At 40.2% G+C, this 288,358-nt stretch overlaps 13 protein-coding genes across 13 annotated transcripts; 5 read left to right on the top strand and 8 right to left on the bottom strand.

Moving 5' to 3' along the window:
* Nucleotides 1–7,682: 7,682 nt before the first annotated feature.
* Nucleotides 7,683–26,536, bottom strand: LOC107188915 (mucin-5AC-like). The gene is made up of 2 exons (XM_015577312.1): nucleotides 24,602–26,536; nucleotides 7,683–7,811 (listed from the first exon to the last, which is right to left on the bottom strand). Exons 1-2 carry the CDS (start codon nucleotides 26,534–26,536, stop codon nucleotides 7,683–7,685), a joined length of 2,064 nt encoding a protein of 687 aa, XP_015432798.1.
* Nucleotides 26,537–68,422: 41,886 nt separating this feature from the next.
* On the bottom strand, nucleotides 68,423–232,549 carry LOC107188916 (dystrophin-like). Its single transcript, XM_015577313.1, has 37 exons — nucleotides 232,511–232,549; nucleotides 232,216–232,311; nucleotides 232,050–232,142; nucleotides 231,846–231,935; nucleotides 231,542–231,740; nucleotides 231,191–231,339; nucleotides 230,715–231,110; nucleotides 229,933–230,574; nucleotides 229,232–229,843; nucleotides 228,985–229,142; nucleotides 228,538–228,913; nucleotides 228,124–228,468; nucleotides 227,616–228,050; nucleotides 227,393–227,545; nucleotides 226,727–226,888; nucleotides 226,134–226,436; nucleotides 225,916–226,059; nucleotides 225,668–225,838; nucleotides 225,371–225,553; nucleotides 225,192–225,308; nucleotides 224,982–225,101; nucleotides 222,823–224,247; nucleotides 222,414–222,638; nucleotides 221,816–222,331; nucleotides 221,107–221,744; nucleotides 220,622–220,769; nucleotides 220,094–220,207; nucleotides 219,815–219,991; nucleotides 219,303–219,414; nucleotides 156,351–156,562; nucleotides 146,179–146,277; nucleotides 122,450–122,555; nucleotides 74,141–74,352; nucleotides 70,394–70,548; nucleotides 69,682–69,871; nucleotides 68,981–69,159; nucleotides 68,423–68,474 (listed from the first exon to the last, which is right to left on the bottom strand). Exons 1-37 carry the CDS (start codon nucleotides 232,547–232,549, stop codon nucleotides 68,423–68,425), a joined length of 9,543 nt encoding a protein of 3,180 aa, XP_015432799.1.
* A 16,082-nt stretch (nucleotides 232,550–248,631) lies between these two features.
* Nucleotides 248,632–249,211, top strand: LOC107188988 (H/ACA ribonucleoprotein complex subunit 3). Its single transcript, XM_015577403.1, has 3 exons — nucleotides 248,632–248,785; nucleotides 248,985–249,027; nucleotides 249,090–249,211. The coding sequence occupies exons 1-3, from the start codon at nucleotides 248,732–248,734 to the stop codon at nucleotides 249,185–249,187; spliced, it is 195 nt and encodes a 64-aa protein (XP_015432889.1). The 5' UTR covers nucleotides 248,632–248,731; the 3' UTR covers nucleotides 249,188–249,211.
* A 1,990-nt stretch (nucleotides 249,212–251,201) lies between these two features.
* On the bottom strand, nucleotides 251,202–256,392 carry LOC107188986 (trafficking protein particle complex subunit 10). Its single transcript, XM_015577401.1, has 12 exons — nucleotides 256,246–256,392; nucleotides 255,442–255,659; nucleotides 255,177–255,370; nucleotides 254,893–255,088; nucleotides 254,707–254,818; nucleotides 254,442–254,629; nucleotides 254,124–254,342; nucleotides 253,283–254,046; nucleotides 252,512–253,178; nucleotides 251,994–252,440; nucleotides 251,476–251,800; nucleotides 251,202–251,326 (listed from the first exon to the last, which is right to left on the bottom strand). Exons 1-12 carry the CDS (start codon nucleotides 256,322–256,324, stop codon nucleotides 251,202–251,204), a joined length of 3,534 nt encoding a protein of 1,177 aa, XP_015432887.1. The 5' UTR covers nucleotides 256,325–256,392.
* A 429-nt stretch (nucleotides 256,393–256,821) lies between these two features.
* On the top strand, nucleotides 256,822–258,270 carry LOC107188987 (DNA-directed RNA polymerase II subunit GRINL1A). Its single transcript, XM_015577402.1, is given in 5 exon segments — nucleotides 256,822–256,903; nucleotides 257,076–257,286; nucleotides 257,362–257,610; nucleotides 257,612–257,966; nucleotides 258,038–258,270. Coding segments are annotated over 4 exon segments (975 nt in total). The 5' UTR covers nucleotides 256,822–256,903; nucleotides 257,076–257,137; the 3' UTR covers nucleotides 258,260–258,270.
* Nucleotides 258,271–258,530: 260 nt separating this feature from the next.
* LOC107189008 (60S ribosomal protein L13a) lies at nucleotides 258,531–260,316 on the bottom strand. Its single transcript, XM_015577437.1, has 6 exons — nucleotides 260,237–260,316; nucleotides 259,627–259,757; nucleotides 259,382–259,491; nucleotides 259,056–259,201; nucleotides 258,719–258,841; nucleotides 258,531–258,648 (listed from the first exon to the last, which is right to left on the bottom strand). Exons 1-6 carry the CDS (start codon nucleotides 260,255–260,257, stop codon nucleotides 258,565–258,567), a joined length of 615 nt encoding a protein of 204 aa, XP_015432923.1. The 5' UTR covers nucleotides 260,258–260,316; the 3' UTR covers nucleotides 258,531–258,564.
* Nucleotides 260,317–262,815: 2,499 nt separating this feature from the next.
* On the bottom strand, nucleotides 262,816–270,974 carry LOC107188984 (PH-interacting protein). Its single transcript, XM_015577397.1, has 22 exons — nucleotides 270,876–270,974; nucleotides 270,730–270,788; nucleotides 270,630–270,659; nucleotides 270,359–270,418; nucleotides 269,446–269,596; nucleotides 269,277–269,375; nucleotides 268,849–269,186; nucleotides 268,610–268,764; nucleotides 268,207–268,482; nucleotides 267,701–268,118; nucleotides 267,398–267,623; nucleotides 266,987–267,311; nucleotides 266,686–266,881; nucleotides 266,361–266,609; nucleotides 266,065–266,286; nucleotides 265,584–265,962; nucleotides 265,069–265,468; nucleotides 264,717–264,947; nucleotides 264,439–264,619; nucleotides 264,187–264,352; nucleotides 263,962–264,093; nucleotides 262,816–263,893 (listed from the first exon to the last, which is right to left on the bottom strand). Exons 1-22 carry the CDS (start codon nucleotides 270,916–270,918, stop codon nucleotides 262,947–262,949), a joined length of 5,283 nt encoding a protein of 1,760 aa, XP_015432883.1. The 5' UTR covers nucleotides 270,919–270,974; the 3' UTR covers nucleotides 262,816–262,946.
* A 1,483-nt stretch (nucleotides 270,975–272,457) lies between these two features.
* On the top strand, nucleotides 272,458–273,686 carry LOC107189080 (dehydrodolichyl diphosphate syntase complex subunit DHDDS). The gene is made up of 5 exons (XM_015577513.1): nucleotides 272,458–272,643; nucleotides 272,744–272,905; nucleotides 272,982–273,130; nucleotides 273,212–273,396; nucleotides 273,456–273,686. The coding sequence occupies exons 1-5, from the start codon at nucleotides 272,483–272,485 to the stop codon at nucleotides 273,684–273,686; spliced, it is 888 nt and encodes a 295-aa protein (XP_015432999.1). The 5' UTR covers nucleotides 272,458–272,482.
* Nucleotides 273,687–274,535: 849 nt separating this feature from the next.
* On the bottom strand, nucleotides 274,536–276,760 carry LOC107189070 (protein Hook homolog). Its single transcript, XM_015577504.1, has one exon. The coding sequence runs from the start codon at nucleotides 276,758–276,760 to the stop codon at nucleotides 274,655–274,657; it is 2,106 nt and encodes a 701-aa protein (XP_015432990.1). The 3' UTR covers nucleotides 274,536–274,654.
* A 743-nt stretch (nucleotides 276,761–277,503) lies between these two features.
* Nucleotides 277,504–278,918, top strand: LOC107188917 (snurportin-1). The gene is made up of 5 exons (XM_015577314.1): nucleotides 277,504–277,676; nucleotides 277,740–277,995; nucleotides 278,079–278,267; nucleotides 278,351–278,722; nucleotides 278,796–278,918. The coding sequence occupies exons 1-5, from the start codon at nucleotides 277,504–277,506 to the stop codon at nucleotides 278,820–278,822; spliced, it is 1,017 nt and encodes a 338-aa protein (XP_015432800.1). The 3' UTR covers nucleotides 278,823–278,918.
* Nucleotides 278,919–279,403: 485 nt separating this feature from the next.
* On the bottom strand, nucleotides 279,404–281,282 carry LOC107188918. Its single transcript, XM_015577315.1, has 5 exons — nucleotides 281,132–281,282; nucleotides 280,792–281,000; nucleotides 280,283–280,674; nucleotides 279,583–279,757; nucleotides 279,404–279,499 (listed from the first exon to the last, which is right to left on the bottom strand). The coding sequence occupies exons 1-5, from the start codon at nucleotides 281,280–281,282 to the stop codon at nucleotides 279,404–279,406; spliced, it is 1,023 nt and encodes a 340-aa protein (XP_015432801.1).
* A 195-nt stretch (nucleotides 281,283–281,477) lies between these two features.
* LOC107189036 (RNA polymerase II subunit A C-terminal domain phosphatase) lies at nucleotides 281,478–285,246 on the top strand. The gene is made up of 7 exons (XM_015577469.1): nucleotides 281,478–281,866; nucleotides 282,734–283,037; nucleotides 283,105–283,349; nucleotides 283,422–284,277; nucleotides 284,351–284,518; nucleotides 284,620–284,896; nucleotides 284,969–285,246. The coding sequence occupies exons 1-7, from the start codon at nucleotides 281,640–281,642 to the stop codon at nucleotides 285,244–285,246; spliced, it is 2,355 nt and encodes a 784-aa protein (XP_015432955.1). The 5' UTR covers nucleotides 281,478–281,639.
* Nucleotides 285,247–285,796: 550 nt separating this feature from the next.
* Nucleotides 285,797–286,579, bottom strand: LOC107189088 (28S ribosomal protein S17, mitochondrial). Its single transcript, XM_015577522.1, has 4 exons — nucleotides 286,434–286,579; nucleotides 286,248–286,364; nucleotides 286,070–286,146; nucleotides 285,797–285,974 (listed from the first exon to the last, which is right to left on the bottom strand). Exons 1-4 carry the CDS (start codon nucleotides 286,557–286,559, stop codon nucleotides 285,797–285,799), a joined length of 498 nt encoding a protein of 165 aa, XP_015433008.1. The 5' UTR covers nucleotides 286,560–286,579.
* Between the last annotated feature and the right edge of the window lie 1,779 nt (nucleotides 286,580–288,358).

The following is a 288,358-nucleotide window of genomic DNA, read 5'->3' on the forward strand; positions in this document are numbered from 1 at the left end:
AAAACCTGTTTAGAGAAGTCTGAAGTTAATATACAGTAGAAGTTGGATTATTCTCCGAAGATGAGGAGAATCAACGCTGAAGGTAGAAAAGGACAGCAAGCAAAAAAGAAAAGAAGGTCGAGCCTCACGGTACGTCAAGGAGAATCTTATGCTGTAGATCATTTCGAGCACTAATCGAACTTTTACTGTACTAATTCGTGTAATAAAAAAAGTCGAAATCTCCATAACAGTAAATTTCCCAATTTCTCATTAACGTTTAGAACTAGCACACAAGTTAATGGACGAACAATTTTTAAAGTCGAAACACTAGTGGTTTCTACGGTTTGCCGCAGAATATTATTAGATATCCGTCACGCCAGGAACACATCCACCGACGAATCGTTCGAGGAAGGGAAGTCGGGGTCGACAATACATTTCCAGCAAGGATCGTAATTAGAGAGAAACTTGACGATTTAGTGGCCGTTCGCGGCCCGGTTCGTTGGCTAACCGGTAACTGCGAAAGACACTTTAAGGACCCTCTTAATGCACCTGACTACACACCGAATCCTCTCGATTCTCTCTGTCTCTCTCACCGCCATTACGCAACCGTGTCAGAGCGAAGGTCCTGAGGATGAGCGTGAGGATGATTATCGTCTGGCTGGTTGAGGAGCCGCTGAACGACGGCGGCGGTGGGAAACCACCGAGTACCGTTCACAGGGAATTCTATACGAGGTGTTGGTGAATACTCGATGAAAAATTAATGAAACTGTCGTTGTGAAGCGATCCTTTACCCGTTTCCTTCCACTTTCAATCCGGGAGACGGATGAAAACTATTTCTGCTCGAACCGATGCTATGTCACGGAAGAACATTTTCTTTTTATCAAAATAACTGTGTCGTGGATGAAGTTATATTTTCAGATCCGAAGACCATTAACTTCTTATTGACTCTTCGTTGCACAGAACCCACCAGCGTATGTATACTGCATGATATCGATTTTTAAGAATATTAAATTACAATATTTATTCGAATCGAAACTTGAATTCTTTTAGATGGAACCATTATGTTACCAAGTTTACCCTCGTTGAACGATACATGGGTCCGCTCGGACCCACCGAATTAAATTTAGATCAATTAAATCAGAGAAATTCCATTAGACCCTTGTAGACATAGTTCTCTATGTAGATTTGGAAGACCACCACCCCCCCCCCCCTTGATTTATTCCTATATTTAAAGATCAAGTTTAACGGCATTTCCAAGAGGAGAACCTATATGTTGAGAATTATTCCACCAACAGAATTACCCTCAGATGGAAGAAAAAAAAATAGGGATAATTACTCGCCTTCGAGACAGAAATTCAATTTGTAATTTTCATACAAATGATACGGACCAGAGAAGACCCAGCGATTCGACTGTCAGAACCATCGGTATTACGGAAGATAAATTACATAACGGATATTGCAATTGTAAACACAGCTATTTGTAAGTGAATACTGTGCATCGTTTCGCACATAGCAGAGCCCGAGGGCATAAAGATAGAGAGAGGATCTGTGTTTCAGTAGACGCATCCGGGTAATACGCGCACACTTAGGGGGCATTCTTTATTCAAGGAAAAGCTGCCGGGCCAATATTCATTCTTGTCTACGTTGTTCTGGCAGGCATCCAGTCGCTGGGAGCAAGGTTACTCACGAAAGTCGCTCGAGATTTATGCAGCCTATTACTTCCACCGAAATGCGCCCGGCTCTCTCTCTCTTTCTCTCTCTCTCTCTCTTCCTACCCCCTCGAAACATGAACACACTTCATAACCATCCGTTTCGACTCGCTCTCCCTATCTTCGTCGACTTCATAATGCGCTATTAACGCGACATCGAGCAACGGGAAAATATGAACAGCAAACGACGAGCATTTAGGGAGAAACTGATTTTTATCGAAGGGGGAAAAAGCGAAGACTCCGTCGATTAAAAAGTCGTTGGCGATATCAGACCGTAACTTTACACGGACAACTAATGGTGAGTTCTGTGTAACTCTGCAGACACCATGTCCATTAGCATATTTCAAAGATGAAGGGTGTAATATGGACTAATGACATAGTCCTGGCAATTGGAATTTGTAGTTGCCAACGAATCGAAATTGGATCAATTAAATTCGAAAAATTCAATTAGACCCCCTTTGGGCTTAGTCCTCTATGTAAATTTGGAAGATGATGGTTCGTTAATTTGCTGATCACACCATCATCCTCCACTTTGGATTACTCCCATATTTAAAGGTTAAGTTCAACCACATTTCCAAGAAGAAAAAGAGGAAATGGAACTGAAGTTGGTTATCGCTTAAAATCCAGGGAACAAGTCGAGTCATTTAACAAACTTAATTAAATCTGCTTCCACGGGAAGATGTTGGACTCTCCAAGAAGCCTCGAGGAAGAAAAATCAACGGTTTCTGTACTGCGCGTAAAGAAACTTCGAGCGAACGCGATGCATCCGTTTCGAGGAGAGGACTTGTGACTGCTTCATTGGAACGCATTAAACTGATATAGAAAAAATTTTACTGGGACGAGCACGAGCGAACGACGGTAAAATAGAGGACGAAAGGGAAAAGAAAAGGAGAAAGGGAAAAGTCAATTGGCGGAACGCGGAAAAACGAAGGATTCGACCGAGCACGGACGAATTAATTCACGGAACTCTCGCCAGAGACACTCGACCGCGTTTTAGTACAGTTCCTAAGCCCTTCTCCCCCCTCCAAACGAACGCTCGAACGTTTCGAAAACTACGAAGTTCGACGTTGCGTCGTCGACGCGGTTCGGAAGTTCGAGCCCTTTTGGGAATTTCAAACGAATCCCGCGAAGGGAACGAAGGAAAGGGGGATGGAATGCTCGTTAAGTAGCGGCAATACTTGTAACACTCTCGCGAAAGATTTACCGTGAAACGATGCACCTGTAACCGATCCAGCCTCCGCCACCACCTCGCGTCTTTCGCGGTGACTGAGCTTTAATCTATGGAAATGGGGGTTCGAAGTTGCGCCACGTTCATTGATCGATTGCGATTAAACGGCCTGGCTGAGTTTACGGAGCTGCGTTTCAGTCCGGAAGCTTCTAATACTCGTGGGCCAGCTTTATTATTGGATATGCTAACGAGAAATCCAGTATTTTGTTCATAAAGAGGTATAGCTTAAATTCGGTGGATCTCTTCGTCATTCGACTTGATGAATATGGAGCACTGTGTTGGAAAATAATGAGAGGTGTTGGAGAAGATAGTTTACTTGTAAAATATGCATGCTATTGAGTGATTGAAGCAGACATTGTTAAACAGTAAATTTCCCGTGAAACAACGTCCCAATTAAAAATAAAAACAAGCACCTCCAAAAGTACTCTCAATTACAACCATCTGTCTACATAAATCTTCAGCCGATCTCGCCAGAAAGGCCAAGAAACCAGCGTCCAACACGACCACCATTACAAACCTCTAAATCAAAGTGCCCTTAAACATCAACGATATTCCGATGATTGCACCATCGTTCCAAGATATGGAAACGATCCGGCAGCATTCGTATCGTAAACTCGCTCCCCAATTCCCAAGCGATGTCCGAGAAATTCCGTGGGGGTCCGGTTTCGCTCGGTTATCATAAGATCGGTGTACGTGGCTGGGGGACGGATTCGCCCTTCAATTACACCTGTCCCCGTGCACGAGGCGACTGCCGTCGTAACGTCGGTGCCCCTTGCCTCCACCCTCCGTCGCCAAGTTAATTCCCGGTCATAGCCCAATCAAGCCCTCGATAGGAGGGAGATAAAGGACGGAGTCGGGGGAGTTAACCAGAGTGGAACCGCTGCCAGTTACGGACGACGAGCCACGGAGCAAGAGAGTGGCAATGCCGAACTCTAAGTACTTCTGATAGGATTTACCTCTCTCGGAGCCCGTTCCTGGCATCTGCGCCTTTGCCCCCCACCCTGCGCTGCTCCAAGGGTTGCGCTGCTGCCTTCTCGGAGGCAAGGGATCGGTTCTTCTCTCTCTGAGAGCTGAGGAGGGAGAGACCTCGTAAATCAGTAATCAGAATTCCCGTGGGATCGTGAGCCGCGACCGCCACCACAGATCCTGCGCGCTTCCGAACACGAGGCTAGGGAGGGATCGTGTCGCGCCGGAACTTGAAATACGTCGAACCCTTCAAGACCCGATTCCACCGAACCTGCACGGGATTTGTCCTTCTGGTCTTGTATGTTCGGTGGGAACAGGAAAGGGTCTTTGGAGAAAGATTTTTGGATCTTTAACGGGGTGGGGGAACGAGGAGAGAGAAGGATCTGGGAATTATGTGGTTGTAAATATTGTAACCTTTAACCCTTGGAGGTCTGATTTATGTTACAGTTATGTTTCTACCGCATTTTTTATTCCAGATAGGGTGAACGTACGAATGAATGAACAATGAGATTTTGTAACTGTTAAAGTCGAACTTTAAATGGTGATAATATTAATAACTATCGGGCTTATGAAAATTCATTTCTTTAATGTCTGTAAGTTTTAATAACGTATTGATTTCAATGTAGAAAATTCAAGAAAATGTAATTGATTAAATTAAAAAGAACGAAACACAGATTTCACCAGCGAATGAACGATATTAAATGAAAGAACATTTTTGAACATTTTTCAAAAAGTGTTTGAAGGATTTACGAGGGTCAGGGCACAAAGGGTTAAATGCTATCGACTGGTAGTCGATGAATTTGTTAAGTAGGATATTTTGATGGCTTCATTGAAGCTCGTTGAATCGACATGAAAACGTGGTTAGAACGGCTTCAGTACTAATTACGAGCTACAGTGTGGGGCGGTGAACGTATCAATCTACTTAAATTTCGAAGTCATAACCCAGTAACCACTTCTATTGTTCGACTTGAAATGTACACTTTAAGACACTTTGTTTGAACCAAATATTGTACCAAGAAATAAATTCTGGTTGAACTTGAACAATGAGTACATAAAACGAGGAATACCGTGGGTGCCTGTTCTCAACTTCGGCCAAGTTTACCGACGCAAACTATTTTATTCGAATCGTAACTACAAACAATTCAGTCGAAAGCAGGAATCTCCTAAATTTCATTATTTTCTTCCCTGGAAAACAAACGTTGCCCCTGGAACGTTGCCATACTCGGACTATCGAGAAAAGTAATACACGTTCCAGGGACGAATCTAAATACACGATTAATAATTTAACTGACGGAGATTAGCGACGAAGATAATAATCGAAGAGATATGGAAACCATTTGTTCCGCCCGATATTTTGTCAAATATAAACCGACTGCGTTCCGTTTTGCACAGAGGTTTGTGTACACCGCATCTCGTTCGACACACACGCTTTATTATGCATACCCAATTAGCAATAATACTGTTTCATCGAGTGCGATATTCAAAACGTTGCCGTTGGTTGGACGCAGATTTGCGTTCGTATTGGAACAGTAAAGCGTAACGATTGATGCTACCCAAGTATAGTCCTCGGTAAAACTTCGCCCGCCTGTCATTTGAAAGTTGGTCATCGTTTCTGAAGGTTTCCAGCGTTTTGGGAGGGAGGGTAATTCTTGTTGGGAACTTGAAGCCCTTCGCTTTTAGTATTTCGGGTTTACTACCGACACCGTGGTCCTCCCTGTAGAATTTCATTCGTCTTGTTTTCTTTAAACAATTGTATCACTTGCGTTCGGGCGAATACAGAAAGTGCTATCCTACTTTCAGAGTTAACGAAGGAATAAGTTCTACCCTGAGAAACACAGAACTTGGAAATATTAATAGATATCTCAATTTTACATTGAAGAAAGCTTTGTACCCTACAATTAAAAATTGTAATCATTTATTTAAAATGAAGTCGGATGGATAGGATAAGTACAATATGTTTGAAGAATAGAAGGACGAGTGAGAGCAATGTAAAAGAAATTGTAAACCAAATCCATTCCTTGGCCTTCAGGCTGGAATTATTAATAAATATATAAATATTTAAAAGAAAATCGTCAACATAATAAATCTCACAAAATATTAACACGACCTATTTACCATTCCAACCCGCCAAAATGTAGACAAAAGAGTATACCCCGAATTCTCTAAGTAACAGAATCACTACACCCTTTCACATTCACGGTTCTCGTTTTAAAGCAACAGGGGAGCTTAATTTATTCGCGTAATACCCACTATCTTCATTGCCGGTACTTTTTACTACTCTAGTTGCGGTTAAGAGCGAACGAGGTCGCGAAAAAAAAAGCAGGTGAGAGAGAGAGAGTGAAACGAAAAAGAAGATAGAACGAGTCCTTTTATCCTCGCGGTAACAGAAAATGTTAAAGAAGCGTGTGTTCATTATTCCCACTGGGAGCTGCGGGGAGGTAAAAGGGTGGGGGAAAGGGGGTAAAACGAAAACGCAGCCATGGTCTCCGGTGACCATCTTATGGCCCCGGCGTGAATGGTCCGACTCGGAGGCGTGTGTACGTGTGTATGTGTGCGCGGACAGACCGAGAGAACGCGAGTGGAAAGAGAGAATAAGGGAGGGCATCGGCCCATGTCGGGAACAGAGTAAATGGTGCATCGTGTTACTTAGCTTTTAACGGGAATTAATACGAGTTACGACTGCCGACGGTAACGGCCGATGCCCGGGAATTTCCCAGGACCATGAAACCTTCCGCGGATTACTATCCAAGATTAAAAAGAATTTGTTGCTGCCCTCAGGACAGCTGACCGGTCGTAATAATACGAAACAAGACGAAATTCATAACACGATATAATTACAGTAAGAACTGACAAGCGTACCCAGAATTTAAATTAAATTTCTCCAACCTCCAGATCATCTCTAAAACATTCCCAGACCTCGTCGATTCAACTGAATGGAATACAAAATCGTATTAAGACATCGTACAAAGAAGAAAACTTTCGTTCTCCCCGTTAACAGCGCAACGTAACGGCCAAGGAAGTTCGGTTATTACGGTGTAAACGCTGAAAGTTTCGCGATGAACCATGGAAAAGCCCTTTCGCGACGTCCTGTAACCGCGTGCAGGTCCACTGTACAACGCTATTTGCAACGAAACGAGCAAACAATATCATCCAGAGCAAAAACAAAAAAAAAACGTTCGCCCAGACCAGTTTGTTGCGTCTCGGCCCAGCGACTGTCGGTGGATGCGCGTGAAATATCGAGAACTCGTGCAAATAGGAAAGGAAACGTAACGGGGGATTCGCGCCGCTCTTCGTTCCAGTTGGTCGTGACACGCGGAAGGAGCAACATTTTCGCGTACGTGTCAGCCAGGAGACGTCTCCGCGATATATGCGTCCCTCGGATACATCGACGTTGACGTGTACCTATAACGTCCGGTGTTATGCGTTCGCATTAAAAGTGACGTTCGGGGGCAAAAACGGAGATCGAATACATTGATCGGTTTTATGCAGTATGAACTTCGAAACGAAAAGATGAAGAATTGCTTGATTATTGTAAAATCGAAATTTAATAGCGGCTGTATTGTAGAGTTAATTTTCTTATTGTCGGTTATATCTTATATTTATACTTAGGGTTGGGTTCTGATAATGGAGGACTCGTATTAACCTTACCCTTCATATTATTTCATGATGTGACTGCGGAATTTTTTTTTATTCTGTACTTGTAGTTTTCTACCATGATGGTTACCACAGTTTTACTGTAATAAAGCGTATTACTATGGTTATTATTATTGTCCTTGGACTTTACTTTTGTTTCTATTTCTTTATACCAGAACATGTGACTGCAACAAAGATGTATCATTATCCTTAAGGGTCTGTGCAGCACAGTTCTTGATCTTGATAGTCTCACATGTTTTTTTAATGGACGGTACCTGCGTCTCTTCTACAGTCACCTGAATAAAAGCCACAGAACATCGTCCCCCCTGTCGTAAACTTGGAGTCTGCTCCAACAAGTCTTAATAAAATACCAATAAAAAAAAGCAATTATGATTCTGATGATCGAACTTCTATAAAAATCAGTCCCAGACCGAAAAAGGATTATTAGCTTGCACCATATTTCCTCAGCAACTACATACACGTGGAAGACACCGCGAAACAGTTACGCTGGGAAATCGTGATTCCAGTCGGAAGCGTTTAAGGTCTCGGCAGACCGGTCCCCGATGCATATAAGTGAAAAAAAGGGGTGGTGGGAGGGTGGGCAGACTCGAGCGTATTTGTCAACGCGTTTAAAACACGCGCAGTCTCGGTAGTGCAATTTCCCGTAATTTCCCGAGGGTGTCGTTCGTCAGCTGATTTCGCAGTCGCGTCCTAAACTCCGAATTACTTCCGAAAGAGACGTATAATTTACGTCTTAATCGATGACCGTCCCACCAGCGCGGGATCGTTTAATTAAATCGGTCGCCGCGGCACACCCCCTTCGAGACAGGAACGGCTAATATTTTCGCGGGATTTCAATTCAGAGAGTTTCGCGGATTTCGCGACACGGCGGAGGGACCTCGGAGGAACCATGAATTTTTGATGGAGAGGAAACGCGCGAGAGATCGAATCGGGCCGCGTATAATATTGGATATCGAATTTGAGAAATGTCTTCTATTCTTCCAGGGATTTGCTGAATGAATTGAACGTGTACTGAGCGGTGTGGAATTTTTTTTCTCACGGATTCGGAAAGAAGTAGCGATGTTCTGTTCCAGAAGTCTTGGGAAAATTTACGGGGTGGCAGGTGTTTGACGCATGAGGATTGAATTTTAAGAAAGATCGGGCCACTGGGGTCGGATCAGGGTATCGTTGGCTGACGATTGTTTTAACTTTGGATTTATGTATGATCTCGACGAGATGGGTTTGGATATTTTGAAATGGGAGGTAGAGACGAGATATTTGTAGTTAATGTATACGAACGTTCGAAAGTTTGGATGCAGATGGTGAGTCGGGTTAGACGTGTTTCATTTTATCGAATTAATGCTCCAATTTCTCTTGACATATATATCTCTGGAAGTTAAGGCGATATCAGATCTCTATCCACTTTACATTTCCAATTATAGTGATTCTCAAACATTCAGTTTTATAGATTAACTTCCGATATCAAACCTACATCGTACATAATTCTCTATGTAAACAATATGTTCGTATATTGCAAGCTGGAAGTTCAAAAAGTATTTTATAATATTGATTTTTCCTTTATTTTTATTTTATGGAATTGAACTTACAAGCTCGTGTATGAACATGATTAATATTATAAAGAGCATTTTGCAGTTTGTACGTGAATGTAGAATACAAATGTGACTATTATACTCAAACTTCTATAGAGTGGATGTGCACAAATAAACTTCGCAACATACGAGAAATTAGGAAATTATTTTGTTCTAGTTGTTCTCAATTACCAATTACATATGGTATGAAAAAGATCTAAAACATAGTGTTAAATCAATCTGTTAAATATCACTTGGTAGCCAATAATGTTCAACATTCAATGGAAAATAAGAAAATAAGACGAGAGACCAATTTCCAGCACCGAGCCGAGAATCGAGAAAAGCGAACGTCACACGCCGTGGATTCTTTTGTCGTCCGCGGAAACGAAATTCCAGCGAATGGCCGATTAATTCAACAGCCAGGAATGCGACGGTGGTTACGTGTGCTCGTTGCCAGCGAATATTTGTGGCGGCGATCCGGAAGACTCCGGCGTGGCCCGAATAAATGCGGTCGGCCAATTAGTACGTTATTTTCAGTGGTATTATCTCGAACCGATATATTATAATTATCTCTTCATTTAACGAGCCATATCTTTCATACGCACTGAAACGTAGTCCAACTGGAACGGGATGAATAACTACAAGGAAAAGTTACTTATTCGCGGTAGTTTCTGGTACAGGAAGTTTTAATCTAAACAATAAACAACTCTAAAATTTATTATGCCTTTGAAGAGATTAGATGTGTTCTTTTGTCCACAGAAATTTATAAACCCTTGGAATATAAATAAAAAAAAAAACATTCAAAGTAAACATTCGAAGCAGTGAGTACAATTCTTCCACCACAGAAAGGCAGTAAATAAAAACAAGATTGTGCTGTCATTCGCACATTTCACCCACCACTGACATATGCCCGCATGCTGCACGTTGTTGACCGTTAGTGAGTTTGGCGGGCGCTGAGTTGCCCATCACAGGTCCAAGAAAACGAAAACTCCATTGGCAGTAGATACGCGTTTGTTTAATCCGCGACACGTGTCACGGCAAACTCTGGGAACGAAACGCCAAAACAGATAATGCATTTTCATTAGTTCCACTCTAATAATCCCCGTCCATCGATGTAAAACATTGAAAGTCGTATTTCGTTACGCCTTTTCGCTGGTGCCAGCCCAGTAGGAGTCAGCTGGCACGCGCGCGCACATTTCAATTGATTTTTATTACAAACTTCTTCTTCCGTTATATACAAAAGCGGCGGCTCTGCCTGGGCCGAGCCAGCCCTCTTAAATAACGGTTATCAGTGGCGTTAATGGCGCGGTGCTATCGTTTTTCCGGTGGCCCGATAATAGGAGGAAAGCTCGGGCTCGCCGCGCCGCTCGAGACCGCAGCACTGGCGTACCGAAATTATCGATACATCGAGTCCGTCGATATAGTCCGAAACTTATGAGTTACGGGGATAAAACACCCCTGGTGCAGCGTCGAGCTTCACCGGGAAGGAATCCTGGAATGCGACGTTGCTTGACACGGAAGAATTCGATAATTCCAATTTTCGATCGTATCATGTGGCGTGAGCCATCAATGGGTCATACTTTTCAGTCCTATATTGGGCCTGTGTGTCTTTCTGTTGGTTGATTGGTGTGTCGGAGAGGTGGATATGTGATGTATGATTGTTCTTGGATGTACGTGTGGGTGTGGAAAACTTGTTGGTAATTGTGGAAAGGATATACTGAAATTCCCCTTTCTGGTGTACTGTAAATTCTCGATGAGTGTTCGAAAGGTCCTCGGCACTGACAAGAAGAGATCCCCAGGTGTAACGCTGACTTTTTAATCAGGCTTAGCACAGTGATAGAGCTTGGAATTCTGAAGTCAATGATATTTTTTTCAGTCGCATATAGCTATTATTTTATGAAATATTTAATGTTGTTATTACAAGACACTCTGTTCGGATAACAGAGCGTTTGAACAATACAAATAGAATGTTCGGATATTAGGGTATTCGAATAATGAATAATTAGATCCGTGAGGCAGTACTGTCTTTCCCTCATAAGTTTCACAAAGTATTAAATCGTACCTAAGTCGTACAAACTTTCACCTAGGTCTTCCTAGATCCATCAAGCGAAAGGCCATTCGCTTTCCCGTCGGATCGTACCCGCAACAACGGCGGTGAACGTCAAAGTGTCGGGTCACGAGGGAAGGGAAACGAGTGGAAAATTTACTCGAAAACTTGTAATGGCCGGGCCGTTTCACCGTCCCACCGGGCCGATTCGTGGCTCGAGCTATCAGCCATCGATTAATTACGGGACATTAACTATGAAACACGCGCGATGCCTTCGGCCGCGACAACAAGCTTGCGACATTGTTCCAGCCGACACGGACACTCCGGGACGCGTGACGTCGAGGCACACCTCGTGTTAGGAACACGCCGACGGGGACGTTTCGGCGCGCACGTCGTTACGCCTGAGGCAAAGGGCCCCGTTTAATATGAATTGCGTATTAATAGCGAACTAACTAGGCGCGTGAACGCCGCCCACTTATTATTATTTATCAGGGTGATTAATTCAAGCCGTTGTTGCGGCGCACCGCACCTGCGCCGTTCCTGTACGCCGCTGCAACACTGGGAAAATTGATTCGGTCGCTTTCGAGTGCGTTCTGGACTGGAATGTCGATGGAACCCTCGTGAACCGGAGCAGATGCTCTTGGGACATTTGTTTTTATTGTCTTTTGCATTGGAGTATTGGTGGTAGAATTAGAATTGTTAGATTGCTGACCGAATAATATTGAATTGTCTTTTGTTGCTTAGACTAGGTAGAAAAGTGATGCACTTAAAAACGTTATTCCCAATCCTAAAACAAATCAAGGATAACTCTTTATGTCCTGACGGTACTTCGTAGTACCACTTATACTACAATCAAATGTATCTGGAATAAAAATTGCCACAAAAATAATGGTAATATAATCAATGCCTTAAAGGGTTCAGCTGGACTTCCTAGACAGGAGGCCTAACTCAAACTTTCAGTATCCACACGCGGCTCCAAACGACGACACTCCTTCCACGACGAAATCATTTCACATATACCAGTTTCATCACGCTCAACGAACGTCTCGCAAATCCCAACGATCGACACCATCAACGATCGATCCTTTCCGCCATCCCCGAGAACATCTGTCCCGTAAGCGGATCCCACCTCGTTCCTCAGAATTTGCAGCCGATACCAAGGTACTCGTTTCTCCTCAACGAGCCCGTTCAATTGCCGGATATCGGCCAATCAAGACCGATCGCTCTAAATAAACCGTACTGACGTAAACCGATCGGTAACGTCGAGACGCCCATTTAAGAAAACGAAACGGTTACAACGTCGTCGCGCGTACCATCTCGCCCAGCGGAAAACGCGTCGTACGACGTCCCGCTACGTGGGAGGCTTACGGGCCCCCTGATGACTGTGGCGTGTATCGATTTCAAGATTAACGGTGCCGCCTTGCCGCGGGAAACTGCGTTTTCAACCCGAAACAACGTATACAGCAAGGACACGTAACGCAAGCGGGGAAAGGGGAAGAGGGAAGAAAGCGACTGACGAACAAACAATGGGTCGGAATCAACGTTCAAACAATTACTATCCGGCAACATCGTCGCCGGTGTTGATAATAATTCCACGCGCGGCGAGACAATGGCGGGGGAGGCTCAGAGCGTTGGGTGCGCCTCGGCGTCGTCGTAGCCGCGAGGGGAAACGAAGGACCGAGCGCGAGATAAGCTTTTAATTTTCCCGGGGACACCCCCGACAATGCCTCCAAATTAAAGCACCCTTCCTGGCGAACGTGCACGCGACGACATCCGCGCTTTTGCATAATCATTTTACGAACCGACGAAATCCACGGCGAATGACGGCTGATTTTTCCATCCCCCCTCAATCACCATGCCAACTTGGAACAGACAAGAACGGGCTTGGAATATACGACCACCGTACCTAGGCTGAGAATCCGGCCGATTTGCTCGATTTCATGCTCGATATGCTTGATTCGCCGCCGATAAATTCGCCCCCCTGCCCCCTTTTATAGAGTCCCATGATTTACGAATCGCGAGTTTCCCCGGTCGATGTACGGGGATAAAGGGAATTTTAAGGTGAATTTAGGAGCTGTTTTTTGGTGTCGCGAGAGTTTGGGGTTTTCGGTTTCGGAGAATTAGCTACTGCCGAGGCAATCACATTTCAACAATTCCCATTCGTGATGTTTATTCAATTTCTATCATTTCCATTCAAACTATTTTTCTAATTCTACCAATTTACTTCACGTTGTGCCAGTTACTATTCCACCATTATCCTAGAAATGTTAACTTTCACTTCGACAAAACTGTACCTAAACTGTTAAACGGTAAATTACGTTCCCGTTGGTTCCTGTCACCCAGTCAAACCGTCCAAAGAAATGAAAAATCGTCGTATTTCGCGTTCCAACACTGCGCGTCGGGGTTTCTGAAACGTGTACATATAACGCGAGAGAGTACCGACACCGGAGTGGCCCGGTCCGGCCGCGAGGAAGGACAGAGAACGAAACGTAACGAGTTAACAAAGATAAAAGGCAGCGAACAGGAAAGCTTCTATTTTTTACTCGGACTCAGGACGACAATGGACTGGAATTAAAGCGGGGAGGCACCCACCGGGCTTGCGTAATTGTTTTACGAGCGGATAAAATTCATGAACGTTCACGTTAATACGGCCGGGGATATTTTCTTTCGAGCCCGGTTTGCGCGAAACTTCGTGTCGCTTTCCCGTGAAAGATTTCCCAAGGACTGTCGATGAATGCTACCCCTTCCCCTCGTCTTCCGTTCCCGAAGCGTATACATTTTTAAAGTCGTAATTAAACCGAAAAAATAATTCCGCGATGTTTCCTCGAATTTGAAACGGCTCCGTCGTGGATCGAGATTTACGACGGTTCCCATACGGTGGTTCCGTTCGATTTTCGTTACTTTGTTAATTGGTTTTCCATTCAACGGGCAGCAGGTTTCCTGTCTTCGACCAGGGGGAACACAAAATATCACCACCACCACCACCCCCCTCGATATTCCAATATTCAGCTTAAGCAATCCACTCCGCTCTTAATACTCGAAATTTCATTTATTACGTTGATTAAAGCCACCCCCTTGTGTCTACTTTCACAAATTTCCTCGGGAAGACGCCGCACCGCGTGTCTGCCTGTAACACGGTGCCCAACATTGCGGTCGCGTTGCTTCTGGAACGACTCGCGAAACCGAAAACCAGAGGTCCCCCGCGAGAGAACTGCTTCCTCGGCCGTGAGCTACCTACCCTTCTGTTAATTTCATCCCGGGACGATCAATTTTAACCGGACAATAATAAGATCTATTAGGATAGATCGGTTTGTTGTATGGAAAATTATACTATTGCGAGCCATTGGGATAGTTGATATATCACTTCTGTGACTCTAATTCGTTTTCTGGAACGGAGGAAATATTCACCGTAGGGATAATAGCTTGATAAAATGGGTCAATTTCATGTCTTCTTGTCGGAAGTAGAAATATATGTATGTAATAACGTAAATTACCTTGATTCCAATGGTATTTGTGAAAGTGTGGGTGTTAGTTGATATATTATATGATATACAGATATATGCGAAGTATCAATATTTGTTTTCCTGGTTTCTGTTAACCATTTGCGATCTGAACTACTTCCTTCAAAAAAATATTGCTTGTAAAAATAGTTATTTTTTGTATGTCAGAAAAACAAGGAAGTTACAAAAAATAAACCTAAACTGGTATTCAGTAAACAATTCCTAAATATTATTTTTGAGAGTGCATCCATTTAGCGGCAAAAAACAAAACTATACGACGCGATGTCATATTGAATGTTCAGGCTCATAGTATGAGTTATGACAGCTAAATAAATTAATGATTCTGAATAAAATCCTATGATCGGAAAGAGTTAAATTTAAGGTAACAGTATGATACATATGACGAGAAGTATGTGAGAGACATGGATCGTCTATTGTAACACGGACCAATCAGAGATCTCGTCGAATTCGAATAAAGCATTGTTTACAGACCACGGAGAACACATTCAGACTCCAAGTGGACAGACCAACAAACTTAGTATATCTTGGAAAGTCAACGGAGGAAAGTTTGCAGTGTAAATACCTGAACTCCGGCTGCTCTGCTACAGGATTTTATCCTCACGTTTCACGTTGCAATCTTATTACGGCATATTATATTGCCATTAACGTGTTCTAAGTTGATACCTGATGGCTGTGATGCTAATTAAGATTAAACAATGAATTCATCGAGGAAGACAAGAACCCTAGGGCGTTTCGTGACAGCTTTCGCCGAGAATATGCGCCGGGAACAATATGAATTACCAAAAGCCACTGAACAAAATAATGAATACCTAAAAAATTGTTGATTATTACATCTACAATATACATTGGACCTCCAAAGTTTGAAATACCTTTCAATTTTCTAGCCGAATAAATGTTTCTGGATACACGCATTGATTATATTAAAAGTATTCAACATCAGGAAATACAGGAACTTAGGAAAACGAAGGATTTCATCATCTCACCCCTCGCGATGTTTTCTTTATTCTCACGTATACGTGTCGTTATTTTCTAAACCTTTAACTCGGTCAGTACTTATAAGCACCTACTCTCACCCCCTTTTTCGATCACCCTGTACATAGAAGCATATCTCTCCTTTCAAGTTCCATCACTCGGTCGCACTTCCGCCCGAAACATCCCCCCAACCCTGTCACGGGGAATCCTATCAGCAACTGCCAACCCGTTCGCCGTTCAGCGGCTGGAATGCATTCGTCGACGAAGAAAAACGCAGGTCAGTTTCAAAATCGAAATTCGATGGACACTGGTTGTCATCGCGATTTATGAGGCAAGGGAAGAGCAGTAGGTGCCGCCGCGTGTCATTTCGGTCCAGATCTCCCCTGTCCCCGTCGGGCGTAACATCGTAATGATATAGTGTCCCGACGGTGAAGTTCGCGTTAATAGGTACGGCAGAGCCCAGAGTAAAATGTGTCCGAAGTTTGGACACGTCACCGGGCGGTGCGGCGCGGCTTTAAGAAGTTGCCTTCGCGGCCGACGCTCCGCCCAGGATAGCATCCCATTGTGCGCGAGGGTAGCTGGGTCCGTCGTCGGGATGAACGCTGCTGGCGGATGTCTCGGGTGGGCGAATGGGTTGGATGGCGCGAGGCTATAGGCTTCTGCCGGTGGAAGTTCCTTCCGGACGAACTTGCCAGAGTATATTGGCTTAGTTTCGAGTGACGTGCTTGGATACACGGGTTAAATATATTCGCGGGCATCTTCGTACCCGGAGAACAACAGCCCCTACAGCTGTGTTCCTCGCGCGGCCACGAGAAGCTTGGAACAGTTTGGGTCGGTTCGAACAGGCCTTATTTCGATTCCAGAGAGAGATTCTAGAGTTCATAGGGATATACTAATGGTTGTGGAACAAGAAAGTGTCGAGTTCGGTCAGGGAATTCTTCGAATGCTGAATTGCCAAGAGGGAACTGTAGGTTGGGTATCACGAAGTTAATGGGGAATGAAGTTTAGTGTGCAGCTTTAGTTTGTACATGGCCCTTGATTGGTAATGATCATTGTAACAGTTTTTATGGGTTTGAAAACAGTTGGAATGAGTTCACTGAAAAAATTTGTACGTGGGGAACATTGTCCTGTGGTATTATCCTTTGTGTTCGTGTAGGTAGGAATTCAACGATAACCGTCAGAGCACCTTTTCTGAAAATATACTACATAGAACGATCACATGAAGCTTGTAATGTTATAGCTCGATTGGGTAGTAGTGTACTGACGATATCGAGGAAGTTAAACAATCGACGAACGATAAACAGTAGAGTTTACGAACCAAACAGGAAAGCTACGCAGAGAACCCCGAGTTCGTCGAGGGGGATGAGTTTCGTAATATGAGGAAGGACGCGGACGCTAAAAATGCCACCCCCTGCATTTTCCATGCGCAAGGTTTCACGCTATTCCTGGAGGAGACGTGCATCAGCTGTTCGCGACTGCTAATTTCCTTCCTGTCCGACTGCCTGGCAGACGTGCACTTATTGATTTCAATAGAATTACCTCGGAAAAACCACCCCCTACCTCTGCTAGGTCACATTCGGCGACGCTCATCTTACTGCCAGAAGTTCAACGCGACGTCTACTTTTCACGTGAATCGTGGATTGGTTCTACAATGATCTCGATACATCGAGTATCTAATCCTTGGATGTTCTTGTAAGACACGAAATTAAGTGTTATTGTTGTAAAATCTCTACTGCAATCGTAAAGGAATTTAAAACCGTCTTAGAAGTAGAATGGAAATAAATTAGTTACGAATCAGCCTTAATAACAACGTAAAATAAACGAAGAATGTATTTAAACAACCGGATTTAAAATGTGCACTCCATAAGTGTCAATATACGTTTTGAATATGAATTAAACTAAACAAAAAAATCGTAATGAAAGCAAAATTTTTTTTCTACTATAAGGCCCAGTGTTTACATAATGATCCTTCAAGTATCTCGTGGTTCAAATATTTTCTTTGCTACCTATTAGTCACTGTAAATATGCCTTCAATTTTCAAAGAGCAATCAGACTTGCGTACTCTTTTAAAAGCATTATCTACTAACAGTATATGTCGGATGCATTAGCCACCTACAGTCGACTGTTCCAAGCATCTCCTCCAGATACTCCGAATATATTAGATCTCATCTAACAAAGATGAAGTTAAATAGACAGACTTTAAGGCCCAGTAACTCTCGACATTTTCACCTGCCGTCACTTCCGCTCGCGAAACAAACGGGGAGATCAACGACGAATTATCATCGGAGGGCTGACGGTAGCAGAGCAGTTCGCCGGAAGTCGAACGAAGAACAAAGATGAAAATATTCCAGGGAACACGGGAGGATAGCTACGAAGTATCACCGAAGAAGTGGCGAACCTGGGGGTGTATCGTTAACGCGGAAGTACAGTCCTACGAAAGTTACTTGGAGCAGGGAGGGGGACCCCAGACGTTGTTTGTAAACTTTTAACGCTACACTGCCAACCCATGCACTCCAGTTATAACCCCTTTAATCCGGCCACGACTGAGATGCATCGGGGGTGAGGGACGCTGGGAAACGTAGCTGGGTTATACATATTTAATAACGGAAATGCATAACAATGAGCACACTTCTAGACAGTGCTTCTTCAGTGTTACGCCCAGCTTGCCTTTCCGCGTCTTAATCCCGTTCACGTAAATTACTTCGCTCCGTCGCCCCAGTCTTTGAACTATCTCTCCGCGTTTTCATGTTCTCCACATATTATTAACTACCGAAACGTTATAGGCATTCCGAATATGTTTAGAATTCAAATGCTGATCAATAATATATCACAAACAAAAAACAAACGATTATTGACACATAAAAGGCGTTCGCGTAAGTGACTAACTCCACTTTTTCTATTTTTTCAAATATCAGTGCCAAAACACTTGATTGGTGCTGAACTTTTTATATTTTTATATGTTCCTGGAGTTAATCACTTTGGCAAGTAGCTAATAAAACCCCCGGTCCAAATAATCCGCAATCAACCGAAGACGCACACACAGAATCGAAAAACGATACCGTAACAAACATCCAGAACGATATTAAGGCTGCTATTAAATCGAAAAGAAGCTCGGAACGGCTTCATCGCGTTGGTGTTCGAACGTTTTGAACCGCCTTTAACGATCTCGCCCCGATAGAAATTTGCGAGGAATTTCCATTACCGGGTGGGGAGTGGACCTGATTCCGTGCACGGCATAACATTCCCCGGCGTGGGCGCATTGTTTCGTGTTAACTCGCCACTATAGGCGGAAAACTTTCCGCCGGCCAATAATGGGAAATAGAATCCGAAAGTACGCGGGCCAAACGAACCGGAAGAGTTCCGCTCGGACCGTTCGTCCTGCTGTGTGTTCCGTTAAAATAACGAAGCGATTTATTTTACCGTGCTGCTCGCAGAATGGGGATCGACGCAGTCGATCCACGATTCCTTTCGATCCTGGACGATTCCGCGACTGTTTTCTCCATTACGGAACTCGAGATTTTCCCGGAGCATTTTCCATGGCTGCCTCGACGTCGTCCCATTTGCTGTCGCCTTTGCTGACGGGACGACAACGCAACGACTGTTCTTTTTCTAAAACGCGTCGTGTGACGCGCTGCGTCGTGCTTTCGATACGTTTATACAGACTGGAGGAACGATTCGATGTAAATGGGGGAGCTTGTTTCGAGATCGAACATGGAAATTCTCGGGCTCGTTAGTGCAAGAATACAACAGATCGTGTCTCGATGCGGTTGTTAGTGGAAACTCACTCTATATAGAATTTCAAGACTTTCGTTGGACTTCAGAAAATAGTGTGTTAAACAAAAGCTGAACTATATTTAAGTGTGTATAAGTTCAGAAAATCAGAGTTCCTTTATCTGCATTTTTTTCAGAGAAATGAACGTTAAATTTTGTCTTTTAAGGTTAATCGTATTAAATCTAACGAATGTAAACATGTAATAAAAAAGATATACAAATGACGTAAAAAAGGTCAACAGAAGTTGTATAACGACCTGGTATATCAAAGGGTTCGTTTCAGAAACAATCGAACGCTCAAAGGTACACATACACCGCTGCGTTGCATAATTTCTATTAACCTTTTATACATCATTTGTGTCTTTTTTCTCATATATTTATTTCTACTAATAAAAAATATTTAAAAAATACTATAATTTCATATAAAAAACAAAAGATAAAAATGCAGATAAACAAACTCTGATTTATTACACAATACAAAGACAACGTGAAAACTGCGAAACAGACTTTCCCGTCTAGCGGTTTTTGCCCCGTCTTCCAGACCACTATGTCTTGGTTAATTCAGTGGAGGAGGTGTCAGACCACCAGCCCCGGCCAAAAACCTAATCGAGCTGCTGCTCGAGCTAAAATCTCGTTTACATTTATCGTGGCCAGCCAGGAGGATCGCACGCAGGATTCAGGTTTCTTGTTCCCTAAATCCCCTCCCCTAGACAGTACCTACCACTATACGTCCAAGGAGACGCAAGATTAAGGCTTCAATTAAACACAACCGCGTCGACTTGGAAACTAATAATGCCATTCGGCAACTCCAGGAAGGATTCAAAGAGCCCTGAGATAGAGATACAGATAGATAAGAAGAGGATGTTCTCGCACGATCAACAAGATGCCTCATCGGATCCTCACGCAAAAGGAGAGGATGGTTTGTCCGCGGGGCTTCGGGGAACGACACGCGGTCCTTTGAAACTGTGCGACTCGCAAACATCACCAACGGCTGCACAGGAGAAGAATTCCGTGGGAATACCTGGGTATACACGGTTCTAATCCGTGCTCCGGCGATTTTCGCGGGATTAAATCCCCCCAGGGGCCAGAGTGAACCCAACGAATCCTGTGCCCCGGGCGAAATAAAAGAAGGGAAAGGGGTGGAAACGTTGGACAGTTGCAAGTCGAAAATTCCATCGGGACTCCGAGGAATCTGCCGGCTGTCTTCTCCTTTACTTCGTTGCGACTTATTGTCTGCTCGCTGTCTCGAGCGAGTGGAGGGAAGAGCGAATATCTCGATATTACTCGGCGTCTTTCTGGCTGGGTGGTATCCCAGCGTCGTTTCGGGAACCGCGATTCGGACGATAAAGATCGTCCTGCTGCGGCGGGCGTAATTTTATCAGAGTAATATGTAGGAGAGATGAAATCGTGAATGTCGCGAGTGGAATCAGAATCTGAGTGCGTGTGGTCAACATTCGTTTCGTGTAGTTTGCATAGGTATAATGAAACATGGAAGTTTATTTTATCTATTAACAGTTTAAGTACTGTGTGTACCAAAATGGCTACGCAACTGAACTTTGTAGGGGAACTGTGTGTCCATGTGGATACGATTACGGAGAAGCACTCCATGATACGAGTTGTGCAGAATAAACTGACGCAACTACCGTTAATTCGTATAATGGGATCTGTGAGATTGGTTTGTGTAAATTCTGATGCGACAGTTCAATATTTGTACAGCAATATTTTATCAAATAGTTAACCAGTAGTTGAAGTATTAAAGAGTTCGTTGAGCTCAAATAATATATTGGAACAAAAAGTCGTGCGGTTCGCGGCGACAGTTATCTTCAGGTGCACTGATATGCTAATTAACTTTAACTCAAATCTTGAAAACATACGGTTTTCTTATAATTAACATTTAACTGTACATTTTATCAAAAAAGATGGAAGATATTTTTTAACATGAAGATCGAAAAGATGCATTTTCGGCATGAATTTTGCTCTGACTACGTTCAACGACTTAAACAGCGCACGAACTTTTTTACCAAACCAGTATTAGTTTACATTTTTATTCTTAGTTCATTTTTATTATATTTCCTTACTGGTTTCGTCTTAGCGTTTAAACGGTTGTTTAGATACTCGTATAAAAATAAATATCGCATTGTCTTTAAATTTTGTGACTCCTACGTATATTTAATGAGAAAAGAGCGAGTGGTCTCTTATCTTTTTAATTTTAGTTGGATCTCTTTATGTGGATAATGAATTTGCCTATCTCCGCAGTTTTCTCGAGAATCTGAGAACGCTGATGGTCTATTCAGCGGTAAGGGTTTTCGTGGTAATATTTAGAAGAATTCTCTTCGGTGGGAAATTGTTGAGGAATATCCGTCGACCGGATAGAGCTTTATACGGGCCACAAAATCTCATTATAACCGTTTCGACGTCGAGCTGGCGAGAAAAGGGGGAAACAACCGGTAACAGGGGAGGGAGAGCACACTGATTTCCTTAAACAATCGTTCCCGCAAGACACCCTTTTAAGAGCATTAAGACGGACAAAAGGTACGTATGGAACGGGTATCATTTATTTTTTTGCTCTGCGAGACCAGTGATAGCGATTCGTTTAATATATTACATTCCTGCAGTCGCGAAACGACGGAACAATTGAAATGAGAATCGCGAGAACGATGAAGTTTTAATGATACCCCCGATCTTCGAAACGGTTGCTTTCGATGGAAACGTGGATATTACCAGGGAACGTCTGACAAAACTTTTTTTTAGAAAATCTTATAATAAAAGAGAGTCCCGTGGATTACACAACCGATAATCAATGCCAGGAGTTGGAAATGAAGAACGATTAGTATCTACGGAGTGACGGTATAGATGATAGTTTGTACAGAACCATTTAACAAGAAGTAAACACTTTGAACACTGAATTGTTCAGTATCTAAGAAATCAAACTAACTTCTTATGGTATGACAATTATGTACCCTTATAGAAATTTCGATTTTCATAGATAGTTTTATACAAATAAGAAACAAACATAAATTCACTTTTTTTTTTTCTCAGGAAAATCTACACTCAGACACGGTTTCCGATCATGGATAAAATCAGATAGTGAATGCACATTGCAAGGTTTCTCAAATGTCCATTCAGAGTTATCATAAACGTCCACAAGAGTGTCACTTCAAAAACCAACCAGTAAGAAAAATCGTCGCAAATTTGTTCCGATCCATCAACGAGACCCGTAGACCAATCGATAGAATCGTGCACGTCGCCCGACCGACCGATCGAATCGTTTCATTTTTCAGGACCGATCGACCCGCCTTGGCCAGAAATGGACTTTCCACGTGTTAACGTCGCAATTTCCTGGTGCATTATGCAGAACGCAGATGCGCGTGCACTCCGTTCGCGGACGGAAGCGAGGGTGGATGGTAAATCGGATCCCGAAACTCGCGATACATTGCCATTTTCCCCGCCCGTTACCCCCTCGCGCCCTTGAAGCTTTTGCATATAAATAATGTCGCAAGATGGCGGCGCGAAATCATAAAGTTACCCGACTGGAACGAGAAGTCGCTGCCTTTCCCTCTCTCTTCGTCTCCCATCTGTTTCCTCTTTTCCCTCGGTCTACGTTTCACCTGACTTCGTTTCGATCGATCGATAGGCACACCGTCGCCCCGAAACGCGGCTGGTGGGGGGATGCATTTATTTTTCAAGGGCGAAATTTATGTATGACTCGAGCGCGACGGATGCCACGAGAAGAGATGGGGATACCCCGCTCATCGCCGACCAGGAACATTATCGATTTAGAGGGAAAACTGACGCAACCGGCGTCGGAATCGTTACTAAATTTAAGGAAACAACGACGTGGAACGACAGGTTCACGATCGAACCACCTGACCTTACGGAGAAGGGAATAACCGAGCAGAGAGAATCCTATTGGGAATGGGCGTATTAGATGCGACCGAAGAAAATTCTCCGTTATGGACCGAGCATGTAGTGGTATTGAGTGTAATCGAGACCGGGGAGTAATATTTGACGAGTAAAGAAGATTCAAAGGGATGTTGTCCGAGAGACAATAATATTGGAGGATTTTTAACATCGGTTGCAGAAGGTTAGTACATGTGTTCGAGTTTGAGAAGAGGAGAACCCTCCTTGATGGTACAAGTACTGCAAGTAACAATAAGAATTTTCTTACGATACCGTTACGGACCCATTATTGTACGTATAAGTAGAAAAATTAACCAAACCTAAAAGAATTTTTGTTATGAGAGTAAATCTATGTTTTATAATAATAACGAAATTATAGATTTACTGCCAAAGTAAGAAATGCGAAGGGAGCAACTTCTGATTATCTAAATCATGTATCTATATCTTACTCTGAACTATCAGATATGATGTATAAATGTCAAAATAGTTAATAATTATTTAGTAATATTGTGGGAAGAAAACTTTTATCATAATAAACTTATTATATGGTATATATACACTGTAAACTAATCAGGAATTTCGACCGTAACGATACCTGAGTTTCTCGTTGACAGTGTAATACGTTTTTAAAAATAATAATTCCAGTTATTCCATATAAACAGTAGATTCAGTATCTATCGTGCTGTGATTTTGCCATTGAACAGTCTTTACAAGGACGATACTTTCAGTAAACCGCGTATCTACTCAAGAAACTACCTGTTACCCTAACCACCTGCATGATACAGTATATCAAATCCCATCCAGAAAATCCCATCCAGAATCTACATATTTTTCCCAACATCCTCTAAATTCTCTTACCGACAGTTCTCCATTTAAAACCGACACTGCTCCCTCAATATACATTCACGATTATCACCAATCGAAACTTAACATCCCACTACGCAATTTCCAAACACTTCCCCCATAATCTCAACTCCCAACAGATCCCCCCCGATTCGTCCCTAATCCGTTCACGAGAAGAACCCAGCCTATTCGCGGAACCATATCTGAATGACCCATTTCACGACTATAGCAGTCAGACCGACCAGCGTGTAATCTCAGTCCCTGGATTCATCCCGCGGTTAAAAATAAATCATCAACGAGCCCTGTATCTTAATTGAAACCATGCTTGAAGAAGATCTCCGCGCGAGGGGGGGGGGGCACATCCACGAATCGATCTAAATATATATACATATGTAACCCGGAGTGCATGCGAGAGAACGGTTCGGGCGGCGTAGGGGACTGACCTTGGCGAACCTCTCCTGTGTGTCGAGGATTTCAATGAAGAGCGAGACCTTATCGTCGACTATCTTGAAGCCGTTACGCGGCTGTGCGAGCAGCTGTTGTATCGCCTGCGATGTGGTGAGCGGTGTCGCAGGGCTGGTAGCCGGCGTGGATGTTCTGGTTCCGGTACTGCCGGTGCCTGGGCTGCCTGTTGTGTGCAGATGAGTGCATCCCAAAAAGATTGGGTTCCCGTTCGGCGAGACGCCGCAGCTAAATGGTCGGAACGGTAGACCGTGAAACGTCGGGCTGGGTCTGGGCGCGGTAACGCGAAGAAGAGTCTGAGCAGATGGCAGAGATAGTCGGCGCACAGCGCTCTGATGATTCTGTTGTTGTTGGTGCTGTTGTTGCGTCTGCTGTTGAGATCTCGACGGTGACTTGAGAATCTGGTAATCGCTGGCGGCAGATGGTAAGGATCGATAACCGGAATCCGACGGCGAGGCGGGCGGCATCGGAGCGGTTTGAGGGGTGGTAGCAATACTGTGAGGCCTGGGTCGTAGAGCCGCGCCGGGTGTCCACGTGTTCGAGTTGCCTGGATTCGTCAGAATGCTCAGAGCGGGCCCTTGTGACGTGGGCGTAGGTGGCTGGGGATGTGGCAGGGTCGAAGCGTACGCCCTGCGAGGTATGGGTTGGTGCAACACCATTCCAGAGGAACCCCATTGTATAGGCTCGACTGTTGTACGAGCGGACGATGGTAGGCAGCCGCCGCCACCGCCGCCGCTGGCTGGTGTTGCTGGAGCTGTTGCAGGCATGCTTGTTGTAGTTGTAACGGGTGTCGAGGCGATGCTGTGAGGCCGCCTAGGTACGGGTTGTTGAAGCTGCCCGTTCCATAGAGACTGGGGTGGTATAACGCTGCGAGTCGTGGGTCCCATTGCACCGTTGACGGATGCACCGTTGCTGCCGCCGCCCCGTGGCTCCTGTTGACCGTTGACACCATTGATGCCGCCATTGTTGAGACCGCCGCCGGTTGGTAGAGATACTGGAGTGCTGGCGACCGAATGGGCGCGCCGTTGTACCATCCCTGGTACACAGGATGTAGTTGTGCTTGGTGGGCCAACGGTGCTCCACGATGACGGTGATGCTGTTGATCCTGGTGCGATGGTTGATGATGGTGTTGCTGCTGCGCCATTTGGTGATGATGATGTTGCTGCTGCTGATGATGATAGTGATGACGTTGCGTTTGCTCGGCCAGCGAGCTGACCAAGGGAGTGGTGGATACTTGCGACATGGTGGTATGGTGGAGCGGCAATACTATGAGGACGTCTCGGTGCTGTTGGTTGGGGTAGACCATTGGGAGTAGAGCGAATTTTATTTGCGCCGGATGCTGGTATCGGGGCTGGTGGGGTGTACAATGGGAATCCGTGACCATTGTGACTCGGGCTACGGGTGGGCAACTGGTTGATCGGGGACGACTGTACGTTGTTACGTTGTTGTTGTTGCTGGTGCTGGTGCTGTTGCTGTTGCTGCTGTTGGTGTTGCTGATGGTCGTTGACGGAGTTTGCTCGAGGCGTGGTCGCGGGATGTGTAGGGGCCGGTGGGGGCGGGGGTTCCAACAAATTTTCAAGTTCTGCAGACAACGACCACGCTGAAGATAATGCTGATAATGGTGGTACTGTTGGTAGAGCTGGTAACTGGACGGCGGTGATTGTTGTATTGCCACCGGACTCGGTACTGTTGACTGCTGTGGCAGGGCTTGGTGAGGCGGACTTGTTGTTGACGCGTGTGGCGCCGCGTTCACCGCCGACGACAGCGGTGACGTGCTGTAGATGACGATCATTCAGGCTCGCACGTCCGTTGACATTGCGATAGAAACCGGGACCCGGTGCTAGGTTCAGACTGGTCGGCTTCTGTTTCACGCCGCCGTTTGGCTGCGGAGACGAGGCGGGTTTCGGTTCGCCCATTTGGTTTTTCCTAGCGTCTGGACACGACCGACTAGGTGTCCGGCTGCACGATCATGGTCGTGTGCTCGTCACAGGAGTATCGTATTATTACCTTCTAAACAACTAGCGGTCCTCTTCAGTGTATTTTATTGTCCGTGGATTCAAACGCATGATACACCTCCGAGTCAATGTTCAACGAACGATAATCCAACTATTCTTTACGATACTTTATTCGAATGATCCGACGTAGGAAAGTTTCATTCCCCAACGTCTTTATCGTTGCACCGAGTTTAAGTTGTACGCGGAACAGCTCGGGCACATTTCGCGCGCGACATGTCGCCCCGCGTGCAAGTAAGTCGATAATCTCCGCGCTTCGTCGTTTGGCAGTTCAAGCATTCGTTCCTTCGTCGACTACGTCGAGTCGGCCGATCTCCATTTTTATCGACGGTAGCCTCCCGCGACAGTGTATCACGAGCTATATGGAAGTTTTTCTTGTTCTCCACACGCGAACGATAACACGGAATTTAGGCTCTATTTGTTCATTCGTTGCATCAGTCGATAGGCCGGGGTCAAGCTTTGTCTCCCGCACCCGGAGATCGTATAATATTCCGAAATAACATTTGATTAATTGTACGCCCCGCAAGCGTTAATTCAACGGCCGGAATTCTAGCGTGAATCGATCGTTATTAATTACTTGTCGATTGTTACTCGGACTAAAGTGCGAACTCATGACCGTTATTATGTTCAGAGTACTGGCTTGTTATGTCGGACAATGTACCGACTGCAATCCAATTCTTCCGAGCCGGACATATTATATTATTTCCTCTTCTTTCCTATTAATAAATCTCTCTCAACTGGTATCGCATTGGCTTGCGAACAACCGGTATAAATCTCTCAAATATATATATATATATATATACATATATCTATATATATTACATAAGATCTTCGATTAATAAATCTCCGCTATAACGACAACGATCGCTAAATCCTCTAATAATGTACTTTAATAGAACTTCGATCTACGAATGATTGCTCGAGGTGAGAATTCCTCTGTTTCAACAACTTTCTTATTTACGCGTCTCGCGTCTATGTTTCCCCTCTGTACCAAGTCGAACAACCAAGACCACCGGTACGTATTTACCACGTGGTCGATCGTGAGTGCCGCACCGTTGACTTCGATCGACAAACAGATCGCGATACGCCCGGCGCGGAACGACACCAGACAAAACCTTCCACAAGCTCGCTATCCTTCACTAGAATTTAACGTCGGATACGTCACACGCTGCCCCGTGGCTCGTTGAATCCTCGCGACTGACCGTTAACGCGCGCACTCGAAACACCAGCCACCACCCGGACACGCAGAGACGAATCAGCACAGGTCGGGTCCGAAAAAAACGCGAAACAATTTCTCTGATACGACGTGAAACACTTCTCCCTCCTCATCCGTTCTGGGGTCTCGAGAGCTCACAATGCCGCCCGTTGACGAATCGGGAACAAGACAGTATCATCCGTCTTCCGATATCTCAGGCATTCTTCGATCTTCTCGGCAGCCGTTTCCATGTCGACACAACCTCGTCTCGTCACCGGGACCACTCAGACCGAACGATCCGTCATCCACCTCGTGCAACCGATCGCGCGACGACGATGATCCTCCGTCATCCCGAGACTCCCGATGATATCACCGGGCTGAACGGGAGCCTGGCTGGCCAGCATGATTCACAGCGAGGAAGAGAACGACGACGACGACGCGAGACTTCCGGGTCCACAGGGATGAACCGAAAAGGAGACGACCGAGTGATCCTCGCCGGTTAGGGGCAGCCGCGTGAGTTCAATGTGCGCGGGTCAGGAATCGAAAAGAGGGAAGAGTTAGGGACAGGAGGTCAGTCGGGTGAGACTGACGCGTGGCTGCCGTGCCGGGGGCGGAGTGGCGTGTTCCTCTTTGGAATACGGCGGGATTCGAGCCGCGAGCAGCCGCACGCCTGCGCCTCGCGGCCAACTACTGCTCTCTCTTCAGCCTCTCCTACCACCTCTTCTAGCTGTCTCGCTCACTCTCTTCCAATCTCTCTCTCTCGCTCTAGCTTTCTCTTCCTCTTCCTCCTTTCCATCCTCCCACTTGTCGTCTCTCTTTGCTGTTCCTGTGGGAACATTGGTACGGCCTTGCTACACCCTCCCCCACATCCCTCTCCCGGTTGGTCCAGCAGCAGAGTTCTCCGAGGCTGTGTTGCCGTCAACGTCGCTGTCGACGACGACGACCATGCCGATCCTCGCGCCTGTTTCCTCTCACCGCTAAGCCGCGGTGCTAGGGTTTCGTGGTCCAGCAAAGGGTGAGAAGGGAGGGAGAAAGAGAGAAAGAAGGACAAAAACAAAGGACGCAAAAACAAGTGGAGGAAGAACCGAGACTCGGTTTGTCTCTTTGAGGACAGACAGAGGGGACACCACCTCCAACGTTACCTGGTCCACCGGACGCCCTATCGTCTCTTTGCTTCTCCTTTGATTCTATTGTCTTTGGCATCCACCCTTTTTCGCGGCCACACGCCTGTAACCGGTCGACCATTAATTTCGTCTCATTGATTCCCGGTTGAATTCTCCATGGCCCCGGACCAGCTAGGTGAACGGCGACGGCTTTCTGTCTATGTGATTTTACAGAGACACCCACGGGTACATAATTATTCGGTGAGATAAAGGAAAAGATATGTACACGTACCTAGCCGAAAGCGAAATAACGAGCGGTGAAAGAGGGTCTCACGCGTGCGGGTTGTACGCCCTGCTGGTCCACAAGCCGTTGACAACCGTTTTCGACGGGAAGACGGGGGTATAAAGGGGGAGAGAAATAGACGAAAAAAAAAAAAATGGGAACGAGAGTACTATCTCCCGGCGATGGAGGCCGTACGCAGGGCACATTGCCCTCCTGCCATCTATTCGTCGCTCATCTCCCCCCACCCTGATTCCGCTACTCTCAACCCCCTACCTCTCCCTTCCGTGGTTTCTCGTCATCTCTCTCTATATCTCTCTCCCTCTGTTTATCTATCCACCCCTTCCGACGTGGTCTCGCTGTAATACGAGCAGCATGCGTCGACCGTCAACCCCCTTTTCGTGATCTGGGTATGTGGGGCTCTGGTCATGCCGCCTGAAGATGCTTGTGGATCAATGATAACGGCTATGACCACGATAACAGTAGGGTTATTGCCGATATCGTGAACGGTCTGAGGCGAGACAGGGTGAAAGTGCATATTGTACAGCTGGAAGATGATTGAGGTTTCGTCTTGTCGGGGACTATCTGGGGCAGCGGATGATTTGAAGATGAGATTTCGGAATGCTAGGACCCCTTAGGGAACACTTTCTAGATAATTTCCTATTTAATGTGCGATGATACTTCGTTTTATATTTAGGTGATCTTCGAGAGTTTTCTTTCTGAACCCGTATGGGCAAATTAACTATCCAGTTACGGATTATTATTTTTTATTCTTCTGTTACGACGGATGACATTAAGATGGATGAAAGACGATAATAAAGTTACTCGCCAGAAATTGACGGAACTACAGAAACACGATTCCATGTTGGTTGTGGCTAGGGGTATAAAGATGGATAAATATACATTGACACACTAAAATGAGACCTCCAGTCGTTAAGGGAAGATTCCTCTTCCGCAAATCCCAGATCTTCTTGTCTCAGCTCTAGAGTCAGTTTTTAGGTACTTCGAAATAGGATCGTGAGTGACAAAGGCAAAGCAAGGTTTAGGAAAATGTCATCCCCGAATGACGTAGGGTTTAGACCCGAACCTGTTTTGATGAAGAACATTCAACCGGATGGACGAGATTAGTGCATTCGGGTGGCAGAATTATTTGCAAACCTGCGCTGAGTCGTTTTAGCGTTAACAGAAATTCAGCGAGTAGTTTGCACATTCCCAAAATGGATGCAACACGAGTTCGAGCAGATTAAGAGACATTTGCAGCGAATGGAGGTCATAAATCGACGGTAGGACGTAAACACCGGAGACACTGGAATTACGTAATTTTTTCCCCGACGAATGTATTCAATTCTACCGAGAAATCCTCTAGAATAGTCGCTGAACTGCTCGTCGAATCTTGAATCCGGTTTTCAGAGACGAAAAGCGACCACTTTACTCGACTGGTATTATAAAAAAAGGTTGCCGCGAAAAATAAATTAGACCTTAAAAAGAAGGAAGCCTTTTTTGAAAATTTTCTACCTCGGTGAATTCACTAACTCCGCTTTAAACAAAGCAACACGATGTTTCTATCACATTCGTTACACTTTAAAAATACTAGAATAAATACAGAATGTGCAAAAATAATAGAGAAGTTCGACTAATTTTATATTAATATTTCATTCAAGTATAAGATGACACATCCCCTCTTTTTATGGAAGCATTAACGAAAATATTTTTATGTTTAACCTATGAATAATTTTCATTACAGATTATTTATTCTGTCCTGTAAAATACTTTTCGCCAGAGATATAATAAATGCATAATATCCAAAGTCTAGTAATTATCCAGTCGTATTCGATAAGAATGAAATGAGGTTATCGCGATTTCCACGATGCAATGGCTCGTACGAAACGGATCACGGCGCCCAGTTGGAACTCTAGATTATTCCACGACTTCTGTTACATTTTCCGTTTTCAATATAACCGCATCCACGTGTTCGACTTCTGTCACGACCACTGTGTAACGTATCTCGCGAGCAGCGAATGCATATCCCACAGACCAGCGATATCCAGAAAAAGTTCCGGTCCAGACCCGCGGACCCGCCGTCGAAACTTTTCACATAAAGGCATCGCCGACACGAGGACGTCTCGACTTCATCGTGAACACAGAACGCGTGTAAGAGAAAAATACAGATCCGCCGATTCGTTTTAATCAAATTCCCCTTGTAATATCAAATTTCCTTTTCAGAAAACTCGATCTGTAAATCCGATGATGCATTTGACTTTGTTGATTAATTACCGTCTATTTCTACTTGGCAAGGTGTTCAGAAACATTCTGAATATTGGTTTTGTATCATAAAATAATTATGTATGAAATGATAGTTATAAGTACACTCCGGATATTTATGCAAATATAGAGTTTTATGGATTCATTTACAGAAACTACAATCGAACAGAACTATCTTTTCTCTATTAAGGATTCGTTGAGGCTTCAAAGAAACTCAAAATCTCATTAAATTGTATTAATCTTTTGCTATGCCGAATTGTAGACACCTGATTGTGCTAGAAATGCATAAAATTCGCAGTCTACACGAAGGTGGGGTGCATGAAACGCAGAGGATACTGTGTTCTCGATAGGGGGGCTTCTAAGTAGAAAGTGTTAGCAATAGTCAGACGCGCCAGGGACACGTGAATTCGACGAACTATTGAAACGTGCGATTTCTTTCGTTCCACATTTTAAAGTTACATTCACTGTGTCTGGAGATTTGGACGAGCAACTATAAAACCATATATTTCTTATCACAAGTGAAAATATATTCATAATTAATGGGGGCATTGTGTCAGAATATTTTATCAGTTCTACGATAGACCTACAATCAATTCGTCTTCCCTGGTTAACAGTTCCAGAATTCTACCAAGTTTAAGAATACTTAAGTTAAGAACACAATAAAAACTTAACTGAACTTTACGAAAAATAATACACACAGTCACTCCTGCGAGGTGCATAATTCGATTTTTTTTTTTGTAAAATATTCCCACGGACTAATACATTCTGTTACAAAATACTTAATATCACCTCATGTGTTAAAAATATGTAAAAAAAAAAATTCAGTAAAAAAAATTCCATTTTTTATGAGTGACTGTAGCTTCAGACAATCTTACGTGCCATAAATGCACAGAATTCACAATCTAAAGAATAAATATTACAGAGTGATCCAGTTTCCTGATTAACGGATCAAATCCAGCCGGTCCCAATTTTCTGAAACAACCTGTACACAGAACGCGTGCGTCGAGGTTACTTTAACGCCAGTCGAGCATCGTCAAACCGCCAAACGAGTTTTCGGATCGCTCGGGACGTGGAGGGTGGTTTGGTCGCGCGCCAAAATCTATTACAGCCCCGGAAAATTATGCCACAAGACGGCACGTACGCGCGCACGCCTGCATTATCCACGGGTTTGTAGCGTCGTTCGAGACGTTGGACGGGAGGAACGGATACAAATGGAATCGGCGCGGGTTTCCCCCCGAAAACTTATTCGATCCGGCAGCCAGCGTCGAACGGAATTACCCGGCGGTTCCGATGAGACAGCGACGCGCGGTTGTCGCCGGCAGATAAATCATTTAGCTATAACGCGGCGCACAATGCCCGCGCAATAAATGCATGTCGCCCGGGTGAATCGGCCCGGCGACAAAAGTAAGGAAGGAAGGAAGGAAGGAAAGACGGCCGGCCGAGTTTCGTAGCCGGCTGGGTGGCGCAAAGAAAACTCGGTGCACGGTCGACAGGGGGAACGTAGCTGGTAATAAGGGCTGGAGTGATTTTAGGAGCGGAGAATTTCACCTGGGACCTTCGAACGATGTAATATTGTCTTGTATCACTGTGATTAAACAGTCCCACGAAAGTCCTCCACGCTGATCGATATGTAATATTACTAGACTGCGGATTTTTATGCAAAATGAAATTTTATAAAGTAATTTACAAAGACACGAGCAAGTGTAGGAATTTCTTTCTTCTTTTAAGTATTTCGTTTGCTGAAGAATAAAATAGAAAAATCGTTTTTTATTGTATTTTAGAGAGCCCTATAGGCTGTAAATGCATAAAATCCGCAGTCTAATTATTACTAGACTGCGGATGTTAGGTATTTATAGTTTGTAGGGTTCAGAGAAATATAATAAAAGACAAAATTTTCAGCAGATATAACGAGTATTCTGTGTTTTCTAGTATACCTAAAGTAGTACCTAACGAATTCTGTCGACCGAGGAAACTAGGTTTGGGAAATTCCATTTAAAATTACCACAGGTACAATTTACGGAACTGGCCCCGCGCGAAATATAATTCTACGCGATAATTTGGTTTCTAATAATTCTTATGCACTGGCGACACGGGAGACGGTCGTGTCACAGAGTCGCCCCGTAACGAAACCGTTCTACCTACGCTACCATCGGATTTCGAACGCACCAGAGACCCCCGGCTGCTGATTCTGCACCGTAATAAAGTGGGGTGGTACATCATATTAGTCGACTACGGTCCCCACGTTCTCCTAACCGCAAACCGCGCGCAGCCGGAGGACTTTGCTGGTACTTCGGATTGTCTCAATGCATCGCGCCATTACCGTAACTTGCGCCGTAGATTCTGTTCACCCCGGAGATTCCGCGTTGTTTCCTTTCCTCTTTATTTGCAGACGCAGCCCGCCGTTAACCACGCAATCGCTCCTTCCGCCGAGACTTGTTCCCACATCCCCTCCCGCCCCGCCAACCCCTGGGGGGGAAAAGTTCGTGACGAGTTCTAACGTTTAATTGAATAATTGAGGTGCCTCTGGCGTGGGTGAAAAATTCATTTCGACTCGGTGAACTTCCCTATATATATCAGGTCCGTGTGCATGAAGACTTGTTTCACCGTAATTTGCATTCTATCCGACAGGTTACGTGAATTAAACTGTATTCCATCGTCTACTTCATTCCATGAAACGAAAAAAAAAAGAGAACTTATAGCAAGGGACAAGAGAATTTACAGGGATTGTAAATTGGATGCTTATTGGGATGAATTAAAGATATCGACTAATTTCTGGGAAATGTTGATACACCGAAACCACGGGTTTTAACCCCTTAACGAGCAGCCTCGAATTAACTCGACCAAGCAGCACTACGTTGCAAAAAAACCGTGCGTTAAGGGTTTAAGCATCTCACGTAGGTACAGTAAATTATCGATAAGTATTCGAAGGCTCCTCGGCACTGAGTGTTCAGACGCCATCCCCATCACGGGATGCTTGACTGGTTCCACGGGGGACCCTCCAGTAGTGAGGATAGCGTCTGAACACTCAGTGCAGAGGAACCTTCGAACACTCATCGAAGATTTACTGTATATCTCTCTCTTTCAAATAAACAGTTAAAAATAGATCATTTCCAAATGTAATATCGAGAAATTTGAACCTAACAGAGTCAAACTATAATTTAGGGTCATCAGTCACAGGAAATCAAAACCTAAATTGAACAAGACCAAAAGAACAGAGAACAAAATACCAATTTTCATCACTGACTAGCATGTCTAATACCTAACAATTTAAATCCACGTTAGTTCCTGGTAGCAAAATGTTTGTGGTGCGCGGAGGGGATGGAAACGCGGACGACAAGAGGGACAAATTGACGGGCTCCCGAGACCAGGGCGCGTTCACAGCTCCGAAGACAGAACGCACTTCGAAATTTTGCATAGCCTGGACCATTGTGCGCGACCGGAGTATTAAAGCTGCAAGTAACACGCGGGGATTAGTCGAGCAAACGTTGGCCGCGAGTTGCCACAATGGGTTCGTTAGCGAGTAGTGACGGGAACGACGAGGATGGCGGACAGGAAACGGCAAATGAGGAGAACGAAACAACAAGCAGCCATCGAAGCCCCTTATTCGCTCGATCCGCGGCTCGTTTTGCTACCTTCAATAGCACCGCCTCCCCCACCTATTCGACGACGACTCGCTCGCTCCTTTGCCAGCGACTTCTCCGGATTACGACCGCGGGTTCTGGATCCGGTAAATTCGCTTCGTTTGCAAGCAAGTGGCGGAGGACGGCACGCGAGCACCCGTGTCGAATTCGCGGGTCCCTTCCTTTATCAATATTCGCCCGGTGGTTTCGCTATCGCGGCCGACGCAGCGCAACCACTCTCTCAATTACGTCTAATTACGACCATCTACTAGTACTCCTATCCGTCGCCGAGAAACTTGGGAAACGGTTCGCAAATACACGTGGTGGATCGAAGATTTGTGTATGTGTGCATGTGGGCCGACAGCCCGCGAAATGGAACGAGAATTGGTTGTATCTTGTCTCGGGGTGTTACTATTGGGAGCGCATTTCATTAGCCGATGACCTGATTGCGAAGGAAGAGGGATATGCCAGGTCGTGATTCTGTGCTGATGGAACAATACGTTGATGTTGAAGAGGTTTTTGAGGAATGGGGATTGTTTCTGGTCTGATATGTAGAATAGGATCATTATGTGGTTATATTGGTGAAGGAGAGTCGGTCTGTAGTTAGATAAATACAACATTCGTGGTACTAATGGAATTTAGAATCTATCGTTGAGTAAGTGAAGGGACTGCCTTGATTGTTTACTAATAATATGAAGCACGCTCTGTTGAGATTCTAGGTGTGCGGTCTATCACAATCCTCTTATCAGAAGGCACCTTTGTCTTCCCCATTCCGTGGCCAGATCTTCTAGGAACAATGTCCTTATTACTAAAGACGAATTTGTACTCTCACATTTTCGATTTGCATCGCGGATGATTCATCCGCAATTCATTCAATTCATCGAAAGTAGAAATTGGGTCTACTTTGTTCACTGGTCACTTTGGATGTTCACTTTGGATTTAATACAAATGAAACAGCAAGTATTTTGAAATGATAGGAAAACCAGAAATTACCAATGTGTGGGCCGTAAATCGAAAAAGTGCCATAATTAAAAAAGGCCGTTATAGCGAAATGCCGTAGAAAAAGCGGCCGTATATCGAGGTATAGGTGTATTCTTTATCTTGTTATTTACTCCACAATCCCTTACCCAAACGAATTTCACAAACCCCATCCCTACAATTAAATAACATTAAATTTCATATTGCAAACTCTACGCAGCCTATTGCCTCGTACCTAACTCATTAAAATGTAGACCCAGCAAGTTCCCTCAGAAATACACCATCCGTCAAACCATTCATCCCACTATCTGCCGATCCATTGAACAATTCTCTATTCTATCGGGCCACGAGGACATCATCCCCCAGCGGCTCCCCTGCCGGAGCATCATCATATTCGTAGAAAACGTTTCCATCGGAACACCCTCGAGCAACGACGGTTCATCCATCTCTCTCACCACTGGCACTCGAGTGTAGTTCGACTCAGGGATAGAAAAGGGCTGCGAAGGCTTTCAGGATTGGTATCGAATTGACACCCGCCTCCTCCGCGTGACACTTTATCGGGCGGGGTCTCGAGCCACGGGAAGAAAGAGACGAAGGAAAAGAAGTAGGCGCGCTCGCGCTCGCGCGGATAGAAGGAGGATCCGGCCTGAAATTTAATTGAGGGGGATTTCGCGAAAGAAGCAGGCTCCGGATGTATCATTAAAGCTGGCGTCCGCGACCCTACACCCCCTCTTCGTTGCCCCTCGCCCTTAACTCGGTAACCCATATTTCACGGGAGCACTTACTCCGGCCATTCTTCCCTCACAAAGCCACTCGTTCCGCGCAAAAATACTCGGCCGAGGTCGACCTCCCACCCCGCTGAGGAGTCCAGGGTACTTCTAACCTCGCGAAGAATCGCGGCGGCGTAACCTCGTAGGTACCTAGACCAGCACCCCTCTCTCCTTTGGCTACACGGTCTGCCAGAGATACCCGTTAAATATACAGGGTGATACCAAAAAAAGGGTACTTAACTTCTGGGGTAGATAGTACTCTACAATGATGAAAGAAAGTCTTAATAAACATAAGTCGAGAAATTAATATTTTCGGAGTTATGAACAATTTTTTGTGTTCGTTTAAGCAAGTGATTTACTCGCTTAGGGAGCTATCGTACTGTATAGGAAAACAGAAGGAATAATGGGAATTTTGGAAAACCTTCTACAACCCGGAAAATAATAAATGGTAAGGTAATTCTTTGTTTCTATACAGTACGATAGCTCCTGAAGCGAATAAGTCAGTCGCTTTAACCGAAATAACTTTGAAAATATTTATTTTTCGACCAAAGTTTGTTAGAACTTTTTTTCGTCATTTGGCGAGTACTATCTACCCTGGGAGGTATGAGCCATTTTTTTTGTATCACCTTGTATATGCGTGTACACGTACACTCTGACGCGAACACCTTGGAACTTTTTACCTCTTGGACTGGGGAGTAAAGAAGGTAGAAGGGAATGGCGAAGACGGTCAGATCCCTGGAAGAAGTCAATGGTTTCTGGGATATATGGCACACCTCTGCTCGCTGCCTCGTTCTGCGGGCCAAGTTTTCGGGTAAATTGGTAATTGGATGGAGGTACTGGATTTTCATGTAGCTGGATTAACGAACGGGGGAACAAATCTTGAACGCTTGTGGTGAATTTTCTTCACCTGTGTCGCGTTGGGGAGCATATGCCGTAGTAATGGTTACTTAACACGTTCACCACGGAGACTAACTTTACGTTCAAGTTGACAGTATTATGTTACAATTGAATTCATATTGTATGTCGGTCACCGGTGACCGACACGATGGTAAATGTTCTTAACTCGTAACTGGTGTGGTGAAATGTGTGGAACCCTAATAAATACTTCTAGAATATTTAATTTCTATTCAATAGTTACTTAGAATAAAATAACAGATGTTTGCTTACTTTAATTGTTTTCTTTTGTGAAAATGCGAAACAACTGGTTGGGTAATACGTAAGAAGATTAGTCTGTAGTACGATTTTTATAATAAATACGATTTGTCTGCAGTACGAATTGTGTAATACAATGTAAGAAGATTTGTCCGTAATACGATTTGTGTAATAGGTAGTAAGATTTGCACCTCACCAGTTAAGAGTTAATCATTAGTGGATAATGAACCGTAAGACGATGTAAAAACAATGTAGAATGGGTCTTGTTTTTATCCGACTGGTAGATTACGAATGAGCGATGAAGTAGATTAGGAGAATCCTTGGACAGACAGGCTGTGCACGTAGCGGTCTGGGTAAAGCAAGTGGAATGAGGAACGTAGTTACTCAGACGTGAGGATTCGGATTGCGCCAAAATGTTTTCTTGTCTTGTTAGACAAGTTGACTGGTGCTGTACTTTTTGCAAACGAAATGAGGATTGTCCCTGGTTAGACAGTTACAATGATGCTCTTTTCTTGCCAGACTAGTCCAACAAGAACCGTATTAGAATAGGTATAGTTCCGGGTCAGGCAAAGTGGATAAAGGTGGTTCTTAGACAGACAAGCAGAATTTGTGTAGTCCGTAACCAAACAATTACAATATGTCAATAGAATTTCTCACAAGTCAGGAATATGAAATAGCAATCAGCAGCTGAAGAATGATCTTTAATTAAAACAAAACTCGTTACCAATTAATTAAATCGACTGAGAGTAACCAGAGTTAGTTAAATAGTATACGGCTCGTGTCTTCTCAGACAAATATACAGGCTGTCACTCGTACGTGTCTCCGCGAAGTTTCAGAAACTTCCTTGAACCTTACAAAACTACTTACAGGTTGAAATATATTTAAGTTTGCACAACATTTGTAAATCAGAGTCTGGTTGTCTGCATTTTTTTCGGGAATATTCTTTATGACTACATTTCGTAAGAAATCCAAGGACTACAAATATGTTACAAAAAAAAAACACACAAAAAAGACATTGAATTTGTCACAATTCACGTTAATGAAAAAGTTTAAAAATCGCCATAGTTAAATTTGAAAAAGAAAAGGTAACATCCATTTCGTCGAAGAAAATGCAGATAAAGGAACTGTGATTTACAAAAATTATGCACACTTACATATAGTTCAACATTTGTTTAAAACAATTTTTCGTGAAGTTGAAAGAGAGTCTTAAAATTCCACGTCGACTCTTAAATGAGTCACCCTGTATAGAACAGTCACTGTTATTCGTTAAACATGCGAAATTCTTTCAAATCTATCAACTTATAAATCTGTAGATTCTTTGATCCTAAATGGCCTAGTAGAATCACAGCCCCTTATAGATCGTTACGCAGCACTAATTTTAAAATACTGATACAAATTCGGTTTTCGAACTCGGTAACAGTACTTAACTGTCGCATCAAACGAGCGAATGGTTAATTTCACTCGTCGGTGGAGAGATTTCAGAAATGACCATTTTGTCGGGGGTTCGAGACAAGAGAAAGCTTTGATACGGGCAGCTGAAAAAAAAAAGTACTAGCGACGGTAGAGAGATGCGTTTGAAAGGGAATTTTTTGAAAAGGGTTGGAACGACATGCCGGCCGGTTTGCCCGATTCGAGTGATTTGTATGGCAGTGATAGGGCGTTTCCACTTTAATCCAACGGAAATCTCATATCGTCCATTAACGCCTAATTGAAATTCTCTTTCGGACGGATGGATACGGACCCACTTCCGCAATCAAATACGCGCGTTTCAGGCGTGGGAGACCCTCGCGTGGCGATCATAATTTAGACGAGTTTGGTCCCCGTCGCCCTTCAATTACCGATAAAACCAATTAAAATTCATGGCTATCTCGTAAAAGTTAACGATTCCCCCCTGGCCAGATACGACGACTTAGCCCGCCCGGATTAAATCGCGTCCCTCGAGTCAAGGATCGAAGTGTCGTCTTGGTTTTAGTGGTGCCATTTCGGTTCCCCTTGATCCACAAAAAAGACCGTATATACGCCCCTGTTCGACGTTTTTCGCGGAGGAACGACCACGAAAAGTAACTTCGCGACCAGGTTCATCCGACAAAAGCGACGCTCGCTTTGAATTGAATTAACGCCCCGATCGTTCGTCGGATTACCCTCCTTCTGCAAAGTGCATTTGAAATCAACCGAATATTAATCCGATTACTGTGCGAATGTGAAGTAAAATACCGAATAAATGAATTCACCTGTAGACTTTTTTTTCCGTTCGTTGTCAATGGTGATGTTACAAAAGTTCTATCCTGCGGAGTGTATGATCCAATTCGAATATTACAGCAAAAAGTGTTTGCCAGAAAACATTTGTCCGATATTGTATACGACTTACCGATTCCCAAATTCGATTCCCCTTCGGAGAACGTGTGTGACCAAAATTCTCTCTTACCTGAAACAGAAAGGACGAAGGTATTATTAATAACGGGAAAGAAATTGTCAACGATAGAATGTTTAACAGAGTCTTATACTGTTCTTCGCGTTTCAGGTTGGCAGATTTGCGCACGGAATTAAACGTTGGAGGGTTCACTATGGAATTACAATTCCTTTGGGGCGTCGGGAGAGGGGAAATCTTATATCGGGAGTTTATGTCGGATACGGGATGACATCTTTGTGTGAAACCGATCGCCATCGAGGAAATGAAAAATTCCAAACGAGATTTGTGCCACGGCCGGACGGCGGCCCTCTTTATCCGCCGCGTATCTGCGCCACTGGAATTTATGCGAAACCCGAATGTACCCGGGAGCTGGCTGGCAGAAAAATTCAGTTACCGCGGCCAAACCCGATGTTCCCCTACCCAACCGTATAGACACTCTTTCTCTGCGGATACTAGCTCATCCTCGACTTGATTTGCACCTGCACGCTGCCCTTAAACATCTGTATTCGCGTTTACATGGAATACTTTCCGTTGATAATACGCGGGACCCTGTTTCGAGTCTATTTTCGATAATATTTCAAATATTCCTAATGGAAACATCCAGTCGTGGACTTATAAATTTGAAATCCTTAGTACTTACATACAGGCTCAACCACGAATCGAGATCAGTAGAGATTACTCTGTTATTAGCAATCCGATCGAAAATATTTTTATAGCATGGTTTCAAGAGAGCTTTAACGTGATTATAGCAAATTTTTTGACAACTCTTTTTTTTTCATGATTTTTCAAAGTCAATTTTTTGCAAATACTATGATAAATGATAGGGGGGTCAATCCTGTATTACAAGTAACTTCTGGCTCAGATCACATAATGTTATTATTTATATTCCCAGATTTATAAGACAATAATAAGTAATAAAAGTCATGATAATTTTTTAATTTACTAGAAACCATGAATGTCTTTAGATGAACGTTGATTGTAGCATAACTCAGATCGGAATAGATGTAAAAATTGCTTGGTATTTATTAATATTTCCTGCTGTTTGCTTCATCCAAGATTATCCACTTACTTGTTCGTTGTACAATTGGATTAATGTTTCAGCGTACAACATTAATAATCCTAATCGAAACAGTTTATTTCACGCAAGAAAACCAGCGCACCTTCGAAAGTGCTACAATTTTTCCCCGTAATTCTCCAGTCTTGCACCTAACCCCCTCTCTTTTTACCCTACAATTCCTTGCGTTCGCACATCCAACTCCAGAACCAGGTTTCAAGGGTTCGCTCGGTAAAGGGACGGTTGATGAGCGATGGAAAAACTTTACGCAGCCCACGAAGTAGTTTCCAATCGGAGGGCTGGAGGGTGAAGGGGGACGGTTTTTGCTATCGTTAAAACTCTTCGTCCTCGAACTTCCGAAGACGCCAAGCTTCGACCGACGTTTTCTTTCGTCTAGCACAATGCCACGGTCGAAGTAAATGATTCTCGCGGAGCGGGATATTCTTATTTCCCCTCTCTTTCTGACCACTATTCCTCCAGAACATCGAGCGCGCTACTTCGAACACGATCGATCATTCGAAATAATTGTTAACATCTACGCCACGTGTTTCGCACAGAAACGTGCAGACTGCATCATTTATATTAAACAGACTAATTAATAATTTCATTAGTATTTATTTCAAAATATAATTACAAATATCGAAAGCTTGTGCAAATAATATGTTCAAGGATCCGTTTATTCAGTCCTATTGTATATTACCCTACTTTTAACCCTCGAATGGTATAGTGGGTTTTAAGGTCGTACTTAGTAAGACAGACTTTGATCCGAATTCTTTTTTACTACTTTGAGAACCTGTATTTTTGTTTATTTATATTGTAAGGAATAGTAATTGAGTTATAAAAGTTAATAAAAATAATAATAAAAAACACATACAACCCGGACGTTACCATTAGAGGATTAATATTCGAGCGTCAGTCTGACTGACATAGGTAAATGAAAGTGCAATTTCGATTAGGGTAAAGGAAAAAGGGGAACAGTGTTACATTAAACCGGACGATGGAATAACTGAGATCGAAACAGGTGGTAAAATATTGCGATGACAGAGTTTACATTGAATACTCAGAACTTTTTCACTCCTTCAGAACATAGTTGACCGTGCGACGTTAACCGTGGAGTAATTGGCTTCAAGGAATTCGCCGAGTTTTCAGGGGAGCGTGTCCATTCGACGGTCATTGTGCTCGGGTTTGAGTGGCAGTTTCATTACGGGGGACATTTCGTGCCAAAAAATGCGTTAATCGTCCCGACGAAACGGGGTCCGCGCTGAAAGCGGCGCGAACGCCCGGACTATTTCGCTTTGAATTTCTTTCGACCCGCGGCGACCATTGTCACTGGCTATGAACTTCGAATTTTACGCGTTTCCACGTCCTTTGAGAAGAAAAAATTCAGCAGAGCGATTATTTTTTTTTTTTCGTTATTTTTTTTTTCTAAGGCAAAACATTCTGCTGTTGAATAACGGTTTCATCAGAGACATTATTAGATTATTACGCCGCCAGGAGGCATTTCAGCCCCTGGTTAATCCTGGTACGTGTGACGTGTATTACTACGAGCATCGACGATAACACCGATATTACACTGTTATTTGCATAACATCGCGAATAGATTCCCGACACGTTGCTTTCAATAGCTCGTGGATAGCAGATGGTTGTTTGTTGCCCGATAGCCGCGTCAAAATAGACAATCCGACAGCACTTTATGCTCTACGTTCCTTAATTATAAACCTAAAAGTTTACAAATGTTCAACTGATATAACAAACACTAAATATGAGATTATTCTGTTTATAATAATTTATACACACTCCTGAAGTTTATTCTTTTTATGCTTCAGAAAGAGACATTACATTCTTAATAGAAGCGACGAACTATACAGGGTGAATCGCTCGCTGTTAGAGGGGAATGGGCCGACTTTTATCAGACAAAGACAATACGGACAGAATTGTACCAGTAGTAAAATGTCGACAGACTTCGATTTCGGAAGCACGGTAAGTATCATTCCAGTACCAAAGGTTCATGAATTGAAGCTCTAATATTTCTATAAGAACCCGCAAGTTATTGACCCTTAAACGACATTATCCTCGATCGAAACCGTTACAAACCAAACGAAAAATCTCTCCAATCTACAACAAAATTAAAAGGCCAGAGACCAAATTAAAAATCCCCGGATTTCCACGCGAACGAGTCACACACCCCGTAAACCAGCCGTGCACGAATCGAACAGAAGAGACGCCGCTAAAAAGGAACGTCGCGTTATCCCCGTGCAAGTACAAAGGGTTCTACCTTTCATCGATATTCGCGCGATTGTTCCGCTCCCGGCTGGCAGTTTCGCCGGGACGCTGATTTGACAGCTGATCTGACCTCTTGATTCGTTGTCCCGATTCCTTTTTTCCCACCGCGCGCAACAACCTTTGTCACCGTTCGCCATCCATCGTTCTCTATTGTGTTCCGCAACTACGCCGCTGTTATCATCGAGCTAGCCAACGTTTCTAGCCGGAACGAAGCGCAGTCCGGTACACATTTTATTTGCGCACAGATCTACGCGATCGATGGGATCCGTTGATCGAGATCATTCGATACTTCCCGTCGATAAAGAACAGGAAGAAGTTTCCTTTTTCTCCTGCAATTGAGAACTTCTGAAGGTTTTGGCAGATTCCTCTTAAACGACCCTTATTTTTCAAAGTTTAACAAGAAAAAAATGTAAATATACATACATGTACATGTTACTCTCGCAATATCCGGTAGATTTGACTTTATCTATTGTTTCTGAGAGAAATTCAATTTGGTTATTAAATTTGTTGGCTATATTTCATATTCTGGTTATTGAATCTGCGTGGTTGTACATGGATGTGTAGGAAGTAGGGTAGAATAGATTGGAATGTCTGACTGCACGAGGGGGTACGTGAAAATTTTTCACGGAAGAACGTCGAAACAGGTTGCGGACGACACATTTCGGGCAGTGGGTTCACTTCGAAAGTTTCCACCGTGTTATAAACGTGGTCTCGTCACGTGCACATCATTACAACGATACGTGCTGAATAGGCGGTGTTCGGTCCGCCTAGCCACGTATTTACGGACAACCGCGCCAGATGAATTTCAAAAGATGAGAGCCAAGTATTTTCTTTAATGCGTAATATTATTGAATGTCTGAATCTTAGAAATAACGGGGAAGAAAATCAAGGAAAGACACGATCTTAGCAAACAGATACAGGAGAACCTGCGGCTAAAGATACCTGAATCTATATCCCGTTCGAGCTAAATATTGAAACAGTGCAGTGGTTCATAAATTTTGTAGGAGAGGTGTTTTTTATAGAAACTAGTTAAGATTCTGGATAGCTAAGGTTACATATGGAAATAGCAACTAAATCTCTGGAATATATACCGATACTTTCGTTCGTACTTTGTATCATTGATTGTTCCAAAATCGAGATCGACGACAAGTACTGAGACACGACACGTTTCTGTGACACAGTGAGGGCAAATGAAACACAGGAAAGTTTAATAAAACTTTCTTATTCTGCTGTGACTTGCATAACACATAGGTTACAACTACAGGAAAATCTGCGGTGTACTTGTAATAAATACGAATATACACTACCGATCATAAGTATTAAGACACCTGGTCTATATGAAGACGATGTGACGTTTTGTAAAAATATATTTTAGGCCACTTTTAGTAGTAGTATAAGCGTTATCCGTCGAGCTTCAATATCCCCCAAACGATATTTATTTGAGACTTTCTGAAATCTCGTAATGCCTTGCTACATTTACTAGACATTCCATAAGTGTCCTAATATTTATGACCAGGAGTGTACATCACTGAAATATGTTATTTTGGAAATTTACAGGCAGAATTATTACAAACTACCGACGGACCGTGATACACGATAATTTTATGTCACGATCAAAATCGAGCGCCCTTCACCGTTCGTTGAAAGTTTCCCTGTGTACTTCGTGGCTCGACGGGATGGACGTTCGAAAACTGGATTACCAAAACGGATTCCCCGGGATATCCAGCGAGCAAAGAGAAGATGACGCGACAACTCGGCCGAAGTGGATCGCATATTTTTCCCCTCGATAAATTAAAAATGCATGGGAAAAAAGCATGAAATATCTTCGGCATTTCGGTCCGTGGTACCAACGATGAAACTGTCGATAGTTCGAAAATTAAAACGTAACCTGCATTCCGCTGCCGACAAACAATAGAGAGAGAGAGAGAAAGGGGAGGGGAAAGAGGGGTAATCAATTCTGGAACAGTATATAGAATTCGTGGCGCGTTTCCGAACGGCTACGAATCACGGGAATGGCATTTCTGAATTTTAATGAAGTCGTCGCTACCGGCCAATTAAATCGAGGGTCGACCTGGTTCCGTGAGAATGAAATCTGACGTCACGTCTGTGGACGCGTTTCCGCTACGTTTCCGCCAAATTGCGTGAAAGCGTACACGGTTTTATCTGAGACAGAACGAAGCATCGCGAAAATTTCTCAAATATGTTTCTTTATGTATCGCGTGAGGTGCAAGGAATCTTCGTTAGACTAGTTCTATGCGATGCACAGATTTGTGTCGATGCTACTATTCACAGAAAGTGGATTAGAGAAAAATTTAGTTACTCCACCGAGGGTTTTATCCAGTTCTGAATCGAGTTAAAAGACCCTTGAATTTTACTAATTTTCCACTATGTTAAGGTTAACGTGATTTTACATAAAACCCAAAGTCTACTTGTCGCAGACAGTTTTGATGTTCAATAGTCGGAACGTATTATGAGCAACTAAGAGAACGATGATTGCATAAGTAGAGCTTTGTATTCTAGGTGGGAAGGTATTCAGTTATTAACCCTTTCGTTCCCAACGCCACGGTTGCCATATGACTACGTATTCGAAATTACGGAATAAAATATTACTATCATGTACTTTTTCATATCTGTGACTATATAATAATTTCTTTTACATTTGAATGTGCATTTAAAAGCTTATCGGTAAAATAAGCATTATTGGTAGGTACTTCGTCTCTAATTTCTTTCAAGTATTTCGAGAGGGTTCATTGATCAAGGGCAAGAAAAATGGGATTTTGACAGGGATAAATGTAAAAATATTGTAAAATGGCAACGAATGAAAAATAGCATTAGACGGTTTCAAAATGTTAAAATGTTCTTGTGAATCATGTATGTATCCTGTAATATACAAAATAATTATTTGGTAGCTTTTAATTAATTTGGGAATGAAACAGTGAAGACACTTTGTACTTTTATAAAGTCTAACGAAATCATCTCGCGCTACAGAGAGGAGCTAAATGAGACTAATCATCAAGGGAATTGATTAAATATAGACTTCCCTGACTCAAAGGATGAAATAGTTACCTAATAGGAAGACACGGTAAATTACGTAGTTCCTAGCTACAAAACACCGATCAGAATACCAACATACTATGAAAAGTCGATTCATCAACGTTGACTGGACAGAACATGGTTCTTGCCCAAGTTTCAGAAAACAAGCTCAGCCTACTACCACCCGAGCGCCATTAAGAATTTCGTTACAAAGAAAGAGAAGGAAGCGCATCCTGGCGCTACAGACCGAGAAGAATAAACTCAATTATTTCGACATCAAAGCTACCCATTTCTGGGCGAGTCGTCGCTGAACCATGTCCTCCGCCGGTATACTTCTCTATGTCTTCCATCTTCCTTTCCCCTTCCGTCCTACCCCTTTGCACGGCGACTTCGGCCTCTTCGGACCGTTCTCTCGCCCCTTACCATCGCCCATCCCTCCGCCAGTCCAGTCTCGTTTCCTTCCTCGTTCCTGACGTAAAACGAACGGACTCGCCCGATATCGACAATCGTCTACGATACGAAACTAATGGCACCCAGAGATTCGTTATTCGTCTCGCTGGTTCCGCGTCTTTGGAGCTTTTCTAACGGGGAGACCGGAGTCGATATTTTCTTTGAGAGGGCCCTGACACCCGTTTTTTCTTTCTCCCTTCGCCTCTGTTTAACGCGAACAGACGGAGACCTTGTACTTCTCACGATCTCGAATTTGTCCTTCGAACCCTGCAAACGACTCGCCGCCTCGATTTTAGGGGACAGGTGGTTCTCTTTAGGTCTTACTTATTCCTGTGTGGCAGCACCTCCTGTACTCACCACTAAAGAGCTTCGAAGTTAATATCATATTCCCCACAATTACTCAAATCTATCATTGGTTTCTACTGAATATACTGCCATGGTATATGTCAATTTCTAAATTTTCAAAAGTTTTCCACGTTTATCCAGCGATCGTAGCAGATATGCATTTATCGTCGGTAGTTCTAGTGTTTAAAGCCTCCATACGTAGTGGAAGATTGTCGAATTTGTACCATCGCCTAGGTTGGACTAAAACTTGTGGTCCAACCTGGGCGATGGTCCAAATTCAACAACCTTTTCTTTTAATGAAAATTGAAATTAGTTGTAGTTCGTTGACCTAATGAAAACCGAATCAAGAAAAGTTTATCATGCCTCTCAAAATGCATATTCGTTTTTTCGAAATGTTCTCCACTCGGAGAGGTAAACGATCAGTGGTAGACCGACAGTCTCGATTCGCGGGCAGGAGTTCCCCCATCCGCAATTCCTGCCAGGCGTGCTGCTTCTAAAAACCGGGGGCCACATGCCGGACAGACTAATTTATCTCTCGTGCGAGGTTTAAAGCCTTTCCGTCGTTTATCTTGCCGCCGACTACCAGAGGATCCACCGCTCGCTTTTTCTCTCGTTTACCCCAATACCTTTCTCCTTCTGCGTACCTCCTACTCCCATCTTGCTCTCTCTCTCTCTCCCTCTTTCGTTTTCCCGCCCCCATCGTTTTTCGTCTTGTTCCGTTCCGTCGAGCTTTAAATTGAAAAACACTTCCTCTCCGCGGGATTCTTTCCGCGCGTCCCGAAGAAATGTCGCTGCACGGCCCTTGATGAAATACGTTCATCTTTCGACTATCCTCTGTTTCGCAGATCCTCCAAGACCTTGATACCAGAGACTTTGGATCGAATCGTGGATTCCTTATCCTAGAAATGTTTCGACGTGATAAAGGGACACGGATTCTTGGGAATAAAACGAAACCTTATTGGGACGTAGCTGTTTCGGTAAGTTTCGATCATAGAACGTAGTTTTTACTCTGTATTAGGAACATACTCCAGACATTTTTAGACGTACTTATTATTACCACGGCCGTGTATGCTTCAAATTTAACCCTCTGCTGCACAAATTAATTTTTAACGATCACAAACCGTTCTATCTGCATATATTGTTCGCTACGGACTACTTGAATACATGGAACTTAAATTTTCGATTCTGAAGGTTCTAGTTTTTTTCCGATATAGGGTTGTGACTTTTAGGTTACACTAAGAAGTAGGTCATTTGCAAATTCCATAAACTTTCCATTCAACTTACACCGACAGATGGAAGAAAGCATTGTTATTTGCTCAATAATGGTAAAACTAATATGTGAGTTTCAAGTTACATTAAGCAGTAGAGGATTAACGTATATCTCTATTCAATTATCCTATGCAAGTTTATCATAAACTGTCCTTTTTTGAAATACATTCCAAGTAAAATCGCTAAACGAACGCCCTTCCGACAAGTCTCATTCGATCAACTACCTGTCTGCAATACATCAACAGTGCTGAAAAATTGATCAACAATTAAGAACTTCGATCAAACTATCAATCAGTTCCCGAATTCCAAAAACATAACCTCCAAGTCGATCGAACCGATTTCCGTCCAATTTCTCTCCACCATATACCCAACAAAATCTAAATAATCGAACACAGTTACAAACACTCTAATAACACCGGTTCACAGGTGAAACTTTCCAAGTGACTCCTTGACATTTCGCGTCAGGAAATACACGAAGCATAAAGTTGCACCGAGAGGTCGATCACCGGAGAGAGACGAGAGGTAACGCGTTTCGTGGACCGTCGACGTTGGATTTCGTAAGACGATAACCGTACGCCCCTCCGAAACGGATATTAAAAACAGTAGACGGCAGACATTCGCAGGTGGAGACGCGATCGGCTGCAGGACGGGTCCTTAAGGCGCCTCCACAATGTCGTCGCCGTGATGGATGGCGAAGAGATTGCCGGATCGAGGCGCGTAAGGACGGCCCCCAACCCCCCGGAAATTGAAACGCTTCCCGTCGACCGGTTCTGATTCGTCTCGTTTAAGAACTACGCTCTGGAACTTCGTCCGCGAATATATGGACGGTACGTGGTCCCCGCGATCTTGTCGACAGTAACTGCACCACGAACTCTCGGTTCTCTGGATTTTGTGATCGCGACGACCACTATTTCCGGTACCATGACCCGCCCGAGGCAAATTGTAATTTCTCGTGTCTCGTCGGTTTCGTTGCCCGGGCGAGCGGAGGAACTTCTCGAGGGTCAGAAGGGGATGATGGAATACATTGGGGTGGTTGAAAGGGACCATGCCGTGAAATGTGTAAGGAACGTGGCGTGGCGCGTTTGTAACCAGGGCGAATTGAAATATTGAACTGTGCCCCGCGAAAATAGTATTACGTGTTACGGGACTGTGCTGGGGGAATTCATTGATGCTGGCTAAGATGGAATGAATGGGGCGGTGCGAAGCCATTCAAGGATCATTTTTCGTGTAAATAGATCTCTGATCCTTTGTGTTCGGTTGTGAATACGAGGATGCTCTCGGAAGATGGAATATTTTATGTTTGGTACCAGTGCGATGCGATATGTTTTGTTCTCTATCAATTTTGAAATCTGATTGTTTTTTATGTTGCCGGGGAAGGAAATGATGAAAGTTATATATACTAGTGGGCAAAAGTATGGATCCATTTTGTGTATATATCTATAGGCGAATCAGAGTTAGAGCATGTAATCGAGGTATATGGAATTAATCGTGTCTTTTTGAAAGGAATATTCTTTAGGGATTGATGGTTTTAGATCTATCCATAGAACTGAAAAGTATTCCAGTTGGTTTACTATTGCAATACCTTTGTGCAATTTCAATTAGAATTGATCAGAAAACTGGAATAAGCCGCAGGAATAAGGAACTGCAATATCTTAAGACAGATACAATAACTGGAATACCTGTGTAATTTCTTCCTTGCACAAAGCATCGTAACACTCGCCTGCAGCGAACCTCGATAGAATTCAAGCACTAATAATACCGTACAATAAAGTTCTACCAGGCGAAATTCAACCGATATTAAGTCATGAATGAAACATGAAATATTTCATTTCGACTCGAACTTCGGTCGCAAGTTTCCATGAACATCAATTATACTTTATATCTCGACTGACATATTCATAAACGAGAAACCCCGGCGTATCGATCCATTGTGTCGGTAAAAATCGCTGTTGCTGGCAGCGGAAACGGCGTTCCGTTTCGCAGCGTGGAAAAAGTTTCGCCAAAGCAGTCTTCTCGCCGGGCTTTCTGGCCACGAACGAAATAAGAACAAGGCGGGTCGAACGTTGTCCCGCAAGAGAAACTGTCCCGAACACGTCCGTCCCATATTACTGTATTACCACCGACCTTCTTTCTTTACAGAGACAATAATTTACGTCGCTCGATTCTGCGCGCAACTGAAAAATAGTTCCGTGCAGAAATTCCTGGAAAAACAATTTCCCAATTTTGAATACCTCGTTTCCCTGTACTGGCCTGATAAAAATTAACCGGGTATCTTGTCGTTAACGGCCTTTGAATATTTATTGAGTTACATGGGCTGAACCTTTGAAACTCAAGAGAGTTACGAAGTTTCTTAAAGGAATAAAGTCTGTTTACGAAGTGCACTTCTGCGCATGAAAATTGCGACCCAAGAAAGATCAAACTTAAACGAATAACTTTTTCTTCTTCGTGTATGTTATTAGATGGAAAATTATGACATTGGTTGGTTACATGTTGGATTAACTTATAACCGGTTCTTTAATAAATATTTATGGTCCAGTGTGCTATCCTACGATCAAATATAACTACTCGTCAATTTTTATGCACAACAAACACATACATATTCTATCGCCTTCTTCTTTATATACAAGAAAATCAAGTATAGGATCTAAACGAACCAGTTCACGCAAACACAAGTCATATAGTTGCTATTCGGAATAAGAAGTTTGGCGTCTAATTGACATTCGTCATAAATAACAATATTTATTGCGTAGAAAGGAGAGGACAATAAGTTAATGACGAAATAGTAACGCTTTCAACCTTGGACTGCGGATTGTGGGTCCACTTTGACCCAGTATCGAAAAAACTTCACTCACAATTTCAGCTTACAGAAACTAAGTGAATTGTTCATATTGGCATTTTATAGGAAAACCTGCATAGAAGACATGCATTTCAAAAGACATTTAAAGATAGATGAGCAGCGAATTATCTGGATCCACGTTCTGCTACCTATTCGATCAAGAAAAACGTCCGCCTTCCAACGGTTAATCTGGTCTTCAAGAAACAGATGATGAATGGATCAAGATTAATAAAGAATTTCTGCACAGTTCGCAGAAATTCATTCCAAAAGACATCTAAAGATCGATGAGTGGAGTGCTATCTAAACTCAAATACCACAGTCTATTTAATCATCAAAAACGTCCGCCTTTCTGAAACGACCCACGAGCCCCATTCTACGAATTATTGAAAAATTACCAAAGAAATATTCTGTTGTATGTTTCTGCATGTTACATAACATACGAATGATTCGCAAGAACATTTCAACATTTTTGAACCGTCTAATACTACGTTTTATTCGTTGCCTTTTGAGAACTTTTTTACTTTTATCACAGTTATATATAATAATTCCAACTATAATAGAATCCAATTTTTCTTACATTCGATCAGTGAAACCCTCTTGAAATATTTGAAAAAAATTCGAATTTTCTAAGCTTTCATTGTATCTATAACAATGCTGAATACTAAGCCTTTAAACAGACACAGAAATTTGTGCCACGCCATCTATACCAAAAAATCCATGCCTACATACTAATATTTCATTTCACAATTCAAAATACATAGTCATATGACAACAATCGGAATGAAAGGGTTAAAGAATTCAAACGCACCTCGCCTTATTTCCCCGTGATGTAACATGAATTCATGCATGCACCTCCCCCGTCCTCTTTCTTTACATACAAAAAGTACATCTCGAACGTGCGCGATGCAATCAATGGAAAATCACCGATAACGCGAAGCACAAGCGTAATTCAGTTCCGTGTGTGTCTGTGTCTGTGTGTGCCTGTGTGAGGGGAGCTTTCAACGAGGGGTGGTGGAACTTACGAGCGCACTCACCGGGAAACTGGTGCATGGTAATACGCGTGGAACGCGGCGGCGTTTCCTCTTAACCGTGCGACGACGCTTCCTTATTTCGGTGAACCGCTCGAAGGGACTGGCCGTCGTTGCGCCGAGAGTTTTTACCCGTCGGCACAACCATCCCCCTAACGCTCTTATACGACCAGCACACACGAAGTATTTCGGCCAGGAATTTAAATAAACCGACGAGTTTTCGGCTGAACGCTTGCGGCGCTACACCAAGCAATCCTCGAGCAGATAGATTGGCGTCGATCCCCTATCTGGCCGCGTTGCATCAGATCTGGTGTTTCATAGAGGTGGATAAGATACAGAGAACTCGTAAAACCTTTTCTGAATGACCACCAGAAGGCCATTTTCACACACCGAACAACCGAACCTCTGGTCAGAGATTTCAGACAAGAATCTAGGGTAGGACTTCGGAGGCTGTTCATGGACCTTAGATAACGTTTTCAGATAACTTGTAGTCCTTGATAGTCTCGTTGAGAAATATACAGAGTGTTGCCGAAAAGAGGGTACAAGCAGGAAGGATATGATTGCGTGTACAATAATACAGGGTGGGCCACGAAACGTGATCGATTTAGATTATTCTATTGCTATAGAAAGAAATGTTTACAAACAGTAATGTGGACGATCGGATCAATAAGATCAAAAGTGACAAAAACAGTAATTTTGTCATTTTATTAGAATTTATTTCAATTTTACAGCAAATGCAGTTACTCTGATTTTATCGACTTCACTCGGCATAGCTTAAAAATAATTAATCACTCAATTTCACCTTTTCCAAATGAAATAAAATACTTAAAAGGTTAAGTCTCACCTCGTGAAACCTGTCGCTTCTAAGCCGGCTAATTTTAGGCCGAGTTCTCTATATTATTGTCCACCGACTGTACGAAGAGTGAACAGGGTATATAGATCTCGTAAAATTGTTTTCGGTGATCATAAGTGTCGATCCAAACGCCTGCTTCGTTTTATCTGTCCCTATCCTCGAGCGGCTAGATCGGTTGTGTATTTCGATAGATATTCCTCCCTATCTTCACTCGTTTCATCCGATTCTGCGTCTCGAAACTGCCAACCCCACGGTAGTCGTTCTGAACCATAAACCGGAAGTACCGGCCGTATACAGGGTGAGTTACGAGAAACGGAACGCTTGCGTCGCGGCCCAACGTAACCAGGCAAGGGGCCACTAAGATCTTCTTATTACTTTAAAACATCGTAAACTGGGATTTTCGGGGTGGAATATACCAAATGTACAGTATCAATATCATCGTTGCTTCTCTGTAGTCGTGATGGTGCGCAAAGTACAATGAAATGGAAACTTTAGCGCAGTTTACAATAATTTTGTATTTCACTTGCTATCTAGAGAAAGCATTAACCTAAACAGTTTACCCCAAGTGAGACTCTGGCGAGGCGCACTTATCATATACGACGTAATTATTAAAAAGATACGTGTAAGACATGTTTTTTTTTTACATTTTTTATCATGGATGAAAGAACTTTAGTTTTGTCACAAGTCGTAATTTTATTCGATTGTTAATGGGTCAATGAAGGAAGTAATGTTAATCACGACCTACCATTTCAATCACGTATCTCAATTCTACGATCACGCTTTCACCACCAACAAAATACGAAGCAACAAAAGACATGATAAATTCGTAGCTCATTTTCCTCAAAACTGCATTACATAACGTATTTTCTAGAGATCATAATAAACATACTTTTACCAGCAATTGCTGTATTTCTTAATTTTTAACCATTTTCCTATCAATATAATTAGTCGATGTTACAACATCGTGTTTCTTCGTGGTCGACATCAGAGACTCCAGGTCCTTATCAAACATCGCTCAAATCCACGTTGCCCCACCGACGAAAATTAAATGTACACAGACCGACCCAGGACACCGTAACCCCGAACCAAATGGAAGCTTAATAATTTCGAAGTAATAAAGCGGGCCGTGATTTAATGACGACTGTGAGCGATAACACGTCGCCAGGTGGTCCTCGTAAATCGTAAGAGTTTCGAAAGTGCGTCACGAAGTTCAGCCATTCTCAGGTAATTCCGCTAGCCCCGAGCCAAGCCTCAGTTACGCTAATACCTTCTGTCGTATAAACTGTGCCCACTGTAACGTTTTTCGCATTGAATAACGAATGAGAATAAAGAATACGACGGGCACGAAATACATAATGTAAGACTGTAAGTCCACGAAGTAATATCTAGGATTCGTTGACATTGGACTCAAATCTAGGTTATTTCAAAACAAGTTTTGAAGTTTTTCGATTCGAAAAAACATCTCAAGATTAATAAAATTAAACAAAGATTAACCCTTTGCACTCCAAGCACTTTTATTATGCCATCGACCAGCAATCTACTATAGTGAAGCTTTCATGGACAAAAAGTTTCGTTTCGAAAGAAGAAAATTACAAGTAAAACTTGAATCTTACATATTGAAATTCTTCATGGTATGGTACCACTGAAGCCAAACTCCTATGTGCATTCTTGGTTCATTTGGGCAAATCGCGGTAATACTTCGTTTGACGTTTCCTATCCCTTGTTACTGTGTCTTAGAACATACAACGCGATCCGTCTTTTCAGATTTTCTCATTACACTAATTATAAGCTTTCCATATAAACCTGGTTTCAAAGTTGAAAATGGAAGCCCTTGTCCCTTTCGCGAAGAAAATATTCTACGTCGACTAACAGTTTTACACATTTCAAACGTGTCAGTGGAGTCTTGTGTTTTTGTTATATTTTACAGATTTATAAAAATGTATGAATTGATAGCACACAACTTCCATTACCCAAAACAACAATTTCTGATACCATTTATTTTTTTAAAAAGCAATACCTGAACGCATACTTGACCCTCTAGCAGAGCCAACGGAGGACAAAGGTTTAATATCAGAATGCGTTCGCCTCGTGTCACCGCACCTTCACGTCGTCGTCCACGGAAATCAACGTCGGTTGAATCTATACTCGGTCGAGAGGGACCCGTAAAAAGAGTGGAAAAACCAAGTTTTCTGGTCGCGGAAATAACGCGGCCGCGATGGACCCTCGGGACACGTCGACGTCCATATTCAGAGGAACCCGGCGATTTTTCCAGAATTCCTTATCTTCTGGGCCCCTAGCCGCGAGGTGAGGGGACGGGAGGTGTCGCCTGGGGAGCAGAAAATGTCGACGTTTCAAAGAACGCAACTGACCTGTTTCCCGCGTTAGGGGACCGTCACACCCGGGCGCCCCTGTCGCGATCCGCACACGTCGGTCCCTTCCCTTTGTGGTCCAATTTCATCGCCCGGTCTCGCGCCAGGCTAGGCCGAACCTGAACCGTGAGAGCAAAAAAAAAAATACACGTGCTCTTTGCCGCGAATTCGTTGATGCTTTTATTGCTGCCGGTTTTTTGGAATGCCACCAAGAATTCTGAGTCGTGGAAGATTAAGTCCCGGGGGCGAGAACGGTGTCTCTTTTTTTTTATTTGACGAACGGTGCACATGGAACCCCGTGTATTTGTTCTGGGTGTAGCAGCACGGAATTCTCTATTTTCTGGGCAATTTAACGTTTATTTCCGTGGAAAATGGAAAAACCTTATGATATGTTAATAATGTTCGACTTTTGGGTTTATTGTGAGTTTTTTTAATGGAAATTATAGTGCGGAAATGAAATGGTATAGAATGGGATAGAAGATGGAGAATAACAAACTGGTAAGGGAATAAAAGTAATACACCTCGTGTCATAACTACAAAATCATGTTAAAATTTTCAATTCCTATGTATTGTGGTTAAGATAAAAACGAACCAAGTGTGCAATGTCTGAAATCATGGTGAGTAGCAATGTATCTTCAGAAGAGGATATATTATATTCCCTAGAAAAATGTGGTTCGTTTTTATTCTAACCATAATACTTTATGGATTCAACATTTTTTGGTAGTTTTATAGTTATGCCATGCAGTATATACAAACGAGTGAATTCTGTTTAGTTTACGATTGCAGCGAGGGTCTGGGAAAATTTGTTAAATTATAAATGGAAGCTTTTTATCTAACAGGTTTAATATGAATCTCTTTTCTTTGCGATAATTATATTTTATTTTTTCTCGTGATTCCAACTGTTATATGTATTATCCGGCGGTTCAGTCAGACTGCTTTGTCTCCGTTTTGGAACGATTCTACAAAGACCGCCTGCGACGGACATACGGGCTGATATCATCCGGAATGCACCGAAAGCATTGTTCCGTGCTGCACAGAAATGTACAGGGCGAGTCGCTCAAGAATACCAAAATATTTCGAACCCTTTGACTTGTTAATAGAACTCGAACTTTCCCAACCGACGGATGCATAATAATACGCGGGACAATAGGATCGTTATTTCACAGAATAGAATGGAAATACTGCGCTCTGTTCAACGATCAAACCACAGGAATGAAAATGCATCGAAATGCTCAATTGTTTTTTAATCGCACCAACGGATCAAAAATATTCTTTGAATTATTCTGAAATACGCACAAATACTCTGAAACTCCAAGGAATTAAGATAATACTGTGTAGAAAAACAGAAACACAGTATTGAACGGTCAATTCAATATGAAATGAAGATACAAACAATACCTACTGGACTAGATTTATAGATATTATCAATTCTATTTGGATCAGATTTAATAACAATTCTTACTTTAACACACAGTGAACTTTCCGTTCACATTTTGAACACTTTTTCCTTACATAATTATAATCATACATACATCTTCATAATTTTCATGTGTTGTAATAAATTCGTATTATTATTATTAGTATTCTCACTAAATGGCGAATTTCAAAATATCGTCACGAATATTTGATAATACAGCACCGTGTATGCCTTCTATTAATGAATAGAATAAAAACAAATAGTATAGGAAAATAAAACACGGTACAGAACAAACGTGAATTACTTTTCCCTTGCTGCATTTGTTTTTTTTTTTTTTTTTAATCAATCTCCGTTTCTGAACCCGCAATTTACCCCAACAACCATTGCGAGAAAAATGTGAAAATAAAAGGGGCAACAGTTTCAGCGACAGATACAAAAGACAATCCTGTGTACGTGTACTCCTGTACGTACATACTATCGCCACGGTCGCCAGAACTGGAAAGCGGCGACATCTGCTCGCAACGTTATCTGAGATATCCACCCCTGTTTTCCTTCAACCCCATCCCCATCGTGAACCAGCCGGGGAACTGCGAACTATTGGATTTGTTAAGTCACCGACAGGTCGAAAAGAGAAACAGGAACTCGGCGACTGTGTAAATTACAGCGATTGTTTGGTGGATTCTACACAATACCCCGCCAAATCACCGGATCAAGCGCGATTTTTCGTGAAAGGGTATTCCTATTGGGACACTAAAGAAACTACTGAAAGGAAAATCTGGAATGTTTGTGTTTCGAATTTGAATGCGAAGGTGGAAATGAAACACTTCTAGCCGAACTTTATCATAGACGATAAAATAATCGTTTTGAATTAATTCGAGTGGTGTATATTGGTAATTCGTCTTCTATACTACACTGCGTGGCATAACTATAAAATCACCGTAAAATTTTCAATTATTATGCATTGTGGTTAAAATAAAAATGAACCTAGTATATGTCTGAAATCGTCTTGACAAATAATGTTTCTCCATAAAAGGATAGATTATATTCTCTAGAAAAAAGTGGTTCGTTTTTATTTTAACCACAATACATAAAGATTTTAAATTTTAGGGTAGTTTTATTGTTGTACTAGGCAGTGTATTAACAATGTATCCTTATGGTATTGTTATTAAACTGGAGTGCTTAGTGAAACTTATCAATATATTCATTGCATACAATAGTGTAGAAAATACAGCATAATGAAAAATACGAACGATTGAAAATAAGGTATGGTCATAAACTGTAAAATTGTCTGATTATCTAATTCTCGGTGTGAATTATGATAATTTTCGTCGAAAGTTTCATCGGCTGATAAAAAGGGAATCCGACAAGAAGCTTCAAAATCAACAACAGCGAAGTTTTTCAAAGGATTCTCCTATTGCCGGCGTAATTCACCGCGACGGAAAAGTATTCTGATTAAAAGCACTCCCTCCGCGAATTAATTACACAAGTAATTAGAGAAAATAAACGTTACCTTTAGAAACCACGACCGCTTACTTAGCAGATTAAACAAAACTAATTTTCCGGCTGTAATTTCGGCGGCCACATGTAAGCACCGTAGACGAATTCATTCGCGCGGAAACGTTCAAACATAATCGCATTATTTTGATTACGCATTTAATACTCAGAATTGAAAAGGAACCTTTTTAGAAAAAATTACTGGTCTATTAATTCACGACAATACTTTACTACTCGCATTAATCTACCTCCGTTCCTCTGCTTAATCGCTTTCCAAGTTCCAACGGAATGAATTAAAGCTACATTACTTCTGTGACGACGTTGGAATTAATTTTTTCAACAGAACTGAAGAACTTATTGAATTATTGTAGAAAAAGCGTATCGGAAAAATTGATATTGTTCTCGAAGGAATTTTTTAATAGGTAAAGAAAATGGGAAAATTGTATTTAATATAAATTCTGCGTAAAAGTGTATATGTGGTTATAAATTAGGAATGAAAAATTAATTCTGTACGCAGTTTTTAAAGTACCAGGTTTGACTGTCCCTCGTTAAATAACAGATAGAGACAGTAAAGATGGAAATAATAGAAATGTCCGATGCAGTAAATTTCATACACGTTTGCGATAAGTTTAATCTTCTTCTTTAATCAAATTGAGCAATAAACCATAATTTATGCTGACATCAATAGCCAGGATGGAAAAGCTGTTCACCCAATTTAGGATTTATCGTTGATAACGGATGCTGTCGCGGCACCCGAATTCCGGTATTACTACTAGATTGGTTTTTTCGAAACAATGAAGATGATACAGTGCGGCCAGCGCGACAATATCGAGACCGTCTGCAGAATCGATACAATCGCGAATATCCATAAATCCTAGATCCCTTGTGGAGTATGCAATGAACGATCGAAGAACAAAAATTTAATATTGCATACAACATTACTATGCACTAACAATTGCACAAAAAATTAAATTACTTTCAAGAGAAAATTAATCAACGAAATTATGATTATGACGGAATAATGTTCGTGCAATGTCCTATTTTCATAGACCATTTCACAAGAATCTGCACACAGAGAAATTTTAGCACGTTTGCATATTCCATAAATGCATAATGAATCGGGGAACACAACGCAAGTCCATACTAGAAATTAAAGAGCAGCTGGAGGTAGTAGTTTTCCTAATTACAAAATCGAAATGAAAACTATTCTTCTAAAAATGCACAGTATGGTATGCAATAAATTACAGTTCAAATGTTTCTTTCGATCATCCGATTACTGTATCTTGTTCCTCGTTCAAAAATAAAATTCTACGAATTACAGTTCACTGCGTTTCCAGCGTTCAATTCCACCAATACAAATTTCTCTACTGTATCGACCATTTTAACTTAAATTAGAAATAAAATAATCGCTTACCGTTGAACGATTGGAATGTCCGTGAGAATGTTGGCAAAAGGTAAGTCGCTAACTGCGAAGGTAACAGGCAACAACTGCAGCGCACTTTTCCCGAAAATTCAAGATATCGTATACTAATTCCGAGCTTTTCGTCACTTCCGGTACCAACAGTGGTTAAAACATGCTGCAGAGGTAACACAGTCGATGATAACACAGGTAGATGGTACACGAGGAACCGTTCTGCATCGACGAACCGACGCGGATAACGTTTCAAAGTCCACTGCCGATAAGGGAGAGAACGCGAGTTTCGGTGAACTACCCTTCCACGAGGAAAGTCATCCCTTCTATGTTACCGACCGCCCGAATCGAAGGACACTGGGACCTGCTGCCCTCTGAGGAAGCCGAGAGCGCATGCGCGTACCATTTCGATCGCGAACAATCCCCTCCTCGACCGAGCACACGTACAATGTGAATTTCAGAGGGTGGGGGAAACCACCGTGGGGATAGGGTGGCACGAGACCCAGGTGAAACCATTTTTTTGCGAAAAGAAACCGTAGGGTAAATATGCACCACAATTCAATAGCTGTAATGTAAATTACAATATTCATTGTTCGTTTTTACGACTGCGAAAAAAAAAGTTTTTGTAAGTGAATCAGAAATGAGTACGAAATTTGTCTAGTTTCAAATTTAAATATCAAATACATTCGATACTGAAACGAGTACGCTCCGATTTCACTACTACTACTACTACTACTGCTACTACTACTACTACTACTACTACTACTACTACTACTACTACTACTACTACTACTAGATTGGAGAGTTTGCAGCTTGTAATCGGAATAAAGTAAGGACTTTATGTCTCTACAACTTATACGAGTGTACAGAGAATTACCCGTGCCAGTTCTCAGACAGCGGACGAAACCCTCCCAAAACAATACTGAAAATTTTCAGTCAATAATTAATTGTGGGATACACGAATTAATTTGTACACCCATCAGCATTTCACTTCCATTCAAAGCAACCAGATAACATTCCTCTTCACTAAATCCACTTTAAAAACATATTTCACTTCGACTCAAAGAAAATGGAAAGCAACCCTATTTACTAAATCCATTTTAAAATCGCCACGAATCTGAAATCGACGTTACAATGGTAAGGGATTAAAAAACCATCGAAACAGATGAAAAAGTAACAGCAAGAAGGGTCTCGCATCAATACAGAGCCATCGATTCTTCCTGTACACCATAATCCGCCTCGGTCCGCGCGTGGAGTGGAAGATGCGACCGTTGTCGAACGCGAACACACCGCCTCTCGAATTTTACCCTTAATGGAGAAACTCGCCGGGAGCCAATCCCCCACCCCCCCTCCTCTACAGCCCGTTCTTTTATATCCCCTTTTTACGAGATTCCTTCTCGACCCCACCCCCCACTCGGATAACGTTTACGACTTCCGCGTTTATTTTCGACCGTCGACTTCGTTACCAAGCGCTGTAACGAAGAACGATTCGATGTCGGCTGTTATGCAAAAAAAAGTCTAGTGGAGAACGGCGTCAGTCAGGATATCCACCGCGGGTGAAACCCCGCGTGGATGAGCTACTCTGCTTAACGCAGTCGGCCGTGAAAACAGGGGCGAGCGGTGAAAAAAAAAATGGAAAGACAGCGGCGGTGGACAGGGCCGGTGAACAAGCCCCCCTCTAAGCGGTCATTATCCGTTCACCGATTACACACAGTGAACATGGAACGATCAAACGGTGGATTCGAAACATTAATTCACTGCAGCGATCCGTGAACCAGGCTCCGACGACGAACAAACGCGCTGAAAACGCTTCTCTGCTTGGAGCGTCGTATGAGAATTAGGTGAAGGGTGATTCTGAGAATCGTGGCGAACTATCGAATAATTAGTGACGGGTGGTTTTTAATTTGAAGGTATTTTCTGGGTGGATTTAATTGAAATTGATGGTTGGGGGGATTGTCAGTTTTGGGATATCTTCGGTTGGATTGTGTGTCTGACCATTAGAGTATTCAAATGTTTGCGAAGCAGAACGGTGTAGAAAGTGTCTTCAAATTATAAATCGGATCCATCTACACTATTAATCCCGCTATTTATCAGACATACTATGCAGATCTAACCCATCGAGAAAACTTTCCGCCCCGTTCTGCAAATTTGCAAAAAAAAATTAAGTAGATACAGCCTCTAATGATCAGACACATAATCCCAGCAAAGATGTACCCTAACGAATGTTCAAATCCAACCCCCAAAAATAAATTCCATACAGATATATTTCATTACAACTCTCGATTGACATACACAAATAAAACTACCCCATTACTCTCTCAAACCACCCATAATTCCACGTTTCTTCCACAAAGAACGTCTGATTCCAGGTTGTCGGATCAGAATACCAAGTCCAAATGAGCCGGTATAATTAGTGACTCAGTACCCGTGAAGGAATTTTCATTGGAAAGCAGCTCGAGGAAATTTACAAAATGAATGGGACCAGGGTAAGAGGTCGTAAAGAAGACGACCCGCGGGGGGTGGCGAGAGTGGAACGATTATGGAAAATAAAAGGGAAGAAAGAAAGCTTCTCTTTTTCGCAAGAGTTCGCAAGCTTTTGGGTATAATTCCTGGTGCAGCAGGAGTAAACGGGAGGGGATGTGTGCGCGCCAACCGAGCAGAGCCCCGATAAATTTCTGTTATGCGATGTCTTTTTAGCTGCGGAATTCAACGAGTATACATGGAATAGAGAGAGTCAACCCTCTGCCAGGGCCACGAAAAGTACCCCCTTTCGCCAGTAATGGAATAACCGCTATTACGCCTGGAATATTATCGTCGTACGCGCTCGACCGCTCGCCGACGCGAAGGCGTTCTATCGATCGTCCGGCCGGCGTGCTCAGCAGCCTGGCCAGCGCGAGAAAGGGAAAGTGGCTAACTCGGTTCGCCGATTCTTTTCGATGTTTCTCCGTGACCTTCCAGACCCTCCGAACAAAAAAGTTAACTCGCATCTCCGCTTCCATTTCCATGGTTTTCTGAACCGAATCGAGCTTTATACCCGGAGAAATGCATAGGAGTCGATTATGACGCGATACTTTGGCATTTAAAGGTGACAGACTTCGAGGGGATCGGAGGAGCTCGTGGTAGGTTGCTTCTAAAAATATGCAGGATTGCTGAAAGGTAATGGGGTGGAATTGATATTCGGTAATTGTTGAAGGCAGATATTTGTAAGGAGCGTGGAATTTAAACGTTTTAATGGGTGATAATATCCATTTTTATATGAAGTATATGGTAATTAGAATCGACGATTGGCATCTCTATTGAGGACAAAGTTAAAGTAGAAAAGAGTATGTAAGAAACTACGGTACCATCTACCGAATTACGAACTATCATTCGCATTTATAAATTGAGAATACAAACCACCAATACAGAGAATACGAAACTGTTACATTATAACCAACAGTAGTCCCACCAAAAGGAATCAATGATATTCTTTCTGCGAAGCCTGAACTACCGAATTTTGATAACCCTCGGGTCCCTAGAAATTCTTATGCCAGCTGATCGAAACGTAGACAACTGGGTCACGAATTTTCGAGAGGAACACATCATTTTAGGCTTCCCATCGCTTTGCGTTGGTACCCGTACTCTGATATGTCTTCGCGAGCCGTTTACCACGGAAAGTAGAGTTCATCGATCGGCAAAGCCAAGGGAGTCTCGCTTACGTGACCTGAACTTTCGTTTCGACGCGAGTCGAACGGAGGGAGGCCTCTCTGGCCCTTTCCCATATTCATGGTAAACACACCGCGGCTCCGGTCGCTTCGTTAAATCAAACCTACCGTGGCTAATCCGCCCTAACGCAATTTCACTGGGTTCATTTTTTTTTTTCTTCTTTTTTTACATTCACAGCGAAACCACACGTCGCCAAGCCGTACAGAACAAAACGTGGTCTTCAACGTGCGCGTGGCCGACACCACCCCTTCGTTATTAGTCCGCAAATAGGATGCGCGAAATTGCGGCTGTATCGTGTAACGAACGTCGCCCCCTGCCGCGCCTGGTAACGACGTAACCGGACTTTTCATTCGATCAATTTGCACCCTTTGTCGCGTGCGCCTAGAGGGTTCACTGGCTCGAGGAATTTCGAGCTCACGCTGCGAAACCTCTAAGATCTAAGCCGACCGAGAGAACGTATTCGCTGTCAGCGCATCGAGGCTTGAACAGAGTGTTTATTATTTTAGTGAACGGAACTAATACGCTGATTTAGCTCGAACAATAAAATACGACGAAGTTTATAATTTTGTTTAAGTAGACGTAAATGGATGAACCAAGTTTTCATGAATTTTAATAATCCTCTTCGATGACGTCATCATTCACCAATAACGTTCTCAACATCTCTATGAAACTCTGAATTTTTAGATTCTTTTCTATTTTTTACTAAGATCGATGACACGAAAGAGTCTGAAAAGAACAATAACCCACGGAATAAATCATCAATGGTAGGTGGATGTCTGTGCGAAATGAAATAAAATGGTTTCTGATCACGTGACCTGTTAAATTTAGATTCTGTGACATTCTGCATCGTTTGTAATCAACCGATTACCGACAAACAAGTAATCCCTAATAAAAAAAATCGTGAAGTTAATAAAACATCCTCGGCAGAAGGTGAAAATACACGTTCGACTCGATCTGTTCAGGCTTCGCCAAGCGTAAATATTAATATCGTAAAAGAATCACGCCGCGATTTCCCCGGGCGTGCTCTATTTTCGTCCCGCGGAGAATACACATCAAGCAGCCGTTCCTCCTATTTCGATTTCAAGTAATTCCGTCCGCGATCCAATATCGTCGGCCCATAACTTGAGCTCGACAAATCGCAATTCATGCGCCGCCGCGGAGCGTTGCTCCGCCTTGGACGGAGGGTATTAGGAAATTCCTTCGGATGTTCTCGGCCCGTAAGACGGTCGGGAGGGCCTCTGCGTATGCATGAGTTACAGGGCGCGCAGTTAGGTCGATAAGTCATTAGTAGAATCGCGCACAAGCGAGCGTGAACCACGTACAGGAACACGTTGTTGCGGGGGCATTTCGATAGCTACGGTCGCAGCCAAGAATATTGATGGTTCGATGGGTCGGCCGCGAACTGGCCTGCGTATCGGATACGACCCGGCAATTTGATGCCTGTATCCGCGGAAATTCAATTTGTCGACGGGCACTGCAAACTTACGGTTTGACGTTGTTTTAACCATCAGCGTTCAGAATTATTTAGGTTGAATAAATGGTGATTTGTCGGGATAAGTGCATTGCAAACTCATCTTTGAACAGTTTTAACACTAATCGTTCGGAATTATGTAATTATAATAAATGGTGATTTTGGGGGATAATGACTATTGCAAACTCGCCTTCGAAAATTTTAAAAGAATAGAGTGAATAATGATTTTGGTGATAATAATTCACAGTGATGAACCGATAATTCAATTGTACAGATGGAATTTTTTTCCAGTGTAGTATTGAAAGACATTTTTAAGCTTGCAGGAAAAGATTAGAACACTTCCGGAGAATTTGAAAAGAACGTTTAATTTGTTTTCCCCCTTCGAGTAACACCAACTTCCCTTCCACGTGTTCTACATTGCGTATAACTTTAGAATGACCAGTTATTTGCTCATTAAAATCCTGCCTCAGTCTGCGCCCGAAAAAGCTTTCGTTTAAACCTGAAACAGAATTCCCGCAATAACGGACTAATCCAGAAAGAAAAGGAAGTAAAGCAAGGGGAACAATTAATTAAGCACCGCGCTTCAGTAACCTCGTTATTACGAATGACAATCAATAGCTTGGGTCCCACTTGAAGTTTAACGAGTGGAAGCAGCTGTCCAGGGCGGTATTAGTCACCAGGATGTAATTTGTAGTCCACGCTCTGCTCTTCTCTATGTGCGCCGCGAGCGTGTGCTGCATAGGGTATTTCCTGGACGAACAATTTCTTACACGTTTCCATTGAACACGAACAAAAATCGATTGAAACGATTCCGAACGAAACTTTAAACACCCTCAATTAAGGTTAACACGTTAACCGACTCACGAATTTTCTATATCTTACGAAACTGTACGTACGTGATGTATGTGTCAGAATTAAATTTTTATTACCAAAGGCATATAACGATGAAATATTGAGTAATTAAAGAACATTACATCTTAAAAGATTATTTAATCCACTAAAGATTAAAACAATTCTACGACCAATGCAAAAGAAAATTTTGAAATTACAAGACACTAATATTTTTTATGTATTCTATTTCCTGCAAACACTAAATCGAAACTACGGTCAACCATACATTCCTGGTCGAAAACACGCGATATACTAGATCCAAGAATATAATTAATTAACGAGACGGTAAATCTACCAAGAATGCAATGAAGAAAGGTGAACGAGGTGAAATAGATTCCGTTAATTCTCATTACGCACTGCAGAACAGGCATATAATCAAATTCCACGGTAAATGACATTGATTTCCAATGGCCGCCATTATTGGACCAGAGCGGTGGTCCGACAGTGTCGAACCGTGGCGATTTTCCTTTCGTTCCTAGTTCCTCCGGATTTATCGACCCGATCGATTCCAATCAGTTGTCCAACTGTTTATCGGATAATCAATGTCACCATCTCCTCGCTAATGAGGTGCACGGAAGTTACATTCGCAGCCGTTTCCGTCGACCGAAAATGCACCGACTCGAAATCCGACTAAAATGCTGGAGTTTACTGAACAATACATGCGCAAGTTACTACGTTACATTTAGCACGACCCATTTCATTTGGAGAACAAACATTAATGAACTTCAATATGTATTAATAGAGACTCTTGTGACCTTCGATTGCTGTTGAAATATTCATCCATCAATCGTTACAAGTGTCCATTCAATTATTTCCTTGACTTGGTAATTGAACAATATGTATGTATTAATTTCAATATTGCACGGGATACTACGCACGACATATAAAAACGTATATTTGAATATCAAATTTAGAAACAGAAACATCGTATTGTTAGTACCACTTCGGAATTCTGGAACCAAAATATCTTCTCAACTTAATCGTTCGTCGACATAAATGGCTTAATACTTTTTCTTTTAGGGAATGACAAGTAATATTGAGTAATGCGTTAAAAAATATCTCTAATTGTTTCTTTTGGAAAAAAAGAATCGTCCAATTAAGAGAACCAGTCCCTTCTCTCGAAACCTCGATTATTTAATTCTTCCCCGCCACATTAAAACAACCCAGCGTGCATTTTCATGGATGCACCCGCGTGGCCAAAAAGAAGTCTAGCTTCAGTACCGCGGTAGAATTAAAAAACGAAGTCAAATTACCATAACGACGGTGACATCTGCCTCGGCGTGGTAGAATTGTTCCATGGAAGGATAGAACCGTGGAAAATTATGCCACAATTCCATCAAAAAAAAAAAAACACACGACCAACGGGTACCAGACGATAATTTACCCTTTCAGAATTGGACCGTTCTTCCGGGGGAGAGGATCCGAACTGCTAGGCGTACAATGGACGGTGATGCAAACAACGAACAAAACAGGGTAAATAACACAACGTCGAGTTACCGCCGGTGATAATATATAACCGGACAAACAATATTATAAGCTAATTTTCCCGGAATCGCGTGCAGTGTGTCGGCCGGCGGTGGATTAATTTCATTCGGAACCGGCGCTATACGGCACACGGTACACGGACGATATCAATTTGGCCACGGTGATGTTACCCGTCGGTTACACGGGGCATTGTAAACACAAAGGTCCCTCTCCGATCGTCGTCATGAACTCGTCGCGTCCGGGAACCGTTTAATTTTCTCATCATCGCGCGTATCCCCCTACGTGGACACGATTTGTTTAAACAACGCGTCGTTTCGCTTGTCGACGCACGATCACCGATACGGGAAAAGTTGTGACACGCCTCTGTGTAAATGCAAAACCGACGGTTTTAGAACAGCCTCGTTTGTATTCATGAAAGAACATATTTCTCGAACAAATGAAATCGGTTAATTTAACCAGGTGTAAGATCGTGAACAGCGATTTTTGTAGAGTGACCAGTGTAGTGATGTAAATTGACAATTTTTATCAGCCAGCCGAAAAATTTAGGATGTAATTTGAGAATTAAAATTCGATGATCGGAACTGGTGACGAGATTATTAATTAGATAGGAGCGAATGACGGAGATATTAGAACTCCATAAGCACCTTGAATCTCAAGGGTCTAGCCAAACACATTTTCCTGTAAATATTGTTGTAAAAATTGCGGTTTAACTCCAGTCGAGAAACTATGCCAGGAAAACTATTAAAAATGTTTACAATCCTGGAAACTATCGAATATTGTATTTCACAAATGAGAAATTCAAATTGAAAATTCCGTCAAATTTCCGTTCCATCTTCCCTCTCTTCACAAAAACTATCACCCTATCTATTCTGTGAACAATTTTTCGCGTATCCTTACATTCTGTGGAAGATTCTCCACAGTGTACGAAAGTGATCTCTGTTCGATATTTAGAATGACCTCATTTCGAACCACTCTATATTAATGAAACCGCGGAAAATCTATTTTTGGAACATCGTTTCAGGATACAGGAAGCCCCCCTTCGGTGGTCGTCATTTTCTTATGCAATATTTCAGGTTCCCACGGGACGTAATGCATAACCATAGGAGCGTTCAGAAGAGAAGCTGATGGACCGCCACCGCATTCTACCGATACCCGATATCGAGCATCTTCCTTTTAATGGATACACCGACACGCCGACTGCTGCCTTCGGCACACTTTTGTGGCAATCAATCGAAGCCGTAAAACCTTCTTCAGTCAACACGTGACCTATACAGATCTGGTTTCCAGACGTGACCGCCGTTAGAACGTCTCCGAGGGATCTTACGGCCTCGTCGCGCATCAATTTCTGTTTATCGCAATTCAACTGGGAGTACCGTATTAAAAATGAAAATTCTCAAAATATATAGAATAAAGGTCACAAAGACTGTGAATTCTCGAAACATTCTGTAGCCCGAAGAATAATGAAAGAAGTGGCCTTTTAAATTTGAAGTTGATCGTTACTTTAAATCCTATTTCATATGCAAACTCATTGAGGTTATTTCTACAGAAGTAATTAACGACATTTCCAACACTTTAAGGGATCATTTTCCTGGTAGCCTACAGTTACGAGGAAGACGTTTCTTTAAATTTCAACAATTTGTTCGCTAGAAATACCAGAGAATTTCGATCGATAAAGGAATGGTTTTCTAATACTTCCTCTGGCAGGCACGGATTTCAAGTAGATCATGACAATAGAAGAAGACACATAAATGGAATTGGCACTTAGGGCGATATAAGTTCCGATCGAGAGACATAAATAATCGATGTTGCGCCCGCATTTGATTCGGTTTCAAGTATTTAGGAAGCAATCGTACGGTAAGCTGATACAAAGAAAAATGAGACTCACCTTGAGCTGATGCTGCGGTCGCCTGAGAGCGCCCTGGTCCCGTCGTCCGCCTAGTCGGTCCGCGTCCGCTTCCAATCCCTCCATTGAGGACTCCGCTTCGCTCAACCAAGCCAAGAAGTTGTCCAGGGACCGGTCGAAGTTGTGGAGGGAGTTCATCGCGGAGTGCAGCAGTTTTCCTCGATTGATGATACTAAAACCGATTCGATACACATTATCAGACTGCGGATTTTTATGCGAGATTATATTTTCTGCAGCAATTCACACAGAGAAAAGCAAATCTAGGAATTACATTTGTTTCTTAAGTATCATATTGGGCTCAGAATAAACTAGAAAGTATGTCTCTTGTAATTTGTGTTCAGTGCTACTTGATATAATTATTCTTTCATCGTTTCATAATACTAATTTACAGCAGTATCCAATGAACTATTCGTAATAAAATGGTTAAAAAAAAACTATTGCTTCATTCTATTTATGACGTACAATAATCTTATAAATAGTTATCTTACAAAAATAGTTCTATTTATGACAGTAGAATAATCTAAGCTGATCACGTTTCATGGTCCACCCTGTATATTATACATTACGTACATTGCTTCTACAGTTACATTAAAAGAATTTCTTTCTCAAATCTGTAGGCAGGATCCGAGGTGACATTATAATAAATAATGTACGAAGGTATACGTATGCAGAATTTCTTCGACGAGCGACATACCTGGTGTTGAGATTGTTGTATCTTTGATTGATGGTCTCCGTCATCTTTTTCACGCGTGTCGTGTCGTCCTGCTGATAAACGGCGATCAGCTTCTGCGTGAGCTGATTGAAGAGCTCGATCTGTCGCTTGTACTGGTGCAGCTCCGCGTGGAACGACTGAGAAAACGAACGGGACGAAATAAAATAAGAGAGGAGGAGGGGGAGGGGAGGGAAGGTCAACGCCGCGGGGAAAACTTATCTATGTCCGAGTTGGTATCAAGTCAGGAATCGCGTGCCGTAACTTAAAGAAGGTAAATCTTCGGGCTCATGGGACGGGCCGAAGTTTTATGCTTCGATATTCCGCGCGAGGGAAACTTTCTTTCGACTGCAGGGTACAACTGATCGACGTTGATAAAACTTATAATCAGCCGGATTAAGCTCGTATAAAAATAGTGGTACTGTCGTGGAGTGAGTTATATTAATTAAAAGTTTTATACACTAATTTACCGAAATAGGAATTATATAGAATTTTTTACAGTACAGTTATTCTGCGTGCATAGCGTACATGATTGTCTGAAACTCATAGTGCAGCGAAAAGTTTAATAAACTTCAACGACGTTTTTGTATCGTTTGGAACTTTGGAAAATCGTTAAGACGGTAAATAGGATTTTACCTGGCTTCAGTTTCCAGGAATTATTTTACAACAAATCTGTATTTACACGAATTTCTGTCATTTATCCAATTTACAGTATTGTACGAATTAATGTGAACTGCAGCGATTATTAGAGATTTTTACATAAAAACAGATTGTTGTTAGTTGGCTTTGGCAGCTACATTACGTGCAATATATAACCTCCAACCCGATTCTGTATTTATGGGGAAGTGTCGATGCTATTTAATGCACTTTTAATATAAGAAGTATTATCAGAATACGTTAGTGTCTCCGATCAGTTGACTTTGATCGTCGGTATCAAATTAATTATGGAATCTGACGCTAGTGTTGAAGTAGTAAATAAGATTTCGAAACAAAAGGAAAAAAAATGGGTAACTAGATCAGTTGCAGCGAAGCGACCAGGAATACGTGGAAGCAAAAGAAAGACAATCCTTCGCGATAAGGCTGTTTTAATCAGAAATGGTAACATAAACCCCAAGAAAATTAGTTTCTGCCTGCCAGAAGACATCAGCCAAAGGTGAATTCGCAATTCATTACTGCGCTACGTCACTCACAATAAAACATCTGTTCACATAAATGCACACAATACCGTATATTCCCCACAAGCTATCGAATACAAATCGAATCTCGACTACCCCTTTCACTTAAGCATCCCCAAGAAAAGAATCCCTCCACTTCGCAAGCAACGACTCGATACCCTCTCTAAAATCTAAACAGAACTCATTAACCTTTCGAGACGAATCATCGAGACTAGCCAAACCAACAAACCCGCTCGATTCATGAATATTGTAATGCCAGTCTGGCGTCGGGACGAACGGAGAAAAAAAATAGTAACCAGGCCCGATGGCTCCGCCATTGGTTTGAACGGGAAAAGACAACATTCGCGAATAACTGCGCGAATCGAGGCGAACTCGACCAGGCCGCGGCCTGGATCTCGTGGAAATAAATTATTCCATGAATATCTCATTCGGCTCTTTTCAATCTAAACAAAGTACCACAACCGCGCGATGTACTATACCGCCGCGATCTCGTTGATTGGGACCTTTGGCCGTGCAACCACCCGAGCCTCCCTCCACCCACCCTTACCATCAGGAAATTTTTTTCTTCTCCGGCCCCGGGCCAACGTTATTCTCGTACACAAAGCGGTAGCGAAACGTTGCTAAAAAGAGGTTAGTAGCTGGTCGGATGAATACCGATCGCGTTCGTTCTCTGTAATCGCGAACCAGTCGTGGCTGGTAACGAACTCCCTGGCCTGGCTGCGGGGCCATTATATTCGACGGAGGTACCGTTCGTATTTATTCTCGCCGGAAGAATGGTATAAACGGAGAGCCTGGGAATTACACGAGAAACTTCTGTCTGTCGTTTCTATAATTGCCTGGTTAATATTAGATTACGCGAGTGATTCGTGGGGCGAAGCATTTGGATTAAGATTGAAGTTCAAAAGACTGGGAAGAAATGGGCTCAGGTGACTGTGTAGTCGACGGTTCTACGAGTGTTTGGATTTTAATTGTTTCTACACGATGATACCGGGTAAATTGTATCGAGCATTTATGCAGGGATGGTCGAAGTAGAAAGTGATACCTAGAGAATATTAACGCTGTTGCGATCTTCGGGCCATTTTTGTTCTTGTTATTTTGTCTTTGAATTTACTATTCCTTAAAAGTATCGAAGCTTATGGGGATATGAATATTCTTGTTTATATTCTCTTGGCATTATATTAAAATCGTATTATCATTGCTCAAATGGTATATTAGGAATAAAAATAGTCACATATAAGGCATTCGGATCTCTTGTCCGTAAGTATTAAGACGCAAGTTAATTTACTATATTATATTAAGTGAATGCCAAGAGCACAATGAAACTGGAATTTTAACAGAGATTAGTTGGTGATTTGGTAATTTTCGTATCGGGCTGGTTTTTGTAAAACGAGCTATAAACAGTAAGAATTTATCGAAGTATCAATAGTAGAGTGATATGGGTATCGTGAATGAGATTGGTATCATTACTGAAAGCTTATAGGGGATTAATCGCGGATTGTGAATGAAATATCCAGTCCATTAAGAGCTGGTTACTACCAGGGTGAATGAGTCGTTCATCCGCTGAATACGAATGACATGTTGGCGGGGGTGTGTGGTAAAGAAGGAATGATTGATTAGATATGACTGGGCGAACAGTTGCAGCACGACCAGTCCCGCGATCAGGCGGAATATAGAGTTATGCCTACGAAGTGGAGGGACGAATGTACAAGGTAGATCGTCGTGATCAGAAATATTACAGAATATAGATAAGGATACAGAGATTATTGACACTAGATAAAGAATAGAGAAAGTAGAAAATGAAAATAAAATAAAATATACTGTACTAGTTCCGAAAGTACAAAACGAAAGGTACAGAATATAAAATGTATTATAACCGTTAAGAAGTAAAGGGCAGAAGATACAGGAATAAGAATACACTGCACAGATGAAAACGTAGAAAACGAGCTCAATGAATTACTCGATAACAAGTGCAGCCTGTGTGAATTAGACATTTTTTACTACATCACGAGCAACGGCGTTATTCCTACCACTGGGGGAGTCCCCCTGTGAAACCAATCAAAACAGAGTAAACAGAAGATAATCAGAGGCTCGATTTGAGGCAAAAAAAAAATTTATGAAGGGCTAAAAATTGCACTGCCTTGCCACGAATGCTTCAAACTGAACCCGAGTACGACGCACTCATCGAGATATTACTGTATCAGCCTCTAAGTTCTTGGATCCCCTTTTCTGTGAGCACTCTGTATATTCATACAGAGTAAGTAAAAATAAAGATCAGAAAATAACGAAACATACTCGCAGAGAGTATAGAAACAGTAGGAAAAATATTTTCATTCAACAGCTATCGCCAGAACGTGCATCGGGTTTCATTGACCAGTACGGTCGCCTAAGCGCGCACGAGGTACGAAAGCGTACGCCTCGCACTCCAACGAATAGTCTGCCGCGCAAGATATAAAGAAAGACTAGATAAAAATCGCGACCTCTGGTATGGTTAATGCGCGACGGTTAATGTAGAAGTTCGGAAAAGAATGGGAGTAGGGGAATGGGAATTCCAGCGTACCTTTTGTTCTCGGAGCTGCGCCTCGAGAACGTCGGCGGTGTGCCCTACAGCCTGCATTTTCTCCAGTCGAGTTTCCATCCGCGCGAGCCATACTTCCACCTCGTTCCTCTTCGCCTCGTATCGCTGGCTGTCACCGAGCATCGCGTCCAACTGCGTCTTCCTTTGCATCACTTTCGAGTTCGTCTCGTCCCAATGTTCTCTCAGCTTCGTGACTGCAACAGTAATCGTAGCCGAGCGTGCACTTTAGATCGTCCGTTATTGTCGTTTAAAAGGATTAATGCATACACTGCACATACGTTCTTAAATTCTGCTTACCAATACTTATCCTGGTACTTAAAAATTTTCCAGTATGTAACCAAGACGTGTATCATATTATTCTAATGTATCCATATCATACAATTAAATTAGTAAAATTTGCTCCATGGCAAATTCAATTATAGATCGTTCGTAAATTAGAAGAAAAAGAAAAGTCACTCGCTACTCCTGTTAAATCTACACTGAGAAGCAAAAAAAAGTAGCTGATTCTAAGACTATGTTATTTTCGTTCGTCTTCATTAAGCAAGGAACTAGTTCTGAATGTATTGTACTTTGTTTTTCTTTTCTTTTCTTTTTGCTTCTGATTGTAGCTGAACTCGTTAAAAGCAATTCAATCGCAAGATCAATCGGAACTATTGCACCGAACCACAAATCCACGTTATTATCTATTCCATGGATTCTCAATTCAAAGTTCACTACAAAGGCAAACGGGGGAGAACACAAGGGGCTTCGATCTAAAACGCTTCAATTAGATCCACAGCGTTGAAAGAACAGCGTGGATCTATTTGACTCCAACCAACCGTTCGCGGATGAAAGTTTCATCCCGCGAGCCGACCGTGGCTCGAAATAGAGGCTGCATGAATAAGTAACCGACAGGACTGTCGAAGAGTTATTCCAATTAACCGATCGTTTGACTAACCGGAGTCACAAGAATTCCATTATTCAGGGTGCTCTGATAGGAATGGAAATATTAAATACACCCTGGGAATTATAGGTGTTACAACCAGCAAAGAGTCGATTCTATATTTAAGGGAAAAAGAAAAAAAAAACAAAGAAAAAGTGTAGCATAACATTTTTCGAAAAAAGTTTTCGTTTTCCAAAATATCAATCCGCTGTGTCAATTTTCTACCGAAAGACAAACTGAGTCGGAAAAGTGAGGGACGGATCAGGGTTAAGTAGAAACAAACCAGCGATAGCAAGACATCTAAGTTCACGAATGCAATGTGAAGAAATTTTGTTCTACATATTCGACTAATTTTTCTGTAACAAATTCACTTTTCCGTTTGATTATTGCACCGTTGACTGAACACCCTGTGCAATCGAAGCGATTCGACCGATCAAATGAGTGAATATACCGAATCATCGATACCGTCCGAGTGGAAACTTGCTCGGCAAATATTCAAGCTTGTGCGCGCGCGCGCACTTGGTATGTATGCACACCAGCTCGGGGCTCGTTAATCGAACGCTAGGAACCGACGTCCCGGCACGTGTTCGTTGTTTCAAGGAGCACTTCTCGGTCCACGCAGGAGGGGCTAAAATCCACGTTGAAATTCGCGCCAGGCGCGAGGAACCACCTGGAAGCTGTCCAAGTTGAAGTAGCTTAGCAATGGGAGGTAGAAGGGTGGAGGTAGGCGCAGCTGGAAAAGCAGGCGTAAAGCACTGGCAACGTTTCAACGGCCGTAACAACAAAATTTGCACGCGTGGACAGCACACTTGAGTGTACCTTTCAGGATGCACTGCATTGACAGGATGTTTCGCGCGTGCGTCCCGTCGAACAGGATCGAAACTACAACGGAAACAACGTTGATTGAGAGCAGCGTACCTCCTAGTAGAATTGGAAAGTGAAGCGTGAACGGTAGGAAATATTCAGGAGGCAAAGTGCAGAAAATAGTGAGCAAGTGTATATTGAGGAGTGAATATTCGGGTGCAGAAAATATGGATTAATGATTCGAGTGTAGGGGATATAGCGAGTAGGGAGTGGAAATTGGAGTTTATAAAGTACAGAACAAATGAAATCTCGAGTGTGAATGTACTGAACGGTAGGAAATATTCGGAAGTAGAGAACGTAGTGCAGAAAATGATGAGCAGAGGGTATATTGACGAGTGAATATTTGGGAATGGAAAATATGAATACATGATTAGAGAGCAGAGGATATACTAAGTAAGGACTAGAAATTAGAGTTTATAAAATAGGTACAAAGTAGATGCAATCTCTCGTGTATGTTGGTAAAAAAGTTGAGAGTACAGTAAGAACAAAATCACTGGAAGCACAACGACCCTCTTCTATTTCTTGATCAGGGTAGTTTAATTTGTGGATCAACCGAGACATCTCGGAGCTTGTGAAACACGACACTGATAATACTGGGGCTCCGAGACCTATTACCCGACGACCTGAGACCTACTATCGACGTGTGCATAACCACGGAACCTGAGATGGACACCTCCGGAGAGATTAGACCCTAAGGGGACAATTACGAGCACAGAAATTCCAATTCCAATGATTTATATCTCGCGAGGATGGAAATGATACATCTACAGTGTCAATCTTGTGTCATTCACAAAGATCGTACACAGTCTTCCGTGCAATTTTCAAGTACATGGACCTAAACTTCTCTTAATTATACATCCCCAGGAATTCTATTTAATTTCATAAGGTACTCAGAAGTTCCGAAGTCCCTTCGAAAGACCTCGAGCCCATTAAATCATTTAACTACCCACTCTTAGGAGTTCTATTTGGTCCTATAAAGTCTCCAGACATTCGGATAAAGTTCTTCGAACCTCCCAGATCATTAGAAGTTTTATTTTCACTGATTAGTAACTCCACACTTCTGTCACGTATCTATTAAGAATATTCTACTTGGTCCAACAAAGTGTTCGACAGGTTTCAAAAAATCTGTCGAATCTTCACGATCCTCCGAACCCTCTGAATTTCCATTTGTCGTTGGCAGCATAACTAGCTTCGTCAGACATTATGGGATCCAATCGGCAATGAATAGCCAGCAATCCGATCGAACATTTATTGCGTATGATGCAATCGAGACCGGGGCCAGATTACACAGCAATTTTCGGTAATGACGGTAATGATTCGTTTGTCTATTCCGCGGCAGAAGAGAAACAACCGCGTGAACTCCCGGGGCAATGCAAAGTTTAACGTGTCTCCGTCATGGCAGCATTGTACTAATATCCACAAACTATATAACCGGGCATAGAGAGCGACGCGGAGAGTTTCGTGCTTTTGGGAATTGGGATGTATACGCCGAGTACAATCAATTTTAGAGAAGTTTCGGTAATACAAGTTGATGTATGACGCTGGCCGAACTGTAAAATACGCTCCCGCGGAATAATGAAAAGCGTCCGTTGTATACAGTCGGGGGATTAATCTTGTGAAGAGTCGCGAACAGCTTTTACGTGAGACGTAACTGTTTATTTACCTGTAACCACATTACACGCCGAGTTTTATTAACAACCGTATACAGGGTGTCCCACCTAACACGAGCACCTTCAATATTTCGCTTGTTTTTGGAGATACAGAAAAATGTGAGGGGAAAATATTATTTGGTTAAAAGGAGCAAATACTATGACAAGCAATAGTTTTTCTTAAGCTCATATTTTTTAATGGGAATATATATTTTTATCATCGTGGTGTAATAGTTGAGTCAGGACCAATCCAATGACCTAAATAGTATGACCTTCATGTGAACTTGAGTACGAAAAATGCATACATGTAAGGGAGTAGACTGTAATAATAATGTAATCACTTAGAGCATTTGTTAAAATTAATTTTCTGCAAAGCAGAAGCAAGTGAGGTATGGAAGGTGCTCACGTTACGTAGGACACCTTGTATATGGATACCCTGACGCGTGACACAGAATTTAAAAAATTAATACTGCAAAACTCTAACCAGTGACCGTGATATTTAACGAGCTTAGTAGTATAACAGCCGTAAAAATTTGTTCTCTACTGTTTATTTGTTATTACTAATTCCCAGCACAAATACACGCGGCTCGGGTGATTTTTCAAACCACATTTCCTTGAAAACAAAACCTGAAACGAATTTATTCTTTTTTCGACTTACGTTATCTCGTAAAATCAGCTCCCAGCCGGTTGTACTACCGGATCCGAGATACCCTGTATAGTCAATGAAACAGAGAGAGTCTCGATAAATCGTGGTCGATTTCTTCGCGGCGATCCATCACCGGAGCTAATTTCCTCGAAGACACGGGGCCAAAAATCACAGGTCAGAGGTGCATTCGCACGTAACCGGAAGCATATGCTACGCCCGCAGACTGATATAAACCGACAGGCCACGCACGGGGCAGACTAACGTCGCGAAGTTAAGAGGGCCGCAAAGCGCGCACGGGGCCTGCGTACGTGCATACGGATCCCGGGACCGGAAGTGAAGTGGCTTGATCTATCGTCCCTCTCCGTCCCCGAAGGGAGAGACAGCCGCGGCAAAAGACGTTGTCATCCACGCTGGGTTCACTTCAATGACTTATTACGAGAGCAGTTCGGTCCCATCGACCCCTTGGGCGCACCGTTACGTACCCTTGCGAACTCGAGTCACAGGCGTGACAAGTGCTCGACGAGCCATTAAAGATGGCACGTACGCGCCCTCTCGACCCCTACGGCCGGTCAGGTTACCGAGTTCCATGTTCCTACTTTAATTTGCCACGATGTCAATTACAGCGGTGAAAAAAAGGGTTTGCAGACGGAGCCACTTTGTGCTGGTAATTATATAGATTCTTGGAATACTTCGTAGGAGTTTCCATCACTTTAATCTATCTTAATTATAATACATCTTTTGTATAACGTACTTTTCAACACGCTCACTGCCAGACTACTACTTATGATTATTTTAACAGAGACGAAGAAATTTGTTTTAATTAAAAGGGAATGTTTTCTTTTAACTTTCAAGAATCTAAAAGGTAGTAATTTTAATACCATATTTTGTCCTTCTGTTCAATGGAATTACCTACTATTGACCCAAAGCACGTCAATATATTATTTATGTACTGCATATATGTTTTAGTCGCTCGAGTGTCAAAGGGAACGAAATAAATTAGAATGTAACTCAAACTAAATCGAAATGTCCGAGTCACGGTAAAATTGCACACGATTCGTTGATTAGCGTATTACTACAGCAAACGGAGGAAGAATAATGCACACGTCAAGAAAAAAGTGAACGTGAATTATAGTCGGTCGAGTTGGTCACAGCGGGTCGGCCGGTTCATATTCTCTGGATCCGGTGCGTGGCCATAGCTGACGATCGTGATATTCCCTGCTCGCCAGCTCCGAACATTTTACGAACCGACGTGCCACGTGTGAACTTCGATAATCGCGCGTTTACAGAAGCAATTCCGGCGAAACTCAAACGGAAATTCCACGCGCGGTTTCGCCGGACCTGAGCCCGCAAATCGCTGTTCGGAATTTAAATTTATACAGGGGAACCATTTATTTCAATCTTGCGACCGCAATTGCGAAACCCAGAGACATAGTAACATTAATGTTAACGGGGTGATGTTAATTCAGAAAATTGAAGATTTTTATTACATTCAAATAGCGTAGTTAAGAGTACGCGATTTTTTCAGGAATCTGTTTACAAATCTCACTTATGAAATTAAATATAACAATGAGGAACTAAAGAATTACTCCCAAGGGAACATATCAAATCCACACAGGTCAATTTTCATGCAATTTATATGAGATATAGTACACGGAAAAATATTTCGCACGCGTTTATAGCGGCAATCGTCCATATTGTAGAGGTGAAAACAACCCTCGAAGTTAGGGGTCGAAAACATCTTTTTTCGAATATCTGGGGAACTAAAGGATATAAGAAAAATTTTTTTTTTTTAATTGTGTGTTTTTGAACAAGAAATTTAATAACGTGAGTGATTTAACAAAAATCTAACTATATCTCATATAAATAGTATCAAAATATCTGGAACATCTTACAATTACAGTACAATCTACTCTGATATCCTTCTTCATATGCGATCTCAGTGGTTCAATTCTCTTAATTGTTTCAAACGCGATGCAAATGAGCTCGCAGGCAGAAAACTCGCAAAACAGAACGGGACCCGTGTGTACAACCACGAATTCTATACGCAAGCGTACGGCGGTCTCCCTCGCGTGCCTTTTATTGCAACGGGATGCCTAATGCACCTCTATTAAATTCAGATGAATCGCCTAATATATTCAAATTGTCGGGCTGGCGCCCCTGTAAAGTGAGCGGAGAGGTATTCGGGATTGAAATCGATGAAATACAGAAGACGATGGCGGCGAGACACGCGCGGACGGGACGGAAACAGCGAAAGGGCGAGCGGGGGGAAAACGTGGAAGGAAACGGCGGAAACGATGGGACCCCGGAGTGGGACAGGGAATACCGGGTACGGTTACATCAGTGAAATGAAAATTGAAGTCGAGGAAAATCCCGTCTGAGAGCGGTATATACCGGCCTCAAACTTACTGGGATTTCTCGTCTCTCCAGCGATGCATCGTTTATCATGCGACGTGCACGCGCGCAGAATTTAATTGTGAGCTCTCGGTTGATATCGGGGGGCCGAGGGCGACGAAACTGTGTCCAGAAACGTGGCACTGTTCGCTGCCCGTGCCTAACCACAAGGCTTATTCCCGGACTGTCACTGTGAGAGAGGCAAGAGTCGACACTCGGTGTGGTCACAATAAACCTGTATAGTTTAACAGCCTCGCGGAAATGTATCGCAGACTTTATTAATTCGACTTCCGACCCAAAGGGCGAAGAGGGTTGGTCTGTGTTTCCTGCGAAACGATGTTAAATCTTTTGGACAGTCTAATGAAATTACGAATTGGGGTGAAAAAGAAAGTGGATATGGTTTTTATGCTCTAAATTACTTGTAATGTTATTTGGTCGTTGTGTTTAACATTAATGTCTTTTTAATGATACCGAGTATGAGGTAGTTAAAGGATATGACTGAGATACGAATACGATTAGAATCACGGTAACCTCCTCAGACTCAGTGCATATTGCAATGTAGAATAATTGTAACTTTTGTTCTGAATCTATTTTACGAATTTTCATAAAAATTTTCATAAAAATATGATTTTCCACTCACAAACGGACCGTTTCTCCCGTAACAAAAGAAACGCAGAAGTTAATATCGTTAGACCAGCAAACAAGCCATGTCAACTTCCGCTATTTCTTTTTTTTTCCCCGCCGTGCTGACATCGGCCAAAAGAAAATTCCCGAGCGTGAAACGCGACTCGTAATACACGGACAACATCCACGGGAAACGCCTCGTCGTTTCGAATAACGTTGAAACTCCGGCCGAACTTTGTTAAGCGTGCTACCAGCGAAGATTTCCGACGTACCTTTACCCCTCTGCACCCGGCAACCGGATTATGTTCGAGCGTCGACCAGGACAAAGTTGGCTGAAAGTTGTTCGTTTTGTTGTCCCTTGGACTAGTTTAAGGCTCCCGGTATCTGGACGTCCGGGCAAATAAAGAAAGTCATCCGACGAATCACAAGATAAAGAACGAAAGAGAGAGAAAGAGGGTTGCAAACGGGCGGCGCTGGTGTATCCTCCACGACAACGTCATTTCTCTCTCTTCTCGAGCTAGGTGAAGGTATACCAGGTATCTCGGAGAGATCGAACGGGTTTCCAGAGTGTCGGTAAACAGCGAGCAACGAACCCCAACCTGGAGGAGGGGTGGTCTTCGAGCTTCCGTTCGTTCGAGAGCCGCTGGGGATTAAGGAATTGAAGAAGTTCGCTAGTTAAAATTCTAACGCACGCGGAGAGCCCACGGAGAACTTCGCCTCGCGGGAAAGACTTCAATTAAACTCACCGAGTCGTTTGACGGTGGGTGAATGCAGGCTACGTTTGAATCAGGAAGCAGGGTCGTGGATCAGACTGGTGTATATCGAGGTATATAGTGGATGGTTCGATTAATTTTTACGGTAAAGAAATGATTTCTTAGTATTAGGTATACTAAGTAACCCACTATTCCTTCTTCAACTTCAATTGAACCCTGAAACCAAGGGAAGATAGGTGGGGCCTGAGGAACATCTAAGACTTGCCTGGGCAAAGTGGGATTATATGGCGTGGGATCGAAAGACTTTTGCATCACGGAAAGGGTATCTCAGGAATATGTTAACTGTGAAATGGATTAAAATGTAAAATTAATTCTAGTAAGTGTGGTATGAAACTTGGATGCTAAATATAGCGTTACCTCTATTATAAAATTCACTGGGTACCATTACACGTCCAGGATGAGAGTAAAAGTTAGAGTATATACCCTGAGTTTCAAAATACAACGAAGGTACGAGGTATCTCTCTAACGAGATGTGTCTGCCATAAATTTCTAAATGAACCGTTCACAAGCCAAAGTGACTAACTCCACTTTCTGAATTTCTTCAAACTATAGCGCCTAAAAGCACTTGACTGGCGCTTAAATTTTTAAATCTAAAATAAATTTCCTTCGTAATTTTTGTGGAGTTCACTTTGGCAAATAAACGACTCAATTATGTTTCCTTTTCTCGCACAGACGAATAATTCTGCAGATTCGATCCTGGCGTACTGACTTCCTCGAATAGTATCTCTTGAATTCAGGAACAGTTGCAACATTCACCTCGCATGGAGAATACTTCAGGTATCAATAACTGGATTTCAACGATCAGTTTTTTCGCATGAAATAGTAAAAGCAAGGAGACCGTCGGAAATTGGGGTGGAGTGGGTTGTAAACTATTCCGTAATATACCATGACGAGCATGTAGAGACGCGAACGGGCCGCAACGGCCCACGGTATGAAACTTTACACGGCCGAAGTGGAATTTCCGATAAACTTCGGACCCGACAACTCCGAGACGACGGGGCTCTGCTTCGCGAAATTCTTCTCTTCCATTACTGCCTGCTGGACAAGTTTCTTTCCACCGTTCCTTCCGGCCGATTGAGGCTCGTCGAGGCCCCGGGGCAAAAAGGAGAACCAGAATCGCGACCGCCGAACCAGGGAACTACGAAATACATAAGGAAAGCTCAAAGAAAAAAAAAGGACAGAGAGTTTGGAGGGCTATGGGATACGTGAGGCGTGTGCAAAGGGTGCCATTTTCGAGCGGGTTCGTTCGCCGGTCTCTTTATAACCGGTCCAAAAACGTACGTCGCGCTTCCGCCAACTTCTTCCCGCCTGTATCCACCCTCTTAGAAGAAGGATAATAAAGAGACTAACGGCTTCCGTGCGAGCACGTCTCGCTGGTAAGTGTCGCTGACTCGCGTAGGACCGTTTCACGATCTTTTTTTCGTGAAAATTTAACGCGCGCGCAGCGAACTGAAACGCGTGAATACAACCGTTTTACTTGTACAGAATCCGTGTTGCGTATAGAGCGGATTAAATCAGGTCGATTAATCAGTCAATCTAGGTGGAGAAAAACAAGAAATCTGATTGGATTTGTGATTGTCGAAACGAAGCGGGAATACTGTTCTTAAGAATCCTCCTTCCATGTACCTGACTTTTATGGTAACCTTTCATTTTAAATCTATTGTTAACAGATTGTATCTATTTGTTAACAGATTCAAATAATGAATGCATCTACGATCTATTTGTTAACAGACTGAGATAACGAATGAATCTGCTACCTATTTGTTAACAGAATGAATTAGAACCATTTTTATAGTTAAAATGGTTCTAATTTAAAATAATTAAAAACGTCACAAGAATTTGGATATGTTTTCCAATATTATATGAATCTAAGGTTGCTACCTAATATCAAACAACAGAAGCCCGACGAAATTTTTTTTGCAGTAAAAAGGAAACATATCTATTAGTCAAGAATTGAATCTATCTATCCACCCTATTGATCCAGTCCCTAAGGACATCTAAAAGAATACACACGTGTATTTGGATTATCCATGGTCCCTCGATTGCATGACCAAATAATCAAACACGTTCTTTTCACGGAGAAAGACTTCTGCCCACATAATGCGGCGATTTCATTGCGTGACGTGCCCGACAACGGTCAACGAGTTCGCAAAGCTGCACACGCCACGATAACTGCAACCGAGATTCCGTTAATGAGATTCGGATTCCATTTGCCTCGCGGAACACCTCTGTCCCTTTGTCTTTGACGCGTAACCCGCGGCGTGACGCGAAACCAGCATTTTTGCGCCGTGTACCCTCGTACATTACGCCCAAAAGCCTCGAGTTTCGTAACTTTCCGAACAACTATCACTAAACGTACCAGTGTTCTATCGTTTGTTCTGACCAGTCTGTGAATTGTACATCGGTACTCGAGGTTAACCTTAATCGTCAATTTTTCCAGGTACGTGAGTTAAACTATAAGAATTCGTGTGAACATTGATACTATTGAATCTTCAAATCGCGATTTTTGTAACCTCGATTTTAGAGCCTTGGAACCTTACTGAATCTTCGTCTACGTTGAATAAGAAAAATCGATCGAAATATACGTCACTGAAAAATCTGGAAAGACGAAGAAATCACGATTGTGTTAGTAATGTATTATCGTTATGATACCCACACTATTATGCGGCACTGTCCTTTCAGAGATATTTTCAGTTCCCCCCTCTCAAAACCTAAGGAATCCTCACGTAAGATAAATTACGTTCCTTCAGTTTTCTTACAAGTTAATTAAAAAAAGTATCCATTAATTTTCCTTTGTTTCTCCCTTAACTTCCCGATTCAGTTACGGCCAGGTAATTCTGCGAACAATTCAAGAAAGTCAGATTTTCTGTACCTCTTAAATGGATCTAGAAATGTGCTTCGCGTACGTTTAACTTGATAATCACAGCATGAAAGAGAAATTTAACGGCGAAGCTGCATCGGAAAATTGTGCTCGCTGCGACGAAAATGACATCACCCCACGCGCCCGTCTCGATTTTTTCCCCGCTCTAGCAATTCGTTTCAATCGACGCCCTGAAATCGATCGCAATTTGCAAACAATTTGCAGAAATTACCGGGTAATTTCCACGAGCGCCGCGGCGGTACCGTTAAATCCATCAATCATAGAGCGTGAATAGGGGAATCGTGGGGAAAAGGAAGCACGGCGAGCAATTTTCGCGAAACGGTCACGCTTTTAAAAGAGAGACGTGCCATGGAATAACGCCCGCCTACGAATACTCGAATTAAAATGTTTAATACCTGTTAATAGCTACTACATACTAGTGACCCGTCACTTAAATATGTCTAGAAATTGCTTATTGTAGGCAGAATTTAATCCAATTAACGGATAAAAGGTCCTGCAATGACTTTACCATTTGTTACAATTACAATTATTAACCCTTTCCAGTCATATGTCTACTTTCAGCCACCGAAGCAAAAAAATTATTTTGATTTTGCGCATTTTCTCTTTGCTTCGTCCTAAAGAAAACAAATGCAACCTGATAATGAAACAACGCAACAGTATCGTTCGACGACACTCGAATTTCTTTTTGGAATAATATTTGATTACAAGATATTTATCACCTGTAGGCTACCCAGACCTCAGCATGTTATGACTGTAAAGGGTTAAATAGTAGAATACCAGGTTACGATGAAATTGATGTTGGTGCACGAATTTTTCAACTATTTTCCGTAAATGTCACACCCTGAAGAATTGGTTTTGTCACTTGTACAGTTTTTCACTGTCAGGTTGTCCAATTTTTAAACTATAAATCGGATAAAATGGGTCTTTCTGATTTCCTTATTTATCGATTTAAAGTTTATTCACCAAATCATGACGGAACATCTACAGTAATGTAAATTACATCGTAACTACATTTCGTTCAGGGATAAAACGTTTCTCATCGCATTATTCATCTGCACGACCACATAATAGGTTAAACTTATAATCTACTTACCGCAAGAGAAGGTAATAACCACGATAATTAATACGGATACAGACACAGCAATACAGTAAAACAATTTAATGAAAACTAACAGAACCTATACGTTACGTAGAATCTAATAAAACACCAAATAAAGAAAACAAATTTCCGTTTACCTTCTACCTCTATAAATTCATCTATAAACCCGTGAATTTGCTTGAAAATCCGTAGTCCAGTTATAAACATTATCCTGTAGTCTACTCACCGATTCATCCAACTTAGCAACATTTCTGCGCCGGTACCTTTTAATTTACCAATAGTCGGAACACTTATAATCGTTCGCGTATGCTTCGTCAAAGTTCACCATCCCCCAAACCACCCCAGGTTTCAGCTGTCTTTCTCCCTCCCTGAACGAAGCTATCGTCGCAAACTTTCCCCGAATAATTAGGTTTACCCGTCCACGCGTAAACTTTTAATTTCTTACTGTCCATTGTTCGCGGCCGCTTCCGCCTCCTCCCCTCCCTATCACCCTCGTTGTTACGTTTTATTTGCGTCACGAGTTTTCCAACGCATTCAACGATCCTAGCGGCCCCCGTCGTCCATATAACGCCGCCGCGATAATAAGGTTCCCGCGTAACGAGTTTCGTCCCGCGAGCGTTTACTTAATGAAATTCCGCCGCCCCGTGCCACGGCGAAAGTTCGAAGAGTTCGAAGAGTGTTCGAAACCGCCATGGACGCGTGTAACTCGCGTTTCGATCAAGCTACCCTAATTACACGCTATTCACAACCCGCCTGAGATCGATTCCTCTTTCAAAAATCGCAGTCGATTAATCAACGATCGTTTTTCACGATAGAAAAAAAACATACACGCTATAATTTCGTATTTATCGTGATATGTACCACACGTGTGAAGCGTTACAAGTTTAAAGGGTTAGCCCACCCTGACCGCTTCAAAATCATAGGTACTTCTGTGAATTTTTCCTGGCAATACAATAAAGTAAACTTGGAATCAGTTAAATGTACAAAAATATTTTTTTTTTCATACAAAATGGCGGTCCCACTTCTGCAGAGCACCTTTTCTGTGGACTGTTTCCGCGGTGGCTAGGTTTGAAGTAGAATAAGAATTTTTCATTTTCTAGGAGAAATTTGTTCGGGAAATACGTAGGAATTTTTGAAAATGTTTAGTTTTGTAAAAATGGTGAGCTTTTGAAAGAAAAAAAATTGTAATAAAGCTTCAAAAATGTAGGTTTTCCTTCATTAGAAAAAAGTAATCAAAAAGTTACACATTTAAAAAAGAATTTCACCGTTAAAGACTTAACAAAATTCTTGTTTCCCTGTTTTCGAATGCGAAAGGGCGCTACCCAGTATTCACTTTATTACTCACGGATACGAAATTGTAGCAATTCATGGTGAATTTAAAGGACGAATCAGAGGAGAAACGCACCTTCTTGGAGTACTAAATGCCGCCGAGGCTCGAGAATTCGTCGAAAGACACAGTATGTGCCGGAAGATTTCGCGAGAATCAGGCATGAGACTCACGGGCACACCGGCAAAGAGGGGGCGGCACAAACCCTGAGAACTTTCAGTTGGCTCTAATGCGATTAGGTCGCGCGAGATGGTCGGGAAGATAAATCATCTTCGCCCTCTCTGCCCTTCCTTTATACCGATATTCAGACGGACGCGACAGGCCGGAATAAATAATTCCCTTGAAAATAGGAGGGCCCCGGTAAAGGTGTAAATCTTGCTCGAATATTGCGCGATATAAAATAGCTTCGAACGCTCACTTGGATCTTCGTTGGGAGATTTTAGAGAACAAGCCAGGTTCACGGAGCTGTTTCCGAGTTCTCGTGGAGACGGAAAGTCCACGAACGCTCTGGTGAAGAAGAATTACACTCGAATACTTATGTAATTAGATGTATTCGCGATCTCGTTGAAGAACTTTCGTTCCCTATTCCGGACGAATGTTATTTACCAACGGCTCGAGCAGTATCCCCACCGAAACGACTCGTGGAACCGCTCGACGAGCGCAAATTAAAGCCTCGTAACTAATTAACGGGACCCCTCGCCGTCCTGCCCAGTCAGCGACTGGGACGAGTTGCCTTGTGAGTGGCTTAACGAGAATCATCTATTGACTCAGAATTGGACCGAGCTCCTTCGAGGAGACTTGAAAATGTAAGACATAATATCAATATATGTTTATGAAGTTTAATGACTTTCTCGGAATGTCCTCTGATTATTACTTTTATCATTGATGTGATATGTATCGTGTTAAAAATATGCGAATCATATTTTGGCGCCGCTGAATGTCAGGTAAATAAGGTAGTCAGTTACCTGAAAGACTGATTGTAGTACTGACATTCGGACAGCACGGTTAAAAACATGCGGTGTAAAACAGTCAGAGTCTGTTCAATATTGATCATATCCACCGAACATGATCAAGGGAAAAATGGACCGTAATATATTTGACATTACACGCTTTCACGATGACATATGAAAATACTCCCCGGCGTAACGACGGAAAGACATATTGCGAAAAGTCTTAAGACGAAAAACTAAAGACGCGTTACACTAGTTTTATTTTTATTTTTCATTATATCGTAAGTACTAAGTCTCTAGAATAAATAATATTAGTGTTGTTTATTTTCTCAAGTTTGCAGTTCTATCTAATAATCGCGTCAGATCCAAAATCTATCCCTACAATATGATCAAGGGAAAAATAGACTATAAAATAACACCGTTTTCGTTTATCACGAGTAGAACGAGTAAGTGGAAAAAGGACACTTTAGTCAGACATATTCTGGAACGTGTACGACGCCAATGTGATACAGGGAATCAATACAGAAATCCCAATGGGATTCCAATTCAAGATAAAGAGAAAACGCGAGAAATCTTTTAGAGATTCCCCGCAATAGCTTTCAAATATTCAAAACCAATTACCAGGAAAAGAGATACTCCAGACCGGCTCTCGATCTCGTATCCATTTCGTGAACGCCTCGTTCGATCGCGGCGGACACCCACTGCCAATACACGATTCCTATCTGATTTTCAGGTCGCAGGTTACGCGGCTCCGATACATCGGGACGTGCACACACACATACATACATACACACGCCCCTTGCACCGTTTCTCGATCCAACTTTTTCGTTTCTTTTACGGTCAGATTGGGACGGCTCGAAATGGGCGACGCCGGACACGAATGTCTGGGCAACGAAATTGGGTGGCTGCTCGAACTAGCCAGCGACGGTACCGAATACATCGGAAACAGTAACGAAGTCGGACGACGTATGCTCGAATCCCCTATAATTGCTTTGAAAAACGAAAATAACTGTGAGTCGCGCGCCACATGCCCACGGTCGATTTTAACGACAACACGTTTCACTACGCTTCACTAAATATTCTCTCTTCCGTGGTAAAATTAAAACCTGCACTCTACTGTACACGCGACACTAACGTTGTAAGAAAAATAGTTACAGTTTGCATTAAATATTCGCTAAAATCAGCAGCACATTTTAATTCGGCTATTTCTGAAGCTTATCTTAACAATAACAAAAATTTGTATGGTAGGTAAAATAAAATAACACTGTGGTTATCAATTTGGATCACATCCAATGTAAGGAATTGTAGACACTGAGCTCATTGATAGTCTCGTGTGCATACTACACTCAGTCTCGTCGCTACTAAACACAGATATCGGGGAATGAAAAAGGTGGGAGGAAGAAATGGCTTCGAAGAGAACCAAATCGAGGAAAAACGTGTGTTTCGCAGATAATTTTCGCGTGTCGAGCGGCGGTTCCGCGGCGGCCACTTCGATACCCATTGCAACGCACGGATCGCGCAGTTTGTCTTCTTTATTGTCTGTGTCAACAGCTGGCCGCGCGATTTTTCCCTGGGAAATTTCGCGGTAACGAGGTTCCCGAGTTCTCTGTCTCTTCCTCTCATGTTTACTGGTTCAATCGGAAAGAACTCGAGTCACGATATACGGTTTTATCAAATCTTTCGTGCTACAAACATACAAAATCCGCTGTGTAGTTAAGAAATTCAAGAAACACGATTGATTCTATTATAAACTTCGTAAAATACAATTCAATTCTTCATTCCCCTGAAATTTCTAAAAAAGAAACCACTGACACACCGACAGCCTAACAAACTTACATAATTTCTGTGAAGGACCAATTAAATCTCGCGTATAAAGCGAACACACAATTGATCGATACATCTCATAAAGCAGACATCATAAGCTTTTCCATTTCAATGATTCCACATACAAGAATCTCGTTAGTAAATACATATCAAGATCAAATTGGTTATCGATTATTTGAAAATTTCATTTTGTTCCTGTGGATGCGAAATAAATTGTATAAATTACCGTGAAGTACACGATAATGGCGTATAAAGAAGGTCGAATAACGGACGGTTCGAGCTTCCACCCTATTTTTCCGCGTTTTCCACAAGCGACGAAGTCTAAGCAGAACTGGATCACCATTTTAATTGGCTCCACCAACCCCCACCTACCCCCCTCGACGACCGTGCATTCTTCCCAGGCTGCATTTCTACCCGCGAACGGACACTTTCTATGCAAATCGATACGACGCTAAGGAGCTCCGCCGCCGCCACTCGCTCTTGTGTGCTCAGCCTCTTGTTCAACATCTTAATGTCGCTCGCTCGAGCCCAGCAAATGTTTCGATGTTGTGCCTGCGGTAATGAGGTGTCGCGACAATTTATCCCCCACGTCCCCCTTTTTTTTTCCTTCGTTAACCCTCTACTCACGTCGCGTGGCTTCGACGTCGCGAACAGTATACATTTCCAACGACTCACACGGATTTGGCGAAAACATACAACGAGATTCAAAATGTACACTTCACAAAACCTGAGATTCGTGGTAATACTTCTGTAGCATTTTGCTATTGATCATGGTAGTGATACAGTTGGATATGATTTTTTTCACGTTTTCGGGATAAATAGGTAGCCAACATACCCGAGAAAAAGAAATTTGGATATATAATCACAAAATTTGGTTAAACCTGGTGAATGTACTCTTATGGTTTTTTTATTCATAGTACTATGGACAGATTTGGATAATTAAATATTTTTAAATTGAAATTTACATGCAAGCATTGGTCTTTTAGTGAGAGTTCGTGACCCAAAATATGTAGATAGCAAGGGTGGTGAAGAATTGTTTGCTGGAAAACACTTTGAATTTGTTAGATTCTAAAGTGTGAGAAATAAATATGAATGAATCCCATACTTTCAATTTGTACTGAACTAACTTCACTTTCTTGGTTCTGTTTCCGTCTGTCGCCTCCTGTATAAGAGCGTAATTGCCCATGTATTTTGTTGTTAACCTTAATATTATACTTCTTACGTATTTTCTGAATAAAATTTTTATAAAACACTAACAATAACCATTACCAGAAATTAAAACCTTCATTCTCCTCCAAAATTTATAAAACTACAAATATACAATTCACAGACAGTCCTGATCACACTACCTATTACAAAACAACACTTGTCGTACAATTTCAGAATTACTTAACTTGACCGTCTCTCCTGGTGGTCCATCTCTACCAGAACTACCCTGTACGGTACTCATTACCATACAGTTGATAAAAATAAAGGCTTAATTAACAAACAACAGAACTTCCCGACGAAATCTGACAATTGAAATCGTGTCGAGAATAAACACAGCGAGCAATTCAGACACTCCCTCATTTATTACACGGATATTGTTAAGATTCTGCCAGCTGGTGCGCTCATCTCTTCCCCCTCAATAACCCGCAAACTAGGCGGCGGTCCAAGGAAATGGCATTTTCCTCGTTCCCTCTGAGCCATAGTTGCGTCTCGTCCGATGGAAGTCGGGTCCCGATATCGCAGATGACTTCTGTCTACGGGAAACTCTCATTCGGCCGATCGTAATTTATCCGAACTTTTCGTCCCTTTTCGCTTCCCTTAGACAGACGTCCCGTACGTGACGTGAAAACGGCATCATCGCGCGTCTGCGTTCACAAAGCCGGTGGTCCACGTGTACCCGTCGAAAGGAAAGCTCGATGGTGAACAACCTTTTTCTCGTCTCCCTTGTCGAGCGAAGGTCGCGCGATTTTTTACCATCCTGTCCCCTACATCCGGAACCTTTGTAATGAAATCCCAAGTTTGAGGTGAGAGACCCTTTTCGTCGCGTTTTACATTTCGACGACGACGTACGCTTTATCTTCGTTCAACGTTCCACGGTGACAGAACCCACCCTTGCTAAAAAGTTTCATTTTAAAACGAAGATAATCAAGTAAGTATTTTTTCGTTATCGCCCCTTCGTAAAAGTGAAAATGCCGGGTGTTCGTGTTGGCCGAAAGTAGAGTGTTTCTGTGGGATCGCCAGATCCGTGAGTGTTACAGGGGTTAAAATGGTACCTGTGCTTCACGAGTCTGCTGTAAAATACTTCTCTTGCGGACAACAACCCCGGGTGCAGCTTTGTAAAAGTTTGTATTTTAGTTCACGGAAGTTGGAAACGCTTGGTCCGACCACTGGTGTCTTCTCGTGCTGCTATAGCCCCAAGTTTCCATTGGACGAAATCTGTAGTCTGGATCGGTGATCCACCGCTGCGAAGCGTGCGGCTTTGGCTTGGGTCAAGTCGAGTATTCTACAAGCTTTTCCTTGTGCATTCTACGATATTTCTTAGGGTTGTTACTATGCTGGAAACTCGAAGTGTTTTGAGCTGACTTATGACTGACTGTAGCTGCATTCTTTGCAGATGTAAGGGAAACGAAAGGGAGGAGTTTCCATGAATTTTGTTTCTCGTCTGGTTGGATGTTTGTGAGGCGGTATTAAAGGGTGAGTATTATTACTGAACTGCGAATGTTTACGCAAATATGAATTTTTACAGATTAATTTTCGGACATACTTTGAAACTTAGAAATTGTCATCGGAACCTTTGGAATTACAAAGGAAAATCGTATAAATTAGACCCAAAAATCTCAGTTTCCACCATCACCATTTACCTCCAATTACATCCATTAAATCCAAACCTACAAAGGAATTCTTCACAAAAACAACATTCATTCAATTAACATTTCCACATGTGTCCCATTGCCCGGATCTCAAGCGACCAGTTCCGTGTCTCGACGTTACAAACGGCTATTCGCTCGAGGAAAAAAAAATTTTTTATCCCAACACTTGAGAAGAGGAGAAGAAAAAAAAGGGCAGAGAAAGCCCTTCGCGTGACAGACGCGCGCGAAAAGGAGAAAAATGGTCCGAGGTTCAAAGGGGTTCTCGTAGGAAGGGAGGGGGCGGTGGGCGACGCAGCCGCGTCTCAGAAACACACCGTCCTATTCCCAGTGTCATTCATCCCATTGCTCAGACGCTGCGTTCCGCAAAAACTATCCGAGGCGTCTACACTTCAAAGGGTTGAATGGGATGGGGTGGTTGCAGAGTGGCGCAGAGGGTGGCGGGTGTCCGTGCGTAGAATCGGCCACGAGGGATGCCACCTCGATGGTAGTGGAGTGAGGGGGTGAGGGGGGGCTGGCGTCGTAACTCGTGGCTACGATTGCGTGCAAAGCCAACCCCCTCGCGTGGCCTTGCTTTCACAGTGGAGTGGGTTTATCACTGTCAGGCATGGTAACGAGATAGTAAACAGTGTCGCGGAGAACGTCGAATATATGTACCTTGGTCCCTCTTGCGCGGCGGCCACTATTTGCATCTAGATGAAATTTTTGTTGCGTTTTCCGACCGCTCCAATCCATTTCGCCGGGGTTAAAAAAAATATATAACAGACCGGATTGCACGTGTTTTGTGTAGCACCGTTCTTCTCCCTGATTAGGTTCGATTCAATGATTATACGGTACAGCTTGTTTGCCTTGTTTTCCTGATAATTTTGATGTTATCACAAGTACGTTTCACTTGTTTGCGATTACATGTAACTTGTTGAGAGAGTGACTGGTCATGTTCTGATTCACGCGATAGCCTTAACCCGTTCGTTCCCACTGTTTTCATATGGTTAAATATTCGAAATTACGAAGTAACATATTATTATCGTGGATTTGTTCGTATCTGTAAGTAATTTTTTAATAATTTGGGAACGAAAGCGTTAATTTCAATTGTACACCCTTTACTAACTTAACCGCTTACCACTTACTAACATAATTCCAATCTTTTGCAAGAAGTTTACAAATCGAAGGCGAAGAATAAAAGGACAATGGAATTATTAAAAGTGACCTTAACATTCACAGCGTATTTAAACTATTACTTTTCGAAACACTTTCCAGATCCGACAGCTAATAATACAGTAAATTGTTTGAAATGCAAATAACCGAAATCTATATTCAACAGGCGCCAAGAGACGATCTCTGGACAATACAATTTTGCCCAGTGACCACACACATGTTTTAACTCGCACGAAACGAGAGTAACATGAAGCACAAAAGAGCCACTGAATAATGAATATAGAGACAGTACAATTATACAACGATTAATAAACCCAAAATTTTAGTCATCGAATATTTAAAAGAATTTGAACATCGTACCATTTACACTGTAAAAATTTCATTCAAATTTTAATATTTCATATTCTGTTCGGTGGCGCGTGTTTTTTTTCTTCTTCATTTTGAAATGGACACGGACATACGGATTCACCAACGATCAAAGCTTACCCGTGGCTTTAAGCTCGCCGTATTTTCACGTTGCATCGGGCAGAAAACTTCACCGTACGGCTCATGATCATCCTCGTCGATCAAATGACTTTCAGAAACATCACCGTTCGCGTCGTGACGATCGTGACGAAAAGATTTCTATGGAACACGAACAAAAAATTCGTTCAGAGATCCCGTGGAACGATTCAAAGGGAGCCTCGAAACGAAACGCAATGAATATTTCAATGGAAATGCCGAGCTATTAAATTGTACATGCGATTCGCTCAAAGTCTTGCTGCGACTTTCTTTTACCCGCGGCTCAATTACAGGTCGCCAGTCCGTATTACAATGTTATGCAGCGAAATTACACTTGTGCTCTTAAGATCCGATAACGTTAAAGAAAGATCGACGAGGTTGATTATCGAATCTCTTATTTTAATGGAATTTAAATTTGCGATTCATTCTTGTTATGATTATTTCCTTTGTTATCCAAATGAGTATGTGACAATTATTCATTATTAGAAATAACGTATGTTCCTTACTAATGGTGACTCGTATGTATATAACTACGATATTATATATTTTTATAAAACCTAATATTAAACAATAATATAGTTCCTTTATCAAACATTCTCTTTGAATAAAATGCAAGAAAAAATTCAATGAACTATATGAGAGTTTTTTTCCTTTTATTTCTCCATACGTGATATGAATGCACGAATATTCAAAGTCAGCTCGTGCGACTAATTAAAACAACTGTGAGTGAAATATTCAATCAATACATATACATTAACTCACACTTGTGCCTGAAAAATTCATATATCGAAGATTGATACGAACTAATAATTTAAACTGTGAATTTCATATATTTATGCCATTCATGAATACGTAAAACACAATGAATCGGAAGCGTTCAGCGTGAATCAATGAAGTTCATAGAATAATAAACCTTTTAATCGAATACAACATTTCGTTTCTCAGACCCTGGTTTCAGTAAAACAACGTAGTGATTCGGTAAATGAAAATTTCCATAAGCACCCTTCAGAAATGAGTAATAATAGTAATAATTAGTACTTTAAAATACCTCAACTGGATCGTAAAAGATCAATTTACCTTAAGCATAACAACAATACAGTCAAAAAAGGGCCAGATAACTTCCTAAACACGAATTGTGTACCAATCGAGGTCTGCATCGAGGCGACAGTTTTAACCCCCGAATGGTATAAGACTGACGCAGCAAACGAATACAGGGTCAATTTAACCAATAATAGAACTTCCATTGTACGTGAATTTCAAGAAGGACTTGTGCGTGAAATTTTATGTATATTTTCTAGTTTACATTTTACATTTACATGTAATTACAAAGAATGGAGCTACAACTACCGATCTATCAAAATAATCCTGGATTGGTTGTGCGAGGGTTAAAAGCTCCGCAGAAAATTCATACTCGACGCTGGTGTCGGGCGTACACCGGCGCGTTTGCGGTCGGCTCAATCGTGCATATCATCTGAACGAATAAAACACGGGGGCCAGACATCCCTAGTAATTAACTTAATTGCAATTATCCCCGTGGCTCGTCGATCAGAAATTACGAGGGCGTGGCACGTGGTAAATAAATGAATGGTACACAGAAACAGCATAATTCCATCGCATGTTGCGTGGCTGTTACCTTCTTCGCGGTTGTGTTTACGATATGGATGTCCGATGAATGGCTATTTACAAGAGATAATAGAGGCCAAGAGAACACGAGTCAATTACTTAAATGATTTTGCTGTTGCGAAATTCACGACTAACAAATTACTAACGATGAATCTGAAATTCACGAAGAATAGATCGAAACTGATGCAAAAAGTGTGCCTTACTTGTAAACATGAGGCACTAAGTATCTCTAAAAATGCAAATAAATAATTTTAGATTAAAAAAATAAAGACAGATGAAAATAAAAAAGATAAGATAGATGAATAGTGGTCTGGATGAATCCAGATACCATCGTCTATCAGATCATGAAAAACGTTTACCTTCCAAGAGTTAATGTGCCAAGAAAATAATTTAACCCTAGTGCACTGTTCAGGTCAATCTGACCCGAACTCAAATTTCACTTTTTAATTATATTGTTTATCAGAGAAACTTCTAAGTTAATTTGACATCACCAGTTTACATAATAATGATCAAACGACACGGGAGCATATAGTCGCCTTAGAAAGTACGTTAATACTCCCTCTGATCTTTTCATTCAGGCACAATAATGAGCATACTATTGCTATGCGACGACACAATTTTGCGTTTTTTACATTCCAAGACGACTGTATTTCCTTAATTCGATTTCAGCTCAGACCAAGTTTAATTCAAAGACAACTGGCGCAAAAATTTATTAAACCATGCACGAAGGTTAATCCACTATATCCCCAATTAATATCGTAACTATAAACAAAATTATGTAACGCGAAACCAACAAATATCAACCTCTAAATACAAATGAACAATGAATTTACAATTACATATTATCATTACTCCGATATCCCAAGCTTCAAAGTCAAACGGGGCTATAGAAGGTTAATATTCGTCACGTTCACCAAACATCACCCACAAACCCGTTAAAATCCAAACGATCGATCGATCGGGAAATAACAACGGTTACGTCAAGACTGTCCAGAACCTACCCTGATGGGGACTGTAGTCCGATCGTCGACGAGCCCGTCCGTCCGGCGATCCGGAGGGACCTTCCGGCAAAGGTGAAACGACGTCGGACGAGCCGCGTCTTGATCCGACGCCGGACGAGTGTTCCGAGTCCCTGCGATGCCTGGCCACGTGGGGCGAATCCTGAGGGGTGCCGTGACCGGAACTCATTGGTGTTCTCAGCGGAGAACCGTGAGCGGAATACGGCGAGCCCGGCGGTTGTATCTTCTCGGTGCCTTCAATCGAACGTCCCGCGTGACGGATTGGCCGACGGACTCGCGAACGAGAAACGAAAGACAAGAACGGTGGTGGTGGATCGTGTCGGTATCGAGCGACGGAATCGACGTTCCGAGTCGCGGATGAAGGATCTCTCGAGACGATAATGACCGTGACTTGTCGCACGAGAAACGAGACGTTTACCACGCGTATAAGGTGTTAGAGAATGTCAGGTAATAACAGAGTGGAACCCATTTATTCGAAGTCATCCCAGTAAATACAGAGTGGAACTCCATTTATCCGAAGTCGTCGAGAGACAAAACAGTCTCTATAGGGTGTTATCACATTGTATGCGGGACACATACTATGGTAAAAGACCCATTTATTGCCACCTACCGAAGTACTGTCATCCTAGACTGTTTCTGTACTAAATATTTGACCTGACTTGATCAACCCCAACTGTCTTTGAACTCAATATTTATTTTTCCTTGTAATAAAATTTGTTTAACAGCAGTGGTAATGTACGGAAAAAGATAGTTGAGTGGTAGTAATATTATTTTTCTAGATAAAGTCTTTTGAGATGTTCGAGGCAATAGTTATTGCTTCCCCCTGTAGGCACCCCAACGCGATATAACCGGCTGGCTTTCATATCAACAGGAAAAAATAGCTGCAATTTCATTTTCCCGCCGAGGCTATTCCACGCTGACTTTTAGGATAATTGAAAACGACCGAAACTCGTGTAACGCTGAGTAAGCTTTGAGGTGGTGCCTCTCAGTCGAGATTGCCCACCAACTCGGACCATTTATTATTTTTTTTTCCCTGGTAAATACGCTGACAAAGTAGCGGACTTGAAAAATATATATACGGGTTTTTTTTCTGTTTTAATACAGATCCTAAAGAAGGAAGAAGTCCTCATTGGGATAAAAGGTTTGGTGTCGGGTTACTCGAAAAATTCACTCAACATGCTAACATGACGATCTCTGTAAAAAAAAAGTTCTACACCCCTACCACGCGAACTGTTTCCATAATAGTATTTGAACAAACATATTTTTTAAATAGTTTTAAAATGACTATTGGTTCTTGATTTTATAGAAACAAAATTTTTGTACAAGATACCAAATATATGCATGTGAATGGGTTATTCACAGACACGTTGAACATGGTCTTATCTCATCTATCAGTTCAATTACTACATGTCCCGACGATAACCGTGAAATCAATGAACGTCCAATAATGAATTTCACTCGAGTTTCGCGCGACAAGTGCCACAATCCATCCCCGTGATTGTTAAATAATCGAACGGTATCATTTGGCCCGGAAAAAAAGCGGGGCAAATCGAATTATTTCGCACGTACCCGATTTTATCGGTGCACACGAACGGTATGGTAAACACACGCGGTGAAAGCAAGCGTAGGACCGATTCCTCGGTGGAAAAATCAGCCCGAAAATGTCAAACGAATTCTCCTCGAGGCTCGCAAACAGAAATTTCCTCGCGCTTGAAACTACTCGGATTACGAAAGCTCCGGAATCTCGTTCGGTTCAATCTCGTGCGGAGATTGCATTTCATTGGGAGCTGGATGTTTCAGGTGGGTAACGAGTCCGATGAAGACAAATATTTTGATAATCGACGCGTTTAGCCCGTAGACAGTAATAGAAACGGGGTTGCTCGTAATCAGATCTAGATTATATTCATTTAAGCGTACCTGTTGAAACCGATTTCGTGTTACGACTCTCTGTTTTCGTTTTATCGTCCTTTTTTGTATACGCTATCGTTCCCGAAGCATCAGACCACTTGTTCCGGACAAGGACTCGCTGATATTTAAATGAAAACATACGAATGGATGTATCGAACTACAGTCATAAAGGGGACACTCATCGAAGTAATGAAAACATTAATATTTCACGTAATTGCACCGTCACGGAGACTAAATCGGCAATAATAAATAACAGGAATGGAAGTTTCTCGAATGGATATTTGCAAATATGCACCTGTTATATTCACAGACAATTGAAAATACAAAATAACTATTATTGGTCTTGCTCTTTTAAAATTTTATACAGAGGATTAGTTAGCCTGTATTGTTTCGACTTCGTGTTTCGAACGGAACAAGAATGAATATCGTTATGCTCGAATATCAATTACAGAAAAAACTTCCAAAGAAAAACATTTACGAGAATATCGTGGAACAATTGGAAAAAGCTGTTTCGGTACTTGAATAATTATTTACTAATATGCTTACATAATTTGAATACATAAAATACAAGTACTGAACTATAACTTTACCCGATAATTAAGAGAGTTCTTTCACGTTTGATACTTTCATGAAACCCTCAGTGAACAGAATAAATTCGTAAACAATTATTCGACTACGAATGAACCATAAACACCTTAACGATAGCGTATTACAGAAACCTGCACGAATACCTCTCTAACACAGACTCCAATCGATAGCTCGAAATCCAAGATCTCACCCAAAGACCAAAATCGCCCACCAATTACACACACGAACCATCCATCCCCGAATCTCCGCCTCTTCTACACACACGAGGCTCCAGTACGAGCCTCCGCAATCTCCTTACCGCGTACAATACTCCGCAATTCTCCGTCTACCGACAATTACATTTCATCCGTCCTCCAAATACACCGCCGATGAAACGAACATCAAACACACCGTCGTCGTAGAACGTTCCTAAACGTAACTCAAACAAAGGCCCGAAAAGGTTCTACCTAGGAACGCACTTGAGTAGAAAGGCACAGTTAGTTGCCCACGACTCGGTAGATCCCTCGATCGCAGTCCACCACCGTTCCCTTCTCTCTCCCCCAACAATGGAAATCACGAATGTAGACCCTGTTAATACCTTGGTGAACGACCGTCGAGTGATGAGAAATTCCGGACAGGACCGTCTGATGCGTGGCAGGCGAATGAACGAGACCGGCCGGTCCGAGAGGGTTGATGAACCCGTGGATCGGATTCCCGTGCATCGGATTGCCGTGAATCGAACGCGACGGTACCATTCCTGGCAACGGTATCCCCCTCGTCTGTACCTCGTGAGAGGCAGAGACCGGTACATTCGCGGCTGGATGACCGGGAACAGGACTGCCACCGTGTATGGTGCCTCTCCTGTGCTGCGACATAATTGGAATTCGATGACGACGAGACGAGGACGAGTATAACGACGACGGGCTATGAGAAGCTGCGCGTGGATGGGGATGATGATGGTGGTGGTAGTGTCCTTAATGTCCCCTGGAGATCGACGACATCTGCACGTGCGAATTCGTCTCGTCGTGAGGAGGATCGTTCGAGGGTCTTCTTGTCGACTCGATATCGACGAACCGTTTCCAGGGAATCAGCGCGTCGAACCTTATTCTCTCTATCTTTCTTGATGCAAACGATAATTTACGGAGGTGAATTGGTCCTTGGAACGAAGTTCGTTGAATCTCGATGGACGAGTTGTCTGCTATTGGTATAATTTATTGAAGAATACAATGTCCACCAATGACCCACGGGGATATCGAGATTGTGACCTGTCAGGTCCTGAGAATGTGTTCTGCTTAGAGGATACTGGTTAGCGTACAATATACGAAGATGAATTGGTCCTTGGAAAGATTTTCGTTGGAGCTCGATGGACGAGTTGTCTGCTATTGGTATAATTTATTGAAGAATACAATGTCCACCAATGACCCACGGGGATATCGAGATTGTGACCTGTCAGGTCCTGAGAATGTGTTCTGCTTAGAGAATTCTGGTTAGCGTACAATTTACAAAGATGAACCGGTCCTTGGAAAGATGTTCGTTGAAGCTCGATGGACGAGTTGTCTGCTATTGATTCGATTGGTTGAAGAATACAATGTCCATCAATGACCCACAGGGATATCAAGAATGTGACCTGTCAGGTCCTGAGAATGTGTTCCGCTTAGAGGATACCGTTGAAGAGGAGTTCCCTCGTTGTCCAGAATCTATCGGCGCAACGATTAATAACGCGTCCCGGAGGTGGCTCGCTCAGGGGTGCAGACCAACTTCCGTGTACTACGATTATCGCGCATCCTTCCGCGGGAATAATTAACGTCGTACGCGGCCTGCTGGATGACGGTCGGTCCCTCGTGTGACACGAATTTCACGGACTCTGCCCACAGAGATTTATCGCGAAACGTTTACCCCCGCTGTGCGAAGAGTCGGGCCACGGCAATTTACATCGCTTGGTGGATTACACCGTTGTGATATAGTTCATTGGGTTGAACGCCGCTGATACTGGGATCTATCGGTCTCCTTCGGATTAAAATCACGACTACTTCTGGCTTTTTTTCTTTCGCTGGAAAGATTCAAACATATCACACCGATAACTGACGAAGAGTTAATCAACAATTACGGTATTTTTTAATTACTAGTTCTCAGAATATTGACGAAAGTCTACCCTCGATGCTTCCTGATGTGTCTTTCGAGTAAGTTACTAGGAACACACGATAAGAGGAACAGGACGATCGACGACACGGCACGTATTCAGCTTCAACTGGCCCGGGGTTTGCCGGTAACGCGTGGAAATAAATTCCTCTCGCTTTCCACGGGATTTCCAGCCACGGCGTAGCTCACTTTAACCATCAATTATTAACGAAAGCAGCGCACGCGTTTTAGAAACGGCTCGGCACGTGTTACCGCCGCCTATATATATATATATATATGTCTTTCTCTTTCTCCTCGGGCTGCCTCTCAAAAGCCGATTCTCACCAGCTCGTAGTCTGCGGCTGCACCTCGTTCGATCGCGGCGAATGCCTCCTTATTATCCGGCCCGCGCGGCGTGTCCCGATCTTATCCGAGGCAGCGAACCACCTTATCGTTCGCGCTGTTACGCTATCCGACCGATCTTATCCCACCCTCTCTCGATTGAACAGCCACACACACACACACACACACACACACGCACACACACACCACGAAAACTTTCCACGACCGGTGACCGTCGCGACTAGCCGTCGTCGTGACCTTGCCACTCTGGACTTGTTGATTTAAGACACTTGTTGGTGTGACCGTAATCGCGGTCACCCCTCTGATATGTAACTTTACGCCAAGGTTACTTTGGAAAAATAGCCCAGGGTCTCGAATGCCGTCAACGACACCTTAGACGCTATGTGTATACAGACACTGTATGTAACGTAGATGGAAGAAATTGATATGTATCCTGGGCACTGTCTCGCAATGTACCCCACCACCAGATCACAAAAGCATCAAGGATCCAAGGAATTTCGGCGATCCTACGAAAGTGAGATAACTTATTTGTAGAAACATTCAGTCACACGATAAACGAAGAATCGTCGTGTATCCTGAGCAGCACTATCTCACAATCTACCTCGCCACCTGATCACAAAAGCAACAAGAGTCCGCGGAATTTCGATGATCCTATAAAAGGGGATGGCTTCTTTGCAGAAACATTCAGTCATAAGGTGAAAAAAGAATACATGCGTATCCTGTGCAGCACAGTCTCACAATGTATCTCGCCACCTGATTGCAAAAGCAACAAGAATCCGTGGAATTTCGATGAACCTATGGAAGTGGGATGGATTCTTCGTAGAAAAATTCAGTCACAAGATGAAATCGTCGTGCACTGGTGACAAGATTATCCACAGGTGGGGAATCGATTGTTCGCCAAGAAGAGAACACACTTTTTCTCAGCCAGGGACACAGTCCACGTGTCTAGCCGCAAAAACCGACATCCCGTTTTCCACGCGTTACACACAGAACGCTGCGGCACGTTTTTCGAATCGAGCACACGATCACCGCGCGCGCGGATGGGTTCGCGGCTGAACGGTACCGACCGCGCGCGATTAAAAATCACGGATAGGTACCCGGTACACGCGTAAGTGTAGTACGCAGTCTCTGCGAAACGAGTGAACCTCCCGCGAGCCGGGTGGAAAACGGCGCCTGGCGTTATTTTCCGCGAGCACGTTTTCGGCGGCGGTTACGGTTAGAGCGTCGCGACGCCGGCACCGTCGGGGTGAGTCGTCCGTGTGCGACAGGGAGCGGCCGCGCGAACACTGAAACCAACCCATGCCTCCTCCACCACCGGCAACACAACCACCATCGACGATGCCGCACCCTCTCCTCCACCACCACCCTGCCACCACCGCTGCTACTACCACCACCACCACTGCTCTACCGCCACCGCACCACCACTACCCGCCACTAGCTACCACCACCTTCCTCGACGGCCACTACCACCATCCACCATCCTTACAACCACCATCACCAACCCACCTCGCCAACCCGACGGATTCTCTCTCTACCCTTCAACCACTATCCATTGCCACCACCACCACCACCACCCACCGACACCGTTTCTCTTGTGTAGGTGAAGTAACCCCCTTCGCGTCTATCCCCTTCGACTACCGACAGTGCAGCAGGTAGATACCGACGACGCTACTACTATCTGTCCTCCCCTTCTCTTCTCTTCTCTCCTTCCTCGACGCCCTCCACCGTCGAACTCTGCCATCCCTCCGATATATACCGACAGTCTACTCCCTTTCTCTTTTACATTCCCTACCCTCCAACCTATCCCCGATCCCCCAACAACCATCTACCCTCGACGGTGTCTCCGTCGTCGTTTACTTCGCTCTTTCTTCCACGACTCATCCCCGACCCCATCGTGTGTGACTACGTGCACAAGGTTCAGGTAGGGAGTCGTACAGGGTTAGGTCCTCCTCCCCTGGGCCACCTTCTTCTCGTGTCGAGCGCGATACACAAGCGCGTTAGGCGTGCGTAATTACTCGTCGTCGTCGTTGCGCCCGCGACGCGACCAACGACGGGTTGTATGTTAATGAACGCCCGGGTACACTAGTTTCTCGCAGTGCCGCACGGGTCGATGGACTTTATAAGGTAAGTCTCGTCGTCCCTCCGTTCGAGTTATACCGCGGTGAGACAGGATCGACCATCGAATCCGTGGGCGAACGAAAGGATAGCTGGAATGCCGTTTTCGGGGAAGTTCGAAAGGAGATAAGGGAGGAACGATAGGATCACCGCGACGCGAAAGGATTTATAGATCCACTGGCAAGTTGAAATCAAATTGACGCGAGGGGCACGACACTTTTTCATCGTTGGTCCACTGATATTAGGACATTGAGAATATTTTTGTGAACGTAATCGTTCCCTTAAACTAGTTTACAGACCTCTAAAAACCAAATAGATCGACATTTCCATCACGTTTTTAAAATTTCTGATCGTAGAATCGTTCCACTCAACAGACAATTGCGAGGAAATCTTTCTATCGATTCACTCAAGAAGAAAAGATACTTGGGTGCCTGGTTTTCTTTAACGCCGTAATTGCCGTTAATTGTTGCTAGTCGAGCTTCCCGTTGTGATCGGAAATCGCGCTGCCACAGGGAATATCGTTCACCGGTTATCGTTTCGACGTCAATCTCCTCGGTTCGATGCACCGTTTTGTTGATCGGTATTGGTGTACGGTTGATAAATTGAGTTTGAGGAAAATAGAAATTCGTTTCTCGATTGAAAACCGTTTTGGTCGGAGAGATAGTAAATGGATTGTCCATTTTTTTATGACGACTTCACGAGAAACCCAATATAATGATCGGCAAACCGTCTATATTTCGGCAATTAAAAGATGTGATTTCAGTTGTGTTTTTCGGGCAATAACCGTGATTGCTCGAAAGATGAATATTTGATAGTGAGGCAATGAAAACGAAACAAAGAATGACATAAAACAAATCGCAGTTTAATATAAAAATTTCACAAAATAAAAATATCTCACCATTACAGATCAATTGACAATAAACAATATTTCATCCTCACCGACCCAATACATTAGAAACTTCATTCGCGTACCTTTCCACGTAAAAATTCCATAAAATACACCCGTGCGCAAATCCGCCGAACAAAGTAGATCGAAAATCATTCGAAACCGTAATCACAAAGGCGAACGGCGGAGCGAATTCTCCATGCGTCTAATAATTCCCGAGCGCAAACTGTAATTAACGAGCAGATAGTTGAATTCCGTCGTCGCAGCTCGAGCTGCGCGCGATTAATCGTTGTAACGAGGTCCGATATTAAATTCCGTGGCCAGCCATGTGACAAAAATTACTGTTACTCTGTACGTTGAAAAATCAGACGAGACCTGTGTAACTCTGCTAACAAGAAAACCGAAAGGAAAAATGATGGAAAAAAACATTGACACGCGTTGTTATATCGATTGAAGCGACACAGCACACGTTTTGCAGACGGGCTGAAAACCGCCATTTTCCGGCCGTCGAATCTAATTTCCGTGAACGAAAGAGAAGCACATCGTGCTCCCACATCGACGATCTACTGTCTTCTATGAGGAGGGGGGAGTGAAAGTAAGGAAAAAGAACGACGCCCAGGCATTCGTTTCGGTAATGCCTTTCCACGGGTACGACCAGAAAAATATTTCGTTCCAGCGCTAATCGGAGGGTATACCGAGACAAACCAAATCCCCAAAGTCGTTTATTAGCCGGGAGAAAGCACGCGCGATCGCTACCAAGGACTTGATAAGTGTGCCCGAGCCCAACTTCATGCAATCTGATTGTTCCGTATTTACGCGCCGGAAAGAATGGCGTGATTAAGCCCACCCACCCCTGGAATGGAAATGTCTGGCATGGATACGTTTCTATACCTCATTTTTCAACGCTTAATCAGAGACGCACGATCATTAGGCCCGTGGGGGGTTATAGCTAGCCTATTCGAATTTATAGCTACCAGCTTATCCGATGGTTTTGATGAGCTACTTAGTGAAAAGTAGCTTTACGAGACGTGAACGAAAATTCGAAATACGGGAACTCCGGTTTATGGCTTAATTATTTTTAAGCTATGACCAGTATACTCGACAAACCTAGAGTAAATGCATTTGCTATTGCGACTTAAGTGCCACGTATTGTCAAAAAAAAGTTACTATCTTATCAAGTAGCCCTTGTACATATACTGCTACATACTTCTTTTTTTCGGATGGTTTGTTTTCTTTGTATGCTTTCTTTTTTGTCTTAAAATATTCTGAAATGTGTTAAAATTACGAATATGTTTCTTGTTTTACCTGAACTTTACTTTAAATAGCAAATGCAAATTTTGTTATTTGATGACGAGTTCATTAAACAATGACTTTGTTCAAAAATACTACTGACCTCTATAATGTACAAGATTTAGATAGCTTGCTTTTAGTAGACTATATATTTATTCCTTATTTCCACCGTTAACTCTAAAAGATTTCGAACGAAGGGTCGATGGTGAAAAGTGGAACTCCGAAAGTCGAAGATGAATGGCAGAAGGTTCGACAGTTTGGAATTTCAGATTTAAGTTTCACGTTCAAAGTTGGATACCTTGTAACTGGAAAATTTAAAGTCGAAAGATCTGCAGTCTAAGAAGATTCGTGGGTTACAGAAAATTCTTTTCGTCCAAACTAGTTTCCTACCGTCAATTACACCTATTAGTACAACAAAATGGAACTTCGAAATTTTCTTAATCCGTATTAAACTCAAATTCACGTTAATCGTGCTGATCAAACATGCGAAACTACCTATCCAAAAGTGTCATTTTTAGCAGATGTCAATAGAAATTGGATAACGTCACGAATAGTATAATAACTTTTTCCATTACCATTAGTCGCAGTCTGATTCGTCGGTTCAGTTGGTCTCATTGCACGGTAGCCGAAAACGGAACGGGAATAAATGCGGGCGATGTTCGATCGAGGGGGGTGGTCTCGGTTTCCTTGTGTCTAAGGCAGCGAAATCGCCCACTTACATGAAATATACGGCCGAGCAATATTTTAAGATCTCCAGGCGTAATAATACTATCGTGCTACCCAGGGCGTTACAGCTGGCACGGCGAACAACCATAAAAATTCAACGAACGAGATCGTTCGCTCGACGGTGTGGAACGTTATATGGAAGAAGTTAAGCACTGCGCCTATACGTAATCTACCCTTATCTTCGCCAGCAGATTCGAGAACGCTCTTATTCCGCAAAATGGCTTTCCTGTAAATCGTAGGGGAATCGTTCCGCCGCCGCCGCCGCCGAGCGGATAATCTCGCCCAGCCGCTACAACCTGCGATACTAATTCACCGTGCCCGCTGCTAGACGCATAAATACTCGCGCGGCTTCTGCTATTTTTTTTTTTCTTTTTTTTTAGACCTCTTCATTTCGGCCGTCCTGCGTGTTACTGGCTGCTCCCGTGAATATCCTTAACGACCTGGATACTTCCGACAACTCGTCTTGCGTTTCCGACGCGCTGCAATGCACGACGAGAAGTCTGGGTTCGTATCGGAAAACGTGGAGCGAAATTAAATCGGATCCACTTAATCCTGTTTAATCCAAGGGGTTAACGCTCGTGGAAAGAACGTTGTTTAACGATTAACTGACCGCTGTTCGAAGGTATTATTGTAATTGTAGAGACCTGGGTAAGACCTGCAGCATGTTCTAGCCGAGAAGAAATTGTAAGAGCCGAATGGAGGATAAAGAAAAAACTGAGAGAAACCTTGAATCCAAGTATAACATCTCCTCGATGCTCTTTCTCTGTAGTTGCGCCAATCGAGACTGGGCAATGTGATTACGGAGACCAATCGAGACAATTTTGCGATCGTTTTATTGGTTAGCAGCTGACCTCGGTATTTTTCCTTGTTGTTCGTTCATTAGTATCCGACTTTCTCGGTATAGACAAGATTGAAACACGGCTCGGTGATTATCCATCAATATTATAAGTTTCTGTCGCCTCAGGCATACCGCTTTTATTAACAATTTTACTGAAGAAAGAAAAAGTCGTTTGATATAATGAACATGTACACGTTGTTCTTCAAACACGTTTCGAGGATACGCCTCACGCGAGTTGAATTTTTGCTTTCTGTGAGAGATACATGTAAAAACATATTCATTATTCGTTGTAAAGAAAAATGTATTATTAAAAGTGTTAAAAAACCTATACCGATTTAACTGGGAGACTTTATAGTATTCGCTCTATTTATAATACTTTCAAGAGGATCATTTATTCTAGTCGTCGATGAGCCCCATATCAGGAAAAGTCTCTGAAGACAGAGAAGTCAGTCGAAAACCTATCAACACTTTGACTGCCACGTCGCCTAAATATGGGTAACCCGTACATTACAAAGAAAGTTAAATATCGTTACAAAATTTTGCTTAAAATTAAAATCGGTGTATAATTGAAAACAACACCAACAGCCTCTATTAATTAAACGTATATATTTCCGACGATTTATGACTTAAAAAACATAACAGAGTGTGTCTGACTACGCACGGCCTTTTTCACTGTATCAGTCAATATATTACAGATTCTTAACCAAGCGAATAAAGTTTTGTGGGACTATTGCAATCTAACTATCCAAATATAAGGAATCGTAAGAAGAAATGAAAGCCACATTGGCAACTGAATAAGACAGAAAGTAACAATCGTGACCCGTAATTCTACGTCATAAAACCAGCAAGAACTTTCCGGGCGACGTAACAGTTCTTTTCAGTCGCAGTTTAATAATCAGAATTTTGAATATTCCACTTACTAAAGAGTTTAAGGATTCTAAAGAGCTGTATTTATAATGTGACGTAGAGAAAAAAAAACGGAATGTCATGCGAGACACCGTAATACCCTCGTGACACACTTCATATTCCAAGAGTATTAAGCTGAGATAAAACGTTTCGAGCGAAACTACACTTATCCGACGCTACGGGGGTAAGTGATTGCGCGTGTACCTTCACGGCTTGTGAAATGACACGAAGCGTTCGAGGGTCTATCGATAATCGGCAGTGGGAGGGGGGGGTGTGTGCCCGTGAGCGAAGCATATTTTCGCGAATCAGATAGGAATTTGATAAGGAAGGATTCTGGATCAAGCGCCTCTGACGGAGATGCCGACGTGCATACCGGTGGCTCATTTGTCCAAGGGAAAATCGTTAGCGTTATTGGAATTTTCAACGAGTTTCGGGGGTGAGAGTGGTCGTCTCTGCGCGTTCGATCCGCCTCGTCCCTCGTGAAACTCATAACCGGGACATTCTCATTCTTTAACCGCCCCCCGGAGGGTCGTTTCTAACCCTACGTGCAAAGAAAGTTTAATAACTTTCTCTCTCCTTTAAAATTCTTCCCCGCCTTTTAATGAATGTCCGACCGGGCCCGGCTTTCCAGCCGCTGCATAAGTATCCTCGTTAGCATGCGATTCTTTTCTAAATACTGAATAAACTTCCGCGTGAAGAAGGCACGGATGGAATGAAACAATTATACTGTGCCTCGTACTTTAAGTGAGACAGTCGTCTGTCTCGACGTGCAACATAACAGATTCACAGGATAGACGTTTTTAGTAGTCGTATGGATAACAGGTTCTTGGAACAGTTTGGACACATATGTATTTTATCTTTTTAAACATATTCTGAACCGTACTTCTTTGAGAAACTAAAAAGTCTTTTTATCTGACGTAATATAAACAGAAGCTTAAATAATAATTATCATTAAAATGCAAATTTTATCCTATAGAACTCTGTGAAATCTAATAAAAGACAGAACTTACTTCTTCAGTTTATTGTGAACTCGTTAAGATACTTAACCCTTTAAGCACAGAAAGAATTTTCACAGTGTGGAGAATTTGACTATAAAAACCTGAACACAACATTCCAATATTTAAACTTAATTAAAAACGAAACGAGCGTTTTTTTTTTTTCTTATAATGTTATTAAAATGAATTCACATGACTGTCATTCTTGTGACGTCAAATTGTATACAAAAGTTATACTTTTTCCAACGCAGAATAAATCCACTCTCCCCACTTAACCTCCCTCCGCGAACCAGGTGAACAAACGTGACGACCTGAACCATGTTTCTTTGCACAAGTTCACTAAAGACCCGCGTCCAGACTTAGTTAGAAATAAAAGACAATTTCACCAAACGAATAAGTCAACCGACTGTTCAAGTAAGGTGAATTCATGTTTTTGCAGCACGATGAAATATTGTTTGGGACCAGGTGATAACTCCTTTCGCGGGGTCGTGGACGAGATAGCCGGAGGCGGGATCAAGGTTAGCGCAAACATCGCGTTCGACCCTTTTTACGACCAACCTCCCATTTCTCCAGGCGTGTGCGCACGTGAAAAAAAATATAGGAGACGTTACATCGCAGAAAAAAGCAAGAGAGAGAGAGAGAGCAATTTACGACGGGGCTAGGAAAGCCTTCCTCCAAGAATATGGTGGACGAAAATGAAAAGTTGCGGGAACGAGAACGAATCTCCGTAATGAGAAGAAGCGACAATCGAGAAACGCGCAATGAAAAGCGATAGCGAGGAGGAATCACGAGATTTTTTTTTGTTTTTTTTTTTTTTTTTTGTCGAACGCGTACATCGCGAAGCTTATACCGTGTCTCCGACGAGTGAAGGGACGCGACGATTTACGGTACCCTGGAGAACCGGTGCGTGCGAGTCAAGCAGACGTTGAAGAATACCGGTGGAAGATCCATAGATCTCTCCGGGGTGACGAGGAATCAATGGAAGAGCGAAAGGGGGGAGGCCAGTTGGTAAAATATATATTCACGTACCCGAACGCAAATTCCCCAGGAGTATTTCCCTGGTCTCGGCGTATCAGAGATTGCGTGACGTGAAATATTAAACGGGAATCGGTATATGCCACCGAAAAATCTTGTCTCGTGTCTTATTGTGCCTTCGATATGGAGGTTTTTGGAAGCTGTCTGCTTTCGCTGGAGCACATGTCGGTCGAGTAAATAGGATTTCTTTGTAGATTTTCCGTTCTACTGTTCTGTTGGGGATTCTTCAAAACTGTATCGCGAAAATAGTATAAATTCTGATAGAACCGTACAGAATACATCTGCATGTTTTTTTAACACTTTCGTACGGTTCACGGTAACACAGTTTACAACATCCTTCTACAATTTTCTTCTTTCAAAATGACGATCAAAGATCGCTGAAACAGCATAGGTTTCTGGTAAGTACTAAATCCGATAAAATACAGTGGATTTCTTATCGATGTACTTAATAATGTTTCTATTAAAAGCATTGGATCCGAAATTATTTAAGAAACAGAAGCTTCTGATCGCTCAAGACTGGCTTTCCTTTTCGAACAGCGAACGAACGTTTCTTTTCATCCGAGCCGCACTCGGATTCCCTTCCACTTTTCGACGCGGATGAATGACGTGTGAATGCTAACTACCTGAGCATCCTGCAATTAATAACAGAGCTTCTCCGGGCGTTTACCTCGCGGAAGGCGAGCGCGTGAATTTATTCTGGTTCCGCGACTTGAGAATGCGATTTTTCGGCTCGGAAAGAGGAACCGACCGCGAACAATGCGCCCAGCGGAGAGCAAGACCGCGTGGATATTCTTCCATATAACGCGGGGGCCACCGCGGCGAGGACGTGTAAACGTCAGGTACACCCATGATTTATGACACGCAACAACCAACGCCCTAAATGGTTACGCCGGAATACCGAGTCTGAAAATGAAAATGGTCGGATGACGCGTCCGTAAAATTGCTTCAGATGCATCTACTACGTGACAGGAATAAAGCTGCTATCCCGGGACTGCGTCGGTTCTTCTACGGGCGACGGGAGAGATAGGGTAGAGGAGCAAAGCACTGAGAATCGACTTTGCAGACTACGAGACATAACGTGATAGGAGGATCTGTAGATGGACGTTGACAATCAAGAATACAGTGGAAAGGATGTCAGGTTTCTGTGAAGCTTCTATTGCGTTGTCTTTCATTTTTTAGGGGGTTTCTGGGCATTCAATGATTGCGGACATTTTTGTCTGAGAATGGGGCCTTTGAGTTGTTTGATACTTCAAGTGTACGGGAATTTAAACGTTGTACAGTGGTAAAAGATGTTACGAGGTTGCGTCTATTGGTTTTGGAATAAATGTAGAAGAGATGATCTAAATACAGACTAGGGTCTAAATATGGACTACTTGAAAGTATAGCAAATTTGCAATGTGTCTTCGAAGACTCCTCGGCAATGAACATTACTTCATAAACGAATAGCTATATGCAGGTGAAACAGATATCATTACCTTCAGAATTCCAAGCTCTATCACTGTGCTAAACCTCATTAAAAAGTCAGCGTTACACCTGGGGATTTCTCATTGTCAGTATCGAGGAAAGTTGGGTGCTTCATTATAGCGGGAATAGGTGGAACTACGACTCAAGGGTAAAAGAAGCTTATTTTAAATCCACATTGTAAAGCAAACATGCTTTCGATACATTAAAGTGTTACATCTTAAAAGTCTTCAACGGGTTATAATATATATATGGTATGTCAAATAACAAACCCATATCGATAATGAACCTTAATCGATCCTCTTTCACATAATTTCATCGCTGAATACTTCGTACTCATTGGGATTAATTAAATCGACTTGCCCTTCGATGGAAGATTAATGGAAGAACCTAAAGATAATTTCTTAAGTGATTGATCGATTAGCGAAAGAAATGTAAGTTATCGTACCTCGTGTGAAATTGTATTTCAAATTATAAAGGATGTACTTGAAATCCTAGTAAAACTGAAAAATACATTTACATCGTTTTGAATAAATGAGATTTTCAAACTTGATATCCTCAGAGACGCAGCCTCGCACGAACAAATGTTATTCCACGTTTGTTGCACTTGCACGTAGAATGACTATCTTTTCAACGATACGATAACAAATGTACCTTTTATACTCAAATACTCGTTGAAAGAGCAATTTTCCAACAAATAGGAAGATCGTGCAGGTCGTACCGTCTGGTCTATTCAACCTCTGTACGCGAATCCATTCCATTCTCGTACGTAGGATCATCCGAGATACATTATCTGTAGAACAATCTCTGAAAATAGTGAAATACCTTGGAAAAGAATGGAACAATTCCAACAAGAAACAGCTGACACATTCGATCTCTACATATTCCAAGAAATTCAAAAAATACACAAGAAACAATCTTTACAAAGAACTTGATCCCTTTAAAGGTTCATATGTTATCCTTTAACGTCGATATCAATGAATTGATTCAACGACAATCATCCATCGCACGAAAACAGAGCTACTCGAGCGCTATGATTAATTCAGATAACCAAGACCCTACTGTAATTCGAAGTTAGTCCCCTCAAAGGGTTAGGATCAATGAAACGGAAGACATTCGGCTGAATTTGTACCTTGTTCCGTGAGATTACGTTATCGGCGACATTACCCAGTGAAACTCCCACAAACCTAACAGGAACATCGATCGGTAGAGTATACGTCAAAATACACCAGGGAGCGTCGTGACTCGCATTTTTAAATCCAATTAGCCCGTTAATACCGTAATAGAACTTCGACCATGCGGGAAACGACTCGTCGTTCCTGCGGGGGCGGAGTTTTTCACAGAGAAAAGCAATTTCCCCAAACACCACCGCCGGGCCCTTAAGCAGTCTCGCTCTCTCATCGTGTGTAATGGAGGAAGCATAATGTCTCCATCAACGATTTCCCATTATGCTTGTCGCGGCCGCTTCTTTTTCCGCTCCCGGTTTCCTGTCCCAGCTCGCGCGTAGAACAAAGGCAGAAGGAACCGCTTTCCTCCACCCCACCCGATTGCTGTAAGTGTTTTCCTTCCGCGAAGTAGCGTTCTTGCGCCGTGGAATGTAATGAATGTAGAACCATCGATCGCCAGCGATCTCGTGAACGAACAGAACTACCATAGAATCCTATTCACTGTCATCGACGTCGCGCACGACTTTCGATCCTTTGGAGAATTTTTTAAACGTTCGATCAAACAAACCTCTGGGGCCCAATATTCTGGAAATATGAGACTCTGGAGTTGTAAAAAGAAGACACTTGGACTCGAAGGACCTTCTCTAAGCAATTTTAAGATACATTGGCGTGATTCTGGTGCAGCTCGACGAGAAAAGCTTTGTGGAAGAATTTTTTACAGTTTGCTGACGAATATTAATGATTTACGGACGAGATTTTCTTGGTATTAGGAGTATTCTCCGTAGGAAATGTGATTGTCTATTGAAGAATATTGCGAATATAAATATGTAAATATTGTGGCTCGAAGTTAGCGTTTTCAGAAAGAATTATTAGAACTCCTCGTTCGTAACTTTTCTGAAACTTGAATTAGCTCCTGAAGAATGTTTCTAAAACTAAAAATAAAAAATCAATTCAAGTACTAGCAACTGTCTAATGCTATACTAGCAACAATCTAAACGTGTTATTACGAAGAAGTGGCTGATGGCGACATAAACAATAGACAATAGGCATAAACTACGAATGTTATGCATTTATCACAAATATAAATGCGCAAACTGCAATACAGTAAAAATTTTCATAAAAATTACCACGAATTCTACTTTATTCTGGAATTTCAATTCGATAAATTAATCCATAAAAATTTGTAATTTTGACTAAAGATCCGCGATCTACTAATATTACGCCGTAGCAGGATGCAAAACTTAAGACATTCCCCGTCTCGTTTCCGCCCCCTGGCCGTTAATTGACGTAATTAAGCAATTACGCGGCAGGCGGACGTGTCCCGATGCTTAAGTTGCAATAAGTTACCCAAAGTACGTATAATTTAGGCGATACGCAACGCTCTAAGTCGCCATAGATTCGGGGTAATTGCGAGGTGCCAAGTCGGGGTGGGAAATAGCGGACGTCGTCGCTCGGCGCCTAAGTTTCGTCCGGAAAAATACACGGACGAGGAACGACGGTGCACGCAGTCTGGGGATGGAAGGAAAGATAAACCATAAGTAGCTCGCGGAAAAGTGCAGATGTGCTCCGCTCGGATTCTGAAACTTATTAGGGAAGCACTTTACCAAATAGGCCGACCATTCGGAACACGACGGTATACTACTGCGACCAAGTGCGATGCGAGCCCGAATGATAATGTTTCCTTACCATTTGTAAGGGAACCACCGCTACGCGCTTTCGACCCGAGGAAACCACGCTGGGAATGTTTGTTTTATGAAATAAATGTAAATAGTTTGCGTTCAGCGATTGCTGCGGAGGGACTGGTTTGGTTTTGGGATGATTACTTTAGTTTGAAGGGTCTTTATTTAGGGATGATTGCTTTGGTACAGAAGGTCTGGGGGTTAGGTTTCGGAAGATTAATATTATTACTTTTTCCAAAAGTCACGTTTTTTGGAAGTTTTTAGTCTCGTGTCCTCTGGTACTTGTACATTTGTGTAGAGTAATACGCATGGTAAAGTTTTATCGACAGAAAAGGAAATATTTATACCCTTTGTGAATGCTTTTGAATTGGAAGCTACTATATTCAATGAAAGAATTGAAGATTATAAAGGAATGGGAGGGATCGTGTGCTCTAGAAATGAAGGCAATATCGTATTTGCTGAATAACAAAGTAGCTACTACGGGATTGTTAGTTGTGTTGACTTAAGGTAAGTAGTTTCTCTCGATTCAAAGGATAGCAGAAGATAGATAAATTTAGCTGTTTGGTGTATATTGTTCAAATAGATATAATTTGTTCGAAGTTAAACTTTCACTGTGTCTTGTTTGGACATGTAATGCGAAAAACGATGTTCGGGGACGAATGCAAAATTCGTGAGCTACGGAAGGGGTTCATAATGTAGATAGAAGTTACTTTTTCACGACCCAGTTTTCGGGTTACAATTTTTTCTCGTGTCTCCTGAAATTGTTCCTGGACCATCCTCGAGTATGGAATAAATATAGAGGATGCGCGAAGAGTTGCGTGCTTGACACAATTCCACATTTATTGAATATCCAATGAAAAGCTCTGGAACACGCTGAATGAAATACATTTCACGATTAGTGAATTTAACATTCGAAAATCAGGACTTGTGCAGACAATTTGCACAATATTTGTACATCGTCGGTTGAACTCGACAAAATTCCGAGGGAATGCACAAAGGATCGGAAAATGTTAGGCTCGTTCGATACTTCCGCTTCGCGACTCATCGAAATTGAATAACTCTTGGCTCGAAGCGAGTGGATTTCTTCCAAGGAGTGTCCTGGTTCATCGACTCCATTATGAAACATTATCTATAAGAGAGTATGCCAAGTACCGGCATTACCGCAACAGGTTGCAACTTTTCCTGCATCAATACTTCTAATGCGATTTCCAAAAGATGAGAAAGCCTCCATAATTTGCTGGCTTTCCGACGGAGACAAATTCGATTTACCTGTCAAAAGATTGAATAACGCTATGGCAAACGAGATTTCTTAATCCTACTTTCCTTCCTTCGAGTCTTTGCTTACGAAGTGAGTTTTAATGTCCAGAATATTTCCCCTGCGAAACTGAGATAATAATGTATCGAAAACTCAAATATTAAGAATGAAGAAAAATATGTATTACAATAGAACCTTGATTATTGTAACTAATAGGAAGGCTAATATATTCGAATAACAGAATTTTCGGATAATAGAGCAGTAACTTTTATCCCGTGAAACTTCGTATATTTTAAGCACAGTAATGCAAATGAACAAAAAAACGACACGTAGTATAAAACTTTATGGGTCCCAAAAAAACAAACCTCCCTCCAACCGATGAACCCACCCCATAAAATTCCACTTACCACTACTTATCACGAGAGTTCAATGAATCGAGGGTTTCCATCCAGAATGAAACCAACCAAAATTCTTCAAAAAGGAATAAAAACAAAGCCCTCCGATTTCAGGGTTTCGGGCTACAATTCCGGGTTCCATCGCGTAACGACAACTTTCGATCGAATTTCGGCCGCGCATTGTCGAGTTAAAAATCCGGAACGACTGCCGGCAGCCATGCGTTGACTACGTAACGCGACAAGAATGGGGTGCGTTATTGGCACGGTTTATCCCCTTGAGGCTCCGACGTGCACGTGTATCCGGGCAGGCTGTTGTGCACACGTGCACATCCCACCGTCGACTTTGAAGTGGCCTCTTGCCTCCATTCCTGGGCTACAAGACCCGTCCTTCCACCTATCTCTCGCCTCCACCATCTCATCCTCGGCCCGTGCCCGACGGATGCGTGTCCTAAAACCAGCACGCAATTCCACGCGTATTATTGTTATTAGCACAACTGTCCCTGGGAATACTCGCGCCTCACTACTGAAAATCATAAAATTCTTGGGAATAGACTGAGCAATGATCTTCCCACTTCATTGTGAAGAACGTGGGGAGTTATGTCGAGTTTGAGAGGTTTTCAATTCAACAATTCGTCGCTCTGGTTCTTAAGTGTCCTATCTCCACTAGTTTCTAAACTGGGAAGACTGAGTTTAAAGTATACGAAGTTTAATATTACAGAAGCAGGAAAGCAGTGAAATAATCAGACACACTACAATATCATCTACTGAATACAAATATAACAACATAAATTTTTCATTGTTGATAGTATTTAGAGATATAACCATTAGGAAAGAAAAACTTCCAAAGTTTCGAAGTTAGGACTTAAAAGAATATTTGTTTTCTAGGTTGAATTATTTTTATATTATGCTGATTCCTTCAGTTTGTGTAGGGCAGAATTGAAGGGAAAAATTTTGTCGTCCAAGAGTTAAAGTGATAGTAATATGACATGATCTAATTTGTTAATAGAAAGGCGGTACCACTGATATCTACGAAAGACGGTACTTTCCATCCATGCACCGAGTGAAACGTATTTGAAATGCTCGAATAGGTAAAAAAAATGGAAGTATAGACACATCCACGCGGACTGCTGGTATTTACACGAATTCCCACTTTCCGGTTGGTTATTTTACAAAACGTGTGATCGAAAGAGAATATAAACTGTCATACGTGAAATTCAATTTCCATGTAGATATCCGGCCATTACGCTTTTGTGTGTGACTGTACGCACGAATAGCTAACAATATTATTTTTCCTGTCCGTCTAGGTATTTAAAAGACCGGTGATTCTCAGGTTAATCGTTTGAGTAGAAATCCTTCGCGCTCGAATTAATTAAAAGGCTCTCATTAGTAACACAGGGAAGAATTTCATTTCCTATGAACTACTTCGAGGCAATAAAATCGAAGAAGATAAAGTATTCGATTAAGCGACGTCACCGCAGCAACACACACACACACAACATCTAAGGACAACGCGTGGAATTCCCCTCAAAGAATGTTTTAGAACTACGTCGAGACAAAAGACGGGCCGAACGCTAGATGGCTTGTCTCGAGACGGTTTTCTCCACTGTGTTTCGTCCTTTCCAGCTATTCGTCAGAAGTCACCGACGGTGGTACCGGGAACGAATACGTAAATCCGCACGGAAAGGGAATCAATGCGGCATGTGTGCCAGCCAGTAGTTGCATCTATCTGCATACATCTATGGGAGATAAACTGACGCAGACGGGACTGGAGGTTCAACGACTTTCGCAGTTTCCTCTGGTAAAAGGATGTCTGGCTAAAGCATTAACTTCCGAACCGCTGCTCGACTCCATAGAAAGAATTTTTAAGCCAGATAGTTTCTGGCATTAAACTGAAAGAAACCGTTCATCCGTTGGATGATTAAAGGTGGACTAAAAATTTTTACAAAAAATCACACGCCAGGAGTTCTAATACTTATCAACAGTAGTGTACATCGATTAAACAACACGCGTAGATATTAATGAAATTTTTCTAGATAAAATAGTTAATAAACGAATCATCTACACAGAAAATTACCTATAACAAAATAATACTTTTCAAGCGCTACTTCATACTGAAATTTCCTCGCCAGCAAACCGCATCGCCTCAGCGATCTACCTCCTCAGAATTACAAACCTTCCAACTTCGAAGTCTCGGGAAAAAAAAAAAAGAGGTATAATTATCCCAGCCTTCTTTCGTACAGATACGCGATATCGTTGTCTCGGCGGGGCGTACAAATTCATCAAGCTTTTCAATCTTTTCCGCGGTATCAAAGTAACCAGTTCCCGGGAACCGAAGAGACTCGAGCAAGGCTGGCGAAACGCGAGAAGCCCAGACTAGCATGCCCCGCGTGTTTCGTGCTCGTAATTAAAGCCTGTAAGGGAACAGCGACAGCCTCGAACGGGGCGCACATTCGCCGCGGTCCGATAACGTGACCGTTATGAAAAATCTGCATGGAAAAGGGCCGAAACGTTCCCCGTCTTCCGATATACCTGTGGAGGAAGGGGTGGAGGCGGGTGGTTTCGCTTCCGTGTCGAGCCACTCTCTCGAGCCCCCCGGTTCAATCTCGAAGAGGCCCGGCTCGGCACGCCAGGTGGAGGCCAAAAAGTAGACGACGGCAAGTTCCCGGCCATAAAACGGCAACTCTCGTCCCGCGCGAAAGCGTATCTACCGGCGACTTTTAAATCGATAAAGAAGGGTGCACCACCTTTTATTTTTCCGTTTCCCGCGCGTCGCGGTAACCACGGCTAACTTTGAACACCGAGGGATTATTTTTAGGCGACTACCGCGGTCGGCTTAAAAATAGATCAGCCCCGAGAACTTTCGTGATAGCGTGGGGATGGATCTAGCGCGTTCGACCTTAAACGGGGCTTTCGCCCCGACGAGATGGGCTCGTGTGCCAGTCGACTGGAGCACCCGGGAAACTGTAGTTTGCTACACGGTCACGGACGTACTACACACACCTTTTCTAGCCTGTAAGTTTTCGATTTACCGACGGTGAACGGAACTTTGAAAGAGAAACAGGAAATTGTTCGAGGCTCTGGATGAAAACAGTAAATTCTTTATGAACGCTTGTTAGCGTCAACGTGTTTAAAACAGGTCATACATGTAGGATCGTTAAATAAACGATTTTAACTATTTAAAATCTATATATTAAATTCAAGAAAATGACAGCAAACGATAAATACAAATGGAACAGATGCCTTCCCTTGTAGGCAGAAAAAGAAAGAGAATCGATTGTCTTTCTTGCCCATTGAGTATGGCCTGATTTATGCACAACATTAATGATACAACGACACTTTTGCTAGTAGGATCTTGCTTCCATCGCGAAGGCTATGTGCCATCGAAGGACTGCAACATCGAAATTGGTGCGTGTCAGTGGACCGTAAGGTGTTAATGAAAATTATGTCTCTGATAAGAACAGAAATCAAATTAAATGTTCTCGACGGTGCCCATTGGTTTATACGAATTGTAGAGATTCTGTTTCAAGTTCAACAGACTGGGTAAATGTGTTTTCCGATAAACCACGCGGAAACGAACGCTTCAAACCCCAAACAGAAGTCTCTGAATACGCAAGGAACGCAACGCGTTACGCAAGAGATGGGCACAACTGGTTGATTGTACAAGGGGTACAGGAACCCTTTTCCTCCCTATTTCACGCAGAGTGGGCGGTCGAGGGGAACAATGGACGAAAGAATCGTCTGGTCTATAATGCACGAGCGTGTGGCACCAGACGGGACTGGCGAGTACCGGCACACTAATACAGAAGGAACAATGAGACATCGGCGGGGAGAGAGAGTTCTCCAGGGCTCTTGAAACAATTAGCGGCACCGGCGTTAATCTACCGCTCGACCCTCCCGTTCCGTCGATCCGCGCCGGATTCGCGGGACATTTAAAACGTTCTGTGATCAATCGAATTACCTCGACGCACGTTCTCGCGAAACGAATTTTGAACACGGCTGATAACTAATAATAATCGATTCTTCGATCGGTACTTGGAAAATATGTAAATAGGAAAATGGAAACAGGGAAACATTCAGATTTTGGGAATGCATAATTATCAGCTGAATGTTTGTTTGAAAAACATTTTCTCGTGATTTTTTCCCCCACATAAAGAGAACAGACGAGAGTCATAAAATCACCTATCGCCCTTTTATGAATCAGTCGTGTGCACACGACACGACGAATAAATCACGTATTCTCTTATAAGAGTTTCGCTGACGTGGATAATCCTTTGCATACGCGTCCGTTCGATCAGACGTAAGGAACCGATTGAAAAAGGACAAGCTGCGCCGGAGATGCTCCGCAATAGAGGTAGCTGTCCCGAGGAACAGATGGTTCGATTTATTACGTGCTCCGGCCGAGCAATCAGGGCCGATAATTAAACTTCTGAAATTCGCCCGGTCGCCGAAAAGTGCTTGGCAAGCAGACGCTTGCCGGTATCAATTACAACGACAAAAACTTATTAAGGTCGCCCCGGTATCGAATACGAATATCGATCGGTTGCGGTAACGATACTCCCGTATACGAAGTCCCCATTAGATACAGAATTTCGTTTAACACTTTCAACGAGCGTTTTACAGTTCGCCGATTAATTCGAATTAGCATTTTACGCATGGAAATGACCAACGTGTTATCGAATCAGTGCATTATTAAATGAAACAGTATACGGAAAGTAATTGGAAACGCTGCGTTTCCGAGCGAGACGGTTTATTGTGATACCTCGGTAGGAGGTCCTTGTTTCGGTCTGGTGATGAAGTCTTTATCGAGTCGATTGGAGGAGAAAAATTGACTTGTTACTTATCACGTAATTGTATATCCCGGTTTGTTATACAGTATTTGCTCGATAAACAGAAGACTAGATTTATTCCATAAGAGTTCAATCCCCACCACTGGGGAGATCCCCCTTGGATCCACCTAACACGCTATCCTTTTCTGCGACCGTCGCAACGCTACCGACATCGACATGTTCCATAAGTGTAACAAAGTAGATCCCAAGTTTTCATACTTATCCAGAAAATACTGTATTGCGACATTTGTCAAATGTGATGCAGACTTGAAACAGCATATACACTGCTTTGCAATAACTATAACGCCACCTTAAAATTTTCAATCCGTATGTATGGTGGTTAAAATAAAAACGAACAATTTTCTTCTAGAGAATACAATCTATCCTTTTCTGAAGAATTATTACCACATACACCAGTAGACTTGGTTCGTTTTTATTTTAACCACAATACATAAGAGTTGAAAATTTTAGGGCGGTTTTATATTTATGACACGCAGTGTATATACCTGTGTAGGTAACGAAATTCGTATGAAATATGCAATATTTTGTAAAGATTACATTGCAAGATTGAAATCATATTCGCTGGGCGTAGAATATCACATCGGCGAAAATTCAAGAATTCATCGAGCTTCCGACCAATAAATTGTACACGGACTTACCTTTACCGTGCAGCTGCTGCCTATTCGTGTCCGCTCGAAGGTTTTCCGCAGTGTGAACCAGCTCGTCCAGTTGCGGCTTTTTCTTCTCCAGTTCCCGTAAAACATTCTGCACAAACCAGAGACAGTTGGGGATTAGTACGGCCACTTAAAAGTTACGAAACGATTTTTAAATCCCCAGTCGCACCGCAGCGCCACGCGGTCGAAGAAGCGGCGAGACGCGCCTGGGAGAGAGGAAAACAGTCGTCGCGTCGTTTATCTTTGATGCCAATCGCGAACTGCAACTTCGATTTTCGTAGCGTGGAGGGAGGGGGGAGGACAGAGTAAATTGCGAACGACAAGTAACCGAGGCTCGCGATGTTCAGAAAGTGTTGAAAACTTCGACACGTCGAACCAATATTTAGAGGTATAGGAACGATAATAAATAAGTAATCGTTTTTCTGATCATCTCTGAATTTCAAGCACAACGAACTGGTTGACTTCTGCTATCGAATCAAATTAATCGATCAACCTATTCCCATTATCGTGTTAACAAATGACGAATATATTTTGGTAAGTGTCAAAATATTCCTATCTCTGAAGATCAGTTTTTTGCCACTGAAATCATTTTGTCAAGCACCATATGCATTCACTGTAAATCGCGTGGACAATGTGATCGTCTAATATTGAAGACCTGGAAATGTCAAAGGGAATTATGAGTTCCGTTGATTCGTGGATAAATTCAAAAAGATATTACTCATTTCAACAAATCCACTTCACAAGAAATTATTTAAAAAGTATTAACGATATAAGCTCTCAAATGTAAACAATCCAGTCCCAGGATCATTTATAATTTAACCAACGACGCAATTTTTCTGATAGCACAGCCAATACGTTATTGGATTACCGTGTCACGAGTCTCGAGAACCCGTGCCCATAGCTATTTCTATTTTAGCTCGACGTGTCTAGGGGATAAAAAAGAAAGTTATAACCAGGAATTCCGGGCAAGCATAAACGTTCCGCGAAAAGCCTCAGGTCGATCACCTGTTTCTGGCTCTCGGTTGTGGCTGCTTTCTGCAGCACACGGGCCCTATCGATCGGCCGTAGGCATTCTAGAAACCGAGCTACCATTTTCCCAGCCCATTGTTACGAGAAGTGCGGGGGCGCGGGCTAGCTTTTTCGAAAGCTCATTAGCATTTTGCGAACGAGACACGTATTACTGTCCGATTCTGTCGCCCTGTATAATTCCCGCGCGGTATAAAATCACGCGAAACCACGACCAATTATAACTTACCCGCCTGTACATTTAGGCGAAGACACAATGCGAAGTACTTGGTAATGCCGCTGGTGCATCGCAATGTTCGAACATAACTATTGTACAATTGCGACAGATATGATGAAGGAGCTCTGACCGGAATACGTTACGAATTCGAATCGAATAAGTTACGTTCGAGTGTTATTTAGAGGGGTGGAAAAGAGAATGAGAGCTTAACATCGTTTGACCGTTGAAAATATAAACCAAGAGATTCGTACTGAAAATTGTTGTTTCCAGTGTTATTTATGGGGAACAAGAGAAATGGTGCTTACATCGTTCGACTGTTGAAAACGTAAACCAAAAGATTAATACTGAAAATTGTTGTTTCGAGATCGGAAAATCTGTCAAAGGAATCGAATCATTTTGAAGGCTGTTTTAGTATTTTTAATAAACGTTGTAATGTTATCTCAACTGAACTTTGACAAATATTGACAATAAATAAGTTACTGCGTTTTCATTAAATTAGCAATTCAAATCTGTTGCTCCAGATAACAATGTCAGCGCGGAACAACGTTAGAGAATATTCATCGATGTTATTCCTACAAATTCCATGATTTAACGTTACGGCGCACTGGACTATGAAATGACAAAAAAAAGAGAACCTCGAACAGAATTTTTTACTGACCAGGTATACCATAATGAAAATTAACCAGGATTTATAATTACCTTGAAACCCCCTAAAACCTTCCGGAGAAAAACTTAATTTCCACTTATAATCTGGAAATATTTAAATCGGCCTAAAGAATCGTGTCGAATCACCGTACGACAGAGCACTTTAACAGGGATAATATTTTCTTGTTCAATGAACCGCGGATAAATCGTTAAATCAAACACACCGCGCATCCTTCGAAGACCACGCGAACTGTACATGTACGTGATCAACAGCAATCTCTTTGCCCTTCCATATTACATTCTTCGCTCGTGTTGTTCCATTAAAAATCCAGTCGCTCGTGTGAAAAATTGCGCGGTATACGAAGGATGTACTTTCATTATTACATCCTCGGGTAACATTTTTATCATAGGGCGAGGCGAGAGAGAGAAGGTGTGCGCCACTGGCCATGGAAATGTTTGCCGAACCGGAGATTCCACGGGGATTACGAAAACAATAACCGTGTTAAGTCTCGCTAATCTGTGCGGAGCCGAGATAAAAGGACAGCCGAACGACTCGCTCCTTCGCGCCCGACTACACCGAATCCTAATCCCATTCTCCCGCTCGCCTAACGATCAAATTAATTTTCCGAAAGTCGAGTAACCGTGAAACGTTGGGATCCCTGGTCCCCGATCCGCCCCCATTTCCGCCGCGCCCCGGCCCACCTCGTTTCGTTTCATTACATCGACCCCCCCGGTCCTCTTGTCGCGATAACGAGACAAAACATCGATGATACGAATCAATGGGACCGGCTGCGAATTACTCCTAGCTACTTCTTCTCATCTCCTACAGTTAACAACGAGGGGAACTTATTGGGTTGGTAATTTTTTCGTTTTGTAACATTAAAAAGAAAGCAACAATTTTGAAATCATAACAGTTCATACAATCAACAATCAAATTTCCTGCATTATAATTCATCATTAATATATTTCCCTCCGTTGAATATTCAGTCAAAGGGATTAATGAAAAACGTCATGAATTTTACCACCCAACTAGGGTACTAGGGGGTTTTAATATATTCATAAGAACAGTAAATTTTCTATAATCATAATTTTGCTACGTTTTGCTAGTTAGGGAACGTTAGAAATGCATAAATATTCGCAATCTAGTGATTACTCGTGTTAGAAAGTGTAATCGCTACCGATAAAACAGTAAATTTACATACCATCAATAATAACACTGTCCTTAGAATTTGATCAAGTACGTTCGTTCAGATGCACAAGGGAGATCACAACACGGATACACACAGAATGAACACTAAATAAACTAACTTGAACTAAATTGAAATGGACTACAGTAAATGAATTAATAATATAAAAAATATAGATGCTCTTCTTCGAGGGTCATTCCGCGTCGACTAGGTGTGTCCCCATTGACGACTGCCACCGAACTAAGGAAACGTTACTCGAATCCCATGCGAAGGTCAGAAAAATAATAATAAGGTGTTAGCTAGCAAGAACAGCACAAGCAAAGACGGCGGGGTCGAACGACAGAAAACAGCGGGAGGTATTTCTGACCTGAAATTTCGCTTGTTGACAACTTAAAATTGAAATCTCCAACACAATTTCATTATTTCTGATTTACATTTTATTTTGACATGTATAATCATTCTTTTAAGTATCTGATACCAGTAACCGAACACTCTGTACATGATATAGTTTTAAATGGTCTGTGATTAGACATAGAATTTAGAATGTCTTTGATAATATTGTGCAGATTTTAGTCGTCTTGTTACGTGTTAAGTGGTTTTATATAGCACAGAAATGAAATTGTTTGTCAAGTAACGATAGGTCATCGTGAATTACGAGGAAATTCTTAAATGTACTGAATTAAAACAAAATACTAATGTATAGTCGTCCTTTTTCCTTCTCAAAGCGTGATTACAGAACTAGAAATCAATTTGCCTGTTCATAAACTCGATCTCGGAACGTTTAAACGACGACCGATGTACCGAACATTTTCATAGTCCCCGATGAGAGTGCTTTTTACTGTCAGTCTCATCCAATTCTGTTCGAAGTTGGATCCTATAGGTAGAGTGTCGTCGAATTACCTAGATTCAGTCTCCCCAGACGACCCCCAGATTGCTCCGCTAATCTAGGTAATCCACTTTCTTAAGACTTTTCGTCGACGGTTCTACTTCACCATTACCTCTTTCTTTTTTTTTTTTTTTTTTTTTTGTAATCAAAAACTGGTACGCTATTAGAATTGAACACGAAAAAATTCGTGGTTTCGTTAACACTGCGGCAGAATTATTATATTAGAAAGACCAAAATATTTATATCAAGAAGACCAAGATACTTATATTAGGAAAACCAATATATTTATATCAGAGAGATCAAGATACTCATATTAGAAAGATCAATTCGGGCTGGAGGACAGTCACTATTTTCAAGGTCCCATAGAATTTCTATTTACAAAATTGTCCCAAAAAAAACTCCACACGAAAACAATTCCGGGTCTCTTCAACATGTCGCGATTCGAAGGAATTCTCAAGGGAGCCCAGATCCGCTCTTCTTTTAATCCCATTCCGTACGGGCGCACAAACAAAGTTATTTATAAGTCTCTCGTATAATCGATCGTGCGTTACTTCCGTGTCACCGGCCGCTCGGAAAACGGAATATATATTCTGCGGGCACTCAAGAAGGTTCAACGAGGCGGGGCACGAAAATATGAAACAGCCCAGCCATCCGACGATATAATGTATGGTGATGCATCGCATCGTTATGGAAATGCGAATTTAAATACGAATATTCCGCGTGGGCGCGAGATAATGGCGACTTCGTCACGTGTGAAACGAACTTCGCTAATGCAAGGTGAAAACAGTGCGCCTCCGCGCCGCTGGTGGAGGGAAAACGCGACAAGGAGGAATACATTAGAATTTTTATGGGGAAAATACCAGCCGATAAATTGTTACGTATACGGCTGCTTCGTAACGATGGAACTGTGACAGAGAAAACAGCATGTATCACTTTTCCGAGAGTCTTCGATTTTCGGAGGAGAAACAGGAAAGTATAACAAGGAAGTTTGTGGAAAAATATTTACCCGAAAATGATCGTATACAGAATACTTAACAGAGTATTCTATGTAACGATTATTATAGGCTTTCTTTTAGAAAAGAAAAAACACATACAGAACATTTTTTATACATTTTTTTTTTCAGAATCTTTTGGGGGTAAAGTACTTCATATTTTCTTAAGGAAATTATTTCTCATAACCGATTATATATGATAGTTGTATCATTCCCGCTAATTGTTAACACGCGAAACGATAAAATTTTAAATACAGAGTATATGGTATTTAAAAAAAAACGAGTAGTTTATTTTACGCATATGTGCGCACAAATAAAGGGAAAATATAATCTGCACCTATAGAGATTCCTGAATTTTCACGTAAATAATTCGCCAAACATATTTTCTGTTTATTCCAGGTAGATCGATGTTTACTTTGGATATTTTTTCAAGCTCAACATGAAATGACTATAAACGCATATTTGAACTTCGAAGAATTTTTTTTTTTTTTTTTTTATTACAAATTCATTAATGCTCTATCCTTGCCATGGCACACATTAAATGTGATTTCCGGTCGCACCTCCCGGCAATATATTTCGTTCCCTTCAAGACATCAACTTAAAGAACCACTTCGATTTCCGCCGACTTTGTAATTTTCTTGAACCGTACGATTTACTTTTAAGTCCTTCGGTACAAGGAAGCGCAAAGAAATCCCCTAAATCTTTAAATCCTTTCGGAAGCTCCTTTAGAAACTGTCAAAATTGAGTATCAAATAGAGTTCACAATAAATTCCAAAAGAAGTAAACATACAAATTATTCGAAACAAAAACTACAACGTGGAATGTATTGTGTACAAAAGATAAACTGTATATAAATGCAAAACAATGGAAAATTGTACAGTATTTAAAGTAGCTTAATAGAAGGATCCTCAGAATCCCCGATTCTTCGCTGCGACCGCAGGTTCTCGTTCGCGTTAACCTCGATTAATTCCGCCCGTATAATCCCATTTAGATATCCTTCGGTACTTTTCCCGAACAAAAGAGATCCCGATAGCGTGGAATCGAAGGGGGATGACCATAGATGGAACGCGTTAACCGATCGCTACGACCCGATTCATTGAAAAGGGAGAGGGCCAATAGGCTGTCGCGTACTCGTTCCCCAGCGGTAACCATTGGAGAATCCGTAGGATCCGATCCGATGAAACAGGAGCCACGGGAATTTCAATGAACACCGGTTGCCTTGAAAAACCGTACGTTTACCACGGGAAAATGGTGTCCACGTTGCGCGATCTCGCAGTCCGTTTTAATTCGCAAGGGCAAAAGATTCCACGTGCTCCCGTTCTTTTCATTTACTCATGAAAAGTGCACAGAAATGTGTCTCTAATTCTCTTCACCGTATACAATTGTAACTAGGTTAACTCGCTTCTGAAATCTAAACGATCATCTCCGTTTCGAGGGAACATTATACATATATGGTACAAAATTCGATTCACGTTTTTCTACCGTTTATGTTATCGAACTGTTAATACCGTTTCAAAACATAAGTACTCTTGACACTCGCGTAATTACGTTTCCGTGATCCGTGCACACCAGGTACACGCTGTTTCAGATAAGTCGAGAGTAATCAACGTGCGCCGGGAACGCGAGCAAATCATGGTAAATTCCACTTTGAAACGATAACGTGCAGCAACGGGAAGATAAAATACAAACGCCCGATCCGATAGATAGCTGTTTGACGAGTAGTTCGAAGCGTCGCGGCGCTTCAGACGTATCGCGACAGTCCTGCTGCTTGGCCCCCCTAATATCTAATTACTTCCATCCCTTAATTACGTTAATGCGAATGCAACCTGGGAAACGATATTGCCTCGGTTTCCATCAAGAATATCGTAACGTTTGCCGCGCTAATTGAATTGAACGATACCGAACGGCGCGCACGTTATGTAACACATTTTAATCAGATCAGACGGGAGTTGAATAAAACTTGATCGAATGACATCACAGGGACCATACTGTTCGCTGATATTTGTAACTAAATGTCCATCAGGTGGGAAGTATGAAAAAGGTGACAAAAGTGAAGACAGAAATTTAATTGTTTTTTAATTACGATTACTTTAGTCAATCGGGATGGTAATAGATGAAATCCATTGGAATAATGAGTCGAATGTGAATATTTATATGCACTTATTATCGTTGGCTGTTTCAACGCAATGAACACATACGAATGTTGCCGTGGTTATAACCAGGAGATGAAAACCAAAAATTATAATTTGATGAAATATTATAATTTGATTTTATATATAATTCAAAATAAGAAAATGGAATAGAGAACAGTTCTTAGTAGTATATTTTAATTCTTTGCGTTTAACTTAATTGTACCACACACATATTATTGTTTATGCTTACTAAAACATGAGAACAAAGCGAATATTCATTTGTCCATTGAAGATTCTAAAATTATTAATTTAAGTGTTCATTTTACACATCAATCACTTACTTAACGAAAGCTAATAAAATTCTTCTTTCACTGCAGTTTCCACCTTCACACGCGAAATAATGCATAAAAATCCCCACTCTAGCTACAGCCGAACCCGAACTTCCGATCGATAACTCGTAATGGTAATTCGAACAAAGTTAACAAAGACCGTCCCGTAAAATAGCAAGCAGCAAGGATCGACGGTATATTCCTCCCCGGAGTAAAAATGACTAAAGCGAAGTTTACGGGGTGAATCGAGGGTGGACGGGGAAATGATCTCCTAACGATCCTCCTCGCTGAAACTCGAGTTCCGCTCGAATAATCACGTTGGCAAAGCGAACGTTTACATCTTTTCCTCCCCTCGAATCCAATTAAAAGGTAATTGAAAAGAAGGGACGGCCGTCTTGTCGCGGGTCCAGCGGAAAGAATGCGCCGCGACCAATGGACGGAAGATAAATTCCCTGGTTAAACTCCACTGTCGCCCCGACGCCCCCCGAATAACTTCTCCAACTATGAAATATTCCCTCATAAGCGACACGAACCGTCTCGGTCCCCGTAATACCGTTCATTACCGCGGAACGGGGGTGACCGAGAGGGTAACCGTTGTAAAGTATGGAAACTTACTCGATCAGCTCATGCATTATTCATTGCGACGCTCTTGAAAACATACACACAGTGCCCCCCCTCGCCTATCCCCCTACCGATTTCTTATGTCGGATCCATGGCGACGCGAGCACTGCGGTACGGTGACGTTTCTGGCCGTGGAGGAACGCCTCGACACTTTTATCGATGGATAAAGTCGAGCGATGTTTACTCACGGTCGAGAGTCGAGCAACAGTTGAAGCTTTTTTCGTACCTCGCGACGAACATATCTGAATGAAACCATTTTGATTGTTCGTTTGCATGAACGAATCGTTGGGCTTGTTCGCTGTGAATGTCGATTTTGTCGCGTGGATACGCGACTGACGAACTCGCGTGGGCCAAATAACTTCTGCACGGAGAAACTGGAAAATCTACAGATGTGTACTATGTAATTACTGGGCAGTTCTCGAGTGCCGAGCAAAAACATTAGTCGAATGATTGGTTAAGCTTGCTCACTGCGGATGTAGATTTTGTGGGGTGCATATTTTACTGACCAACTTGTGTGGCCAAATAATGTCTATGGACAGGAATTGGGAAATCTACAGATGTGTACTAATTATTGGGCAGTTCTCGAGTGTCGAGTAAAAACATTGGTTGAATAATTCGTGAAGCTTGCTCACTGAGGATGTAGATTTTCTCAGGTGCATATTTTACTGACCAACTTGTGTGGGCCAAATAATGTCTATAGAGAGGAATTGAGAAATCTACAGATGTGTACTAATTATAACATGCTACTTCTGTATCTCATAGTAGAAGCCTTTTTTTTTTACAGATGCTAGAAAAGGAAAACGAAGTGAAGCGTTTACATGCCTGTCTCTGCACGCGAAATTATACGTCTATCACAAACAGCAACGTAGCCAACGTCCCCATCGATCCTCGTGAATATTCACTTTTTAATAAGAATCAACGCCAGGCATTTGGTAATGGGAGACAGGCAGGCGACCGTGCCCGCGAGCCTCGTTAATGGAAATGTCCGTGGTGCACGAGGCGCAGGTGAAACAGACGGGGAGAACGGTCCTTTCAGTGTAAACTGGACTTAACAATATTAGCGAGCATTGTTCGAGCCTCTGCGAACCCGACAATCCTTGTCTCTTTCCGGAACACAACCCTCATCAGTGGTTGGAGGAGAGAATGCAGTGGACGATCGTGAGATGCACTCGGTGTTCACACGATCGAATATTGTAGACCCGTGAATTCACGCGAGTCGAGTAAATAAAACGGCACCGTCAGAAATTTTGGCTGGCAGAGATATAATTCACCGTGACTGTCTTGACCAGCTATAAATGATCATTGCTTCTCCAAAGATTTATGGCTCGCGGTATCGAGTATACCTCTCGTTGGAATTCGCAATCATCTTTGCGAATCCCGTATGACGATCTGGTTAATGGGATTGGAATATGGACAATTAGTGCAAATCAGGTCCAAGAGTGGACATCTCCCGGACGATATACACAAGAGCCAATCCCGGCCAGCGTTTCTGTTCCAGCAAACTCGCTGGCGGAACTAACAATCGTGTGGTCGCGAAAATAACGAGACACACTCGGTACGTGGCATAAGAAAGTTGCATTACGCGATACGGCGGCGACGAAAAAGCGGCGCAGGGACCGGTTGGACGGTCGCTTTTACGTTAGAGCCTTGAGTAGCAAAGACTCAGCGGGACCACCGAGGAGACGCAACAAAGGATATTCCTTCTAAACCGAGAGCTAACGTTTTCAACGTCGAGGTGATGGGGAAAAAAATTCGCCTCTTCTCTCCCTGGTGGTCCCAGGGATGCTTTTTGGTAAGAAGATTTTCATTGACGTCGTTAATTTTCTTTTCTATTTCGCTCCGAAAAACGAGCGAGGATCGACACACGGTGGAAGAAGGGCATCAAAGGACCTGGGCGTAGAGGATGATCTTATTGCATTTTGGTCGGTAAAGAAGCGAATGAAGCGGAGGCAGGAGGAGACGAACAAGGGAAAAAACGAAATTATTGGGCAAACAAGGACCCGTGTGCCAGCTCCCCGTGTCCCTTTCCTACCCTGGACAATATTCGCGTGAAATTCGTTTTGGCCGCGCCCTCAAAGGCGACGCTCCGTTCGCCTCAACTCGATACGACTTAAAACGGACCATTCTGTCCGGGCCACGAAAGATTGCGGAGCCAGCTTGCGATTGTCTCCTTCGGTTCGAGGGGATCAGGGGCAACGAGGAAACGAGTTATCGAACAGAAGGGAGAGGTAGGAGGCGCCAGCCCAAGCGGGAACGTTTTATGGGATTGGTAAGAAAGGATTCCCGGATTTCAGGAGCGTACCTCTTGACGCGTTCGCGACTATTCACGCTTTAACGCAAAATATTCAATATTCTTCTACTGTATATACATTTTTAACAGGTCCAATCGCTCTAAAAATGTATAAACATTGATGAGTAAACAGAGCTCAAATATACCTGTGGGAAACAAATTCCCAACGTTAATTTAATCGAAAACGAAGTAGAATACACTGCGTAACTATAACACCACTCTGCAATTTTCAATTCTTGTGTATTGAGGTTAAAATAAAAACGAACCAAATATACCATGTCGGAAATACAGTTGAGAAATAATGTCTCTCCAAAAAAGGATAGATTACATTCCCTAGAAAAAAAGTGGTTCGTATTGATGTTAACCACAATACACAAGGATTAAAAATTTTAAAGTGGTTTTATAGTTATGCCACGCAGTGTATCTATACAAAATTAATTGAAATAGATCATATTGCATTTGAAGGGGGGACTCACCAGATGGATGCAATTTGATTTTTTATATGTTATATTTTTTTTTAGAGCTTTTCAAGATCAATGAATTTTTTTTAATGCTGTGTTGTAGCCCATAAAAACACAAATTTGGTTATTACATGTACGAGAGCCATGCTTATTACGCTTTAATTTTCAGAGAAACTTTTCAACAAGTAAGGGATACAAGTACACTCCTTAAATTAAAAAAAAAAAAAAACAATTCGGTGCACTCCATATTTTGTTTACATAATAATTCTTGGTGACCCACCCCGTGGAATCATCTTCTCGCGTGTATTTCCGGAACACCCTATACACTACGTAAATGACGTAACGTAATACGTAATAAGGGAGCACTATGTACAACAGATGTGACACAACGTCGTGTATAACCAGAGAATACTTTACTTACGTTAAATCGATGGTGTAGAGTGCTAGAGTACACCGGTGCACTCGAAGTGCTCGGCTGAGGCTCCTTTCGATCCATCCCCAGCAGAAACTCGCACGTTTCGTCCACGACTAAACGCGTCTCTTTTTTTTCGCCCTTCAACAGACACGATTACCCCGCAGAACCCGGCCTCTGGGGGCTCATCACCACGCGCTTGGTAATATTCGTTTGAGCTCCTTCGGTGGGCTCACACGCTCGCGTTCGCCCTTTCCCGAAATCGTCCGACATGAACTGCACTACCATATCCCCGCCGTGCGTATTTCCGTGCGGTACATCCGTTCCCGTGTGTTCCCTCGTCCCCGTACGACGATATTTCACGCGGTTCTACCGCGCTGTGCCTCGAAAAATGTCCTCATTGTTGGCCGCCCTCTTTTTCATCGTAAATCTGAGGACACCGGCGAAACGAGGGGGGAGAGGAATCGCGTGGAGCTTCCTGAAAAGCTCGTTCAACGTATCGCTGGCATTCGAGAAGGAAACGAGCGCAGCACGTGGAGTCCCTGTCACGTTCCAACGATTCTCGGTAATCGATATTTTATATCTCCTTTTTACACCGAATTCTTCAACCCTAGTATGGCTTTCGAGTACTTTTATTAGCACATTATTGGTTTGATGTTTTGACACCTTCGGTATAGTAATCAGTTTATTCTGACATAATTTAGTTTTCATATCTTGTAGAACTGCATTAGGATAGAGAAAAATATGGAAACGTGATTAGAAGTGCGTGTGTTTCTTTTCTTTTCGGATCATGCTTCTTGGAGGACAATTCTTCTTCTACTTGTCTCGTCGCATACGATACTTATTCGACTTGTCTAATCACGGGCTATCCTCATTCTACTTATCTGGCCTAGGCCGATCCCCATTCTATTTGTGTGGTCTGGGTTAGGTACGATCCGCATTCTACTTGTCTGACCAGTGGCGATCCCTATTCTACTTGTCTGACCAGGGACGATCCTACTATGCTTGGCTGACCAGGGGTGGTCCATATCTACTTATACTATTATAGAATAGCACCTACTCTATAATACTCTCATGACTACATATAGCCCCCCCTGTTCTACTTTCATGACCACATATGGTATATATTCCACTTCTATTACTAATACACGAAGCATATTGAATGTTTTGTATGATGTATATGTCAATATATGTATATATATACCAAATGACTTCAGTATTTGGTTTCTAGCCCGTGATTCAGACATTGAAGCTTGTCAATCGGTACCATCTTAAAAAATGAGTAGAGTCTTGTCCACAACATCTATGTACTTTCCTACCAAGAATACAGAACAATTCACTAAACCTAATATTTCAACAGCAAACATAGGCTTCTCTTCTTGACCTTTACGATCACTTACTGGAGTAAATTGTGAAATGCAGTTAACGGAAGGGAGAGAGGGAGTATTCAAACAAAGAAATGTCATCTCGTTGATACGCTAGAGGGGATTCGCAATGACGAGACGTCAAAGCCACGACTGTCATCCTGTCAAACCACTCGTGCCTCTCTCTGCGGGATCGGATCGGGGGGAACGGATAATGCGGCCTACCGCAACGTCAAAACACCTAAATGAGCAGTGACAAGGCGTGGTAAGCGGCGTTGTAAAATATACGGATACGGCTTTCCGTTTAACGGGTGTAACTAGCAACGAATTTACAACGATCGCGACCGTTAATACGGCTTTTTGTCTCCGGCCGCAACGCGACGAATCAACATCCATCAGCGACAGAATCGTGGACAATTTCGAAATCGAGTTCTGGGGTCGTTTGAATAATTTCGGTCGAACGTTTGTACGGGACGATTATCCGAAATCAGCTAGTTTCCCGAGCGATCGAATTATTTGAATAATAATTCATCATTGCATTTATTAACATTCAAAACCATTTATATTAATCAAAATTTTCAGATTCGAAGTTCAGGTCGAACGTTTGTACGGGACGATTATCCGAAATCAGCTAGTTTCAGAATCATTTCATTTGTTGATTAATAGATATAAAAATTCCAAAAGAACTAGAACAGGATATATGGTTTCGAGTTGAAAATCGATTTAAATTCTCTTTGATTTTCTCATCCTTTTTCGCCTATTTTCATGGTTATGAAACTATTGTATTAACACACGCACTCTTTAATAATAAAAACTATGTAACGTCGAAAATCATCGACTGTAATGATTCTACTCCAAAACTACTAATCTTGACAATGCAGAAGAAATGTATCGAATGTAAAGTGGTATCGACAATGTAAGACAAGAGCTTGAAGATAACCTGTTACGAGACGATGCAAGACGACCTCTTTCTCCTAAACGAGCTAATATTTTCTAAGTTTTCCTCTGAAACTTTATACACCATCCGATAAGAAAATTTTGTACCGAGAGAAAAAAAAACTAAGATTCCACCTAAGACCATAACCTTGTTAAGACGAAACGATGTTCCGCGGGGAATTAGCCGTATCTTTCTTACGGTTACAGAAGACATCACGAGCAAAAGATCCCTCTGTTTCGACCAAATATCCCGAGGAGCAATAGCACGACCGGTTTAATTCCATCTTTTTACGATAGCACGGGTAAAGAAACCGGCGTGTTATAGAGGCGAGAGCGGAAGCCAGCCACCACGCTCTATCGATTTTCGTTTCGTTTGGTATTTCGCCGGCTGCACATCACCGACGAAATTCCATTGGCGCCCCTCCCCGTCGTCAAAATCACATTATCGAATTCACACGCTGATAGCTACGGCGTTGTTGTAACACCCTGAGAAACGTCGAGCGATTAGAGAGGTTCGTTACCGATTTTGGTATCAACGCGGGAACCGCTCCTACCTCAATGCTACAACATCGACTCCTTGTTAATTTTGGGTGTAACAAACCCGCCAATATTGCTTGCACATTGCGATTCAATGGGTATAAATACACTGTAAATTTTCTACCCTACGATAATGTATGGATAAAATATTATTACGATGAAAAGAGATAAGCGAATAGTGTAGTCGAAGTGATAGGGGAATTTTGAAGACTTTTCATAAACAAATCTATTACAACATTATTGAAGTTTCACCTAAGAAAAATATACATCTTTAACCGTAAAGATAAATATGCAATACAGATATAGAAATGCACAAAAACATATCGAGTACCCTGTAGAAGTTTAACAAGGTTTTTCTTGAAAACGAAGCCTTTGACGATAGAGTTACAAGTTTCCTAAAATTTCACCATATTTTCTTGTTTCAAAATACCATCCAATCCCCGTGTACCACAAATTTGATCACAACGTGTAACATTTACCGAGTACATCGATTGGTCGTTAAGTAAATTAAAAAAACTCCAACGTGCCGCAACGATCAACTATTCGCTGTCGGAACATTAGCAGATTGAAGATCCTCGAACAACGCGATTTACACCGGATATTTTATTACAACGTTTCAGTACACGGCTCTGTTCCAGTCGTATTTCTTTCCGCCAGCGGGGAACAAGCAATATTCTTCTCAACAATTTTATCGACGAGCACACACTGTTTAAACGAGACGAAGATAAAAAAGGAAAAGAGACATCGAGTCCACACGAGCACACGAAATACGTTACACGGTTACAGGGTGTGAGACGAAGAAAGAATATGGGAATTGGAACGAACGACCGGCGAAATAATTAAAATTTAGTTGGTTAATAAAACGTGGAGGGCATGAATTCCGGACGCGTTGTATTTCGACGGAAGCTCGTCGTGAAACTGACTGAAATTCGCAGCTTCATGGGTACCCGTGGGTAGCTAGGGAACGGTATTATCTCTCTCTCTTTCTCTTCTTCTCTTCATCCTCCAGAGCACGACGATCCTATGGGGTGTAGAGCCTACAGGGCACGAAATTCCCCGTAACAGAGGGTGCCGTTTAGCAATCGCTTTAAACCGATTTCAAAACAGACCCGGCTATTCCGATCCGTTGTCGGTTTTAATTAAAAATCTTCGTCGTCTCTCACGATTCGAACCACGAGAGTTATTCGAATCCACGATGTCCCGTTAAATTTCTCGATTGAGAAGAACAAATCGTGAAATTGTCTTCCGGCGATACAGTAATCCTTGATTACTGCCATTCTCTTATAATACACTTTACTTAATTTTATATAAAAATTTACGATTTGATATGTAATGTTAATAAAAATGGTACGAGTCATAATTCATTCTGGTTGAACAGTCAGGCGTAAGTTCGAATCCATCGCTGCTTTGATATCTAATCGGATGGCGAAGGGGCCGACAAAGAAGATACGCATTGCGCACTCGCAATCTATCCCTCTCCGTATTATAATTGTCGAATCTTTACGCACGATTTCCCCTTCGACGAATTCAACAAAGACAAATCTGGCGGAAAAATTTCGAATTGTTAATCTTTCGTTATTTCGTTTACAGAATAATGAAGTAATTGAAAATCAGGCTGCGTTAAATACAAACAGAATCTAAATTTTAACGTGAAGTGTTTCTGACTCGAATGCGCTAACAAATATGAAAATCGGCTGCTCGTCCCCATCTCGGTGCATAGATACAAATATAAGGCGGTTTCACGTCTCCGTGAGAGCGTCTGGCTCACATTGGTTTATCGTCAACGAATATATTACGGCGCAGCCCGTCGTCAAATTTCATTCGTGCATTGCTCGAGTGCCCTGGGGCGCGGAAGCAAACAGCAAGAAATATGATAAAAGGATGAAAGGAATAAGAATTACAGATCAAACAAATCTCGTGTTTGTTCTTCCACGTAAATTGCGTAAAAAGGAAACGATGTTTCTTTGAGAAGAACAACGTACCTGAACCACTCTTAAAAATAATTAAACTCAAATGGTACTAACAAGGGGAACATACCAAAGTGACAATCATCGATTTTTATGCAACTCTAAAAAACTAGCTCTCATAAAAATGTTTGCACGCGTATTTTTTTTAGCTACTATCATCCATGTTGAAGGGGTTAAAACAACCCTCAATGTTAGGGGTGTGAAATACATCTGATCGAATATCTCGGTTTAAACCATTTATCTACCTCCAATAACTTCCGCGATATTCGACCAAATACATTTCACACCCCTAACTCTGAGGCCTGTTTCCATCCCTTCAACATACATGACAACAGCTAAAAAAAAAATACCTGTCAAATATTTTTATGAGAAATACTTTCTTACAGAGTTGCATCAAAATTGATGATAATCACTTCGATATTGTCCCTTGTAAGATGGATATAAAAGGACAATCTAACGATCAACTTTCAGCTGTTTCATTTGTTCATAGATAGATTTTCCAAAAAATGTTATCCCATAATAATCTCATATGTTTTTCCTACTTCACGTAGGTAACTCCAACAAAAATTTTAAGTCTCCCTAATAAAAGAACCCCGAGCTCTTAGGATGAAAAAAATATTAACTTTCAACTATTTCAGTGATTCCACATTTACCTAAACCGCATGGAAAGGAAGAAGAATAATCTTGTAGACAACACGATCACGTATTGTTCCCCTTTAAACGAAATCCAACAACACCGAAAACGTACGGCGAAGGAAGGGTCAGAAGACAGCGAGCACGTCCGAGGACACGTTACAAAATGGGTCGCGCGGTTATGAGTATACGCACGTGACGACGCGAAAAAAAGTACGATGATCCCGCGTTTCACCGCCGTGATATTACTTTAACGAGGTCGGGGCGTGAGTCGCAAAAAAAAAAAAAAAACTCGCAAATATTCTCCCCCTGCGAGGTCGTAGTAATATCGCGTAGGCGTTTTGCGGTGAAACGAGGCCTCGAGCAATTAAATATTCGGTTACCATTCCCGTGAAGAACTGACAAGTTCGTCGTGGACGCGCAAAGAAAAAAAAAAAAGGAATCATCTGCAGCCGCTTGCAGTTTCAATTGTTTCGAGAAGAACACCGTGTGCCCCTCGTTTCTCGGATTCGCATAATCCGAAAGTAATTTTAATTTAACGGGCGAGAGGGGTGGCCGGCGACACTAATTACGGGAATTCGTGGAAAGTTCGTCAAAACTCGGTATAATTAAACACAGCGGCCCCGTGGCTACGATTCCCTTTAAGAGAACCTCGGCCGGAACGACGACGGGAGTAAAAGGAGGATCTTGTAATATCGGATGGGGTTGGAAATAGGTAGGTAAAGGTCTATTTCTGTTGTACGGGTGGAAGCATTGTTACGACCGGGGCGTATTTTCTTTCTGAACGATTCAATATTCCGTTCTGGACTATAACGGTGACGTATACAGAAGCTCGGTGGCTTTGGGCTCTGCAATATTCATCGTTTATGAAACAGAGGTGAATGTTCGACCGAGTCGAGAATAACTTCCGGCTAGGATATTGAAGATATTAATCAATTACATAAGGATAGTGATTAAATTGAACAGGTGGTGTGATGCAGTCCTGAAAAGACTTGAGCGAAATAAAAATGAATCATGAAAAATCAGACCATGGATGATTGTGCAGATTCTCCCGTTTTGATGCGTCATTTTATGTACATCATCAGACAAGTGGGAAACTGTATATTACTTATTAAGAAGTAGATGTATCATTTACGAAGAATCTCGGTAATTCGGATTGTCTTGAAACTTTAGAGATTTGTAGTAGACTTCAAAAAAAGTATCGGGTAATTTTTCAAAACACCTCTTAAAGGGTAATTGTTTTCTAATTTTTCTGTATATCTTAGAAACTGTAATAGACATAATATAACAGATTTGTTGGAATATACATTTAATGGATTGTTATGCTCTATAAAACTGTGTAATGAAACAGTTAAAAATGCGCATTTCCATACACATCTAGGTGCCTACTAACAAATTTCCTATTAAATTCAATTCCCATCTTCACGAATTCATGCTCAATCGCTTCGGTGCACGTTCCAAAAGTGAAAAGACCGAAACGGGTCTATTTCGTCGTGTCCTTAAACTTCGTCCAAAACGATCATGGACGTACAAATTCTCTTAACGGTACAAGATCCGCAGAAAGAGGTCTACGAGAAACTTGCTCGTCCCGAAGCGCACGGCCTAGGCGTGTTCAAGTGGCATCGGGACGCTGGGCGCAGCTCGCATCGCCGAATGGAGGCTATTCGCCGAATGCCGATGTAACCGGGGAAATTGCGAACTCGAGGAAGCTTCTTCATAGCCACCGTTCCCTGATGTTATTACTCGGCAGCATCCCGACAGGATGTAAGGAGCGAACGCGAGGATAGCAAGCTCCGGAATTCCGCGCGTTCGCCGACGAAAGTAAGGAAGAGGACGGGCACGAGAGTTATCAGCAGTCGAAGAACAAAGCTCCAAAGGGAGGATGAGCAGCATGGAAGCTATGGAGCCGAATGTTTATTGCTATTTTATACACAGACGGGCGGAGGAGGGAGTCCCTTTGACTAAAGTAACAGAAGATTTTTATTCCTGCCGGCGGAAGAACAAAGGAATTATTCACGATAATCCTTTTCTGAATTCAGTGTATTGTCCTACTCTGATTATGAAAGAACACTATTTCTAGATCATTCTCTTTCTGAACCTCTTAAGAACCGAGCAGTGAAAGAATACAAGTTTTACACAGAAGATCTTTTATTCCTTACGAAATTACGTACTTAGGTGAAAGGAGAAATAGTGATGAATAAATTGTGAAGTAAATCTCTGAAATTCTCTTTCATAACCACGATGTTACAGAACAGACTTGAATCAGGTAATTTGACTCAAAAGTAATTACAAATTAAATATTCCATTAATGCGGCATTGGTAATGAGTTAAGGATCATTGAATATAAGCGAAATTATTATTCTCGGGAGGAGATTGACACTAAACACATATACGCGTACAAATAACGTATTAAAAAACGCGTAAGAATAAAAAAGAAGATATTTATATCTTCGTAATGGGTTTTGAGAACTTGAAAATAAAATACGAATTTCCTTGAACCGATTGCTAAAGTCTCTCTATTTCAACAGTAACTTGACAACGGTGAATGAACATTAAAATGCAATACCACGAATAAAAAATTTTTCATAAATTTAATACACGTAAAATAGACGTAACATATAAAAGAACTATTTTACGGCCATTAGACCAGTAAATAAATGAAAGCTAGTGGACCGGACGATCCACCGGCTCGACGTGTCCTGCTGGAAGCTCGAAATTAGAGAAGATTTCACGGCGCACAGTGATCCGTGTCGTTCGAATTTTCCCCGTTCCCAAATTCCCGTGCACTGTCTGTAACACAACGGAGCCTCGCGTAAAATTTGCAGGAACCGTCACGTGGAACCCTCGTAACGTTACCGCGAACCAAACTCCAGACGACCGTGCGAGGGCCAATGCAATTAGCGTTCGTAATACGCACAATTTAAATGCATGCCCCTGCTGCGCCCCGAACGGCGACACGGTTTTCCCTACAAGTTCCTACGAACTAGATTTACTCGAATTCGTTTTGCATCCCCGTGCAGGGAATACTCCGGTGTGCAACATCGCAAATACTGTCAGAAGTATAGTACACAGCAATGACAATATGCGGACACGAGTGCCTTTAATGCGTTGACTGCCTATATAAAAAATCCCGTAAGCTCTAGATTATGATTGAGATTGTGTCCTTATTTTTCAAGTGATAGTGATTGTTTTGATTCTAAAAAAAAAAAACATTCTTTTAACCAATATCTCAGCTTAATAGGTTAGTGGTTGAATTAACATTTAACTGGTGAGGTGGAATTTTGACTACACAATTAATTGTCATGTAGAAAACATCGAAATATAATAAATCTTCGATTAATGCTCGGAACTATTTCGGAACACTTATCGTAAAGGAAAACTATGCCGTTGTATTTTACCGTCAAATATTAAAAGCAGTAGTGGAGATGATACAGAAACATTTAACGTAGACATCTGGCCGAGCATTTATCGAGAATTGACTATAAACAAATATCTCTCTCGGATCCATATGTCTGTCCAAAATTCGAAGTAACGTCTCGTATTTCCGTGTTCCGGCAGGCAATTATCGGCCCCGCATATCGAATCATTTTAATTCCCGTAATCAACGGAATTCAAAGAGGTCTCCAATACCCCTCCTGTACAGAATGGAAGACCACCTCTCCCAGCCTTCCACCTTTCTCTTCCGCTCCGCGGGCTCTCTTTCATTTCTTCATATCTTTCGTCCCGGCTTTCCAATCGGAAATCAATAACAACACCGGCGTAACAAACCCATTGTTTTCGACCCCTCCTCCGACAAATCGTATTCCGAAAACTCGGTTCATCGGGAACGTCGAATGGCGCTTTAACGAGAAAGAAGGCCGCTGGATCCTCGCGGAATCGGCTCCCATTGATCAACGGAACGCGCTATTCTTCTCCGAGCAAGGGAACGAGAACGCATAGAGGCGACGAGAAGTAACCCAATTTCCGCCAAGAATGAAGCTTTTTAACGTGGGTGGAACGTCTTTCTCTGGTCGAATTTGAAATATTATCGAGAAAAATTGTCTCCCCCTGCTCGAACGTGGAAATCGAAAAGAAAAAATCGATGGTAGCACGGACAGGGTAGACGGAGGGACTCGTTCCGGATCGAGGCTTTATCGAAGAGGTCGTGAAGGGGTTACCAATCAGTCTTAATTAATTCGTTCCATCGAGCACCGGTCGAACAATGTACCACTTTGCTCGGGACTGGGAAAGATTACGGGGTTTCACCTGTACAGGCAGCGGGACGATGTATGAACGAGTTAAACGGGGAATATTATAATCTTTGATTGAAGTCGTCCTTTGATAAAGTAATTTGAATAATTGGTCGAGATAATTTGGATACACGGTTCACTCTACTCGAGTTGTTCGTGAAATAAACAATTAAACAGCCAAAGACGATGACAATATATTTTATATTACTTTGACAGAGAAACGTTTAGTATTATTGCGTCTTAATGATCTTTGTTAAATAAATTTATTTGCAAAAATTGATACGACAGATGTACTAAACCTTTCGAACCGCTTCTGGCTTTTGACTTAAAAAAGAATCAATATTAAACATCAAATTCCTCGCAAAAGAATTAAAAATCATTAGCACCGTTGCTAAAAACAAACAGATAAAGCACGCGCAGAACAAATATTACCGTAAACAGAATAAAAAAACGCACAAACGGCTCCAAAAGTCACCCGAATTCAATAAAAACGATCGAATTATCCAGTCAAAAGTTCCGACAAATCCGTCACGCCGTTTTCACGAATGGAGCTTCACGTATAAAAAAAAAATTTTTTTTTACCGTAAACTGTGACGAAAAAAAAAGGACGCGGATCAAGCGGACAATATATCTTCGAAAATTCAGGAGCAAATCGTCGAAGGGGCTGGCACACAGGGGAAGAGGAGAGAGAGAGAGAGAGAGAGAGAGAGAGAGAGAGAGAGAGCACGAAATCCGCACTCGAGCAATCAATAGTCCGAGCATAACTATTGCGCGCGAGAAGCAACAATGTATCGTCGACGCACAGAGAAAGGCGTGGCAACGTTCATTGGTCCCTTAATGCCAATGCCAATGTCATGGTTTCCCCGGTCAGTAACCCAGAAACCCCCGCCCTCGTTCGGAAATCCTACGAAGCGACATCGTTCCACGGAATTCGAAAGATTCCGCTGAAACTTCACTAGAAAGGCATCTTCGATCGAGAAACTGTGCAGGGAACTGCAAGCTGATATAGTAGAGATTGGTGGTTCTGTTCACTTTACCCTGCAGAGCGAATAAAGAAATATCTTTTATGCGATGTTTGTGGTGTAATAAAAATCTGTGTTTCGATTACGTTTTTGATACGTGTTACTCACACATATGTAATAATATAGAATAAAAATATACTGTTAGTCCGATATTTGAAAATATACATGCGTTCGTTGTCACTGTTAAACTGTTCTAATAACAATGGAATAATAAAATAATTTACTCAAATGTACATAATAATACATATACATATTCATAAAAACAATATTAAACGCAATAACTTTTTTATACGCGAAAAAAAACCAATAGGTCCGCCGGGGATCGAACCCAAGACTGCTTTCTAATACGTCTACTTTAGAGCGAACGGACGAAAGAGAATCCGTTCACGACCATAGTCCCTTCTTAGATTTAACGTAGTTCACAAATTCACCGTTCTTATAACGTAGAGGGCAGCAGAAAATCCCAAACTTTTTACACTATCGATATTTCAGAACATGAGACACGAAGTCCCGTAAGATGATAAGTCTATCTTATACCTAGTCGGTGGTGAAAGTTCCAACCCCGTTTTGCTACCCTCGTGGATATTGCAGGTCACGGTGTTGTCGACCCAGTAGCTTTCAGATCCCTGCTTTCCGTCGGTATGTTTGATAAGATAAGAATTGTTTTTTACGTTTGTAGGTAAATGGAAAAAACTAGATCGTTTGGATAGTTTATCGATGAAAACACTTGGCTGAGATGTAAGATTTTTATCCCGAATAAAATATATTATGTTTAACCCTTTAACGCCCAGTGTTGCATCGGTGCAATGCTCGTTTTAAAAGTGCGTCAAATTCTGTCGCCGGTTAATATCTAACTTTTGCAACGGGGATACGGAGTTTCACTGATGTGAAGTAAATCTCCACGTTTTCGGTTGAGAAATTCAAGTGTTCCTTCAAAAAATAAAGAAAAAGAAAAAGAAGAAATGAAAATATATGCCTGTTATACGGTTAAATTATTTGCATATGAACGTACTTCAACGTGCCCAAGGTATGGAAAAACAATTGATGATCGTATTTATCGGTAAGTTATTTATGCAAATACAAACCGAAAAGTTTTACGTCGCTTTGCAAAATGAGGTCACGATTCCAGAGGCAGTAGCAACCGAGACATAACAATCGCCTGTCGATCGACCTCTCTAATGTTTGTATTTTGGAATGATGATCACTGAACACTCGGGGATTATTCTGCATTTAGTGATACGGCTTGGTCATCACGAACGCGAGCGCGCGCGCGGATTAATTCGCGTTTGCTAATATAGCTCGGTAATCCGATGGAATATTCCGTTTCTGAATGAAAATGGGTTATTACAACTCCGTTACTGTGATACACCAAGCCAGTCGTTGTAAACACAATTTTTCTACACGTGGAATTAATACATACATTTTCTTTATGATAAATGTTTGATAGTAGGGCTTAATTTGACTGTAAATTGTAAATTTCAGCAGAATTATATTCTCTCAAAGTGAGCGCGAAGTAAGCACTTTATGAAAACCATAAGTTATTTAATGCTAGATTGATTCGAAAGCTTAAAACGAAGAGATAGAAACTTCGGGTACTGGTAAAGTGTTACTGAATACTGTATTAAGATACTGAAGTACCCGAGCGTGCACTTCGCCGAAGTTTCATGATGAACCGCATTTATAGTTTAAAAATATTTATGGGTAGGTTTTATAAAGATTTATCGTAGTCGGTTGAAGTTATCGTAAAATATTTGCGAATCAGAAAACGCGTAGAAAAACAAATTCCACGGTTTTAAGATAGATGAATTTCTCTGTGTTCTCTACTCACCTTTTGTTTGTCGATCATTTGTATGATTTTGTCGACGTCGCCGACAACCACGGCCTGTTGTCGTGACATCTCTTCTTCGACGGTCAACCAATCGCGTATCTGCAACAAGAAAACGTAGCAGATTCATTAAAGTCAATAAATATTTTACTTACTTCAGATAAAGAAATTAACTAACTCTACTGGCCAAAGTACTAGACTGGTGTCAACTTTTTTATATTTAAAATAAATTTCTTCCGTAATTTTTGTGGAGTTAATCACTTTGGCAAATAAACGACTCATAGATATTAACATTTGCGTTACTATGCGCCACGTTCAGATCATTGGGTCGCCAACGGGTCATATAAAGGTCGTCGAAGGGTCGTCAAACGGTCGTCGGCGGTCGAAGATTTGTCAAAGAGTTGTCGGAAGACACGTTTTTCGACATTTCACGAATAATTCCATAATGTAATTTAAAAAATACATCAAACAGACTAGTGGAAATGTAGTCTTTGAAGATTGTTGTAGCAACAAATAGCGTCAAAGAACGCGTTAATGAATAAAAGTGAAACAAACCACGAATAAAGCAAACTGTTCCTGGTAGCGAGTACAGGCTCTCGGCGGAGTCTGACTATTACTCACTGTTTCCACTTTCATTAACCACAGACGGTGGTACAAGTTTTACTAAAGTGATGTAAAAACGCTATTAAACATAATTACCTATTTCATTCTATGAAACGCGGTCTACTAATTAATAACAAGTCCGCCTTGCGCTGACTCAAGGCTTTATTCGCACCTATGTTTTTGTAGGACATTAACCCCCTCAAAACCCAAAAGAAAATTATAGCAGGTACAACGTATCAACTTGTCCACTCGATCATTATCCTTCAACAAATTTCTCGCGAGTCTATACCAACGACGAATGCCGAATGTATCGAGACAAGAATAAAAATACACCCCTGTCGTTCAAAGGTGATGGAATGGAAACGGAAAGAAATCATCGATCAGAAGGGGGAGGAAACGGGACAGGACAGAGAGGGACGCGAGAATCGAGTATTTACAGCCGGAAATTAACGGGGAGTGTCCGCCCGTAAGTGGCCCAACTCTGTATCCTAATTTCGGGGCCGAGAAAGGACCAGACGTGAACGCGCGGCGCCAGCCAATCATTGGGTAAAAACATTAAACGCGCGTCGCGTATTGTTACCCAGAGCATTGTCTCCTCGATTACCGCGGCATTGTCTTCGTTAACGAGATTATCTCGCGTAACATCGCGTGCGACTATTCGCGCAGCAAATACGCGCGTTTCGATATCGGGACACAATAGTTCTCCTGGCCCCGTGGGAATGGTCCCGGTGTGTAATTAAATATCAAGAATGTACACCGGTTAATTGATGTTACACGGGACCAAACAATCGGAAGCCGATACACACGGTTCGACGCGCATCGAATACGCGTGACGATTTTTCGGAACGGAGGGGGTTAAATTGGCAAACCGTCCGTTTCAAACGGCTAATTATCGGATTAAGTCATACGTAATTCCCACATGCTAATGAAGGGAATGTATTTTTGCTGGAAGAACCGGGTGAACCATTCTGGATTAATTAAAAGAGAAATGAGAACCATTCGTTATTAACCCCTTAAGGAGGGAAAGAATTTTCGCACGCTCCCCGCTGTGGAGCATTTGACTTAACAAAGATGGCCAGAATTCCAATTGTCAAACGTAATTACAAACGAAAAGAGAGTTTTTTGTTGCAAGATCATTAAAACGAAGTGACAAATAAATATTAAATGAGTTGAGGCCACGTATACGATCGACTTGTCATAGCGGATAGATCCACTCTCCCTACTTAGGAGGCTAAATTTATTTCAAGTACTGAAATTAATATTAAACTGAATGTTAATATGGTCTAAATTTCACACTATTCTTCGAATAACAGAGAGGGTAAAGTCACAACGATTAAAATTGCATTAAGTTTTGCATAACTAATCAATGACACCTGGATACGTTCTATCGATTATGTCACTTTAAAGAGCCACGATCTATATTTAACATTATACTATATTATATATGTAGCGCCTAATTCCCTAAAATTCAATAGATAAATAATTTCAGAAAAACGAACGCTGCAGTTTAACGCGATATCGTGCTTTAAAGCATCGCGTTAAAGGCGCGAACCTTTCTGCCAGGGGGTATAAAACACAGACCAGGGAACAGGGGTTGAAACGTGTCCTCCATAGGAATAAGTTCGGAGCGTTCTTTTAGCCCATAAAGTGTCCGTCGCTATTTCGACAGGATTTGTTTAGTATTATCGAGACACGTGTGTGCGCGCGTGGCACGGATGGGCGTGCGGGAATATGCATTCGGGAAGAAACTCAGTCGTGTGTGAACTGCGGGATAAAGAACCTCCGGAGCAGTTGACTCAGGCGGAACACAGATTTTTCACGACGTTTCCACCGATATCGAGAATGTTCTCAGATTTCTCAACGAAACTTTGTAAAATTATCATAATGATCGTACCCTTGAAAACATGTTAATACTCCTATTATTTGATCGCTATTCTTGTCATACGAAATTTAATAAAATTTGAATACTGTTGGAGTTGATTTCTGTTTCTATGGATTTCCAGTATTTCTATACTTATTCAACTAAATATAAACCATAATTTAATAGAATATATTTCCTTATATAACATCACTGAATTCTAAAGCATCAAAAATTTTACCAACTACGATATGTTAACACAAGTTCACGTAGGATTCCACAGTTAGATTATACTGGAATCACTTATTTACACGCTTGTGTACCAAACAGAATGACTAAATGTCAAATACTCCCTTTGGATCTTACTGTCCCAAATAGAGGAGAAGGATTAGTGCGTTAGCGCCCTTTAGCTTGTGAACGTTCAAATGACATTTCCAGTCGACGTAATCACCAGAACAAGTGTGTTGAACATTTGGTTAAGGAATTTCAAACCATCCTGTACGCTCGACCACGATCTACTGTATCGTCAATCTACCACGCCTTCGTCTCTCCATCTTCCCGAATACCGTAGAACTTTACGGTTCTCTAAATTCCCGTACGGCAGATGCGTAACGATAATCATCATGGCCCCTCCATACCTCAACGGGTCAGATATCAAACTTACTGTCGCGTGAACAGTCTCCTGGCATATATACGAGGACTCGCAGGAATATTTTCTTACTCGAATATAGGTGTATATACATATATATATATATTCTTCCAACCCTATATTCACGGCGTGCTCCCCCGGGAGCCAATGGGGGACGTCTAGGCCTTTCATTTTCATCGGGCTTCTCTCGTCGGAGTCTTTTCAAGAGAGGAACAGGAGAAAAAACGAAGAGAGAGGGTAGCAAAAAAAAGAAGAGTCCACCGCGAAGAAAACCACACGAGAGAAGAGATATGATCGTTCTTCGACAACATACACTTAATCAGGCCGGCTTTATGTGGGAACCGACAAAGCTAAAGTGAAAGCCAGAGAGGAAGGACACTGGCTCAGACCCGAATCCGGAGAGAGACTTGGGAGGGTGGAAGGGGCGTACGAGCCAAGACCTTAATTTCCTGTAGCATTCCGGCTTATCTCTTTCGCGATTTATCGACCCACCCGAAATTTACACGCTTCCCAGCTAGAGAAACATCGGGACACTACCAGAACGTCCGTTTCCTGCTACCATGCACCTGAGAAGACGCGCCTAATTGCTCGGTTGTCGCCTTTTACCGAATCCCAACAGGGCAAATTCCAGTCCAATCGTGGAGACGAATACAGAGAGTTGTTTTTGGCTCGACGACTTGATTCAATTTTGTCAATTGGATTAGTTTTATGATTTGATTAATAGTAATTTCAACATATATTTTTAAAAATACATACAACAAGAGTGAACATTTGATATACCCATATTAAGGATAAATTGCTTCTTCAGACAAAATAAACAAGTTCTATTTATAAAAAACGACGAAACCATAAAAGTCGTTAAAGTCATCCCTTAAGAAATATTCCATGCATATCATCGACGTAAAAATTACTAATATCATACATTTGTACACACTAAACAAAAAAAAACTGTTTTATAAACATTCTATACAGAAACGATTTCTTTGTATTTTATGGCGCTCGTATTTTATCATTCAATCTCGTACAGGTTTTATTGAATAATTTTCTTCGCGGTGAAAATGGAACGAGGATAAATCAAAGATGAGTGTTCTTGATGATCATGCCGACGGCAATTTAATTAAAAATATCGGAAACGAAAGGATAACCGAGGTCGCTCGGACTGACCTATATCGCGGCTCTTCTACTTGTTCGGTCGCAGCACTCAAAATAAACAAGCCGCGTAATTTGAAATATAAACGCGACCGTTGAAGCAATACCGTTCGACGGATGAAACGTAGATGGGAATCTATTTTAACGAGGGCGGATGGTCCTCCATACAATACCCCGAAAATTCCTCCAGAGAAGAATCCAGAAATAGTTCAACCCAACAGATTGATTCGACGGAAAAGCGGCGGCAGCGTGAACTTGCAAGATCCGCGGATGGGTATTAAAAGATCAATCTGGAATCCTCCGGAATTATCGAGAACCCACGAATAACATTGGCACGTCCGATATTAAATTCCACCGTGAAAAATTGAACGAAGTTACTTTTCCTACCAGAACACGTCAACCATCCCGCCGTCGTCTCGGCTCCTTCCGACGAACACTGAAACGCTTGCACATTCCAAGCGTGCCCCCTGCGGAAGTTCGAAAACTATTTCTTCGACCATTGCCACGCGACGAGCTTCCGTTCAGCTTTGCGTTGCTTTACTACATCCCCTTTGAATCGTTCGACGTTTAAAAAAAGAGAAAGAAATACACTACCGGCCAAAAGTATGGTACCAGAGTTCATGATCAATGGAACCGTAACTCATTATTTTCTAACAATATAATAAAAGTTACGGAATCAGTACATTTACAAATGATTTCCAATCTATTTTTGTAGGTTACTTTTATCACATGTTTGTAGAATAATATTTTTCTCTTTTCTTAATTATCAGACCTGGTCCCATACTTTCGACCGGTAGTGTACATCGTCGCCCGAGTTCTTAACTCTGCCTTTGCAAGGATTTATGAGAGGGCTCTAGAATACGTGCAGTCTTGAAACAGTATGCATGAGATTAAACAGACCTAACATAGCATGGTGGCTGAAGACTACCTTAGATTATTCGACTATCAATGACGTAGGCTTGTTTCTGTGAAACACACGAGAGAAAGTTACAGTTTCTTGGGTTCATGATTGTTCCTGAGGGATCTGCCTACAGAGGGGAGCAGACAAGGTACTCTTCTGATAAGAAGACTGTGATGGACTGCCCAACACTTATCCCAGAATCTCAAAGAAACGTAGTTCTTGACACAAATCGAGGCCTCGAAACAAAAACTTTTACGGTATAATATTCCGTGTCCCTTCGTCACTCACGAAGCAGACGATAAATGAAAATACAGTCGACACGAAGGACCGAGTTTAATACAAACAGAACCGGTGGGAAGTCGCATTCTCTGACTACAGAGGGTGATGCGCGCCGTGTCGGACGTCGGATCGGAAAACATTTCCTCGCGACAGCCGACAAGAATCTAATAAGCCGGATACTACGACCGGCTCAAAGGAAAATGGAGTACGAAATAGCCCGTGTGTGTGCCAGAAAAGACACAGCGGGGACGGGACGGTCTCGCACATAACACGAAGCAGATGGAACGTACACTCGCGAAACATGACGCTCGATCGAGGCGGGAAAGAGGAGTCCCGGCTGCGAAAGTAAAAGGCATGCACACGCTGTTTTACCGTAGACGTGGAAAACGATGCTGGAAAACCCCTTTGACCTGTTACGTTCAAAATTACGTTTAAAGTAGCCAAACATTGAAGATTATTTAAATGTACATTGTACGTATAGTCGACTGTGTTTGTGCGTGTTTCTTTCTATTTATTAGATTAAATACTTTCTATTTACAAAATTAATTTAGCACATACAAAAATAGGAACTTTTTTGCCACATGTTGCGATTTTATTTGACTGTTAATGGGTTAATATTTAAACTGTCTACCGATATCTATTTTTCTTCTTGAGAATGAATAATTCGATTAGTCAGTGATGACTTATCGAGAAACATTAGCGAATTTTGTGACACTCGATTAGAATTAATCTGTACACCAGGACTAATATCGAGAGAATATGCTGAAGCATCATCAAATGGATCTATTATTTCGTACATATTTCGTGTGCTTTCTCGGAGAACTTGAACGGTCAACAGTCGCGCCAATTGCAAAACTTTCTAGAGCACTACACACCCTCGATCCTGTATTCTGTGTCGGTGAGGACAGTTTTTCGAATCTCCCCGTGAACGTTGCCAAGCCGACACGATCAATTCTACAGGTAGCACGTACGTAACACGGGATGAGGCGAAATAGAATTTCATTGGCAACTCGATTCCTGCTCCAGTCTCGTTACCTCGATGCCTCTCATCGCTTTATGCAAACAGCACAATACTTGTCAGCGAGACAGCACAGCCGGAAACGGAGGGCGGGAGATAGCTGTTATGACGTCGGACTGACGCGCAGTCTGACTGTTGACTCGGCAAATAGGAAAAGCGTACCTCGTAGGATCGACACAATAGGCTAGGTAACAATAAAAGTTACCCGAGGAAGATAATTACGGATTTTTATCCGTATTGGATGTGGGGGGGGGGGGAAGAAAGTAAATTGTTCGTGGGAATATGAAACGCATACATTCGATTTAGAAGATACGTTAGATAGGTGACATAGATACAGTTGATCAAAGAAATTCTATTGTTACAGGGGTATACAATAAGAAGTGTAATAAATGGTGAGAATTTAAAAAAGAAAGGATGAATAGAGAAGTAGAAATGGAATAGATATTATCGAATGAAAAGTAATTACATTTATAAAAGCACTAAAATTTTATAAGAATAAATGGATTATTTAAGCAACATAAAAATGAAGAAAAGTAGAAACATGAAAATGTGTAGTATATGGGAAACTAGAAAAAGTACAACAAAAATCGTAATATCGTTTTAATATTGTTTTATGATAGCAAGTTTGGAAAGTATTCCACTCGTTCGCAAGTGGAGGAAACTTTTTAAGAGCCGATAGACCCGGCTTCGAGGTGTCGCAAGTAGTACAACCGCACGATAAGTCAGTATAATACGTTTCCAGGCAACAAAAGACGAAGTACGACTAAAAATGTGTTTGTTTGATCGAAAATTTCGTGTGATTCTATCATAAATAAATTCCACTGTATTGTTTTTACAGAAAGTGATTCGTTTAATCAATGATATAAGTTCCATCAGTCGATATTACTCATACCATATTTTTCATACCATCTCCGAAAAATCTTTGTGGTACACAGACATCTCACCAACGAAGCACAAACTTTCCGTTCAACCCAATATAGAAGCTAAATCTTAAGCGAAAAAATGCATGAAAAAAGAAAGAAAGGATCCAAATTCTTTCTTCTGTCCCTCAAATCAATTTTTACGAATTACTATTGCAAGCAGTTAATAAAGTGTCAACGAGGTGCGCTGTAACGCAACGAGACATAGCTAAAACTGACAAGAAATGTATGAAAATGCGTGGAGAAAGTATCAGTAGAAGGTTGTGCACGAAAATAAAATTAAAGGATCATGTCGAGTAAGTCTCGACGTCCAATTCGTACGAATTTCGGCCACCCTTCGAGGGTCCCCTCGCACCCGGTAAGAACATTTCGGTTCGGGTACGGGATGAATGAAGATCAGGACGGCGCGATGGCAGAGAAACGGGAGTGTAACTCGATAAAATTGACCGAGTTATACGGCTGCATGAACGGCTCGGCTTTCCTGCGCCGTTTCTGCGCTGCTGTCCACCCAGCGTCACACAAATCTAATTCCTGTCCCTGATAACCGAACCCTGGCAGAATATTCTGCCGGGCTTGAACGATTCCTCCGAATATTCCGAGCGTCTACGTATCCTCGAGTCGTCGCGTCTCTGATCAAATAACTTAGCCTGTATAATGAAACAGTTTGTCAAGTGTTCCTTATAATCTTGCCCAATTTCTAGAATAGCCGTGATAAGAATACTCAAGACGATTCCGAAAGCAGATCTCTATAAATCTATACATATAATGGTTAACCCTGAACAAGTGTTGTACAATGCCGAAGGAACATACTTTAGATAAAATGAACGACTTTTAGAAAAACAGTTAGTGTTTGACTTAATAAATTGACAATCTTGTTATTTGTCAGACATACCAAGTAGTATGTAGTAAAAATCTCAAGTAACAAGCATAATTGGCGTTGGACCCGGCGTTCGGTTCAGATTCAGAATCAATCGATGTCCGAGCCCACCGGGCATCGAAGGGGAATTAATTTCGGCGACACACTGGTAATCTAGTTAGACCGTCCCGCCTACTTTGGAAAGCATAGAACGCACGTTACCCCTTATTTCCAGGGCACAGATTGCCCGGTGCCACGGCGTGTGAATTTAAATGCCCTCGAGGAAGCTCTACGCTGTGTCTCCGAACGAAATTTCCCGTGGCTCCTGAAAAGCTCGTTGAAAGAACTCGCTACCCTAGATTCTAAATAATGTTTGCCTTCGCCTGCCTCGTCGGGTGTACATTGTGAAATTTCCGAGAGCACAGGCGTGGTACAGTGTTCTACAGTGATTCAGAGTCTTTACTTCAGTCGGAATTACAAACACTGCTAAGAACGACAGACTTTCGTATTATTCGTTGGAATATTCGGTTATATTATTTTTAATTCTCGAACCACTACGGTAGACCAGAGTGGTTTCCTGTGAAATAATTCCTTGGAATGAATTAAACCGAGAGAAACCTAACAACTCCCACCAACACGAATCACTTTCGGACGCTGTGCCCAGGCACGAGCTGAAGACAAGAGAATTAAATTCCAGAAATATCATTACGGGTACGAAAAGTACCTGGAAAGACCGACCCACGACTCGGATATTTCAACTGCCTGGGAACGCTGTCCAACGCATTTTTCGTCGTCGTTCGGCCTCTACGCTTGCTTTACTCGCGCCTTCGGGCACGTTCGTCCTCTATGCCCGTTGCCATACTCTCGTCAGTCGCTTTCCAGGTCCGCGTAATTTATGAACTTTAATTAGCCAAGGGTGCCGTAGGGCAGACAAAGGGCCCTGCACTATCGTAACTAACCCCACCGCCATTTCTGTTTCATCCCCGAACCAGCCTCGACTTGCTTGTCCTTCTAGTCGCGAGAAGACGAGGGAAACTTTTCACAAGTCGTGTTTCATGCGCGTGTTCGATTTAACGTCGAATTTTCGCCACGAGCCGGGTTAACACTAGAACTACCAAGCAAGTCAAAATGACTTGCCAATACACTCTTACAACGATGATTAAAATTTTATAACAATACATTTTCTCAGATCTTTTGTAACTTTTAGTACGATACGACATTAAAGAAATTAGTTGATTTATAAATTTTCAAAAGTTTGCCATATTTTTCGATCGATCGAAAAAGATATGCGTTTATCGTTGGTAGTTCTAGTGTTAATGGCGATCGTTATTCTTTGGACGTTATCGTCTGGACCCCGCAGTCGGTGACCTTTTGTCCCGTGTCACAGCCTGTTGCTCCGAGCGATTTCGGGGTTCTCTCTCGTCTTGCGCGGAAAATATTCCGAATTTTCGGATACCCCTCTCGCGACGAGCGAATTTCGTGGATGCTTTCAACGGCACGGAAATCTAGCCGACGGCAACTCTCTGCATACGTGTCGAAATCGTCTTTTTGCTGAAGCTTCGTCGCAGGGTCGTGAGATCCTTGGAATATTCCGTTGGAGAAAAGAGCGTGTACACCGGGCAGGAAATAATATATTTCAGGCGATTTAATACGTGTCTACTGTATATCAATACCGCTTTGGGGAATTTCCAGCGATCGACGAAAATTCGTCGTACTAGTTCTTAATTGCTCTACCTCCACTAGTTTCTAAACTGAGAAAACTGAGTTTAAAGTTTATGGAGCTTAATATTACAGAAGCAGAAAAGTAGTGAAATAATCAAACACACGTGATCTGTTCTTCAATGTTTAAAACTTAGAAAGTTTGTCACGCTAATGAAAACGATACGTTCGTTAGGTCGTCAGTATTGGATTGATAAGTAAAGAAAGAGAAAAATAGACTTACCTGTAGCACCGATTTGTCGAAACTCGCTACGGCGGCAGAATGCGAAGAAGAAGGTGAAGGTGACGTCGATGTCGAAGAGGTTGAGGCCGAGGGGCTAGTGGTGATGACGGGGGTCGAGGGCGTCGAGGGGGCAGGGGTAGGTGCCAACCCCCGAGAGCCCCCTGCAGTTGCACCCGCCGCCCCCGGTGCAGCTCCTGCACTCCTCTCGACTTCTGCAACAAAAAGAAACGAAACATTACTGTGAATGCCAAGACGGTGTGTTATATGGTTTACTTAAATCACTTAATTCTATACAACACTGCACAATGTACAGATAGGAGCAAACTCGGCTTCCAGTAGGGGAAAAGGTGACGTAGAAGAAGGGCCTTCTAGCACTTGATAAATTTATTCCAAGTACTGAAACAAATGTTAAACCGAATGTTAATTTGGCATAAATTTCAGTAATTCCCGATACCAAGTGTTAAAAGGCCCTTCAATGCGCACTATGAACCCGTATTGAAAAATTAGTAGGATTAATAATTAAAAAAACCCAAACGTGACAAATTTAAGAATATAATACAAGCAAGTCATTGGGCATCCAATCGCTGAAAGGATTAAACACTCTGGTTAAAGACTATCCTAAATTAATCCACAAAGAAGAAGTTGGAAGTTTCATAAGTAGACGAAAAAAATGGTAGAAATAATGATGGATATTATAAAAGTCCGCCTACGAAACGGAGGTGATATTAACAAATCGTTGAAAAATTATTATAAAATTTCGCGATAGGCTTTAGTTTTGAAAAAATCGATTTCACAGGAGATTCGATTATGCGTCTGACCATTCGTTACTATTTCTACTATCTGTAGCCGTCGACGATATACATCACTATAAATATCAATCTCGTCAGCTTCTTATCGTGCCATTACACAGCCTTGTACAACTTTATAGAACATTTATTATAAAACCTTGTATAACTATAAGAAATATTTAATATTATGAAACTTCGTACTGCGAAGGAACAGATTATCATTAAAAACTGAGTCTAACCGCTTAACGTCAATTTTCGGGTGTGTATCACCAAGGATCGATATCCAGCCACTCCGCGAGAACGTGATGGATTGAATCGAGAACTATGCCAAGGTGCCTGTGTGTAAATTACGTATGATAGCCGTATTTAAAACCACGATGACCTACATTGACGACGAACAGAAGAGGGCCCCAGGGCGGACGAGCTCCGCCGGGACAGAACTTGTAATTTTCCGGTCGGACGGCAGCATTGTATTCTTTCTCACGCGCAGCGATAGATAATAAAAAATGAAAAGAAGTAAGAGAAGGAAGAACTCTGCCTGCAAGAAAGTCGCAGACGGAATGGAAAAAGAGGCACGTACCGACTGCGCCTGGCGGTCAATTCATTGAATGGGAAAGTAACTTTCATAGTTTATAAGTTTACCGGCCGCGGCCCTCTGTCTGCCTCGGAACGCGTCGCAGGAAGAGGAAAAATTGATATCGCAATGGTGTATCCCCCGGAGCGCCGGGAACGAATCTCCGAAGATGCGTTTAATATGCTCCGGCTCTAATGTAATTGAAAACTTTCCGCGGACGGTTCTGCTTTCACGACGATCGATTCGTGACTTCTAGAAGCTAACTGCGCGCGAAAAGTATATCAGTTACCTTTCTGATGTAATTGCTGGGGGATATGGATGGAAATAGTACGGTTGCCTCGGTGACTACAGAAATATCACGCAATATCCGCAGTCCAATGATGATTACGTGAGTCACAATCTCATTCTCGCAACTGTCCATTGACAAGTCTATTTATGAGGACAACTAAAGAGAGCTCAAATTTGATCCCGCCCCGGGTCAATAGACGTCGAACCCTCGGAGAGCTAATTTTACGATCTTCGATTAGTACATCTACCAACCTCTATAATTGAAACGCTGAAGCTATTGGTTCCTGTTTTTTTTCGTCACGAATTAATTTGTTCACCTAATACAACTTATTAATTTGACGTGAGCTGGAGCTATCACGTACGAGTTCAATGGTTAACCCGAATATTAATTCGGTAATTATTATCGGATTATTCGGTAAGAATTATCTTTGTCGAAATAATCACGGGACCCGTAAACATACGATGACATTCAATCGTATCTGATTTATGACCACTCCCCTCCTCGAATAATATCCGGGCACGTATCGTCAAAAGGAACGTATTTCCCGCGATCGAGATGAAAATGGTATTAAAACGCCCCTCGCAAGAACAAAGTCGGAAAGGTAGCCTGGTTTCTCCCCTGATACCGTTTCATTACTCCCGTTCCAGTGGCAGAAATTCTGAACTCTGTGTTCAGATGGATGGATTAATCTCGTTAACGGTTAGACGCCCGGAAGGCGGCCGGTATTATAAGCCAGACTGGCAATATCTATTACGCAGCCGTATAACTGTTGACTGTATACGCAATATCCCTGATAATAAATTATGCGCGCGGTCATGAAATTCGCTTTGGTTATTGCGACCGACGATGGGTTACAGTCTGCCAGGCTAAAGCATCCGCGAAGATCCGTAATAATTGGTTGAATATTGTACGCTGTTATAATACTATCGGAACTATTTATGAATATCAATAATTTATTCGAATGGTAGATTTTCCATTATTAACTGAAGTAATAATGAATATTATAATAGTAATGGTACATCCGAATACAGTAGAATTGTATTATTATTATCAGAATTAAACGTCCCGCAACTGTTCGATCAATTCGCGAGAACTTTGTTACATTTACAATAATTGAGAAATGTAATAACATATTAATATCGCTAATTGCAAAACTTTAGTTTCGATCGATTGATGCTTCAATTATTGCGTGAACGTTAAGTGCAGTGTTCATTAGTATATGCATTCCCTCTAGTAAAGAAATATGATTATTATTATTACTATAACGTCTTCGTTGTTTTAAGTACAAATTTCGAAAGATATAAAAGTTTATTAAGAACTAGATATATAGAAAGCGATCTGGAGAGCAGAGGGAACGATAAATTAAATGTCTATATTAAATCGATAAAATCGCAGTTCCGCTGTTAAAATTTTATCATCGATCTCAGCCTTTCAGCGACCGACACAACTATCCGAGCGACTAGTTGTCTCTCAAGATCGAGACTTATACACGAACACCCCATTGTGAAATCCAGTTTTACGAAAGTCATTATATTTTTATTCCCCAGGATTTCACGTTCTAGAGAGTAACGGACCGGGGCATTATCTTAACAACCGGGAGCGCAGACTCGTTTTATTGTTGAATTTCGTTACACTTTTAACTGCAGTCAGCAGCCAAAGAGGACCGAACCAGAGAGAGAGAAACGGTGGAAAACTGAGAGAATTCGAAGGTGAGACGGGGGCGAGGGGAACGACAGAAACTCGTTTGCTCGTATAATTACTCATGGAGCCGCGGAACTTTCACGGACGAAGAAATATTTCCCAGCCGCGGCAATACATCTTAATCCATTCCTTGAACTCCACGAAACAGTTTCCTCGCGACGAAGAACGTTTTAGGTGACGCCTTGCGACTAGTGTCGCAGTTAGACGAGAAAGAAAATAGTCGCACTAATAACCTGGAACTTCCACAGTCGAAATGAAACCCAAAATTTATTCCACTAGCCCAATTTGTGCGCTCGGACCAGATGTTCGTCGTAAATGTAAATTACTTGAGCGTCTTACAAGGTTTTCAGACATTTTATGGTGTACTTTACACTTTACGCGCTTAAACCATACGATGTTTATGTCGAGTATACTCGTTATGAAAAGATAGTACTTTTTGTTTAATGACGAGTATAACAAAAAATTTGCATATGCTATTTAAAATAAAATTTAAGTAAAATATAAAACATACTCGTAATTTTAACACATTTTAAAATATTTTAGGACAAAAAAGAAAACATACAAAGAAACAAAAATCATTTGAAAAAAAAAAAGAAATATGCTTAATGTAAAACATGACAACTAGAACTAACCCTGTATTATTAGGTCTTTGAAGCAATTAATGCCATGGCGAATATATCAGGATAAGTGAGTGTGGAAAGATCATGATTGATCATATTCTAAGGATACAGATAAATCTACCAGCTCGATGCTTTCGAACAGTAAATCCACATGCTTCTGACAGACTTGTCGAAGTGGTTCCAGTTACCTGCCCCATCTTTCACTTGAAAAGAGAGGCGAAGGTATCGGTAATAATATACGGGACACTTCATACTGCAATCCACGTCTGAGGTTCCTAGCGATCCTATAATTTCAACCTGTATTTATTACCCACTAAACATAGTTTCGATACATTTGAAGAATACGTTACTTGATATAGCGATGCCCGGTGGAACAACACGTTTAGAACGAAACGATTAATCGTATTCGAAAGGTATAAATAAACGGAATAACTAAATCTATCGCGGGTCAATACCCTCGAGCGGTGAACACAAGCGCTTTTGACGGAATTGTGGCTGTGGTTCCAGTTACCTATTCCACTACACATACAACAAGAACCGCAGAAGTGTTGGTAATAGGATATAAGGCTTCGTCGCACATTCTTCATCTTAGACTCCAAGCAAACGTATAATAAGCTTTACAGTTCTAGCTAAATACACCTACTTTAACTGAAACTTTTCAACCGTATAGTACTCCCCTAGTTCGTTTCATAAATTCAAAAACTTCTGCAAATTTCAGACAACTAAAAAATATACAAAAGTTAGTATTAATATATATGTTTCTCATTCCACGGTATAAACTGTGAGTTTCTGTACGGTTAAGGGGGTAAATGAACAGCGGAACCAATGTCAAAGAATTTATAGGCTGGCACGAAAGTCCGTGACGTGCCGTACGTTCGTGCACCTGTGCACCAAGCCGGATGGTAACAAACTTCCTAACAGGTAAGACACAGGACTTGTTCCGATGTGCCTCGCGAAGTTCTATGATAAGTTGGCCCGGCTGCTAAGTCCTTCCCGTGTACCGGAGTTGGGGATAGTCCCTCTCCCCCACCGAAACTAGTCGGGCAACTTGAGTTACACACTAAATACATAATAACAATGCTCGTATAAAGCCTGTCTACCGAGCCAGTATCTTCTCCGCCTCGCGCGCCACACGTTAGATTATGCTAATCGAGAAGGAAATCCGGGGTGTGTGGCGGGAGGAAACAGAACGCATGAACACCGCTTAAAATTCACCTCGGCTTTTATTCTTTAAGGGGTTTAGGAGATGACGCAGAGTTATACGTGACTCGTGTCGCAAGGTGATATTTTTCCACGGCGGGAGGAGTTAAAGAAACATGAATTCGTGCGAGATATAAGATAGAAAATGGTGAAGATTTTCACGGTGAATTTTTATTTTAATTCGTATCATCATTTGGGGAAGATTCGAGTAAAAAATCAGTCGAAGGTGAAGAACTTGGGTACTGTGTTTTCGAGGAGAATTCAGTTTAACGTTACACCCCTGCCCAAGCAGACATGTATTGTATGGACTTGTCATGCACAAAAGTTCTATCATCATTTACTGAAGAATATCTCAGTAATTATTAGTTTTAGAAAACAAATATTACACATTAGAATACAAAAACTCAAAGTCACCTTCATATCTCGATAAAAAAGAGAAACATCAAAAAATTAATTAACACGTTGTATGACCCGCTCGATATCAAACAACGTTCGTTTTTAACATTTCTTTGTGCAACAAGTAGTTTATGAGTAAATTTACATGGTACACGGTTAAGTGACTCCCCCTGTATTACTACGTCACTTTGACTGATTTCCAGTGAAAAAGTATAGTAAAATTATCCAATCACTGAAATGGGTACTAAATAGAACGCTTCGATTAATATCATTTTCCGAAGAAGACATAGGTACACACCAAACCAGTTTGGTGGTTTAAAGATTCTCAGGGTACATTATAAAGACTCTAAATTTAGATAGGTGTAATAACGAAAGGAGCAATTTCGTTGAATCCTTTAAACCATACTACGTTATTGCAAGGTTTCTATGGAATCGTATCGGAATTTCCAGCTCGGAGGGAATATATATATCGGAGGGCAGACCGCACATATTTCTCCTTTAATTTCGAATCTGTAACGCAAAGCCCGAGCCAGGGAACGGCGCGCCGAAAGCGAGGGTGCTTTCTGAAGAGGACATTCGTAACACTTGTCGCCGCAGCAGCTGCCAAGAGGGAGTTATTGCTCTCGTAACAACGGCAACAGGGGTGGAACTTTTCTAACATCTCGTACCGTCAACAGGAATCACACGGTTGCCCAGCGTCGACTCTTTGAAAACGCGTCAGCTCTTTATCAAAGCTAACAAGACGCGTCGACGCGAGCGTCTAGCTGAGTGCTCGTGTCACTCGAGAAATCCATCCTTTCGTGGATCTCCTGTGAATACGAGCAATTGTTTCGACGTGGTCCAACTATGGTTCGATTGTAGAACACACGGACGAAGCAGATTTCTTGTAGAATAAATCAGAACATTAACAATGAAAAATTACACCGACCAAGAACGCTCAGGCTCAACTACGACTACATCCCCTTGCTTCATCCGGAAATATTAAGGATGACGCCAAGACACCTGCTACACCCGTTGGCTTAAAATACTTCCCATGAAATCATTATTCTTCCAAGGTTCGTATTAATCATGAGGTTCGTGGTGAGGATCGTTTGTCTTCACACTGAATGTTTGAAAGCCAGAAGTGTTCATAGTCTACTGAATGTAACTGTAAATACGTTTCGCAGGTCTTTTCAAGAGACTGAGCCAGGCCACGTGAACCATCGATGACCTGCCGCAGAATATACTAAAAGAAATTTTATGCTGTGCACGATAGGACATTCGTAAGAATGAAAAAACATCAATTTTATAAACAAAACTACAGAATATGCAATGTGCACCATGTGACATGGCGAGCACTTTCACTGAATAAACGGAAGTAATAGATATTGTTGCGACGTCGTGAAAAGCCGCCCTGCGACCCTTATAATCCTGTTACCTGAAGATGGTTAAATACAAAGGGTTGGTCTTGCATTCAAAATCCAAAATCTTGCAAAGCGGACGCTTCGAATCAACAGATTATAGTTACAGAAATACGTTATAAAAAGTTCTGTTAATAAATAGTTAGCGTTTTGTGTTAGAATATCGTCCGTGGCTAAAATGGAAGGTTTATCGTGGGCCACAGATGACGCACTGTACACGGAACGTGTTAACTACCCTTACACTCAAACAACGCCAAACACCATCCGAAAAACAAGTTGGACCAGCCACCTCGAACAAGAAACAGTGGGTAAAACATTAAACCAGTCACTCCTCTCCAGCCAAGCCAATAAAAACCGCGAGAACTCATCTCGGCTAATTAACAACACCGCGAAACAATCCGAACAATCGCGAGCAGCAACAGCATAGAGCACGATAGTCAACGTCTGGAAACCGGGGCGGGGACCACCAGCAGCTCGTGACAAAAACAACCGTGCTCGCGGGTTCCATCCCAAGAAGAACAAAACTGCGGGCGTAACGCGGACCGTGATTTATCCGGCGCCGCGTGGAAGACGAGCCTCCTGCCGTGGGCTCGAGGAGGAAACAAGGGACGGAACAGAACGAAAGAGAATAGCGGCCAGCCGGCGTGGAAGCTGAAATCCCTTGTTAGCGGTCTGGGTGGAGTCCGCTGAGACAAGTGCCCGGCGGACAGGTGGGGTGGTTCGCGGTGAAAAATAGGACGAATTTGCAGCGGGAAACATCAATTCACGGTGGCAGCAGTTTTATTCCGTCGACTCGACGCGGCGGTGGGAAGAAACCAGGGCTGTCCGGGCAGGGAGGTAAAGGAAACGAGCTAGCCTTGCCAAGAGGGAGAGAGCAAGTGGAATAGTGGGGATAGAATGAGAATGATAGATTGCGTGGCGCCGTTCTCTGACACTGTTCCGCCAAAAGCTCGGGCCCAGGCCATTGTGCTCCGCGAGCCGGAACCTTGACGCCTGGACAATCCAGACCTACGTTCCGCTAAACGCGACCATCCTTGATCCCCCAGACCCTGGAACTGTTTGTTTCCTCCCAAGGACTTTATATTCGGGTTTTGCGGACGGCGTAAAGCGCCCAAGCGGCTTTAGTCGCGAGGAGGTTAACGCGTTTTCGAGGTGCTCGCGACATGCGGATTTTTCGCGATTCTGGACCGTGTTCCGGGTGATTCAGAGGAACGAATGTGGCGTGTTGGAAGGGACGATGAAGTGGATTCATGTTTGTTGGAGGTGGATCTATCAAGCTACGTTTAACTATAATCGATGAGGGGAATAACAAATGTTGTAGAGGGTGTGGTGGTAGCGTGTTCATGTATACACGAATGGCTTTCTTAACCCTTAACCCCTTGCCTTACGATTTTTTCAAAAACTACAGTCTCCAGAATTACTTTATCGTCAATAATTATTCAGGAATAAAAGACATTCTGTATTTATTGCAAGTATGCATTAACTCGAAAAGTTAAATATTAATACGCCTGGAAATTAATATTGGCGGTGGCCGTCGCGATGAACAAGGCGGAAAAGGCAGAATAAAAATTATATACACTCATAAACCTTAATGAATCTCTGTACGACGTGCCAAGCAACGACTAACACAGCTTACACATTCGACGTCACAATAAAAACTGACGCGGGACAAGAAAAATACGTATCGAATTCGGAGAAAAACAAGTCCTCTCGAGATATTCAATCCTAACACGAAAAAACGAATGACACTTGTTTGTGTAAAAAAGTGAAGAAGAATAACAACGGATCTGCATTGAATCAGTATCCATCGACCAACTATTTTTTTTTTCTTTTTTCAAATACATTTTGCTCGTTCGTCGCTCGAAGCACCCTCGTGCGCGATTTTATTAACAGTCCGTAAAAAAAAAAAAGAGTATCGGGACCCTAGAGAGTGCCGTCGATGGAGTGAAAGCCAGAGAGCCCGAGTGCCATTATACCGTCATTAGCGAATCGGAATAATTAGAGAGACGAGTTTTCCCCCTGTCGCGAATGCTGAAACGATATCGCGTAGTAAATCCTACACGCTAAAAACCGTCTGTCCGCGCGAATTTCGGCCCGAGTGGTCATGCTCGTTCAGCCAGACAAATCGTTGTCAATAAAACAAACGGATACCGAGTGGTCGATACGTATGCAAATGCGAATCGATAAAATCTTGACGAACGGGGCGGGGACGAGAAACAGGATTAAAAGATTTCCACGGATAAACCGACGGTTGACTCTTCTTTTTTTTTTTCATACCACCCTACGAGGGGGTTGGTTGGAACGACGCAACAACTGGCCGAGACTGGAACTGCGCGACAGTGAATTAAAATAAAGCGGTCCGCACTATGAAGAATACCGAGTTCGCGACGGAAGCTTAAAGCTCCTGGCTTCCTGGTAATACTCGCTCGCGTTTGTCCCGCGATTTTCGACGGGACGACGCCACCGACGAAATTTATCGTCCCGCTCTTACCAGGATCTCTATTTACCTTGCCCGTGGATTTGTTCGTGAAATGAAAATCGTACGTTTGTCGCTGGTTAAATGAAGTTATTACGATTGTTAAATGAAGGGGATAAAGCCGTGTGGTATCTACAATTTTTTGATAAACCATGATAAACATTAGATTGTTGTGTAACAGACATTGAACGATTGTGACTTACAGTGACTCACGCGTTTGTTCACATAGTTTTGTAATAAAAATTAAGTGTCAGAACTTCTATGCAATTCCATTTACATATCGCACAGTTGTCAAAAAATATAAGATTTCTTTTTATTTGTTAAAAATTTCAAGTAATCAGTATTGATTATTGAAACTTACTGTTCCAAGAGTTCACTCATAAATCTCTTGCATCATCATTCTCATCCTGGCTCAAGTCCCGAGACGCCCGGTTCATCGTGAAACACCCACGAAACACAGAACGTGTTAATAAAAGAAAAAGCGTTTCAACCCTGACGGTCGAGTTCAAAGGAGGTATCTTGCTGGGCTTCGTTACAGACACAGCAAGAAATCGCGACGAAAAATATTGCAGACGCGACGACGGTTAATTTGGCGAGGCAAACAGTACGCGCACACGGTTCTTCTCGGTCGGATGAAAACCTCCGTTAACTATTCCATCGAAAACGAGACCAGAAAGAGAAAACGAGAACGAGAAAGGGAGAGAGAAAAAAGAAGAGGGGGGGAAGGAAGCGCGCTTTTCTCTCCGTGGAACCATCACGACGGGAGGACGAATTAATCTGGCTTCACGCGGCGCTGCTGGCGGCCCTTTTGCCCCGCGTTTTCGATGTAATTGAATCTCTCGGCTTTTGCCGAGGCAATTGTTCCCGCCCTTCTCGCAACCGGCCGAGAATTCAGGGCTGCTCTCTTACCGCGAGAAATTAATCTTCCCTTCCTGTAGAAGCGATCCCACCAGGAGAGGGAGGGAAAAAACGGATGTAATAGGACTCTGTTCGGGTGTTCAATACGCGACTCGCCATTCGTAGGGCTCGATTGAAGATAAATTCGCAAAACAAGCCTGTTTCAAAGCTTGCGCGATGATCGTACAGCGCTTGAAGCACCTGCAAGTTTAGGAATAAAACGGAGCTCAGAACTTTCAGGATAGATACGGGGGCCCTTTTTCACTGTGGCATTCAACGTGTTAACCGAAACGAAAAAATGTTTATCACTCTGAAAAATTATCAATTGTTCGACCCATGTGTTTATTAGCACTCTGTTTCTCTATTTCTCGAGCACTATCTACCCTTAAAGTTCTGAACTCTTGTTTCTTTCAACATCCTATATAATTTATCGCGGCAGTAAAGTGCTGAAGCACTTCCCCCAGAACTTAGCTCACAATGCCCTGACAACTCTACGCGAACCACAGTCTTTCTGAAAATCGATGAACCTTTCATTCTAAAGCGTCGAAGACTTTATCCGCCGCGCGAGATACGTACAAGGGATGAAATCGTGTCAGGAAATCGCGATTACCTTTCCAGCAGGGGCAGAAGAGAAAGGGAGCTCGGGCTACCACCGAAACTCCATTAAACCTTATCATATTAGGATAATAGGATTGCTTTTATTACAATGTCCTCGAACCAGGATTTCTGTTTATCAGCGCAAGACACTCCCTTCTCATTCTTCTGGATACTTTGCTCGCGCGAGAAAGCTCCCGAGGTGACGCGAACGAGGGACGAAAGGCGACGGAGTGAGCGAGAGAGAAAGAGACGCCGGAGAAAAATTACTTTCCGGGCGAGACGTGACGGAAATTCCAGAGCAAAGATTGCAAAATTACTGGGCGTATTTAAATATTGCGGAGCCCCCTCCTACGTCGACGAAAGTTCCATCGGCCGTTAGAGAAGCGGCGTGTCTCGAACGACAGCGTAGATAGTCGCAACTTCCAGCGTAAAAGATGACACCCGCAGTTCGAAACTACCCGGATTTAATAAATCTCGGTGTCCTCGAAACGGTCGTAAAAAGTTTGACGAACAGTGTAGCGTACAAGCGTGCGAGAAGACTCTTCCAAAAAGAAAGAAAACAGATACGAAGACTAAAGGACGAAGCGAAAGTCCACTAATTAATTGACGCAGCGTTTTTGCCTGTTAAGGAAGAACGATGTAGAACTTCGCCTGAATCAAAGGACAGGGTGTAATTTCTTTACGCGTAATTTACGTGTAATTTTTTCTGGGCGCTTGACTTGATTTTTCCATGAAATGTATCTCCACGTTGTTAATTTGTTTCTAATGTTTTATAAGATTTTAAACAGAAATAAGCCTGTTTTTCATAACATAAAAACCATGAACGTGAACGTGTAGGTAACCTGCCATAGAAAAGGGTACATCGCTACGACGCAAATAAATGATGTTTAGTATCAGACAAGTGATTCCTCTATTATCCAAAAATTTCTTTATCCGAACACGTACATCTCCCCATTAATTCAGATACAGAAGGTTCAACGGTACTTCAGTAAAACTGGTTAACCATAAAAATGCTTCAGCTGGAACGTTCCACATTCGTCGCAGCAGCTCCACGTGCTCCGATCCAATACCTATCAAGTCGAATCCCCCATTAACATATCCTAAACCAAATGATCTTTTAATACCGAAAGCCGTTTTACCGTCTCTTAGAACGTTCTCGCGGGCTCTTACACAGAAGATGGGTGGATGGGGTTGGGTCTTGTCTCCGCTGAAAAGGTATCCGTCGAAAACCACAAGGCATCACGAGAAGACTCTGCCCGACACCTAATACATCTCTACGGGGACGGCGTGTTTCATAAACGATAAAAGAAAATGAAAAACGCTGGTACGTAGCGTGCGAGTAAATGGTGGCGAAGCGGGACTCCTTCATCTCGCTCGTCGACGAAGAATATAAATCATATGCTTAAGGAAGTGAGCTCGGCCCCATGCTGGTCCTTTTGTAAAGGAGATTACGGTGCAAAGGAGTTTCCTCATTTTTCGCTTGGTGAGGGGGGGGGGCGGCCGAATTAACATATTCATAAGATATTTATCACGGGTATCTCTTTGACACCTATTTTAAGAACGCGACCGACGCTTATGAAAACGAATAAATTAGATGCATCGGGACACCGGCTTTTCAACGCTGCGCGAAGAAAAACGAGGGATAGAGAGAGTCGTGTCGGGTTCGCGCGTACTGTACGGTGTATTCTGCTCGCAGTTTATTGAAAGAAGAAAAAGGAACACACACACACCGCCAACGACCGACGAGCACAGAGAGAGAGACGAAAAAAAAAAAGAGATCGGAATATTCCTAGAGAAAATCTCGACGCGAGAGCGTTTAACGGGATAATACCGTCGTTGTCGCCGCGGACCCGGTATATAGTTTTCACTCTGCTCTCTGTATACAGGGTGGTCCATCTAACTGTATCAACGGGAATATTTCGTTTGTTTTTGATAATATTAAAAAATGTAATAAGGTCAAATTATGCCTTCCTCGAAACCATTCAATTTGTCTCTGAAACATTTATATTATCAAAAATTGCGAGATATTCCCGGTGATAAAGTTAGGTGAACCACCCTGTATATACGCGCAAACGGGGGTGGAAGGGGATAGGGCGGGGCGCATACATAATTCCACGATGTTGGCGAAGAGAGAGAGAGAGAGAATCCGGAGAACCTCGAATGGCTCGTGTTACGCGAGTCGTCTTAAACAGCGTTCGTAATGGAACCGTGGCGGTTTGACGCGATCGCCTACCCAGACTAGGCTCGCGGTATACACTGGGGGGCCTGTGTGTATACGTGTGTGTATGCGGCTACGTTCGCCGGTGTGCAAACATCAGGCTCGGTTCACGGGGTATGCATAATTCAGGAATGCGTGTGTCGTCGATACCGAGGCGGGGAACCGACGCACGATAGTTATGCATATGTTCCCGCGGTGGATGCTGGGCGGAACACAAACCGGCCCCTTCTGTCTCTACACACCGGCCCAACCCCGCTACGCCCCCTTGTTTCGAATGCACTACGCTGATTTTGTTTTTCCTCCCCTTTTTTGGATATCAGCCAAAAGAGACACCGTGGGGAACAACGTTCACTGGAAGATCTTGACCTTAACTGGAAAATATTTGTCTCACGTGGTTTTGTTTATTAGATGCGTATAGGGTCAGAAAGATGACGTGCTTGGGAAAATTCAGGTGGAACTAACTGGCTGACACGTGATGGGGGTTTTAGGATAATAATATTAAATTAAAAATTTAGAAAACCCCTGACACGAAGTAATTTGAAATCTTCGTTTCCAGATACTATTAACCTTCCCAGAAAAGGGTTTAAAACGGGTTAAAAAGGAGACAGTAATTTGCCCTACAGACACAACCACGTGACCACAGTTAATAATTACTAGACTGTGGATGTATATGCATTTTTGTATTTTCTACTTGGAAAATGCAATAAAATGAAGGTTTTAATACAGTTTAATACTATTGTGTTTTACTATTGACGTAATTAAGCCTCCAGCAGAGAATTCTAAATTCTGCTCTATTTTAATATTTAGATATCAGTGTCTGAAATTTTGAATTTGCATAAATTTTCGCAGTCTAATAATGATCAATCCAATTATTAATTGTTTTTAGTATGTATTTTGATTTTTAACATAATAATGCAATACCAGTAATACTACCAATAAAGTAGTTATATCGTTGAAATAAATTATTACAAAAGGAATAAGAATATTAGCTCGCGAAGAGAGAAAATAAACCCCTTACTATGAATTGTGCCTCGAGGGCACGTTGCGCCCATTGATGTTACAGAACATATTGCGCCCGGTGGAGGGTTAACGAGATGTTAAGAGATAAGCGATAGTCAACTATAGATTTACTGTACAAAACTCCAACGACAAATTACGCTAGTCTGGAGCGAAATTCACATATACTTGTAAATAACCATTAAATATCCTTATGCAATGCTGAAAGCAATTAGAGGATCGGTACTGTGGAGGATTTTGTTGCGCGAAGCAAACTGAACAAATGCTACAAATTTCAGAAATTGACATGTTTACTAGAACCTACAGAACTCACAAGGTTGTTCACGAAATCACTTCTATTTTACCAAATTATTTACCAAAATGCGAATATTATTTCAAAAGTAGGAAAAATTTATCACAAAAGAACGATAAAAATGAGGATAAGCAAAATATCTAAATGAAAATTACATACAAGTTTTGACACCTAATTTTTATTTCAAAAGTATGTGAACAAATGTGTGAGTCTCTGTGTCTTTCTTATAATAAAAGAAAAACTTTCCAAGAATTTCTACACGTTATATTGACGAACACAAAGACTGTTATATACGATCTCTAATTGTTTTGAGCAATGTAATTGCTTTCTTGTAACAGTCTAGTATAGAAGTTTCAGTAAAAACATTTAACAGTATTATCTTTGAGTCAGGAAAACATACACAACGTCGGTAACAGTCAGCAAGGGATTCCAAACTTTCAGTCAGCAATCTACCAAAAACACTGTCGTTCAAAATGGTTTCCCTGCGCATTGTAGATTCGCGTGTTCGAAGATTCAGGGGATTTAAACAATAAATTCGTTTGTACCCTAAACGACAAGAACTTCCGAACCGTTCCAGAAGTACACCGAGGGGGAGAGCTTAGCGAGACTAAATCCCAGACTTCTTATCCGAGTCCGTTCTACCGGGAGCTCTCATTTTCCGTGCCCCAGCAATCGTCTTAAGGAGCAAGTTCAATTTCGCCTTTTTCTCTCTCGCGACGCTTTTGTTTTGATCGTTCCCCCGCGAGACAACCCTTTAATCTCGCAATTCGTCGCTGACCTCGGCCGTTCGCTGAGTCGTAAAGCTGCGGTTACGAAATGTAAGGAAAAAAGGATTAGCTAATGGGGTACCAGCCCGGAAATAGAACCTGGTTCTTTCACTATTCAGGTGACTGCCCTTACCACTGTCAAGTGAAGGACCCCAACTGTCCGATTTTAATTTTATCTGGGTTTTGTAAAATGACAGTATACAGATTCCTAATAATATGTGTGAAATACTAGTTGCAGACACTGGATAATTTAAAAAATGTAAACAATTAAAATTACTTACATTTCACTAGAAACCTGTATACTATCATCTCACAAAACCCAGTTAAAATCGAAGTCGAACATTTGCTGTCCTTCCCCTGTAAGTTAATCGGGCCAACGATACTTCCTCTCCGAATTCATACAAGGTAAACAAATAAGGATGGTCGCTGGGCTCTACCGCTTACAGAAAGTAGATTTCGGACTTCGTTCTAGGGGTGTGGGGGCCAAGGAACATTTAACAGGCCACGTAAACGACGTAGCTCGCGATCTCCGTGTTTATTCGGGAAAGTTGGAGACCGCGAGACTAGTCGCGGAGTCGTCGTGGAGAAGTCGATGCACGCACACGCCGGTTGCTCCGGCGCGAGCTCAAACACACCGTAAAGGGAACTCACCCTCGGCACTCCAGTAAATAATTAACCGTATAGCCGGGGCTCGAGTGTTCGCTCCTCGAGTGAAGGATTCCCCCCCTTCGCTCTTCCATCTTTCGTCGGCAGACGTCACCTGACCGAAGCTACTGCGAGCACATCCTCGCGATTCTCATTAAAAATACCATCTGAACTCCTCTATCTCCCTCTCTCTTTTACACTCTCGTTGCACGCACGCCTGCCATCGACGCGTGACTCGTTCCGAGAAGCGCGAAGAACCACGGACAACCGACGAACCGTGGAGTGGACAAAGGGAAAAACAACGGATTGGTGGGAAACTAATGTTAGTTTTTGATGGTACTGGACGTGGAAAAGTTTCAATTTAGCAGTTCACTTGCGCGAGTGAAAGATACGAAAATGCTCGAACAGGATATTTAACCCTCGGAGTGTACAGGGTGGACCACGAAACTTGGTCAGCTTAGATTATTCTACTGCTAGCTGTTCGATCAAAACTTTGTTACGTAAATTGAAGCATTAAGGGGAGCTTTAAGAAGATCAATTTTTTCAATATTCAATGCATTAGAATTTTTTTTGCGATATTGTCATACGAATAATCTGATCTCGAGAAGATGAACGATTTTAACCCTTGAAGGATGGACCGTCAGAAAGGACGGCTGGGTCAATCATGATCCACAACAAGGGCTCACAGACACGTACCTACAAAGGATATTCGCTTTATCCTGCATAAAATGTTCGGCGACTGCGTTTAACGACGAGGCTTCAGTGACCCAGCCATAAGAACGCAAGGGTTAATCTGGAATCGACCTGGTATAAGGTGATGAAGCTGTTCCTGTACAGCCATTTTACTCCTCGAACAGCGTGTACGAAATTTTAATACCGAATGTCGTTCCGTACATGTTCGACAGTAAAGATCTCAGCGTGTCCTCGTGAAATGCGAGGCGAGCAGCTGGTGCTTTTAGCTTACGGGTCTCGTTTACTACTTTATCGTGTATGTCGAGATCAATAAACGCCCTGGATATAACGATGTGTATATATATATATATATATATATATATATATATATATATATGTCTTTCTGGATCTTCGCTCCACTCTAATTCTCCCTGGGTCAGTACTTCAATCGAATTCCATACGGAATGGTACAGAAAACACGAGGGCCATATCTTTTGCAGTCGATTTGAAGGAGATATCACCAAGTTTCTTGTTCCTCGAGTTAAATTTGCTACTGTTTCGGTGGTTCTGGTTTTGACATTGATATATCGTACCGTGATCTTGCTTGGAAAATCAGTAGTAATGTTAAATAAAAAGAATATTAATAGTTAATAACTAATAATCGACAGAATTTACTTAAATACAAACACGATTTTTCGGTGACAAATTTTCTCTACGTTCTTTAATATTTTTATTAGCATTTTGATAATGTTTTATGTATGTTTCGAATCTCTTCTCTTATTACAGCCAATAAATACGAAAGAAAATATTTCAATAATAAAAATTTAAACAATTAATGAATTAGCTGTGAAAGGTGGTCTAACTCCTGCTAGTATTTTTACACACTGAACTCTCGACTCTGAAGTTCCGAATGGTTTTCACAAAGCACGCTGAATAGACCATAAAAACCGGGGAACGCGTTCTTTCTTGGCAAGTGAAATGAAGTATTTTCCTCTGCTGTTTTTGACTGTTCTTATTATTCATCCACTACGAGTCTTGTCCCCTGTGCGCAGGAAAAAAATGCGGTGAATGAAAAAGTAGGAAATTTTTACGTTAGAAAGAAAGAATGAAAAAGTAGGAAGTTTTTACGTTGGAAAGAAAAACTGCGTTCTCTATCTTTCTCCCAGTTGCTGTTGCTCTGATTTCCTGGCCTGAGAAACCGGAAAGCTTGCTTCAAAAATTGACTACTTGAACTCTTGATACCTCAGAAATCAATGAAGGTAAAGAATACCAGAACAAGAAGCAAACGTCTACTCAGAATTCTACACGCATTGTAAAGCACCGGAGTTACAACGTCCATAGTTTGAACAGACGAGCATAGTGGAATTAGATCACAAACTACGTACACCACCCTGTGGAGGAGCCTGGCTGAATCTGACCGGAAGAGTGGCAGATAAGGAAACCCCGCAATACTGGTCGCCGCGAGGCTCTCAATCTAATAACGTTCATAAACGGCCAACGCGTAACCGTGTGCACAGGTTCGAATATTAATGCTTTGTAGCAGCAGCACGCTGGCGGCTGGGAAAAGGGCAGGGAGGGTGTGGGAGCATTTAGTACACGCGAGCAAATAATACGCAACGGCGTAGAGCCTGGAATATTGTCGTTCAAGTGATTATCGACATTTAGGCATTCCCAGCCGCCAACAGCAATTTCCGACCACGCGTGTGCACGCCGCCGTACCGGCCCCTCGAAACTCCAGGTGCGCAATTAAACTGATCCGTGACCGCGTTAATTCGCCTAAGCCGGCGAACCTCTACCCCCTCCCTCCCGTGTTTACCCTTTTCCAGGAGTGAAAAAAGAAAAAAATATTGTCGACTTCACTCTGGAAGTTCTGGAGCCCCGCTTCACGCTTGATTTACAACTGCAGGTTGTGCTTTCATTTATAAACCGCCAGGCTATTCCGTAACACGTGGCAGCCATTTCACTGGTGAAACGAGGAGGAGCACGAAAACAATGTAAAAATATATATTCGTGTCTCGTTTCTTAACGACGTTCTGAATTGAATAAAAATACTGCAGAAAACCGGATGCTTCTATTTTAACAAAATGGGAAGTACACGAATGGAGATTCGTCGTAATGTTTTTTAATCTTATTGAATTTCGTGAATCCTGGACAAATTAATTTTGTTCAATAGTTCACCTTCAGAATTAGTTTTGTAAGCATGTTACTCAAAATTGTCATCCACTCGTTAAGAACACGGCAGACAATGCGTCGATGACAAGTTGAGTTGGTATTATAGAATTTCGTTGAACTGTTCTATTCAAGGAACAAGTAATCAGGACACAATTAACCAAAATGTACTCGACAAATTTCGCTGGAAATCAATTCTAAAAACGTTGCAGTGGGAGATCCGTATTCTTGATTGAATAAAACTACACGGACGGAGATTTGTCTCAATACTCCGTTGCCCCAGTTCGTAACTATTCTAATTCCATTTTCAAACAAATTTAGTTAATCGATCTACGTCCGCTTCATTGATCCAGAGAATATAAATTTACCATAATATAAAGAAAATTCAACCTAGAAAACAGCAAATATTCTTTTAAGTCCTAACTCTGAAACTTTGAAAGTTTTTTTTTCATAATGGTTGTATCTTCAACTACCAACAACAATTAAAAATTTGTGTTAATAACAAGATATAATTTTTTTAAATATTGTAATAAATAGCTACTTATTCAGTAGGTAATATTATAGCGTGTTTCATTATTTCACTACTTTCCTGCTTCTGTAATACTGAACTTCATAAATTTTAAACTCAGTTTTCTTAGTTAAGAAACTACTGGATATAGAGCACTTAAGAACTAGAGCGACGACTTGTTCTTTAACCTTACTGAATTTCGTTAATCCAAGTTAAATTAATTTTGTCCAAAGTTTCATTTTCAGTATTAATTTTACAACCATATTACTCCAAACTTTCTTCCACACATTGAAGACGTCGCAACCAACCGAAACGTACTCGACAGGATTCACTGGAAATCAATCCCGAAAACGTAGCAGCGAGAGATCCGTGCTCTTGATAGAATAATAGAAGAACCATTACCCAAGTAATCCCTCATACCTGCGAAGTCCGTTTACGCCCGGAAAATCAATGTAAACCGTTGCTTCCTTGTTCTCGTTATCACGGACAGAGAAACCTGGCGTCATTCAGCGAGAAAGAGCGAGAGGGAAAGCAATCCCCCGGAAACGCTATTGTCAATTCGAGGCCAATTTAAGTCCGAAAAAACTTTTAACGACTTTGAACCCGCCGCCGGTGCAGGAACCAGCGAAAGGAGCAAGGAGGAACCGTGGAGCAGAATCCCGGGTGTGAACGCAATTTATTCGAACGGCGGCTTAACGACATTCCCCCTCTGGTCTCGTGCTTAATATCGCAGGGGGGGGGGGGGAAGCATGTGGATCGTTGGTACACAGATCCGAGACGAGAGAATTTATTAAGAGAGGACGTGGAGAACATGGCCAAGTCAAGGTGACGCGGAAAATAAGCCGGTGGAGAGGACCGTGTTAATCTTGGCTGCTCTATCAACAGTTTCAGAGAAACATTAGGAACTGTATTGTGATATGTGAACGAATGTAGTACAGTGATTCTTAAATGAATGCAAGACAAGCAACGGCGTTATTCCCACCACTGAGAGGTTTCTCTCTGGAACTAATTAAAACAGAGTAAACAGAAGCTAAGGAAAGGTTGAACTTCGTGCAAAAAACAAATTTATGAGGGGATGAAAACCTTTCCACTTTGTCACGAATGCACCGAAGTAGACCCGAGTTCGTCGCACTTGTGGAGACATTACTGTATAGGTTGGGGGTTAGGGTATGCGTGTAGTAAATCCTCGATGAGTGTTAGAAGGCTCCTCGGCACTGACAAGGAAAGGCCCCCATATGTAACGCTAGTTTTTTAATGAAGTTTAGCAAAGTGATAGAATTGTTTTCATTAGTTTAGGAAATATTTCACGTTCAGTGCCGAGGAGCCTTTGGACACTCATCGATGATTTACTGTATTGAGTGATTGGAATTTCTAGAAATGGCTACGCATTTCGAGAGCAAGGGGATGCAAGGTTTGATGTGTGTTGTAGGTGTCAATGTTTAAAAGAGGGCAGAGTTTGGGTCAGTCTGTTGATATGCATTAGTCGTTCATCGTATGCTATTAATTTAGTCACTTAAGTTGGCTTAGATTTAGCCTTTTATTACAGTTTCATATTGAACACAGTTTACATTATTATTTGTTCTGTGTCAATCGTCTTATTATCCACACTCCTATGCAATCCCTACAGTATTGTGACCAAAACAACGAAACGGAGAAATAATTCGATTCGTTTGCGTGCGTCTCCATCATGGACACAAGACTTACGAGAAGAAAAGGATCCACTGACTTTGAATAAACGGGGGAGAAGCGGCTGTTCCGTCGAAGCATATCGTCCGGGGATGATCGAACGCGATCGAAATTCGACTTTTCGTAAGGAGGAAACACCAGGCGCGGGGGGTTCGATGCCACGTTGAGTCGTAGGAGGGCCGTTCGCAAAACCCGCTGGCTGTGTCGTGTCGCGTAAAAGTGGCGTGATTCGAGGCGGACAGAAAGTAAGAGGCGACGTGTGCTCGTGCACGGCGAGACCGACGGTGGATGCATTCAGAGCAGAGCACACCGACGTGTATCGAGCAAATATTGATTCTGAAGCATACCTGTTTGCTTGACGGCCGCCTATCCCTCCCCTTCCCCTCGTCCTATTTCCCCGTGTGCGTTTCTCTCGTCTCTTCGACGATGCGGGATCTACGTCTACACACGGCAGACAGAAGAACACACACACCACACACGTGTGAGCAATATTATGAATGTAAATACCCGGAATCGCTACTTTCAACTGGAGCCCGGTCGAGCAAAACCGTACGGATGAACGATCGGGTTTGGAAGACAATGAAACGACTGTCGGCTGACTCGCGTGTGCAACCGACGCGAAATTATCAAAGCATCACCACGAAACGGAAGAAATTGCGGTCGGTGGAATGCGCACTACGGAATCGAAAGCTTGCGTTATTACGGAGATTTACTGAGTAATGTGAAACGTTTCTGTTTTCCGACCGGGACACGATTTTCCGAGCATTCGATGCTGGAAATAGTTGAAGCACGGACTGGAAATTCTGGTGGAAATTCAGTTGTGGGGAATTTATTGTGCGTGGCTGTAAGATCGTTATTTATTTTTTTTTTTTTTTTTTTTTTTTTTTTTTTTTTTTAGGGGAATTATTTCACAGTGTATACGCTGCTGAAATGAATTAGGGGATCGCTAATGTAGGCGGTCCTGTTGCATCCATCGAACAGAAGAGACGGAACAAGAGGTATAGATTTGCTGAATTTATATATTTTCAACATTAAATTCTAGCATTAGATTCTAGTAGTCAGAGGTAAGACTGAAAACATAGTGGAACCTGTAATATTATAGACAACCTATGTCCTTTATTCCTGATTTATTCCGAAAAGAAAGTTGATAGATTTGTAAGATTCTTAAACATGCCAGAGTATTTTATTATTCTCCCGAAAAAAAAGACAAAAACTGATAAGGGTTCTTTTTACATGTTGATTGGAAGATTTTTACCACAATAATATCCATAGGACCAAGATAGAAAATAGTGACTGATCATAGAATTAAATTTAAGAAATTTCAGGTAAACAAACGAAGAAACAGAATTTTCTCGAAGAAAGATACCTAGGCTGGCTGTATACAATTGATAACTGATACAAACGCATCGCAATTTCATAGAAGTTATACTCAACGCGTTCCCTTGCGTTTCAAATATTTTCACGGTAACTGTACGGAAACCTGGATTTATGTTTATTCGATCAGAAAACTTTCCCTGTTCCAAACAGTTTCGAATTTCTCAGACTCCATCGGACGAGAATGAAACAATCGGAAACATTTCTCTTACAGATCCCTGTCCACATACACGAGTATACATATATATGTGTATACCGTTCCCTCATTCGCGGATGGTGGATACACAATTTAAATGACCATCGAATAAACGAAAAAATGGATCGGTGAATCCCAAAGCCATTAACTCGCTTAACCACGGAACATCAAACGAACCGCGAAGACCGATCAGCCAGCTTTGTGCTCGGAAAATCGATTGGCTGTCACAGGTAACACTTAAAAACGTCAAGATCGGACAGCTGACTTATTCATCAAGTTACGAGCAATTAGACTTAGAGAACTTTATAGTGTGTTCACTAATCTTTAGGGTGTATTACAAAATTGTATAATATTATATACAATAATTATAAGGGATCTTTCAATACATTCGAACTGGTTTCCATATAAAAAATCGTTTCCAGAAACACTCACTGAACCCCTAATATCCTCGATATTAACTTTTAAAAGTAACATTTATGTATAATTCTAGCTATAATATAAATCAATAATGTTTCTGGTTTATTTAAAGAAATCTTGAAATTCTACATCATACCAAGTCTGTAACAATTAGATACAGTGATTCGCACATTTGTTCATACACTTCTGAAATAACAATTTTTATAGAATTTCCATTGACATATTCTTCTTATCATTACTTTTATCATCCTTCTGAGATAAATTGTTCTTAATTTCGAAATAAAAATCGCATTTTAGTTAATAATTTTATTAAATAGAAATGATAGCATTATGTGAACAAATTATGTAGTATAGTCACTGTAGTTCACTATATGTTGTCAAATTTAATATTTCTTCCTCAAGATTTCGAAAGACGATGTTGCAACAGTCGAATTAGAATATCCTGATGACGAACCAGTGAAGAAAAGCTACTATAGGAATAATATTTCAAGGCTGAAAAGAACGAAGTGTGGTTCGTGCGAGTTCCAGATTACACGAAAGATTATAACGGGTCGACGCGTTAACATCGCGGGGAGAGAATCATGTACACAAGTGAGCTTTCCCTTCGTAGGCTAGCTAAGCATCGTCGACAACAGTGCGCCACGAGCCACGTGCGCACAAGGTGAACGTGAAAGACAAGAATGCAAGGGATTTTACAGGGCGCCCTGGCCCCTACGAAATCCCCCTTTTGAGGGCTGCGGTAAAATAATCCCGCAGCGGCTCGTATCGCACGCGTAACAACCCCCCAGAGATCGAAAAATCGAATCCTGAACTCGTAAAGTTACGTGTGGCTTCCTGTAGTCTATGAAAACCGGGATACGTCCATCTCACGTGACACGAGTACATGAGACACTGCGATTACTTCGATCTGGCGAGGACATGTGGATTTTTTTTTATATACTAACAACGGAAGAATCAATCTTTTACGTGTTGTTTAATCTAAATATTGTTTCAGTTTGGAACACAATATTATTTAAGATTTCTTTCGTTAAACAAAATAGTTCTATATATTAAATTTGAAGATTAATTGATAATTAATTAAAATCTGCGAGCAATCCCAGTGTCCCTGTAACTGTCACCTCAAAAATTCAAGTAATTAATAATAGCCATTCATTTTGTACAATAGATATACATATAAAAGTGCCATTACTAGGGACACCGACAGTAACTGGGACATTTACCTCACATTCGATTAGGTTTTGTTCATTGCGCTTTGTCCCAAATAAACGGCTACCTCGATTGAACGATGGCCCAAATAAACGGGATCCACTTGTATTCCTGAATAGCGTATAACTCGAATAAGTACAAATTCATGAATTACGTTACGAATGCGTAGAAATTCATGATGCAGTCGACGAAGCTGTCTCTGCAGGCCTTTGAGAAACGACACTTTAATGTGACCACACGGACAAGGCCGGACAAAGAGGACGCGATAAAGAACGGGGGCAGTGCATCTGCGGCGATTTGTCTCTGACATCGTTCCAAGAGGAAAAGTCTTGTTCCGGTGCTCCAGTCTAAGCTACTTCGCCCTAGCTATCTACCAAGCACGCGGTTTAGACGTCGTTTTATCCCACCGACGACAGGCGATGTCTACCCGAGCGACGACGTCATTTCGAACCGCCCAGCTTCGCGTGCAAAAAAAAAAGACGAAAAATGACGCACTACCAGCGGCAGCTCGTAAAAAGCCACGGAGGTACGTTCGAGTTTGAATCTCGTATCGCGACAAAAATAACGGCGGATAACACGTGCAATGAAATTCCGGCTGCAACCTGAATAAACCGGAAGATCGATCGATGTAAAATCTCGACGCGAAACACATTCATAACGGTCCGATGCGCCCCGGTAGATGACGACGCGAGTTTTCAAACACTGATACCATTTCGTGTTTCGTACAGGGCGATACCAAACTTTACAGAATTTGTAACATTATCCGACAAGTCTGAATTAGTCGACATAAATCAAGGAAAGAAAATATTCACGTGAACGCTCTAAAGTGATTAAGTAGATCTTTATACAGATACAGATTTTTATGAATTAATTTTTTTAAATACTATGGATGAATAAATGGAAAACCATTTTGTAACCAGCAAGCACAAAATTAATAATAGATAAAATAATAACAAAACTCAGCAAACAGTGCATTTACAAAACACACTGATTCAAAATCGCCTTCTAAAAATCAAGATTCTAAATCCAACCGCAAACTTCGATGCACAATGCACAAATAGAAATTAAAAAAAAAAAAAACAGGAACACACGACGCGTGTCGTCAGCTAGAATATTTTCGCGCACCATCTTCCATCATCATAACGTGACCCCAAACAATCACAGTAAACATCGCTCCGACAGACGTTTCTCATCTTTCGATTTCCGGGGGCCGGCTTTGTTTCCGGCGCACGACCCTCCTCCTTTCCATTCTACCCCAATTCCAGAGAATACAAGAAAACCACCCTGGAACACAAAGCGCACCTCCGAGTTTCAGAAACCGATGATGATACTCTCTTCCAGGTAAATCTACCCGGTGCAATAACGAGTTCCGGAGGCGAGATCAAACATTGATTTCCATAGAGGGTGTTAATAAAAATGTAACATTTTCACAGGGTGGATTCTACACACCAAACTGAGACAAAAATCAAGAATGACGAAATTGCATTCGAGGATTCGTTTCCGAGTTATTAACCCTTCCCCGTTTAAAAAAAAGATACGTATCCCTTATTTTTTACTACTTAACAAACATACGAAGTTTCATCAAAATCGGGGGGGGGGCCGTTCCGTGCCTTCCCTTGTTAGTTTTGCATGTAAAATCCACCCTGTGGAAGTGTCCCAAATTTTTTTCAACACCCTGTACATCCCAGGCCCCGGATATCCGGACAGCAGCAGCAGCAGGAGCCCCGGTGTGTTCTCCCCAACACCTACCTCCACATCCCAGGGTTTCTTTTTCTCTCGAGGCGCGGTTTGCTCGTCGCCCCCCTCTTCCTTCGCTGTGGCGAGGCCATTGTTCGCGGATTTACCGGCCCCCGGCGCACCCGGGTATTGCGGATTGCTTCGCTTCAGACCCCCGTGCACACTAAGTAGCAGTCCCCGTCATCCCGGTTTCCGCGTCTGTGCCACCCCGCGCACCACGCCGATAAATTACTCTAATAGCTCTCCTCCAGTTAATTAACCTACCCCCTCGACGAACCTTGCCACCCCCCTGGCCCATTGTTTCCACGCTGCAAGAAATTTCGTACGACAGCGAAAGACAACGGAGGGAAATAGAATCCGATTGATTCCCCTCCTTCTGACCGACCCCCCTCCGACAATGGCCAGGATCTGCAGGATCATTACACGCCACCCTTTTATTACCAGAAAGGTGGAGAGAGAGAGATTCCGTGGGCAACATGCAGGGTGGTAGTGGTCTTACGGCTGATATAGAAGGGTGAGAATTTGCGGAAAAGTCGAAAAGAGACGGTTTTGGGGAAATCGTCTGAAGTAATTCAATTGATAAATTTTAATAAGTAGATAGGATTTGTTGTAATGAGTTGACAAATTCGTTTCAGTTGATATTATCCCTTTCGCTGCTGCAGATTCCAATGTGTATCGTGTAGCGATGGCGATACATTTGAATTATATCGATATTTGGTATGGATACGTATTGATAGAGTATCGATACACATGTATATTGGGAATAAAATATCGATATTATGGGTACCGATATTTGGAATTAAATTGTCTGAAAAGAAACGGGGTGGACTGCTCAGAAGCAGTGTCTGACAAAGGAATTCATAGGCTAAATGGCATTTGTACTTTGTGCATGGGCAAAACAACTTTCCCCGCTTGTACCGGTGTGGCACAAACAGGCTTTAAGCTCTACAGGGATGTTCGCGTAAGCGGGTAACATATGTGAAGCTAACTGTTGGATTACAGCTCGTGGCAAAAAGGGTTTCACGATTTATTGTTTAGAACCGCTTAACGGCGGTCATTTCGCAGTGACCGGTGACCCCCGACTTCGGCTTCAAGCCGACTCTAAATTTTGTCACGGGAATGTAAATTGACACGATTATAATTGACACAGCGATTAGTTTTACATACAAAAAACCAAATCACAGCGCGAACGTCTATGTATAAAATCAAGAATGTAGGAATACTTTTGTCCCTCGTTGTATCGTAATGTACGTCCACGATCGTCGATATATAATTAGTAGTTAGAATACTTCAAATGGAAAGCAAACCTTATTTTAATAATATTTACGTTATTTTCACCTTAGTAAAGCTACTAATACAAGATTCTAAATTCTGCTCCATTTCAGTATTTTAGATACTGGTATCGGAAATTGTGAATTTGCATAAATTGTTAGTATGAAACTAGAATTGGGCACAATTTTATTCGAGCAATGCATAATGAAAAGCAACAGTATCGAACAGCGTCATCCTGACATTTAAACAGTTAATGAGATTAAATCATTATATTTATACCAAGTGTCTACTCATTCAAGAAGAAGTATTTATCATAAAAATTGGTGTTACCACGTATAATCGATTAAAAATTGGAAAATATTTTTTTTATGTTTTACTCATTATTCGAAACCCTTCATCTATTCACACTGTAATAAAAAGTGTAAAAAAAGAAACAACATTCAATATTAAAGAACAAAAACTATAGGTCTGACACAGATGATCGTCTATCAAGTCACAGCAACCCGGACCTCACGAATTCCGTGCGGCAGTCGACGCGTTAAATACAATTTAGCGGGAATGTAATGGTAGGGACGAGCACCGAAAATTCACCGGAAACTGTCCTCCTTCCGTCGAAAGCGCAGAGAGAAAGATGCACAATTTCACCGCGTCGCGGTGAAACCGACTTAAACGTTCACTTCGTCCGTCATTTAGGTACCGCGACGGTAAAAGCCTCTGTAGCGCCTGTATTTCACGCGAAAATGTCTCGATTGGTCCAACCGAAAAATGCACCGCCATTTCACGTGAACGCTTCCCCTGGTGACGCCCACAACCGTGTTAACCACCGCGAGTCGCTTAAGAACATCTTCGTTTTCCGTCCAAAATTCAGATACAATGTCAAAGTGAAACTCGTTCACGATAAACTTATTAAACTCGGTCGAGCAAACGGCAAATTTCATGGGGTTGATACCATCCATCAGGACATAAACTTCAAATCCCGATACATGGTGCCGGGACCATTAACGGTAAATCACTGGTCGGTTCGATCAATCCACATCAGCCATTATCGTCGCACGCACAACGTACCTAACGGGCAGGGGCACAAGTCGTTCCCCTGAATCACTAAATCCTTCGTGCCGCCATCAGTCGATCGAGAATCGATTCGAATACATTTCACGACGCTTCCATTGAAAATAACCAGGTAAAATGGAAAAGGATCGCTTGAAATTGAGTTCCCATAAAGATTCGTTCTCCTGTACCCTGGCATATTTTAAATTCCGTATCTCTCACTGGTCCGTAGTAAAGATTATTTTTATTGCTTTATTTTCATTAAACCTCGGAATACGTAGCATCAAAGGCGGCGGATGGGTAAATAATTACTCATACCAACGTCTCGAAATATTCGCGTCGTCGTATGAACACAGTTCAGCGACTGTAGTTACAGTAAATCCTCCTAGCCGCGTGCACAAGTACACCTAAAATAGGTGTGAAAAGGAAAAAAAAAATACGAAAAAGGTGAAACCATCACCAAAAGGTCCAAGAAGCATCCAACAATCGATAACCTCGCGGAATCAGTGAAGGTAGAAGAAAAAAACCGAAAGTACCCCGAAGTTCAGCTCTAACGAGGTTAAACACGCTGCCGGTGTGCAAGAGGGGGTCGAAGAGGTGAAAAAAAGGAAGAGAAAAAAAAATCAAAGACGGTCGCAACATCAAAGACGTTACACCCTTGATGCCCAATTAACAGGTTTGCCGAGCTCGCGGGAATCTACGAGAGATTCGAAGGACTTGCTGCCTCGTTTCGACCATGGACAAGGAAGGTTCACAGTAGAAAAGGGCGGAAATCAAAAGGTCGTTTTAACGTTTCTTGACGACGTCGGGTACGCCCGAGGTTTTCATTAACTGAAATCCCTGTTTCACCTGGAGACGGCTGCGCGCCGGCCGGTAATTAAAATATCGTCGACAGGGACGCAATTTGAGCTGTTAATTCAAAGCTGCTTGCCCCCTATAGTATATACACGGCGGTGGTTCTACGTAAACGGAGCAGCACACGTATAAAACGCGCGAAATTCTGCTGGTCGAACCGCGTTAAGTAGAACGGCCTGTGCACACAATATCGTGTGCAAGAAGTTTTCGTAGACGAACAACGAACGTCGGTTCTTGTACGACGCTTTCGAAACGCGTCTCGCGCAACCCCCGTTCGAGCGGCCCGCCACTGATAATGGAAGACATTACTTACGATAACGGAACTTCGCTGTAGGGAAGGGGATGACAACGATGGTCGTTTGCCTCGCTAAACTTACCTGAAACAGAGAAAACAGACGGACTCGTGAATACACGCTGGTCTGGCTTGGTACTCGCGCTTGAATAATACTGGCGCGCGCAGCTGAACACCTTAACGACTCACTTAAGCATCGCGCGCGCACACCCTCCACGGCTTATTTGCTTGTGTTAAGCGGACGATTTATGACAGACAGTAACTGGGCCTCGATTTATTTCCGCAAGGCGTAAAATAAGGAAGAATTTTTGAAATCATGTGCGACTTCAGGTTCATTTTTTCGATTAACCCTTAGAGGACAGACAGGTTAGTTTACCACTTTTTATATTTTCAAGTTAGAACTTTTAAACCGAGTGAAGAAAACTATGAAAGAATTAATAAAGATTGTGCAAAACCTTCTTTCTGTAATCGGAAAAGGAAGAGATTGTAAGGTAATTCATTGTTTTCGTACAGTACGATAGCTCCCAAAGAGTCAGCAGCTTTAACCGAAATATAGAATTGTTTGTGACTTTAAAAATATTAATTTTACGACACGTATTTATTAGGACTTTTTTCATTATTTGGCAACTACTATGTACCCCAAAAGTTATGAGCCCTTCTTTTGTTTCAAAACATTGTATTTTTATAATGCTGCGTGTATTTGTTATATAGTGTTATACTACAAAAAATAAGCGACCATTCTGGCGTCTAAAAATAGGCTTCCCGTCCTCTACAGGTTAATTTTTGTGCACAAACTATGGTAAAGATAAAAGAGAAACAAAGTAGAGGAAAAATGTTCCACCAACAGGTTCTGTTGAAAGCCACGAGTAGTTGTGAAGCACGGAAGTTCTGAAAGTAATCCGAGAAAAATCTTTTCCATAATTTATCCCTCTTAATGTACGGGCTATGCTTTCCATATTTTCATCCTACACAAATGTATTCACGTATCGAGAAAGGATTTATTCATTAAGTAAAACGTGGAAGAAAAGAAATACGCAGGTCTAATATCGAGTATTTTCCTATTACGGTAAAAAATTGCTCTGTAGAAAAGGGTACGTCAACGAAAAAAAAGATGCTTTCCACGAGAAACAGTTTTCGAGCGTGTACGAGAAAGTCAAAAAACGCGCGGAAGCACTAAAATCGCAAAGCTTTCTCCAGCAAGCGAGGCAGCGGGAAAGAGAGCAACAGGACAGAAGCAACTCAGGCAGAAGGCAGCCCACCCGTTGGAAATAGGGACGGTTCATCAACTAAAAGCAACAGGGCGCCATTCCACTGGCCCACATACGGGACGCGAACCGAGGAGGCCATCGTCTCCCTGTAATCATTCCCTAACGCCTTTGCTGACAAAAAAAAAAAAAGAAGACAGAAAGCCTGGAATATTAATGGGAATACGAGAGAACCATCGTCGGATCTGTAGGAGCCGTTCCCTTTGACGAGTAGCACACATAGCAACCGGGCGAACAAAGTGCCTTCGTTACCATTCATCCCCGACCATGTAACGTTCCCAATAGCTCTCCCGCAACGGAAACCAGTCTCCGTAATTGAAGGAAAAAGCAATCGATGATTAAGCTATTCGAGCGATAATCGAATTCCTTTTAGAACATTTTTTTTTTTTTTTCAAAACTTCCAGTGAAAGTTCGAAACCCTGGTTTGACAATCAAAAGCTCTCGCGTGAATTAATAGTCACAGTTAACTGGTACAGAGCTGATCACTACAACCTAGCTGCGTCTATCGCCCGAGTCTCCATAATAAACGACCCAAAATGCGTATGTTCCCACAGCTATCAAGACATTTACCATATTATCTGGTAATGTCCTCTATACGACACTCTAAGAATAGAACTAATCGAACAACTCATAAAACTCGAGCTACAGCTACCCCTGAATGTGACCTTAACCTTTTCAGGGACAAAGTATTAGGACCGGAAAAAAATAATTTTCTTTTTCAGCTGCATCTATTTAAAATATATATGTGAATATTAATGACAATCAATTGGTAGTTTATCCAACTTTTTGTTAGGGAATTTCCGAGTGAGTGTTTATTTACAATAATGTTCATTGTATCTTTGGAATGTGCATCTATCATTTATCATAGCATTTCTCAAAAGTTGTAACCTTAAAGTATAAACTGTATGCATACACATATGTCCATAATGTACGGCGAATAAATCTGTATGATTTGAAAGCATCGATAAAAATAATCGAATTCCCTTATTTCGCGTGATAACCAACCCGCCATACGAATTCCAAGCTTTCTAACCCCAAATAATTTCCTCGCGATCGATTGAAAAAAAAAAAAAAGACCGAGTGTGTGTTCGGGAACGAATTGAAAGCTGAATTATTTCCGTGGCTACGAGCAGACGCCGGAGCCGTTCGACTGGAAATTGATCGACGTTTGTTATCTACGCGTCGAATAAATTAACCCGATCCTGGCAAGCCCAGTCAAAGAACAGAAGAGAGAGCATTGTCCGAAAACACGCTTGACGACGCGGCAGGTCGAAAGAGGCAGAAAAATTTGATCCCCGAACAATAGGACAGTTCGGAAGTTCGATAAAAACGCACGATGGAACGAGTCCCTGGGAAGTCGAAGACCCTTGTACTTGGATGTCACGATAGGTCAGCCTCGAGTTTCGGTCAAGTTTACGCGATGTTCATCACCCCGGTCTCGCTGCTCGCGATAACTCACAAAGAAGAAATTGTCCAAGGTGTGTTCGACTTGTTTTTTTTTTCCTTTCTTCAATGTCTGCCTCCTCCTCCTCCGCCATCCATCGACATCCGTCCGCGCACATAACGAAAATAAAACTGCGAATAAACGTCTCCCGAGCGGATGGTTACCGTACGCACGGGGAAAATCCCATATTAGCATGCCGAGCTACCCGCCTAGTTCGTGTTTCTTCCCTCTTCGATCCTCCCCAGCTGCTTCTCTTCTCTCTCCGTTTTCCTGTCGCTGTTCACGATCGTCCTTCTTTTTCCTCCTCATCGCGCCTCTCTTATTTCTTTCTTTTCCACTCCGTTCACCTCTATCGTTTAATTCGACGCACACGGAAACTCGGTATGCATTCAAGGACCCATAGAAATTGCCCCTTAACTACCCACCACCCGCGCATTACCATATCCCAATCAAGATAACCTCGAAACTACTCGACTCAGTTCCAGCGCTGTTTCTTTTCTCTCGAGGGAGAAAAAGAGACAGAGATTCTCTTTCGTCGGTAAATTTTCGACTCGTAAATAGACCTTACTCTACTGGCCGAAAGCATGAGGCTTTGGGTTAGCTCTCTGGGAAAAACATCGCTCTACCGAGAGTTGGAGGATCGTGGTTACGCTGAAGAAACAGGAGAAGCGAGGCTGGTTTTTGCGGACTCAAAGAGGTAGTGGGTTACTAATGCGGTGTAACGGGGCTACTTAGCTTGCGCGGTGAAAATTAGACTGTTTTGCTCTTCGTTTTTGTATCATTCTTCCTGGATGATATTGCATACTTGTGCACCTGTGAGGTATTGTATAATATAACACGATGACTAGCGGATAAACTTGATAGAAATTGAAAGTAACAGAAGTTAGGCACAGAAGCCGCAATTTATACATGGCACTTATTTTTTTTTTTAATTTTCTGGAATCTCACATGATAATTCCGATTGTAACCATTTCTTTTATACGCCTTTTACTCAGTAATTAATACCATTCTCATTACAAAATGCTAAACATTCCGATCGTAAGATGTGGGCAATCTTAGCCGTTATAGTACCTTACGAATTTTCTGGGTACCGTCCGAAAATACTGCTAAAAATATGCAATTATGAGGAATCAAAATTAATGTGTGTTTTCTTTATCGTCGGGTATGAATAACAAATTTTATCAAAACAGCGACAGTTTCCGTTTTTACGTTAACAATTCATAGAAGAATGTTCGGTGAACAAAGCGTTTCGATATTGGGTGCCCTGACAATAATCGAGGGTCTACTGTACTATATCCCAGCATAGTTTCAAAGTCTGCCCATCGCGGACCTAATCTACTTAGGGACATCTACCCGCCATAAAAATCAATGGACACTGTGTCTGTCTATTTTTCCCCAATAAACGAAAGACAATGACAATGGAAAGAAGCAGTAACAGCTGTGTTGGAAAATTATTTTGCAAACATGAAACTATAGGCGTGAACGAATACCACGGGGACGAAAACCTCGAGGGGATCGAACTTTCCGAAGGATCTCGATTTCATAAAACTTTCGAAATCGTTCCCCGAGCCTCGAACCCACCACCAGCGTGAGGATAATTTCCACGTTATAATGAAATATGGATTTGGAATATCGAAAGCGTTCAGGGTTCTGCCGATTACCGTCGACCCTCCCGATCGATGGTAGAATCGGCGGCCTTTTCGTCGTCTTCCACGCGTCGCTGCACTCGTTGCATGAATTAGGCGAAACGTGGCCCCCAGAGAAATTATTATACCCCGTCAAAACAGCGTGAACTTACCATTTCCCCAGGCGATACCAGCCAGGGAATACGAGGGTATCACTGATGCCCCGAGATTCCACAGATCGCGGCGTTGTGAGGCTGGTGGAATCGAAATATAACGCGTTACTCGATATCACATTAACGTCGGGGTCTCTTGACAATTAAACGTATTTTCAAATTACACTTCGAACGTATCATCTCATTACGATACTCAAAACTACATAAATTTGTAGAAATTCGTGATTGTTGAAATTTCATATTCATTATAATCAAATAATCATTACAGTTAGATTAAATTATTTTAAGTTGACTTTGAAAATGACTAACGGGAAGGTTACCCTTTTTTCATTTCCGTTTATTTACAGCACCACCATAACAGATAGGAAACCGGTTTTGTTGTTTGTGCTGCGTTTTTCCCATTCCGAAAATGAAAAGGCAGAATTACTCCAAAATACACCTTCCCGTCCATGCAACCAAAAAAAAAAAAAAATGAATCTCACATCCCCAACTATCAATCCATCTAACATTAAATGATCAGTTTACAATCTTTCAACAGCACACAACCGATTTAAATTCAAAAAAACAAATCCCACACCTACATCAACAAACCCAATCCTAGATACGTCCACGCACCATCGTTCTAGAAACATTTTTCCCAAAAACCGATCACGCATGCAATCCACGCATCCTCCACACGGGGTCAGCCTCGAAATTCCATGTATCCTAAAATCCAATCCTCCCCAGCAATATCCGCTGTAAACAAATGATCGGCGCGTGACAATCCCAAAACCGGTCTTGACCGCCTAAAAAACGCAGTTGACAGAAAACAACCCTAGAGTTCTCCAATTGCACATCGTTCCAGGAGATTCGATTTCGTCTCGGGACGATTTAATCGCGGTTACGATGTTCTTGAAAACACGAGTCAGTCGAGAGCATTTATGCAACGCCGTTTACGACGTCTGGCCGCGACACAACATAGGTATGCAGTTAGGGGGGTGGGGCGAAGGAGAGGACGATGGGAGGGTTGGAGAAGACCACACGCGTGTCGGGGGTGGTTTACGAGGAGCAAACACGCTCGGCTATTTCGCACGGTGGGGTCGAATGGACAGACACGCGTGTGATTCCATCCTCGTTCCACCCCTCCTATGCTTCTCTGTACATCTCTGTCTCCATCCACGTGTGTATGCGTGTATGTGTGCGTGTATCTGCGGTCGCATCCCGACACGCATTATCTGCAGGACGCACTGATAACGCCCTGCACCGTTCCCCCTTTGGCTCGATTAATCCACGTGGCTCCCGAGCAAATCCTCCCCTAAAAACGGATACACCGAGGGGGTACAAAGCCGTTCCGTATTCGGATCACAGACGACGACTGCATTTGGTAATTAAACGAGTCGAGAGGGGGGTGAGAGTGACTCGGTAGTCTGGGATCTCTGCGCGGAACGATAGCCCCGTAGTGGTGTTTTAATCGTCTTGACAGCGAGTTACTCGGTTGGATATCCGGGCCCGATGCTAAATTGTCCCTTCCCCTTACTTTCCGATTAGCTGTGTGAACGTACGCCGCGGCATCGTTAAAATGTCAAGTATTAGGTCGTCCGGAAAGTTTGGAAACGTTTCGGAACGGTGAAGTGGCTGTCTACAATTTGTGATTTCTATCATATTTCATGGGCATATATACATAGTTTCCACCAGAGTTGAGCACAATTTTATTCGATTCGTATATATTGAAAAGCTACAGTATCTAAAGGCGTCTTAAACTTAAAATAACTCGGACAAAAATGAAATGTGCACCCTGAACATTTTTTAGTTTTCGTATGTGACAATGAAGAAATAAAGGTATGCATTTTAAACAGCGATAATTTTTTATTACGAAATTAATTCCCATACAACTGAATTGAGCGTAAAAGAAAAAGGAACAGAAAAATACGTATTTTCAAAGTTTCATCTGGGAAGTTACTGGTAGTTGATTTTCACCTGAATGTCCCCCTTTAAAAAAAACTACAGTGTCATTGAAATTTGTATTCCTACGAATTTCAACGAAAGACGCTCTCACCTCTTCAAAACTGTTCTAACAAGAAATTATTGTCGATAGCGGATTCAACGGGAGACTTCCCTGGAAACTTTCGAGCTAAACTATCCCGCCTCTTCCACGTTTTTAGGGGACAATGAACTGCTAGGTAAAAAGAATATCGGAACTATACATCGTTGATTTTCTCGGGGCACACGGTCGCGCAATAGTCGGAGCATTGTTTATACCGTGTCTCGGGCGGGTGATTTCACGGAAGAATCGCGCATTGTTTTAACCGAAGGAGAGGGGAGGAGAGAAGTCCGCAAAAGGGGATTTGTCGGGTATTGTCTCCGAACTAACGCGAAACTAGTCTGTTCGCCGCACCTACTTCCCAGCTGGAACTGCTTAGTTCCATTACCGTTCCTAATTTGCAGGCGGAAACTTACCCCCCACCCTGTCCAATTCGAAGCAAGTTACGTGACGGGCGCGATAAATACGAAGATCGTACACGTCCAATTAAAGTATCCCATTTCCGTGTTGCTCTTCATCCCAATAATTATCTCGCTGATTCGAAACAAATTTTCATCGATAAGAATGAATATTCATGAATAAAGGCTAGTCGTTAACAAAACCGAAAGTATACTCCTCTACTGTCATGCAACTGTACGTCGTAGAGTAATAAACGACATTTTAACAGGTAATATTAACCGTTACAGGGTCGACGGATGATTGGACAGGAAAACCTAATTTCAGTCCTGCCAACAACGAAAAAGACAGTACAACACTCGTTCACTATCCAAATCCAATGAGACTTATCGCAAACATGATAACCGTATTCCTCCACCAAGAATCGTTAATTTCGATTGTTCGAGGGCGTCGCAAAGTTTACCCAATTTTTTCCCGATCGTACCCTCAAAATCCCCCTGAAATGAAAAAAAAAAAAAAGAGGCTCCAGGCGGTCTCGTTCGAGCAGGTCCAACAGATAGCCAGGCTCGCCGGCGAAGAGGAACGCGAACGGGCGAATTTTATGACGGGTTTTCCATTAATCATCTCATCATTTCAGGTCGGGTCTTATTCAGAGTACGCCCGCGATTCGAAGCGCGGCATCGATTCGTTCTCGTTGAATGCAACAGCCGAGCACGACCCGGGGGCCAGCATTGTGGTGAATTAAACGTCCGACCGGCGCGCGATGAAAGCTCCATATATCGAGAGCGTCGGCGGATCGTGTTACACTTAGAGGGCAGCCTAGATATCTGACGGAGGGGGGCGGGAGGTTGGTTCGAACGCGACTTCTAATTATTACTGGCATTTCGCGGTTAATGGCGAACGAAATTGAAGTCTAAATTGAAACACAATGAAATCACGATTATACGAACTGACCTGGCTACGGGAGCATCGGATATTCGACGGATGATATTTTTACTTGTAAATTAGAATTTATTGAATGTTATGACTTAACGCAGGCAACGAAGGGTCGCAATGATTTATGGTCCGTCGAACGAGATGAATCAATAAACATAACCAAAATATTTGCTTGCTGAGATATAGGAAACTGTCTCTGGCCCAGCTAAATGGATATAAACGTAGATTCTTAGACAGTTGCACATCACGTGCTAATATTCACTGTCCTTCAAGCAGTTATTTATGCAAACCCAGCGATGATTTCCAAAAACCCCAGAAATAATACAAGTCCTAGACCCAGTTCGCCTCGTCGTTTATCATTTAACATACGATCGCACAAACATATACCAAACAGAAATTTTCGTCTCCATCACCACACAAATCATATAACCGAACAGAAACTGAACCACGCCATAATTAAGCGTATTACCAAGTCGTGTTCAATTATTCGAAATCACGGCACATTATTTACCATCCACAATCACACACCATCCTCCCACCAGCTCGAATATATTAACCAGTAGACTGCAAACCACTCGGAAGCAAGAGATATTACAATATTCTTTGTTAATAACTTAAAAAACGTGCAATTTTTTGTATAAATTTTATAAAATATAACAACTATAATTATCACAGAAGAAGCGTACGATAAATGCAGAGCAATGAAAGATTCAAAAAAGGCCATTTCCGAATTTCCTGTTACAATGAATGAAGAAAGCTGTTCGCAGTCAGAAGGTTAGTCTTTCAACGAGAAATGGCACAATCACGAGCTTGTCACGAGAAAACCGCAATACAGAAAATATTCGTAGGTGGATATCGAAATCAGAAGATCTGTCTCCTAAACATTCGTTTCCAAAGGTACCCACCGCATGAACATCGCCACGTGCGAGCAATTTCACCCCCCGTCACAGGTTCGTGACTAACGCCGCACCAAGTCCTGACATGTGCCACCGTCCCACGGAATATTTTGCTCTGAAAAGCCCAGCTTTTTCGTCTTTCTAAAGCGAATACGTAAACATAGAGACTGTCAGCCAGCGTCTTGTCGTTTGTGCACACCGCCTCTGTAGCTTTTCGTTCTGTTTTTTTTTTCTTTTTTGGCTGGATTGAGAGTTGCAAGACTGGACGTAGAGTAAAAAAGTTTGCAATTTACGAAACTGATGTATAAGAAAGAAAGGAAAAAAGGGAGAGGAGCTTCGAAAAACCAGTTTGAAGATACCCACGATCGAAGAAATTCAAGTGTCCTTTCGAGCGACGAACCAGAAATAAATGCGGAGGCCACCGTGCGCGCAAATGAGCCGAAAAGAAAAAGGGATCCGGGGGCGTTTAAGAAGAAAGAAACGAAGAGGGAGGCCTGTCTCGAAATTAATATCGGAGGCTTACGAAGAAAAGACACCCGTTCGATTCTTCTTGCCTCGGTCTTCGACACGAACGGGGGAAAATCGAACGGATCCTGTCCAAACGTTGTATAAATAATGAGACGAGCATTTTCGGTGTCCGAATTAATATCTGGGAGAGCGTTCGAACAGAGTTAACGTAATTGATGTCACGGAAAATTGTTCTCTGTGATAGATATAATTTCCTTTAAATAGTGCTCCACGTTGTGTTGGATCGTACATTAAGTTTCTGCTGCAATTTGATTATATGCCTTTGAACGTCTAATTATGATTCTATAACGGAGCAATATTATCATTACTGTACTCATACACTGCGACAAATTACTAACTTTGATATTTAATGACAAACGATTGGATTTTTCGGAAATCATAGTACTTTTGTATTTATCATTGGAATACCAACACTGGAAAGGCGCGAAATTCGAGACTCATATCCACGAATAATACACATCTAGGACACAAATGCGGTTGCTTAATCAATGCATCACTGTGGCATCAGCAAATCCGAATTAACAGGCTACATGATTCGCCTACCGCGTTAAGTGTTAAACTAATTGCGTGGAACGCCTGGACCCTGGCCACTGGAAATCCGTTTACTGAAGTTATTCCAGGAAAGAACAACAGAATTTATCATTTTGAAGAACAGATTATCTATGCTTTCTGTTTTTAAAATGTCATTTGCTGAATGTAAATTCCCAGTGAAGCCTCTATAAGAGCTGCGAAAATATATAGAATTTGTTTCGAATTCGAAAAAGACTCCCGTTCATTAAATCTATGACGAAAACTAATCACATGCACTTGAGCACTACCCGACACGCTCGTCTGACCATTGCTGGATATTTCCACTTACGATAATATTTATACATGCATCACTATCTGGTATAATGGCGTTTATTTTTCACAAGAATGCGATACAAACTAATAATTTAACGACGGTAAGGTCGAAAATACGTGGTAGAATGTCATCAACTCAATTTCATATTCAAAAAGGACGCAATATAGTATGACATTAATTAGGATTATGTGAACATTACAAACAAGACGAACGCATGAACAGATTAGTCACGAGTTCGCGGTGTTAACAACAGCGTTCTAATTTCCATGTTAGTAATTCAATCGTCACCGGCTCTGATAGTCGATCCCCCCTAGGTCGCTCGTCGAATAAATTAATTTTCGGCAATTACAAGCGCCCCGTGAATAATCTATCAACCTAGAATTCCAGTTAATAACGCGGCCGCCACCTCCGCCGTCGTCGATGAATCAAACGAGGCGCAGATCCGCGGCGCGCCGCACCGCTTCACGCGTACCCGCACCGAAACTTTTCAAACGTAATCGATTGAACGCAAATATTTTATCTGTCCGTTTAGCGACACGCCGACATTGAAATTCCATGCGGACACCGTCACACGCCCGCTACTGCCCGACTATGCATCGCCATTTCGTGGTAATTGGACGGTTCATTTCGAATCAATTAATAACAAACGATTGCCCATTACTAATATCAGCCGGTCATTTTTTTTTTTGTTTTCTTTTTTTCATTTTCTATACAGTCACCTTGAGAAGTGGTTCACGACGAACCGTATTTAACATCCGTAGGCGATGTAAGTCGTTGACGAACCAAGCACATTCCCATTTTTCCACAGCTTTCCTCTGAATTTTTATTTTTATTGACCAAAAGTTTAATACTAGATTTAACGAATGATTTTACTATGTACTTTTTTCAAATTTCTCGAAACCGAACTCAGAAACGATCCAGTTCACCCACGAAGTGTCAAATATATTTGCCTACTAAGGGTTAATGTAATATTTCGCCAAGATGCTAGTAAAATAAATGCTGAATAAATTAGCGAATTTCCAATGACAAAAAGAACATAATAAATTCTAACTTCAAACTAAATTCACATGGTTTAGAGTTTCAGAGAGAACGTTAGCTTGCTTTCCGAGGCCACTGTCAGTGTTAAGAAGGAATGAAATAATATTACAAAGTGATGAAAATTACGAAAAAAAATTGAATTGTGAATTTGTTTATAATTACTCTCATTAAAACCTATGATGCATGATATGCAAAAAAATGTTACGTTTAAATCAAGGTCCAAAATTCACCATAACATATTTTAAATATTGAATACTTAAAAAAGAACAAGTTCTATTTTAACAGAGCGTATCGAGATAGCCATCGAAGATTAACAACAGTCTTCGGGGCAGAGACCAATCGAACGTTCGACGAGATGAGCCTTGCATACGAATTGTCGAATATGAGCCGCGCGTCTATTCACCCGCCTCGATATGCAGAGACTAGTGAAAGCTTGGTGAAAGCGCGGAGAGAAAAGAGGGTACGGGGTAGTCGACGTCTTATTCAAGCTCACCTGCCAGACCGAATTAAACCGATAAGATTGCCATCGAAGTCACGTATCGGTAATTTTTTTTTTTCTGTGCTCATTGCACCGTAACAATTCATCCATTATAAATTCTTCGTATTTTGCGATACATTGTACCGCGTACGCAACCAGGGAATTAACCGATAAATTTTATCCTGTCAATAATTTGCATCCTTTATCTGCGATGTTCACGTATTCTCCATGCAACAAACAACAGCTCAGTGATTATTAATCGTATATACGGGCAAGTATTATTGTATCCATAATTTCCATAAATAATCCACGATTTTGGTGTACAATATGTACAGTGAAAGTCAAAGCTAAGTATACACCTTACAAAGGTGAGATTCGTGTAACTATTACACTGTAATACTTCTGTAGCACTCTACTATTATAAGATCATGGCTGTAATAAAGTTGGATATGATTCTCTTAACACTTTCAGGATGACACAGATATTTTCTATAAAAAAAAAAAATGATTCCAATGTAAGAAGCCACGAGGTGCCAGGCTTCACAACACGAACTCCTTATCAAGTAAACAGTATCCCCAAACAGAACACGATTCCAAAAGTATATTCTTTAAAACAGTTCTACTTACATGATACTGTTCATAATAAACCCATGAGAACTCCGCCAGAATCACCGGTTTCACGCCAGACAACACACTTGGTCACCCACCAAAGGAACGATATGTACACCGGACGAGCTAGGTGTATTTCACGAGTACACGAGGGGGGGGGGGAGGATACGTTTTGCCCGTGATCCTGCGAGATATCACGCGGGTAAAACTAAAACGGACACGACGAGACCACGATCAAGCACAGGCACACGCGACATGTATCTTCTCTACCACTTGGACCGAAACCAGCCAACCCCTTTAACTTTCTTCTTCGCTATCGGGCCAGCGAGAAGCACGACCGACCGACTGGTCCGCGGGAACTGGTGTCTCGGGGTGTCAACGAAGAACGGGGAGAGATATGTTTCGTAAAACGTGTCGTTACCCCTCGGCCGTCCGGGGTCGTACTGTGTTCTACCCCGTACGCCCCGTTCCTCGCGAACCCGGCTGCACGAGAGAAACGGCCCGGATGTTTGCGCAGGCGCGGTTTCCACGCGCCAGCGAAAACCTCGTCGACCCTCCACGGGGGGGTTGCTCCCGCGGTCAATGTCACCCGACATCCCTGACTCCGGCTCCTGACACGGAGATATAGCCACTTTCCAGAGAGCCAGACACACGGCCCCCCGAAACGTCCCATTTTCGAAACCGACCATTCGAGACGTTTAGGGGGGACGGTGGGGGCTGATTAAGAAAGGGTAACGCCATGGTCCTGTCCGAAACAGTTGGATGGCCGGATTTATGGTTGCTTGTGGGTCCAGGGTACTTGGATAGAGGACTTACACTCGATAGATGGAAATAAGAGGTAGAGAAAATAGAATGTTTGGAATTTTTTTATTCTGTATAGGGTCAACCAACCAGCGATTGAATATTGCAGACTAGTGAATGACTGTTAGGTAAGAAATGCAAAAAATAAATTTAAAAATTATTAAATGTTTATAAATGGAGTTGCACTTTTAATATCCTATATTTTTTGTTTAGCGTGTTAAGGGAACATTAACCGTTTCACTACGAAAGGCGTATATGTACGCCCTCTAAATTGTTCTTACTATAACACATTTACTGTTTTATTAAACTGATCTAACATATTTGGACGTCCTGTGAACTTTCTATTAACCTATTAATTGTAACCTGTTACACGAAAGATTCGTGTAGATCGTGATTAGAACCATCAAACGATCGAGTTTAGTTTTGAACTGGCCGTGTAAAGCTTGAAACTTAACGGTCCAATTATTATCCCGAGACGTTAATTCGTGCATTTAATATCAGCCGCTTGAAGTTGAAGTAATTAATTCCATCCTCCGGACAGGCTGTTAGACATTAATTCGCCGGACCACGGCGGACTCAATTTACGGAGCGTTCCTAGCGGAAATGATACCAGTCGGGGCGTAGTGCTTGCAGTCGATTAACGGAATCGACATCGGCTGGCGTTTCTCGTTCGTCTTAACTTCGGTGACAACCGCGTCGCGATTATGCATGCAACGTATATACGTGAATCAGAATTCATCTCCGGCAGGACACAAAATTGAACGACCGTTCGTAATTCTTCGAAACTAACCAGATTCTTTAGCTCCTATCCTCATAAATTACTCCAAAAGAATATCATCGTACATAAAGACACCTCACTCTAGTAAAAATCGGTTTAAAAAGACCAATGTCTTAAAAAATATGATTTACTGTCTATTATATGTATAATATACATTAGGTAATATATAGTAGGTGATAGATATCCATTCTATATGGATCCTACGTGATCTATATTTTCACGTGACCGGTACGATTTACGTGAAAAGAAGAGGGTTAATCCCCTATCGTGGTTGGTTCGTTCAGCCCGGTCGAGATATGCAATTTTCAGTTGAAAGAAGCCTGGATATTGAACTCCTTTTCAATATCTCCCTGAGCTGCTTGCGTTTTTCACAACGCCCGGCGGAAGAACTTGAATTTGTATCGAACAATGGACACTGTTCTATAGCAACCGCTTGATACAACCCGTGCCCCAGATTACTCGATCCTCGATGGAAAAAAAAATTCGATTCCACGTCGAAGTTGTAACTATCTTTGTATCGGAGACACAGACTATTTTCTGTTTTTTTTTTTGCCTCAGGATCAATATTTGTAAAAGATCGAACCGGTGTACCACAGCCAGCGGAATTAAATGATATCTGTTCAATCGCACATATCAATTAGTTTATGAAATATTTAATGTTCAATGCCGAGGAGCCTTCGAACACTCATCGATGATTTACTGTATTCCACAAATGTCCTGATGTCAGGAATGTATATCTCTGTTTCGTTCAATATACGCTCCAACTGAATTTCAGACTATCGATCCGCTAAGGCGATCACTCCCTAAACCAGTAACGTGAAGAAAACCGCCAGAAACGCAGCTATCCGATCATGAAGACGTTCGGCAACGACCCCAGGAAAAATTATCAGTGTCGTTGTCCGCTTTTATCGACGCCGATAACTCCGCCGAGAAATGATCGTCGTATTTCACACTCAGCAGTAAAAATCTACTCGTGGGAAGAGAGAGAGGGAGAGAGAGGAAAGAGGAAAAGAATAAAAATCGCAATACTCTGGATCGCGTAAGACTAGTTCGCCCCGAGCGATCCGAAGTCTTTCTGTTCTTCGCCGTTACGACTTCTGTTTCACGGGTTAGCGATAACGCGATTTTTCTCGGATTTCCTCGGATTTCGCGCGAAAGAGAAACAGAGAAAGAACACACAAGATGAACAGGTGAGGTGTAAGGGCCGGGTGGAGGAAGGAGGAGCACGTGGAAAGGCGCCAACAATGGGGCGCCACGATTTACGAGGTGTCCCCCGGGGAACGCACTGATTTCAAATGTTTCCAACGTCTCACCTTTACTTCCTCCCTCTAGCACCACCCCCTTGACCGTGCCAATATCGAGAACGCTTCTTGCGCCAAGATTGTATAGGGCGTTATGAGCGGGGACGTGGACGCCGCGGACGCGCATACTTGCAGTGGATGCGCAGAATTTATTCGTCGGTGTAACATTAACCCTTTCGTTCGATGAAACTACAGAAGTATTTTTTTTATAGATACTTACTCGAAATTACTTGGTAGGGCGAACGTGTTTTAAGTGGAGTCGGAGGCAGATGGCCTGTACCTCATTGAGGATTTATCTTGAAGGATTTATGATCGGGTTTTAGAATGCACTGCGGTCTTGAGAGTGCATAAGATTAAACAGACCTGGAATCATATAGTGGCGGACGACCATGTTGAGTTATTCGTCTATCTGTGACGTAGGCTTGTGCACGTGACATCGAGTGTGCCAAAGACAAGTTACCATGGAGGTTTCAGTAGGTAAAAATTCTACACTATCTGTGCCCTCATCCCCAAGGGGCTCAGATGTCTTTCTAGATTTCCTTCACGTTAAAAAAAGAAGGCTTGTTCGCGTGAAACAAATGAGGGAATGTTAAAGATGGTAAGCAGCCAGACGTTACGTTGTCTTGGGAATAAGGACAGTGCTCCTGGGAGGATCTGGGCACGGAGCGGGGAAGACAAGGGTGCCTTCTGGTAAGAGGACATTTATCCTAGAGTCTGAGGAATACAGTTCTTAATAAAAATCAAGGAATTCGACTAATATTTATAATATACTGCTGCCATAGACAATACACTGTCGATGTTTGTGCGAATTCAGATTTCTCTACGATGCTCTTAAAAGGTAGGGTTCAATCTTGACACGGCCTTGTAATGTAATAATACGAAAGAAGAAACATGCATATCACGAAAGTGGATTGTAATAAAATTTGTCGATCAATGTTACCACCCATGTAACTAAACAACTATACACAATAAAGGAAACCGTTCTAAGCCTGTTGCTTGGTCGATATTCGATATCAAAGTTCCTCCTCCTGAGCACCCTGTTTCTCCCTGATTACTTTCTCCCTCTCTGATCTTCCAAGCAGCAGATTTTCATCCCTCAGACACGAAATTTACAGCACTTAACGCAAGAAGAGTGCCAACTTCAGTTTTAAGAAGTACAAAGAAAGATTACAGGACAGCCTGATAGCAATTAAGTTACCAGACTGCGACAACCCTCCCTGGAGTGAATCCTCACGAATCACCGTGAAATCGATCATCCCCCCTCTTGGACGAAGGACGAATATTTCGAAACCGGCTGAGTCTTTTCGCCGACTCGAAGAGAGTATCGATCACTGACCAAAGGGAGGTGAACTTTTTCGGCCGATTCAAATCACAAGCAGCGCTCATAAGTCGAGGCTCCCTCGCCGCGATAAATTCACGTGGCGCACCTGCTACCATTCGCAGCACCCTAGCGAGCATTCGTCCCCCCAACGGCATGGTAACCGGCTAGAGACGAAAAAGAAAGTGAAGTAGAGAAAGACCAGGGTGGAGCAGAAGCATGTCAATGTAAGACAGAGATTTTTCAATATCCTATTCTCTGGTCCGTCGTGAACGTCAAGGAACCACCGAACGCGCAACACCATCGTCGTCCACGAAATATGTTTTCGAATAAACCGAGGCCGCGTATAGAATTGGCAACCAACTAGACATACAGTGACACACATTTTTTCACATACTTCTAAAATAACAATTAGGTATAATAACTTTTATACAATTTCCATTAACATAGTCTCCGTATCATTATCTTTATCATCCTTTCGTGATAAATTTGTCTGAATTTTGAAATAAAATTTGCAATTTTATATATAATTTGGTCAAATAGAAATGGCGGAATTCCCTGAACAAATTTATGAGTAACTACATTTCCGTTTCCTCTCTGCACCTCTCGTTTTCCGAGCTTTTCTTTTTCATAAATCAATTCGTCGACGGGATTTTCGCTTCACGGCGAATGGGACGATGAAGAACGCTCCGGCCGAGAACAGTTCCGACGATCGACCCGAGATATTCCATATAGTCTGTCTATTAGAATTCTCGATTTGCGCGCGCGGTGGATTGCATTTAGGCCGAGGAGGGGGGCATCGATATCGACAAATGGCTTTCAACCATACGGATAAAACGAACGTCAATCTCACGCGATCTATTCCCGCGTTGATATTCGCGGGCGACGCGACCCGCGGAAAGTAAATAGGAAATCTGAACTTTTTTTTCGCGATACTCGATTTCAGGCTGGAACGAAACGAGCAACAGGAAGCAAGGGGATTGGAAAATAGGAGGAAACATTGATATAAAAATTGAGGTGTAGAAAACAGAATGTTTGGAATTTATTACCCTGTATGGAACACTTGTATTAGACTGAATTCCTAGTAGATTACGATTTAGAACCTATGACAAGCGTCCAAGAAACATTCGTATGTTAAGCCCAGCTATTGGCTGACCTATTGTCCCTGTCCCACCTAAATAGTCGTCGCCTTTTTTGTTTATACACTGCGTGGCATAACTAGAAAACCACCCTAAAATTTAAAATTCTTACGTACTCGGATTAAAATAAAAACGAACTACGTGTGCCATGTATGAAATCGTGTTGAGAAATAATGCTCCAGAAAAGGATAGATTATATTCCCTCGAAAAAGAGTGGTTCTGCTCCTAACTGCTGCTCCTACGGGTGAAATACGTTCCGGGCAACGGCGATGATTTTCAAAGTGATTTCAAGGATCATCCCCGTAATATGGAATTCCCTCCATAAATGTTCCAATAATCCCGCGTCGCGATGCTTCCGGCTATACCGCAAGACAGATTATGCAGGGCCGACCTCTCGTTACGCTTGTGTTAGGATCCTCGGAACTGCCTCTCCGCTCACGCCATTTGCCATTAATCTTGCCCATTGTTCCCTTCGCGCGAAACTCCGGATTCTGGAACGGTTGCGTATTATTCCCCCGGTGTCGTCCACCCCCGTCACCCTCCGACCCCGTGCTCGCTGTCCCGCGAACTTCTGCCCAGGAGAATGCCGCGGAATCCGACGGAGGTGTCATCCAAAAAGGACCAGTACCTCGCGAAAGTTCGGCGATCGAATATGCCAACAGGAAATTACGATCAAACTGCGGCACAATCGGCACGGAACTGCCGAAAAACTTGGCACTCCAGGAATTTCGCGATATTAATCGCTGGGGGAATTCGAAGTGGACGAGAATTATAGAATTTGAGAAAGATATAGACGGACGAGGACATTCTCTGCGGATGAACGCCAATCTACGCTATTTTTGTCAAACGGAACGCCAAGAATATACAAAATAATATTTCCTTAATGTTTCTTTGGGTTAGAAGAAAACAAAATTATTTGTTACAATGCTTGACGAATTCGCCTCGATATCCGCTAAAAGATGGGTGTAACAAAATCATAGATTTATGGATAAAAATTTGAGGATGACCTTGAAAAGTTTGGGGAAAAAAAAGGGTTGACAAAAATTTGGTACAATCATCTTAAAGCTTTCCTAGAATCATGTTATCATAGTCAAACAAATTTTCGATCGAACAGCTAGCAGTAGAATAATCTAATCACGTTTCATGATCCACCCTATATACTACGGTTGTATGAAACGAAAATAATGATTTACCAGTGAGGCACTTTTAAATGGAATCGGAACAGACGAACTCGAGGAAATTGGAATTCGTGACGACCATCCAGGACAACTTCCAGCGGAGAAGTTCGGTACCCGATCTCGACCGCAGACAAGATTTCTAATTTCATTGAACCACTATCACCCGGCTCGATGATAAAGCAGCCCCCCCGTTGGAACTCGCAAACCGCAGTCTCGTGCGAAACCCGTCGCGTGCAAGTCAAATCAAAGTTTCCCCCCCAGACCGGTCCTACCTCCTCAGGATATATCCTTTTCCATCCCGGAACTTGGGTCCGGGAACTTCTCTCCGCGGACACGAGCATTTCGAATTAATTACGCGGTCGAAATTTAAGAGGCATAAATTTCGTGGGAAGTCGAATGATATTCTGTGATTCACGAAGATCACGATCAAAGGACCATGTTTCAGTCGAGAGTAAATAGGATAATAGAATGAAACAGGAGACACTGCTTAATACTCCTGCGAAAGGTCATCGTCCGAGTAATGACATCGACTGCTAAGGCTTGACCTCTCCGGTAGAATAATCGTCAGCGTATTCAAATGAAGACGCGACTGTAACGCACACGACTTGCATGAATTTACATCTTGAGGAAGAGGAACGATATCGTGCAGCGAGGAAGTTTAAACGCAGATTGCTCGAAAAATTTTTAGGGCCTATTCCATAAACGGTAACGCGTTAAAACTAGGCATCCATGACACTTCAATTAACCTTTACTCAACCCCTTTGCGTTGGCACTTAACTAGTGACTATATAGATAGTCAGTAGTAATGAAGGAAAGTATAGACTTTCCTTCTCTCTACAGACGTACGTTGTAAAAGAAAAACTAATTAGATTAAACCTAGATCACTAAACTATCCAGTGACTTACGTTATTACTAATCATTCGTAAAAATTACGACTGAAAGGAAACATCTGATTTAGAAAAATATTTTTATTGAGGTAGAAACCTACGTTATAATATTTATGATGATCAGACTTTTGAAAATAATAAAACATACAGACAGTAATTATTCGGCACAACTTGGACACATACTGAAAATATAAGAATATAATTTTATATAGAATATAATTTTTAGAACAATTTAGTAATCTAGAGTTAAAAGAACGTGAATATAAATTAAGCAGACATAGGAGACTTTAGTCGAATCCATATTTCAAACAGAAAATTTAAACCTATTTGCAGTGGAAGTTACAACCGCTGAAACGAACGAACAACGCATAATTACGTATTAACAACACGACCATGAAGAACCAGTCGAATTCTAACGTCAGCAAAGTAACGATGCGAGAATGTATCGGGTTTGTTGGAACGGTACCTATGTATTCCAGTTCTATCGTGGTCCCGCAGTGAAAACAGTAATCAAACTTTGGTTCGTGAAGGCAAAGCCACCCCAACCGGAGGCCGGGGGCCGCGTTTAAGGGGTGTTCTTCCCTTCGCATCGGTAACTTCTGCTTACCCTTCCCCCCACAGCGTGTACGCGAGCGAGCTGTTCGGATATCCGTGCGAGCAGTACGTACACGTACGGTAATTTGTTCGAGCGTACACATACCTACCGATAACATCGTCAACTTGATGTCCGGCGTTCAAGTTACACCGAAGCTAAACTTTCTAACATGTACATACCGTGTTCAGCCGACACCGTAAGGATAAAGAATGTTTATAGAAACTATATCTACTAGGTTGTGTCAGACAACGACTTGTATTTTAGTATTACCGTTGAATGTGCAACATTATAATACGATACAGTAAAATAATAGTCTTTAGTAACATGTACACTGACGTGCAAACTTCTGCTAGGGAAAAAGTGGCGCAAAGAAGGGGCCTCCTACCGCTTGGTTTTGAAAGTTTCTGAAATTTATGCCAAATTAACATTTATTTCATTACTTGAATTAAAGTTACCAAGTGCTAAAAGGCCCTTACTCTTACGCCACTTTTACAATTAGATCAAATTGAAAGATCAGTTAGTTCGGTGCAAAAATGAACTAGCGTTCATAAATTAAATGTTGAAGATACACAAGAATCCCCGGAAGAAGTCAATACATCGAGAACAGAGGACAGCCTTCGTCGTGTCGGTGTGATGCATCGTTCTTGTTTAGACAAACAAGGGAGAATTGATGCGACGCGTAACGAAATCTAACTTTCGCGGAAGGTGAATTCACCCTCAGAGGGCTGACCCACCCTGGCTAACGGCCCTTACGGGGATTCCCGGAGGCCTGGCATTAGTAAGCCGGTCTGCCTTCCTATAGCATGCCCACTAACTGCTACCCAGCCTTAATGGACCGTTTTACCCCGACCAGCCCGAACGACCCACCGCCGTCAGATTACAAGCCTGACCGCCGTGGCTACACTCGCTTAAACCACCCCTAACTCCCTCCTCGCTGCCCCTCTGCCCACCAACCAATGGGAGGGAGGACCACCCCTTGTCCTTCACCGCCCCCTCTTGACCATGGGAGCAGCTTGATTGTCGGTACAGTAATGAACGCGGGCTTAGACACCGACGACGAAACCTGACCCCCCAACCACGAACCTCATCTTCACCGTGGCGGCCGGTAATTGTTACGGCTTCCTCCACGGGTCCGCCGCGATGCAATCGCTTCTGTTATCTCGTTGCACCGGGACCTGGCCAAAGATATTCGGTTTAACGCGACACAATCTTCGGGCCCGAGGGAAACAGTTTGCACGTCCTCGAGTTCGACACCCGGACTACAATGCGAAGTCTCTCGAGCTTCGGAGACATTTCAAGCCTGACACGTAGATACTTTGAAAATGTGTCTCGTCGATGCTGTAGGGTGAGTGTATAGTGTTTTTGATGGTATAAGTTCTATATGGAGTCTATGTAGCGAGGGTATGAATAAAAATCTTGAGTGGGGACATCGAGAGATGTGTCCATGGCCGTATTGTAAGTTGGAGTAACTGTGACTCAATCAGGGATAACAAAATCAGAAAATGATCGGAGTTCATTAGATTCCGTTTCTACTTATTGTAAACACAAATACGTACGTGTTAGATGAATTTCGAAAACTAGCATTGAACATGAACATCGAAAGCATCGACCCCTTTTTTTTTAACGTGGAGGAAATCTTTTAAAAAGACGTCTGAGTCGATGATCGAGATGACAATCGATGGTGGTGGAATTGCATTGAAACTATGATGGAACGTATTTTGACAAGTGTGTACCAGGCTTTAATCAAGCATCGAGGTCTACTTTACCGTGAATACAGAAACGATGACACAAGAAAAATTGGATTTCGACAAAAGAAAGGAGTGATTGTAAACACTCAGAATGAATCGAGATGAGAGGGCAACTGCGAGAAACGTGTATAAAATAATGACGAATCGAAAGCAAAATTAGAAGGTAAAAGTAACAATCTAATTAAATCTCTCGTGATTAAATAATAGATGAAACGTCATAAATACTTCTATTGAGTCATTACTAAATAATTATAGGTTATACATAGTAGCGCCGTGTTCGAGGTTAGGTATTAATATCGACAAATTGAATAATACAAAACGGGAAAAGTCACCGAATCGTTCATTTTAAATATGAAAATTCAAATAGAATATTCTTCTTTTACACCGTTGATATACTTTTACACCTCTACTAGCATTAGAAATTATAGACAGAAACGATTTTAATGACACTGACTTAACGATACCGAATAAACAATAAATTTCTCCACGCTACAAACGAAAGATTCCACTTCGTTTCTGACTCCATGCGTAATATCACGATCATTGTCCCATGATGGACAGAATGATACGGGGCATTTAAAATCGCGGGGGCGTTATTTTCATTGAGGTTACGTTAATGAGGAGGCGTCTATTGTCGATGAAGCACCCGACGATTCACTAATGAATTGCAAGAATAAGGGTGGATGAAAGAAAGGTCAGATGAGGAGGAGAAAGAGAGGGTTAGGGTGTGATTGAACGAGTATGCGTCGTTGGTGACACAATAGATTCATGTGAATACAGGGGATGGATCGAGATAATGTCGTGGAGAAGCGAAACGTCACGAGTTGTCGCTGCGTAATCGTATTTACGTAATTCCCTTCCACGTCGAGGCGTTCGATACAAGCCCGGGGATCACGGGACCAAAAAAAAAAGAAAGAAAAAGAAACTTGAAAGTTTCAGTCAATGAAGGAAAGCGCGGAGGTAACGATCCTACCGTACTCCTGGTTCGCCGTTTGCTGTGGGTTCTTCGACCGCTACCCGAATCCATACGCCTCTCACGTATTGTCGGAGGATACGGTGCATCGAGAAATTAAAGATGGTAAATTCTTAAGCAAAAGAATCTTCAGCAAGACCGCGACGACCTCGATGCCCGATTGGATCGGGAGAATCGTGAAGAAACCTCAGGTACGGCTTCGATTCGATAAACTTCCTTTTTTCACCGTTACCGTCTGGAAGGCTAGATTGAAACTCGGGGGATCGCGGGATGGGTGAAATTTCTATGAAATAATCAATACCGAACAAGGATAGACGAAAAATTGTAGACGTTTTACTTTTTGTAAAGGAGAAATATTACAGAATCAGGCAATATTCTCAGCGATACGTGAACTGTACAATTTTTATGCGAAACAACTCCTGCTTAAAAATTAAATGTTTAATTAATGGTTCGTGTAATTTAATGGCTCCGATCAATGGTTACCACCGTGACAGTAAACGTGTTGATTCGGCAGTAATTGAAACAGGTACTGATACTCGAGGAGGCTATCATTGATCTCTACGCGAAACGGTTGATCTCGTTAACGAGAAATCTCGATCACAAGCAGCTGGTGATCGCTTCGGAGTCGACCGAATACACCCCGAGCTGCTACGATCCGAATAAAACGTTGATGACGCGGCGGACCACCGTTCGATCGCCGTTAAACGGTCTCACGGGCCGAATGATCGAAAGAGTCTGTCACGTAGGCGCGATCAGGAACGCGAGAAAAGCGGTAAAGGTGAGACGAACATGGTGTCGAGGCGTCCCGAATGATTTTACCCACGATCGGTTGACGAATTTTTATCTTACAAAATTAACCCTTTCGCTCCCACTAAATTACAAAATAAAATATAAATATAGTGTATTTTTTCATATCTGTGAGTACATAATAGTTTCTTCTAGTCTTGTATGGATGACATGGCACAAACTTGAATGTGCAGTTAAAAGCTTATCAGTAAAATAAGACACTATTGGTCCTTTAATTTGATAATATTTAATCCTTGGATATTACAATAGAAACTCATTAACTCTAATTTCTTTCAAATATTTCAAGAGAAATATTGGGTTTCATTACCTATAATAACATTATAGTGGGAATTATTATATATAACTGTGATAAAAGTAAAAAACTTGTCAAATGGCAACGACTGAAAAATGGCTTTGAAAATGTGAATATAATATACATAAAAATACAACAAAATATTTTCTTGGAAATTTTTAAATGATTTTGAAACGAAAGGGTTAACATCGTAATCTTTACAGATGTTCTAATACGTTTCATTTTCAGGGATTCTTGCATGTTCTCGCGCGAAACAATGGAAGATCAGCGCGAGGTCAAGACATTGCCGTCGGTTAACTTTATAATATGGCTTTACTTGATTTACAGTTTACTGCATCTCCTAGTCTTTCTGTTTGATTATTTTTTATGGAGGAGTAAATTCTAGTCTGGTTGTCGTTTCATCCGAACGCACAGCACACGTTTAGAGTATTTTGTACGTAGGTTTATTTTTTTTAACGTGTTATCACATTTTGTAAATACACTTTTATACGTGCGAATGCTTATTGAAATATACACGAACGAGTATTATGAAGCCAGTACAGTTACTCGACAGAACACATGGAAATTCTTTTCGTAGAGCGGGTACGTTCCCGTTGAAATCGAAATTGCGACGAAGAACAAGGGATATCTCGAATGTGCCTCGCAAAAAATGAAATGGAAGGCGAATATAAGAGGGCTGCGAGAGAGCCCTCTAAACCAACGTATCCCAATCGGTTGACGTCGAAAGAATCTATGCACTTCATCTCGTCGTAGACGCGAAATTGTATTCCGATGTCGGATCGAATCATCTTTGCTCTGTGAATACGGAATACCGACTCGCGAATCGGAGCGAGACAAGGCACAACGATGCTTCCCCGTAAAACGCGAGTGCATTTGCAGAAAGAAACTGAAGAAATAAAAAAAAAAAAAAAAAAAAAAAAAAAAGGAAAATAAAGAGATAAGACAAAAAGAGACGGAATCAAATCCCATTTTACGAACATTTTTATTTTCAAGAATGTAAACGAGAAAATGGAAGGTATAAACGAGCGAATGTACGAAACCTTTGGTCTTCGGGTCTTTTTCGACCCCGTAACGTTCTTATTTTTTCAATTCTAATATAGTTCTCTAGCATTTTCCAACCTGATTGCAGAGATAGGCAAACTCATTATCTAGATAAGAAGTTTAGAATAATAAATAAAAGATAAAGACAAGTACTTTACCATTTTCAATTAATTAAACGTGGAAATTCCAATATTTATAATAAAATAACACTTCTTCTTGAATAAGTGGACTCTTGGTAAACAATTATTTGATTCCATTGACAGTTTAAAAATCATGATAACATTCTTAGAACTGTTGCTTTTCACTGTGTATTATTCAAATAAAATGGAGCCCAACTCTGCCTAATTGTATTCTTATCTTTTTGTCAATTTCCGGAATGCAAAGTGTTTCCTGGTCTCGTAGCGATTACAGACCTGTACGTTAATATTTCTTGAATTTATTATCGTTTTTATATTCATTACGAGATCGTATTAAGCAATTTATAAACAAGAAATTCTTCTTTTAATTTATAGCCTATGTGTACCGCAGTGTGTGTTTACATACGAAATCACCAGCCAATTACGAGTTGTCTCACGTTAAGCGTTTTGTGACGCGCAGGACAGTAGTTAAATCTAATGAACAGCCCGCAAGGCACTAAAGCTTTCACGTCTGTATAACATGGAATAGCAAACGAGGGTGGGCGGTATCCAGTCCTGACATCCAGATTTGAGAAACTGTGTAGTGCTAGGAGGCATCTCAAGTATCATTTACCTTTCGATCTAATCTCACTGCACCAACACTAATTCTTTGCCTCTGGCGGCAGGCGAAAAGATCCCGATACCCTAAACACGCTGCGATACATGAAAGTTTCCGAAGTATTGGACTTCAATATTCACCTGTTTATTCCTTTAACCCTAGATCACTAAACTATCGTGTGACTGACGTTATTACTAATCATTCGTAAAAATTGCAACTGAAAGGAAACATGTGATATTGTAAAGAAATATCATTACTATTGAAGTACAAGCCTACGTTATAAGTAGACTGCGGATTTTTATGCAAAATAACATTTTCTAAAGTAATTTATAGATATAGAGGCAAATGTATAAATTTATTTTTCCTCTTAAGTATCTTATTGGGTTCAGACTAAAATAGGAAAATCATTGGATCCGTTGAAAGTTTGGTTTTTTATTGTATTTCAAAGAGCCATGTGGGCTATAAATGTATAAAATCCGCAGTCTATTTAGTTATAAGTATATATTGACAAAATTGACGGCAAAGTGCCGATTTCTGAAAATCGCGAATTCGAGGTCGTAATTTTTGCGATAATTTAGTGATCCAGGGTTAAGTAGCTAAATACAGTCGAGGGTACAGTGATTCAAACACACGGCCGAATCGAGAAGCCGTAGGGCCGCGGTTTAAATTGATATTCAGAGGAAGCCGGCCCCCGCAAATGAGAATTTAAATGACAATTTCGCGTTACCCTTTAAATACGAAATCTCATTCTCGGTAATGCGTGGTCACCGCCGGATTACATATTTCAGCGTCCAACGCACAACTGCTCCACCACCCTCTTTCGTCCCTCAAAAAACCATTATTCCGCTCATCCATCCGGTCCCCTCGTCATTCGTCCCTCCGCGGACATAGGTATCCGGTGGTTCCTGGACCGCTGTCCCATATTACGCACCACCCACACGTGCGTTCTACGGGCATTCATGCGTAGCAGTAACGTATGGCAGAACGAAACCACTACCACCCATCCCCGCCATCACCGTCGGAAGCTTTTTCGTAATACAATAAAATTTCACGGCTAAGCTGGCTCTTATTAGATCCCTCCCCTCCCCCCAGGCAGGACGAAGTGCCTCTTCGTCTTATTTTCCGACGTAAATCCACGGGACTCGCGTCATTCTTTGCCTCCGACGCCCGAGCACGTCGATACGTGACGGTTTTATTGATTCAGATTAAGAACCCGGCGTGCCGCGCATGGAAAAATGGAATATCGAGTCGAGAGAATTCATAAAACTGGTCTCGGACGCAGTTTCATGCGGATACGATTTTTAATCAACTCGAGTGTATCGTGAAAACGAAGAGATAACGGTATGAAACTGAATTAATGTCTGAGACATTCCCATTGAAAACATTTACCTTCAGGGTTAATGGGAAGTTAATTGAAATGTGTTGATAAACATCTTAAGAGCTCGATAAATCACACAGAAGACCACAACTGTGAGTAAGAAATATACATTCCTCTTTTCAAAAATTAGTAAAACAGTCTATCATTGGTAAAAAAAAATGGTGTATTATTTCAATATATTTTTTCAAATATGAATCTCACATTGGTATTAGAACAGACATCCCTCTTATCCCTGCTTGCTTTCCACATCCCCTCGAAATCTACCTCAGAGTCAAAGTCCTTATCTGTTCCCTACATATCCAACGTGATCACCGGGCAACAACCTAATAAGCCAATTTTCCGTGTATACAACTACTCGAGCGAACTATAATAATTGATTCAAGAGCAAATCCCCTCGAATAATCAGACGGAAACAAGGGTCACGGTGAACAACAAGCCCTATGGTTCTCGTCTCGAGATTCATTATATTCGGTCAGGAGTTCGACGGAATTATTGCCTCCAAGCCCAGGACACTCAAACGGCATTTATACGGACGGAACCGATGTGGGATTGGTAGTCGCATCAGGTGAAGGAATAACTTTTTCAGGTTATATGAAACAAAGGTAAATGTATTTGAATATAATAACAGAAATCCCACTGACAACTCTGGCAATACACTGACGATGTGTCGCGTCCTTATATGATCATAAGAAATTCTCGGATATTTGATCCAATTTTTTTTTTCTTGAAGTCAGTCAAATTTCTACATAAAAGTAATACTAGAAGAGTCAGTCTATTAGAAACTATCGTCATTTATACTTTTTTCGTCACTTTAAATAGAAAAAATAGTATTAGAAATAGACATTCGCATGATAATGTAATTAACGACTGTCGAAGAGACCAGTAATTTTGACTGGTTTGGTAGTTCTAGTATTAAACCAGTTAATAATGTAAAAAAAGTAGTAGAGCTAAAGTCGCATCTATGAATGTCCGGTTTTTCCTTAGTTTAGTTCCACTGCGCTAAATAGGTCGTCGGCAACTCGCCCTCGAATGATCCTGAACGTTCTTGGACATTCTCGAATGAAACACTCATCCTACATACGCACACTCTCTCTCTCTCTCACACTCACACCGATACGACCGAGGGCCAGCCATCCACGCAGGAAACACGAAAGTTCGTGAGGGATGCAAGATACATCGAATACTCCGGCGCTCCACCCGCGCCGGGGAATTTTCGTTTGATAGGAAAACCACCGGCGAGAAATAATGGAGGGTCAGCTGCGCGGGGCGGATGTCATTACCAGTCGCGGGCATAAAAAGCTGTCTCTCTCTCGTATATACCTACAACACCCCCGGTGTGCAATTAGCGGAGCGTCATACAGCACGATCCCCGTGTCACAACATCCCGATATTTCGCGTCGCGGGCGAAAATTTTATCCGTTTTTTTTTTTTTGTTCTTTATTGTCGCCGCCGAGAGTCACGAGACGCGGGGCGTGCATCGTAAACACACGGAGCCTCCTGGTGGGCTGATTTCCACCGAAACGACCGTTGTACAGAGAGTCAACGAAAGAGGAAGAGGGAGGAAAAACGATGGAACAACGGTGAAAAATGGCGCGGAGGAAACTATACTGGGTAGACCACGAAACGTGATCGGCTTAGATTATTTGACTGCTAGCTGTTCGATTGAAATTTTTCGTAGCTAATATAACATGATTCGAGGATAGCTTTAGACGATTGTACGAAATTTTTTGTCGAATCTCTTTTCTAGAGTTTTCAAGGTTACCTTCAGGTTTTTTATAGATAAACCTGTGATTTTTTTACGCTCGTCTTTTAGCGGATACTGAAACGAATTCAGCAAGCATGATAACAAATTTGTTTTTTCTTCGAAATCAATCTGACCTTTCACGTTACTATTTGTAAACGTTTATTTCTGTAGGTACATCGAAATACATTGAATGGTACCGAACATAAACTTAGACACCATTTTGAACATCGTTTTAATTAAGGTAAATGATATTTTCTTAATCTTTTTTTGGTTTAGAAGAAAACAAATTATTTCTTATCATGCATGCGGAATTCGTCTCTGTCTAGAAGAGGGTTGCCAAAAAAATTTGGTACAATCCTCTTAAAGCTCTTCTTCAATCATGTTATATTATTAAAAAAAAAAAAATGTTCGATCGAACAGCTAGCAGTAAAATAATCTAAGCTGATCACGTTTCGTATACCACCCTGTATATGTACCTGTACATATACGGTACAGCCGGTATTTTGTACGTGATTGAAACTTGACGCGACGCCGCGCAAGCGCGATATTTTACGTAACGAGACCAGCCACGGTGAATGAAAAATGAATAAAGAAATACCCGACGCATCTCGCGCGCCGATGATGGATTTAACGTGGACCCTGCACTCGACCAAGCAGTTTTTACCTTCTCCTTCTCGTTCCTTCTTTTTTTTTTCACGATTTTCACGACGTACATTCTTCTCCTTCTTTCTGTCCTTTTTTTTTTTCGGTGGAAAAAATCCATGTTGCTACGCTAGGCACAAAACGTGACCGCAGGAACATGAAAGCCTTAATGAGCTCTCTCGCTAACGAGGAACGAATTCGTTCGGGTGAACATCGTTCCATCCTCGACGCGAGCCCAGACTCGTTGAAAGCAGCTTTTCTCGGGATCGGTGTAATTCACCGTTAACGTGATCACGGCTCACAATGCGTATACATATATGTATATATTCTGTTAATCGCGTCAGCTTGAATCAATCTCCGATCCGCCTCCATCGCCTCTGGACCAACGAAATATTATGTTCCCGCTTGGGTGCCACGGGGACCACTGTGCTAATCAGCTTTACCTCGGGATACCGTGTATCGCCGTTGTAGTCAATTATTGGCTAGCTGCCGAGCTAATGAACAACTGAATATTCATCGATTCCACACGAGTCTACGAATTCATGCGATTCGCGGCTGCGTCGCTAAACGCGGACCGGTTGTTGAATCAACTTCGCCGCCGCTAGATGCAGGGAAAGGGATTAAATACGGGTGACCGACTATGATCTTACTGCTGACTGAAGATGATGTAGGATGCTGAAGACTTTGATTACAGGAGTAACGTTAAGACGAAGATTCTGCTAATTAGGTAGAGATTTGTCTGCTGACAACAACCTAAAGTACGTGTTTGAAATCACGAAATGGTACTTTCGAGATTATGCGATAGGGGACACCCTAACTTTGATACAGTGAAATTTCTCCTAAATATAGGGCACAACCCTATTGAGAATTTATAAGGTCACTGGAATCGGCGAAAAAGCAAAACATTGTCCAGTTTACTGAAAGACGAGGATATTTAAATTAACAAACTGTGTTGACAATAATATAATTCAGAATTCTAGGAACTAGAAAATCAATCGGCTAATGCAACCAGTTTACTAACAGCGGGGAATGAATCTATGGAAGTGATTCGGCAGAGTTATGGGGAAGGTAGAATGAACTGACGACTATCCACCCTATGCTCCTTTGGGAGACATAAAAAGCTACCCACCTAGATTCTTCCCAGATCGATTATCCGGATGAGAGACGAACGGTGACTCTGTCCCGTCTATCCAGTGATCGCGAAGCTTCCAACAATTCTCACTGAAAGTTTCAACGACTTGATTTTTAAATCATTTGTCAAACAACTACTTGAAGCAAAATCTTTTACTCTACCATTCGAAAAACGACGATAAATCTCTACTCATTCAAGGACAAAGGTGAAGGTAAAAGGCTTCTTTCCTAAATCTTTATGAAAAAAAAAAAACATCGTTAAAAGGTTGTCGACGAAACTGCTCTTGAGGTTCTTTCGACGCAGCCGAAGCATACTACAAAGTGCAACGAGATAATATTATGTTACGATGCATCAAAGCGCACTAGCTTAATCCGTTAGTAGTCCCCCAAAGTTTCGTCAAACGAGTTCTGATTTCATCTTGACGTAGCACCGCGAGCCAGAGGTAGAAGACAATAGAGGGGAAGGAAGCGAGCCGAGAAAACAGAGGGTGGAAGAAGAACGGAGAACCGGCAGACTCGAGCTATCTTCGGTCTGGTGATATTCTACCACGACTACATTAGACGGCTTATCCGCTCATTATGCGGCCCGACGATCGCGCTTATACTACAAACCTACGACCTTTCCTGTTAAGCTCTCCGCCGCGAGATCAACAGACCCCACGGTTCTTCCTTACTGAATCATCGCGATTAAAACGACATGATCCTGAATTATGCACCTTGCCGGGGAATTTAATACACCCCCATTAATAGCTTTGTATCAACGAACTGATATACTGCGTCTCGTAATTGCCGTGACAATTGGAAGCGAGACGTATCGATACAGTAGTCGTATTGTTGACGGTATTAAGGGTAGCAATGAGTAATCCAAAAATATAAATAGTGGGTTACATAAGGAAAACTTAGAATTTTCTTACGTCATCTTTATGTTCATTTGAAATAGAGTAAATCATTGATGAGTGTTCGAAGGCTTCTCAGCACCGAGTGTACAGACGTTATCCCCACCATTGGAGGACACCCTCGTGGAAGCAGTCAAGCGCCCAGTAGTAGGGATGACGTCTGAACACTCAGTGGCGAAGAGCCTTCGAACGCTCATCGATAATTTACTATAGATCTTGTTTATTTGATATCAGGATTAACTACCATGATTGAATTTAAGAAAAAGGAATTCAGACTAAAAGCATGGTGACTCAGCGAAATTCATAGACATCGAAGATTCTCAATACGTGAGTCGATCCGAGAACGAAAGTAGAAGAAAAGACACCGATGTGTTCGGTGAAAAGACTGCACTTAACGTGGCGGATATATATCGTTCTACTGAATGGAGCGGAAGTGATATGTGGCCACGTTTACCGGGGCGACTAAACGCACTATTTCTTGTTCAGTTTCCAAGCTTCCTTCGAAAATCCTCCAACGGTTGCGAAGGAGTACATTTAGCGTGAGTTACAATTGCTTTCGTTTCTAGCGCATTCCTATGGGAGAATCGATCACTATCCGACCATTCTTTTATCAGTTGCTACTACAATTGTATACAGTCACATTGTATAAGTAATGCAATCACATCGCACAAAGATAAACAAGGGAGTATTTGAAAAGTTCTGGCATAGTGTAGGATAGATCGATTAAGTAATCTAATTTAATTGAAAGCGGGCACGATATGTCGTCTTTGCCGTTGAGCTTTAAACTATTTAACTGGAGAAAACGATTTAATTAATATGATTGCACTTTAAATTGACTTTTAATTTTCTTATTCATTTAACTAACAATCCAATTTTACCATAACATTTGCATTAATTGTTTATTGCACTATTGTTTATTAACTATTGTTATTGTTTATTGCAGCCGCATCTACCGAAAAATAGTTGGCGCCGAATATTAGTGTTCCTTAAAAATTTATATCTTAAACAATTGCTCCCAATTTGCTCTTTCGGAATCTAAAATTGCTCCCATCGCACCGTTTATATTTAATGAGATATTCGCAAATGAAAAAGCAAAAATTTGTTTTTTGCAAAATATGTAGATAATATGTAAATGGTCTTTCTACACAAATATTATGGTACCAAAAAATTGCTCCCATCTGTTTTATAATAATCAATAGTCAGATATCTCAATAACAACTTATTAACGAGGAGCAATTGAAATAATGTTGTTGCATACAGGTTAGGTATACGTCATACGATAGACGCTCGTTTATTGCAGCCTTCGGGGCTGTACAGGGCCAGAATTCCAGGAATATTACAATATCTCATTAAATATAAACGTTACGATGGGAGCAATTTTAGATTCCGAGGGAGCAAATCGGGAGCAATTTTTTAAGATAAAAATTGTTAAGAAACACTAATATTCAGCGCCAACTATTCTTCGGTACCGCATCTTCATCTGATTGATCTCATTCGTCTTTAATTACGCCCACTGTAGATACACTTACGGTTGAAAACTCAACTGGTTAACACATTAAGGAAACGCTCTGTCGATAATAGGAAGAGCTGCCACCTATCATCACATAGAGGAAGCCGTAATGTTAAATTTAAACTTCCCGGGCAAAGACTTACAAGAATACGTTACGAGAAAAACGAACTCCCCGATTTGAAAATGAAGTGTACTTTTGAGAATACTTTACACGTTTTTGATCAGGCAAGTTACGCGGAAACTAATGCCTGAAGCCTGCTATTTTCTATATGAGTCTATGTATGTTGAAAGCATGCATTTGAATTACATGCATCTGTAAAAACGGGTGAACTTGACACCAGTTAATAACGTTCACGCGACAAAAGACGAGCTGACCAAAGACAAAGACATCACCGGTGAACAATGTGTCAAGAATAGTACAGAGTCATTAAAAACATAAAGAAACCTGTATTCAGAATGTTATTTCTTGTACAATTTACTTTGAATAAGAAGAACTTACCTGGTTCCTTGGTCGTGATCGGAGTTGTAACTGCGGATTTAACTTCATGACCCTGGGATTCACCACTGTTCTTAACAAACTGCCAGTCTTCCCTCAGTTTCTTCAACTTTTCCTGTTACAAACACATTTACACTACAAACTCGAAATTAAACAAGAAATTCAACAATTATCCGGTAACGAGAAACTTCCTCTGACCGCGCGCGACCGTTAATTCGAAAAAACTAACTTGTAGGGGTGCCACCTGGTGAATATAATTTTTCCCTTAATGAAAACTGGGGATAAATGTTTCAAAGGTTGGCACCCCGTTATAATGGAAATGCTTTAAATTCAAATTTTTAAATACATTTATTTCTATTTAGTGGTTGAAAATTACTTCAATTTATAGCAACACATTTTTGCACTTACTTGTAATTCCACGGAAATTGGTTGTTTCACAGATTCACACTCAATATTGTTAAACAATTAACATACCAATATTTTTTATTGCAGCAAGCACATGTACTAATACTTACCATAACATTATCAATAACTTCGATCCGTTCTTGTTCAGATAATTCTCGAGATATACTGATTCTTGTTCGTGTTTCCATTACCCATGCCATAACAGCATCCAAAGTACAAATATATTTCTTAAGAGAGGCAAGTTTATTTTCAACATATTCACGATGATTCGAGAGACTTGAATTGGCCTATACAATTAATTGTAATAATTAAATTAGGATTAAATCGCAATGCAATTTTATTTTTATTTTATTTCTGTTTAATATAAAATATATAATCTTAAAAAATACTTTGTCCACATCAGCAAGGAGTTTGTTACAGTCATCCTCTCCTGGAGGTACATCATTTTGATTTACTAGATTTTGCAATGCCCTTTTACGAGAAGAAAGTTCTTCTTGTTTGGCCTAAAAGTATTAATTATTTCATAGCAAACTAATTCTGAAATCCTATGCACTGGAATGGCAAGTTTATGTTTGGAAGGAAAATAGACAAAAAGGGAGAGTTCAATGCTATTTATGTCTTGGCACAGTTTCGTTTGTGCAGTCATGGCATGAGAATGTATTATTAGGTTCAGATTCAGTGTATTTAATAACGTAATAGTAGGCAGTGGTCCACGAATATTAATTTTTTAATTAAAAAATTAATTAAGTGGTACTCAATGAAACCATAAACTAAGTTTATATCAATCTTAGAAATTTTTCAACTAAACACATATGAGTGAATACTAGTGCTAAATAAACATTAACTTCTTCAATTAATACTGTCCACTACTTCTAAAGACAAAACTAACTACATACTTCGGAAGTACACCGACTTACCTTGATCAATGACAGTCTAATTGATAGAGAAGTTTCATCTGATGGATTTGCTGCAGACACCAGTAAGGAATTTATTTGCTCTAAGATGTTGTAAACACTTTCCAAAATTCTTCCTTCATTATTTACTTTCCTTTCCATGGCAAAATTTCTTAAACGATAAAACACAGATCTTAGACACTCTTATGAAGTAAATACGAAGTACCGATATAAGTACGATCTAATAATTCGAAAGAAATTGGTCCAATTTTGCGATCACATTGAAAACGAAAGTTTAAGCTCAATACTTTTTAACACTATATGTGATTTTCTTATTGCATTCGAGGTTCTTCTGCGTTGAACAAGAGAGCACCAGAGGCAAATCACAACTGAAATAGCTCAATAGGAAGAACAGCTTCGAATGTAACGTGTCCATCAAAACCTCTATTCTTAATAATCAAATATAACCCAACAGGAAACCCTGAACAGTTAACACAGAAATCACTCACTTTTCTTTTCTTGAATTTAAATCGGCCACTATATTTTGCCAGCGACGCTTTATCATCTCAATCATTTCTTTCAGTTCCATCATATCTTCAGCTTTGGAACGAGTTAAAATACTAGCACTCGAGACGTTAATATTATTCACAATTCTTTGCATTCTAGAAATCTCTTGTTCCAATTCAAATATTTTTGTCTTTGATGATTTGGAATGTCCAGTAGAATTTAGTTTCTTTAAAGATTCTTCTGTTTTGTCTAGCCACTCGGAAAAGCTTCTACATGTGTGGTACAGTTCTTTCCATTTTTCGTAACATTTGTTCCAACGATTATATCTATCTACGTAACTTTGATTAACTTTCATCCATTCGTCTCGTAGTTTATCACTCAAACGTCTAATTTGTTCAGCTTGATCTCTCCTTAACTGAGAAGCAACATTTTCAAAAACCAAGTTAATTTCTTCGATACTCGGTTTCAGAATATTCAAAGCATTACTAATCTTCTTCAAGCATTCTTCTTGGTTCGCAAACATTTCGTAATCATCGCCATTCAAAGGCATTGAGTTTAGTGATCTGGTCACTGTCACGACAGCTTCTCTAATCTTATTAACTCTCGTGGTGAACTCTTGTAAGTCAATCCTTCCCACATCCTGCAAAAACGCGGTATAACATTTCGAATTACAGTAAACTTTTGGTTAATATTTCATACATTTATACCCACCATTTCAACTTTCTTGTCAGTAACATGTTTGTCTTTATCCTTGCTACCACTATATCTTTTAAACTGTGAACTAACTTCCTGCCACCTACTGTTGATACTATAACGTACAGTTTCGGAGTAACCAACGTTCAATTTTTTTAATTCAACAGCCAGGTCGTTCAATTTATGAATCTGCTCTTGCTTAGCATCAAACTCTGCTGTAAAAGATTCTAATTGACCCTCGTAATTATTCACTTGTTCCAATTTCAATGGGACGTCTCTAAACCAATCTTCAAAATCTGCTATTAAATTATTATATTGCCGTAGTATTTCTTCGCCCCGTTGTGCTTGGATTCTTCTCGATTCAACCTCAGACATAACTTGATGCCATTTACTCCGTAACTTATCCTGATGTTCATTCTTTATCTTCTCAGCTCTAACAGGATCAGATGCATGCACTGTCATGACTAGACCATCACCTTTACTAATCAAAGCTGCTGCGTCTGGTGCAAGAGTACTAACTTCGCCTTCTAGTACCTGAAATATAAAACATAAATAATATTAATAAATCGTAAATTTCTATACACAAGTATATAACTTGTAACACATTCATACAGACCTCCAAACGCTTAGTGGGATCTTTTTCATTGATAATGCCACTGATGCTCATAAGCATAACGTCCATTCTATGTAACATTTTTTGGGCAAACTGTTCAAATTCCAAAATGCATTTTTCCAAAGCTGTTCTGGATAAGCCTGTTGAAACTTTGAAACCTCTCTTGTCACCTGATACTTTTACATCGGCTTTCTGTTGCGATTCCTGTGATACCTTTTCAACCTGCATCTATACACAACAGAGTTATGAGAGAACAGTCTTAAAAAACATTATACTCACTTATGTATACGTTAACCTTCACCTATCACTGTTTATTCACAACAATGTTTTAATTGATTGTTACTGATTACAATGTATAATATTACAGACATTATGAAACATTCAATGGCGACGCAAGGGCCATTAAGATTACCTTGCCCAAGAGGTGCTCAACATGTTCTCCTAAATGTGGGTCTTCCCCTTCTGAACTGGAACTTCCAACGTCAATTTCAGTATCGTCGGAAAAAATTAAAATATCATCAGTTTCTTTGTCGCTTCCGTAGAAACTTTCACAGTCTTCTAGTGTATCATCTTTCGATATACTTCTTGCGCGTCTGTATAACAAAGCCTTTGGACTTTTCTCAGAATCCAAATTTTCTTTCTCATTATGACGTGGTTTCGAAACCTCAATGCCTTTATCGAAGGCTAATTCTTTATCGGTAGCATGCTCTTTTCTGCGTCTTATATGAGTGATTGGTAATGGGGAAGAAATGTCAGTGATATCGGTGTTTGATTTTAAACATATTTCAGAGTCGTCAAGAATAAGATACTCAGCGACACTGTCTTTATCTTTCCACATATACGATGCAATATTTTCAGACCTATCCTGTTTACAAGATGATTGTGTATTTGTTGATGCTGTACTATCTTCTACCTTCGTTAGTTGGCTATTTGATATCTGTCGATCTAATTGAACAGTCCCCCTGTCTAATTTAAGAGTTAATTTCTTCATATTTTTTGCAGAATATGGATCCACTGACTTGTTTTTCTTTAAAATAGGAATGAGTTCTTTCTTCTTGTTAATGATTTGCCCCCCACTACATGTCTGTCCTTTAGCTTCTTTGTCTTCAGTATCAGTATCCACTGATTCCGGTTCTGTCTCTGTATCCTCGACAATTTCTACTCTTTCGACAACCTGTGGCATTAATCCTACACTGACATTCGCACTTGACAATATTACATGATCTTCCGGGGATGCGACTGATTTTTTAATTTCCATTTCTTTCACTTCTACGATGCAGAAAGGATTCGTCTGTGCGCTATACATATTGTACGGTTTTGTGTCTGTCGTAACCAAGGTATTGGTTGATACTTGAGAGAACAAGGTACTATTTTTTGATAAAAAGAATTCTTCGTCGGGCATGTATGCATCTGTGTCAGGGGATGAAGAGAGTAAATCGTCGTCAATGTGAACAACTTGTGGTTGAGAGGTCGGAACAACGTCCGGTATACAACTCATGTCTAACTTCCGTCTAACGGTCCTACTAACATCTACAACTTTGCTTTTTACTTTTTCTGCCTTTATAGAAGACTTTCGTCTTCGATGAACGATAGGAATTGGCGAGCTTTTTGGTGTATGTATAACGTTACTTTGATTATCATCAAACGCAGGATTAAGATATCCTATCCCGTATATTTCCTCATTCTCATCTATTAACTTAGTTTCTTTCTTAACTAGCTGCACCGGAGCCTGTTCCGGTTGTCTAGACGATTTAATGCGTCCGTAATTGTCTCTCCCCTTAGTCTCTCCCACCTTACTTTTTATTAATAAATTGTCTGTGATTTTGTGGATCCATTCCTGTGAAAATATGATAGGTAACAGAATATTCATGGACAGGCGGACAGTTAATTGAAAGAGCATGTTAATAGTGTGACAATATCAAGCATGGCCAAATGAAAGTGACAATGCAATTTCATTGTGCAAACAAAGCTTTTTCTGTTGCGTGTATCCATCACCAATACAAACAAACTTGGAGCACATTTTATTTCATTCCTTATTGTTTTTGTTTTCTGGTAAATCATATTCAGACCTCTCTATGAAATTCTATACAAGGGGAGAGACAATGCCATAGATAATTGACCAGCAACAATGCATTGCCATCCACCAAAGATGATATCTGTTTCTCCACTAATATTAAGTAGTATATACATAGCTAGAGACACCTCTTGGACAAAGTATTTCTTTCTTGGACATAGTAACTTACACATAATCAGCAGTGAAGTGTTAAACGTGTACATAATAATAATTAAACTTATATAATTATTACATTATATAATCTGGTACTTGAGAAGTTAAAATTAATTACAAAGTAATCTTGAAGAAGCCACTATCAAGAAATAATTAATAATCAATACTAAAGAATTTAAAAAGTTAAACATATAAAATATGATTTTCTTTTGAATGAGATATACGTAATGGTACTATAAAGCACAAGAATTACATATACCAGATGTTAAGATACAGAAGAAGCAATACAAGCAATGAGAATATAAGCAATGGATGATATTCAAAACTTTCAAAAACATACATACTTGTATTCTATTAGATATTACATCCCATTTTTCACAAACTTCTGCCACTTTCGGATAATAAGTATAACGTTGCAAGTGATTGACTTTCGGTTTTGCTTCTATCATTTCACACTGGACAGCCTAGAAACAAACATTTTTAATTTACCAAATATCTTGTTATTGAAATAACAGCTGTTTTACAAATTAAAATCTTGTGTAATGAAAAATTACCTTGCACTGTTCAAAATGATTTTCTGTCAACTGATCAACTGGAACACTGTCTAGTTTATTCAATTTTTCTTGAACTTGCAAGAGCCATGCATTTAACTCGTCAACATTCGGTTCCTCCTGAAATTAGAAACGTTTGTTTCGTTATATTATTACGATTACTTTTTACATGTTGTATTTACCTCTGGAGCACTGCAAAGCTTTAATCTCTTTTCAGTGTTTCCTAATCTGGTTACAACGTCTGACAATTTTTCCTTAAGTTGTTCTAAATACATTGGATCACAAAGCTTGGAAAACTCTTCTTGGGATTTCAGTAACTTATCTTTTACAACGTTTAATCTTGGGATTACTTCTGTCAAAGTCTCCTATTCAAATAAATATTGATTTCTTTTATGCTCGAATATTTCAAGGCTCATACATTAAAGAAACATCTTAACTTTCTTATTTAAATATTGTTTAACCACGCATTCAGTACTTACGCGCACATATATCGCGTTAACTGGTAAATCAGGCATGTTCTTCTGTGTATCTAACTCTTTGTTAATACTATCTATGGACATGTTAATGTAAGACATATTTTTATACATATCACGTGACAAATCTAAAGCTAATTCCAAAGATGATTTCGACTCAGTTATATGTAATCCCAACTGCAATAAAAATGTAAGACGTAATTCTTAATACTAGACGTAATTCATGTATGAAATTAATAATATATCCGTAATACCTTATTATACAGTTCTTTCAACATATCAATTCGTTTTGAAAATTTCTCTGGATCAACAACATTTTTATCTTCTACCAATTTTCTGCCAGTGAGAATGATAGTCTCTATTTCACTTTTAATTTCACTTAACGTTTGGTAAAAACGCTGTAAAATAGAACAATCTATTGTAGTGTATATATTCATAAAGCCTACAGAATACAATTGGAATAACTGATTACCAGACAATGTTTGAGTTGGCCTTCAATAGCTTCTGGATCTTCTGAAGACAACTCTAACAAGCAAGTTGCTTCTTCTATCCCTCTAAGTTCACGCAATGCTCGTGATAACCTTGGCTCTAAATTCATTGGACAGCGAAAACGTTGGAATTTTTTTTGTACTTCAGAAAATGTTTGTTCTATAAGAGACAACTGTTCTTGCAGCCTAAGCGCGACTTCATGCTTTCCCGCAGCTTTATACGAGTCAATTTGTACTGCCATATCTTGAAGAGTTGATCGTTGATGTTCCATTTTCTCCATTAATTTCTGGAGTAAATAAAAAATCTGTTCCATTAATTGTATCCTACAATTCCTCTAGGTTTAACTACTCATTAATTAGAAGCGGCAAAACTTAAGTGTTGTGCAGTCAAACATGTTGACAAATATTTTCATTTCATGTACAAATTACATTCTCTCTGACATGCACTCTCATAAACAATGCTTTATGTACAGTATTCATTGAAGTGAAAGCACAGATAGATTCATTTACGTATGAATTTCATAATTTTCTTATTGATACAACTAGGAGGGAGATGACAAAAATTTGACTAACAGACCTGATAATCATGAGGCAAATCATCAGCGGTAAGGTCGCAGTCAAGACGTGCAGTTAGTTCAGAATCTATTTGCGTTAAGGAGTGTTGAAGAGCAAGGATACGTCCTTCTGATTGCTGTGCTTGCTTCACTGATCCTTCCAGCAGCTTCGCTCGCTGCCCTGCCTACTCAAAATATAATTCTAACTTTCTCGCATAACTTCTTCCAACATATTTTATTACATATATCGTTATATTGTTAATTTAATGCCAACGATTATTAAAATTCGGAATAGTGTAAATAATATGCAAAATTAAATGATAAATATGAGATTTTAACAAGTCAGTGCAAAAAAATTCATTGAAATTTAATCGATTCCATATAATAAATCGTATAGAATAATTATAATATAAATCTAAAGAAAAATAATTTTTCAGAAAAGCCAAAGCAATTTTTGAAAGCAGAATAAAATAATCTTCCAACAAAACATCTTTCAATGTGTCCATCTACGTGAACAATCTTTAAGTTCTCTTCAGCAGTTATGCATGCAGTTAAGGATGAATCAAATTTCGAATGTTAAACACAAAATTCAGAATAGAAAATTAATGTCTCAAGCATTTCGAATGTACATATTGCATAACGAATATCAACAGATTAATGCTATCTACATACACACAACGCTGACATACCTGATTGTTTAAACTTTCCCATCGATTTGTTAAGCTTTCTACATCTGTTTGAATGGATTGCGTCATGATATTACTTTCAGTCAGTTGTTTACCAATTTCTTGGATTTTTTCAAGCCTCATTTCTGGATGATTTCGAATGTAATTCTCCAAATCCTATTGAAAAAATAATGAGATTATTTTATAAAAATAAATCAGTTTCTACAATTATAAGCTTCATTCTTACATCGAGTTCTTCTGAAATTTCTTCGGCATCGGCAGCACTTTCTGTGGATCTCTTAAGTCTTTTATCTAACTTATCGAGCCAATCACTTTCTTGGGCAACCAGAGCACGAAATTCACCGTACTCGTGACTAGCATTTTGCAAATGTCTGTATCGTTCATAAATACGATCTGTAACGTCAGTCCACCGAGCATTTAAGAACGTAAAACGTCTGCCAAGTTCCTGTACTGAGGATCCTTCTGAGCTTAACAGTTTATCGTTGCCCATTTCATTAAGGTTCCTAAATTCTTCTACTCGCTTATCAATCTTTTCTTTCAACGACTGGTATCGACCACGAACTTGAAACAATTCAACCGAGGATGTAATTTTTGTTTCAGCTGGTATTTCCTTCTCCAGAGCTGACAACCACTTTGTAAAGTCCTCTATTCCATTTATTATCTGTTATAATTTGAAACAACATATTAGAAATCATGAAATATATTTAAACTTCAGGAAGATATTTGTTACGTACTTCATCATTCTTCTTTAAAGCATCTTCGTATGTATCATTTAAACTTTTAGCACCATCCACAATAGCATTCCATTTATGTGATATAACTTCTAATTTACTATTTAATACGCTTGCAAACTTTGGCTCAGAATTTTCGAGTAATTTGTTCGTCGATGTCTGAAGTTTTTCTATCTTCGGTTTTGTTTGACTTATGTTCTCGGACAGAGACTGAATTTGTGTTAATTTATGTTCCATAGCTTCGACGTTGTTAGTTACACCATCCTTTGCCAATTCTTCTAAGTCCTGATATGATTTCTCAAGCCAACGTTCGAGATTGGAAAGTTCATTGTTAAAAGTTTTCAAAGACTGTATATCTATATAATAACAAAATTAATTTTTCAAATCAGAAAAGTGTTTGTAAAAACAAATTTATACGAAAATACCTTTCAATAAATTCTGTTGACGTTCTTCTAATATTATAGGTATATCGCTCCACTTTGTGTTAAGATCTTGCAGCTCATCCTTAAGTCTTTGTCCCTGAGAGTCTCCACCAGTCTTCATAATCAATTCTTGTCCAACACTGTTCACATAATTAAAAATCTCTTGATGTTCTTTCAGAGAATCTTGAAGATCGCTAAATTTTTTTAACTGCTCCGCCATTGTCTGATTATCTGACATTACTATATGCTCTGACAACAATGTACTCTCCACATTATTAATAAAAGAAGTAAGATCGGCAACTGAATCTATATATTTTTTTGGCGGTGTTTTATCTACTGCTTCATTTATTTCCGTTAATCTTTCAGACAGTCTAAAACAATATTTGACAATTAAATTCATGCTGAAAAAACTATATAAATTAATCAATAAAAAGTTATTTACGATTTATATAATGCTTCCCAGTTAGAAACAAAGGTTTGTATATCCATATTCAGATTACAGCTTTCATTAGTATTAGTTGGTCTTTCCAATAACTCGCTGGTTTTTTCCGTCAATTTTTTAATACGTTCCTCGTGAGATTTCATTGATTTTATTTTCACCTACATTGCAAAATATAGACTTAAATTAATATCTTATATTATCGCTTAAAAAAACATGTTAAAACTAACATGCAAAACAACATAATTACCCTAAATGGTTCAACTTGGTTATTCCCTTTATTCGAATCCAACCATTTGGAATAACTTTCCAGCATTAAATTTAAGCTAGCCAATTCTGTTCTAAACTTTTTTACTTCTTCAAGATATTCTATGCGACACTTTATCTCGTCAAGCCGATTATTGATAGCCGACCAACAATTCTGTACATCTTTGAGTTTCGATTCCTCCGCCTCAGTCGACTCATTTACGTTCTTTAATTCCTCAAGAAGTTGCTTTCCCAGCTCCAAAACTTTATTATAATCATCCTTGTGCGACTGTATATCAACTATCGTATCGTTGTACACTACTTTCTTTTCTTCAACGCTTAATTCGTCAAACAATCCTTCCGATCGACCAATTTCCAGATCAACGTAATCAAGCCATTTGTACAGATTATTCACAGCAGACTCAAACTCGTGTCGGATTGTACTATCTAAAAATTGGGGAAGTTTTAAAAAATCCTTTGGATGTAAATATACCGTTGCAGTGATTTCTTCTTTGTAAGCGATACTCGTCACGGTTTCAGACATCCATTCATTACTAGAAACCATTGTCATTTCGCTCTCAGATTTCAGATCAAACTCAAATCCTGAACTAGTTATCTAACATAATACAAAAACAAACTTATCTCCTGTACAATTGAAAATCAAATAAAATTCCACAGAAAAACATGCAAATCTTTATGCATTACCCTTCGAGATTGAACTTCCATTATTTGTCCTACTGCTTCCCATCTATCCTGCAGGTTTTCAATCTTTTCCAATACATTAACACATTCGGGAGAAGTGCTCTGACCCTCTAACTCCTGAACGGATTCTTGCAAAGAGGTCAATTTCTTCTGATTCGAATCCATCTCCATCCTCAGTACCTGTACCTTCTTTATTCTCTCCAGTACTTCGCCGATCTCGGACGCTGGATTCGCTTCCATCTGTTTCAATGTGATTTCAGTTTCATTTAACCACGAGACCAATCTCTTGTAATCGTCATTTATAGTCTGCCAAAGCAGAGAAAGCGACTGCAAACGTTGCCTTCTTTCCTCCTTCCATTGACAAATATGAGTCCATCGTTCTCCAAGAGCGGACAGCTGATCCTCCATTTGTGCGTAAACCGCTTCCGAGTTCTCCTCGTCGACAACAACCACCATATTCCTCATACCATCGACAACTCCTTGCTGCGCCTGGATATCTTGCTCCAATTCGCTTAATTGTTTCAGCTGTTCGTCCAAGGCAGATGGATTCAATTCAGCGGCTGCCATTCGCGAAATCCTATCTTCGGTTTTTGTTAACCATTGCCTGAGCGCGTCTAACTGGCCCTGTTGCATCTGCATTAAAACCTGCAAATATGATCTGCTTTATGTGGTCTCTGCAGTAGATCAGTGGAATCTTAACATTTTATTTGCTTCACATTGGAGTTAAATATTACTATAACAAAGTTAAGGGTAATTTCTCGCCGTAATCTTCTGTAATTCCATACCTCGTGAATTTTCGTTTGTCTTTCCATTGCACGCATACGAAGTCCTTCCCACCGAGAATTCAATAACGACATCTGAACACGAACTTCGTGCTCCTCGTCCTTGTGTAAACCGCCTTCCGCCAATAATCTCGCACCTTCCTCCAATACAGCACCTACTCCGTCCTGGTGTCCGGACAGTTCCATTAAAAATATCTCGTGTTCATGAAATTGTTGCTTCAGTACTTCTAAGCTCGAGCCTGGTTCTGGAGCGTGATTTAGCTTATCTTCAGCCTCCAGAAGCCAGGTCAACACTTCTTCAAGGGCGACTTGGTAACCACCAAGTTCTACCGACACGTTTGTGGCAAGACTCATTGGTCTCGAGGCCGGTGTGCCGAAATTTGTGAACGATAATGGGTTCTACAAGTGGAAGTATTGGATTTTTCAGAAATACACGAAACCTAAGGTTGAATCCTATCAGTCAATGTAATAACTTTTACCTCAGCCCCTGGTGTCGTGACCGGGCTAGTGTCGCTGGCTACTGAAATATCTAGCTCGCCTATATCGTCTCCAGAATGAGGTAGCAATTGGAAGAGGCACATAACGTACATCATTATAGATTTTTTATCTGGTACTGATGTATTTACATCTGTAAAATAATATTGAACGTATAAATTTCGAGATGTACTGTAATGCTTCGCTACTAGTCCCGCTAGACCTCGTTACTAGACTATCATTACTCCCCTCTCTCATATTCAAAAATTCTTTATAAGAAACGACACTTCAGTTACATACTGAATGGCGATCTATTATCGATGCAATACTGTACTACAAATAATAATCCAATTTACCCTCTGGATCCAGCAGCCGTTCGATGCCCAACTGCTCCTGAGCGATTCGGAACGCATGGTCTAGTCTAGCGTTAGGATGTTTACGGGCTATATTATTGAAATCGAACAGATGCGATTTCCATCGGTGAAGAATCGCATTAAAGGCTAGACCGTCCGACCAAGATGTGGTGAAGTTTTTAATATCAACTCCGGGATAATTCTGAGAAAGTGATGAAATACAAAATCGGTCACTGGGTGGTTCGTTTTATTAGCAAGCGAAACAGCGTGCTTTTTTTTTCGTGTTTGTTAATAAGTAGAATTGTACCTGTGAATTCTGACGACACCATGCTAAAAGTGTTTTTTCCAGATTTGTTTGTTGTAACTCTGTCATAAGATCCTTCAGATGGTAATGTACCTGAATGAATGATGCAATTAATACTCGATAAAAATAAAAACTGGTGAAAAAAGAAAAGTATATTCAATGCACGCTGATAAATTCTACCCACACCGAATCGATCGTGAAACTGACCTGCCAGTGTAAAATAATACTCCATACTAATCCCAATGTTAGCTTAGGATTACCGTCAACGATGTCGTTGCTACTAATATTTACAAGTTTCACCTGAGAATGATAAAAAGTAAAATGCCTCGATTAATGCAGGTTCACCTGTTTTCTTATGGCGACACATACATACATGATCCATTGGACTTACATTATTTTGTTCAAGAATTTGCAACGCCTTATTAACATTATTAAGATGATGAACTCTCATTCGACCACGTTCTCTTTTCTGCAAATAGAACGAGTTAATTGTTTAAGGCACGAGTTAGATTTTTCTGTTTCGAACGTCCGTTCGTGTTTCTGAAATCATCGTTAAAATAAGATCCATATGGCTCACGATTTATAAAAAGAGCCTAGACGCCCAAGTGAATCTTCGGGATATATAAAGACACCTATGAAACGAGGTAAACACGCGGAACAACACGCACTTTTCTCTCCAGGCATACTTTCACGCCCACTGTGCGCATAGATAATCGCCGCTCTTATGCAAATATTCGTAATACTGGATACGCGCACCTGTTTGAAATTCTATTAGCGGAGCTCATAACGTACGCACGAATGGCTTTACCCGATAGGATGATTAAAAGGAAGACGACAGTCGGAATGGTTTAATGATTAAATCTGACACAGAACAATTAAGGCGTGAAAAAATGTCTACTTGTAGGTATAATTATAAATATCAAATATATGCATATTACCATGAACTTTTTGCATAATAAATCGGATGAAATCACATAAAATCGAAATGCATCACATGCATACAGATGTATTTTACTATATAATTGTTGGTTTTCAGTGTTTTTACGTAAACTGTCGATGATCAATTTTATCAAATTTACATCAACAACAGACACATTTACATTACTAATTATTACTACTATTAAGGAACAGCACTGGAAAATTGGTTTTCAGTGGGTGTACTTACATAAACTTTCGACGTGAGAACTTCCAGAAGGGACAGTAAGCGATTGCCATCTCTTAAATCGACGAATAAGTCTGTAATCGGTTCGTGCTGATTCTACGAAGAATATTTCATTGTTAATTCCATAATTCCGTTGTGTGTTATGGAACTGTATTGCGTGGAGAAATTGTACGTAACATTGGATGATTACATGAATACGTTTACACTTTTCTTTAACACGGTTATATGATTGAGTTGCAATTTTTGTTAACCTTTCAAAAACAATACACGATAATTTTAATTAAAAATATTAAAAACTTACCTTAAGCAGCTGCGAATTTATCCACTTTGCAAACGTTTTTTTCTGTACGTCTTCCCGTTCATCTGTAACACACAAGCATATGATTACATATTAATTAAAAGATAATACTTTACAACCTGATCAGTTCATTCATACAGGTGCGGTGACACATTATTGATGCAAATATGACATTATAGTACACGTATACTACGAATGTATTTGGATAATTGCGTAACATAATGTGTATAGTGGCGCTATACAGCTGTAGTGCAATGTACTCCGATAACATAAGATAATTTTCGACGATATAAAAGTGCAGTTGCGTCGTGAGAGTTGAGGGTAAACTAGTAGTGCAATAGTGCACTGTTATAAGGATAATTTATATTTGTCCTTATTAGGGATTTAACAGAATAGTTGTGCGATAATATTTCTACTGCATAGCATTGGCTAGACAGGTATAGTTCGACATCTACAAAATAGTATAGTAGTATGATAGTATGTCGTACAATAATATAGCAGACGATGCGTCAAGTCATTTGATATCCTAAACGCTTAATGATACAAAATACTAGGAAACATCGAGAATCATAGTTATTATTACGAGCGTTGAAAAACCTCATCTCCATTACGGAATATCTTATTTCCGCGGTAATAGCAGTGGATTCACTGTCATTTCGACACCATCGCGAAATTATTGTCGACGTGGCAACGACGGCTCGTCATCTATCGCGTTGACACTCATTGACCCCGGTAGATGCAGCAGTAAACTCTCGAAATTTAGGTCGGCAAACAGAAAGTCATAAGCCAAGTTCTTAAATACCTGTGGCTGGAGGTTACAGAACGAACACAAAATCCTTTCTCGTATTAGTCAGTGATTACGCAAACCATAGTCTGTCATTGAAAGCCAGACGCTATTCAGAATCTACATACGTATATCTGTAACGTTACGTCTTAATTTCGCAGAGGTAACAATTTGATACAAGGAAAAATTCACGTTCGTTACTTTCGATCCAGAATTCAATCTCAAATATTCCACTAGTAAACTTGATTAATAAGCCACACATGGTGGTGCAAGTGTGCATTTTTATGGACGCAGTTGTAAAAAGTGGAAACTAGCGCGTTTACTATCGGAGCCTACATAACTACCGCATAGTTGAAGCATTTTCTTCAACTCGATGCAGAATCTATGCGAGCCAAGATTTATCCTTCTACCACTAATTCCCCCTATTAATTTACATTAATGCATGTATTCCATCGGTTGCTCATTCCTAAGAATTATACACGTATAAAATCTATACAGTACATCCTTGATGAGTGTTCGAAGGCTCATCGGCACTGAACGTTAAATATTTCCTAAACTAATAACTATATGTGGCTGAAACCAATATTATTCGCTTCAGAATTCCAAGCTCTATCACTGTGCTAAACCTCATTAAAAAGTCATCGTTACACCTGGGGACCTTTCTTGTCAGTGCCGAGGAGACTTCGAACGCTCATCGAGGATTAATTGTATTCTTCCGATCAATCAATCGGGACTCGAATTCTTGTAGCTCGACTACTGGATCAAGTGTTGCTTCCAAAACAATCTCCCCGTCAATTGTTAATTTCATTCGTCCACCCTGTACTCCTCATGGATCCGCATTTATCGTCGCTCTTCTAATCTAGCGAATGCTCCAAATAGCTGCAACATGAGGCATGCCGACCCGATCAGTGTAATCTACATCGGATGTGCATTAATCACGACGCTATCGGGAGGCTTCGTACCATGGTTCGGACAAGATAATAGTTTCTCATTCCAGATTTCGAGAAAATGTTAAATGGGAAGATGCACGTCGAACAGCGTGGACGTAACCGGCGGGTGAATGAATGAACGGCCAGTACTTATCTTACGTTCGAACGGGTACAAGATAGCGGGAACGGTGGGAAGCAAGGGGCAAAGGAATCGCGAATGACGATCACGTCGACGAAGTAAAGTATGCCGTAAGATACACGCGCAAGACCGTGTGTCTTTCCTGGACAGGGATCGAGCAGTGATGGGACCAAACACGTCGCAAGTATCGATGCCTGACGATGAAACTTCGTGAACAATTTGAAAAACAAAGGATCCACTTGAAAGTATAATTCAAACTTCGAAAAAGACATTCGAAATTTCTGGAACTACTCTGAAACACGAAAATCATCACTATAGGTACTCGAGCCATAATAGAATATACTTATACCTTTTATAAGTACATACTTCCATGTCTTTACGGTTCGAATAATTTTGTTACTCACTGTATACCGATAGAATGTATATAAAATCCATAGACTCGAGTATCAGAGAAAATGGTTCGATGCTTGAACTATTTCAAACACGTTTGAATGCAATTTCAAGCCTCGTACACCCACGAGAAAACTCGGCTTCCACTAGGGGAAAAAGTAGTGTAGGGGTTAGGGCCTCTACTGCTCGATAAATTTATTTCAGAGACTGAAATAAATGTTAAATCGAATGTTAACTTGGCATAAATTTCAGTAACTCCGAGACCAAGTGGTAGGAGGTCTTTCCCTTACATCACTTTTTCCCATTACACATACTCGTTACAAGTTTCTAGAACGGCTGAAACGAACAATTCATTTTTCAACTTGGTCCCATCGCTAGCATCGGCCGACGTGGAGCTTTCCTTACGAAACCGTGCCGCTTCCGAATATGGTGCATCGAGTTCTTTTATACCGGCGCGCGATCGCCAGTTTTCTTTCCGTGCTGACCGCCGCCGTCGTCGTATGTTCACCGAGAGAATCTCCGCGCAGCCGTTCGGTGTCAGGAAACGGAACGGCGATATACAGGGTGCGGATCTGAAATCGTGGTACGGCAATAAAACCGGCGTGATCCCTTTCGTAAATTTCGTTCGGCTCTCGCTCGAACGGACGGGTGGATGATTCTGATGGGAAAAGTAAAACGTGAACGTGGAATACGAATCGGTAAATTTCACGTTCTTTTATGTTATAATTTATATCACTGCCAGAAATACTATTTCTTCGTGAGTGAATACACGTTTAAATAAGGCACACGAATGCACAGAAAATATTTATTAGTCTTGCACTAGTTACGGATTTCAGTGGAATTCTCTGTGGATAATAATTTTATTTCATGTTTTCGATTTATTTTTATACATAACATTGTTACCTTTTAAATAAACGTTAAATAATAAAGGGCAGAAAAGTTCGACAGTCTTGCACAACCAAGTGTTAACGTGTTTGAAGTTTCTGGAACGCTGACCTTTATGATAGGCACTTTTGAAGATAAAAAAAACACACACAATTATCGTTTTCGGATGATTTTCCCATAACGAACCACCTATTTCCGGTTGTGCCACGAATTCAGGGCCGCACCCTGTATACATGCGACTTCCTGCGGCTACAACCCATTCTACACGGACGAAGAATAATGACCAATAGATCTTGCTCGATGGAGATGAATGTTGGTTACCCAAGCGCTACGGGATACAGAAAAAAAATTTACTATGTACAAATAGAATAATGGTACTATTGTAACAGCGATGCCCGATGTGCACCGTTCGGCAATGATTCTTCTCGATAGAGGCAATTTAGGTGTTCTTTGGTGGAAATGTGAGTTCGAGCTGTTGTCCAACCTGGATTTGAATCTTTGTACCATCGTTGGCTCGTTTATTTATCTATTTATATTACTGTGGTGTAAGTTATAATTCATAGTATTTACATAGTGTAAGGTATATCATATTCATGGTTTTTATAGTGCAAAGTGCATCAGATTCCCTTTCTACACATTTGACTACACCTGAGCGATCGTTTATGATAGAAAAATTAACCAATTGATGGGCTAAAGGATTCACTATTATTATCACTGAGTATTTGAAATTAGTTTTCGAGCATATTGAAAACAATTATTCATCTGATTCATCCTGTGAGATTGGAATGAGTCATGTTTTCTCTTTGATTGAGTATAGAAAAGAGGGGTACAAGAAAAAGTGGTCTGGTATAATGAATCTGTCTTTCAACAGTCTCACTTTCTTCGCCCTGGCTGCAAAATTGCAGGTGCACTCTTAATAGAACTTTAATGGAACAGCATACTTTCTTCGAGTAAATCCCTTCCTCGAGAATAAAATCATTTTGATCGGTGAAATCTCTCGAATCTCCCGAACAAGTAAAATTCCGAGCAAAAAGGATACAATCGAGTACAGATCGAATTTCAATCGGATCCACTGAATTTCAACAATTTTCTAGAACCGAGAGCCCTGTTACCGTAGACGCAACTGTTTATACATGCACATCTGTTCGCTCGTTTTCGAATGTAAACGTAGTGACGAACCGTGAAATAATCAAGGGAACCTTTGTATACGAGGGGCTAGTTTATTCCAAAATTGTACGGACACGTACCACCAGAACTAATTATACTTGCTGATAAGCAGAAAACAATAAATTACACGTGGAAATTTCAGCCAAACGGAGAACTCTTTCGCGGGGGCTTCGAGCGAAGTGAAATTTCGGAAAGCGAGTTGCCCATAAAGTTTCCGATTGCTCTTCATTTCGCTTGTTCAATATCTGATTCAATCGGGATTCCAGTTTCAATGCTCCCGCTCAAGTGGCTTTCGAACTCGCTAACAATTTCCACCACCCCCCACCCCCCTCCGCCCACCCGGCGATTGCGAGGGTTGAACGAACCGCAAGTTCGGAACGCGTAATGCTGTTAACGCCTCGATAACACATCGTCGAGAAAACAGTGGCAGCCATCTGAAACCACCGCTAAACTTAGCTAAATGCTCGCTAACATGCGGTCTCTTCGCCGCTATACACACATTCGTTAGAGCAAATCAACGAAACAAACGGCTCACGCGGAGGAGGTTGCTAACGTACGTCCGGGTTTCCCGAAAGGAAACTAAAACGAGATCTCGACACGTCGTGTCATAATAATACCGTAAATCAGGAATGCGAAAGGGGTCCCGACTTTCGAACTCTCATGCAGTCTTTACTGCATCACCTTCGAAAATCCACTTAGAGTTCGTAACTTTCAAAGCACTGACAAAGTTATCGAGAAAGACATCAGACCCAACGTATCCAATAAAATTTGACGTGGTCGTTAACCCGGTCGATACCCTCGCAGATTGTCGACGAATCGATTCACCATGCAAGGGTACGTTTAACCGAATTTCATCCGGGCGATTTTGTGTTTACAGTCGCATTAATCATCCGATTACATCAGTGTTCTTCATTACGCCACCGATATCGCGCTGGGTTAGCAGTATCGCTGTCGCGGCGCGATCTCGAGTGTCGGTTACCACCTCAAGGACGCGAGGGCATTTTTGCGCGAGACAGGCTTCCCCGCTCACGGGAGAAATGCTCTCCATCCATATATCATTACGCTCACGTGTTCTCTCTCCCTCTCTACGAGAGAATTACACGCATCGAACAGCAATTCTACACGTCGATCTAAACCACTCTCACTCGATTCCTTAGGAACTGCATCGCCCCCCCCCCTTCCTATTGGCCGAGTCGAATTAACGATCTCCCCTGGCTGTCCCTATCCAGCTGCGATCGTTAAGGCGTCATCAAAAAGACTTCCGAATAAGAGGCTGGAAACTGCTCGAGCCTAGCGCGTCTTCTCGTTAAAAAGATGCAGATGCTGAGAAAATGAGGGGTGAACGGTAGCTCGAGAAGACGCAATAAAGGAGCCAGCGGGGTGAACGGTTGTTGCTCGCGCTGTCGTTTCGCGATAAATTACCTCAATTTCGTCGTAAACACCCGTGTCGCGCGATCGAGCGGCTCTTAACCCCTCGCTGGAGGGAGGAAAATTAGTCTATAAATAACCAGGGGAGGGGGCTTCATTTTCTCTTCGCTGGTTATTATTAGTAACCCAGCCGTTTATGTCGGATTCTTTTACGATCGTAAGATGGTACTTATTCCTACTCTTGGTATCCAGTCTAATTTTTGTCAAACGAACGATGAGAGAAAGACGTTCCCCTTTCGACCCCCTTGTTATCTGCCCTCGAATGGATTATACAGGGTGTCTCAGTTAACTCGATCACCTCGAATAATGACTTAACGGTACACTTTATGCAAATTTTGAGGCGCAGAACTTAAATGGCATCTTGGGGCACATCTTATAAGGTACATGCTTTTTTTGTAGGTGGAGGGATTAAGTCATTATTCGAAATGATCAAGCTGGCTGGGACACCCTGTATGTGTATATACTTTACACGGCAATAAGGTGTCGCGCTAGCTTTTAGAAGCTTTTCCATCCAACGTCGCCTTTTCATTCATTGGCGCCGCCCAGGCTGAATAGAAGCACAGCAGCAGCATGTATGGTTTACAAACAAGTCGAGCCGTCCCGGATCGCTGCCAGTGTATGCACGCCGTGCGAACAATCATTTAAACGAGATGACAATGCGTACTACCGACTCTGCGCGGACTGCATCATCTCTCCCTGTTCACATTGGAACGCGTGTCGTTGGCCCTAAACGCGCGTCATCAGAAGTTCGCGGGTCAAACGAGCTGATGGGAACGCGTCGCCGTTGACCCTTGGCGTCCCTAGTATTTAAGACCAATGACAACTCCAGGCCGGGTCTTAGAGGAATTCGATGCCGTCTGGCTTTACTCGTATATGTTGTAACAGACTAAACGCGTTACCCTATAATAATGGTACCTGGGTCCATTTTCACTCACAAGGAAAGGACCCCAACTGTCCGACTTGTACTTTAACGGGGTTTTGTAAGATGATAGTATGCAGGTTCCTAAATAATTGTATATGAAATGTTATGTGTAGACGGTCGATAATTTTAAAGATATAAACAATTAGAATTACGTACCTCTCAGATGTACTATAAATATAAGTAAAACTTATCTAAGTATTAGGTTGTTTGACTGGTAAAACAGAAGCCCTGGAATCGATTCTCGTTCATCGAAATATTTTTGTTTTATTCTGCCAATGAAACTTCGATAATATTGACTTATATTCATAATATATCTCAAAAAATTATGGAGTGTCTACACCTAATGTTGTACATATATCATTGGGAAACTGTATGCTATCATCTTACAAAACTCCGTTAAAATCGAAGTACGACAGTTGGGGTCCTTCCCTTGTCAAATATTCAGGATTGTTGCCTAGTAAATACTAGGATATACTTTCATTCACCACCGGACCCAAGCCTCAAGGGAACGTCTGTTCATTGTCCTAACAGATTTACTACATCCTCGTTGTAAGGTTAAAGATACACACCTTATATGAGAAAAGCACCCGAGCCCAGATAGTATTACTCGCAGTAGGTCTGGGTTAGATCTTGGTTAGGTAATACGAGGAATATAATATGATAACCTGAATCTCAGTCAGTGACACGATTTCCATGCACTTTCTACAAATGTTTCATTGTAATTTTATGCAGCTTGTTTAGATTCTGACGATGTTAATCGATTTGTATGGCGTACCAAATAGGTATGATAGAGTTAAAGAATACAAATCAATAACACCCATAATAAACAGTTTATGATACGAAATTATAAGATGTTCATAAACATGTATCTCATTGTCAGTATTAGTATCCCGATTGCATGGATTGCATCAAGTTAATCCGGTCTAAAATTACCGACACATTTATTGATACGAATAATCCTACGAATCTATGGTAATTGATCGTGAAAACAAACTAATTACATGTATTATCTTGCCAATATTCATTACTTTGTATTTCTTCAAATCCTTGGATAAAATTTAGAAAACTAAATCTGCGATTTGTTGAGTTTCAGAATTGAACTTTACGCAACACCGCTTCAATGTTAACGGTCACATTATCATTATATGGTGTTTTTCAAGTTGAAAATGGATTCCTTGTATTAAAAGGTAGAAACCGTGTCCACTACACGCTGACCATGTGAATTCATTGGAATCAAAGAAACAAAGAGTCCATTATTTTGACAAACGTCCAGTGAGTCATCGACTCTTCAATGCTGTAGACAAGTACTCCAATGATTCTTGCCGCTTGTAGCCAAGCGATTGATGAGCTGAACGGCAATAAGCATTCGACCACTCTGTACGTACTGTCTCTTTCAACTTTAAATAACGAAAATGTTTTATATTTGTCTACGACGTAAATAAAACGAATTATAAGTCGTTGGAGAAATTAAAGTTACAGCAGTGATACAATTGTTCACGCTCAAATATTCTGAGGTTTACACAATACCAGAAACAAAGAGGTGAAACGACTACCGTTAATTATCGTAACAATTACGGGATTGCTACTTGTTAACGAGGCAATTAAGACAAGTAGATTTATAATAACAAACGTTATTGAATTTAAAATAGTATTCATTCTATTAAAATCAATACTGGAGTTACGCAATTTTCCCGCCAATTTTTTCTCGAACTAAAAATTACTCTAAACAATTTAACAATGAACCATTCAATCTAGATTTAAATATTATTTACCAATAACTATATGTTCATTACATTTTCATGTTTATAAACTTAAACTATTATTTGACAGATTTGAAGTTGGTTACAATCATTGAACACCCCCCGTATAGTTAACATTCCAATGTATTTAAAAATGTTCGTAATGTAAAATTCGTTCATTGTAGAAACTTTTAAAAGAAATCGAATTTGCGTTAACCTTCAGTATAAAAAATCGGTGCGTCAACGATACGTTCACTGAACCTTCCAAATGAAGCGCGCATTCTAATCTAAATGACGCCACTTACGCAGCCCGGTTATCATTCTTGACGTGCACGTGTTCCATACCACTTTCTTGACGTATACACGCGTTTTGCGTATATGATGAATAAATATTCTGATGATTAGATAAGGGATACCTTAGGACAGAGATAACCCCATTGCCTACTGACGGTGAGTGTAGAAAAATCTACAGGTGGTTAATAAAATACTGCAGTTTACATTTAATATCGGTACATTCTTAATGTTTGTGCATATGAAATGCAACGACGATACTTGACACATAAAACTAAATTGATCAGTCACACGAACTCCAAAAACACAACACGAATTTTCTATCCTGACAAAATATGTTAATTGCGTATTTAATAACAAGAACTAGTTGTACATGTGCCGTCACATGTTTGTATATACATAGCTATAGGTTCACAAGTGGTACTATAGTGGCCTGTAATAAGAAAACGGTTAATTACACCTTAGCTATATTAAACCACCAATCAAACAGTAAATAAACCTGTGGAACACAACCACCACCGGCTTTCGTACATCCAAACAAAACCTCCGTTGATACGCAATTTCTGTTAAAGTCAACCTGACAGGTCGTTAGACAGAAAAGGCGACCGCAAACTAAATCGAGGTGTCAAACGTGACGCAGCCGATTACAAAGTAAAAGTAACAACGTTCGCCAGGATTCCGAGGGCGGATAAAAGCTTGGAATAGTGAGGTGACGTACCTATGTAAACGACTTCCATCTTGAGACGTTGGACACGCAGCCACCGTATCGGCAACGTAACGATATATCCAAGGGCACGTTAATGGAAAGCACGATATCACATCGAGCACGGTCGCCACGCGGGGACCGGGCCGTCACAGCTTGCACGAACGAGACGCGAATACTGAGAACAACGAGAAATTCTCGCGGCTTTCAGACCGACCGAACCGAACCGATCTCGAGGATGAGGTTAGAAACGCGCGCGCGCACACCGCGCGACAATGACGCTCCGTACGCGACACTTGTTGATTCGACACTGTCAAGAAGAGACCACTGCACCCGTATCCACGCAAACACCTCCACCACTTGCACACATGACTCTTAACTTTCTCTCTCTGACTCTCTTTCTGTCTTACACCCTCTCCGCTGTCTCGTTCTCACCAACGATGGCGTTTCTTTGGAGCTTTGACGATACTCTTAGCGATCGAGACACGTATCACACGCTCAACCGCGATGGAATCGTTCCCTCGTCGAGCGAACGACTGTCATCGAATGGTAGCCAGAGAGAGACAGAGAAAGAGGAACATTCAGTGATGATAATTACTAGAACGATGAGCGAGCAGGCGAACCGCGACCGAAAAACGAACAAGAAACACCGACGAACGTTCTTACTTTCATACGACCATCAACCGACACCGCTCGAACGAACTACGCACCGGCCGAGTCTCGAGCGAACTGGCAACCTCGGACGCTCGGACGAGTAAGGCCCAATTCCCCCACCCTTCCCGCCCTCTAGCGATGCACACTCGATTCTATCTCGATCAATCCTTCGACTCCCTCGATCTTTCCTTCTTTACCGTGGGCTGCCCCGTTCCCTAACATATTCTGGGACTTTGTCGATCTCCACGTAGAAAACAACGGAACGATTGTTGAAATAATAATCCTGTCGTTTGCAAACTACTTAAAATTATTTAAAAATCGATTAAACGAAAATAATGGCGTTGTAGATAATAAAGTGTCGATTGTTCTATAATTTCGAGTCTGGTATCATTGAATATAATATTCAATGTTTATGCAATGCTTACTTTGTAAAGAATGTATGGTGAGAAATATACCGATTGTTAAGATTAATAAAAACAGTGGGGATTGTTTTACAAAGTTTCGGAGTTATAATTTCGGGGCCCGAAGATGTGGTTAAAAATCAGGATTTACGAGCAGTAAGAGCAGGCCCTCGGGCTCCTTCCTGGCGGACCGTAAGGCCCAATGTATCACAGGTAAACAGGATCTCAGAAATCGAAAGAAGTGGCTTCTCGAATGAAACAGGTAGACGGAGGTGGGTCGTCGTCGGTCCCCGCAGCACGAACCCAAACTCCTCAGGCGCTACCAATCATCGTAACAAGATTATTTTTTTTTGCGGAAACACGTGTTCAATGTCAATCAGAGATGTAGAGAAAATTTATTACTGAACTATCTGATAAAAATTTGATAAAAATATAAGAAACGAGTTTTTTAATGACATTTTATATTTGATGAATTCTTTCAATTTTTATATTAATGGGAGGATTAGAGATAATAAAATTAAGTATTTTAATTACTTTCTATAGTAATTAAATCCTTCAATTTATAGACGTATCCTGACATTTTAAAATCCTCATCGAATCGCGACGTAAGGAAATTAACTGCAATTCTGAGAATTGCTTCTACATCTTTGTATCGGGGACCTCCCACAGCGTTACGTCTCTGCAATTCGTCGGCTAATCACATCAATTTCAGACATAGACACATTACCATTCATTGTATCTAAAATGATAATCAGATACATTTATCGCGATAGTTTTTACAATTACAAAAATAAACGTAAGATCAGGCAATTTAATTGCATGTACTTACAAATATCATCATCCATACTTGTTTTCGTTGAAGTCCACATTCACTGAATGTACAATCTATTACACATGCATCAAAACATTGTAAATCTCACTGCACTTTGTATAACATATCACTTGCTCTTACTAAAACGATGCATATGTTAGTTTTTGTAACATCAACTAATTACTCTGTTCGATAAATACAATATGATCCTCTAATTTACATAGTGTTAATAAAATTGAGATAAATAACATGATTAACGAATTAAACATAAAAGTAAAACAGTTGTTGTATCAGGTTCAACTCTTGTTGATAAATTTCATTTCGTAATGGGATTTTATAGAACTGTCATTTCTCATTTAAGTATTCTCCGGTTTTTAATAACTGTAAATTGCCAACGAAATATAAAGTAACGACGGTCGGGGATCTCGTAGAACCTTAATGAGAATGTTTCGTAATTCACGCGAGTACATTATTCCATTACGCATTAATTGGATTTCAATGAATAACACTTCATGATTTCGTTGAAAAGGAACAACCTCAGTCCATGCAGTCTGTCGCAGCACTGCGATGTATTGGGGAAGCTTGCCTCGTAGGCGATCTTCTTTCCAGAAGTCAGCGCCGACGCATCGAATATCAAAATTTGTTCGAATGCAACGAAAAATAATGTCAATATCGCTTGTTTCCGATAAAAATGACAGGAGTCATTTGTATAGAATACAATCGAGTAACTGTATTGAATTTCATATACCTTATTGAAAATTGTAAACCACTGAAGATTCTCATACTACTTTTAGTAACTGATTAATTAACCGTCATAGAGATTACATGGGAAAAAATTATAATGCTTCCGTAAGCCATTTCGTGCGATAATTTAGTACTGTAAACAACCAATTAGTCAAGTCTTCTACTATCACATCTCGTTTAGGAAAATAAAAATTAACTACAATACTTTATACAACTTTGTATCATCGTATCCGACATTTTGTCATAAATTTATGATGGTATGTTTCTTAATTGTAATGGATTTTCAGCTATGCAGCTCTTATCTAACATTTACATAAGCTTCGTTCAAAGAGACTTTCTTCCTTTTTGGATCATCGATAAACTGTAAGGAAACGCTTTCCTTGTGTACGAGGACAAAATGTTACCAAATGGTCAAGAAATATGCGATTAAAACGTTCAGTCTCAAGGTTTACACGCATCCACCGCCCTTCCATCGCGAAATGTACTTACCAGAAATACCGCACGTGTTCTAAAAATACCGTCATGTGCAAATTATAGGAGGGAATATGAACAAAGAGTAATGCCTGTTAATGGGTGTACGGTAAGAAAGAACGCGCGTAATAAACACTGAGCCAAATTAAATTGCATACACCGCGTCTCATTTTGATCTATAAAAGCTTGCATACCAAAAACAATTGAAAACATAGATTCAAGTCATTAAAAATATATAAAAAAAAAGCAAAGATCAACAGGTAAGGGTTCAAGGAACTTTCAAGGACACAAGTTCTCCAAATGAAATTTTTTACTTCGATTCACGTTGAATTCAATATACTTCGGGTGATAAATAAATTTACGAATAAGAATGGACCACACTGTATGTACGTAATATTAAAGTTCTCAATGTTCGTGATTCAAAAGCAACTTTTACAGCTTCATTAATCAACGTCCATAAGAAATCACTAATTGGAAACGTCTGTTAAAGGAGTCTTTAAGTTACACGTACAGAAATAGAGTTTTGTGAGTACTTCAAAGGAGGCTCTTCAGGTCGATACTTTAAAGTTTCACAATATGATAAGGCACATTCGGTTGCTTTGCTTCACCTTGAACCGTCGATCGAAACGCGATTGAAATTCACGCAATGTGAAAGAAAGGAAAATCGAATAGAATAAAACGAGAACGTAATACTCCTCTGTTTACATGATCACACCGCATGATTTTTCATTCCTAACAAACCCTGTTACAATTTAGTGTTGTGAAACGTAAATGATCACGCCCAATCGTACGACAATAATAACTTTTTTTCGTAGATATTACGTATCTCCCCAGTTTACAAGACAAGGTAAAACGTTGTGTGAAACGTGATCACGCTGATCACTTCTATTTATAATTACGTAAATGACATGTGGCGTCAGTGTCGAGCGTGCTTCTTTAACGAGTGAATGAAATTCTATTATACGATTGGGACTTCGTTGTGTCTAATAAGATCTCACCGTGAATAATCAGTGTCCGTTGAGTACGTTGTATTTTTATTCAAATTTCTAATATTTTTCACTTTTACGAAAACACTTTCTTGTTCGTTTTTATAAATTACAAATAAAACTTACATTTAATGCTGGAGATTTGCTCCTCGACGCTCTCACCTTGCCATGGATTTTCCTCGAATTGTATAATCCAACGTATCTTTCGCGGTTGCATCTGAAACGAACAGACACGTCCACGCATCACTTTTTAATTGTGAAAATATCCCTTCGAAACGATTCATTGATCGAACAGCAGCGAACTGCACATGACTAGTAGTTCACGATAAACTTAATGACGATATATTGGTATCGTTGTACGATTATTTTTTATGGATAGAACGTTTACAGATAATACCAGTTGGAATGCGTTTCCTCGACTATAATCGTAACCTTTAGTGCGCGTAGTATTCTATACAACTTATTCCTTTTCTGAAAAACACTTCAATGTAGATGTATGATTCTCAAAAAACTAATTACAGTTCGTTATATTAATTTACATAAGAAAAAGAACTTAATCAAAACGGTGTAATTCATTAGAATAGCTACTAAATGTTAAATGATGAACGATACTTAAATCGAATTATAATTCATTTTTCATTCGGTACAAATAATATTAACTTATACGAACTAGTTGACAATATGTTGTACCTCACATAGCGAACAGGTAGGTACTTGGTAATTACGACCGACGCAAAATTTCCTGATAGTTTTTCAATGTTTATCAGCGAATAGATAAAGCTGGTGCTACAGATACAATCTTAGTCGATTGTGATCGTGATAATGAATTACCATAATGTCCAGATGAATCGGTTGACAATCGAACAACTATGTGCGAAGAACTACCTCCAATTGTCCGACGGAACATTAGAAAAGTGTTTGTACAAACGATGTGTTCATAGATCGGCGACTGTATACGTTGTTGCGGGCAATACCCGTTCCACACTGACAATGATTTGTCTGTCAACGGAAGTGACACCCTGTGCCTGCGACTATCTGCCGGTCCGTTGCATCTATCACGCGCGCTTGATCGTCGAGTTCGCCAAGAAGAATTGTCAGAGGTTCTACACCCACGGGATCTGTCACTTACATACATGGACAATCAGTGCTCCCGTCGACGAGATATTCCGACACGAGTACAGACCGCTCGTAAATTCGTCTCAGTTATTAATTGAAGTACACCATTCATCGTTCTCAATCGCCTGAATATGCGTAACACACAGACGCTGGAGTCAAAGTTTGATGGTACATAGTGTAAAATACACTGACTCGAAAATTTGATATATAAATATTGCAAATTTTTAAAGAGTTCACCTCAATTGTTAATTGAAATGCGCTAGTTATTGTATTCGATCACCAGGATGCGCATAGTTAATGAATATTGGCATTAAACATAATTATATCCTACAATTTCATTAGAATGTCGTAATTACGCATCAACTATTAGTTAAAATGTATCATTTATCGTATTTAATCTTTCAACAGAGTTGAAGTTAAAATTGATGAAACGTATTATTAAGTACATTCGACATCAAAAGTGCATACGAACATTGTAAGTTTATACGAATTTTAATTAATGTACAGTATTCATCGCGATCGATATTAGTATATTTAATCATATATAAAAATAAAAATATCAAAACAAAAAGGTCTTAAGAATCAAAGTCTACAGGTACTCGATGGGCAAAAAGCATATTTTAATACAATTTGATATCCTTACGTTACATTTACATTATATTTACTACAGTTAATTTTTTAGCTACAACTTTTTAAATTTAAATTTGCGCAAATCGATTTGTACATTCGATCAAGTCAATGTAATAATTACGCATGCGCTGGAAGAAGATCCAGAATGAACAGACTGAACATGACCCACGAGGTAAAAAAGTTAAAGATAAACGTAAAACATAACCTTTACGAGGTCGCCTAAATATTAAGCCGGAAACATGTATTTAATGTATTATTTAAATGAAACTGGAGATCGAGTGTATACTCTAAAGGTATTAAATAAACATGGTTTAGTAAAAATGATAGATTATTCATTATTGATACAAGGAAATTATTTCGTGCAGTATATTAAATATATTTCAGGTTTACGTACTTAATATTTATCTGAAGGAAATTAATTAAAATTAATAATGTATATTCTGTCCTTTAAGATATTTTCGTTTATTCATTTATGTTTAATTATTTTCACAGAAAGTTGACCCAAATGGAAAACCCACGTTATCAGCACATCCAGGTAAGTAATTTAATTTAATTTTGTTCAGCACAGCAACTGCTTAATATTGAAAATGATTTCAGCTCGATTTTCTCCAGAAGATAAATATTCAAGAGAAAGAATAACATTAAAGAGGAGATTTGATCTATTACTCACACAACAACCATTACCTACTTATTGACACTTATTTGTTATTTGTAATTAATCGTACCTGTATCACATAAGAATGAAATTAAATTTTGTGGTATAAAATAGATATTCATCTATTTTTCTTTTTACTTTGAACTTGTTGATAATCTTGCTTTTCTGATAATTTAAATATAAACTCGCCAACAAATTATTTTCCACGCATCAGATTAATCACTTAAATATAATAAAAAAGTCACTGTTAACTTACATGCATGATAAATTAACTATTCATTAGATTTATTATAAATACCTTTTTATTCAAAATTCAGTATATCTTAACATGTACATATAAAAAATAAAAGTTATATTTCAATTTATTATACAGTATCTAATGACTTCAAATAGAATACAATTTTAATGGGAAAACATATCAACAGGGTTACATAAAACCATCTTCGTTATACTGCTTTAAACATTATATGATAGATGACATAAAATTTTATAAACCATTAGGTACTTTAAAATTATTATAAACTAAAAAACTTGTACCATTATTTGATCATTCTTGTATCCCTTGATATATCTCTATACTGATTAGAAATGATATTTAGAATGTACTCTTTTAATTAAATATACATACTGTATTGTATTAAGATGATGAATAACAATCTAGGTCCACTATTTGATACATTTATGTACATGCTTTGTACATATATTGTGACATATGTATACATGTACTTCTTATTCTTTTATCGTTTAAAAGTAACATTCAACATTTTATATGCAACATAACTTTAACCAAATATTAATAATCGTAATTATGTATTAACTAATAAATAATATAGAAACAAAAACATTAGTATTGTATTGTTCTAAATTGCAGTTAATAGGTATTCGTTACAAATATCATGACAATTTATTAAAAATGCCAAATTTTGACATTTTTACAATACGGAAATGTCGAGTATTGAGTATTATAACATGTATCCTTCTTACACAGTTGAAAAAAACAATGCAATTAAGAAAAAAATCATACCCTAATTGACATGGCAACATAATGATGCTTTCTGTATGATCTATGTTTTGAATAACGAAGACTAAGAAATAAATGTAACATAGATAACATTTATCTTGTTCTTTTTACATGTACTTACATTTTACACATTCTTATTATGTTCTCACAATAATTTCATACATGCTATGAATTAATTTTAGATTCTTATTCTGTATGATGAGTATATTGTTGATAAACATTTGTACATATTTTACAGAATTGTATCCAGGGATAGAAATTTAATATTTGATCACCTTGGCTCTAAGGTGATATACTCTATTACACTATATAACATACTATAGGTAATTAGTATAAATCGTTTATAATGAATTTCACATAAAATACATTACATAAAAATAGAACATTTTGAAGATACGAAATAATTCAAAATACCTACCCTATTATATGTACATAATATCAAAATTATAAGTGCATAATTTAAAATAGAGGAAAACAAATTTTGACAACTTATCTTCACGTTAAACCAAACCAAAGTGAACATTAGATTTTATATGTGGACCATGTATAACATATATCATTAAATGAATATTGTTCAATTACAATATAAATTACATTCTTTCTCATTACACTTTTCTCAGTTATGCGTTTTCAAAATAATTACAAACGTCTTGCAATTATACATACTATTCATATATTGTCATATATTTACGTTGCTTCCAATGGCAAAACTTAAACTAATGATTACCTATTACTGGTAAAAATAAACGCGTAATGAAATTTGATTTTTAAACAAACATTGTACAAACATATAATTCAGGGCTACATATACATATATAGAAAGAGAAATTCTGAATGTCTAAAATCAAATTTCAATGAAAGGATATAAAATCATGAACAAACCATTATAATGATGATTGAAAAGTGACTAATAAATGATAATATTATTCAGCATCGAGGAAGTATGCCAATGTAGAAGGAATCTTAATTAGCATTGGTACAGTTTGCATTTGATAATGCCATGGATACATTCCTAATATCAGCATGTATGCTTTCAATTTGCTTCTGTAGGTGCTGCCGGTAAAACATGAACTTGTTGTGCTTTGCTAGCATTATAGACTTGTCCAGGACTGAACGGTTCTAATCTTGGAACGGAAGCTATTTCGCTTTTGCGAATGTCTTTAAAAAAATGAACAAAACTATGTCAATACTGATATAGGTATACGAAACAAAAAAATATCTTGTAATTTGCAAGCATTAACGGTTATAAGTATATACTGTTATAAGAACTAGATATACATTACTTTAACAGACATCAATATACTTACCACTCTTTGATTCTGATGCTGGGATATATCGCGACAATCTAACAACGGGAAGGGGTAAATAACCACTGGTTAATGGCATCACGTCCAATGTGACACTTTGTTTTTCTAGGACTTCCAACGACACAATGCCAGCAGTACGACCACATACAGCCCACAACATGGCTTGATCGGCAAGAACTTCGTACATTAATTGAGGCGGAGGATTTGGATTGGGACTGGGCAATATACGTGTTACTGTGAGATAAAGATGGCACATGCTACCAGCACGACAAAATTCACCTCCATTTCCAGCTGGCTGAACTTTTGAGGACACTGTAAACAAAGTCTGGAAAATGATGTTATAAATAATAATTTGTCACTTGAAAGTATCTTCGTATAAAGTAGACTCTATAGATACATTTATAAAATCATTTTCATATCACATTTAATAACGTTTAAGTTATTAGTAAAAGTTAATACATTAGTTACACAAACTACTCCAGTACATAATACCAAATTTCGAAGTATTAAAGCCTTACCATATAGTCTATAATATCAAAATTGCATCTGTAAACGCTGGTTCCTTTTTCCATTCTTTGCAAATTATGTAAGTGCAATGGATCATCATTCAGTTCTTCGGCATCATTAATTGGTATATATTTAACACGAAAATCAGTCTTTATAGGCATCATAGATTTCTCATCTTTACCAATTTCAAGTTCCCACATAAACGACACGTTTACTTCGTTGCCTATTATTAATCTCTGTCCCGCAATTGGATTTAAACTTTGAAAATTAATGTCTATAGATGTTACTGTTGTTAATTCTGGATCAGTCAACTGTAAAAGTTGTTTTGTTAATCCTGTTACAACTATTTGAAGAAATTTTCTTCGGTTTGCTGTGTGAAGTTTCATAGTTGACATAAGAGGTGGTCCGAAATGTAATGGTATGCTTTCTTCGGCACCCCATGGACACTGTATGTTCAACTAAAAGGCGTTACCAGTATTTTAGACAAATTTATATTTACACATTATGAAAGCTATATAAAAAGAAATACCTTATGTTCCATCGATAAGGTATCTTTCTTTGGTGGTAGTTCGGCTAGAACTTTTAACTGCAACCGCATTGTTTGGAATGGTTCACAAACTGGCAGTGATATCTCTAGTTCTTTACACATTACTTCTTCTGATTCGACAACTTGTATTACTAATCCTCTAGATGTACGTAACTTAAATTTCATGTCTTTTATTATTTTTATGCTGCCACTCGTTACAATTAGTTCTATGTTTTGAATAAGGCCCGCCAATAAATCTCTGCCGCATTTCAAGGTAATTCTTGGTTGAGTTTTAGCCACTTCATAACATAACTGAGGATTTAAAACAGTCGACAGAAACTCTAATTTTTCCTCAACAACTAACGACAGTTGACCAACTTTGTAAAATCCAGGCTGATCAACACATCGGACCAATGTAAACGTATTCATGCCTGGTTTCATTATAAACTCGTCACACGATAACGCTTTACTAAAATCACCTTTTGCATTTACAGATGGTTTCCTATGTTTTGTACTATCAGAACGTCTTACGACAGGCTTAGTATTTCTATGTACGACACTAGCTGATCCAAGACTCTTATCTTCTTTATAATCTAAATACGAATACACTTCTAATTGAAGTAATCTTGGATCAAATGGTTGCATATCCTCAAGTGTACATTTTGATAACCTGAAAGAAATAATTCATTAATTAACCAATAGCAATACAAAGATTACAGTTCCTTCTTTTACTATACTTAGTTAAGTATCTATAATATAACAGTTATTACGTACAGTGGGATTGAAGGTTCGACAGATGTCTTTGACCCCTTCTTTTTAGTCAATGCCTGAGGTTTCTGAATTTCTTCAACAGATATGGACGCCTTAGTGCATCTCACTTCTCTCGGAAATAAACTTTGTATACTGATCTCGATATTAACCACGCAGTCTTGCACCACTTTGTCCATTACTTTAACTTCCATACTGAGTATTACAAAAGCACATCCGAGTTCTATAAGTAATGGTTGCGGAGATGAAATCATTTTCATGTAGCCAAGCATTTCTTCGAAATACGTGTTACGCACTGTAACGTGCAATACATTCAAGCTGGCAATTGCTGCGCTAACTTTTGTGTATTTCTCAACGTCATCCATCCTTTTGTAGCATTGTGCCAATTCTAACTGAGTATGCGCTGCTAAATGTCTCCAACCTTCATCGGTATAAGTTTTCAAGGCATCTAACAAAAATGCTACGGCTTTCGGATTCTCCCCAAGTTCACTGTAAAATTGTGCTAATTCTTTTCCTATTAACCTTGCTGATCGAATGCGACCTACATGTTTGTAAGTACCCATAGCTAATTCTGCATGTTCGAGGTACTGTTTTTTGAATGCTTCCTTTGAGGAAAGTGCTTCTTTCAATTTATCAGTTGGTGTTAACTTTCCTTCTATCTGTGGTTCAGAATCACCCATACCAGCTATAAGGTAAACAACTGTGTGTAACTGCTCACTAGAGGGTTCATTTCCAGGCATTAAACCACATAATTTTCCTAGATCTCCCAACTAAAACAAATTAGAGTAATACTTAATCATTACTTTTATTTGTCGGCAATTTACTTTTGATTTGTTCAACTTCTTACTTTATCTCTGGCAAGAGCCCATAAACTGGCTGTGTGAAGAGAGCATAGATCTAATTGCTCATTATTATCAATATTGTAGGATGATAATTGACAAGCTTGCAGTACCTCCAGTGCACAGAGGAAGGACCAACATTCGATAGATCCTTCGGGTCGTTGAACTTCTAAGATACGTAATTCACTTAACGTGTTATGTACAAATGATAAGCATCTTTGTGCAACCTATATTAAAATGTACATAAATATTTATTAAATGATGTCGAAAGTTTCACACTCGCTTAAAGTATATGAAATAAAATTGCAGACAAAATTTATACCTACCTCCCATGGTTTATTGAGCGCTAATAACATGGCACATTGTCTACTGAATAAATAACTTCTAAGATCTAACAATGATGCTTTACACTCAGCCAAAAGGTATCTTAGATGATGATTTGTACCATTACTTAAATTAACACCTCCCCAATTATTTAAAGGAGTTTGAAACAAATTTAACCAATTTGGAGTGTCTATAAAAATTTTGGTAACTTATTATTCTAAACTTTTAAGGCCACAATGAAAACGAAAAGGAATAAAATTACCATACCTCCTAGATTAAAATCAAGCACAAATTGTGTAAAAAGAGCATCTAATTCATCATATTGCACTAATGCTTCATCATGTAAGCCTAACATTTGTAAAACAAATGCAAGTTCTTCCTAAAAAGGTAACCTCTGATTAAAAACTGTACATTTATATAATAATGTAGATAGATGTATGTTTATTATTTTACCTGCAATAAAAAAAAGTGACAGAAATTCCAGGTTGGATGATTCCTGTTTTCTTTTTGTTCTCTAATGACATCTTCAAATCGAGACAACGTTTTGTCATATGCCATAAGCATTAACTGACGCATACGATTAACTAAACCTCTCCACGATTCGGCTGAACGCATCTCTGATTTTACAGAGTTTATTACAGAAAAACATCTATTTAACACACAAGATATACAATAGAGAAACATTTTATGGAACCTTATACATTAAACATTCATACATTAATTATTGTCTTTATCACCTGTCCCCATTCTTAGAAGCAAAATCACTGCGAATTTTGTCTAGAACAGTTGTTCTAGGTAACAGTTTATTTGTTTTCTTTATATCATAAGTTTCTACTAAAACAATCATCCAATCTTGAATATGATACTGTAATAACGTTTTCAACCAACTATCTATGTCATCTTTGATACTGGCTTTATAAGTATCTACATCCTGAAATGTGATTTTTAATGCAATTGTATTAATTAGTATTTATGTTTATTATATTACATTAAAATACTTACTGAACATTCACTCCAATAAATGTGAAATATAGGTTGTTTTATCAGATGCCAATCTTTCTCAGCTGGAAGAACATCCTTAGAAAATGGCACAAAATTTGCCCCAAGTCTGACCTGTTTAATTGGTCGACTGAATGACCTACGCCATTCAACCATGTCTGCAGGTATGGCTTGCAACAAACCATTTTCCACCGTAGAGAATAATTTTTCATCTCCTGCAACTATATTGAAAGAATCAACATAACATTATGATATAAAATAACCAGATGTTATATTGTATTCTTCACAAAATTTAGTTGTGGTCTTGGTTTCATACTCAAATTGATAATTAAAGCTCTACTATAGGGTAAAAAAGTTAAAGTAAACGAAGGCTTTATTTTCTTTGTTAAGATAAACTTTATCAACTAAAAATTTGTAAATGGTAAATTTATTAGACTAAACGTAAAATTAAAAACTATGTATGTAATATTACATTAGAGTTTCTATTTTATTCCATTGTTCAAACTTACACACGTTATGAATGTGTATAATCTGCAGTCTACTTTCGAATAAAAAAAATTAACCTATTTGAAATAACATATGTTTATTCAGAATTGTGCTAATCATTAAGGAGATCATAATTTTGACAGGATTCGTTATCATGCGCTGTCACATGCGAAATGTGCAAAATCGTGTTTTGATTAAACTGTAAAGAAAAAAGAATTCGTATAAAGATTGACAGTTAGTCGAGAGCGTCAATAATTATGCTCGACGATGTCATTTAAGAAAAGAGGTTAAATAAATTCAAATTTCGATCAATGAACTTACATGTGATAATTGGCTTAGAATCCATAAAGACGTTTGTCTTACGTTCATTACCCATCGACAACCCCCCATTGCAATTCATTTCTAAAGATTGGCAATTGCTTCGCGAACCTGCTTTCAATCATTACAACTTTACGTCACTTTTACCAGGTTATATTAAAATTACTTCTTAGCTAATTTTGATAGAAGATATTTACTACTCCGTCGTTTCTCTATTAAACGAAAATTAGGACTTTCATTCGTCACGAGTTAAACAGAATACAACGAAATCTGACAGATTAAACATTTTACTTCAAACGTTCGGATATATTTGGACATATCACATTGAGGTTGGAATTAGAATCTTCGTTTAACATGCGTGGAACATCGATTCGTCAACCTCGATATCTCGTATCATTAAAGTATTGCACATTGCATCTTGCGTTGTTGCAACCTTCTGTTCACTTCTGTTCGCAAAACAAAACTGAATGAAACGTTACCGCTTCCTCGCACGTTCGCAGAATTTTGAAACGAAAAGATACCTACTTAATATAAATATTATGTGGTTACAATTTATTAACAGTTTCTGTAAAATAAGAACTGTGCTTTAAGACATATTTAGTAAGGAGTATGAAATGGATTTACATTGTACCTATTTATCAAAAATATGTTTAAATGTAATGTATGTATGTATATACTATGCAAAAAGATTTTTATCAGTTATTTGTATATTTATATGAAGGTTAACAATTTGACTTTATAATATCTTATTTATAAATTGATATTGCAAAAAGTCTCTCTTAATTTAAAACTTGTCAAAAATATGAATTATATGTTCATCCTAAACCTTTCAGATTTCTTCTGAAATATCGTACAATTTATAATTTAAGGGACTTATATAACAAGGTAAAAACAAATGTTGAAGAAAGTTATTAACAAAGTCCCAGGTAACATACCACCTCCTCCAAAAAAAGAAAACCAAGGATATATAGAGGACTTGGGAAAGAAACAGAAATTCGAGTTAGAAGAATTATTAGAAAGACAAAATAAAATTCTTGCTAATAAGTAGGTACTTGAAGTAGACAGTGTATTATTAGAAAAGTTGTTCTTAAAGCATTTTCTTTTAATGTTTTTTTTTAGTGCATTCACATTGAAGCTTCCAGACAAAGGAGAAAGAATTAAAGCATTTCGTGATAAGATACTCAAAGAAATAAAGTGTAAGAATGAAGTTGAACAGGCAGCTAATCTTCTTTCAAGGCTAAATCTAGCATCTGAAGGTAAAGCTGCTATGAATGAATTAGAATGGACAGGCAATTATAATGAAACAAAAGATACAGTGAAGATTGTTGAACTTGATAGTGATGATGAAGAAGATCCACTGAAAATATTAGCACAAGTTAGTTTTAATCCATCTACCACCAGAGGAAAGTTTAATTAAAGCAGAGGATTTAGCAGAAATAGAGTCTTTCAAAGTAGAGGAAAATGAAGAGGCAGAACACATTAAATACATTGTCAGTAAAGTAGAAAAACTTCCACAGGAAAAGGAAAAGAAAAGAGAACCATTTAAGCCATACAGAACGACCAAATCTAATGTACATGATCCAGAAAAAGAGAAACAAAGAAAGTCGAATAAAAATTGGGAAGTTACAGCAGCTACACCACCAAACACAGTTCATGGTGCAGTAAAAGTTATAAATTTAAATGAATCTTTAAGACTACAAAAAGACCACGCGGAAAAACTTCAGGTAGATAAAATAATGCTACGTTTTTGTACATTAAGATTAAATTTATTGAACATTATGACTTTATTTCGTAGAAAATTCAAACGAAACATGCAGCAGAGAGATTAGCAGAACAACTCGGTTTACATACTATTGGCCTACCATCTGAATATGTTAACAGTTATCGATTGCGAGATGAAAAAAACTCTAGTTCATCTTCTGAAGCAGAAGATGAAGAAGAACATGAAGTACACGATGATGAAGATAATGATAAAGGAGGCACGGTAGTTTTTACAGTAGATAGCATAGAACATTAATTTTTTAAGATACAAGCATATGTGAATATTGTGTAAATATATTTATAAATAAAATCATTTCTTTTCAAAAAATTTAGTAATCATTTCCAAAATAATGTTGAAGGATTGGTATTGAAAGAGCTAACTATTATCTTTGTATAATAAATTGAGAAATGACTAATCGATGTTACATATGAATTAAAAAATCATGCTGAAATTTTTGTACTAGACAATTAGAAATTAATAACGATTGCAATGAATTAAGATACAATAATGAATCAACATAAAATGTTTTATGGTATTTTATTATTTTTACAATTTTTATATTAATTGTATCCAAAATTATTAATAATTGTTGTGTATGGTGCTGTAGCTTTGACAACTGTCTGGCCAGCTTGTTTGGTAAGTTTCTGAAACAAAACAATATATCCAGTATAAGACTAATTATATAAAAATTTGATTCCTTTTTCTTCAATTTACCTTGAGTTTATCTCTCTTCTGGACTTCAAGAATTGATCTGACACGTCTCTTATTCTCGAGTGTGCGTACCACCGCCTTGTATTTCCATCCAACTTCATGAGACAGTCTACCTACATGACAATACTAAAGGGAAAACGATAGTATTAATACAATTTCTTTTTAACATGATTTAATTAATCATGTTTACATTTACTCAGCAGAATGTGACATCACAAAATATGAAGCAAATAATGCTCAGGCGCAAATTACCATACCATCATTGTAAACAGTTAACACATACATTATAAGTGTATGTAATAATTAATACAGAATGTTTTAAAATAATGCTTAATCTTACCTTCCTACCAGGTTTAAGACACATAACTCTCATAGCACCTGGTACAACAACACGTTTCCTATGGTCATATGGTGGAGGGCATCCTTCGTAAACCTTCAATCTTCTGAGAGCATCCTTTCCTCTCTGTGTTTTGTGTGGGATCATTCCTATAAATTATACTTCCGATTAATCTTTTAATATTCATAAAAGGGATAAACTTTAGTGGTAAACAATCTCATAAAATATTTGTTTCATTCCATTATCAAATAATGTAGGTAAGATGTAGATAATCATTGATGAATTCTAATTTCAATTTTCCTCTATTAACAATTCACATAGGGACATACCACGAACTGTCTTCCAAAGAATTTTGCTGGGAGCACGAAAATGAAATGGTCCACGAGCTGGATTTACATTACATCTTTTGCGCAAGAATGACATAAACTTCAATTTGTTCCTATAATAAAGATTTCATGTAAAATTAACTAACACTCATACTCATTCGAAGTACTTCCATAATGCTATTTATTATGTACGACAAAGGTAAATTATAAAGGTTAATGCAAATTGAAAGATATTACTTCTTACAAACCTGAAGAAGTTTCCAGATATATTAAGTTGTTCACTGCGGACAACAATTACCTTGTTGCCCTGCAGAATCGTTTTGGCAATAATTGCTGCCAAACGGCCGAGTAAATGGCCACGGCCATCGATTAATATTGGCTGAAAACATACAATTATAGAAATTAAAATATATTCTCTTATATTTATGTTTCGTACTTATTCTGCTTATTTATAACTCGTAGAATTTATTTGGTTGTGTAAGGGGACACAGATGTATTCGTATACGATACTGTCAATAGTTAATTAACACGTATCATAAGTGTAAAATTATTTTAAAAGAAAATTCACCGTTCGTCATATATATCAAATAATACATATTATTTTAATATAAAAAAACAATGGAACATGATATGATGAATACTACTTCTTTCCAAAATACAGGACACAGTTGTAGGAAAACACGTGTATACGAATGCAGAAATCGTCAACGGATACCAAAATTTTTATGAAATTAAAGTTAAGCCAGCATTTAGCATATTTACTAACATTTTCTGTATCTCCTTTTTATTGAAATAAGCATATTTTCGATATAGGAACGATCTTATGATGCTTAAAATAATAAAACCTAGGGTACATACCTTATTACTGAAGCCAGTCATTTTGTCACCCTACCGGAAAAGGGTCCATGAACGTTGAGAGATGTGCGACCTCTCACCGGAAGGCTTCCAATGTAGCCATCAGTGTAACCAACATTGCATTTTTGTTCTAAATAAAATTGTCCCAGTTATTTTTTCTCTTATGAAATTATATAATGTAACCACTGTTATTCTACATATTAATTTAACAACTTTAATTCAGAATAAAACCAATTTTCTATGCATAAGTTTACGTATAAGAATTTTCGTAAATATTCTTAAAGATTCTTTAATAGAATTGGTTTTTAAAAATTATACATTTAATGTAATTAATATTTTGTATAACAAAAGATTATATAATTTTATCATATTAATAATATTACGTATAATTATTTCATTTTTATAAAAACATATAACAAAGAGATTGCAGTATGGTACAACAAAATGGTGATCAGAGATATCGCCATCTACCGTAAAATTAACATCCTAAATTCAATTTCTAATACAGAATCAATTTTTAAAAAATAAATATGAATAATTCTTTAGGAAAATTATATTGGATTTAAAATGAAGCAGGTATATATGAAACAATTTAATAGTTTTTTTTTATTTATGACGGTGGGTTTTGATAAACTAGGTATACAACAGAGCATATTGATGTAACAACTGAAGTTTCAAACTTTACAGAAAGTCGAAACTATCGTTGTCATATTAAGTTTTGTAATTTAACAGTATTTATGTACAGAAAATTATATTAATTCTGAAGATTAAGATATGAAACATGTTAATTGTAATATAATTAATTAAATCAAAATTAATATCCGGCATTAAATTAATGTAATCCGAAATTCTACTTGATGAGTCCACATGATATGACTCCCTTATTCGAGGCATTATTAAAAAAATATTTATTATACTCCTAATTATTAATATTTATATCATTATATATTTAATTACTCTTAAGCTAATATCACAATGACTCGAGACAGTCAAGACTTCCAATATTTGTGCACATATGCTTATGTTATATTAGTTTGCCAGTTGCATAATTATTTTGAAAAATTTGTATTCTATTACATGAGTGGATTAATTTGTTATGTTATATAAATCTGAAAAATCTCTAATCTATATATGAAAAACTGCTAAAATCGCACGAGCATTGGTTCTTAATCCTCTAATGGACATACAAATTACATGTAAAAAGTTACTACTTCATACTACAGATCATGTAAAGCACGCATTTCTTTTACATGTTATGTTAAAAAGAAAATGTATTCACTTTAACGTGTGTTTGTATTTACAAATAACATTTTATTTTAAGTGTATTGTAAAAAGCGAAAACAGTGCCATTAGTAAGAAATTAATATAATTCAAATAAATCTAACTTATAATTAAATGAAAGAAACATATGTCTTTTTCTCCTTGGCATTTTTCTCAAAACAAAAAAAAGCGTGCTAGTTATGTTCTATAAATAAATAATCATATTTATAAAGGCACTGCCTCATTTAATAGAATTTACAAAATGTAGTGGATAAGTACAATTTCTTTTGTAATGTACAAACACTTGATGTAATCAATTAGTTTTAAAATATACATATACGATAAAAAGATAAATCTTTTTATGTTCGTATACAATTCAATAGATTTGCAATCAATTACGTTGTTATTAACATCTAATTAGAAAAATGTACAAATATGCAAATTTATCGAATAAATGTTATTTCCGTTAAAAAGTGTATATCTGATCAAAGCAAGTAATTCACTGTAATTTTATCAAATGCAAACAAACACTGATACAGATCATTTGTATTAACTGCATATATAATAAAGTAATGCCTTATTTTCTTTGACTACTTAAGACCTTAGCATGAAAGTAGCTTTTCATTTGTCAATTGACTTTACTCAAACCAGCAGAACGTTAAAGTTTTTAAGCTATTCTTACAGATACATTCCCTGAACGAGATACGCATTATTCACGTAATTCTAGGTACAATAACATATTGTTTTTAACAATGCAATACAAACACTAAGACGTACTATTTAGGTTTGCTGCTATCATCATATAGAAATTCAGAATTTGTAAAGAATATTTATCTATCTGTATCTTTAACCAGTATATATTAATAACAGTTTGGAACATTTTGCAAAAATAATCATTGAAACACGTAACGATTTAGCTGTTATTGCATTTTAAACAACGGGAATTACGAGTGTTCGAAATTACATGTATGTGTCTGTATATGAAGAATTAGTAACGTGACTAAATTTGAAAACGCACATGAATAATTATTCAAACAAAAAAATGCTATAAAATTTCACTGTTTCCGCTTGCTACTAACTGTAAGTCTGCCTTATATATTGTTAATTCAATAATATATTTAAACATAAAAAAATAATGTTATGGATGTGCTTCATAATAATGGAAGTACTTTTGTAGCAGTGTTTACCATGAATTGCTATGACAATCTCAAGTGTTCATACGTACAGTCTATCTAATAATCTTATGCTAAGATTCTCAGGCAAATAATATCCTGGCATACACAAATTTCGTGTAATGCTACTAATATGGATACAGTCGTGTGTTTTAAAGAACAAATATTACCAAATAACATTTAAAATTTTTACAGTATTCTTAAACGATTGTAAGAATCATTCTTTTTTTTTTTTGAAAGATCAATAATTTATACTTTTATTACTAGCATAGTAGATGCTGTTAGGGTGATTCTCGAGTCAATTCAAGAAACGCTCGTGCTTTTTCTGTCATTTTTCGTACACGTCCCCTACTACTTATACTAATGCCTGGAACATTTTCAGGTTCTGGTAAACTCTCATCACTATTTTCTGCATAAGATTGACGTTTAATTTTACGTCGGTTTCTAACCGGCATTGTATTGCTTTCGTCACTTTCTTCATTGTAACGAGGACGTTTCGTAGTTCTTCTCGTGTTTTGTGTACCATCCTGCACATGAGCGTCCCTTGCTCCGCGAACTCTTCTTAGCGATCTAGATGGCGCAAAAACCGTATCTGAATCATCGCTGTCCGAATCTTGATTACGTTGAGATTGTTCTTCTTTATCCTCCTCCTCCCCCTCCTCCTCCTCTTTGTCTTCAACATCTTCATCTTCTTCGCTTTGACTTTCGTTGTTTTTTCCATTTTTTGTGATACTATCTTCATGTTCTGATGCAGATGCTAGCTTCCGTGATCTCGTGCTACTTCTGTTAATAACTTCTTCTTCGCTTTCTTCGTCCGATGACTCGGGCGCAACAAATCGTTCATCTTTCTCGTCTTCGTCATCATCGTCGTCGTCGTCATCATCATCCACAGCAGCAGCAACAAATGCCTTCGACTTAGATTTTACTTGCTTGCTTGTCTTACTATTTTTCGTGCGATTTTTTCGAGTTTGCTTTTCACGACTATTCGGTGTATATACTTCTCCAGAATCACTGTCGGTACTAGCACTAGCTACTGTCTTTCTTCCTCGTGTCCTTCTTACTGGTACACTACCACTACTTTCACTATCTATGGAAGCATCTGATTCACTGGCTTCACTTTCACTTTCTTTTGTCTTTTTAGACACAAGAGCTCTGGAAATTCGTAGCTTCAACATACGTGAAGAATTAGTAGTTCGTTTCATATGGCCGTTTGTCATACGCGATGGTCCTAGAAAATATATAAAACATTGAAACATAAGCATATAGAAAAGTAAAAAATAAGTTCAAAATAGACACCTGGTTCGACAACATTAGAATTATTTTTCTTCGCAGGTTCCTCGACATCTTCATCATCGTCTTCACTATTTACATCGTCGTCGTCGTCGTCGTCGTCATCATCTGTACGCGTGGATTTTGATTTTGGGGGTCCTGAGTATAAAATATAATTTTTTTTAAATTTGTACTAAGAAATATTTACCCATAAACCACTTAACGCTGGTACTTCTATAAAAGCACACGTACCGGTACCATTTGATAACCGAACTCTTGATTTACCCTTCTTTCCTTTCCCTTTTGCATTTGATCTATTATTATTATTATTACGTCTTCTGGCAGATTTCCAGTTTGAAACAATTTTCCGCATATGTTCTTCAAACATGGCTGATAGTCTTATTGTCATTGAATATATCTATAACGTAGTCACATCCAGTAATAAAATATTTTTTTAAATATCTTAAACTTTCTCCTTTTTTATGCATAAAATCTAAGACTTACCCTTGATCGTTTGTTGGTATTGTAATTTCTGCTATTTGTAAATATTAATTTCATATCTTTGGCGAATTCCAAGGGAGTTTCATAGTTACCCCCTAATAAATCTTCTTTTACTGTTCGTAAATCCATTGGTGTATCGATAATCTGATGATAATCAGGATGTTCTAATCTGTCGACTGGTTCCCTGTTCAAAATTAGCAACAAGAATCGAGTATACTAATTAACCTTATGAATCGAAGATTTTTCTTCGTTTGTGATCTACCAAAGTTAACTTGTTTTACCTGAAGGGAATCGAATCTTCGCATTGCCATAGCATTTCTAACAATTGTCGGCAAGCTACCTGCCAATCGTTTGATACTTCTTGTGATCGTAAACTCCTACTTGTAGTTGCTCTCTGAGTACTGGTTGAAGGCCTGTCTTTTACATCCTCCATATCAACCTCTGAATCAGACGAATGATAAGTGTCTACCAATTGATGATAAACAGCTGGTACATCCAGTTCTGTAGTTTCTCTGTATGGCAAATAGAAAATATTTTTATTTAATTTATAATACCTTAATAAAGTACACCTGTAATACATTAACGAAATTCAAATGATGTAAAATGTTTGCAAACAAATAAACCAAATCTTACTTTATAATACGTAGACATAAGTCAGTAACTATTCTCGCTTGTTTCACTATTTGACTATGTGGTTCGTTAAATTGTTCTGCATTTGTTGCTAAATATCTAACGTCAAATTGTGCGGACGTAATCCTTCGATAGAAATGGTTATCAAAACGGGCCTTTATGGTTGACAAATCAATGGGATACTCCACAAAAAACGCGTACGCAGGGTAAGTGTTGAGATCAACAGGCGCCATAAAAGGTTCTGCAATTGCAAGGCTCATAACTTGATCTAATCCACGTATAATCCTGCGACATGTTGCTTCTCTATCTCCCATAGGCCATTCTTCTGCTTGAGGCTGATACAATATTGTTTGTATCTCTTCCGGAAGTACAGGAACGGCTCCTCCAAGTTCTGCAGGAAGTCCTGTAATCAATATTTCAAAAGCTAAAGTAAAATCATTTAAAGATAACATAAACTAAGTTCTGTTAAAACAAAGAAATCAATATTAGAATTAAATTTGTAAGAATTTTACACGTACTATTTTCGTCAATTGGTTCAAGATCCCAGGGACTCATCCTCTCATACTCGCCATTATCCCATCTGACGCGAAAGCACATGAAGAATGACTCTGGGAAATCTTCATCTAAAGGTTCCATTGACTGTATTTGGCCCATCCACCAGCCGTCATCGATCATACAACGAAACCGATCACCTTCGGACCAGCTGCGTGCTAAAGCTGTATCAAATGTCTGACGTAGGACTAAGAAATCCAATACATCAGCCATATCGTGATACTTAATGGTGAAATTTTCTCCTGTTAATCGACCATCTTCGTCCATTAACGCCAATTTTAAACAGCATAACCGAGGTGGACGAATTTCGTACTTAATACCCACTACTTTCACAAATTCTTGTGCCTATAAGAACGTTCAGTTCGGTTCAATTCAATATTCATTAAAATCATTCTTTTTTATATCATAGTAATTATTAAATAACTTTTTCGAAAGTAAGAATCTTACTCTTATATTGACTTTATTCCATGGTTCACATCGTGGACTAAGTTCGTACACTTTCTTATTTCTAACAGCATCTAAATAAAATTGATGCCCTTGTCGAAAATATACTATTTCGTCACCCATTTGTGGATAGTAAGGAGCTTTTCTTGGTATTACTTCAGTAAGCCATTCAGTTGGTCTAAAAACTTCTGGGATTTCGTCAATACCATTAGCCATTGGCACGGCCTTGAAGTAGAAAGAGATTTTCAGAAAAGAACGAGTAAAATATATTTATCTAGATGAATAACGATCGTATGCACCTTCTTCTTAGGACGTCGACTTCGTCTTCTATCTGTGTCACTTGGCGGTGTAAGAGATTGCTTTTTTACGGGTTTACGTTTACTTCTTTTAGGTGGTTCTAGATTCAAACCATGATCAGCAATCCAATCTGAATATTCAGTACTAGATTCTGATGTGGAACTGTCAGAACACAAGTCTTCTTCATGAGCCGTGGAGTCGTTGCTATTGCTACTGGCTGAACTTCCCGTAGTTCCTCCATGATCAGGATTCTGTAATATCACTTGCACTTAGAAAGACAAAGTGAACATGTTTAGATAATTTTAATTTCTTATATTCCCAAAATACCTCAAACTCTTCATCCTCGTGTTCTTCACCACGTGTGGCCCTAGTTCTATACCCATGCCTAGCAGTCCTGTTGCGTTTCCGATTGGCTAGTCGGCTACCGATGTTACCTTCAGTGTTAGCAGTACTGGACACTGGCTGTGGTCTTCTTCGCATTTCACGTCTCCAACTGTCAAGTTCCATTTCTGCCATTGCATGTCTGTGAATGTTATTGTATTGGAATTTATTTGCAATCTTGAACAATTTAACAAATCATAATTGTAACATCAGTGAATTAATTCGTAGTAAACTTTTTGAATCGTACATAGCTCTGTATTGCGTTTCCCTAACAGCTGGATTCATGGGTCGAGCAAGAATAGGTTTATTCCAGGGTGTAGTATTATCTCTTTGCCAATTACCACTACTTTGTCGTACACCTTCGACATCACCGACTCTTCTTAAACCCGATCTACTTCCTCGAGGACTAGCCATTTGACGAATTGGTTGCTCCATTATATTTTCTTCTCTATCATCACCACCACCTTCTCTCTCAACATTAATATTCTGTCTTTGTGCAAGAGCTTCAATTAATTGATCAATATTGGATCGTGGTTCTTGAGTTGGAAGACCTTCGATAACTTCCTGCATTCCTATAACATAAAATATATTTTTATTGCACACTTATTTCAAATTTGTACAAATTCAAATACGCAATAAAATAAAATCATTTCTATACCTCCAGCACCTACTGCAATATTTGGTACTAACTGCTCCCCTCTACAGTTTTCTCTTCCAGGAACTAATCTTTGCAATTCTGGTGGATAAGGATTTCCATCTACATCCACCAAAAATGGTGGAGGCATTAAATGTGGTGCTGTCTGTGTTTGTTCGTCCAAAACATAATTATTTGCATCTCGTATTAGTGGTCTATAATCCGTATGGAAAAATAATTCTTTTGGTATCTAAATAAAAAAAACACAGATTTATTAATACGTTCTGAAAAATGGAGGAACGAAGTAACTTACAAATAGAGGCTTACTATTTTAAGTTTCTCAACACCCGATCCAAATCCATATATCAAAAGATGTCCATGAGAATCTGTTGCTGCAAGCATATTTCCATCTGGGGACCATTTTGCATCAAAAACAGCACCATTACCTTGTCCTTCAATAAAATTTTGGAAACAGGCTATTGGTTCTGTCTTCAATACATCCCAAATTATAAGTTGTCCATCGTGTCCAGCACTTAATATAACACGAGGATCTATTGGATGAGATTCTAACACAAAAACTTCATCTTTGTGTCCACGAAGAACCTTCACCAGTTCGCATGTTTTTGCATTCCATACTTTGAGCGAACTATCGTTTACAGCTGTGATAACCCATTCGTCACTCACGTCCCAACTAACCATGGTTACTTTAGCCTTTTTGTTAGAATCATCTTCTGCATCTGATTCTCTAAATATAAGATATAATTATTAGTATCATAATAGAAAACCAAATATTCTGTGACTGTTTAATAAGTATGTATAATATTTCACCATACCCAGGAAGCTTTGTGGTCATCAACAGACGTTTATACATCCACTGTTGCTGTTCAAAGTGCCACACGTTTGCAGTACCATCTTTTGAACCGGAAATGAACTTTAAACCACTATGTGCCCATTGTATACTATCAACTGTATCAGAATGTGATTCAACCTCTAAAACTCTACGTGGACCTTCGTCTCCTAACATTGTATATACCCTAACATGATGATCTGCTGAAATCATTTGTGCTTGACCAGGGCGCATTTTTTCGTGGTACTGAATCGGTTTTGGCCTATTAGTAACATGGAACATTACTTTTTATTACATATATAAAAAAATGATGTAAATCATATTTTAATTATTACGGTTTTGTTAAATTCGTAATCGATAAAGAGAATACTAAATTTATGAAAACTTACTGAAACACTGCTCTCTCATTCATTTTTTTAATATGAGACCAAAACGCAACAGACCCATCTGTACTTGTTGAAACCAAATAGAACACACCATTGCAGGATATAGGACAAAAATTCACAGATGTAATCATACCAGAATGTCCAGATAAAACTGCTACCTGAAAAGGAATGACGAAGTTTTAAAATAAAACATAAATTTATAATTTAAAATAACAGTATAAGAAGTATCATTATTTGCTTACTGGGGACATTGTTTGAAAACACCAAACTCTTAATATTCTATCTAGACTGGCAGCAGCAAGTAGGCTGTTGTCAAAATTGACTGCAATATCCATAATTTCAGCTGACGCACCTCGAAAAGTAGCTAATAATCGTCCATCAATAGAACTCCATACTTTAACAAGTAAATCATCTGCACCAGTTATTATGTACTTGCCAGTGCGGTCAAAAAGAACACAATACACTGCAGATAAATGTCCTAGTGTATGTCTATACAATTGCATTCTATTATAGAACTTCGTCAGTATTGCCTCTCGTCTACTTAAAGGACCTGAATTTTCCCTTCCTTGAAGTGCACGTACTACAAAAAAAAGAAAAGATAGAAATAGTATTCATATAATGTACATGAGACTGAATGTTTCAAATCTCAGAAACTGAGTATCTAGACTACCTATGTTAGGCACTGATGAGCCATAAGATAATTCCATAAAGGGTTTTCCACCTATTCTTCCAGAATAATAAACGATGCCACGCACCCGACGTAAGACATCTAAAAAGAAACATATAATATAGTCGCAATAGTTCAATATTGCATAAATAATATATAACTTTCATCCTACCTTCGTGTGTACGTAATAAAGATTGTCTGCCTGCTCCAAGAAGAGATATTGCTCCTGGTATACAAGGAGGTACCTCCTTTTCTAATACTGGACCAATTCTTCCACATATTTGTAATAAATGGTCTGGTCCAATGTGAGGATACTTCTTTTCCTAAAATATCATCATTTATTGATATCTACATTTTTATTTATTTCATCCTATGATACAATTTGTTGCAATTACTTATGTTGGTATTAAGGCAAATAATTATGTAAATTAATTAGAAGATAGATAGTTCAAAATTCAATGGATTTATAAATTTTGTGCAATTCTGGTCTAATAAGTACATTCACACTGATAAAATATAATAAAATATCAGTGATGTAAATTCCTTAATTTTGTACATGTTTACCCATTTTAAAAAAAGCACAAATTATTTTATTATTAATTTGAAGGATCACCTAATTCGCGCCAATAATTGAATTTTAAGTAATGTAAAGTAGTCCCTACACTAGCCAATCACAGAATGACTAAACGGACACGACCAATCAGAATGGCTCACTCGATACGCATGATACGAGTTTCCATAAATAAGGCCTGAGCATGAGATATACTCATTGATCAGTCGCACAAGATGGCCGGAAGTTAGCGCTTATTGGTCAAGAGGAACGTAGTGGGGAGATCTTGTGCAACAGCACTAGAAGCACAGAGAGGAAGGAGAAGGAGAAGGGTTGAGGAGTGGGACAGAAAAGGGGTAGCACCCTAATAGGGGTACTTCATATATCGGCATTCGTCGACTATCTTACGACGCAACAAAACAAAATTTTCCGTAATGTTATTCTAAAAACCAGCCTATTTATTGTGTCATATGCTATGAGTGGGTTTCATACACCAAACACCAAACTTGCAAAAGCGAAAAATTTCTTTACTCACCAACTCCTCGAATGTTTGACTGTGCACGTGCCCTTCCCAATCTATCCTTTGCGGCAAAACCTGTGAAAAAATATAAAAAATATAAAAAAATTGATCGATTGATCGATTAATTATCGTCGAAATAAAAGCGTCAGAATTTGTCGAACATCAAGGTCGCCGACCTTGAAATTCTAATGTTTTGACAAGCAGAAACCACGTGCAAACCATGTGGAGCCGATGGATATGTATAGTGTCACCCCGGCAAAACGTCAACTCAGACCAATCATCTTACCTTAGCTCGCTCCAATTCACGCTTCAACACCTAAAATGTACATTTCTCGTTACGATACGTTCGCACAGCACGCTGTCTTCATTAGCCAGGTAACACTCACCTCAGCGGTCTCGCGACAAGGCCCCGCCGCCAAGAATTTGGCAATTAGGAAGTACAGCTCTGTAAGAAAGAACGCTGCTTAGGAACGAACCGCACGCCTCGCTTCGTTGCGGATGGTAAGGGCGCTTATCGCTCCCATTCTTTTACCTGGTGCTATTGCAGTCCCGTTCTTGGACACGCTGCCCTCCATTTCGCCTGACCGACTGTTTATTATTCACTCACAGACAAAGAGAAACATTTACTTTTTAGGGTCATAGCGCGGCAATAACCATTTCGGATTTCATTTTCTCTCTCGCGAGGTCTCGACCGCGAGACGCACACGCACGCTCACCTCCTCAACGGAAAGTAGTCCCCCCTATACCCGATTGTCGACACAACGTACCGTATTATACAGGAACGTAACTCATCTACTGAGAACCCTATTCAACATTATCCGAATTATGCTCTTACAATATAACGACATACACCGTTCATTTTCATTGACTTTAAAAGAAAATTATATTAATTAGTTAGTATTAACATCACGAACGTGTACGTCAATTGCAGTCGTTTGTATATTTCGATCATTCTGTAATATTTTAGTGTTCGGTATCTGTTTCGTGTAACGCGGTATATTTGAAGTTATAAATACAGTCACCGAAAACCGCAATTATACGAAACATAAATAAACACTCTTGATATTAAGATTATTATGAATTTAGACAGATTATAGTATAATATTTGTTGTAATTTTTCTGGACGTACGTTCGTAACTGTTATTAATCTGCGATTAGACTATAAAATTTATGCAGCTGAAGAACGTTTTCTTTAACAGAAAGACTTATAATTGTAAAATAAAAAGAGTTAAGGAATAAAAAATAATCATAATAGTTGTTAATGGAAGATTAATATTGTTTTTTTTTAAAGCAGTTGAATACTATGTTGAGTACCTATATATTTAGACTCCACATATGTTTGGATTAATCTGATTAATTTCAATTTAAAAAATTACATACTTAGTACTGGAAGAATATATTACTGTTATAATCTGTTAACAAAATATGTAGATCACAATGTTAAGTTATCAAAATAATTGTCGTAACTAAGTCATTAGATCTAGATATTACAGTATTTATTATTATTTAAGGTATTCAAATATTTGTACATGTTCATGTGGATTAGTGCATGAACACTTTTTCACAAAAGCTGAAGTTCAATATGGATGCTGAACAACTCGACTAAACTCGAAATATCGATGTGTAACGATACATAATATTTATATATTTTACATATGTACGTATGAATGATTGTGTATGTAATGTAATGCTCGTACCTGACTTTTTTAAGATTTTTGTCTTTTTGAAAACATTAAGGTGTTTAAAAAAAACTAATGTAATACATAAAACATATAAATTATATAAACAAAAATGCTATGAAACCTATCATTAAATTTTTCAATATGACGAACACGTATTCAAAATGTTGATAAGGTTACATGCCGACGTGTCGGTCGGTTAATTGTACGTTTAGTACATGAAGTTTGTTCCCATAGATATTGACGTGTCACCTAATACTAAGTAACAATATTATTGTTAAAAATTTTACACTTTTAAATTTGTGTGTAATAAAATATACTCCCAAAGGAAAGTATTGTGTATATATATATATGTACACATATAATACAGAAGTCAATAAAATAAAGAACAAACTAAAAGTCATACAAAGAATCTTTGAATATTACCCTGTGAAATTTGTACATGTAAACTGTGCTAACAATGTCATGGATAAAGGATAGCACAGTAAACTGGTTTCAACTTTTGGCTATTAAAGTTCTAAGAACCGGGCATATTCCTAAACATGTAGCATTTATAATGGATGGTAATAGACGTTATGCTACTAAAAATGGAATGGAAAAAATAGAGGGACATACAAAAGGGTATGAGTTAACATGAGATATTGTATGGATATATAATTTTTTTATTTTGCTAGAACAATAATTTGTATGTATTATATAAATTGTAAAATGTAAATTGCAGATTTGATAAATTTGCTGAAACTCTACAATGGTGTAGAGACCTTGGAATAGAAGAAGTAACATTCTATGCATTCAGTATTGAAAATTTTAAAAGAAAACAAGAAGAAGTAAATGGGCTTCTGAATCTTGCAGAACAAAAATTTCAAAGTCTAATAAATGAAAAGTACACTTAAATTTATTTACAGCCTAAATATATTTTATGAAAATGATAAAAAATGATAAACATATTTTTACTGCAGAGATAAAGCAAGAAAACATGGATTATGCGTTCGTATAATTGGTAATTTGTCACTGGTACCTCAGAATATAAAAAAATTAATAGCAGAAACCATGATTTTCACTAAGGATCATAGTAAAGTATTTCTTAACATTGCATTTGCCTACACATGTAAGTTATTTATAAGATGCATTTGATATAAAAATAATTAAAGCACATTTACATTATAATTTATCCTTTGAAATGCTTTAGCAAGAGATGAAATTACACATGCAATTAAAGATGTAATTGAAGGTGTTGAGAACGGTGATATTCACCTAGAAGACATTGATGAAAATCTAATTTCCAACTGCTTGTACACAAATGATTCACCAAATCCTGATTTATTAATTCGTACTTCTGGAGAAGTCAGATTTAGTGATTTTCTTATGTGGCAAGTAAGTCTAAAAAATTATTGTTTATACATACCTTTTCTTAAACTATTCTATTATTTCAGATATCAAATACATGTATCTACTTTACTAATATACTGTGGCCAGAATTCAATGTGTGGGACTTCCTTAATGCAATATTTTATTATCAGAGATGCTATTCTAAAATGCAAAAGATAATGAAAATACAAAATGTGAAACCTACAATACAGAATAGTAGACAATCAACGTATATAGATAAATTACATCACAAAAGACAACGTACACTCGAAAGAATATATCCTTCAAACATTTAAATATAGTGTGCTGAATATTTATACAAAAATTATTTAAAAGAAAGATTTCTTTCTAAGTTTACTTAAATTCATAAAACTACTACAATGTGTAAATATGAACATGATGAATTTTTACCACTAGTTGAATTCTTCTAAAGAAATCATGTACCATACATATTTTATGTTGTGTAAATATCTTCAAAAAAGAAATACATATACACTTGGTGAAAAGAGTACATACAAGAGTACTAATGTACATAAATTTATCCATTTATTTTATTTCATATGTTTACAAACTTCTGTATTATTTCCTATATTACATATATATATATATATATATATATTTTATAAATAAAATGATATTCTCCTAAAGTATCTGGAATATCAGATTTGTTGCAATATATTGAATGCGTGGCTTGTTTTTACTATTTCTCTATTTTTAAATTAATTCTTATACACCACGTATTTGGCAGTCTTCCTTTAAAAAATCTTTCTCATTGCAAAATACATAAAATTATAAGCTTTGAAGATTGCTAGCATGCCTTGCAACAATATGTTTATTTAGTGAATGTTACATTACATATAATATAAATATTAAGAAACACGCTAATTTTATTCTAAATCTTTTTAATTTGAAACACAAAGTGACTTTATATTTTGAGATTCATACAATCTGTGTATATATTTATTATGCTGCAAAAGCATAAAAACAAATAATGTACATATACAATATATACAACTGTATTGTTCATTTTATTACTATTATGTTATGATTTTGCACTTACAAAGAAAAGTGATTAAAATTTATTATTTGTTAATAGTAAATCTTTTACTAATAGTTAAAAGAATATTAAAATAAATAGAGGTGCCTTTACATAAATATAAAATTATAAATTTTTTACAATAAACAGAGTCTTGAATGATTTCTGTCTATATACTTCTATTAACCGCAATTAAAAGAAGGTCTGAAAATTGAAGGAAATTTTTATTCACTTAGAATTATAAGGCAAATGATGCCTAGCTGATGGTTGTCTTTGTCTTGCTAAAAAAGATTGTCCTTGAGGTTGTAAAGCTGCAAGACGCTGATCTATTGCTTCCCTATGTAGAGTCAAAGTTAAACGATAAAAGGCAGATGTCATTAATTTTTCTTCCATTTCTTTAATTAATTTAGATTCTTTCAGCGATCGTTCCATTTCTTCCATAATTTTTCGTTGTTCTAAAATTTGATTCCTTAAAACAGCAACCTCATTGGGAGATGAATTACTTTGTTTAGGATCTAAACATTTTATAACGCTTTTCGCCTTTTCTACATGTTTCTTATAACGTTCTTCAAGAGCTGTGATGTCGTATTCTTTACGCGTTAACTTTTCTTGTAAAGTGAAAACCTTTTGTTTCTGACTTTGTAATGTGCTATCTCTTTCTTCAATTTGTAGTATTAAACGTTCCTTTTCTGCTTGCACTCTTCTTAATTCATCCTGTAACTGTATTATTTTCTGCCCTAAATTGTTATCACTTTTATTGTCCCCACTGGATTGATTTCCCAATGCCTCCTCTAATCTATTTTCTAAGTCAAGTATTCTTTGATTAGCTTCACGATTTTGATCTCTAAGTTTCTTTATCCTTTCTTCCGAATCTTCTATCAATGCCTGGACGGTTGGTAATTTATCTTCATTTCCTTTTTGTTTAAGCTTCAACATTTTATTTTCATGCTGTAAACATAATAACTTTTCCTTAATTTCAAGTGGAATCATTTCTGTGTTGGCAACAGTACTGTCAGTACTATGTTTCATCATCTTCTCTGCTGCCTGTAACTGTGTACATTTTAATTCCTCATTTGTTTCTTTCAGAGCATCTCTTTCAACAATTAATCTGTCTCTTTCTCTTTGTAAAGTACTTAACTTTGCTTCCATTTTTTTTCCTTCAAATTCAAGTTTATCACATTTATTAGTTTGTTCATCTAATTTGTGATGAATTTCTGCAAGCTGTTGTTTGCAAACTTCTAAGTGACTGCGTAACATTGTAGTCCGTTTAGATTCTTCTTCATAATCTATCTTAGATTGTAAATATTCTAAGTTCTTATCTTCCAATATTTTAACTTGTCTTCTTAAATCGCACAAATCTTCCATTTTCTTCTTGTATGAATCTATTGTAAGTTCATACTTAGCTACTTTGTCTGCAGTCTCTTTTAGTGCATCTATTTCATCCTTTAAATGATTGGCCTCATCTGCTGCTTTCTGTAAATCTTCTTGCTTAGATTGTAACTCCAAAACTTCCTTTTCTAATAATTCGACCTTCACTCTATAATCGTCTCTGGAAGTCTCTACCTTAAATAATTCATCTTTAAGAGCCTCCACCTGCTTCCTAAGGCCAGAATATTTTAAAATTGAACCGGATTCCTCTGGGTTTTCAAATTCATCAAGTCTCTCCTGAAGTTTCTTGTTTTCTGTGACCAATGCTGCTTTTTCTTCTTGTAAAAGTGATAACTGTTGATCAAGTTCGTGACATCTTTGTGCCAATTGTTCCTTCATGTCTGCAGTTAGTTGAAGCTCAGTTAATAGTCTTTGCTGAGTACCATCTGCCACATCCAAAGACTCAAAATTAAGACTAGTACCCAAACTTAATCTAGGTCCATTCATATTACTTTCTAACTCTTGAATGCTCTGCATAATAGCTTGTTGAACAGTCTCTTCCATGCCCATAATTCTTGTTATGTATTGTTGTTTTTGATTACAATTGACAGCACATCCAAGAATTAATTGTAACAACCTACGCAATTCATGGTTATCACAATGTTCTCCTATTCTGGTTGCATCAGGTTTGACATAACCAGACAACTGTTGATTTAAACATTCTATGTAGTATTCCATTACAGCTTCAATTATTTTTTTAAGGTTACTGACTTTCAAACGCCAATTAGAATTAACATCGCTTTTAATTTTTGCTCTCCACACAGCAGTAAACCATTCTGGAGCAATCTGGGCTAAAGCATCTGCCAAGGCAACACCGTCACTTATATCCTCTACTGAGGAGTGAGGTGTCTGAAGATCAAATGTATCTAACCACTTAATCAAATTTTTCAACTGTTGATCGTCCATTGTCGTCTTTAATTAAAAGTTCCTTTGTCGAACAGCGTAAAATTATATACGTGTCGTATCATATACAATAACTGTTGTCAATCTTCAAGTTGTTTAAAAAATCTTAACTTAAAATCAGTTTATTCTTACTTGGATAGTTTGCAGACTGACCAATATGTTAACATTGTTACACGATTCATTAATGTTTTTCCTTATCTTAAATGGAAGTACCTTAAGTCTTATACGATAACACCGCTTTGACAGTCCTTCATTTAGAACGCATTGGAACGCATTTAGAACGGAAGTAGAGCAAATTATAGTTACTCCAAATCTCTTTCTTTTGGTTACTTTTATTGTAAACCCCACGAACTGTCTTTAGCGTTCCAAAAACAAATGTTGGCAGCAGTTGTTCGTAAATTGTTTGTTTATTGCTGCCAATCATATGACGTGGAAAAATCTATTTACGAAGAAACCTGTGCTTCAATAAATACAAAAAAAACCATAGTACACAATTATGTGAATGAATGTGCACAGCGTAGCGTATGACAGTGTCTGGCAGCGTATAGCGTAAATACGTTTTACGTGATAGTACGACATATCGTTCGAAAGAATAAAATGTTATATGAAAGAAAAGTTGTTATATCTACTATGTATAAATTATAAGAATCTACTACTAAAATATTGTGAAAAGATTTATGATAAAAGTATAAAAATTATTATTTTATTCGACATAAGATTATAATATAACAACGATTAACGTAATTATGGCAACTAATGTGAAAGATAATGTAAGAGTAATAAATAAAAAAGAAAATGGTAATCCACGCGCGATGTTTTACAAAAAGCCTATTAAAAAAGATAATTATAACCTGGATATGGATAATATTGATACTCCTCAAGAATTGAGACGTCAGCGTTTGTTACAGTTTCAGAAAAAGTATGTGTATCTTTATAGTTATTTACTGTTACATTTTATAGTCCTAATAACAGAATTTGTTAGGTGCAGAGACATTGCATTTAACATTGGACGTGGAATATTACAGGAAGCTTTCAATTCAGAAGAAGATGAATTTGAAGAGGATATGGAAATTGATGAAAGTGATAAGAAAAAGCATCATTCATTCAAACGATATAAATGTTATGCAAATCAGTTGATGATGTCGGAATGGATGTTAGATGTACCTCAAGATCTTGTGGAAAAGTGGATCATAGTCCCTTGCCCAGAAGGAAAAAGAACTTTAGTAGTTGCATGTAGAGTATGTTAAAAGATGCTTGAAGAATTTTAGAGTAAAAAAACAAATTTTTTCTTTAGTTTTATTCTTTGTATATTATTTTCTAGGGTGTAACTAAGGCCTATAATAAACGTGGTAACCGGCTTGGTAAATTTTATTCAGCACTTCCAGGTGGCAATCCTTCTGGTCACAGAGGCAGTTGCACTATTATTGATTGCATATGGATGAAGCAACAAAAGACATATTATGTTTTGGATGTACTTGCATGGTCTAATCAGTCACTTATGAACTGTGATGTAAGAGTATTTACTTTTTATAGTTAATTGACTTTACATATTCATTACTCTGATCGTGAACTATCAAGAATGTTTTATTCCAGACTGAATTTAGGTTTTTTTGGTTAAAGTCACAGTTACAAGAAATTACAGAACTACAAGAAAGAAACATGTACATCAATACATTTCCAATATTGTCTCTACCAAATATCAGTTGTAACACAGACTTAAGTTCAGAATTAGCAAACCTTCCAGATTTGCCTCCACTGGATGGCTTATTATTTTATCATCGTGATGGACAATATACTAAAGGCCGTACACCACTTGTGACATGGTTGAAACCTTTTATGTTAACTGAAGTACTTGGTACATTTCTCCCACCACCTCTTGATGAAAAACCTGACGGATATATAGACTTCAAATATTATATTCTTAGTAGTAGAGCTAAGAGGAGAAAGGAGGAAGTGGAAAGTCAAGTAAGTTTAAATTACTTTTTGAAATGACAATTTCTTATTCAAATAATTCAATTACTTCTTTTTTTATACATAGATGGACATTGCGATCGAAAATTCCTAAAAAGGAATTTCGTTTTATTGACATAAACGAGCTTCTCGTGGAAGTGAAGTATAATTAATGAATTAACAATTTCAATAAGACTATATTTATAGATATCACCACAGACGAGATATAAGAATAGACCTAACATCTTATGGGACTTGGTTCCCACGAAAATCACGCTGGTTCGAGGGCACCTCTCCATGAAAGTTTCCGATTTCAGGAACTACGTTCGACACTGTGATAATGCACAGTACACACACACCCGTGACTGAGTATAGCGATACATACATACATTATTGCCCTGGTTTCGTTAGCAAGGAATGGAATTTTTAAATGGTACGGCGGGGGCTTCTGATGCCTTCGATCTTATTCTTATATCTCGTCTGTGATATCACTTACGTGTACAGATTGACTGGTTACAATATATTTGAACTATAAGAATTATATTTGTACAGTATATACTATTTAAAAAAATTAATCTATATATAAATAAATATATGTATGTTAAAAACTGTCAGTTTTAAAAATTTTGTATCATGCAGAAATACTATGTACAGAATTAGTGTCTAATAAATACTATTTATGTAACATTATAGGATTTACACTCCTAAATTTAATGTATGGAGAATGTCAACAGCTTTTTCGTTTAAATATAATAAAACACGATTCATAGTTTCTGCGTTCATTACTTTCATCTGGAAATAACAAGAATCTTTTTTACAAATAATAGAACAATATTATGAATATATTTATTGAAATTAAAAATATAATTATTTACTTTGTTTCCCATGATTGTAAATGAAGGTAGATTAATTTTACGTAATATACATAATCCTAGCTGTAAAGAAGCAGTCTGCGATATTTGTTCATATAAAATTTCACGAAATTTTTCTATGTGCTCTAAATTAAAAGAAATTTCAATACTGACGTCATCACTTCGATCCCTCGTAATTCTGAAAGTGATAGTATGTGCAAAATAATTAATTTTTTATTATTCTATATATTATACAATAGTTTCATGTAAGATTTCTTTATTTCTCGTGTGAGTGATGATATACAGGGTGTCCCAAAAAGATGTGACAATCCGGAACATACATATTCCTCATCCAAATACTAATTGAAAAGTCCTTTATTCCAGCAATTTTGTAATCTGAAGCTCCATTTTCGAAATATTAACAGTTAAACGAACTTGACTTAGCAGTTAATGATCAGCTGAGCGGTGGGCCACACGTACACGCAGGCAGTCAAGAAGCAGGAGCCAGTGCCGTGCGTTTCTTGACTGTGTTTGCGCGTACGTGTGGTTTCGTTTAATTGCTAATATCTCAGAAATGGAGCTTCCGATTACAAAATGGTAAAGTACTTTTCGATTTGTATTTGCACGAGGTATAACCATGCTACAGATTGTCCCATCTTTTTGGGACACTCTTTATATCAATGATATAAATACTATAAAAAACATTTAGGGCTTATGAACGTACACTGTTAATATTTTTAATAATTCTGATATTTGAAACTTCATTATTATTGCATTTGTGTCAGGTAGTTCTGGTATTTTATATTCCATACGAATTTCACCTGTACTTTTTGGATGCTCTTCTCCAATAGCTGGAGTAATTACAATTGGAACCAGCCATATCAAATCATCCTCCTGAACAGGGAGTGCCATAACCAAGCAATCAAACATATAACTCAACACATTGTGAACAATTACCATACTGCTTCGGCTGCCACGGCATAATAGAAGTGGTAATCTTATAGAATTTGGAGTAACTAATTCATTGCTAGCTGTTCTCCAAGATAATAACATTCCTGTATAAATACATTTTTCTGTAGTATCTTCTTCACTATACTTTTTTGCATATACTGTAATCTGGAATTATTTATTTGATACAGATAAAATATCATTACTGAGTGTATCTTAAAAACTATAATAATTATCTCTAAACTATAATAACACACATATGTCTTTTCTCATTATTAATAAAACCTTTATTGGTGGTGGATCCGTTGGACTAGGTCTTACTGTTACATCATTCATAACAAACATTTTTGCTGTATAAGCAACATCCTCTTGTGCTATATTTGTTGCCACTTCTTCCCTTATTCGTTTTGAGTACTGCTTCAAATGTACTTCATCATGGTGGAAATTAAATAATGTAGATACTCCAAAAATGGTCCATGTTTTACGTAATAATTCTGATAAATATAAACAAATAATTAACTAATTCGTGATTTATATTTTTTTTTTGTGATTCATTCACAATATTGAATTCAATACAATATTGATTTATTTCTATTTGTACAATATAATAATTTAACCAAAATACCTGTTAATGTTTCAATAGGTTCCTCTTCCTCTTCTACTGGTACAGAACTAATACCTAAACTAAAGCGTTTTCTTCCTCGCGTTCGAGGTATCCGAGTTGTGTAAATAGTACGACTAGTACTCGGCAATATAATTTGCTCACTGTTTTCCATTCTGTCATAAAATATTAGAAAATAAATATTTCATTCAAAGCTATGTACTGTTTACTAATTCGAAATATTTTAAAGTAAACGTCAATTGAAAACATGTAGGAAACCTAACAACGTGAATGTAAAGTTCATTGCGCATTCTAGGGAAATTTTGTGTTAACTCCATGTAAACACACCATAGTGTTGTATGCACAAAAATGTGACAAGTGACATGTATGTGTTTCGTCAATGAAAGAAATCGAACTTCAGTGTGTCGGGAGATGTCCCGCGCAAAAACGTTGATAGTTTAACGTTGGACAAGTTTATTTTTTTCAGTAGTAAATAATATTTTAACATCTGAATGTTCACTGTTAAAGAGTTATGGGTTCAATAACAGTCACATTCCCACTTGGTGGACAACCAGGAAAAATAATAAAATGGAGGGTTCGAATGGATACGATGGTTTCAGCGGGCCGAGTATTGTTTTTATATCAAAACATAGCTCCTGGAACAGAAGATATCAAGGGTCCTGAGAAAAAATATAGGGCCACGCGATTTGGCCGCGTTACAGAGCTTCTAGCAAAAGAAGGAGATATTGTTCAACCTGGGTATACAATCTTCTTAACCTTACTCTTGGTGGCAGACATAAAGTGTGCTTATAAAATCGGCCGGGAGTCAAAATATTCATGTTTCTGATCCTGGGTCAAAAGAATTGACAGAAAGGGGATAGGATTGTATTTCGGAAACCGTAATTATATCGAATACCACCTATTTTTCAAGTATCTGCTTTACATGTCTAGTAAAAACATTAGTATTAAAAATGGGGTTTTTAGCCTCTCGCGAGAAGAGATGGTCTACGAGATGGTAACGACTCTTCGTATGATCTACTTCAAATTTGATCCATTTTGATAACTTATATTATGATATAACAATATTATATAGATCGCAGAAAAATATCGGAGTATTACAAATGCTAATTAAAATTTATAGTTTTACTTGTAATCAAAGAGATTATTTTTTTGAGGCACTAAAATATGTACACTTTCCTACATCTTCCTGTATTAATAGGACCCAATTGGCAAGAATATTGTTTTATGACCACATTATATTGCTTTTGCCTAGAGTATTTTTGTAAGAATCGTTAACCTTAGAAAGACTATGGAAAGACTAATTTTAACAATATTGTTCATAATCAATTGTCTTTTAGATTAATGCTTAAAAATTAGTTTTAGTTTTGTTTCAATGAAATTATTAAAAACAATTAAGTTCAGTCCTTGTAAGGTTAATTTGAAAACATGTAGATCTTTAATTAAAATTTTTTTAATATTTAATAATGAAAGAGAACTTAATAGTATAATTTCTTATTAAGAAAAAATAACTTATTACAAAATATCTTTTCTAAACAACATTATCTGCATTAATTTATATAGATTGGTAACTTGTTTCCAAAGTTGCATAAGTGATTAGTATTTCAGGCAAGTGATAATGATATTAGAAGGATGTCGGCATCCTACTGTAATGAAGGATTTATGTGCTGAATGTGGTGTAGATTTAAGGGTTGAAGGAGTTGGTAAACAGAGCAAGAATGTAGAAATATCCCAAGCCAGTGTGCCAATGGTACATAGTGTACCAGAACTAAAAGTGTGCCCAGAATTGGCTGAAAAAATTGGGAAAGAAGATGAACAACGTCTTTTAAATGATCGCAAGTTAGCATTACTTGTTGATCTTGACCAAACAATTGTTCATACAACAAATGATAACGTACCTCCAAATATGAAGGTACGTGTACATATGTGCACTATAATAAAAATAATTGAAATAGCAGTATATAATACACATTTTATAGGATGTTTATCATTATCAATTATACGGACCAAGTTCCCCATGGTATCACACCCGCTTAAGGCCTCATACAAGACATTTTCTTTCTGAAATGAGTCGTTTATATGAACTACATATATGTACATTTGGGGCAAGAAATTATGCACATACTGTAGCAGGATTGTTAGATAATGATGGAACTTTATTTTCTCATAGAATACTATCAAGAGATGAATGTTTTGATCCTGCATCGAAAACAGCTAATCTCAAGTATGTTTATAAAACTGTTTTATCAAATAATTAAATATTTTACCAAGTGATTGCAGAATTGTATTATTCTAGAGCCTTGTTTCCCTGTGGAGATGACTTAGTATGTATTATAGATGATAGGGAGGATGTTTGGCAAGGGTGTGGTAATTTGGTCCAAGTCAAACCCTATCATTTTTTTCGACATACTGGTGATATACATGCACCACCAGGTTTAGAAAAAAATGATGTACCAACTTTACCTGAATTACAAAATACAAATGATCTTTGTATGGAAGGAAATCAAAATGAGACTGACAAAAATGGTGCATTAGAATTACAGAAAGAAAGGATTACAGTAGATAATAGTTCTGAAAAAGAGACACAGGAAACGATTGAAGATAAGGAAAATATATGTGAATCTAAAGAAAAAAACAATGAAAACACCAAAGATGATACTAAGGACAACATCGATCAAAATCCGAATTCTACTAATGAAAACAAAGATATTAAAGTGTCAGAAGAGAAGGACGAAAATAAAGATAATGAAACAGTAGAAAATAAAAATGAAAGCAATAAGACATCAGAAGAAAATGATGAAAACGAAGATAAGCAAAAAGAAGAAAAAGAATGCATAGCAGCACTGACAGAGGCAACACAAGATATTAAAAAAGATGATATAAAGTACACTGAAAATAATGTTGTAGATGAAGATGATGATGATTATTTATTATATTTGGAAGATATTCTTCGAAGGATTCATGCTGAGTTTTATACAAATTTTGATATAGAAAATGGACGCAAATCGTTGAGGGATATTATTCCACGAGTACGAGCACAAGTATTGAAAGGAGTACATTTAACTTTCAGTGGACTAATACCTACTAATCAAAAACTTCATCAAAGTCGTGCATATAAAGTTGCTAGAGCATTTGGGGCAGAAGTAGCACAAGTAACTGAACAACTTTTATCTTCGTATGAATATACATTATTTTAGTTTATTTTAATGAATTATTATTTATTAGGATTTATCAGATAAAACTACACATTTAGTAGCTATTAGACCTGGCACTGCTAAAGTTAATGCAGCTAAGAAAAATGGCACTATTAAAATTGTAAATCCAGATTGGCTTTGGACTTGTGCAGAACGTTGGGAACACGTTGATGAACGTTTATTTCCACTGACTATAAAGGTATAGGTACTGCAGAAGTAATGCAATTATTATGATAATACCAGGAAAATAATAATTTAGAGAATATGTTCTTACTTAAGCAAGTAATCATACATTTCCAGGCACGTGCTTCTAGGATACCACCCCCACATTGTAGCAGTCCCGAGCGTATAGAAGAAGACGAACAGAGGATAGAAAATAGTTTTGCTGATAGTATTAATCCACTAATGTCATTTACACCGGAAGAAATAGAAATTATGGATAAAGAAGTTGAAGAAGATATGGATGATCAAGAAATGGAACCACCTGTTTTTGATGTGGAGTATGCATATGATGAAGGGTGTGATAAAGAAGCTGAGCAAGGAGGTTCTGATTCCGAAGATTCTATGCACAACGAACGTACGAATAATTTATATTTTTTACTGTATCTAACATAGAATACAAAGTAATAATTGTATAATTGTTCAACAGGTGTTATAAATGAACCACTAAAGAAAAAAAAGAAAATTTCTCACGATAGTACTGAAGATGATGATTCATCAAGTGGTAAGGAAGATACTCAGGATGACGATGATGACGACGATGATCCTGTAACCCGTTTTAGAAGAGGCGAAAACTTACCCGATGATTTAGATCTAGGTGATAATTCTCAAGATTCAGTTGAAGATCTTGAAATAATGGACAACGAAGATGATCGAGAGTGGAATGCAATGGGAGCCGCTCTTGAAAGAGAATTTCTTTCTGAATGATTCATTATGAAGTCATTTGTTTCTTCATAAACCAATCCATAAATATTATTTGTAAATTTGAAACTGATAACTTTTAATAATAGCAGTTACTGAGTATATTTAAAACAATTAACATACTTGTAGAATTTTTCAATTGAGTAATTTACTGCGATTTTACTGAAAATGTAAAGAACTATGTATGCAAAGTTTCATAAGAAAGGAATATAAAGGAAGTGTTTGTATTTAATTAATGAATTTTAAAATATATGCACATAACACTGTATGTAGGATTACTAATGTATTTTCCATAAATTATTAATTTTACATCATTCCCTTATTATTCTTTGCTAAGAACTAATTGGTACGAATACAATCATGAAGTTATGTAAAATTAATTTATTTTAGAATGAAGGAAATACTTCTAATTCCAAGACATACCTTTTTTCTGTGCAAACATTAGAAATAATTTTTTATTACATATATTACAATATACTAAGAGGATTATAATAAATTATAATATTTATCTTTCTTAATGTATGACTTTTATATATTTAACACAAACTTGAATGCACTAAGAAGGATCTACAGCATATGGATCTGAATTCTTTGAATCATCATTATATTTGACGTAAGTCTTTTTGTTTGAAAAGTCTCTTACACCTTCTGTTGATCCTCTTGGTGTTGCTTCGTCATAATCAAATGCATTCTTTAATTTTCCAAATAATTCAGCATCTTCATTTATTGTATCCCTACATTTGTGCAGGCATTCAATTATATTTCAATATTCTGAGCACAAATTATATTACAAATTACTGAAATATTTATATTAAAAAACTGCACATACCTGTATTTTCCTACAACACATTTTTTACCACTTATAGGATCTTTAATATCACCTAATGGGTAAATGACATCAATAACCTACAAATATTATTAAACTAAAGTACAAACATGAAAATAAAGTTTTCAATTACTAACAAATGAACATTAACAAATTGATATATTTAATGTACGAAACATACCTTATGAGAGATGAGACGCGTTATCTTCTCTGGTAAATTTTGTATCAACACTGTATCACCGGTTTTACAACGTTTTTCAGAATCAAGGGCGTAAACAAATTCGTATGATGGGAAATGCTGTAACGTGCGGAGATATCACACAACCTCAAATATATCTTCGTGAAAGGATAATTAATGTTTACGTACCATTTTAAGGTGATTATCAAATTCTAATCGACGTATACGTATTTTAGCAGCATTTTGTTTAGATGTTGGTACACTCACTCCCAACAAATAAGTCAGGGTTTGTTTAACTAATTTTTTCTGTGCCATCTGCAGTACACTGAGTACACTTAATCTGAATTTAGATAATTAAAAAAATTTTCCACCCCACTACCAACTGCTACCAATTACCACAGACGAGGTATAGAATAGATCTAACATGTAATGTAATTTTCTGTTACATGCTTCCGAGACTCCAAACTGCTTCAAAGCTCCCTTACCATTTTAGTGACAATACCCGACGTTACCGATAAAGCATGAATTCTGAGTATTATTAGTACAAATGGAGCATTATATATTCCATTCATAATACGTGTATCCAATATGATTGGTGGAAATAAAAAAATCCGATGCTTCGGTTTAAAGGAAAGTAATTCCTATTTTAAGAAGTAGGAGCATAGTAGAAGGTCCTTCCCCTATGTCACTTTTTCTCCTAGTGAAAGCCGGGGAACCAACAATGTCATGTATGACGTCATAGCTTACGTAACATGTATGCAAAATTATTTCATTGTTATTGAGATATCTGACCATTGAATATTATAAAACAGATCAGGAGCAATTTTTTGGTACCATGATTTGGTTGTAAAAAGACCATTTCCTATCTATTTTGCAGATAACACATTTTTGCTTTATTTGCGAATATCTCATTAAATATAAACGGTGCGATGGAAGCAATTTCAGATTCGGAAAGAGCAAATCGGGAGCAATTTTTTGAGATATAAATCGTTACCGTGTGGCGAGATCGTGGGGTCATAGAACCCCCGGGGGAGGTGTCAGACACCCCGTGTGGTGAGAGCGTGGGATCACAGAACCCCCGCAGATGGCTATATAGAATATAGTATATATTGTGAAGAAATTAAACGCCAGCATATGTATTAGGTTTTAACATTCATCAGGCAGGAATTAAAATCGAAATTACTGGTTGTCACGTCTTTTCTCATTTTTTTTATTGACTGTTTAATCGTTTTGCTTCACTCAAATTTTGACCAGAAAGGGTCTACGTAAATAAACTAGAATACTTGTAGTGATAATGAGTAGGTATACACATTTAAGTATAAAGTGTTTGACACGTTCAAGACACGAAGTTTCACGATGAGATTTTTTTTGTTTATCGAACCAGTAACGTTAAATCTCAGCGAGAAGTTGCAGCAACCTTTTCTTCGCGTACAAAAGAAGAAGAAAATGCAGCAGAAAATCTCTGATTTTTTTCACGATCGGTATTCAAATGATCTTGAAGGAGCATGATGTTGCCATCTCGTGATAAGAATGTCGTACTATTTAGGTACTAGCTTGGGCGTTTTGGCGTAGATGGCCCCAACGATCTAGTTGATCATATACACATTGAAAATTGATCAACGATACCTAATGTATATGAAAAGTAAATTTAGATTGCTGTTCATGAAAATGTAAATCAACATTTTATAAGAAGCTTTCATTCCACACGGAATGACAGTCATTTTTAATGTTGATAATGATCCAATATAAATGAAAGAATTCTCATTTTTCCTTAAAGTTTATGGAACTCGTAAGTCCGTTTCTTATAAATCCTGTTAATTCCTTTATTTTTCGAAGATTTGATTCCATAACATTCCTAAATTCAGAGAAGCAGTCATTCTATATTTAATTAATACAGTTCCATTTAATTATTATTTTGGTATTAATCTCTTATGAAGATAGAAATTTTATAAGTGTTAATGAAGTAGTTGTATGTACGTCGTGAGAAGTACCTACTAGATGAATTCTCTATCATCAGCTACAGCATCGGGGAATACTCGGGGGATGAAGGAGCTTTAATAATAATTAATCTTCAACTACTAACAGCGCAACTCTAGTTTTCGATAATGGGGAAC

Source organism: Dufourea novaeangliae, unplaced genomic scaffold, assembly GCF_001272555.1.
Source record: "Dufourea novaeangliae isolate 0120121106 unplaced genomic scaffold, ASM127255v1 scaffold125, whole genome shotgun sequence".
NCBI classification, from domain to species: domain Eukaryota; kingdom Metazoa; phylum Arthropoda; class Insecta; order Hymenoptera; family Halictidae; genus Dufourea; species Dufourea novaeangliae.

Coding starts and splice junctions, on each gene's coding strand:
- LOC107188918 (XM_015577315.1), bottom strand. CDS start 281,282: ATGGAAAACAGTGAGCAAATTATATTGCCGAGTACTAGTCGTACTATT. Junction 279,758..280,282: donor TTATTAAAAATATTAACAGT/GTACGTTCATAA, acceptor TATCACTTTCAG/AATTACGAGGGATCGAAGTG. Junction 279,500..279,582: donor TTACAATCATGGGAAACAAA/GTAAATAATTAT, acceptor TGTTATTTCCAG/ATGAAAGTAATGAACGCAGA.
- LOC107189088 (XM_015577522.1), bottom strand. CDS start 286,559: ATGGCACAGAAAAAATTAGTTAAACAAACCCTGACTTATTTGTTGGGA. Junction 286,365..286,433: donor TTGATAATCACCTTAAAATG/GTACGTAAACAT, acceptor CGCACGTTACAG/CATTTCCCATCATACGAATT. Junction 286,147..286,247: donor CGCGTCTCATCTCTCATAAG/GTATGTTTCGTA, acceptor TAATATTTGTAG/GTTATTGATGTCATTTACCC.
- LOC107189080 (XM_015577513.1), top strand. CDS start 272,483: ATGTCATGGATAAAGGATAGCACAGTAAACTGGTTTCAACTTTTGGCT. Junction 272,906..272,981: donor CAAAGTCTAATAAATGAAAA/GTACACTTAAAT, acceptor TTTTTACTGCAG/AGATAAAGCAAGAAAACATG. Junction 273,397..273,455: donor GTGATTTTCTTATGTGGCAA/GTAAGTCTAAAA, acceptor CTATTATTTCAG/ATATCAAATACATGTATCTA.
- LOC107189008 (XM_015577437.1), bottom strand. CDS start 260,257: ATGACTGGCTTCAGTAATAAG. Junction 259,492..259,626: donor ATATCTGGAAACTTCTTCAG/GTTTGTAAGAAG, acceptor TCTTTATTATAG/GAACAAATTGAAGTTTATGT. Junction 258,649..258,718: donor AGAAGAGAGATAAACTCAAG/GTAAATTGAAGA, acceptor GTTTTGTTTCAG/AAACTTACCAAACAAGCTGG.
- LOC107188917 (XM_015577314.1), top strand. CDS start 277,504: ATGGCAACTAATGTGAAAGATAATGTAAGAGTAATAAATAAAAAAGAA. Junction 277,677..277,739: donor TTGTTACAGTTTCAGAAAAA/GTATGTGTATCT, acceptor AGAATTTGTTAG/GTGCAGAGACATTGCATTTA. Junction 277,996..278,078: donor CTTTAGTAGTTGCATGTAGA/GTATGTTAAAAG, acceptor ATTATTTTCTAG/GGTGTAACTAAGGCCTATAA.
- LOC107188986 (XM_015577401.1), bottom strand. CDS start 256,324: ATGAATTGCAATGGGGGGTTGTCGATGGGTAATGAACGTAAGACAAAC. Junction 253,179..253,282: donor GTCGAACCTTCAATCCCACT/GTACGTAATAAC, acceptor TATTTCTTTCAG/GTTATCAAAATGTACACTTG. Junction 251,327..251,475: donor AGCATCAGAATCAAAGAGTG/GTAAGTATATTG, acceptor ATTTTTTTAAAG/ACATTCGCAAAAGCGAAATA.
- LOC107189036 (XM_015577469.1), top strand. CDS start 281,640: ATGGGTTCAATAACAGTCACATTCCCACTTGGTGGACAACCAGGAAAA. Junction 284,278..284,350: donor TTGGGGCAGAAGTAGCACAA/GTAACTGAACAA, acceptor ATTATTTATTAG/GATTTATCAGATAAAACTAC. Junction 284,519..284,619: donor TATTTCCACTGACTATAAAG/GTATAGGTACTG, acceptor ATACATTTCCAG/GCACGTGCTTCTAGGATACC.
- LOC107188988 (XM_015577403.1), top strand. CDS start 248,732: ATGTATTTAATGTATTATTTAAATGAAACTGGAGATCGAGTGTATACT. Junction 248,786..248,984: donor ATCGAGTGTATACTCTAAAG/GTATTAAATAAA, acceptor TTATTTTCACAG/AAAGTTGACCCAAATGGAAA. Junction 249,028..249,089: donor CACGTTATCAGCACATCCAG/GTAAGTAATTTA, acceptor AAATGATTTCAG/CTCGATTTTCTCCAGAAGAT.
- LOC107188915 (XM_015577312.1), bottom strand. CDS start 26,536: ATGGGCGAACCGAAACCCGCCTCGTCTCCGCAGCCAAACGGCGGCGTG. Junction 7,812..24,601: donor CACAGGAGAGGTTCGCCAAG/GTCAGTCCCCTA, acceptor GCTTTTATTCAG/GTGACTGTAGAAGAGACGCA.
- LOC107188984 (XM_015577397.1), bottom strand. CDS start 270,918: ATGGAGGGCAGCGTGTCCAAGAACGGGACTGCAATAGCACCAG. Junction 270,789..270,875: donor CGGGACTGCAATAGCACCAG/GTAAAAGAATGG, acceptor TCTTTCTTACAG/AGCTGTACTTCCTAATTGCC. Junction 269,376..269,445: donor TTTATTACGTACACACGAAG/GTAGGATGAAAG, acceptor GTTTCTTTTTAG/ATGTCTTACGTCGGGTGCGT.
- LOC107189070 (XM_015577504.1), bottom strand. CDS start 276,760: ATGGACGATCAACAGTTGAAAAATTTGATTAAGTGGTTAGATACATTT.
- LOC107188916 (XM_015577313.1), bottom strand. CDS start 232,549: ATGCGCACAGTGGGCGTGAAAGTATGCCTGGAGAGAAAA. Junction 225,839..225,915: donor TGAAAGAACTGTATAATAAG/GTATTACGGATA, acceptor TTTTTATTGCAG/TTGGGATTACATATAACTGA. Junction 74,353..122,449: donor GCAGCAGCTGCACGGTAAAG/GTAAGTCCGTGT, acceptor TTACTGTTGCAG/TCACGAAGCTGAGAGAACAT.